We start from the raw sequence: 288,358 nt of genomic DNA on the forward strand, positions 1-288,358 counted from the left end.
TGAAGTGTTGTTGAAAAACATGAAGAGATTGAAAAGGTGTGAAAAATATGAAGAGCTTCAAAAGGTGTCAAACATATGAGCAGCATGAAACGGTCTGAAAAATAGGAGGAACATGAAAAGGTATTGAAAAACATGAAGAGCTTGAAAAGCTGTGAAATATATATAGAGCTTCAAAAGGTGCGAAAAATATGAGGAGCATGAAACGGTCTCTATAGGAGGACCATGAACCTCTCTGTAGTAGGAGCATGAATGGTGTTGAAACATAAAGAGAATGAAAAGGTGTCAAAAATATGAAGAGCTTTAAAAGGTGAAAAAATATGAGGAGCATGAAATGGTCTGAAAAATAGGAGGAGCATGAAGTGGTTTTCAAAAACATGAATAGCCCGAAAAGGTGTGTGAAATATGAAGAGCTTCAAAAGGTGTCAAAAATATGAGTAGCATGAAACGGTCTGAAAAATAGGAGGCACATGAAGTGGTGTTCAAAATCATGAAGAGCTCGAAAAGGTGTGTAAAATATGAAGAGCTTCAAAATGTGTCAAAAATATGAGGACTATGAAACGGTCTGAAAAATAGGAGGAGCATGAAGCGGTGTTCAAAAAAATGAAGAGCCTGAAAAGATGTGAAAAATATGAAGAGCTTCAAAACGTGTCAAAAATATGAGGAGTGTGAACTGTGTTGAAAAACATGACAACCATGAAAAGGTGTGAAAAGTAAGAAGATCTTCAAAAGGAGTCAAAATTTGAGAACCATGAAATGGTCTGAAAAATATGAGGAGCATTAAACGGTGTTGAAAAAACATGAAGAGCATGAAAAGGTGTGAAAAATATGAAGAGCTTCAAAAGCTGTCAAAAATAGGAGAAGCATGAAAAGGTCTGAAAAGTAAGAGGAACATGAAACTGTGTGAAAAAACATGAAGAGCTTCAAAAGGTGTCAAAAAAATGAGGAGCCTGAAACGGTCTGAAAAATATGAGAAGCAAACAACGGTCTGAAAAATATGAGGAGCATGAAACTCTCTGAAAAATAGGAGGAGCATGAAAATGTGTTGAAAAACATGAAGAGCATGAAAAGGTGTGAACCGTATGAAAAGCTTCAAAAAGGGTCAAAAATATGAGGAGCATGAAACGGTCTGAAAAATATGAGGAGCATTAAACGGTCTGAAAATTAGGAGGAGCATGAAGCGGTGTTGAAAATCATGAAGAGCATGAAAAGGTGTTGAATAACATGAAGAGCATGAAAAGGTGTGAAAAATATTAAGATCTTCAAAAGCTGTCAAAAACATGAGGAGCATGAAACGGTCTGAAAAATAGGAGGAGCATGAAGCGGTGTTGAAAAACATGAAGAGCCTGAAAAGGTGTGAAAAATATGAAGAGCTTCAAAAGCTGTCAAAAATAGGAGAAGCTTGAAACGGTCTGAAAAGTAAGAGGAACATGAAACGGTGTGAAAAATAAGGAAGAGTTTCAAAAGGTGTCAAAAATATGAGGAGCATGAAACGGTCTGAAAAATAGGAGGAGAATGAAATGGTGTTGAAAAACATGAAGAGCATGAAAAGGTTTGAAAAATATGAAGGGCTTAAAAGGTTTCAAAATTATGACGAGCATGAAAGGGCCTGTAAAATGAGGAGCATGAAACGGTCTGAAAAATAGGAGGAGCATGAAACGGTGTTGAAAAACATGAAGAGCCTGAAAAAGTGTGAAAAATATTAAGAGCTTCAAATGGTGTCAAAAATATGAGAAGTGTGTAACGCTCTGAAAAATAGGAGAATCATGAAACCGTCTGAAAAATATGAGGAGCATGAAACGGCCTGTAAAATAGGACGAGGATGAAACGGACTGAAAAATAGGAGGAGCATGAAACGGTGTTGAAAAACATGAAGAGCACAAGAAGGAGTGAAAAATATGAAGAGTTTCAAAAGGTGTCAAATATATGAGGAGCATGAAACTGTTTGAAAAATAGGAGGAGCAAGAAACAGTGTTAAAAAACATGAAGAGCATGAAAAACTGAAAAATATGAATAGCTTAAAAAGGTCTCAAAAATATGGCAAGCATGAAACGTACTGGAAAATAGGAGGAGCATGAAGCGGTGTTGAAAAACATGAAGAGCATGAAAAGGTGTGAAGTATATTAAGAGCTTCAAAAGGTGTCAAAAATATGAGGAACATGAAACGGTCTGAAAAATATGAGGAGCATGAAACGGTCTGAAAAATAGGAGGAGAAAGAAACGGTGTTGAAAAACATGAAGAGCATGAAAAGGTTTGAAAAATATGAAGGGCTTAAAAGGTTTCAAAATTATGACGAGCATGAAAGGGCCTGTAAAAATGAGGAGCATGAAACGGTCTGAAAAATAGGAGGAGCATGAAACGGTGTTGAAAAACATGAAGAGCCTGAAAAAGTGTGAAAAATATTAAGAGCTTCAAATGGTGTCAAAAATATGAGAAGTGTGTAACGCTCTGAAAAATAGGAGAATCATGAAACCGTCTGAAAAATATGAGGAGCATGAAACGGCCTGTAAAATAGGACGAGGATGAAACGGACTGAAAAATAGGAGGAGCATGAAACGGTGTTGAAAAACATGAAGAGCACAAGAAGGAGTGAAAAATATGAAGAGTTTCAAAAGGTGTCAAATATATGAGGAGCATGAAACTGTTTGAAAAATAGGAGGAGCAAGAAACAGTGTTAAAAAACATGAAGAGCATGAAAAACTGAAAAATATGAATAGCTTAAAAAGGTCTCAAAAATATGGCAAGCATGAAACGTACTGGAAAATAGGAGGAGCATGAAGCGGTGTTGAAAAACATGAAGAGCATGAAAAGGTGTGAAGTATATTAAGAGCTTCAAAAGGTGTCAAAAATATGAGGAACATGAAACGGTCTGAAAAATATGAGGAGCATGAAACGGTCTGAAAAATATGAGGAGCATGAAACGGTCTGAAATATATGAGGAGCTTGAAACGGTCTGAAAAATATAAGGAGCATGAAACGGTTTGAAAAATAGGAGGAGCATGAAACGGTGTTGAAAAACATGAAGAGCCTGAAAAGGTGTCAAAAATATGAAGAGCTTCAAAAGGTGTCAAAAATATGAGGAGCATGAAACGGTCTGAAAAAGAGGATGAGCATGAAGCGATGTTGAAAAACTTGAAGAGCCTGAAAAGGTGTGAAAAATATGAAGAGCTTCAATAGGGATCAAAAATATGAGGAGCATGAAACGGTCGGAAATATATGAGGAGCATGAAACGGTCTGAAAAATATGAGGAGAATGAAACCGTCTGAAAAATAGGAGGAGCATCAAGCGGTGTTGAAAAGCATGAAGAGCATGAAAAGGTGTGAAAAATATGAAGAGCTTCAAAAGGTGTCAAATGTATGAGAAGCATGAAACAGTCTGAAAAATAGGAGGAGCATGAAACGGTGTTGAAAAACATGAAGCGCTAGAAAGGTATGAAAAATATGAAGAATTTCAAAAGGTGTCAAAAATAGGAGTAGCATGAAACAATGTTCAAAAACGTGAAGACCCTGAAAAGGGGTGAAAAATATGAAGAGCTTCAAAAGGTGTCAAAAATATGAGGAGCATGAAACGGTCTGAAAAACAGGAGGAGCATGAAGCGGTGTTAAAAAACATGAAGAGCCTGAAAAGATGTGAAAAGTAAGAAGAGCTTCAAAAAGTTTCAAAAATATGATGAGCATGAAACGGTCTGAAAAATAGGAGGAGAATGAAACGGTGTTGAAAATTATGAAGAGCCTGAAAAGGTGTGAAAAATATGAAGAGCTTCAAAAGTAGTCAAATATATGAAGAGCATGAAATGTTCTGAAAAATAGGAGGAGCATGAAACGGTGTTGAAAATTATGAAAGCCTGAAAATGTGCGAAAAATATGAAGAGCTTCAAAAGTAGTCAAATATATGAAGAGCATGAAATGTTCTGAAAAATAGGAGGAGCATGAAGTGGTATTGAAAAACATGAAGAGCCTTAAAAATGTGTGAAAAATATGAAGAGCTTCAAAAGGTGTCAAATATATGAGGAACATGAAACGGTTTGAAAAATAGGAGGAGCATGAAGCGGTGGTCAAAAACATGAGGAGCCTGAAAAGGTGTGAAAAATATGAAGAGCTTCAAAAGGTGTCAAAAATATGAGGAGCATGAAACGGTCTGAAAAATAGGAGGAGCATGAAGCGATGTCCAGGAACATGAAGAGCCTGAAAAGGTGTGAAAAATAACAAGAGCTTCAATGGTGTGAAAAATATGAGGAGCATGAAACGGTCTGAAAAATAGGAGGAGGATGAAGCGGTGTTCAAAAACATGAAGAGCCTGAAAATGTGTAAAAAACATGTAGAGCTTCAAAATGGGTCAAAAATATGAGGAGCAGGAAACGGTATGAAAAATAGGAGGAGCATGAATCGGTGTTGAAAAACACGCCTGAAAAGGTGTGAAAAATATGAAGAGCTTCAAAAGGTGTGAAAAATATGAGGAGCATGAAACGGTCCTAAAAATAGGAGGAGCATGAAGCGGTGTTGAAAAACATGAAGAGCCTGAAAAAGTGTGAAAATCATGAAGAGCCGGAAAGGTGTGAAAAATATGAAGAGCTTCAAAAGATGTCAAAAATATGAAGAGCATGAAACGGTCTGAAAAATAGGGGGAGCATGAAGTGCCTGAAAAGGTGTGAAATATTTGAAAAGCTTCAAAAAGTGTCAAAAATATGAGGAGCATGAAACGGTTTGAAAAAAAGGAGGAGCATGAAGCGGTTTTGAACACATGAAGAGCCTGAAAAGAAGTGAAAAATATGAAGAGCTTCGAAAGGTGTGAAATATATGACAAGCTTCAAAAGGTGTCAAAAATATGAGGAGCATGAAATGGTCAGAAAAATAGGAAGAGCATGAATTGGTGTTGAAAAGTATGAAGAGCCTGAAAAGTTGTGAAAAATATGAAGAGCTTCAAAAGGTGTGAACTATATGAAGAGCTTCAAAAGGTGTCAAAAATATGAGGAGCATGAAACGGTCTGAAAAATAGGAGGAGCATGAAGTGGTGTTGAAAAACATGAAGAGCCTGAAAAGGTGTGAAAAACATGAAGAGCCTGAAAAGGCGTGAAATATATGAAGAGCTTCAAAAGGTGTCAAAAATATGAGGAGCATGAAACGGTATGAATAATAGGAGGAGCATGAAACGGTGTTCAAAATCATGAAGAGCCTGAAAAGGTGTGAAAAATATGAGGAGCTTCATAAGATGTCAGAAATATGAGGAGCATGAAACGGTCTGAAAAATAGGAGGAGCATGAAGCGGTGTTGAAAAACATGAAGAGCCTGAAAAGGTGTGAAAAATATGAAGAGCTTCAAAAGCTGTCAAAAATAGGAGAAGCTTGAAACGGTCTGAAAAGTAAGAGGAACATGAAACGGTGTGAAAAATAAGGAAGAGTTTCAAAAGGTGTCAAAAATATGAGGAGCATGAAACGGTCTGAAAAATAGGAGGAGAATGAAATGGTGTTGAAAAACATGAAGAGCATGAAAAGGTTTGAAAAATATGAAGGGCTTAAAAGGTTTCAAAATTATGACGAGCATGAAAGGGCCTGTAAAATGAGGAGCATGAAACGGTCTGAAAAATAGGAGGAGCATGAAACGGTGTTGAAAAACATGAAGAGCCTGAAAAAGTGTGAAAAATATTAAGAGCTTCAAATGGTGTCAAAAATATGAGAAGTGTGTAACGCTCTGAAAAATAGGAGAATCATGAAACCGTCTGAAAAATATGAGGAGCATGAAACGGCCTGAAAAATAGGACGAGGATGAAACGGACTGAAAAATAGGAGGAGCATGAAACGGTGTTGAAAAACATGAAGAGCACAAGAAGGAGTGAAAAATATGAAGAGTTTCAAAAGGTGTCAAATATATGAGGAGCATGAAACTGTTTGAAAAATAGGAGGAGCAAGAAACAGTGTTAAAAAACATGAAGAGCATGAAAAACTGAAAAATATGAATAGCTTAAAAAGGTCTCAAAAATATGGCAAGCATGAAACGTACTGGAAAATAGGAGGAGCATGAAGCGGTGTTGAAAAACATGAAGAGCATGAAAAGGTGTGAAGTATATTAAGAGCTTCAAAAGGTGTCAAAAATATGAGGAACATGAAACGGTCTGAAAAATATGAGGAGCATGAAACGGTCTGAAAAATAGGAGGAGAAAGAAACGGTGTTGAAAAACATGAAGAGCATGAAAAGGTTTGAAAAATATGAAGGGCTTAAAAGGTTTCAAAATTATGACGAGCATGAAAGGGCCTGTAAAAATGAGGAGCATGAAACGGTCTGAAAAATAGGAGGAGCATGAAACGGTGTTGAAAAACATGAAGAGCCTGAAAAAGTGTGAAAAATATTAAGAGCTTCAAATGGTGTCAAAAATATGAGAAGTGTGTAACGCTCTGAAAAATAGGAGAATCATGAAACCGTCTGAAAAATATGAGGAGCATGAAACGGCCTGTAAAATAGGACGAGGATGAAACGGACTGAAAAATAGGAGGAGCATGAAACGGTGTTGAAAAACATGAAGAGCACAAGAAGGAGTGAAAAATATGAAGAGTTTCAAAAGGTGTCAAATATATGAGGAGCATGAAACTGTTTGAAAAATAGGAGGAGCAAGAAACAGTGTTAAAAAACATGAAGAGCATGAAAAACTGAAAAATATGAATAGCTTAAAAAGGTCTCAAAAATATGGCAAGCATGAAACGTACTGGAAAATAGGAGGAGCATGAAGCGGTGTTGAAAAACATGAAGAGCATGAAAAGGTGTGAAGTATATTAAGAGCTTCAAAAGGTGTCAAAAATATGAGGAACATGAAACGGTCTGAAAAATATGAGGAGCATGAAACGGTCTGAAAAATATGAGGAGCATGAAACGGTCTGAAATATATGAGGAGCTTGAAACGGTCTGAAAAATATAAGGAGCATGAAACGGTTTGAAAAATAGGAGGAGCATGAAACGGTGTTGAAAAACATGAAGAGCCTGAAAAGGTGTCAAAAATATGAAGAGCTTCAATAGGGATCAAAAATATGAGGAGCATGAAACGGTCTGAAAAAGAGGATGAGCATGAAGCGATGTTGAAAAACTTGAAGAGCCTGAAAAGGTGTGAAAAATATGAAGAGCTTCAATAGGGATCAAAAATATGAGGAGCATGAAACGGTCGGAAATATATGAGGAGCATGAAACGGTCTGAAAAATATGAGGAGAATGAAACCGTCTGAAAAATAGGAGGAGCATCAAGCGGTGTTGAAAAGCATGAAGAGCATGAAAAGGTGTGAAAAATATGAAGAGCTTCAAAAGGTGTCAAATGTATGAGAAGCATGAAACAGTCTGAAAAATAGGAGGAGCATGAAACGGTGTTGAAAAACATGAAGCGCTAGAAAGGTATGAAAAATATGAAGAATTTCAAAAGGTGTCAAAAATAGGAGTAGCATGAAACAATGTTCAAAAACGTGAAGACCCTGAAAAGGGGTGAAAAATATGAAGAGCTTCAAAAGGTGTCAAAAATATGAGGAGCATGAAACGGTCTGAAAAACAGGAGGAGCATGAAGCGGTGTTAAAAAACATGAAGAGCCTGAAAAGATGTGAAAAGTAAGAAGAGCTTCAAAAAGTTTCAAAAATATGATGAGCATGAAACGGTCTGAAAAATAGGAGGAGAATGAAACGGTGTTGAAAATTATGAAGAGCCTGAAAAGGTGTGAAAAATATGAAGAGCTTCAAAAGTAGTCAAATATATGAAGAGCATGAAATGTTCTGAAAAATAGGAGGAGCATGAAACGGTGTTGAAAATTATGAAAGCCTGAAAATGTGCGAAAAATATGAAGAGCTTCAAAAGTAGTCAAATATATGAAGAGCATGAAATGTTCTGAAAAATAGGAGGAGCATGAAGTGGTATTGAAAAACATGAAGAGCCTTAAAAATGTGTGAAAAATATGAAGAGCTTCAAAAGGTGTCAAATATATGAGGAACATGAAACGGTTTGAAAAATAGGAGGAGCATGAAGCGGTGGTCAAAAACATGAGGAGCCTGAAAAGGTGTGAAAAATATGAAGAGCTTCAAAAGGTGTCAAAAATATGAGGAGCATGAAACGGTCTGAAAAATAGGAGGAGCATGAAGCGATGTCCAGGAACATGAAGAGCCTGAAAAGGTGTGAAAAATAACAAGAGCTTCAATGGTGTGAAAAATATGAGGAGCATGAAACGGTCTGAAAAATAGGAGGAGGATGAAGCGGTGTTCAAAAACATGAAGAGCCTGAAAATGTGTAAAAAACATGTAGAGCTTCAAAATGGGTCAAAAATATGAGGAGCAGGAAACGGTATGAAAAATAGGAGGAGCATGAATCGGTGTTGAAAAACACGCCTGAAAAGGTGTGAAAAATATGAAGAGCTTCAAAAGGTGTGAAAAATATGAGGAGCATGAAACGGTCCTAAAAATAGGAGGAGCATGAAGCGGTGTTGAAAAACATGAAGAGCCTGAAAAAGTGTGAAAATCATGAAGAGCCGGAAAGGTGTGAAAAATATGAAGAGCTTCAAAAGATGTCAAAAATATGAAGAGCATGAAACGGTCTGAAAAATAGGGGGAGCATGAAGTGCCTGAAAAGGTGTGAAATATTTGAAAAGCTTCAAAAAGTGTCAAAAATATGAGGAGCATGAAACGGTTTGAAAAAAAGGAGGAGCATGAAGCGGTTTTGAACACATGAAGAGCCTGAAAAGAAGTGAAAAATATGAAGAGCTTCGAAAGGTGTGAAATATATGACAAGCTTCAAAAGGTGTCAAAAATATGAGGAGCATGAAATGGTCAGAAAAATAGGAAGAGCATGAATTGGTGTTGAAAAGTATGAAGAGCCTGAAAAGTTGTGAAAAATATGAAGAGCTTCAAAAGGTGTGAACTATATGAAGAGCTTCAAAAGGTGTCAAAAATATGAGGAGCATGAAACGGTCTGAAAAATAGGAGGAGCATGAAGTGGTGTTGAAAAACATGAAGAGCCTGAAAAGGTGTGAAAAACATGAAGAGCCTGAAAAGGCGTGAAATATATGAAGAGCTTCAAAAGGTGTCAAAAATATGAGGAGCATGAAACGGTATGAATAATAGGAGGAGCATGAAACGGTGTTCAAAATCATGAAGAGCCTGAAAAGGTGTGAAAAATATGAGGAGCTTCATAAGATGTCAGAAATATGAGGAGCATGAAACGGTCTGAAAAATAGGAGGAGCATGAAGCGGTGTTCAAAAACATGAAGAGTCTGAAAAGGTGTGAGAAATGTGAAGACCATAAAATCGATCTGAAAAATAGGTGGAGCATCAAGCGGTTTTCAAAAACATGAAGAGCCTGAAAAGGTGTGAAAAATATGAAGAGCTTCAAAGGTTGTGAAAAATATGAAGAGCTTCAAAAGTGTCAAAAATATGAGGAGCATGAAACGGTCTGAAAAATAGGAGGCACATGAAGTGGTGTTCAAAATCATGAAGAGCTCGAAAAGGTGTGTAAAATATGAAGAGCTTCAAAATGTGTCAAAAATATGAGGACTATGAAACGGTCTGAAAAATAGGAGGAGCATGAAGCGGTGTTCAAAAAAATGAAGAGCCTGAAAAGATGTGAAAAATATGAAGAGCTTCAAAACGTGTCAAAAATATGAGGAGTGTGAACTGTGTTGAAAAACATGACAACCATGAAAAGGTGTGAAAAGTAAGAAGATCTTCAAAAGGAGTCAAAATTTGAGAACCATGAAATGGTCTGAAAAATATGAGGAGCATTAAACGGTGTTGAAAAAACATGAAGAGCATGAAAAGGTGTGAAAAATATGAAGAGCTTCAAAAGCTGTCAAAAATAGGAGAAGAATGAAAAGGTCTGAAAAGTAAGAGGAACATGAAACTGTGTGAAAAAACATGAAGAGCTTCAAAAGGTGTCAAAAAAATGAGGAGCCTGAAACGGTCTGAAAAATATGAGAAGCAAACAACGGTCTGAAAAATATGAGGAGCATGAAACTCTCTGAAAAATAGGAGGAGCATGAAAATGTGTTGAAAAACATGAAGAGCATGAAAAGGTGTGAACCGTATGAAAAGCTTCAAAAAGGGTCAAAAATATGAGGAGCATGAAACGGTCTGAAAAATATGAGGAGCATTAAACGGTCTGAAAATTAGGAGGAGCATGAAGCGGTGTTGAAAATCATGAAGAGCATGAAAAGGTGTTGAATAACATGAAGAGCATGAAAAGGTGTGAAAAATATTAAGATCTTCAAAAGCTGTCAAAAACATGAGGAGCATGAAACGGTCTGAAAAATAGGAGGAGCATGAAGCGGTGTTGAAAAACATGAAGAGCCTGAAAAGGTGTGAAAAATATGAAGAGCTTCAAAAGCTGTCAAAAATAGGAGAAGCTTGAAACGGTCTGAAAAGTAAGAGGAACATGAAACGGTGTGAAAAATAAGGAAGAGTTTCAAAAGGTGTCAAAAATATGAGGAGCATGAAACGGTCTGAAAAATAGGAGGAGAATGAAATGGTGTTGAAAAACATGAAGAGCATGAAAAGGTTTGAAAAATATGAAGGGCTTAAAAGGTTTCAAAATTATGACGAGCATGAAAGGGCCTGTAAAAATGAGGAGCATGAAACGGTCTGAAAAATAGGAGGAGCATGAAACGGTGTTGAAAAACATGAAGAGCCTGAAAAAGTGTGAAAAATATTAAGAGCTTCAAATGGTGTCAAAAATATGAGAAGTGTGTAACGCTCTGAAAAATAGGAGAATCATGAAACCGTCTGAAAAATATGAGGAGCATGAAACGGCCTGTAAAATAGGACGAGGATGAAACGGACTGAAAAATAGGAGGAGCATGAAACGGTGTTGAAAAACATGAAGAGCACAAGAAGGAGTGAAAAATATGAAGAGTTTCAAAAGGTGTCAAATATATGAGGAGCATGAAACTGTTTGAAAAATAGGAGGAGCAAGAAACAGTGTTAAAAAACATGAAGAGCATGAAAAACTGAAAAATATGAATAGCTTAAAAAGGTCTCAAAAATATGGCAAGCATGAAACGTACTGGAAAATAGGAGGAGCATGAAGCGGTGTTGAAAAACATGAAGAGCATGAAAAGGTGTGAAGTATATTAAGAGCTTCAAAAGGTGTCAAAAATATGAGGAACATGAAACGGTCTGAAAAATATGAGGAGCATGAAACGGTCTGAAAAATAGGAGGAGAAAGAAACGGTGTTGAAAAACATGAAGAGCATGAAAAGGTTTGAAAAATATGAAGGGCTTAAAAGGTTTCAAAATTATGACGAGCATGAAAGGGCCTGTAAAAATGAGGAGCATGAAACGGTCTGAAAAATAGGAGGAGCATGAAACGGTGTTGAAAAACATGAAGAGCCTGAAAAAGTGTGAAAAATATTAAGAGCTTCAAATGGTGTCAAAAATATGAGAAGTGTGTAACGCTCTGAAAAATAGGAGAATCATGAAACCGTCTGAAAAATATGAGGAGCATGAAACGGCCTGTAAAATAGGACGAGGATGAAACGGACTGAAAAATAGGAGGAGCATGAAACGGTGTTGAAAAACATGAAGAGCACAAGAAGGAGTGAAAAATATGAAGAGTTTCAAAAGGTGTCAAATATATGAGGAGCATGAAACTGTTTGAAAAATAGGAGGAGCAAGAAACAGTGTTAAAAAACATGAAGAGCATGAAAAACTGAAAAATATGAATAGCTTAAAAAGGCCTCAAAAATATGGCAAGCATGAAACGTACTGGAAAATAGGAGGAGCATGAAGCGGTGTTGAAAAACATGAAGAGCATGAAAAGGTGTGAAGTATATTAAGAGCTTCAAAAGGTGTCAAAAATATGAGGAACATGAAACGGTCTGAAAAATATGAGGAGCATGAAACGGTCTGAAAAATATGAGGAGCATGAAACGGTCTGAAATATATGAGGAGCTTGAAACGGTCTGAAAAATATAAGGAGCATGAAACGGTTTGAAAAATAGGAGGAGCATGAAACGGTGTTGAAAAACATGAAGAGCCTGAAAAGGTGTCAAAAATATGAAGAGCTTCAAAAGGTGTCAAAAATATGAGGAGCATGAAACGGTCTGAAAAAGAGGATGAGCATGAAGCGATGTTGAAAAACTTGAAGAGCCTGAAAAGGTGTGAAAAATATGAAGAGCTTCAATAGGGATCAAAAATATGAGGAGCATGAAACGGTCGGAAATATATGAGGAGCATGAAACGGTCTGAAAAATATGAGGAGAATGAAACCGTCTGAAAAATAGGAGGAGCATCAAGCGGTGTTGAAAAGCATGAAGAGCATGAAAAGGTGTTGAATAACATGAAGAGCATGAAAAGGTTTGAAAAATATGAAGAGCTTCAAAAGGTTCAAAAATATGAGGAGCATGAAACGGTCTGAAAAATAGGAGGAGCATCAAACCGTGTAGAAAAACATGAAGAGCATGAAAAGGTGTGAAAAATATGAAGAGCTTCAAAAGGTGTCAAAAATATGAGGAGCATGAAACGGTCTGAAAAATATGAGGAGAATGAAACCGTCTGAAAAATAGGAGGAGCATCAAGCGGTGTTGAAAAGCATGAAGAGCATGAAAAGGTGTTGAATAACATGAAGAGCATGAAAAGGTTTGAAAAATATGAAGAGCTTCAAAAGGTTCAAAAATATGAGGAGCATGAAACGGTCTGAAAAATAGGAGGAGCATCAAACCGTGTAGAAAAACATGAAGAGCATGAAAAGGTGTGAAAAATATGAAGAGCTTCAAAAGGTGTCAAAAATATGAGGAGCATGAAACGGTCTGAAAAATATGAGGAGAATGAAACCGTCTGAAAAATAGGAGGAGCATCAAGCGGTGTTGAAAAGCATGAAGAGCATGAAAAGGTGTGAAAAATATGAAGAGCTTCAAAAGGTGTCAAAAATATGAGGAGCATGAAACGGTCTGAAAAATATGAGGAGCATGAAACATCTGAAAAATAGGAGGAGCATGAAGCGGTGTTGAAAAGCATGAAGAGCATGAAAAGGTGTGAAAAGTATGAAGAGCTTCAAAAGGTGTCAAAATTATGAGGAGCATGAAACGGTCTGAAAAACAGGAGGAGCATGAAGCGGTGTTAAAAAACATGAAGAGCCTGAAAAGATGTGAAAAGTATGAACAGCTTCAAAAGGTTTCAAATATATGATGAGCATGAAACGGTCTGAAAAATAGGAGGAGCATGAAACGGTGTTGAAAATTATGAAGAGCCTGAAAAGGTGTGAAAAATATGAAGAGCTTCAAAAGGTGTCAAAAATATGAGGAGCATGAAACGGTCTGAAAAGTAGGAGGAGGATGAAGCGATGTCCAGGAATATGAAGAGTCTGAAAAGGTGTGAAAAATAACAAGAGCTTCAAATGGTGTGAAAAATATGAGGAGCATGAAAAGGTCTGAAAAATAGGAGGAGGATGAAGCGGTGTTCAAAAACATGAAGAGCCTGAAAAGGTGTAAAAAACATGTAGAGCTTCAAAATGGGTCAAAAATATGAGGAGCATGAAACGGTCTGAAAAATAGGAGGAGCATGAATCGGTGTTGAAAAACATGCCTGAAAAGGTGTGAAAAATATGAAGAGCTTCAAAACGTGTGAAAAATATGAAGAGCTTCAAAAGGTGTCTAAAATATGAGGAGCACGAAACTGTCTGAAATATAGGAGGAGCATGAAGCGATGTTCAGAAACATGAAGAGCCTGCAAAGGTGTGAAATATATAAAGAGCTTCAAAAGGTGTGAAAAATATGAGGAGCATGAAACGGTCTGAAAAATAGGAGGAGCATGAAGCGGTGTTGAAAACATGAAGAGCCTGAAAAGGTGGGAAAAATATGAAAAGCTTCAAAAGGTGTGAAAAACAGGCAGAGCATGAACCGGTGTTCACAAAATTGAAGGGACTGAAAAGTTGTGAAAAATATGAAGAGCTTCAAAAGGTGTCAAAAATATGAGGAACATGACACGGTCTGAAATATAGGAGGAGCATGAAGCAATGTTCAAAAACATGAGGAGCCTGAAAAAGTGTGAAAAATATGAAGAGCTTCAAAGGTGTGAAAATATGAAGAGCTTCAAAAGGTGTCAAAAGTATGAGAAGCATGAAACAGTCTGAAAAATAGGAGGAGCATGAAACGGTGTTGAAAAACATGAAGCGCTAGAAAAGTATGAAAAATATGAAGAATTTCAAAAGGTGTCAAAAATAGGAGTAGCATGAAACAATGTTCAAAAACGTGAAGACCCTGAAAAGGGGTGAAAAATATGAAGAGCTTCAAAAGGTGTCAAAAATATGAGGAGCATGAAACGGTCTGAAAAACAGGAGGAGCATGAAGCGGTGTTAAAAAACATGAAGAGCCTGAAAAGATGTGAAAAGTAAGAAGAGCTTCAAAAAGTTTCAAAAATATGATGAGCATGAAACGGTCTGAAAAATAGGAGGAGAATGAAACGGTGTTGAAAATTATGAAGAGCCTGAAAAGGTGTGAAAAATATGAAGAGCTTCAAAAGTAGTCAAATATATGAAGAGCATGAAATGTTCTGAAAAATAGGAGGAGCATGAAACGGTGTTGAAAATTATGAAAGCCTGAAAATGTGCGAAAAATATGAAGAGCTTCAAAAGTAGTCAAATATATGAAGAGCATGAAATGTTCTGAAAAATAGGAGGAGCATGAAGTGGTATTGAAAAACATGAAGAGCCTTAAAAATGTGTGAAAAATATGAAGAGCTTCAAAAGGTGTCAAATATATGAGGAACATGAAACGGTTTGAAAAATAGGAGGAGCATGAAGCGGTGGTCAAAAACATGAGGAGCCTGAAAAGGTGTGAAAAATATGAAGAGCTTCAAAAGGTGTCAAAAATATGAGGAGCATGAAACGGTCTGAAAAATAGGAGGAGCATGAAGCGATGTCCAGGAACATGAAGAGCCTGAAAAGGTGTGAAAAATAACAAGAGCTTCAATGGTGTGAAAAATATGAGGAGCATGAAACGGTCTGAAAAATAGGAGGAGGATGAAGCGGTGTTCAAAAACATGAAGAGCCTGAAAATGTGTAAAAATCATGTAGAGCTTCAAAATGGGTCAAAAATATGAGGAGCAGGAAACGGTATGAAAAATAGGAGGAGCATGAATCGGTGTTGAAAAACACGCCTGAAAAGGTGTGAAAAATATGAAGAGCTTCAAAAAGTGTGAAAAATATGAGGAGCATGAAACGGTCCTAAAAATAGGAGGAGCATGAAGCGGTGTTGAAAAACATGAAGAGCCTGAAAAAGTGTGAAAATCATGAAGAGCCGGAAAGGTGTGAAAAATATGAAGAGCTTCAAAAGATGTCAAAAATATGAAGAGCATGAAACGGTCTGAAAAATAGGGGGAGCATGAAGTGCCTGAAAAGGTGTGAAATATATGAAAAGCTTCAAAAAGTGTCAAAAATATGAGGAGCATGAAACGGTTTGAAAAAAAGGAGGAGCATGAAGTGGTTTTGAACACATGAAGAGCCTGAAAAGAAGTGAAAAATATGAAGAGCTTCGAAAGGTGTGAAATATATGACAAGCTTCAAAAGGTGTCAAAAATATGAGGAGCATGAAACGGTCAGAAAAATAGGAAGAGCATGAATTGGTGTTGAAAAGTATGAAGAGCCTGAAAAGTTGTGAAAAATATGAAGAGCTTCAAAAGGTGTGAATTATATGAAGAGCTTCAAAAGGTGTCAAAAATATGAGGAGCATGAAACGGTCTGAAAAATAGGAGGAGCATGAAGTGGTGTTGAAAAACATGAAGAGCCTGAAAAGGTGTGAAAAACATGAAGAGCCTGAAAAGGCGTGAAATATATGAAGAGCTTCAAAAGGTGTCAAAAATATGAGGAGCATGAAACGGTATGAATAATAGGAGGAGCATGAAACGGTGTTCAAAATCATGAAGAGCCTGAAAAGGTGTGAAAAATATGAGGAGCTTCATAAGATGTCAGAAATATGAGGAGCATGAAACGGTCTGAAAAATAGGAGAAGCTTGAAACGTTCTAAAAAATTGGAGGAGCATAAAACGGTGTTAAAAATCATGAAGAGCCTGAAAAGGTGTGAAAAATATGAGGAGCTTCAAAAGGTGTCAAAAATATGAGGATCATCAAACGGTCTGAAAAATAGGAGAATCGTGAAGTGGAGTTCAAAAACATTTAGAGCCAGAAAAGGTCTGAAAATTATGAAGAGCTTCAAAAGGTGTCAAAAATATGGGGAGCATGAAAAGGTCTGAAAAATACGAGGAGCATGAAGTGGTGTTCAAAAACATGAAGAGCCTGAAAAGGTGTGAAAACTATGAAGAGCGTCAAAAGGTGTCAAAATATGAGGAGCATTCAACGGTCTGAAAAATAGGAGGAGCATGAAACGGTCTGAAAAATAGGTGGAGCATGAAATGATCTGAAAAATAGGAGCAAAATGAAACGGTGTTGAAAAACCTGAAGAGCCTGAAAAGGTGTGAAAAATATGAAGAGCTTCAAAAGATTTCAAAAATATGAGGAACATGAAACGGTCTGAAAAAAAGGAGGAGCATGAAGCGGTGTTGAAAAACATGAAGAGGCTGAAAAGGTGTGAAAAATATGAAGAGCTGACAAAGGTGTCAAAAATATGAGGAGCATGAAACGGTCTGAAATATAGAAGGATCATGAAGCGGTGTTTAAAATCATGAAGAGACTGAAAAGGTGTGAAAAATATGAAGAGCTTAAAAAGGTTTCCAAAATATGAGGAGCATGAAACGGTCTGAAAAATACGAGGAGCATGAATTGGTGTTCAAAAACATGAAGAGGCTGAAAAGGTGTGAAAAATATGAAGAGCTGACAAAGGTGTCAAAAATATGAGGAACATGAAACGGTCTGAAATATAGAAGGATCATGAAGCGGTGTTTAAAATCATGAAGAGACTGAAAAGGTGTGAAAAATATGAAGAGCTTCAAAAGGTTTCAAAAATATCAGGAGCATGAAACGGTCTGAAAAATAGAAGAAGCATGAAGTGGTGTCGAAAAACATGAAGAGCTTAAAAGGTGTCAAAAACATGAGGAGCATGAAACGTTCTGAAAAATAGGAGGAGCATAAAACGGTGTTCAAAATCATGAAGAGCTTGAAAAGGTGTTAAAAATATGAAGAGCCTCAAAACGTGTCAAATATATGAGGAGAATGAAACGGTCTGAAAAATAGAGGAGCATGAAACGGTGTTGAAAAACATGAAGAGCCTGAAAAGGTGTGAAAAATATGAAGAGCTTCAAAAGGTGTCATAAATGAGATGATCATGAAATGGTCTGAAAAATAGGAGGAGCATGAAGTGGTGTTGAAAAACATGAAGAGCCTGAAAAGCTGTGAAAAATATGAAGAGCTTCAAAATGTTTCAAATATATGAGGAGCATGAAACGGTCTGAAAAATAAGAGGAGCATGAAACGGTGCTGAAAAATATGAAGAGCCTGAAAAGGCATGAAAACTAGGAAGAGCTTCAAAAGGTGTCAAAAATATGAGGAGCATGAAACGGTCTGAAAAATAGAAGAATGAAGTCGTGTGGACAAACCTGAAGAGCTTAAAAGGTGTCAAAAACATGAGGAGCATGAAACTTTCTGAAAAATAGGAGGAGCATGAAACGGTGTTGAAAAACATGAAGAGCCTGAAAACGTGTGAAAAATATGAAGAGATTCAAATGGTGTGAAAAATATCAAGAGCTTCAAACGGTGTCAAAAATGAGATGAGCATGAAACGGTCTGAAAAATAGGAGGAGAAAGAAGTGTTATTGAAAAACATGAAGAGAATGAAAAGGTGTGAAAAATATGAAGAACTTCAAAAGGTGTCAAAAGTATGAGGAGCATGAAACGGTCGCCAAAATAGTAGGAGCATGAAACGTTGTTCAAATACATGAAGAGCCTGAAAAGGTGTGAAAAATATGAAGAGCTTCAAAAGGTGTGAAATACATGAGGAGGATGAAACGGTCTGAAAAATAGGAGGAGCATGAAGCGGTGTTCAAAAACTTGAAAACACTGAAAATGTGTGAAATATATGAAGAGCTTCAAAAGGTGTGAAAAATATGAGGAGCATGAAGCGGTGTTCAAAAACATGAAGAGCTTGAAAAGGTGTAAAATATATGAAGAGCTTCAAAAGGTGTCAAAAATATGAGGAGCATGAAACGGTCTGAAAAATAGGAGGAGCATGAACCGGTGTTCAAAGACATAAAGAGCGTGAAAAGGTGTGAAAAATATGAAGAGCTTCAAAAGGTGTCAAAAATATGAGGAGCATGAAACGGTCTGAAAAATAGGAGGAGCATGAAAAGGTGTTCAAAAACATGCAGAGCCTGAAAAGGTGTGAAATATATGAAGAGATTCAAAAGGTGTCAAAACTATGAGGAGCATGAACCGGTCTTCAAAAACATGAAGAGCCTGAAGAGGTGTGAAGAAAAGAAGAGCTTCAAAAGTTGTGAAAAATATGAAGAGCTTCAAAAGGTGTCAAAAATATGAGCAGCATGAAACGGTCTGAAAAATAGGAGGAGCATGAAAAGGTGTTGAAAAACATGATGAGCTTGAAAAGGTGTGAAATATATATAGAGCTTCAAAAGGTGCGAAAAATATGAGGAGCATGAAACGGTCTCTATAGGAGGACAATGAACCTCTCTATAGGAGGAGCATGAACGGTGTTGAAACATGAAGAGAATGAAAATGTGTCAAAAATATGAAGAGCTTCAAATGGTGAAAAAATATGAGGAGCATGAAATAGTCTGAAAAATAGGAGGAGCATGAAGTGGTTTTCAAAAACATGAATAGACCGATAAGGTGTGTGAAATAAGAAGAGCTTCAAAAGGTGTCAAATATATGAGTAGCATGAAACGGTCTGAAAAATAGGAGGCACATGAAGTGTTGTTCAAAATCATGAAGAGCTCGAAAAGGTGTTTAAAATATGAAGAGCTTCAAAACGTGTCAAAAATATGAGGAGTGTGAACTGTGTTGAAAAACATGACAACCATGAAAAGGTGTGAAAAGTAAGAAGATCTTCAAAAGGAGTCAAAATTTGAGAACCATGAAATGGTCTGAAAAATATGAGGAGCATTAAACGGTGTTGAAAAAACATGAAGAGCATGAAAAGGTGTGAAAAATATGAAGAGCGTCAAAAGCTGTCAAAAATAGGAGAAGCATGAAAAGGTCTGAAAAGTAAGAGGAACATGAAACTGTGTGAAAAAACATGAAGAGCTTCAAAAGGTGTCAAAAAAATGAGGAGCCTGAAACGGTCTGAAAAATATGAGAAGCAAACAACGGTCTGAAAAATATGAGGAGCATGAAACTCTCTGAAAAATAGGAGGAGCATGAAAATGTGTTGAAAAACATGAAGAGCATGAAAAGGTGTGAACCGTATGAAAAGCTTCAAAAAGGGTCAAAAATATGAGGAGCATGAAACGGTCTGAAAAATATGAGGAGCATTAAACGGTCTGAAAATTAGGAGGAGCATGAAGCGGTGTTGAAAATCATGAAGAGCATGAAAAGGTGTTGAATAACATGAAGAGCATGAAAAGGTGTGAAAAATATTAAGATCTTCAAAAGCTGTCAAAAACATGAGGAGCATGAAACGGTCTGAAAAATAGGAGGAGCATGAAGCGGTGTTGAAAAACATGAAGAGCCTGAAAAGGTGTGAAAAATATGAAGAGCTTCAAAAGCTGTCAAAAATAGGAGAAGCTTGAAACGGTCTGAAAATTAAGAGGAACATGAAACAGTGTGAAAAATAATGAAGAGTTTCAAAAGGTGTCAAAAATATGAGGAGCATGAAACGGTCTGAAAAATAGGAGGAGAAAGAAACGGTGTTGAAAAACATGAAGAGCATGAAAAGGTTTGAAAAATATGAAGGGCTTAAAAGGTTTCAAAATTATGACGAGCATGAAAGGGCCTGTAAAAATGAGGAGCATGAAACGGTCTGAAAAATAGGAGGAGCATGAAACGGTGTTGAAAAACATGAAGAGCCTGAAAAAGTGTGAAAAATATTAAGAGCTTCAAATGGTGTCAAAAATATGAGAAGTGTGTAACGCTCTGAAAAATAGGAGAATCATGAAACCGTCTGAAAAATATGAGGAGCATGAAACGGCCTGAAAAATAGGACGAGGATGAAACGGACTGAAAAATAGGAGGAGCATGAAACGGTGTTGAAAAACATGAAGAGCACAAGAAGGAGTGAAAAATATGAAGAGTTTCAAAAGGTGTCAAATATATGAGGAGCATGAAACTGTTTGAAAAATAGGAGGAGCAAGAAACTGTGTTAAAAAACATGAAGAGCATGAAAAACTGAAAAATATGAATAGCTTCAAAAGGTCTCAAAAATATGGCAAGCATGAAACGGACTGGAAAATAGGAGGAGCATGAAGCGGTGTTGAAAAACATGAAGAGCATGAAAAAGTGTGAAGTATATTAAGAGCTTCAAAAGGTGTCAAAAATATGAGGAACATGAAACGGTCTGAAAAATATGAGGAGCATGAAACGGTCTGAAATATGAGGAGCATGAAACGGTCTGAAATATATGAGGAGCTTGAAACGGTCTGAAAAATATAAGGAGCATGAAACGGTTTGAAAAATAGGAGGAGCATGAAACGGTGTTGAAAAACATGAAGAGCCTGAAAAGATGTCAAAATTATGAAGAGCTTCAAAAGGTGTCAAAAATATGAGGAGCATGAAACGGTCTGAAAAAGAGGATGAGCATGAAGCGATGTTGAAAAACTTGAAGAGCCTGAAAAGGTGTGAAAAATATGAAGAGCTTCAATAGGGATCAAAAATATGAGGAGCATGAAACGGTCGGAAATATATGAGGAGCATGAAACGGTCTGAAAAATATGAGGAGAATGAAACCGTCTGAAAAATAGGAGGAGCATCAAGCGGTGTTGAAAAGCATGAAGAGCATGAAAAGGTGTTGAATAACATGAAGAGCATGAAAGGTTTGAAAAATATGAAGAGCTTCAAAAGGTTCAAAAATATGAGGAGCATGAAACGGTCTGAAAAATAGGAGGAGCATCAAACCGTGTAGAAAAACATGAAGAGCATGAAAAGGTGTGAAAAATATGAAGAGCTTCAAAAGGTGTCAAAAATATGAGGAGCATGAAACGGTCTGAAAAATATGAGGAGCATGAAACATCTGAAAAATAGGAGGAGCATGAAGCAGTGTTGAAAAGCATGAAGAGCAGAAAAGGTGTGAAAAATATGAAGAGCTTCAAAAGGTGTCAAAAATATGAGGAGCATGAAACGGTCTGAAAAATATGAGGAGCATGAAACATCTGAAAAATAGGAGGAGCATGAAGCGGTGTTGAAAAGCATGAAGAGCATGAAAAGGTGTGAAAAATATGAAGAGCTTCAAAAGGTGTCAAAAATATGAGGAGCATGAAACGGTCTGAAAAAAAGGAGGAGCATGAAGCGGTGTTAAAAAACATGAAGAGCCTGAAAAGATGTGAAAAGTATGAAGAGCTTCAAAAGGTTTGAAAAATATGATGAGCATGAAACGGTCTGAAAAATAGGAGGAGCATGAAACGGTGTTGAAAATTATGAAGAGCCTGAAAAGGTGTGAAAAATATGAAGAGCTTCAAAAGGAGTCAAATATATGAAGAGCATGAAATGTTCTAAAAAATAGGAGGAGCATGAAGTGGTATTGAAAAACATGAAGAGCCTTAAAAATGTGTGAAAAATATGAAGAGCTTCAAAAGGTGTCAAAAATATGAGGAGCATGAAACGGTCTGAAAAGTAGGAGGAGCATGAAGCGATGTCCAGGAACATGAAGAGCCTGAAAAGGTGTGAAAAATAACAAGAGCTTCAAATGGTGTGAAAAATATGAGGAGCATGAAACGGTCTGAAAAATAGGAGGAGGATGAAGCGGTGTTCAAAAACATGAAGAGCCTGAAAATGTGTAAAAAACATGTAGAGCTTCAAAATGGGTCAAAAATATGAGGAGCAGGAAACGGTCTGAAAAATAGGAGGAGCATGAATCGGTGTTGAAAAACACGCCTGAAAAGGGGTGAAAAATATGAAGAGCTTCAAAAGGTGTGAAAAATATGAGGAGCATGAAACGGTCCTAAAAATAGGAGGAGCATGAAGCGGTGTTGAAAAACATGAAGAGCCTTAAAAAGTGTGAAAATCATGAAGAGCCGGAAAGGTGTGAAAAATATGAAGAGCTTCAAAAGATGTCAAAAATATGAAGAGCATTAAACGGTCTGAAAAATAGGGGGAGCATGAAGTGCCTGAAAAGGTGTGAAATATATGAAAAGCTTCAAAAAGTGTCAAAAATATGAGGAGCAAGAAACGGTGTTGAAAATACGAAGAGCCGGAAAAGGTGTGAAAAATATGAAGAGCTTCAAAAGGTGTCAAAATAATGAGGAGCATGAAACAGTCTGAAAAATAGGAGGAGCTCGAAACGGTCCGAAAAAGAGGAAGAGCATGAAGCGCTGTTGAAAAACATGAAGAGCCAGAAAAGGTGTGAAAAATATGAAGAGCTTCAAAAGGTGTCAAAAATATGAGGAGCATGAAACGGTCTGAAAAATAGGAGGAGCATGAAACGGTGCTGAAGAACATGAAGAGCCTGATAAGGTGTGAAAAAAGTGAAGAGCTTCAAAACGTGTGAAAAATATGAGGAGCATGAAACGGTCTGAAAAGTAGGAGGAGCATGAAGCGGTGTTCAAAAACATGAAGAGCCTGAAAAGGTGTGAAAAATATGAAGAGCTTCAAAAGGTGTCAAAAATATGAGGAGCATGAAACGGTCTGAAAAATAGGAGGAGCATTTAGTGGTGTTGAAAACCATGAAAATCCTGAAAAGGTTTGAAAAATATGAAGAGCTTCAAAAGGTGTGAAATATATGAAGAGCTTCAAAAGGTGTGAAAAATAGGAGGAGCATGAAACGGTGTTGAACGATGTGAAGAGCCTGAAAAGGTGTGAAAAATATCAAGATCTTCAAAAGGTGTCAAAAATATGAGGAGCATGAAAAGGCCTGAAAAATAGGAAGAGCATGAAACGGTGGTGAAAACATGAGGAGCCTGAGAAGTTGTGAAAAATATGAAGAGCTTCAAAATGTGTCAAACATATGAGGAGCATGAACCGGTCTGAAAAATAGGAGGAGCATGAAACGGTGTTCAAAAACATGAAGAGCATGAAAAAAATTGAAAAATATGAAGAGCTTCAAAAGGTGTCAAAAATCGAAGTAGCATGAAGCGGTGTTCCAAAACTTGAAGAGTCTGAAAATGTGTTAAAAATATGAAGAGCTTAAAAAATGTCAAAAATATGAGGAGCATGAAATGGTCTGAAAAATAGGAGGAGCATGAAACGGTGTTCAAATACATGAAGAGTCTGAAAGGTGTGAAAAATATGAAGGGCTTCAAAACGTGTCAAAAATATGATGAGCATGAAACGGTCTGAAAAATACTAGGAGCATGAAGCGGTGTTCAAAAACGTGAAGAGCCTGAAAAGGTGTGAAAAGTATGAAGAGCTTCAAATTGTGTCAAAAATATGGGGAGCATCAAACTGTGTTGAGAAACATGAAGAACCTGAAAAGGTGTGAAACATATGAAGAGCTTCAAAAGGTGTCAAAAGTATGAGGAGCATGAAACGGTGGCAAAAATAGTAGGAGCATGAAACGGTGTCAAATACATGAAGAGCCTGAAAAGGTGTGAAAAATATGAAGAGCTTCAAAAGGTGTGAAAAATATGAGGAGCATGAAACGGTCTGAAAAATAGAAGGCGCATCAAGCGGTATTCAAAAACATGAAGAGCCTGAAAAGGTGTGAAAAATATGAAGAGCTTCAAAAGATTTCAAAAATATGAGGAGCATGAAACAGTCTGAAAAATAGGAAGAGCATGAAGCGCTGTTGAAAAACATCAAGAGCCTGAAAAAGTGTGAAAAATATGAAGAGCTTCAAAAGGTGTCAAAATATGAGGAGCATGAAACGGTCCGAAATATAGGAGGAGCAAGAAGTTGTGTTGAAAAACATGAAGAGCCTGCAAAGGTGTGAAAAATATGAAGAGCTTCAAAAGGTGTGAAAAATTTGAGGAGCATGAAACGGTCTGAAAAATAGTAGGAGCATGAAGCAGTGTTGAAAAACATGAAGAAACTGAAAAGGTGTGAAAAATATGAGGAGCATGAAACGGTCTGAAATATAGGTGGAGCATGAAGCGGTGTCCAAAAACATGAAGAGCCTGAAAAGGTGTGAAAAATATGAAGAGCTTTAAAAGGTGTGAAAAATATGAAGAGCTTCAAACATTGTGAGAAATATGAGGAGCATGAAACTGTTCTGAAAAATCGGAACAGCATAAAGCGGTGTTTAAAAACATGAAGAGCGTGAAAATGTGTGAAATATATGAAGAGCTTTAAAAAGTGTAAAAAATATGAGGAGCATGAAACGGACTGAAACATAGGAGGAGCATGAAGCAGTGTTCAAAAATATTCAGAGTCTGAAAAGGTGTGAAAAATATGAAGAGCTCCAAAAGTTGTCAAAAATATGAGGAGCATGAAACGGTCTGAAAAATAGGAGGAGCATGAAACGGTGTTCAGAAACATGAAGAGCCTGAAAAGGTGTGAAAAATATGACGAGCTTCAAAATGTGTCTAAAATATGAGGAGCTTGAAACGGTGTGAAAAATAGAAGGTGTATGAAGCGGTGGTCAAAAACCTGAAGAGCCTGAAAAGGTATGAAAAATATGAAGAGCTTCAAAAGGTGTCAAAAATATGAGGTGCATGAAACGGTCTGAAAAATGGGAGGAGCATGAAGCGGTGTTCAACAACATGAAGAGCCTGAAAATGTGTGAAAAATATGAAGAGCTTCAAAAGGTGTCAAAATATGAGGAGCATGAAATGGTCTGAAAAATAGGAGGAGCATGAATCGAATTTGAAAAACATGAAGAGCCTGAAAATTTGTGAAAAATATGAAGAGCTTACAAAGGTGTCAAAAATATGAGGAGCATGAAACGGTCTGAAAAATAGGAGAAGCTTGAAACGTTCTAAAAAATTGGAGGAGCATAAAACGGTGTTAAAAATCACGAAGAGCCTGAAAAGGTGTGAAAAATAGGAGGAGCTTCAAAAGGTGTCAAAAATATGAGGATCATCAAACGGTCTGAAAAATAGGAGGATCGTGAAGTGGAGTTCAAAAACATTTAGAGCCAGAAAAGGTCTGAAAATTATGAAGAGCTTCAAAAGGTGTCAAAAATATGGGGAGCATGAAAAGGTCTGAAAAATACGAGGAGCATGAAGTGGTGTTCAAAAACATGAAGAGCCTGAAAAGGTGTGAAAACTATGAAGAGCGTCAAAAGGTGTCAAAATACGAGGAGCATGCAACGGTCTGAAAAATAGGTGGAGCATGAAACGATCTGAAAAATAGGAGCAAAATGAAACGGTGTTGAAAAACCTGAAGAGCCTGAAAAGGTGTGAAAAATATGAAGAGCTTCAAAAGATTTCAAAAATATGAGGAACATGAAACGGTCTGAAAAAAAGGAGGAGCATGAAGCGGTGTTGAAAAACATGAAGAGGCTGAAAAGGTGTGAAAAATATGAAGAGCTGACAAAGGTGTCAAAAATATGAGGAGCATGAAACGGTCTGAAATATAGAAGGATCATGAAGCGGTGTTTAAAATCATGAAGAGACTGAAAAGGTGTGAAAAATATGAAGAGCTTAAAAAGGTTTTCAAAATATGAGGAGCATGAAATGGTCTGAAAAATACGAGGAGCATGAATTGGTGTTCAAAAACATGAAGAGGCTGAAAAGGTGTGAAAAATATGAAGAGCTGACAAAGCTGTCAAAAATATGAGGAGCATGAAACGGTCTGAAAAATAGAAGAAGCATGAAGTGGTGTCGAAAAACATGAAGAGCTTAAAAGGTGTCAAAAACATGAGGAGCATGAAACGTTCTGAAAAATAGGAGGAGCATAAAACGGTGTTCAAAATCATGAAGAGCTTGAAAAGGTGTTAAAAATATGAAGAGCCTCAAAATGTGTCAAATATATGAGGAGAATGAAACGGTCTGAAAAATAGAGGAGCATGAAACGGTGTTGAAAAACATGAAGATCCTGAAAAGGTATGAAAAATATGAAGAGCTTCAAAAGGTGTCAAAAATGAGATGATCATGAAATGGTCTGAAAAATAGGAGGAGCATGAAGTGGTGTTGAAAAACATGAAGAGCCTGATAAGCTGTGAAAAATATGAAGAGCTTCAAAATGTTTCAAATATATGAGGAGCATGAAACGGTGCTGAAAAATATGAAGAGCCTGAAAAGGCGTGAAAACTAGGAAGAGCTTCAAAAGGTGTCAAAAATATGAGGAGCATGAAACGGTCTGAAAAATAGAAGAATGAAGTCGTGTGGACAAACATGAAGAGCTTAAAAGGTGTCAAAAACATGAGGAGCATGAAACGTTCTGAAAAATAGGAGGAGCATGAAACGGTGTTGAAAAACATGAAGAGGCTGAAAACGTGTGAAAAATATGAAGAGATTCAAATGGTGTGAAAAATATCAAGAGCTTCAAACGGTGTCAAAAATGAGATGAACATGAAACGGTCTGAAAAATAGGAGGAGAAAGAAGTGTTATTGAAAAACATGAGGATAATGAAAAGGTGTGAAAAATATGAAGAGCTTCAAAAGGTGTCAAAACTATGAGGAGCATGAAACGGTCGCAAAAATAGTAGGAGCATGAAACGGTGTTCAAATACATGAAGAGCCTGAAAAGGTGTGAAAAATATGAAGAGGTTCAAAAGGTGTGAAAAATATGAGGAGCATGAAACGGTCTGAAAAATAGAAGGAGCATCAAGCGGTATTCAAAAACATGAAGAGCCTGAAAAGGTGTGAAAAATATGAAGAGCTTCAAAAGATTTCAAAAATATGAGGAGCATGAAACGGTCTGAAAAATAGGAAGAGCATGAAGCGCTGTTGAAAAACATCAAGAGCCTGAAAAAGTGTGAAGAATATGAAGAGCTTCAAAAGGTGTCAAAAATATGAGGAGCATGAAACGGTCTGAAAAATAGAAGAATGAAGTCGTGTGGACAAACATGAAGAGCTTAAAAGGTGTCAAAAACATGAGGAGCATGAAACGTTCTGAAAAATAGGAGGAACATGAAACGGTGTTGAAAAACATGAAGAGCCTGAAAACGTGTGAAAAATATGAAGAGATTCAAATGGTGTGAAAAATATCAAGAGCTTCAAACGGTGTCAAAAATGAGATGAACATGAAACGGTCTGAAAAATAGGAGGAGAAAGAAGTGTTATTGTAAAACATGAAGATAATGAAAAGGTGTGAAAAATATGAAGAGCTTCAAAAGGTGTCAAAAGTATGAGGAGCATGAAACGGTCGCAAAAATAGTAGGAGCATGAAACGGTGTTCAAATACATGAAGAGCCTGAAAAGGTGTGAAAAATATGAAGAGCTTCAAAAGGTGTGAAAAATATGAGGAGCATGAAACGGTCTGAAAAATAGAAGGAGCATCAAGCGGTATTCAAAAACATGAAGAGCCTGAAAAGGTGTGAAAAATATGAAGAGCTTCAAAAGATTTCAAAAATATGAGGAGCATGAAACGGTCTGAAAAATAGGAAGAGCATGAAGCGCTGTTGAAAAACATCAAGAGCCTGAAAAAGTGTGAAAAATATGAAGAGCTTCAAAAGGTGTCAAAAATATGAGGAGCATGAAACGGTCTCAAAAATAGTAGGAGCATGAAACGGTGTTCAAATACATGAAGAGCTTGAAAAGGTGTGAAAAATATGAAGAGGTTCAAAAGGTGTGAAAAATATGAGGAGCATGAAACGGTCTGAAAAATAGAAGGAGCATGAAGCGGTGTTCAAAAACATGAAGAGCCTGAAAAGGTGTGAAAAATATGAAGAGCGTCAGAAGATTTTAAAAATATGAAGAGCATGAAACGGTCTGAAAAATAGGAGGAGCATGAAGCGGTGTTGAAAAACATCAAGAGCCTGAAAACGTGTCAAAAATATGAAGAGCTTCAAAAGGTGTCAAAAATGTGAGGAGCATGAACTGTCTGAAAAATAGGAGGAGCATGAAGCGGTGTTGTAAAATATGAAGAGCCTGAAAATGTGTCAAAAATATGAAGAGCTTCAAAAGGTGTCAAAAATATGAAGAGCATGAAACGGTCTGAAAAATAGGAGCAGCATGAAACGGTGTTCAAAACATCAAGTGCCTGAAAAGGTGTGAAAAATATGAAGAGCTTCAAAAGGTGTGAAATATATGAGGAGCATGAAACGGTCTGAAAAATAGGAGGAGCATGAAGCTGTGTTCAAAAACATGAAGAGCCTGAAAAGGTGTGAAAAATTTGAAGAGCTTCAAAATGTGTGAAATATATGAGGAGCATGAAACGTTCTCAAAAATAGGAGGAGCATGAAGCGTTTTTCAAAGACATGAAGAGCCTGAAAAGTTGTGAAAAATATGAAGAGCTTCAAAAGGTGTCAAAAATATGAGGAGCTGAAGCCGTCTGAAAAATAGGAGGAGCATGAAATGGTGTTCAAATACATGAAGATATTGAAAATGTGTGAAAAATATGAGGAGCTGCAAATGGTGTGAAATACATGAAAAGAATGAAATGGTCTGAAAAATAGGAGGAGCATGAAGCTGTGCTCAAAAACATGAAGAGCCTGAAAAGGTGTGAAAACTATGAAGAGCTTCAAAAGGTGTGAAAAATATGAGGAGCATGAATAGGTCTGAAAAATAGGAGGAGCATGAAGCGGTGTTCAAAAATATGAAGAGCCTGACAAGGTGTGAAAAATATGAAGAGCTTCAAAAGGTGTGAAATACATGAGGAGAATGAAATGGTCTGAAAAAGAGGAGGAGCATGAAGCTGTGCTCAAAAACATGAAGAGCCTGAAAAGCTGTGAAAAATATGAAGAGCTTCAAAAGGAGTCAAAAATATGAGAAGCATGAAACTGTCTGAAAAATAGGAGGAGCATAAAGCAGTGTTGAAAAACATGAAGAGCCTGAAAAGGTGTGAAAAATATGAAGAGCTTCAAAAGGTGTCAAAAATGAGATGATCATGAAATGGTCTGAAAAATAGGAGGAGCATGAAGTGGTGTTGAAAAACATGAAGAGCCTGAAAAGCTGTGAAAAATATGAAGAGCTTCAAAATGTTTCAAATATATGAGGAGCATGAAACGGTGCTGAAAAATATGAAGAACCTGAAAAGGCATGAAAACTAGGAAGAGCTTCAAAAGGTGTCAAAAATATGCGGAGCATGAAACGGTCTGAAAAATAGAAGAATGAAGTCGTGTGGACAAACATGAAGAGCTTAAAAGGTGTCAAAAACATGAGGAGCATGAAACGTTCTGAAAAATAGGAGGAGCATGAAACGGTGTTGAAAAACATGAAGAGCCTGAAAAAGTGTGAAAAATATGAAGAGATTCAAATAGTGTGAAAAATATCAAGAGCTTCAAACGGTGTCAAAAATGAGATGAACATGAAACGGTCTGAAAAATAGGAGGAGAAAGAAGTGTTATTGAAAAACATGAAGAGAATGAAAAGGTGTGAAAAATATGAAGAGCTTCAAAAGCTGTCAAAAGTATGAGGAGCATGAAACGGCCTCAAAAATAGGAGGAGCATGAAACGGTGTTGAAAAACATGAAGAGCCTGGAAAGCTGTGAAAAATATGAAGAGCCTCAAAACGTGTCTAATATATGAGGAGCATGAAACGGTCTGAAAAATAGGAGGAGCATGAAGCGATGTTGAAAAACATGAAGTGCCTGAAAACGTGTGAAAAATAGGAAGAGCTTCAAAAGGTGGGAAAAATATGAAGTGCTTCATAAGCTGTAAAAAAAGAGATGAGCATGAAACGGTCTGAAAAATAGGAGGAGCATGAAGCGGTGTTCAAATAATGAAGAGCCTGAGGTATGAAAAATGTGAAGAGCTTCAAAAGGTGTGAAAAATATGAGGAGCATGAATCGGTCTGAAAAATAGGAGGAGCATAAAGCGGTGTTCAAAAAGAAGAAAAGCCTGAAAAGGTGTGAACAATATGAAGAGCTTCAAAAGGTTTCAAAAATATAAGGAGCATGAAACGGTCTGAAAAATAGGAGGATCATGAAACGGCCTGAAAAATAGGAGGAGCATGAAACAGTGTTGAGAAACATGAAGAGCCTGAAAACGTGTGAAAAATATGAAGAGCTTCAAAAGGTTTCAAAAAAATGAGGAGCATGAAATTGTCTGAAAAATAGGAGGATCATGAAACGGCCTGAAAAATAGGAGGAGCAAGAAGCGGTGTTCAAAAACATGAGGAGCCTGAAAAGGTGTGAAAAATATGAAGAGCTTGAAAAGATGTCAAAAATATGTGGAGGATGAAATGGTCTGAAAAATAGGAGGAGCATGAAGCGGTGTTCAAAAACATGAAGAGCCTGAAAAGGTGTGAAAACTATGAGGGGCTTCAAAAGCAGTGAAAAATATGAGGAGCATGAAACGGTCTGAAAAATAGGAGGAGCATGAAGCGGTGTTGAAAAACCTGAAGAGCCTGAAAAGGTGTGAAAAATATGAAGAGCTTCAAAAGGCGTCAAATATGAGGAGCATGAAACGGTCTGAAAAATATGAGGAGCATGAAACGGTCTCAAAAATAGGAGGAGCATGAAACGGTGTTGAGAAACATGAAGAGCCTGAAAAGGTGTGAAAAATAGGAGGAGCTTCAAAAGTTTTCACATATATTCGGAGCATGAGTCGGTCTGAAAAATATGAGGAGCATGAAACGGTCTCAAAAATAGGAGAAGCATGAAGTGGTGTTGAAAAACATGAAGAGCCTGAAAAGGTGTGAAAAATATGAAGAGCTTCAAAAGGTGTGAAAAATATGAAGAGTTTCAAAAGGTGTCAAAAATGAGATGAGCATGAAACGGTCTGAAAAATAGGAGGATTATGAAGCGGTGTTGAAAAACATGAAGAGCCGGAAAAGGTGTGAAAAATATGAAGAGCTTCAAAAGATGTGAAATACATGAGGAGGAGGAATCGGTCTGAAAAACAGGAGGAGCATGAAGCGGTGTTCAAAAACATGAAGAGCCTGAAAAGGTGTGAAAAATATGAAGAGCTTCAAAGGTGTCAAAAATAAGAGGAGCATGAAACGGTCTGAAAAATATGAGGAGCATGAAACGGTCTCAAAAATAGGAGGATGATGAAGCAGTGTTGAAAAACATGAAGAGACTGAAAATGTGTGAAAAATATGAAGAGCTTCAAAATTTGTGAAATACATCAGGAGGTTGATACGGTCTGAAAATAGAAGGAGCATGAAGCGATGCTGAAAATCATGAAGAGCCTGAAAACGTGTGAAAAATATGAAGAGCTTCAAAATGTGTCAAAAATGAGATGAGCATGAAACGGTCTGAATAATAGGAGGAACATGAAGTGGTGTTGAAAAACATGAAGAGCCTGAAAAGGTGTGAAAAATATGAATAGCTTCAAACGGTGTCAAAAATATGAAGAGCATGAAACCGTCTGAAAAATAGGAGGAGCATGAAGTTGTGTTGTAAAACCTGAAGAGTCAGAAAAAGTGTGAAAAATATGAAGAGCTTCAAAAGGTGTGAAATACATGAGGAGGATGTATCGGCATGAAAACAGGAGGAGCATGAAGCGGTGTTCAAAAACATGAAGAGCCTGAAAAGGTGTGAAAAATATGAAGAGCTTCAAACGGTGTGAAAATTATGAGGAGCACAAAACCGTCTGAAAAATAGGAGGATCATGAAGTGGTGTTGAAAAACATGAAGAGCCTGAAAAATGTGTAAAAAATATGAAGAGCTTAAAAATTTGTGAAATACATGAGGAGCTGAAACGGTCTGAAAAACAGGAGGAGCATGAAGCGGTGTTGAAAATCAGGAAAAGATTGAAAACGTGTGAAAAATATGAAGAGCTTCAAAAGGTGTCAAAAATGAGATGAGCATGAAACGGTCTCATAATAGGAGGAGCATGAAGTGGTGTTGAAAAACATGAAGAGCCTCAAAAGGTGTGAAATATATGAAGAGCTTCAAAAGGTGTCAAAAATATGAGGAGCAGGAAACGGTCTGAAAAATATTAGGAGCATGAAACGGTGTTAAAAATCCTGAAGAGCCTAAAAAGGTGTGAAAAATATAAAGAGCTTCAAAAGGTGTGAAATGCATGAGGAGAATTAAACGATTTGAAAAATAGGAGGAGCATGAAGCGGTGTTGAAAAACAGGAAGAGCCTGAAATGGTGTGAAAAATATGAAGAGCTTCAAAAGGTGTCAAAAATATGAAGACCTTCAAAAGGTGTCAAAAATGAGATGAGCAAGAAACGGTCTGAAAAAGAGGAGAAGCATGAAGCGGTGTTGAAAAACATGAAGAGCCTTAAAACGTGGAAAAATATGAAGAGCTTCAAAAGGTGTGAAATATAAGAAGAGTTTCAAAATGTATTAAAAATATGAGGAGCATGAAACGGTCGGAAAAAAGGAGGAGCATGAAGTGGTGTTGAAAAACACGAAGAGCCTGAAAAGGTGTGAAAAATATGAAGAGCTTGAAAAGGTGTGAAATATATGAAGAGCTTCAAATGGTGTCAAAAAAGAGATGAGCATGAAACGGTTTGAAAGATAGGAGGAGCATGAAGTGGTGTTGAAAAACATGAAGAGCCTGAAAAGGTGTGAAAAATATGAAGAGCTTCAAAAGGTGTGAAATACATGAGGAGGATGAATCGGTCTGAAAAAGAGGAGGATCATGAAGCGGTGTTGAAAAACATTAAGAGCCTGAAAAGGTGTGAAAAATATGAAGAGCTTCAAAAGGTGTGAAAAATATGAAGAGCTTCAAAAGGTGTCAAAAATGATATGAGCATGAAACGGTCTGAAAAATAGAAGGAACATGAAGTGGTGTTGAAAATCATGAAGAGCCTGAAAACGTGTGCAAAATATGAAGAGCTTCAAAGGTGTCAAAAATGAGATGAGCATGAAACGGTCTGAATAATAGGAGGAACGTGAAGTGGTGTTGAAAAACATGAAGAGCCTGAAAAGGTGTGAAAAATATGAAGAGCTTCAAAAGGTGTGAAAAATATGAAGAGCATGAAACGGTCTGAAAAATAGGAGAAGCCTGAAGCGGTGTTGAAAAACATGAAGAGCCTGAAAAGGTGTGAAAAATATGAAGTGCTTAAAAGGTGTGAAAATTATGAGGAGTACGAATCGGTCTGAAAAATAGGAGGATCATGAAGCGGTGTTGAAAAACATGAAGAGCCTGAAAATGTGTGAAAAATATGAAGAGCTTCAAAATTTGTGAAATACATGAGGAGCTTGAAACGGGCTGAAAAACAGGAGGAGCATGAAGCGGTGTTGAAAAACATGAAGAGCCTGAAAACGTATGAAAAATATGAAGAGCTTCAAAATGTGTCAAAAATGAGATGAGCATGAAACGGTCTGAATAATAGGAGGAACATGAAGTGGTGTGGAAAATCATGAAGAGCCTGAAAAGGTTTAAAAAATATGAGGAGCATGAAACCGTCGGAAAAAAGGAGGAGCATGAAGTGGTGTTGAAAAACATGAAGAGCCTGAAAAGGTGTGAAAAATATGAAGAGACTGAAAAGGTGTGAAATATATGAAGAGCTTCAAAAGGTGTCAAAAATGAGATGAGCATGAAACGGTCTGAAAAATAGAAGGAGCATGAAGTGGTGTGAAAAACATGAAGAGCCTGAAAAGGTGTGAAAAATATGAAGAGCTTCAATAGGTGTGAAAATTATGAGAAGCACGAAACCGTCTGAAAAATAGGAGGATCATGAAGCGGTGTTGAAAATCATGAAGAGTCTGAAAATGTGTGAAAAATATGAAGAGCTTCAAAAGGTGTCAAAAATATGAGTAGCATGAAACAGTCTGAAAAATAGGAGGAGCATAAAGTGGTGTTGAAGAACATGAAGAGCCTGAAAAGGTGTGAAAAATATGAAGAGCTTCAAAAGGTGTGAAATACATGAGGAGGATGAATCGGTCTGAAAATTATGAGGAGCATGAAGCGGTGTTCAAAAACATGAAGAACCTGAAAAGGTGTGAAAAATATGACAAGCTTAAATGGTGTGAAAATTATGAGGAGCACGAAACGGTCTGAAAAATAGGAGGATCTTGAAGCGGTGTTGAAAAACATGAAGAGACTGAAAATGTGTGAAAAATATGAAGAGCTTCAAAATTTGTGAAATACATGAGGAGCTTGAAACGGGCTGAAAAACAGGAGGAGCATTTAGCGGTGTTGAAAAACATGAAGAGCCTGAAAACGTGTGAAAAATATGAAGAGCTTCAAAAGGGGTGAAAAATATGAAGAGCTTCAAAAGGTGTCAAAATTGAGATGAGCATGAAATGGTCTGAATAATAGGAGGAACATGAAGTGGTGTTGAAAAACATGAAGAGCCTGAAAACGTGTGAAATATATGAAGAGCTTCAAAAGGTGTCAAAAATATGAGGAGCATGAAACGGTCTGAAAAATAGGAGGACCATGAAGTGGTGTTGAAAAACATGAAGAGCCTGAAAAGGTGTGAAAAATATGAAGAGCTTCAAAAGGTGTGAAAAATATGAGGACCATGAAACGGTCTAAAAAACAGGAGGAGCAAGAAGCGGTGTTGAAAACCAAGAAGAGCCTGAAAAGCTGTGAAAAATATAAAGAGTTAAAAGATGTGAAAAATATGAGGAACATGAACTGATCTGAAAAATAGGAGGAGCATGAAGTGGTGTTGAAAAACAGGAAGATCCTGGAAAGGTGTGAAAAATATGAAGAGCTTCAAAAGGTGTGAAAAATATGAAGAGCTTCAAAAGGTGTCAAAAATGATATGAGCATGAAACGGTCTGAAAAATAGGAGGAGCATGAAGTGGTCTTGGAAAACATGAAGAGCCTGAAAAGGTGTGAAAAATATGAAGAGCTTCAAAAGGTGTGAAAATTATGAAGATCATGAAATGGTCTGAAAAATAGAAGGATTATGAAGCGGTGTTGAAAAACAAGAAGAGCTTGAAAATGTGTGAAAAATAGGAAGAGCTTCAAAATGTGTCAAAAATGAGATGAGCATGAAACGGTCTGAATATTAGGAGGAACATGAAGTGGTGTTGAAAAACATAAAGAGGCTGAAAAGGTGTGAAAAATATGAAGAGCTTCAAAAGGTGTCAAAAATGAGATGAGCATGAAACGGTCTGAATAATAGGAAGAACATGAAGTGGTGTTGAAAACATGAAGAGCCTGAAAAGGTGTGAAAAATATGAAGAGCTTCAAAAGGTGTGAAAATTATCAGGAGGACGAAACTATCTGAAAAATAGGAGGATCATGAAGCGGTGTTGAAAATCATGAAGAGCCTGAAAACGTGTGCAAAATATGAAGAGCTTCAAAAGGTGTCAAAAATGAGATGAGCATGAAACGGTCTGCATAATAGGAGGAACATGAAGTGGTGTTCAAAAACATGAAGAGCCTGAAAGTTGTGAAAAATATGAAGAGCTTCAAACGGTGTCATAAATATGAAGAGCATGAAACGGTCTGAAAAATAGGAGGAGCATGAAGTGGTGATCTAAAACATGAAGAGCCAGAAAAGGTGTGAAAAATATGAAGAGCTTCAAAAGGTGTGAAATATATGAGGAGGATGTATCGGTCTGAATAACAGGAGGAGCATGAAGCGGTGTTCAAAAACATGAAGAGCCTGAAAAGATGTGAAGAATATGAAGAGCTTCAAAAGGTGTGAAAATTATGAGGAGCACGAAACTGTCTGAAAAATAGGAGGATCATGAAGTGGTGTTGAAAAACATGAAGAGCCTGAAAAAGTGTGAAAAATATGAAGAGCTTCAAAATTTGTGAAATACATGAGGAGCTTGAAACGGTTTGAAAAACAGGAGGAGCATGAAGCGGTGTTGAAAATCATGAAGAGCCTGAAAACGTGTGAAAAATATGAAGAGCTTCAAAAGGTGTCAAAAATGAGATGAGCATGAAACGTTCTGAATAATAGGAGGAACATGAAGTGGTGTTGAAAAACATGAAGAGCCTGAAAATGTGTGAAATATATGAAGAGCTTCAAAAGGTGTGAAAAATATGAGGAGCATTAATCGGTCTGAAAAACAGGAGGAGCATGAAGTAATGTTGAAAAACATGAAGAGTGTGAAAAGGTGTGAAAAATATGAAGGGCTTCAAAAGTTGTCAAAAATATGAGGAGCATCAAACGGTCTGAAAAATAGGAGGAGCATGAAGTGGTTTTGAAAAACATGAAGATCCTGAAAAGGTGTGAAACATATGAAGAGCTTCAAAAGGTGTCAAAAAAATGGGAATAATGAAACGGTCTGAAAAATAAGAGGATAATGAAGCGGTGTTGAAAAACATGAAGAGCCTGAAAAGGTGTGAAAAATATGAAGGGCTTCAAAAGGTGTAAAATATATGAGGAGCATGAAACGGTCTGAAAAATAAGAGGAGCATGGAACGGTGTTCAGAAACATGAAGAGCCTGAAAAGTTGTGAAAAATATGAAGAGATTCAAAAAGTGTGAAATACATGAGGAACATGAAACGGTCTGAAAAATAGGAGGAGCATGAATCGGTGTTGAAAAACATGAAGAGCCTGAAAACGTGTGAAAAATATGAAGAGCTTCAAGAGGTGTCAATAATATGAGGAGCATGAAACGGTCTGAAAAATAGGAGGAGCATGAAGCGGTGTTCAAAAACATGAAGTGCCTGAAAAGGTGTGAAAAATATGAAGAGCTTCATAAGGTGTCTAAAATATGATGAGCATGAAACGGTCTGAAAAATAGGAGGAGCCTGAAGCGGTGTTGAAAAACATAAAGAGCCTGAAATGATGTGAAAAATATGAAGACCTTCAAAAGGTGTCAAAAATATGAGGAGCATGAAACGGTCTGAAAAATATGAGGAGCATGAAGTGGTGTTGAAAAACATGGAAAGCCTGAAAAGGTGTGAATAATATGAAGAGCTTCAAAAGGTGTCAAATATATGGGAAGCATTAAACGGTCTGAAAAATAGGAGGAGCATGAAACGGTGTTCAAAAACATGAAGAGCCTGAAAACGTGTGAAAAATATGAAGAGCTTCAAAAGGCGTGAAAAATATGAGGACCATGAAACGGTCTGAAAAATAGGAGGAGCAAGAAGCGGTGTTGAAAAACATGAGGAGTTTGAAAAGGTTTGAAAAATATGAAGAGCGTAAAAAGGTTTAAAAAATATGAGGAGCATGAAACGGTCGGAAAAAAGGAGGAGCATGAAGTGGTGTTGAAAAACATGAAGAGCCTGAAAAGGTGTGAAAAATATGAAGAGCTTGAAAAGGTGTGAAATATATGAAGAGCTTCAAAACGTGTCAAAAATGAGATGAGCATGAAACGGTCTGAAAAATAGGAGGAGCATGAAGTGGTGTTGAAAAACATGAAGAGCCTGAAAAGATGTGAAAAGTATGAAGAGCTTCGATAGGTGTGAAAATTATGAGGAGCACGAAACCGTTTGAAAAATAGGAGGATCATGAAGCAGTGTTGAAAAACATGAAGAGCCTGAAAATGTGTGAAAAATATGAAGAGCTTCAAAATTTGTGAAATACATGAGGAGCTTGAAACGGTCTGAAAAACAGGAGGAGAATGAAGCGTTGTTGAAAATCATGAAGAGCCTGAAAAGGTGTGAAAAATATGAAGAGCTTCAAAAGGTGTCAAAAATATGAGGAGCTTCAAAAGGTGTCAAAAATGAGATGAGCATGAAACGGTCTGAAAAATAGGAGGAGCATGAAGTGGTGTTGAAAAACATGAAGAGCCCGAAAACATGTGAAAAATATGAAGAGCTTCAATAGGTGTGAAAATTATGAGGAGCACGAATCCGACTGAAAAATTGGAGGATCATGAAGCGGTTTTGAAAAACATGAAGAGCCTGAAAACGTGTGAAAAATATGAAGAGCTTCAAAAGGTGTCAAAAATGATATGAGCATGAAACGGTCTGAAAAATAGGAGGATCATGAAGCGGTGTTGAAAAACATGAAAGCCTGAAAACGTGTGAAAAATATGAAGACCTTCAAAAGGTGTCAAAAATGAGATGAGCAAGAAATGGTCTGAAAAATAGGAGAAGCATGAAGCCGTGTTGAAATCCATGAAGAGCCTGAAAACGTGGAGAAATGTGGAGAGCTTCAAAAGGTGTGAAATATATGAAGAGTTTCAAAATTTATCAAAAATATGAGGAGCGTGAAATGGTATGAAAAATAGGAGGAGCATGAAGCGGTGTTGAAAAACATGAAAGCCTGAAAAGGTGTGAAAAATATGAAGAGCTTCAAAAGGTGTCAAAAATATGAGGAGAATGAAGCAGTCTGAAAAATAAGAAGAGCATGAAACGGTGTTGAAAAACCTGAAGAGCATGAAAAGGTGTAAAAAATGTGAAAAGCTTCAAAAGGTGTGAAAAACATGAAAAGCTTCAAAACGAGGCCAAAATATATGGAAATGAAACAGTCTGAAAAATAGGAGGAGCATGAAGCGCTGTTCAAAAACATGAAGAGCCTGAAAAGGTGTAAAAAATATGAAGAGCTTCAAAGGTGTGAAAAATATGAGGACCATGAAACGGTGTTCTAAAACATGAAGAGCCTGAAAAAGTGTGAAAAATATGAAGAGCTTCAAAAGGTGTCAAAAATATGAGGAGCATGAAACGGTGTTCAAAAACATGAAGAGCCTGAAAATGTGTGAAAAATATGAAGAGCTTCAAAAGGTGTGAAAAATATGAAGAGCTTCAAAAGGTGTCAAAAATGATATGAGCATGAAACGGTCTGAAAAATAGGAGGAGCATGAAGCGGTGTTGAAAATCATGAAGACCTGAAAACGTGTGAAAAATATGAAGAGCTTCAAAAGGCGTGAAAAATATGAGGACCATGAAACGGTCTCAAAAATAGGAGGAGCAAGAAGCGGTGTTGAAAAACATGAGGAGTCTGAAAAGGTTTGAAAAATATGAAGAGCGTCAAAAGGTTTAAAAAATATGAGGAGCATGAAACGGTCTGAAAAATAGGAGAAGCATGAAGCGGTGTTGAAAAACATGAAGAGCCTGAAAACGTGGAAAAATATGAAGAGCTTCAAAAGGTGTGAAATATATGAAGAGTTTCAAAATTTATCAAAAATATGAGGAGCGTGAAATGGTATGAAAAATAGGAGGAGTGAAGCGGTGTTGAAAAACATGAAAGCCTGAAAAGGTGTGAAAAATTTGAAGAGCTTCAAAAGGTGTCAAAAATATGAGGAGCATGAAACTGTCTGAAAGATAGGAGGAGCATGAAGTGGTGTTGAAAAACATGAAGAGCCTGAAAAGGTGTGAAAAATATGAAGAGCTTCAAAAGGTGTGAAATACATGAGGAGGATGAATTGGTCTGAAAAATAGGAGGAGCATGAAGCGGTGTTCAAAAACATGAAGAGCCTGAAAAGGTGTGAAAAATATGAAGAGCTTCAAAAGGTGTGAAAAATATGAAGAGCTTCAAAAGGTGTCAAAAATCATATGAGCATGAAACGGTCTGAAAAATAGGAGGAGCATGAAGCGGTGTTGAAAATCATGAAGACCTGAAAACGTGTGCAAAATATGAAGAGCTTCAAAGATGTCAAAAATGAGATGAGCATGAAACGGTCTGAATAATAGGAGGAACGTCAAGTGGTGTTGAAAAACATGAAGAGCCTGAAAAGTTGTGAAAAATAGGAAGAGCTTCAAAAGGTGTCAAAAATATCAAGAGCATGAAACGGTCTGAAAAATAGGAGAAGCCTGAAGCGGTGTTGAAAAACATGAAGAGAGTGAAAATGTGTGAAAAATATGAAGAGCTTCAAAAGGTGTGAAATACATGAGGAGGATGAATCGGTCTGAAAAACAGGAGGAGCATGACGCGGTGTTCTAAAACATGAAGAGCCTGAAAGGTGTGAAAAATATGAAGAGCTTCAAAATTTGTGATATACATGAGGAGCATGAAACGGTCTGAAAAATAGGAGGAGCAAGATGCGGTGTTGAAAAACGTGAAGAATCTGAAAAGGTATGAAAAATATGAAGAGCATCAAAAGGTTTAAAAAATATGAGGAGCATGAAACGGTCGGAATAAAGGAGGAGCATGAAGTGGTGTTGAAAAACATGAAGAGCCTGAAAATGTTTGAAAAATATGAAGAGGTTCAAAAGTTGTGAAATAAATGAGGAGCATGAAACGGTCTGAAAAATACAAGGAGCAAGAAACGATCTGAAAATTAGGAGGAGCATGAAACGGACTGAAAAATAGGAGGAGCATGAAGCGGTGTTCAAAAATAAGAAGAGCCTGAAAAGGTGTGAAAAATATGAAGAGCTTCAAAAGGTGTCAAAAATATGAGTAGTATGAAACGGTCTGAAAAATAGGAGCGGCATGAAACGGTGTTCAAAGAAAAGAAGAGTCTGAAAAGGTGTGAAAAATATGAAGAGGTTCAAAAGTTGTGAAATAAGTGAGGAGCATGAAATGGTCTGAAAAACAGGAGGAGCATGAAGCGCTGTTGAAAAACATGAAGAGCCTGAAAACGGGTGAAAAATATGAAGAGCTTCAAAAGGTGTCAAAAATATGTGCAGCATGAAATGGTCTGAAAAATAGGAGGAGGCTCAAGCGGTTGTGAAAATCATGAAGAGCCTGAAAAGGTGTGAAAAATATGAAGAGCTTCCACAGGTGTGAAAAACATGAGGAGCAGGCAATGGTCTGAAAAATAGAAGGAGCATGAAGCGGTATTCAAAAACATGAAGAGGGAGGAGCCACGATGGCGGAGGATTAGGACGGGGAGACCACTTTCTCTCCTACAGATTCATCAAAAGAATAACTGAACGAAGAGCAAACTTCGCAAAACAACTTCTGATCGCTAGCTGAGGTCATCAGGTGCCCAGAAAAGCAGCCCATTGTCTTTGAAAGGATGTAGGACAAAATATAAAAGATAAAAAGTCAGAGGAATCGGGTGGAGAGGGAGGTGGGAGGGGGGATCGGGATTGGGAATACATGTAAATCCATGTCTGATTCATATCAATGTATGACAAAACCCACTGGAAAAAAAAATAATAATAAAAATTAAAAAAAATTAAAAAAAGATAAAAAGTGAGGCAGAAGAGCTAAGGACGGAGATCCGCCCGGGAGCTCTTAGGCGGCATTGCTTGGGGTAGGGTCCGGGCCTGAGTGCCCTGAGGACAATTGGAGGGAGCTTCTGTGAGTTGCCAACTTGAACTGTGGGAGACCGAAAGAGAGAGAGTAAATTAACCGGCCCGAACACACTGCCGGCCGTTCGCAGAACAAAGAGACCGAGAGGGTCCAGAGAGGAGCTCGCAGGCTGCGGACCGGCCCAGCCCCGCCGGAGGCAGGAGGCAGGGGTGAGGGGAAGGTCGCGGCGAGACACAGGGCGCAGGCACCCGACGGGCGCGGGCGGGGACTGGGGCTGGGGACACGGAGGGCAGAAGGCGCGTGCACCCGACTGGCGCCAGCAGAAACTGAGACTGGGTCCGCGGAAGGGAGTGGGCGTGCCACACCTGGGGAGAGTGCGCCCACCAAGCCCCTGGCTGCCTGGACCGCTCTGACGGGGAAGGCACAGAGAGCAGGCGCAGCTTTTCCTTCTGCGCTTTTGTGGAACACCCGAGGGCTGGAACCTCGCGCAGCGCGGGGCGCGCTCCATATAGAACAGCAGGGAGCCTGAGCAGCGCAGACGGAGAGAGCAGCGTCAGCCCCTCCCGGCAGCCCCAGCCCACCCCCGCGGCGCAAGCCTGTCCCCACAGCGCCAGCCTCTCCCGGCAGCGCAAGCCCCTCCCCGCAGAGCTACGGAACTAGCTACCTGAATAAGGGTCCACCTCCGCCCGCCTGTGTCAGGGCGGAAATGAGGTTCTGAAGAGACCGGCAAACAGAAGCCAAATAAACAAAGGGTACCGCTTCAGAAGGGACTGGTGCAACAGATTAATATCCCTCTAGGAAACATTGTCTACACCGGAGGAGCCTGTAGATATCGAGAAGCGTAAGCTGGAAAGAGGAGCTATCTGAAACTGAGCCGAACCCACACTGACCGCAACAGCTCCAGAGAAACTCCTAGATATAATTTTACTTTTTTCTCTTTTTTTTTTCTTTATTTTATAAATTTTTTCTTTTTTTTTCTTTTTTATTTTTTCTCTTTTATTTTCCTTTAAAATCCCCTATTACTCCCCCATTAATCCTTAACTTTCATTACCATAGACTTTTATGATTTTTTAATTAGGGGGAAAGAAAAAAAAATTTTTTTTTCTTTTTTTTTTCTTTTTCTTTCTTTTTTTTTCTTTTTTTCTTTCCTTTTTCTCTTCTATTTTCTATTTTTCTTTTTCTCTTATTTCTTTTAAAGTCCTCTACTACTCCTCTACTACTCTTTAATTTTCATTTTCAATACACTATAACCTTACCAAAAAAAAAAAAAACAAAAAAGAAGAGAAGCCCTATTTTTAAACCGAAGATTATTCTCTCCCAATCTTGACTCTCTGTTTTCTACCTCAGAACACCTCTATTTCCTCCTTTCCCCTTCTCTTCCCAATCCAATTCTGTGAATCTTTGTAGGTGACTGGGCTACGGAGAACACTCTGGGAACAGACAGCTGCGTAGATCTGTCTCTCTCCTCTTGAGTCCCCCTTTTTCTCCTCCTGTTCATCTCTATCTCCCTCCTCCCTCTCCTCTTCTTCATGTGACTCTGTGAACCTCTCTGGGTGTCCCTAACAGGGGAGAATCTTTTACCATTAACCTAGAAGTTTTCTTATCAGGGCTGTATAGTTGGAGAAGTCCTGAGACTACAGGAAGAATAAAACTGAAATCCAGAGGCAGGAGACTTAAGCCCAAAACCTGAGAACACCAGAAAACTCCTGACTACAAGGAACTTTAAGTAATAAGTGACTGTCCAAAAGCCTCCATACCTACACTGAAACCAACCACCACCCAAGAGCCAATAAGTTTTAGAGCAAGACATACCACGCAAATTCTCCAGCAACGCAGGAACATAGCCCTGAACATCAACATACAGGCTGCCCAAGGTCACACCTAACACATAGACCCATCTCAAAACTCATTACTGGGCACTCCATTGCTCTCCAAAGAGAAGAAATCAAGCTCCACGCACCAGAACACTGACGCAAGCTTCCCTAACCAGGAAATCTCGACAAGCCAATCGTCTAACCCCACCCACTGGGTTAATCCTCCACAACAAAAAGGAACCACAGACCTCCAGAATACAGAAAGCCCACTCCAGATACAGCAATCTAAACAAGATGAAAAGGCAAAGAAATACCCAACAGGTAAAGGAACATGAAAAATGCCCACCAAGTCAAACAAAAGAGGAGGAGATAGGGAATCTACCTGAAAAAGAATTTAGAATAATGATAATAAAAATGATCCAAAATCTTGAAAACAAAATGGAGTTACAGATAAATAGCCTGGAAACAAAGATTGAAAAGATTCAAGAACTGTTTAATAAAGACCTAGAAGAAATAAAAAAGAGTCAATTACAAATGAATAATGCAATGAATGAGATCAAAAACACTTTGGAGGGAACCAAGAGTAGAATAACGGAGGCAGAAGATAGGATAAGTGAGGTAGAAGATAAAATGGTGGAAATAAATGAAGCAGAGAGGAAAAAAGAAAAAAGGATCAAAAGAAATGAGGACAACCTCAGGGACCTCTGGGACACTGTGAAACACCCCAACATTCGAATCATAGGAGTTCCAGAAGAAGAAGACAAAAAGAAAGGCCATGAGAAAATACTCGAGGAGATAATAGATGAAAACTTCCCTAAAATGGGGAAGGAAATAGCCACCCAAGTCCAAGAAACCCAGAGAGTCCCAAACAGGATAAACCCAAGGCAAAACACCCCAAGACACATATTAATCAAATTAACAAAGATCAAACACAAAGAACAAATATTAAAAGCAGCAAGGGAGAAACAACAAATAACACACAAAGAGATTCCCATAAGGATAACAGCTGATCTATCAATAGAAACCCTCCAGGCCAGAAGGGAATGGCAGGACGTACTGAAAGTAATGAAAGAGAATAACCTACAACATAGATTACTGTATCCAGCAAGGATCTCATTCAGATATGAAGGAGAATTCAAAAGCTTTACAGATAACCAAAAGCTGAGAGAATTCAGCACCACCAAACCAGCTCTTCAACAAATGCTAAAGGATCTTCTCTAGACAGGAAATGCAGAAAGGTTGTATAAACGTGAACCCAAAACAACAAAGTAAATGGCAACGGGAACACACCTATCAATAATTACCCTAAATGTAAATGGGTTGAATGCCCCAACCAAAAGACAAAGATTGGCTGAATGGATACAAAAACAAGACCCCTATATATGCTGTCTACAAGAGACCCACCTCAAAACAAGAGACACATACAGACTAAAAGTGAAGGGCTGGAAAAAAATATTTCATGCAAACGGAGACCAAAAGAAAGCAGGAGTCGCAATACTCATATCAGATAAAATAGACTTTCAAATAAAGGATGTGAAAAGAGACAAAGAAGAACACTACATAATGATCAAAGGATCAATCAAAGAAGAAGATATAACAATTATAAATATATATGCACCCAACATAGGAGCACCGCAATATGTACGGCAAACGCTAATGAGTATGAAAGAGGAAATTAATAGTAACACAATAATAGTGGGAGACTTTAATACCCCACTCACAACTATGGATAGATCAACTAAACAGAAAATTAACAAGGAAACACAAACCTTAAATGACACAATGGACCAGCTAGACCTAATTGATATCTATAGGACATTTCACCCCAAAACAATCAACTTCACCTTTTTCTCAAGTGCACACGGAACCTTCTCCAGAATAGATCACATCCTGGGCCATAAATCTGGTCTTGGAAAATTCAAAAAAATTGAAATCATTCCAGTCATCTTTTCTGACCACAGTGCAGTAAGATTAGATCTCAATTACAGGGAAAAAATTGTTAAAACTTCAAACATATGGAGGCTAAATAACACGCTTCTGAATAACCAACAAATCATAGAAGAAATCAAAAAAGAAATAAAAATATGTATAGAAATGAATGAAAATGAAAACACAACAACCCGAAACCTATGGGACACTGTAAAAGCAGTGCTAAGGGGAAGGTTCATAGCATTACAGGCTTACATCAAGAAACAAGAAAAAAACCAAATAAATAACCTAACTCTACAACTAAAGCAATTAGAGAAGGAAGAAATGAAGAACCCCAGAGTTAGCAGAAGGAAAGAAATATTAAAAATCAGGGCAGAAATAAATGCAAAAGAAACTAAAGAGACCATAGCAAAAATCAACAAAGCTAAAAGCTGTTTTTTTGAAAAAATAAACAAAATTGACAAACTATTAGCAAGACTCATTAAGAAACAAAGAGAGAAGAACCAAATTAACAAAATTAGAAATGAAAATGGAGAGATCTCGACAGACAACACTGAAATACAAAGGATCATAAGAGACTACTACCAGCAGCTCTATGCCAATAAAATGGACAACTTGGATGAAATGGACAAATTCTTAGAAAAGTATAACTTTCCAAAACTGAACCAGGAAGAAATAGAAGATCTTAACAGACCCATCACAAGCAAGGAAATCGAAACTGTCATCAAAAATCTTCCAGCAAACAAAAGCCCAGGACCAGATGGCGTCACAGCTGAATTCTACCAAAAATTTAGAGAAGAGCTAACACCTATCTTACTCAAACTCTTCCAGAAAATTGCAGAAGAAGGTAAGCTTCCAAACTCATTCTATGAGGCCACCATCACCCTAATTCCAAAACCAGACAAAGATGCCACAAAAAAAGAAAATTACAGGCCAATATCACTGATGAACATAGATGCAAAAATCCTTAACAAAATTCTAGCAAACAGAATCCAACAACATATTAAAAAAATCATACACCATGACCAAGTGGGCTTTATCCCAGGAATGCAAGGATTCTTTAATATCCGCAAATCAATCAATGTAATACACCACATTAACAAATTGAAAGATAAAAACCATATGATTATCTCAATAGATGCAGAGAAAGCCTTTGACAAAATTCAGCATCCATTTATGATTAAAACTCTCCAAAAAGCAGGAATAGAAGGAACATACCTCAACATAATAAAAGCTATATATGACAAACCCACAGCAAGCATCACCCTCAATGGTGAAAAATTGAAGGCATTTCCCCTGAAATCAGGAACAAGACAAGGGTGCCCACTCTCACCACTACTATTCAACATAGTGTTGGAAGTGCTGGCCACAGCAATCAGAGCAGAAAAAGAAGTAAAAGGAATCCAGATAGGAAAAGAAGAAATAAAACTCTCACTGTTTGCAGATGACATGATCCTCTACATAGAAAACCCTAAAGACTCTACCAGAAAATTACTAGAGCTAATCAATGAATATAGTAAAGTTGCAGGATATAAAATTAACACACAGAAATCCCTTGCATTCCTATATACTAACAATGAAAAAACAGAAAGAGAAATTAAGGAAACAATACCATTCACCATTGCAACAAAAAGAATAAAATACTTAAGAGTATATCTACCTAAAGAAACAAAAGACCTATACATAGAAAACTATAAAACACTGATGAAAGAAATCAAAGAGGACAGAAACAGATGGAGAAACATACCGTGTTCATGGATTGGAAGAATTAATATTGTCAAAATGGCTATTCTACCCAAAGCAGTCTATAGATTCAATGCAATCCCTATCAAGCTACCAACGGTATTTTTCACAGAACTAGACCAAAGAATTTCACAATTTGTATGGAAATACAAAAAACCTTGAATAGCCAAAGTAATCTTGAGAAAGAAGAATGGAACTGGAGGAATCAACCTGCCTGACTTCAGACTCTACTACAAAGCCACAGTCATCAAGACAGTATGGTACTGGCACAAAGACAGAAATATAGATCAATGGAACAGAATAGAAAGCCCAGAGATAAATCCACGAACCTATGGACACCTTATCTTTGACAAAGGAGGCAAGGATATACAATGGAAAAACGACAACCTCTTTAACAAGTGGTGCTGGGAAAACTGGTCAACCACTTGTAAAAGAATGAAACTAGAACACTTTCTAACACCATACACAAAAATAAATTCAAAATGGATTAAAGATATAAATGTAAGACCAGAAACTATGAAACTCCTAGAGGAGAACATAGGCAAAACACTCTCTGACATAAATCACAGCAAGATCCTCTATGACCCACCTCCCAGAATATTGGAAATAAAACCAAAACTAAACAAATGGGACCTAATGAAACTTAAAAGCTTTTGCACTACAAAGGAAAATATAAGTAAGGTGAAAAGACAGCCCTCAGACTGGGAGAAAATAATAGCAAATGAAGAAACAGACAAAGGATTAATCTCAAAAATATACAAGCAACTCCTGCAGCTCAATTCCAGAAAAATAAATGACCCAATCAAAAAATGGGCCAAAGAACTAAACAGACATTTCTCCAAAGAAGACATACAGATGGCTAACAAACACATGAAAAGATGCTCAACATCACTCATTATTAGAGAAATGCAAATCAAAACCACAATGAGGTACCATTACACACCAGTCAGGATGGCTGCTATCCAAAAGTCTACAAGCAATAAATGCTGGAGAGGGTGTGGAGAAAAGGGAACCCTCTTACACTGTTGGTGGGAATGCAAACTAGTACAGCCGCTATGGAAAACAGTGTGGAGATTTCTTAAAAAACTGGAAATAGAACTGCCATATGACCCAGCAATCCCACTTCTGGGCATACACACTGAGGAAACCAGATCTGAAAGAGACACGTGCACCCCAATGTTCATCGCAGCACTGTTTATAATAGCCAGGACATGGAACCAACCTAGATGCCCATCAGCAGATGAATGGATAAGGAAGCTGTGGTACATATACACCATGGAATATTACTCAGCCATTAAAAAGAATTCATTTGAACCAGTCCTAATGAGATGGATGAAGCTGGAGCCCATTATACAGAGTGAAGTAAGCCAGAAAGATAAAGAACATTACAGCATATTGACACATGTATATGGAATTTAGAAAGGTGATAATGATAACCCTATATGCAGAACAGAAAAAGAGACTCAGAAATACAGAACAGATTTTGAACTTTGTGGGAGAATGTGAGGGTGGGATATTTCAAAAGAACAGCATGTATACTATCTATGGTGAAACAGATCACCAGCCCAGGTGGGATGCACGAGACAAGTGCTCCGGCCTGGTGCACTGGGAAGACCCAGAGGAATCGGGTGGAGAGGGAGGTGGGACGGGGGATCGGGATTGGGAATACATGTAAATCCAAGGCTGATTCATATCAATGTATGACAAAACCCACTGGAAAAAAAATAATAATAATAATAAAAAAGAAAAATGAATAAATAAATAAATAAAACTATTTCTGTTTTATAAAAGTCAGGTGACTAGTCTAAATGTCAATGTATATAGACATAAAGTAATAAAACATCAAAATGAATATGTAAACAAATACACGTGGGAAATAATTGCAAATGGGCAGGTGAGGGAGTAGGATTTCTTGTGCAACAGTGATTTTTGATTTGTTGTATAAGAGGTAAGCAATTATATCTTCCCCACTGCTATCTTGTCTTTCTGTCATGAACTAAAATGTAAGAAATACCATCCTATTCTCAGGATAAAAAAGAAATTCAGGGAAAAATGACAAGGTCTGAGTATATTGCTTTATCAGATTTAGCCAACATTTTCTATGCATCATAGCAAGGATTCTGTATGGAGTGTTATAAGTGAGTGCTTCTGAATAATTACAACACTAATAAAACCTCTGTAGGTTGTTAAAAAAAAATATGAAGAGCCTAAAAAGGTGTGAAAAATATGAAGAGCTTCAAAAGGTATCAAAAACATGAGGAGCATGAAACGGTGTGAAAAATAGGAGGAGCATGAAGCGGTGTTAAAAAACATGAAGAGCCTGAAAAGGTGTGAAAAATATGAAGAGCTTCAAAAGGTGTCAAAAATAAGTGGAGCATGAAACGGTCTGAAAAATAGGAGGAGGCTAAAGCGGTTGTGAAAATCATGAAGAGCCTGAAAAGGTGTGAAATATATGACGAGCTTAAAAGGTGTCAAAAATATGAGGATCATGAAACGGTCTGAAAAATAGGAGGAGCATGAAGCAGGGTTGAAAAACATGAAGAGCCTGAAAAGCTGTGAAAAATATGAAGAGCTTCAAAAGGTGTCAAAAACATGAGGAGCATGCAACGGTGTTGAAAACATGAAGAGCCTGAAAAGGTGTCAAAAACATAAAGACCCTGAAAAGGTGTGAAAAATATGACGGGCATGAAACGGTCAGAAAAATAGGAGGAGCATGAAGTGGTGTTGAAATACATGAAAGCCCGAAATGTTGTGAAATATATGAAGAGCTTCAAAAGGTGTCAAAAATTTTAGGAGCTTGAAACGGTATGAAAAATAGAAGAAGCATGAAGTGGTGTTGAAAAACTTGAAGAGCCTGAAAATGTGTGAAAAACATGAAGAGTTTCAAAAGGTGTCAAAAATATGAGGAGCATGCAACAGTTTGAAAAATAGGAGGAGCATGAAGTGGTGTTGAAAAACATGAAGAGTCTGAAATTGTGTGAAAAATATGAAGAGCTTCAAAAGGTGTCAAAAATATGAGGAGCATGAAACAGTATGAAAAATATGAGGAGCATGAAATGGTGTTGAAATCATGAAGAGCCTGAAAACGTGTCAAAAATATGAAGAGTTTCAAAAGGTGTGAAAAACATGAGAAGCATAAAACGGTCTGAAAAATATTAGGAGCATGAAACGGTGTTCAAAAACATGAAGAGCCTGAAAAACTGTGAAAAATATGAAGAGCTGCAAAAGGTTTCAAAAATATGAGGAGCATGAAACGGTCTGAAAATTAGGAGGAGCATGAAGTGGTGTTGAAAAACATGAAGAGCGTGAAAAGATGTGAAATATATGATGAGCTTCAAACGGTGTCAAAAATATGAGGAACATGAAACGGTCTGAAAAATAGGAGGAGCATGAAGCGGCATTGAAAAACATGAAGAGCCTGAAAAGGTGTGAAAAATATGAAGAGCTTCAAAGGTGTCAAAAATATGAGGAGCATGAAACGGTCTGAAAAATAGGAGGAACATGAAGTGGTGTTGAAAAACATGAAGAGCCTGAAAAGGTGTCAAAAATATGAAGAGTTTCAAAAGGTGTCAAATATATGAGGAGCATGAAACGGTCTGAAAATTAGGAGGAGCATGAAGTGGTGTTGAAAAACATGAAGAGCCTGAAAAGGTGTGAAATATATGATGAGCTTCAAACGGTGTCAAAAATATGAGGAACATGAAACGGTCTGAAAAATAGGAGGAGCATGAAGCGGCATTGAAAAACATGAAGAGCCTGAAAAGGTGTGAAAAATATGAAGAGCTTCAAAGGTGTCAAAAATATGAGGAGCATGAAACGGTCTGAAAAATAGGAGGAACATGAAGTGGTGTTGAAAAACATGAAGAGCCTGAAAAGGTGTCAAAAATATGAAGAGTTTCAAAAGGGGTCAAAAACATGAGGAGCATACAACTATGTTGAAAACATGAAGAGCCTGAAAAGCTGTGAAAAACATGAAGAGCCTGAAAAGGTGTGAAAAATATGAGGAGCCTGAAACGGTCTGAAAAATAGGAGGAGCATGAAGTGGTGTTGAAATACATGAAGAACCTGAAAAGGTGTGAAAAATATGAATAGCTTCAAAAGGTGTCAAATATATGCGGAGCATGAAACGGTCTAAAAAATCAGAGAAGCATGAAACGGTGTTCAAAAACACGAAACCTGAAATGGTGTGAAAAATATGAAGAGCTTCAAAAGGTGTCAAATATATGCGGAGCATGAAACGGTCTAAAAAATCAGAGAAGCATGAAACGGTGTTCAAAAACACGAAACCTGAAATGGTGTGAAAAATATGAAGAGCTTCAAAAGGTGTCAAATATATGCGGAGCATGAAACGGTCTAAAAAATCGGAGAAGCATGAAACGGTGTTCAAAAACACGAAACCTGAAATGGTGTGAAAAATATGAAGAGCTTCAAAAGGTGTCAAATATATGCGGAGCATGAAATGGTCTAAAAAATCGGAGAAGCATGAAACGGTGTTCAAAAACACGAAACCTGAAATGGTGTGAAAAATATGAAGAGCTTCAAAAGGTGTGAAAAATATGAGGAGTTTGAAACAGTATGAAAAATAGGAGAAGCATGAAACGGTATTCAAAAACATGAAGCCTGAAATTGTGTGAAAAATATGAAGAGCTTCAAAAGGTGTGAAAAATATGAAGAACTTCAAAAGGTGCCAAAAATATGAGGAGCATGGAACGGTCTGAACAATAGGAGGAGCATGGAACGGTGTTGAAAAACATGAGGAGCATGATACGGTCTGAAAAATCGGCGGAGCATGAAACGGTGTCGAAAAACATGAAGAGGCTGAAAAGGTGTGAAAAATATGAAGAGTTTCAAAAGGTGTCAAAAATATGAGGAGCAACAAACGGTCTGAAAAATAGGAGGAGCATGAAACGGTGTTGAAAAACATGAAGAGTCTGAAAAGGTGTGAAAAATATGAAGAGCTTCAAAAGGTGTCAAAATTAGGAGTAGCTGAAACGGTGTTGAAAAACAAGAAGAGCCTGAAAAGGTGTGAAAAATATGAAGAGCTTCAAAAGGTGTGAAAAATATGAAGATCTTCAAAAGGTGTCAAAAATATGAGGAGCATGATACTGTCTGAAAAATAGGAGGAGGACGAAGCAGTGTTGAAAAACATGAAGAACCTGAAGAGGTGTGAAAAATATGAAGAGCTTCAAAAGGTGTCAAATTAAGAAGAGCATGAAACGGTCTGTAAAACTGGAGGACTATGAAGCAGTGTTGAAAAACATGAAGACTCTGAAAAGGTGTGAGAAATATGAAGAGCTTCAAATTGTTTCAAAAATATGAGGAGCATGAAACGTTCTGAAAAAAAGGAGGAGCATGAAATGGTGTTCAAAATCATGAAGAACCTGAAAAGGTGTGGAAAATATGAAGAGCTTCAAAAGGTGTGAAAAATATGGGGAGCATGAAACGATACGAAAAACAGGAGGAGCATGAGGAGATGTTGAAAAACATTAAGAGCCTGAAAAGGTGTGAAAAATATGAATAGCTTCAAAAGGTGTCAAAAACGTGAAGAGCATGAAACGGTCTGAAAAATAGGAGGAGCATGAAACGTTGAGGAAACATGAAGAGCCTGAAAAAGTGTGAAAAGTATGAAGAGCTTCAAAAGGTGTCAAAAATATGAGGAGCATGAAAAGTTCTCAAAAATAGGAGGAGCAAGAAACAGTGTTCAAAAACATGAAAAGCCTGAAAAGGTGTGAAAAATATGAAGAGCTTCAACAGGTGTCAAAAATATGAGGAGCATGAAACGGTCTGAAAAATAGGAGGAGCATGAAGTGGTGTTGAAAAACATGAAGAGCCTGAAAAGTTGTGAAAAATATGAAGAGCTTCAAAAGTTGTCAAAAATATGAGGAGCATGAAACGGTCTGAAAAATAGGAGGAGCATGAAGTGGTGTTGAAAAACATGAAGAGCCTGAAAAGTTGTGAAAAATATGAAGAGCTTCAAAAGTTGTCAAAAATATGAGGAGCATGAAACGGTCTGAAAAATAGGAGGAGCATGAAAAGGTGTTGAAAAACATGAAAAGCCTGATAAGGTGTCAAATATATGAAGAGCTTCATAAGGTTTGAAAAATAGGAAGAGCTTCAAATGTTTCAAAAATATGAGGAGCATGAAACGGTGTTGAAAAACATGAAGAGCATGAAAAGGTGTGAAAAATATGAAAAGCTTCAAAAGGTGTGAAAAATTTGAAAATCTTCAAAACGTGTCAAATATATATGGAGAATGTAACAATCTGAAAAATAGGAGGAGCATGAAACGCTGTTCAAAAACATGAAGAGCCTGAAAAGGTGTGAAATATATGAAGAGCTTCAAAAGGTGTAAAAAATATGAGGAGCATGAAACAGTCTGAAAATTAGGAGGAGCATGAAACGGTGTTGAAAAACATAAAGAGCATGAAAAGGTCTGAAAAATATGAAGAGGTTAAAAGATGTCAAAAATATGAGGAGAATGAATCGGTCTGAAAAATAGGAGGAGCATGAAACGGTGTTCAAAAACATGAAGAGCCTGAAAAGGTGTGAAAAATATGAAGGGCTTCAAAACGTGTCAAAAATATGAGGAGCATGATACGGTCTGAAAAATAGGAGGAACATGAAACGGTTATCAGATACATGAAGAGCCTAAAATGTGTGAAAAACATGAAGAGCTTCAAAATGTGTCAAAAATATGAGGAGCATGAAACGGTCTGAAAAATAGGAGGAGCATGAAGCGGTGTTGAAAAACATGAAGAGCCTGAAAAGATGTGAAATATATGAAGAGCTTCAAAGGTATCAAAATTATGAGGAGAATGAAACGTCTGAAAAATAGGAGGAGCATGAGGTGGTGTTGAAAATCATGAAGAGCCTGAAAAGGTGTGAAATATATGAAGAGCTTCAAAAGGTGTCAAAAATATGAGGAGCATGAAACGGTCTGAAAAATAGGAGAAGCATGAAACGGTGTTGAAAACATGAAGAGCCTGAAAAGGTATGAAAAGTATGAAGAGCTAGAAAAGGTGTCAGAAATATGAGGAGCATGAAACGGTCTGAAAAATAGGAGGAGCATGACACGGTGTTGAAAACATGAAGAGCCTGAAAAGGTGTGAAAATTATGAAGAGCTTCAAAATGTGTCAAAAATATGAGGAGCAATGAAAGGTCTGAAAAATAGGAGGAGCAAGAAAGCATGTTCAAAAACATGAAGAGCCTGAAAAGGTGTGAAAAATATGAAGAGAATCAAAAGGCGTCAAAAATATGAGGAGCATTAAACGGTCTGAAAAATAGGAGCATGCAGCAGTGTTGAAAATAATGAAGAGTCTGAAAAGGTGTGTAAAATATGAAGAGCTTCAAAAGGTGTAAAAATTATGAGGAGCATGAAACAATCTGAAAATAGGAGGAGAATGAAACCCTGTTCAAAAAAAGAGAAGAGCATTAAAAGATGCGGAAAATATGAAGAGCTTCAAAAGGTTTCAAAAAGAGGAGTAGCATGAAACGGTGTTCAAAAACATGAAGAGCATGAAAAGGTGTGAAAAATATGAAGAGCTTCAAAAGGTGTCAAAAATATGAGGAGCATGAAAGAGTCTGAAAAATAAGAGGAGCATGAAACGGTGTTGAAAAATATGAAGAGCCTGAAAAGGTGTGAACAATATGAAGAGCTTCAAAACGTGTCAAAAATATGAAGAAAATGAAACGGTCTGAAAAATAGGAGGAGCATGAATCGGTGTTGAAAAATATGAAGAGCCTGAAAAGGTGTGAAAAATATGAAAAGCTTCAAAACGTGTCAAAAGTATATGGAGAATGAAACAGTCTGAAACATAGGAGGAGCATGAAGCGCTTTTCAAAAACATGAAGACCATGAAAAGGTGTGAAAATTATGAAAAGCTTCAAAAGGTGTCAAAAATATGAGGAGCATGACAGTCTGAAAATAGGAGGAGCAAAAAACGGTGTTGAAAAACATGAAGAGCATGAAAAGGTGTGAAACAAATGAAGAGCTTCAAAAGAAGTAAAAAATATGAGGAGCATGAAACAATCTGAAAATAGGAGAAGCATGAAACGGTGTTCAAAAACAAGAAGAGCATGAAAATCTCTGAAAAATATGAAGAGCTTCAAAAGGTGTCACAAATATGAGGAGCATGAAACAGTCTGAAAAATAAGAGGCGCATGAAACGGTGCTGAAAAAAATGAAGAGCATGAAAAGGTGTGAAAAACATGAAGAGCTTCAAAAGGTGTCAAAAATATGAGGAGCATGTAACGGTGTTCAAAAACATGAAGAGCCTGAAAAGGTGTGAAAAATATGAAGAGCTCGTAAAGTGTCAAAAATATGAGGAGCATGAAACGGTCTGAAAAATAGGAGGAGCATGAAGCTGTGTTCAAAAACTTGAAGAGCCTGAAAATGTGTAAAAAATATGAAGAACTTGAAAAGGTGTGAAAAATATGAGGAGCATGAAACGGTCTGAAAAATAGGAGGACCATGAAGCGGTATTGAAATCATTAAGATCGTGAAAAGGAGTGAAAAATATGAAGCGCTTCAAAAGGTTTCAAAAATAGGAGAAGCATGAAACAGTGTTCAAAAACATGAGGAGCATGAAAAGGTGTGAAAAATATGAAAGCTTCAAAAGGTGTGAAAAATTTGAGGACCATGAAACGGTGATCTAAAACATGAAGAGCCTGAAAAGGTGTGAAAAATATGAAGAGCTTCAAAAGGTGTCAAAAATATGAGGAGCATGTAACGGTGTTCAAAAACATGAAGAGCCTGAAAAGGTGTGAAAAATATGAAGAGCTCGTAAAGTGTCAAAAATATGAGGAGCATGAAACGGCCTGAAAAATAGGAGGAGCATGAAGCTGTGTTCAAAAACTTGAAGAGCCTGAAAATGTGTAAAAAATATGAAGAACTTTAAAAGGTGTGAAAAATATGAGGAGCATGAAACGGTCTGAAAAATAGGAGGACCATGAAGCGGTATTGAAATCATGAAGAGCGTGAAAAGGAGTGAAAAATATGAAGCGCTTCAAAAGGTTTCAAAAAAGGAGAAGCATGAAACAGTGTTCAAAAACATGAGGAGCATGAAAAGGTGTGAAAAACATGAAGAGCTTCAAAAGGTGTGAAAAATTTGAGGACCATGAAACGGTGATCTAAAACATGAAGAGCCTGAAAAGGTGTGAAAAATATGAAGAGCTTCAAAAGGTGTGAAAAATATGAGGAGCATGAAAATGTCTCACAAATACGAGGAGCATGAAGTAGTGTTGAAAAACATGAAGAGACTGAAAAGGTGTGAAAAATATGAAGAGCTTCAAAAGGTGTCGAAAATTTGAGGAGCCTGAAACGGTCTGAAAAAGAGGAGGAGCATGAGGCGGTGTGAAAAATATGAAGAGCTTCAAAATGTGTCAAAAATATGAGGAGGATGAAAAGGTCTGAAAAACAGGAGGAACATGAAAAGGTGTTGAAAACATGAAGAGCCTGAAAAGGTGTGAAATATATTTAGAGCTTCAAAATGTGTCAAAAATATGAGGAGCATGAAACGGTCTGAAAAATAAGAGGAGCATGAAGTGGTTTGGAAAACATGAAGAGACCGAAAATTTTTGAAAAATATGAAGTGCTAGAAAATGTGTTAAAAATATGAAGAGCATGAAAAGGTGTGAAATATATGAAGACCTTCAAAAGGTGTCAAATATATGAGGAGCATGAAAATGTCTAAAAAATAGGAGGAGCATGAAGTGGTGTTGAAAAATGTGAAGATCCTGAAAAGGTGTGAAAAATATGAAGAGCCAGAAAAGGTGTTAAAAATATGAAGAGCTTCAAAAGGTGATAAAAATATGAAATGCTTCAAAATGTGTCAAAAATATGAGGTGCATGAAACGGTCTGAAAAATAGGAGGAGCATGAAGTGGTGTTGTAAAATATGAAGAGCCTGAAAAGGTGTGAAAAATACGAAGAGCTTCAAAAGGTGTTAAAATATGAAGAGCTTTAAAAGGAGCCAAAAATGTGAGCAGCAAGAAACGGTCTGAAAAATAAGAAGATCATGAAGTTGTGTTGAAAAGCATGAAGAGACTGAAAAAGTGTGAAAAATATGAAGAGCTTCAAAAGGTGTGAAAATATGAAGAGCTTCAAAAGGTGTTAAAATATGAAGAGGTTTAAAAGATTCCAAAATATGAGGAGCATGAAAAGGTCCAAAAAATAGGAGGAGCATGAAACGGTGTTCAAAAACATGAAAAGCCTCAAAATGTGTGAAAAATATGAAGAGTTTCAAAAGGTGTGAAAAATATGAGGAGCATGAAGCGGTGTTCAAAAACATGAAGAGCCTGAAAAGGTGTGAAAAATATGAAGAGCTTCAAAAAGTGTGAAAAATATGAGGAGCATGAAACGGTCTCAAAAATACGAGGAGCATGAAGCGGTGTTCAAAAACATGAAGAGCCTGAAAAGGTGTGAAAATTATGAAGAGCTTCAAAATGTGTCAAAAATATGAGGATCAATGAAAGGTCTGAAAAATAGGAGGAGCATGAAAGGATATTCAAAACCATGAAGAGCCTGAAAAGGTATGAAAAGTATGAAGAGCTAGAAAAGGTGTCAGAAATATGAGGAGCATGAAACGGTCTGAAAATTAGGAGGAGCATGACACGGTGTTGAAAACATGAAGAGCCTGAAAAGGTGTGAAAATTATGAAGAGCTTCAAAATGTGTCAAAAATATGAGGAGCAATGAAAGGTCTGAAAAATAGGAGGAGCAAGAAAGCATGTTCAAAAACATGAAGAGCCTGAAAAGGTGTGAAAAATATGAAGAGAATCAAAAGGCGTCAAAAATATGAGGAGCATTAAACGGTCTGAAAAATAGGAGCATGAAGCGGTGTTGAAAATAATGAAGAGTCTGAAAAGGTGTGTAAAATATGAAGAGCTTCAAAAAGTGTCAAATATATGAAGAGCCTGAAACGGTCTGAAAAAGAGGAGGAGCATGAATCGGTGTTGAAAAATATGAACAGCCTGAAAAGGTTTGAAAAGTGTGAAGAGCTTCAAGAGGTGTGAAATATATGAAGAGCTTCAAAAGGTGTCAAAAATATGACGAACTTGAAACGGTCTGAAAACTAGGAGGAGCAGGAAGCGGTGTTGAAAAACATGAAGAGCCTGAAAAGGTTTGAAAAATATGAAGAGCTTCAAAAGGTGTCAAAAATAGGAGGAGCATGAAACGGTCTGAAAAATAGGAGGAGCATGAAACGGTGTTCAAAAACATGAAGAGCCTGAAAAAGTTTGAAAAATATGAAGCGCTTCAAAAGGTGTCAAAAATATGTAGAGCTTCAAAAGGTGTCAAAATTATGAGGAGCATGAAAGGTCTGAAAAATAGGAGGAGCTTGAAACGGTGTTCAAAAACATGAAGAGCCTGAAAATGTGTGAAAAATACAAAGAGTTTCAAAAGGTGTGAAAAATATAAGGAGCATGATGCGGTGTTCAAAACTTGAAGATACTGAAAAGGTGTGAAAAATATGAAGAGATTCAAAAGATGTGAAAAATATGAGGAGCATGAAATGGTCTGAAAAATTGGAGGAGCATGAAGAGGTCTTCAAAAACATGAAGAGCCAGAAACGGTGTGAAAAATATGAAGAGCTTCAAAAGGTGTTCAAAAATATGAGGAGCATGAAACGGTCTGAAAAATATGAGGAGCATGAAACGGTGTTCATAAACATGAAGAGCCTGGAAAGGTGTGAAAATTATGAAGAGCTTCAAAAGGTGTCAAAAATATGAAGAGCTTCAAAAGGTGTCAAAAATATGAGGAGCATGAAACCATCTGAAAATAAGGGGAGCGTGAAACGGTGTTGAAAAACAGGAAGAGCTTGAAAAGGTGTGAAATATATGAAGTGCTTCAAAAGGTGTCAAAAATATGAAGAGCATGAAAAAGTTTCAAAAATAGGAGGAGCATGAAGCGGTGTTCAAAAACATGAAGAGCCTGAAAAGGTGTGAAAAATATGAAGAGCTTCAAAAAGTGTGAAAAATATGAGGAGCATGAAACGGTCTGAAAAATAGGAGGAGCATGAAGCGGTGTTTGAAAACATGAAGAGACTGAAAAGGTGTGAAATATATGAAGAGCTTCAAAAAGTGTGAAAAATATGAGGAGCATGAAACGGTCTGAAAAATAGGAGGAGCATGAAGCAGTGTTTGAAAACATGAAGAGACTGAAAAGGTGTGAAATATATGAAGAGCTTCAAAAGGTGTGAAAAATATGAGTAACATGAAACGGTCTGCAAAATAGGTGGAGCATGAAACGGTGTTGAAATCATGAAGAGCCTGAAAAGGTGTGAAAAATATGAGGAGATTCAAAACGTGTCAAAACTATGAGGAGCATGAAACTGTCTGAAAAATAGGAGGAGCACGAAGCGGTGTTGAAAAACCTGAAGAGCCCGCAAACGTGTGAAAAATATGAAGAGCTTCAAAAGTTGTGAAATATATGAAGAGCTTCAAAAGGTGTCAAAAATATGAGGAGCATGAAACAGTCTGATAAATAGGAGGACCATGAAGCATTGTTGAATAACATGAAGAGGGTGAAAAGGTGTGAAAAATATGAACAGCTTCAAAAGGTGTCAAAAATATGAGGAGCATGAAATGGTGTTCAAAAACATGAAGAGCCTGAAAAGGTGTGAAATATATGAAGAGCTTCAAAAGGTGTCAAATATATGAGGTGCATGAAACGGTCTGAAAAATAGGTGGAGCATGAAGCGGTGTTTAAAAACATGAAGAGCCTGAAAAGGTGTGAAAAATATTAGGAGCAAGAAACGGCCTGAAAAATAGGTGGAGCATGAAGCGGTTTTGAAAAACATGAAAAGCCTGAAAAGGTGTGAAAAATATGAAGAGCTTCAAAGGTGTCAAAAATATGAGGAGCATGAAACGATCCAAAAAATAGGTGGAGAGTGAAGAGGTGTTGAAAAACCTGAGGAGCTTGAAAACGTGTGAGAAATCTGAAGAGCTTCAACCGGTGTCAACATTATGCGGAGCATGAATCGGTCTGAAAAATAGGAGGCGCATGAAGCGGTATTGAAAAACTTGAAGAGTCTGAAGAGGTGTGAAAAATATGAAGAGCTTCAAAAGGTGTCAAATATATGAGGAGCATGAAACAGTCTGAAAATAGGGGCAGCATGAAACGATGTTGAAAAGCATGAACAGCCTGAAAAGGTGTGAAAAATATGGAGAGCTTCAAAAGGTGTCAAAAATATGAGGAGAATAAAACGGTCTGAAAAAGAGCAGGAGCATGAAGCGGTGTTGTAAAACATGAAGAGCCTGAAAAGTTGCGAAAAATATGAAGAGCTTCAAAAGGTGTGAAAAATATGTGGAGCAGGAAACAATCTGAAATATAGGAGGAGCATGAAGTGGTGTTGAAAAACTTGAAGCGCCTGAAAATGTGTGAAAAATGTGAAGAGATTCAAAAGGTGTGAAAAATATGAGAAACATGAAACTGTCTGAAAAATAGGAGGAGCATGAAGCGGTGTTCAAAAACATGAAGAGCCTGACAAGGTGTGAAAAATATGAGGAGCATGAAACTGTCTGAAAAATAGGTGGAGTATGAAGCGGTGTTCAAAAACATGAAGAGCCTGACTGGTGTGTAAAATATGAAGAGCTTCAAAAAGTGTGAAAAATATGAGGAGCATGAAACGGTCTGAAAAATAGGAGGAGCATTAAACGGTGTTCAAAAACATGAAGAGCCTGAAATGTTTAAAAAATATGAAGAGCTTCAAAAGGTGTGAAAAATATGAATAGCATGATGCGGTGTTGAAAAACTTGAAGAGCCTGAAAAGATGTGAAAAACATGAAGAGCTTCAAAAAATTTCAAAATATGAGGAACATGAAATGGTCTGAAATATAGGAGGAGCATGAAATGGTGTTGAAAAACATCAAGAGCTTGCAAAGCTGTGAAAAATATGAAGAGCTTCAAAAGTTGTGAAAAATATGAGAAGCATGAAACGGCCTGAAATATAGGAGGTGCATGAAGCGGTGTTCAAAAACATGAAGAGCCTGAAAAGGTGTGAAAAATATGAGGAGCATGATACGATCTGAAAAATAGGAGAAGCAGGAAGAGGTGTTGAAAAACCTGAAGAACAGGAAAAGGTGAGAAATATATGAAGAGCTTCAAAAAGTGTGAAAAATATGAGGAGCATGAAACGGTCTGAAAAATAGGAGGTGCATGAAACCGTGTTGAAAAACTTGAAGAACAGGAAAAGGTGAGAAAAATATGAAGAGCTTCAAAAAGTGTGAAAAATATGAGGAGCATGAAACGGTCTGAAAAATAGGACGAGCATTAAACGGTGTTCAAAAAATGGAGAGCCTTAAAATGTGTGAAAAATATGAAGACCTTCAAAAGGTGTGAAAACCATGAGGAGCAAGAAGCAGTGTTCAAAAACATGAAGACCTTGAAAAGGTGTGAAAAATATGAAGAGCTTCAAAAGGAGTGAAAAATAGTAGCATGAAGCGTTGTTCAAAACCATAAAGAGCCTGAAAAGGTGTGAAATATATGAAGAGCTTCAAAAGGTGTCAAAAATGTGAGGAGCATGAAACAGTCTGAAAAATAGGAGGAGCTGAAATGGTGTTGAAAAGCATGAAGAGCCTGAAAAGGTGTGAAAAATATGAATAGCTTCAAAGGTGTCAAAAAAATGCGGAGCATGAATCTGTCTGAAAAATAGGAGGCTCATGAAGTGGTGTTGAAAAACTTGAAGAGTCTGAAGAGGTGTGAAAAATATGAAGAGCTTCAAAAAGTGTGAAAAATATGAGGAGCATGAAACGGTCTGAAAAATAGGAGGAGCATGAAGTGGTAGTCAAAATAATGAAGAGCCTGAAATGTTTGAAAAATATGAAGAGCTTCAAAAGGTGTGAAAAATATGAGGAGCATGAAGCGGTGTTCAAGAATATGAAGAGCCTGAAAAAGTGTGAAATATATGAAGAGCTTCAAAAGGTTTCAAAATATGAGGAGCATGAAACAGTCTGAAAAACAGGAGGAGCTTGAAATGCGGTTGAAAAACATGAAGAGCATGAAAAGGTGTGAAAAATATGAAGAGCTTCAAAAGGTGTCAAAAATATGAGGAGCATAAAACGGTCTGAAAATAGGAGGAGCATGAAGTGGTGTTGAAAAGCATGAAGAGCCTGAAAAGGTGTGAAAAATATGAAGAGCTTCAAACCGGGTGAAAAATAGGAGGAGCATGAAGCGGTGTTCAAAAACATAAAGAGCCTGAAAAGGTGTGAAATATATGAAGAGCTTCAAAAGGTGTCAAAAATATGTGGAGCATGAAACGGTCTGAAAAATAGGAGGAGAATGATGCGGTGTTGTAAAACATGAAGAGAATGAAAAGGTGTGCAAAATATGAAGAGCTTCAAAACATATCAAAAATATGAGGAGCAAGAAGCAGGGTTCATAAACATGAATACCTTGAAAAGGTGTGAAAAATATGAAGAGCTTCAAAACATGTCAAAAATATGAGGAGCATGAAACGTTGTGAAAAATAGGAGGAGCATGAAAAGGTGTTGAAAAACATGAAGAGCCTGAAAAGGTGTGAAAAACATGAAGAGCCTCGAAAAGTGTGCAAAATATGAGAAGCATGAAATGGTCTGAAAAATAGGAGGAGCATGAAAAGTTGTTGAAAAACATGAAGAGTCTGAAAAGGTGTGAAAAATATGAAGAGTTTCAAAAGGTGTCAAAATTATGAGGAGCATATAACGGTCTGAAAATAGTAGGAGCATGAAACAGTGTTAAAAAGCATGAAGATCCTGAAAAGGTGTGAAAAATATGGAGAGCTTCAAAATGTGTCAAAAATATGAGGAGCATGAAACGGCCTGAAAAATAGGAGGAGCATGAAGTGGTGTCAAAACATGAAGAGCCTGAAGAGGTGTGAAAATAAGAAGAGATTCAAAAGGTGTCAAATATTTGAGGATTATGAAACGGTCTGAAAAATAGGAGGAGCATGAAGCGGTGTTGAAAAACATGAAGAGCCTGAAAAGGTGTGAAATATATGAAGAGCTGCAAAAGGTGTGAAAAATATGAGGAACATGATACGGTCTGAAAAAAAGGAGGAGCATGAGCGGTGTTGAAAAACATGAAGAGACTGAAAAGTTGTGAAAAACATGAAGAGCTTCAAAAGGTGTCAAAAATATGAGGAGCATGAAACGGCCTAAAAATAGGAGGTGCATGAAGCGGTGTTGAAAAACATGAAGAGCCTGAAAAGGTGTGAAAAATATGAGGAGCATGATACGGTCTGAAAAATAGGAGAAGCAGGAAGAGGTGTTGAAAAACCTGAAGAACAGGAAAAGGTGAGAAATATATGAAGAGCTTCAAAAAGTGTGAAAAATATGAGGAGCATGAAACGGCCTGAAAAATAGGAGGTGCATGAAACCGTGTTTAAAAACCTGAAGAACAGGAAAAGATGAGAAATATATGAAGAGCTTCAAATGGTGTCAAAATTATGCGGAGCATGAATCAGTCTGAAAAAAAGAGTATGAAGCGTTGTTGAAAAACTTGAAGAGTCTGAAGAGGTGTGAAAAATATGAAGAGCTTCAAAAGGTGTCAAATATATGAAGAGCTTCAAAATGTGTCAAAAATATGAGTAACATGAAACGGTCTGAAAAATAGGAGGAGCATGAAAAGGCGTTGAAAAACATGAAGAGCATGAAAACTTGTGAAAATCATGAAAAGCTTCAAAAGGTGTCAAAAATATGAGGAGCATGAAACGGTCTGAAAAATAGGAGGAACTTGAAGCGGTGTTGAAAAACATGAAGAGCCTGAAAATGTGTGATAATCATGAAGAGCTTCAAAAGGTGTCAAAAATATGAGGAGAATAAAACGGTCTGAAAAATAGCAGGAGCATGAAGCGGTGTTGTAAAACATGAAGCGCCTGAAATGTGTGAAAAATTTGAAGAGCTTCAAAAGGTGTCAAAAATATTAGGAGCAAGAAACGGTCTGAAAAATTGGAGGAGCATGAAGCTGGGTTGGAAAACATGAAGAGCCTGAAAAGGTGTAAAATATATGAAGAGCTTCAAAAGGTGTCAAAAATATGAGGAGCATGAAACGGTCCAAAAAATAGGAGGAGAATGAAGCGGTGTTGAAAAACCTGAGGAGCTTGAAAACGTGTGAAAATTATGAAGAGCTTCAACCGGTGTCAAAATTATGTGGAGCAAGAATCGGTCTGAAAAATAGGAGGCGCATGAAGCGGTGTTGAAAAAATGAAGAGCATGAAGAGGTGTGAAAAATTTGAAGAGCTTCAAAAGGTGTCAAAAATATGAAGAGCTTCAAAATATGTCAAAAGTATGAGGAGCATGAAACGGTCTGAAAAATAGGAGGAGCATGAAAAGGTGTTGAAAAACAGGAAGAGCATGAAAAGGTGTGAAAAATATGAAGAGTTTCAAAAGGTGTCAAAAATATGAGAAGAATGAAACGGTCTGAGACATAGGAGGAGCATGAGGCAGGGTTCAAAAACATGAAGAGCCTGAAAAGCTGTCAAAATAAAGAAAAATTTCAAAAGTTGTCAAAAATATGAGGAGCATGAAACTGTCTGAAAAATAGGAGGATCATGAAGCACTGTTGAAAAGCATGAAGAGCCTGAAAAGGTGTGAAATATATGAAGAGCTTCAAAAAGTGTGAAAAATAGGAGGAGCATGAAGCCGTGTTCAAAAACATGAAGAGCCTGAAAAGGTGTGAAATATATGAAGAGCTTCAAAATGTGTCAAAAATATGAGGAGCATGAAACAGTATGAAAAATAGGAGGAGCTTGAAATGATGTTGAAAAACATGAAGAGCATGAAAAGGTGTGAAAAATATGAAGAGCTTCAAAAGGTGTGAAAAATAGGAGGAGCATAAAGCGGTGTTGAAAAACATGAAGAGCCTGAAAAGGTGTGAAATATATGAAGAGATTCAAAACGTGTCAAAAACATGAGGAGCATGAAACATTCTGAAAAATAGTAGGAGCATGAAGTGCTGTTGAAAAACATGAAGGTCCTGAAAAGTTGTGAAAATCATGAAGAGCTTCAAAAGGTTCAAAAATATGAGGAGCATGAAACGGTCTGAAAAATAGGAGGAACATGATGCGGTGTTGAAAAACATGAAGAGCCTGAAAAGGTGTGATAATCATGAAGAGCTTCAAAAGGTGTCAAAAATATGAGGAGAATAAAACGGTCTGAAAAATAGCAGGAGCATGAAGCGGTGTTCAAAAACATGAAGAGCCTGAAAAGTTGTGAAAAATATGAAGAGCTTCAAAAGGTGTGAAAAATATGTGGAGCAGGAAACAATCTGAAATATAGGAGGAGCATGAAGTGGTGTTGAAAAACTTGAAGCGCCTGAAAATGTGTGAAAAATATGAAGAGCTTCAAAAGGTGTCAAAAATATGAGGAGCATGAAACTTTCTGAAAAATAGGAGGAGCATGAAGTGGTGTTGACACACATGAAGGCCCTGAAAAGGTGTTAAAAATTATGAAGAGCTTCAAAAGGTGTCAAAAATATGAGGAGCAGGAAACCGTCTGAAAATAGGAGGAGCATGAAGTGGTGTCAAAAACATTAAGAGCCTGAAAAGGTGTGAAAATAAGAAGAGATTCAAAAGGTGTCAAATACTTGAGGAGCATGAAACGGTCTGAACAATAGGAGGAGCATGAAGCGGTGTTGAAAAACATAAAGAGCCTGAAAAGGTGTGAAATATATGAAGAGCTTCAAAATGTGTGAAAATTATGAGGAGAATGATACGGTCTGAAAAAAAGGAGGAGCATGAAGCGGTGTTGAAAAACATGAAGAGCCTGAAAAGGTGTGAAAAACATGAAGAGCTTCAAAAGGTGTCAAAAATATGAGGAGCAAGAAATGATCCAAAAAATAAGAGGAGAACGAAGCAGTGTTGAAAAACCTGAAGAGCTTGAAAAGGTGTGAAAAATATGAAGAGCTTCTACCGGTGTCAAAATTATGTGGAGCACGAAACGGTCTGAAAAATAGGAGGAGCATGAAACGGTTTTCAAAACATGAAGAGCCTGAAAAGGTGTGAAAAACATGAAGAGCTTCAAAAGGTGTCAAAAATATGAGAAGCATGAAACGGTCTGAAAAATAGGAGGAGCATGAAAAGGTTTTGAAAAATATGAAGAGCTTGAAAAGGTGTGAAATATATGAAGAGGTTCAAAAGGTGTCAAAAATATGAGGAGCATGAAAGGATCCAAAAAATAAGAGGAGAACGAAGCAGTGTTGAAAAACCTGAAGAGCTTGAAAATGTGTGAAAAATATGAAGAGCTTCTACCGGTGTCAAAATTATGTGGAGCATGAAACGGTCTGAAAAATAGGAGGAGCATGAAACAGTTTTAAAAACATGAAGAGCCTGAAAAGGTGTGAAAAATATAAAGAGCTTCAGAACGTGTCAAAAATATGAGGAGCATGAAACGGTCTGAAAAATAGGAGGAGCATGAAAAGGTGTTGAAAAACATGAAGAGCTTGAAAAGGTGTGAAATATATGAAGAGTTCCAAAATGTGTAAAAAATATGAGGAGCATGAAATGGTCTGAAAAATAGGAGGAGCATGAAGCGGTGTTTAAAAACATGAAGGGCCTGAAAAGGTGTGAAATATATGAAGAGCTTCAAAAGGTGTCAAAGATATGAGGAGCATGAAACAGTCCGAAAAATAGGAGGAGAATGAAGCGGTATTGAAAAACTTGAAGACCTTGAAAACGTGTGAAATATATGAAGAGCTTCAAAAGGTGTCAGAAATATGAGGAGCATGAAATGGTCTGAAAAATAGAAGGTGCATGAAACGGTGTTGAAAAACCTGAAGAAGAGGAAAAGGTGAGAAATATATGAAGAGCTTCAAAAAGTGTGAAAAATATGAGGAGCATGAAACGGTCTGAAAAATAGGACGAGCATTAAACGGTGTTCAAAAACATGAAGAGCCTGAAAATGTGTGAAAAATATGAAGAGCTTCAAAAGGTGTGAAAAATATGAGGAGCAAGAAGCGGTGTTCAAAAACATGAAGACCTTGAAAAGCTGTGAAAAATATGAAGAGCTTCAAAAGGTGTGAAAAATATGAGGAGCAAGAAGCGGTGTTCAAAAACATGAAGACCTTGAAAAGGTGTGAAAAATATGAAGAGCTTCAAAAGGAGTGAAAAATAGGAGCATGAAGCGTTGTTCAAAAACATAAAGAGCCTGAAAAGGTGTGAAATATATAAAGAGCTTCAAAAGGCGTCAAAAATATGAGGAGCATGAAACAGTCTGAAAAATAGGAGGAGCTGAAATGGTGTTGAAAAACATGAAGAGCATGAAAAGGTGTGAAAAATATGAAGAGCTTCAAAAGGTGTCAAAAATATGAGGAGCATGAAACAGTCTGAAAATAGGAGGAGCATGAAACGGTGTTGAAAAGCATGAAGAGCCTGAAAAGCTGTGAAAAATATGAAGAGCTTCAAAAGGTGTCAAATATATGAGGACCATGAAATGGTCTGAAAAATAGGAGGAGCATGAAAAGGTGTAGAAAAAGATGAAGAGCCTGAAAAGGTGTGAAAAATATGAAGCCTTCAACCGGTGTCAAAATTATGCGGAGCATGAATCGGTCTGAAAAATAGGAGGCGCATGAAGCGGTGTTGAATAACTTGAAGAGTCTGAAGAGGTGTGAAAAATATGAAGAGCTTCAAAAGGTGTCAAATATATGAAGAGCTTCAAAATGTGTCAAAAATATGAGTAGCATGAAACGGTCTGAAAAATAGGAGGAGCATGAAAAGGCGTTGAAAAACATGAATAGCATGAAAAGTTGTGAAAATCATGAAAAGTTTCAAAAGGTGTCAAAAATATGAGGAGCATGAAATGGTCTGAAAAATAGGAGGAACTTGAAGCGGTGTTGAAAAACATGAAGAGCCTGAAAAGGTGTGATAATCATGAAGAGCTTCAAAAGGTGTCAAAAATATGAGGAGAATAAAACGGTCTGAAAAATAGCAGGAGCATGAAGCGGTGTTGTAAAACATGAAGCGCCTGAAATGTGTGAAAAATTTGAAGAGCTTCAAAAGGTGTCAAAAATATTAGGAGCAAGAAACGGTCTGAAAAATTGGAGGAGCATGAAGCTGGGTTGTAAAACATGAAGAGCCTGAAAAGGTGTGGAATATATGAAGAGCTTCAAAAGGTGTCAAAAATATGAGGAGCATGAAACGGTCCAAAAAATAGGAGGAGAATGAAGCGGTGTTGAAAAACCTGAGGAGCTTGAAAACGTGTGAAAAATATGAAGAGCTTCAACCGGTGTCAAAATTATGTGGAGCATGAATCGGTCTGAAAAATAGGAGGCGCATGAAGCGGTGTTGAAAAAATGAAGAGCCTGAAGAGGTGTGAAAAATTTGAAGAGCTTCAAAAAGTGTCAAAAATATGAAGAGCTTTAAAATATGTCAAAAGTATGAGGAGCATGAAACGGTCTGAAAAATAGGAGGAGCATGAAAAGGTGTTGAAAAACAGGAAGAGCATGAAAAGGTGTGAAAAATATGAAGAGTTTCAAAAGGTGTCAAAAATATGAGAAGAATGAAACGGTCTGAGACATAGGAGGAGCATGAGGCAGGGTTCAAAAACATGAAGAGCCTGAAAAGGTGTCAAAAACAAGAAGAGTTTCAAAAGTTGTCAAAAATATGAGGAGCATGAAACTGTCTGAAAAATAGGAGGATCATGAAGCGGTGTTGAAAAGCATGAAGAGCCTGAAAAGGTGTGAAATATATGAAGAGCTTCAAAAAGTGTGAAAAATAGGAGGTGCATGAAGCCGTGTTCAAAAACATGAAGAGCCTGAAAAGGTGTGAAATATATGAAGAGCTTCAAAATGTGTCAAAAATATGAGGAGCATGAAACAGTATGAAAAATAGGAGGAGCTTGAAATGATGTTGAAAAACATGAAGAGCATGAAAAGGTGTGAAAAATATGAAGAGCTTAAAAAGGTGTGAAAAATAGGAGGAGCATAAAGCGGTGTTGAAAAACATGAAGAGCCTGAAAAGGTGTGAAATATATGAAGAGATTCAAAACGTGTCAAAAACATGAGGAGCATGAAACATTCTGAAAAATAGTAGGAGCATGAAGTGCTGTTGAAAAACATGAAGGTCCTGAAAAGTTGTGAAAATCATGAAGAGCTTCAAAAGGTTCAAAAATATGAGGAGCATGAACGGTCTGAAAAATAGGAGGAACATGATGCGGTGTTGAAAAACATGAAGAGCCTGAAAAGGTGTGATAATCATGAAGAGCTTCAAAAGGTGTCAAAAATATGAGGAGAATAAAACGGTCTGAAAAATAGCAGGAGCATGAAGCGGTGTTCAAAAACATGAAGAGCCTGAAAAGTTGTGAAAAATATGAAGAGCTTCAAAAGGTGTGAAAAATATGTGGAGCAGGAAACAATCTGAAATATAGGAGGAGCATGAAGTGGTGTGAAAAACTTGAAGCGCCTGAAAATGTGTGAAAAATATGAAGAGCTTCAAAAGGTGTCAAAAATATGAGGAGCATGAAACTTTCTGAAAAATAGGAGGAGCATGAAGTGGTGTTGAAAAACATGAAGAGCCTGAAAAGGTGTGAAAAATATGAAGAGCTTCAAAAGGTACAAAAATATTAGGAGCAAGAAACGGTCTGAAAAATTGGAGGAGCATGAAGCTGTGTTGACAAACATGAAGGCCCTGAAAAGGTGTTAAAAATTATGAAGAGCTTCAAAAGGTGTCAAAAATATGAGGAGCAGGAAACCGTCTGAAAAATAGGAGGAGCATGAAGTGGTGTCAAAAACATTAAGAGCCTGAAAAGGTGTGAAAATAAGAAGAGATTCAAAAGGTGTCAAATATTTGAGGAGCATGAAACGGTCTGAACAATAGGAGGAGCATGAAGCGGTGTTGAAAAACATAAAGAGCCTGAAAAGGTGTGAAATATATGAAGAGCTTCAAAATGTGTGAAAAATATGAGGAGAATGATACGGTCGGAAAAAAAGGAGGAGCATGAAGTGGTGTTGAAAAACATGAAGAGCCTGAAAAAGTGTGAAAAACATGAAGAGCTTCAAAAGGTGTCAAAAATATGAGAAGCATGAAACGGTCTGAAAAATAGGAGGAGCATGAAAAGGTTTTGAAAAACATGAAGAGCTTGAAAAGGTGCGAAATATATGAAGAGGTGCAAAAGGTGTCAAAAATATGAGGAGCATGAAAGGATCCAAAAAATAAGAGGAGAACGAAGCAGTGTTGAAAAACCTGAAGAGCTTGAAAAGGTGTGAAAAATATGAAGAGCTTCTACCGGTGTCAAAATTATGTGGAGCACGAAACGGTCTGAAAAATAGGAGGAGCATGAAACGGTTTTCAAAACATGAAGAGCTTGAAAAGGTGTGAAAAATATAAAGAGCTTCAGAACGTGTCAAAAATATGAGGAGCATGAAACGGTCTGAAAAATAGGAGGAGCATGAAAAGGTGTTGAAAAACATGAAGAGCTTGAAAAGGTGTGAAATATATGAAGAGTTCCAAAATGTGTAAAAAATATGAGGAGCATGAAACGGTCTGAAAAATAGGAGGAGCATGAAGCGGTGTTCAAAAACATGAAGGGCCTGAAAATGTGTGAAAAATATGAAGAGCTTCAAAAGGTGTGAAAAATATGAGGAGTAAGATGCGGTGTTCAAAAACATGAAGACCTTGAAAAGCTGTGAAAAATATGAAGAGCTTCAAAAGGTGTGAAAAATATGAGGAGCAAGAAGCGGTGTTCAAAATCATGAAGACCTTGAAAAGGTGTGAAAAATATGAAGAGCTTCAAAAGGAGTGAAAAATAGGAGCAAGAAGCGTTGTTCAAAAACATAAAGAGCCTGAAAAGGTGTGAAATATATAAAGAGCTTCAAAAGGCGTCAAAAATATGAGGAGCATGAAACAGTCTGAAAAATAGGAGGAGCTGAAATGGTGTTGAAAAACATGAAGAGCATGAAAAGGTGTGAAAAATATGAAGAGCTTCAAAAGGTGTCAAAAATATGAGGAGCATGAAACAGTCTGAAAATAGGAGGAGCATGAAACAGTGTTGAAAAGCATGAAGAGCCTGAAAAGGTGTGAAAAATATGAAGAGCTTCAAAAGGTGTCAAAAATATGAGGAGCATGAAACGGTCCAAAAAATAGGAGGAGAATGAAGCGGTGTTGAAAAACCTGAGGAGCTTGAAAACGTGTGAAAAATATGAAGAGCTTCAACCGGTGTCAAAATTATGCGGAGCATGAATCGGTCTGAAAAATAGGAGGCGCATGAAGCGGTGTTGAAAAACTTGAAGAGTCTGAAGAGGTGTGAAAAATATGAAGAGCTTCAAAAGGTGTCAAATATATGAAGAGCTTCAAAATGTGTCAAAAATATGAGTAGCATGAAACGGTCTGAAAAATAGGAGGAGCATGAAAAGGCATTGAAAAACATGAATAGCATGAAAAGTTGTGAAAATCATGAAAAGTTTCAAAAGGTGTCAAAAATATGAGGAGCATGAAACGGTCTGAAAAATAGGAGGAACTTGAAGCGGTGTTGAAAAACATGAAGAGCCTGAAAAGGTGTGATAATCATGAAGAGCTTCAAAAGGTGTCAAAATATGAGGAGAATAAAACGGTCTGAAAAATAGCAGGAGCATGAAGCGGTGTTGTAAAACATGAAGTGCCTGAAATGTGGGAAAAATTTGAAGAGCTTCAAAAGGTGTCAAAAATATTAGGAGCAAGAAACGGTCTGAAAAATTGGAGGAGCATGAAGCTGGGTTGAAAAACATGAAGAGCCTGAAAAGGTGTGAAATATATGAAGAGCTTCAAAAGGTGTCAAAAATATGAGGATCATGAAACGGTCCAAAAAATAGGAGGAGAATGAAGCGGTGTTGAAAAACCTGAGGAGCTTGAAAACGTGTGAAAAATATGAAGAGGTTCAACCGGTGTCAAAATTATGTGGAGCATGAATCGGTCTGAAAAATAGGAGGCGCATGAAGCGGTGTTGAAAAAATGAAGAGCCTGAAGAGGTGTGAAAAATTTGAAGAGCTTCAAAAGGTGTCAAAAATATGAAGAGCTTCAAAATATGTCAAAAGTATGAGGAGCATGAAACGGTCTGAAAAATAGGAGGAGCATGAAAAGGTGTTGAAAAAAAGGAAGAGCATGAAAAGGTGTGAAAAATATGAAGAGTTTAAAAAGGTGTCAAAAATATGAGAAGAATGAAACGGTCTGAGACATAGGAGGAGCATGAGGCCGGGTTCAAAAACATGAAGAGCCTGAAAAGGTGTCAAAAAAAAGAAGAGTTTCAAAAGTTGTCAAAAATATGAGGAGCATGAAACTGTCTGAAAAATAGGAGGATCATGAAGCGGTGTTGAAAAGCATGAAGAGCCTGAAAAGGTGTGAAATATATGAAGAGCTTCAAAAAGTGTGAAAAATAGGAGGAGCATGAAGCCGTGTTCAAAAACATGAAGAGCCTGAAAAGATGTGAAATATATGAAGAGCTTCAAAATGTGTCAAAAATATGAGGAGCATGAAACAGTATGAAAAATAGGAGGAGCTTGAAATGATGTTGAAAAACATGAAGAGCATGAAAAGGTGTGAAAAATATGAAGAGCTTCAAAAGGTGTGAAAAATAGGAGGAGCATGAAGCGGTGTTGAAAAACATGAAGAGCCTGAAAAGGTGTGAAATATATGAAGAGCTTCAAAACGTGCCAAATATATGAGGAGCATGAAACGGTCTGAAAACAGGAGGAGCATGAAACGGTGTTGAAAAGCATGAAGAGCTTGAAAAGGTGTGAAATATATGAAGAGGTTCAAAAGGTGTCAAAAATATGAGGAGCATGAAAGGGTCCGAAAAATAAGAGGAGAACGAAGCAGTGTTGAAAAATCTGAAGAGCTTGAAAAGGTGTGAAAAATATGAAGAGCTTCAACCGGTGTCAAAATTATGTGGAGCATGAAACGGTCTGAAAAATAGGAGGAGCATGAAACGGTTTTCAAAAACATGAAGAGCCTGAAAAGGTGTGAAAAATATAAAGAGCTTCAGAACGTGTCAAAAATATGAGGAGCATGAAATGGTCTGAAAAATAGGACGAACATGAAATGGTGTTGAAAAATATGAGGAGCATGAATCCGTCTGAAAAATAGGAGGAGCATGACGCGGTTTTGAAAAACATGAAGAGCCTGAAAAGGTGTGAAACATATGAAGAGCTTCAAAAGGTGTCAAAAATATGAGGAGCATGAAACGTTCAAAAAAATAGGAGGAGAATGAAGCGCTGTTGAAAAACCTGAGGAGCTTGAAAACGTGTGAAAAATATGAAGAGCTTCAACCAGTGTCAAAATTATGCGGAGCATGCATCGGTCTGAAAAATAGGAGGCTCATGAAGCGGTGTTGAAAAACTTGAAGAGTCTGAAGAGGTGTGAAAAATATGAAGAGCTTCAAAAGTTGTCAAATATATGAAGAGCTTCAAAATGTGTCAAAAATATGAGTAGCATGAAACGGTCTGAAAAATAGGAGGAGCATGAAAAGGCATTGAAAAACATGAATAGCATGAAAAGTTGTGAAAATCATGAAAAGTTTCAAAAGGTGTCAAAAATATGAGGAGCATGAAACGGTCTGAAAAATAGGAGGAACTTGAAGCGGTGTTGAAAAACATGAAGAGCCTGAAAAGGTGTGATAATCATGAAGAGCTTCAAAAGGTGTCAAAATATGAGGAGAATAAAACGGTCTGAAAAATAGCAGGAGCATGAAGCGGTGTTGTAAAACATGAAGCGCCTGAAATGTGGGAAAAATTTGAAGAGCTTCAAAAGGTGTCAAAAATATTAGGAGCAAGAAACGGTCTGAAAAATTGGAGGAGCATGAAGCTGGGTTGAAAAACATGAAGAGCCTGAAAAGGTGTGAAATATATGAAGAGCTTCAAAAGGTGTCAAAAATATGAGGATCATGAAACGGTCCAAAAAATAGGAGGAGAATGAAGCGGTGTTGAAAAACCTGAGGAGCTTGAAAACGTGTGAAAAATATGAAGAGGTTCAACCGGTGTCAAAATTATGTGGAGCATGAATCGGTCTGAAAAATAGGAGGCGCATGAAGCGGTGTTGAAAAAATGAAGAGCCTGAAGAGGTGTGAAAAATTTGAAGAGCTTCAAAAGGTGTCAAAAATATGAAGAGCTTCAAAATATGTCAAAAGTATGAGGAGCATGAAACGGTCTGAAAAATAGGAGGAGCATGAAAAGGTGTTGAAAAAAAGGAAGAGCATGAAAAGGTGTGAAAAATATGAAGAGTTTAAAAAGGTGTCAAAAATATGAGAAGAATGAAACGGTCTGAGACATAGGAGGAGCATGAGGCCGGGTTCAAAAACATGAAGAGCCTGAAAAGGTGTCAAAAAAAAGAAGAGTTTCAAAAGTTGTCAAAAATATGAGGAGCATGAAACTGTCTGAAAAATAGGAGGATCATGAAGCGGTGTTGAAAAGCATGAAGAGCCTGAAAAGGTGTGAAATATATGAAGAGCTTCAAAAAGTGTGAAAAATAGGAGGAGCATGAAGCCGTGTTCAAAAACATGAAGAGCCTGAAAAGATGTGAAATATATGAAGAGCTTCAAAATGTGTCAAAAATATGAGGAGCATGAAACAGTATGAAAAATAGGAGGAGCTTGAAATGATGTTGAAAAACATGAAGAGCATGAAAAGGTGTGAAAAATATGAAGAGCTTCAAAAGGTGTGAAAAATAGGAGGAGCATGAAGCGGTGTTGAAAAACATGAAGAGCCTGAAAAGGTGTGAAATATATGAAGAGCTTCAAAACGTGCCAAATATATGAGGAGCATGAAACGGTCTGAAAACAGGAGGAGCATGAAACGGTGTTGAAAAGCATGAAGAGCTTGAAAAGGTGTGAAATATATGAAGAGGTTCAAAAGGTGTCAAAAATATGAGGAGCATGAAAGGGTCCGAAAAATAAGAGGAGAACGAAGCAGTGTTGAAAAATCTGAAGAGCTTGAAAAGGTGTGAAAAATATGAAGAGCTTCAACCGGTGTCAAAATTATGTGGAGCATGAAACGGTCTGAAAAATAGGAGGAGCATGAAACGGTTTTCAAAAACATGAAGAGCCTGAAAAGGTGTGAAAAATATAAAGAGCTTCAGAACGTGTCAAAAATATGAGGAGCATGAAATGGTCTGAAAAATAGGACGAACATGAAATGGTGTTGAAAAATATGAGGAGCATGAATCCGTCTGAAAAATAGGAGGAGCATGACGCGGTTTTGAAAAACATGAAGAGCCTGAAAAGGTGTGAAACATATGAAGAGCTTCAAAAGGTGTCAAAAATATGAGGAGCATGAAACGTTCAAAAAAATAGGAGGAGAATGAAGCGCTGTTGAAAAACCTGAGGAGCTTGAAAACGTGTGAAAAATATGAAGAGCTTCAAACAGTGTCAAAATTATGCGGAGCATGCATCGGTCTGAAAAATAGGAGGCTCATGAAGCGGTGTTGAAAAACTTGAAGAGTCTGAAGAGGTGTGAAAAATATGAAGAGCTTCAAAAGTTGTCAAATATATGAAGAGCTTCAAAATGTGTCAAAAATATGAGTAGCATGAAACGGTCTGAAAAATAGGAGGAGCATGAAAAGGCGTTGAAAAACATGAAGAGCATGAAAACTTGTGAAAATCATGAAAAGCTTCAAAAGGTGTCAAAAATATGAGGAGCATGAAACGGTCTGAAAATTAGGAGGAGCATGAAATGGTGTTGAAAATATGAGGAGCATGAAACGGTCTGAAAAATAGGAGGAGCATGAAGCTGTGTTGAAAAACATGAAGAGCCTGAAAAGGTGTGAAAAATATGAAAAGCTTCAAAATGTGTCAAAATATGTGGAGGATGAAACTTCTGAAAAATAGGAGGAGCATGAAGTGGTGTTCAAAAACATGAAGAGCCTGAAAAAGTGTGAAAAATATGAAGAGCTTCAAAAGGTGTGAAAAATTTCAGGAGCATGGAACCATCTGAAAAATAGGAGGAGCATGAAGCGGTGTTCAAAAACATGAAGAGCCTGAAAAGGTGTGAAAACATGAAGAGCTTCAAAAGTGTCAAAAATATGAGGAGCATGATACGGTCTGAAAAATAGGAGGAGCCTGAAGCAGTGTTGAAAAACAAGAAGCCTGAAATGGTTTGAAAAATATGAAGAGCTTCAAAAGGTGGCAAAAATATGAGGAGCATGAAACAGTCTGAAAAATAGGAGAAGCATGAAACGGTGTTGAAAAACATGAAGAGCCTGAAAAGGTGTGAAAAATAAGAAGAGCTTCAAAGGTGTGAAAAAGATGAAGAGCTTCAAAAGGTGTCAAAAATATGGGGAGCATGAAACTTTCTGAAAAATAGGAGGAGCATGAAGTGGTGTTGAAAAACATGAAGAACCTGAAAATGTGTGAAAAATGTGAAGAGCTTCAAAAGATGTGAAAAATATGAAGGCCATGAAACAGTCAGAAAAATAGGAGGAGCATGAAACGGTGTTAAAAAACATGAAGAGCCTGAAAAGTTGTGAAAAATATGAAGAGCCTCAAAAGGTGTGAAAAATATGAAGTGTATTAATTGGTTAGAAAAAAAGGAGGAGCATGAAACGGTGGTCAAAAACATGAGGAGCATGAAACGGTCTGACAAATAGGAGGAGCATGAAGTGGTGTTCAAACACATGAAGAACCTTAAAAGGTTTGAACAATATGAACAGCTTCAAAAGCTGTCAAAGATATGGGGAGGATGAAACGGTCTGAAAAATTGGAGGAGCATGAAGCGGTGTTGAAAAACATGAGGAGCCTGAAAGGTGTGAATAATATGAAGAGCTTCAAAAGGTGTCAAATATATGAGGAGGATGAAACGGTCTGAAAAATAGGAGGAGCATGAAACGGTGTTGAAAAACATGACAAGCCTGAAAAGATGTGAAATATATGAAGAGCATCAAAACGTGTGAGAAATATGAGGAGCATGAAACGGTCTAAAAATTGGAGAAAGATGAAATGGTGTTGAAAAACATGAGAAGCAAGAAACAGTCTGAAAAATATTGAATGCATGAAACGGTTTTGAAAAACATGAAGAGCCTGAAGAGGTATGAAAAATATGAGGAGCTTCAAAAGGTGTCGAAAATATGAGGAGCATGAAACAGTCTGAAAAATATTAAATGCATGAAACGGTTTTGAAAAAGATGAAGAGCATGAAAAGGTGTGAAAAATATGAAGAGCTTCAAAAGTTGTCAAAATTATGAGGAGCATGAAACAGTCTGAAATTTAGGAGGAGCATGAAGTGGTGCTGAAAAACATGAAGAGCATCAGAATGTGTGAAAAATATGAAGAGCAAAAAAAAAGAAAAAAGAAAAATATGAAGAGCTTCAAAAGGGGTCAAAAATATGAGGAGCATGAAACGGTATGAAAAATAGGAGTAGCATGAAGCGGTCATCAAAAACATGAAGAGCCTGAAAAGGTGTGAAAAATATGAAGAGCTTCAAAAGGGGTCAAAAATATGAGAAGCAAGAAACGACTGAAAAATAGGAGGAACATGAAGCGGTGTTGAAAAACATGAAGAGCCTGAAAAGTTGTGAAAAATATGAAGAGCTACTAAAGGTGCCAAAAATATGAGGAGCATGAAACTATCTGAAAAATAGGAGGAGCATGAAACGGTATTGAAAAACACGAAGAGCCTGAAAAGGTGTGAAAAATATGAAGAGCTTAAAAAGGTGTCAAAAATATGAGAAGCATGAAACGGTCTGAAAAATAGGAGGAGCCTGAAGGGTTGTGGAAAAACAAGAAGAGCCTAAAAAGGTGTGAAAAATATGAAGAGCTTAAAAAGGTGTCAAAAATATGAGAAGCATGAAACGACTGAAAAATAGGAGGAGCAAGAAAGGGTGTTGAAATACCAGAAGAGCCTGAAAAGTTGTAAAAAATATGAAGAGCTTCAAAACGTGTCAAAATTAAGAGAAGCATGAAACGACTGAAAAAAAGGAGGAGCATGAAGGGGTGTTGAAATACATGAAGAGCCTGAAAAGGTGTGAAAAATATGCAGAGCTTCAAAAGGTGTCAAAAATATGAGGAGCATGAAACGGTGTTGATTAACATGAAGAGCCTGAAAAGGTGTGTAAAATATGAAGAGCTTCAAAAAGTGTCAAAAATGAGAGAAGCCTGAAACGGTCTGAAAAATATTAGCATCATGAAGCGGTGTTGAAAAACCTGAAGAGCCTGACAAGTTGTTAGAAATATGAAGAGCTTCAAAAGGTGTCAAAAATATGAGGAGCATGAAACCGTCTGAAAAAAGGGAGGAGCATGAAGAAGTCGTCAAAAAATAAAGAGCCTGAAAAAGTGTGAAAAATATGAAGAGCTTCAAAAGGTGTCAAAAATATGAGGAGCATGAACCAGCCTGAAAAATAGGATGAGCATGAAATGGTGTTGAAAAAGATGAAGAGCCGGAAAAGGTGTGAAAAATATGAAGAGCTTGAAAAGGTGTCAAAAATATGAGGAGCATGAAACAGCCTGAAAAATAGGATGAGCATGAAACGGTGTTGAAAAAGATAAAGAGGCTGAAAAGGTGTGAAAAATATGAAGATATTCAAAAGGTGTCAAAAATATGAAAATCATGAAACGACTGAAAAATAGGAGGAGCATGAAGCGATGTTGAAAATCATGAAGATCCTGAAAAGGTGTGAAATATATGAAGAGCTTCAAAAGGTGTCAATAATATGAGGTGCATGAAACAGTCTGAAAAATAGGAGGAGCATGAAACGCTGTTGAAAAACATGAAGAGCATGAAATGGTGTGAAAAATATGAAGAGCATCAAAAGGTGTCAAAAATATGAGGAGCATGAAACGGTCTGAAAAATAGGAGGAGCATGAAGTGGTGCTGAAGAACATGAAGAGCCTGAAAAGGTGTGAAACTTATGAAGAGCTTCAAAGGTATCAAAAATATGAGGAGAATGAAATCGTCTGAAAAATAGGAGGAGCATGAAGCAGTGTTGAAAAACATGAAGAGCCTGAAAAGGTGTGAAAAATATGAAGAGCTTCAAAAGGTGTCAAAAATATGAGGAGAATGAAAAAGCCTGAAAAACAGGATGAGCATGAAAAGGGGTTGAAAAAGATGAAGAGCCTGAAAAGGTGTGAAAAATATGAAGAGCTTCAAAAGATGTCAAAAATATGAGAAGCATGAAACGACTGAAATAGGAGGAGCATGAAGCGATGTTGAAAAACATGAAGATCCTGAACAGGTGTGAAATATATGAATAGCTTCAAAAGGTGTCAAAAATATGAGGAGCATGAAACTGTCTGAAAAATAGGAGCATGAAGCGGTGTTTAAAAAAAGTTAAGAGTCTGAAAACGTATGAAAAATATGAAAAGCTACAAAAGGTGAGAAGTATATGAGGAGCATGAAACGGTCTGAAAAATAGGAGGAGCATGAAGCGATGTTGAAAAACATGAAGAGCCTGAAAAGGTGTGAAAAATATGAAGAGCTCCAAAAGGTGTCAAAAAAGAAAGGAGCATGAAACGGTCTGTAAAATAGGAGGAGCATGAAGTGGTGTTGAAAAACATGAAGAGCCTGAAAAGTTGTGAAAAATATGAAGAGCTTCAAAAGGTGTCAAAAATATGAGGAGCATGAAACGGTGTGAAAAATAGTAGGAGCATGAAGCGCTGTTGAAAAACATGAAGAGCCTGAAAAGGTGTGAAAAATATGCAGAGCTTCAAAAGGTGTCAAAAATATGAGGAGCATGAAATGGTGTTGATTAACATGAAGAGCCTGAAAAGGTGTGTAAAATATGAAGAGCTTCAAAAAGTGTCAAAAATGAGAGAAGCCTGAAACGGTCTGAAAAATATTAGGAGCATGAAGCGGTGTTGAAAAACATGAAGAGCCTGACAAGTTGTTAGAAATATGAAGAGCTTCAAAAGGTGTCAAAAATATGAGGAGCATGATACAGTCTGAAAAATAGGAGGGGCATAAAGCGGTGTTCAAAAACATGAAGAGCCTGAAAATGTGTGAAAAATATGAAGAGCTTCAACAGGTGTGAAATACATGAGGAGCATGAAACGGTCTGGAAAATAGGAGGAGCATGAAACGGTATTCAAAAACATGAAGAGCCTGAAATGGTGTAAAAAATAAGAAGAGCTTCAACAGGTGTGAAATACATGAAGAGCATGAAACGGTCTGGAAAATAGGAGGAGCATGAAGCGGTGTTGAAAAACATGAAGAGCCTGAAAATGTGTGAAAAATATGAAGAGCTTCAAAAGGTGTGAAAAATATGAAGAGCTTCAAAAGGTGTCAAAAATGAGATGAGCATGATACGGTCTGAAAAATAGGAGGAGCATGAAGTGGTGTTGAAAAACATGAAGAGCCTGAAAAGTTGTGAAAAATATGGAGAGCTTCAAAAGTTGTGAAATACATGAGGAGCATGAAACGGTCTGAAAAAATATTAGGAGCATGAAGCGCTGTTGAAAAACATGAAGAGCATGACAAGGTGTGAAAAATATGAAGAGCTTCAAAAGGTGTCAAAAATACGAGGAGCATGAAACGGTCTGAAATATAGGAGGAGCAGGAAGCGGTGTTTAAAAACATGAAGAGACTGAAAAGACGTGAAAAATATGCAGAGCTTCAAAAGGTGTCAAAAATGAGATGAACTTGAAACGGTCTGAAAATTCGGAGGAGCAAGAAGTGGTGTTGCAAAACATGAAGAGCCTGAAAACGTGTGAAAATATGAAGAGCTTAAAAAGGTGTGAAAAATATGAAGAGCTTCAAAAGGTGTCAAAAATGAAATGACCATGAAATGGTCTGATAAATAGGAGGAGCATGAAGTGGTGTTGAAAAACATGAAGAGCCTGAAAAAGTGTGAAACATATGAAGAGCTTCAAAATGTGTCAAAAATATGAGGAGGACGAAACGGTCTGAAAAATAGGAGTAGCATGAAGCGGTGTTGAAAAACATGAAGAGCCTGAAAAGGTGTGGAAAATATGAAGAGCTTCAAAAGATGTGAAATACATGAGGAGCATTAAACGGTCTGAAAAATAGGAGGAGCATGAAACGGTGTTCAAAAACATGAAGAGCCTGAAAAGGTGTGAAAAATATGAAGAGCTTCAAAAGGTGTGAAATACATGAGGAGCATGAAACGGTCTGAAAAATAGGAGAATCATGAAGTTATGTTCAAAAACATGAAGAGCCTGAAAAGGTGTGAAATATATGAAGAGCTTCAAAAGGTGTGAAAAATATGAGGAGCATGAAACTGTCTGAAAAACAGGAGGAGCATGAAACGGTGTTGAAAAACATGAAGAGCCTGAAAAGGTGTGAAAAATATGAAGAGCTTCAAAAGGTGTGAAATACATGAGGAGCTTGAAACGGTCTGAAAAATAGGAGGAGCATGAAGCGGTGTTCAAAAACATGAAGAGACTGAAAAGGTGTGAAAAATTTGAAGAGCTTCAAAAGGTGTCAGAAATATGAGGAGCATGAAACGGTCTCAAAAATACGAGGAGCATGAATTAGTGTTGAAAAACATGAAGACCCTGAAAAGGTGTGAAAAATATGAAGAGCTTCAAAAGGTGTCAAAAATATGAGGAGCATGAAACAGTCTGAAAAATAGGGGGAGCATGAAGCGCTGTTTAAAACATGAAGAGCCTGAAAAGGTGTGAAAAATATGAAGAGGTTCAAAAGGTGTCAAAAATATGAGGAGCACGAAACTGTCTGAAAAATAGGAGGAGCATGAAGTGGTGTTGAAAAACATGAAGAGACTGAAAAGATGTGAAATATATGAAGAGATTCAAAAGGTGTCAAAAATATGAGGAGCATGACAACGTCTGAAACATAGAAGGAGCATGAAGAGGTGTTCAAAAACATGAAGAGCCTGAAAAGGTGTGAAAAAAATGATGACTTTCAAAAGGTGTGAAATATATGAGGAGCATGAAACGGGCTGAATAATAGGAGGAGCATGAAGCGGTGTTGAAAAACATGAAGAGCCTGAAAAGTTTTGAAAAATATGAAGAGCTTCAAAAGGTGTGAAAATTATGAGGAGCATGATACAGTCTGAAAAACAGGAGGAGCATGAAGCGGTGTTCAAAAATATGAAGAACGTGAAAAGGTGTGAAAAATATGAAGAGTTTCAAAAAGTGTCAAAAATATGAGAAGCATGAAATGGTCTGAAAAATAGGAGGAGCATGAAACGGTATTCAAAAACATGAAGAGCCTGAAAAGGTGTAAAAAATAAGAAGAGCTTCAACAGGTGTGAAATACATGACGAGCATGAAACGGTCTGATAAAGAGGAGGAGCATGAAGCGTTGTTCAAATACATGAAGAACCTGAAAAGGTTTGAAAAATATGAAGAGATTCAAAAGGTGTGAAAAATATGAAGAGCTTCAAAAGGTGTCAAAAATGAGATGAGCATGAAACGGTCTGAAAAATAGGAGGAGCATGAAGTCGTGTTGAAAAACATGAAGAGCCTGAAAAGATGTGAAATTTATGAAGAGCATCAAAATGTGTCAAAAATATGAGGAGGATGAAACTGTCTGAAAAATAGGAGGACTATGAAGCGCTGTTTCAAACATGAAGAGCCTGAACAGTTGTGAAAAATATGGAGAGCTTCAAAAGGTGTGAAATACATGAGGAGCATGAAACGGTCTGAAAAAATATTAGGAGCATGAAGCGCTGTTGAAAAACATGAAGAGCATGACAAGGTGTGAAAAATATGAAGAGCTTCAAAAGGTGTCAAAAATACGAGGAGCATGAAACGGTCTGAAATATAGGAGGAGCAGGAAGCGGTGTTTAAAAACATGAAGAGACTGAAAAGACGTGAAAAATATGCAGAGCTTCAAAAGGTGTCAAAAATGAGATGAACTTGAAACGGTCTGAAAATTCGGAGGAGCAAGAAGTGGTGTTGCAAAACATGAAGAGCCTGAAAACGTGTGAAAATATGAAGAGCTTAAAAATGTGTGAAAAACATGAAGAGCTTCAAAAGGTGTCAAAAATGAAATGACCATGAAATGGTCTGATAAATAGGAGGAGCATGAAGTGGTGTTGAAAAACATGAAGAGCCTGAAAAAGTGTGAAACATATGAAGAGCTTCAAAATGTGTCAAAAATATGAGGAGGACGAAACGGTCTGAAAAATAGGAGTAGCATGAAGCGGTGTTGAAAAACATGAAGAGCCTGAAAAGGTGTGGAAACTATGAAGAGCCTCAAAAGGTGTCAAAAATATGAGGAGCAAGAAACAGTCTGAAAAATAGGAGGAGCATGAAGCAGCGTTTAAAACATGAAGTGCCTGAAAAGGTGTGAAGAATATGAAGAGCTTCAAAAGGTGTCAAAAATGTGAGGATCATGAAACGGTCTGAAAAATATGCGGCACATGAATTGGTGTTGAAACATATGAAGAGCATGAAAAGGTGTCAAAAATATGAAGAGCTTCAAAACTTGTCAAATATATCAGGATCTTAAAACGGTCTGAAAAATAGGAGGAGCATGAAGCGCTGTTGAAAAACATGAAGAGCCTGAAAAGGTGTGAAAAATATGAAGAGCTTCAAAAGGTGTGAAATACATGAGGAGCTTGAAACGGTCTGAAAAATAGGAGGAGCATGAAGCGGTGTTCAAAATCATGAAGAGCCTGAAAAGGTGTGAAAAATATGAAGAGCTTCAAAAAGTGTCAGAAATATGAGGAGCATGAAACGGTCTCAAAAATACGAGGAGCATGAATTAGTGTTGAAAAACATGAAGACCCTGAAAAGGTGTGAAAAATATGAAGAGATTCAAAAGGTGTCAAAAATATGAGGAGCATGAAACTGTCTGAAAAATAGGAGGAACATGAAGTCGTGTTGAAAAACTTGAAGAGACTGAAAAGGTGTGAAAAATATGAAGAGCTTCAAAAGGTGTCAAAATATGAGGAGCATGAAACGGTCTGAAAAATAGGAGAAGCATGAAGCGGTGTTGAAAAATATGAAGAGCATGAAAAGGTGTGAAAAATATGAAGAGCTTCAAAAGGTGTCAAAAATATGAGGAGCATGAAACGGTCTGAAAATTAGGAGGAGCATGAAACCGTGTTCAAAAACATGAAGAGCCTGAAAAGGTGTAAAAAATATGAAGAGTTTCAAAAGGTGTGAAATACATGAGCAGCATGAAACGGTCTATAAATAGGAGGAGCATGAAGAGGTGTTCAAAAACATGAAGAGCCTGAAAAGGTGTGAAAAATATGAAGAGCTTCAAAAGGTTTGAAAAATATGAAGAGCTTCACAAGGTGTCAAAAATGAGATGAGCATGAAACGGTCTGAAAAATAGGAGGCGCATGAAGCGGTGTTCAAAAACATGAAGAGCCTGAAAAGGTGTGAAAAATATGAAGAGCTTCACAAGGTGTCAAAAGTGAGATGAGCATGAAACGGTCTGAAAATATGAGGAGCATGAAGCGGTGTTCAATAACATTAAGAGCCTGAAAAGGAGAGAAAAATATGAAGAGCTTCAAAATGTGTGAAATACATGAAAAGCATGAAACGGTCTGAAAAATACAAGCAGCATAAAACGGTGTTCAAAAACATGAAGAGCCTGAAAAGGTGAGAAAGTTATGAAGAGCTTCAAAATGTGTGAAAAATATGAAGAGCTTCAAAGGTGTGAAAAATAGGAGGAGCATGAAACGGTGTTCAAAAACATGAAGAGATTGAAAAGGTGTGAAAAATATGAAGAGATTCAAAAGGTGTCAAAAATATGAGGAGCATGAAACGGTCTGAAAAATAGGAGGAGCATGAAGCGGTGTTGAAAAACATGAGGAGCCTGAAAATGTGTGAAAAATGAAGACCTTCAAAAGGTGTGAAATATTTGAGGAGGATGAATCGGTCTGAAAAATAGGCAGAGCATGAAGCGGTATTCAAAAACATGAAGACCCTGAAAATGTGTGAAAAATATGAAGAGCTTCAAAATTTGTGAAATACATGAGAGGCTTGAAATGGTCTGAAAAAGAGGAGGAGCATGAAGCGGTGTTGAAAAACATGAAGAGCCTGAAAACGTGTGAAAATTATGAAGAGCTACAAAATCTGTGAAAAATATGAAGAGCTTCAAAAGGTGACAAAAATGAGATGAGCATGAAACGGTCTGAATTATAGGAGGAACATGAAGTGGTGTTGAAAACATGAAGAGCCTAAAAGGTGTGAAATATATGAAGAGCTTCAAAAGGTGTCAAAAATATGAGGAGCATGAAACGGTCTGAAAATTAGGAGGAGCATGAAGTGATGTTGAAAAAAAAAGAGCCTGAAAAGGTGAGAAAAATATGAAGAGCTTCAAAACTTGTGAAAAAAATGAGGAGCAGGAAACGGTCAGAAAAATAGGAGGAGCATGAAGCAGTGTTGAAAAACATGAAGAGTATGAAAAGGTATGGAAAATATGAAGAGGTACAAAAGGTGTCAAAAATATGAGGAGCATGAAACGGTCTGAAAAATAGGAGGAGCAAGAAGCAGTGTTGAAAAACATGAAGAGTCTGAAAAGGAGTGAAAAATATGAAGAGCTTCCATACGTGTGAAAAATATGAGGATCAAGAAAAGGTCTGAAAAAAAGGAGGATCAAGAAGCGCTGTTGAAAAACATGAAGACCCTGAAAAGGTGTGATAAATATGAAGAGGTTCAAAAGGTGTGAAAAATATGAAGAGCTTCAAAAGGTGTCAAAAATGAGATGAGCATGAAACGGTCTGAATAATGGGAGGAACAAGAAGTGGTGTTGAAAAACATGAAGAGCCTGAAAAGGTGTGAAATATATGAAGAGCTTCAGAAGGTGTCAAAATATGAGGAGCATGAAACGGTCTGAAAAATAGGAGGAGCAAGAAGCTCTTCTCAAAAACATGAAGAGCCTGAAAAGGTGGGATAAATATGTAGAGCTTGAAAAGGAGTGAAAAATATGTGGAGCATGAAATGGTCTGAAAAATAGGAGGAACATGAAACGGTGTTCAAAAACATGAAGAGCCTGAAAAGGTGTGAAAAATATGAAGAGCTTCAAAACGTGTCAAAAATATGAGGAGCATGAAACCATCTGAAAAATAGGAGGAGCATGAAGTGTTGTTGAAAAACATGAAGAGCCTGAAAACGTGTGAAAAATATGAAGAGCTTCAAAAGGCGTGAAAAATATGAAGAGCTTCAAAAGGTGTCAAAAATGAGATGAGCATGAAACGGTCTGAAAAATAGGAGGAGCATGAAGTGGTGTTGAAAAACATGAAGAGCCTGAAAAGGTGTGAAAAATATGAAGAGCTTCAAAAGGTGTCAAAAATATGAGGAGCATGAAACGGTCTGAAAAATAGGAGAAGCATGAAGTGGTGTTGAAAAACATGAAGAGCCTGAAAAGGTGTGAAAAGTGTGAAGAGCAGCAAAATGTGTCAAAAATATGAGGAGCATGAAACGGTCTGAAAAATAGGAGGATCATGAAGCGCTGTTGAAAAACATGAAGAGCCTGAAAATGTGTGAAAAGTATGAAGAGCTTCAAAAGTTGTCAAAATATAAGGAGCCTGAAACGGTCTGAAAAATTGGAGGAGCATGAAACGGTGTTGAAAAACATGAAGAGTCTGAAAAGGTGTGAAAAATATGAAGAGCTTCAAAAGGTTTGAAATATATGAGGAGCATGAAACGGTCTGAAAAATAGGAGGAGCATGACGCAGTGTTCAACAACATGAAGAGCCTGAAAAGGTGTGAAAAATATGAAAAACTTCAAAAGGAGTAAAAAATGAGGAGCATGAAACGGTCTGAAAAATAGGAGCAGCATGAAGTGTTGTTGATAACATGAAGAGCCTGAAAAGGTGTGAAATATATGAAGAGCTTCAAAAGGTGTCAAAAATATGACGAGCATGAAACGGTCTGAAAAATAGGAGGAACATGAAGCGGTGTTGAAAAACATGAAGAGCCAGAAAAGGTGTGAAAAATATGAAGAGCTTCAAAAGGTGTCAAAAATATGAGGAGCATGAAACGGTCTGAAAAATAGGAGGATCATTAAAAGGTGTTGAAAAACATGATGAGCCAGAAAAGGTGTGAAAAATATGAAGAGCTTCAAAAGATGTGAAAAATGAAAGAAGCATTAAAAGGTCTGAAAAGTAGGAGGAGCATGAAGTGAAGTTGAAAAACATGAATAGCGTGAAAAGGTGTGAAATATAGGAAGAGCTTCAAAAGGTGTGAACTACATGAGGAGCATTAAATGGTCTGAAAATTAAGAGGAGCATGAAGCGGTGTTCAAAAACAAGAAGAGCCTGAAAATGTGTGAAAAATATGAAGAGCTTCAAAAGGTGTCAAAATATGAGGAGCACGAATCGGCCTGAAAAATTGGAGGAGGATGAAGTGGTGTTGAAAAACATGAAGAGCCTGAAAACGTGTGAAAAATATGAAGAGATTCAAACGGTGTGAAAAATATGAAGAGCTTCAAAAGGTATCAAAAATGACATGAGAATGAAACGGTCTGAAAAATAGGAAGAGCATGAAGTCGTGTTGAAACACATGAAGATTCTGAAAAGGTGTGAAAAATATGAAGAGCTTCAAAATGTGTCAAAAATATGAGGAGCATGAAACCGTCTGAAAAATAGGAGGAGCATAAAATGGTGTTCAAAAACATGAAGAGCCTGAAAAGCTGTGAATAATATGAAGAGCTTCAAAAGGTGTCAAAAATATGAGGAGCATGATACGGTCTGAAAAATAGGAAGAGCATGAAGTGGTGTTGAAAAACATGAAGAGCCTGAAAAGGTGTGAAAAATATGAAGAGCTTCAAAAGGTGTCAAATATATGAGGAGGATGAAACGGTGTGAAATATAGGAGTATCATGAAGCGTTGTTGAAAACATGAAGAGCCTGAAAAGGAGAAAAAATACGAAGAGCTTCAAAAGGTGTCAAAAATATGAGGAGCATGAAAGGGTCTGAAAAATAGGAGGAGCATGAAGTGGTGTTGAAAAACATGAAGAGCCTGAAAATGTGTGAAAAATATGAAGAGCTTCAAAATTTGTGAAATACATGAGAGGCTTGAAATGGTCTGAAAAAGAGGAGGAGCATGAAGCGGTGTTGAAAAACATGAAGAGCCTGAAAACGTGTGAAAATTATGAAGAGCTACAAAATCTGTGAAAAATATGAAGAGCTTCAAAAGGTGACAAAAATGAGATGAGCATGAAACGGTCTGAATTATAGGAGGAACATGAAGTGGTGTTGAAAACATGAAGAGCTTAAAAGGTGTGAAATATATGAAGAGCTTCAAAAGGTGTCAAAAATATGAGGAGCATGAAATGGTCTGAAAAATAGAAGGAGCATGAAGTGATGTTGAAAAAAAAAGAGCCTGAAAAGGTGAGAAAAATATGAAGAGCTTCAAAACGTGTGAAAAAAATGAGGAGCAGGAAACGGTCAGAAAAATAGGAGGAGCATGAAGCAGTGTTGAAAAACATGAAGAGTATGAAAAGGTATGGAAAATATGAAGAGGTACAAAAGGTGTCAAAAATATGAGGAGCATGAAACGGTCTGAAAAATAGGAGGAGCAAGAAGCGGTGTTGAAAAACATGAAGAGTCTGAAAAGGAGTGAAAAATATGAAGAGCTTCCATTCGTGTGAAAAATATGAGGATCAAGAAAAGGTCTGAAAAAAAGGAGGATCAAGAAGCGCTGTTGAAAAACATGAAGACCCTGAAAAGGTGTGATAAATATGAAGAGGTTCAAAAGGTGTGAAAAATATGAAGAGCTTCAAAAGGTGTCAAAAATAAGATGAGCATGAAACGGTCTGAATAATGGGAGGAACAAGAAGTGGTGTTGAAAAACATGAAGAGCCTGAAAAGGTGTGAAATATATGAAGAGCTTCAGAAGGTGTCAAAATATGAGGAGCATGAAACGGTCTGAAAAATAGGAGGAGCAAGAAGCTCTTCTCAAAAACATGAAGAGCCTGAAAAGGTGGGATAAATATGTAGAGCTTGAAAAGGAGTGAAAAATATGTGGAGCATGAAATGGTCTGAAAAATAGGAGGAACATGAAACGGTGTTCAAAAACATGAAGAGCCTGAAAAGGTGTGAAAAATATGAAGAGCTTCAAAACGTGTCAAAAATATGAGGAGCATGAAACCATCTGAAAAATAGGAGGAGCATGAAGTGTTGTTGAAAAACATGAAGAGCCTGAAAATGTGTGAAAAATATGAAGAGCTTCAAAAGGCGTGAAAAATATGAAGAGCTTCAAAAGGTGTCAAAAATGAGATGAGCATGAAACGGTCTGAAAAATAGGAGAAGCATGAAGTGGTGTTGAAAAACATGAAGAGCCTGAAAAGGTGTGAAAAGTGTGAAGAGCAGCAAAATGTGTCAAAAATATGAGGAGCATGAAACGGTCTGAAAAATAGGAGGATCATGAAGCGCTGTTGAAAAAAATGAAGAGCCTGAAAATGTGTGAAAAGTATGAAGAGCTTCAAAAGTTGTCAAAATATAAGGAGCCTGAAACGGTCTGAAAAATTGGAGGAGCATGAAACGGTGTTCAAAAACATGAAGAGTCTGAAAAGGTGTGAAAAATATGAAGAGCTTCAAAAGGTTTGAAATATATGAGGAGCATGAAACGGTCTGGAAAATAGGAGGAGCATGAAGCAGTGTTCAACAACATGAAGAGCCTGAAAAGGTGTGAAAAATATGAAAAGCTTCAAAAGGAGTAAAGAAATGAGGAGCATGAAACGGTCTGAACAATAGGAGCAGCATGAAGTGTTGTTGATAACATGAAGAGCCTGAAAAGGTGTGAAATATATGAAGAGCTTCAAAAGGTGTCAAAAATATGAGGAGCATGAAACGGTCTGAAAAATAGGAGGATCATTAAAAGGTGTTGAAAAACATGATGAGCCAGAAAAGGTGTGAAAAATATGAAGAGCTTCAAAAGATGTGAAAAATGAAAGAAGCATTAAAAGGTCTGAAAAATAGGAGGAGCATGAAGTGAAGTTGAAAAACATGAATAGCGTGAAAAGGTGTGAAATATAGGAAGAGCTTCAAAAGGTGTGAACTACATGAGGAGCATTAAATGGTCTGAAAATTAAGAGGAGCATGAAGCGGTGTTCAAAAACAAGAAGAGCCTGAAAATGTGTGAAAAATATGAGGAGCTTCAATAGGTGTCAAAATATGAGGAGCATGAATCGGCCTGAAAAATTGGAAGAGGATGAAGTGGTGTTGAAAAACATGAAGAGCCTGAAAACGTGTGAAAAATATGAAGAGCTTCAAAAGGTGTGAAAAATATGAAGAGCTTCAAAAGGTGTCAAAAATGAGATGAGCATGAAACGGTCTGAAAAATAGGAGGAGCATGAAGTGGTGTTGAAAAACATGAAGAGCCTGAAAAGGTGTGAAAAATATTAAGAGCTTCAAAAGGTGTCAAAAATATGAGGAGCATGAAACGGTCTGAAAAATAGGAGGAGCATGAAGTGGTGTTGAAAAACATGAAGAGACTGAAAATGTGTGAAAAATATGAAGATCTTCAATTGGTGTGAAAAATATGAAGAGCTTCAAAAGGTATCAAAAATGACATGAGAATGAAACGGTCTGAAAAATAGGAAGAGCATTAAGTCGTGTTGAAACACATGAAGATTCTGAAAAGGTGTGAAAAATATGAAGAGCTTCAAAAGGTGTCAAAAATATGAGGAGCATGAAACCGTCTGAAAAATAGGAGGAGCATAAAATGGTGTTCAAAATCATGAAGAGCCTGAAAAGCTGTGAATAATATGAAGAGCTTCAAAAGGTGTCAAATATATGAGGAGGATGAAACGGTATGAAATATAGGAGGATCATGAAGCGTTGTTGAAAACATGAAGAGCCTGAAAAGGAGGAAAAATACGAAGAGCTTCAAAAGGTGTCAAAAATATGAGGAGCATGAAAGGGTCTGAAAAATAGGAGGAGCATGAAGTGGTGTTGAAAAACATGAAGAGCCTGAAAAGGTGTGAAAAATATGAAGAGATTCAAAACGTGTCAAAAATATGGGAAGCATCAAAAGGTCTGAAAAACAGGAGAAGCATGAAACGGTGTTGAAAAACATGAATAGCCTGAAAAGGTGTGAAAAATATGCAGAGCTTCAAAAAGTGGCAAAAATATGAGGAGCATGAAACGGTTTGAAAAGTAGGAGGAGCATGAATCGGTGTTGAAAAACATGAAGAGCCTGAAAAGGTGTGAAAAATATGAAGAGCTTCAAAAGGTGTCAAATATATGAGGAGCATGAAACGGTGTGAAATATAGGAGGATCATGAAGCTGTGTTGAAAACATGAAGAGCCTGAAAAGGAAGAAATATATGAAGAGCTTCAAAAGGTGTCAAAAATATGAGGGGCATGAAAGGGTCTGAAAAATAGGAGGAGCATGAAGTGGTGTGGAAAAGCATGAAGAGCCTGAAAACGTGTGAAAAATATGAAGAGCTTCAAAAGGTGTGAAAAATGAAAGCAGCATGAAACGGTCTGAAAATAGGAGGAGCAAGAAGTAGTGTTGAAAAACATGAAAAGCCTGAAAATGTGTGAAATATATGAAGAGCTTCAAAAGGTGTCAAAAATATGAGGAGCATGAAACGGTCTGAAAAATAGGAGGAGCATGAAGCGCTGTTGAAAAACATGAAATGCCTGAAAAGGTTTGAAAAATATGAAGCTACTCAAAAGGTTTGAAAAATATGAAGAGCATGAAACGGTCTCAAAAATAGGAGGAGCATGAAACGGTGTTCAAAAACATGAAGAGCCTGGAAAGGTGTGTAAAATCTGAAGAGCATCAAACGTTTCAAAAATATGAGGAGCATAAAACGGTCTGAAAAATAGGAGGAGCATGCAGCGGTGTTGAAAACATGAAGAGCCTGAAACCATGTGAAAAATAGGAAGAGCTTCAAAAGGTGTGAAAAATATGAAGAGCTTCAAAAGGTGTGAAAAATATGAGGAGCATGAAACGATCTGAAAATTAGGAGGAGTATGAAGTAGTGTTCAAAACAAGAAGAGCCTGAAAAGGTGTGAAAATTATTAAGAGCTTCAAAAGGTGTCAAAAATATGAGGAACATGAAACGGTCTGAAAAATAGGACGAGCATGAAGTGGTGTTGAAAAACATGAGGAGCCTGAAAATGTGTGAAAAATGAAGACCTTCAAAAGGTGTGAAATATATGAGGAGGATGAATCGGTCTGAAAAATAGGCGGAGCATGAAGCGGTGTTCAAAAACATGAAGAGCCTGAAAATGTGTGAAAAATACGAAGAGCTTCAAAATTTGTGAAATACATGAGAGGCTTGAAATGGTCTGAAAAAGAGGAGGAGCATGAAGCGGTGTTGAAAAACATGAAGAGCCTGAAAACGTGAGAAAGAACTACAAAATCTGTGAAAAATATGAAGAGCTTCAAAAGGTGACAAAAATGAGATGAGCATGAAACGGTCTGAATTATAGGAGGAACATGAAGTGGTGTTGAAAACATGAAGAGCCTGAAAAGGTGTGAAAAATATGCAGAGCTTCAAATGGTGTCAAAAATCTGAGGAGCATGAAACGGTCTGAAAAATAGGAGGAGCGTGAAACGGTATTCAAAAACATGAAGAGTCTGGAAAGGTGTGAAATATATGAAGAGATTCAAAAGGGGTGAAATATATGAGGAGCATGAAACGGTCTGAAAAATAGGAGGAGGATGAAGTGCTGTTGAAAAACATGAAGAGCCTGAAAAGGGGTGAAAAATATGTAGAGCTTCAAAAGGTGTGAAAAATATGAAGAGCTTCAAAAGTGTCAAAAATGAGATAAGCATGAAACGGTCTGAAAAATAGGAGGAGCATGAAGTGGTGTTGAAAACATGAAGAGCCAGAAAAGGTGTGAAATATATGAAGAGCTTCAAAAGGTGTGAAATATATGAGGAGCATGAAACGGTATGAAAAATAGGAGGAGCATGAACTGGTGTTGAAAACATGAAGAGCCTGAAAAGGTGTGAAATATATGAAGAGCTTCAAAAGGTGTGAAATATATGAGGAGCATGAAATGGTCTGAAAAATAGGAGGAGCATGAAGCGGTATTCAAAAACATGAAGAGCCTGAAAATGTGTGAAAAATATGAAGAGCTTCAAAATTTGTGAAATACATGAGAGGCTTGAAATGGTCTGAAAAAGAGGAGGAGCATGAAGCGGTGTTGAAAAACATGAAGAGCCTGAAAACGTGTGAAAAATATGAAGAGCTACAAAATCTGTGAGAAATATGAAGAGCTTCAAAAGGTGACAAAAATGAGATGAGCATGAAACGGTCTGAATTATAGGAGGAACATGAAGTGGTGTTGAAAACATGAAGAGCCTAAAAGGTGTGAAATATATGAAGAGCTTCAAAAGGTGTCAAAAATATGAGGAGCATGAAACGGTCTGAAAATTAGGAGGAGCATGAAGTGATGTTGAAAAAAAAAGAGCCTGAAAAGGTGAGAAAAATATGAAGAGCTTCAAAACGTGTGAAAAAAATGAGGAGCAGGAAACGGTCAGAAAAATAGGAGGAGCATGAAGCAGTGTTGAAAAACATGAAGAGTATGAAAAGGTGTGAAAAGTATGAAGAGCTTCAAAAGTTGTCAAAATATAAGGAGCCTGAAACGGTCTGAAAAATTGAAGGAGCATGAAACGGTGTTCAAAAACATGAAGAGCCTGAAAAGGTGTGAAAAATATGAAAAACTTCAATAGGAGTAAAAAATAAGGAGCATGAAACGGTCTGAAAAATAGGAGCAGCATGAAGTGTTGTTGATAACATGAAGAGCCTGAAAAGGTGTGAAATATATGAAGAGCTTCAAAAGGTGTCAAAAATATGACGAGCATGAAACGGTCTGAAAAATAGGAGGAACATGAAGCGGTGTTGAAAAACATGAAGAGCCAGAAAAGGTGTGAAAAATATGAAGAGCTTCAAAAGGTGTCAAAAATATGAGGAGCATGAAACGGTCTGAAAAATAGGAGGATCATTAAAAGGTGTTGAAAAACATGATGAGCCAGAAAAGGTGTGAAAAATATGAAGAGCTTCAAAAGATGTGAAAAATGAAAGAAGCATTAAAAGGTCTGAAAAATAGGAGGAGCATGAAGTGAGGTTGAAAAACATGAATAGCGTGAAAAGGTGTGAAATATAGGAAGAGCTTCAAAAGGTGTGAACTACATGAGGAGCATTAAATGGTCTGAAAATTAAGAGGAGCATGAAGCGGTGTTCAAAAACAAGAAGAGCCTGAAAATGTGTGAAAAATATGAGGAGCTTCAAAAGGTGTCAAAATATGAGGAGCATGAATCGGCCTGAAAAATTGGAGGAGGATGAAGTCGTGTTGAAAAACATGAAGAGCCTGAAAACGTGTGAAAAATATGAAGAGATTCAAACGGTGTGAAAAATATGAAGAGCTTCAAAAGGTATCAAAAATGACATGAGAATGAAACGGTCTGAAAAATAGGAAGAGCATGAAGTCGTGTTGAAACACATGAAGATTCTGAAAAGGTGTGAAAAATATGAAGAGCTTCAAAATGTGTCAAAAATATGAGGAGCATGAAACCGTCTGAAAAATAGGAGGAGCATAAAATGGTGTTCAAAATCATGAAGAGCCTGAAAAGCTGTGAATAATATGAAGAGCTTCAAAAAGTGTCAAAAATATGAGGAGCATGATACGGTCTGAAAAATAGGAACAGCATGAAGTGGTGTTGAAAAATATGAAGAGCCTGAAAAGGTGTGAAAAATATGAAGAGCTTCAAAAGGTGTCAAATATATGAGGAGGATGAAACGGTGTGAAATATAGGAGGATCATGAAGCGTTGTTGAAAACATGAAGAGCCTGAAAAGGAGGAAAAATACGAAGAGCTTCAAAAGGTGTCAAAAATATGAGGAGCATGAGAGGGTCTGAAAAATAGGAGGAGCATGAAGTGGTGTTGAAAAACATGAAGAGCCTGAAAATGTGTGAAAAATATGAAGAGCTTCAAAATTTGTGAAATACATGAGAGGCTTGAAATGGTCTGAAAAAGAGGAGGAGCATGAAGCGGTGTTGAAAAACATGAAGAGCCTGAAAACGTGTGAAAATTATGAAGAGATACAAAATCTGTGAAAAATATGAAGAGCTTCAAAAGGTGACAAAAATGAGATGAGCATGAAACGGTCTGAATTATAGGAGGAACATGAAGTGGTGTTGAAAACATGAAGAGCTTAAAAGGTGTGAAATATATGAAGAGCTTCAAAAGGTGTCAAAAATATGAGGAGCATGAAACGGTCTGAAAAATAGGAGGAGCATGAAGTGATGTTGAAAAAAAAAGAGCCTGAAAAGGTGAGAAAAATATGAAGAGATTCAAAACGTGTGAAAAAAATGAAGAGCTTCAAAAGGTGTCAAAAATGAGATGAGCATGAAACGGTCTGAATAATGGGAGGAACAAGAAGTGGTGTTGAAAAACATGAAGAGCCTGAAAAGGTGTGAAATATATGAAGAGCTTCAGAAGGTGTCAAAATATGAGGAGCATGAAACGGTCTGAAACATAGGAGGAGCAAGAAGCTCTTCTCAAAAACATGAAGAGCCTGAAAAGGTGGGATAAATATGTAGAGCTTGAAAAGGAGTGAAAAATATGTGGAGCATGAAATGGTCTGAAAAATAGGAGGAACATGAAACGGTGTTCAAAAACATGAAGAGCCTGAAAAGGTGTGAAAAATATGAAGAGCTTCAAAACGTGTCAAAAATATGAGGAGCATGAAACCATCTGAAAAATAGGAGGAGCATGAAGTGTTGTTGAAAAACATGAAGAGCCTGAAAAGGTGTGAAAAGTGTGAAGAGCAGCAAAATGTGTCAAAAATATGAGGAGCATGAAACGGTCTGAAAAATAGGAGGATCATGAAGCGCTGTTGAAAAAAATGAAGAGCCTGAAAATGTGTGAAAATTATGAAGAGATACAAAATCTGTGAAAAATACGAAGAGCTTCAAAAGGTGTCAAAAATGAGATGAGCATGAAACGGTCTGAAAAATAGGAGGAGCATGAAGTGGTGTTGAAAAACATGAAGAGCCTGAAAAGGTGTGAAAAATATGAAGAGCTTCAAAAGGTGTCAAAAATATGAGGAGCATGAAACGGTCTGAAAAATAGGAGAAGCATGAAGTGGTGTTGAAAAACATGAAGAGCCTGAAAAGGTGTGAAAAGTGTGAAGAGCAGCAAAATGTGTCAAAAATATGAGGAGCATGAAACGGTCTGAAAAATAGGAGGATCATGAAGCGCTGTTGAAAAAAATGAAGAGCCTGAAAATGTGTGAAAATTATGAAGAGCTTCAAAAGTTGTCAAAATATAAGGAGCCTGAAACGGTCTGAAAAATTGGAGGAGCATGAAACGGTGTTCAAAAACATGAAGAGTCTGAAAAGGTGTGAAAAATATGAAGAGCTTCAAAAGGTTTGAAATATATGAGGAGCATTAAACGGTCTGAAAAATAGGAGGAGCATGAAGCGGTGTTCAATAACATTAAGAGCCTGAAAAGGTGAGAAAAAGTATGAAGAGCTTCAAAATTTGTGAAATACATGAGGAGCATGAACGGTCTGAAAAATACAAGCAGCGTGAAACAGTGTTCAAAAACATGAAGAGCCTGAAAAGGTGAGAAAATTATGAAGAGCTTCAAATGTGTGAAAAATATGAAGAGCTTCAAAAGATGTGAAAAATAGGAGGAGCATGAAACGGTGTTCAAAAACATGAAGAGATTGAAAAGGTGTGAAAAATATGAAGAGCTTCAAAAGGTGTGAAAAATATGAGGAGCATGAAACGGTCTGAAAAATAGGAGGAGCATAAAGCGGTGTTCAAAACAAGAAGAGCCTGAAAAGGTGTGAAAAATATGAAGAGCTTCAAAAGGTGTCAAAAATATGAGGAGCATGAAACGGTCTGAAAAATAGGAGGATCATGAAGCGGTGTTCAAAAACGTGAAGAGCCTGAAAAGGTGTGAAAAATATGAAGAGCTTCAAAAGGTGTCAAAAATATGAGGAGCATGAAACGGTCTGAAAAATAGGCGGAGCATGAAGCGGTGTTCAAAAACATGAAGAGCCTGAAAATGTGTGAAAAATATGAAGAGCTTCAAAATTTGTGAAATACATGAGAGGCTTGAAATGGTCTGAAAAAGAGGAGGAGCATGAAGCGGTGTTGAAAAACATGAAGAGCCTGAAAACGTGAGAAAATTATGAAGAGCTACAAAATCTGTGAAAAATATGAAGAGCTTCAAAAGGTGACAAAAATGAGATGAGCATGAAACGGTCTGAATTATAGGAGGAACATGAAGTGGTTTTGAAAACATGAAGAGCCTAAAAGGTGTGAAATATATGAAGAGCTTCAAAAGGTGTCAAAAATATGAGGAGCATGAAACGGTCTGAAAAATAGGAGGAGCATGAAGTGATGTTGAAAAAAAAAGAGCCTGAAAAGGAGAGAAAAATATGAAGAGCTTCAAAACGTGTGAAAAAAATGAGGAGCAGGAAACGGTCAGAAAAATAGGAGGAGCATGAATCAGTGTTGAAAAACATGAAGAGTATGAAAAGGTATGGAAAATATGAAGAGGTACAAAAGGTGTCAAAAATATGAGGAGCATGAAACGGTCTGAAAAATAGGAGGAGCAAGAAGCGGTGTTGAAAAACATGAAGAGTCTGAAAAGGAGTGAAAAATATGAAGAGCTTCCATACGTGTGAAAAATATGAGGATCAAGAAAAGGTCTGAAAAAAAGGAGGATCAAGAAGCGCTGTTGAAAAACATGAAGACCCTGAAAAGGTGTGATAAATATGAAGAGGTTCAAAAGGTGTGAAAAATATGAAGAGCTTCAAAAGGTGTCAAAAATGAGATGAGCATGAAACGGTCTGAATAATGGGAGGAACAAGAAGTGGTGTTGAAAAACATGAAGAGCCTGAAAAGGTGTGAAATATATGAAGAGCTTCAAAAGGTGTCAAAATATGAGGAGCATGAAACGGTCTGAAAAATAGGAGGAGCAAGAAGCTCTTCTCAAAAACATGAAGAGCCTGAAAAGGTGGGATAAATATGTAGAGCTTGAAAAGGAGTGAAAAATATGTGGAGCATGAAATGGTCTGAAAAATAGGAGGAACATGAAACGGTGTTCAAAAACATGAAGAGCCTGAAAAGGTGTGAAAAATATGAAGAGCTTCAAAACGTGTCAAAAATATGAGGAGCATGAAACCATCTGAAAAATAGGAGGAGCATGAAGTGTTGTTGAAAAACATGAAGAGCCGGAAAACGTGTGAAAAATATGAAGAGCTTCAAAAGGTGTGAAAAATATGAAGAGCTTCAAAAGGTGTCAAAAATGAGATGAGCATGAAACGGTCTGAAAAATAGGAGGAGCATGAAGTGGTGTTGAAAAACATGAAGAGCCTGAAAAGGTGTGAAAAATATTAAGAGCTTCAAAAGGTGTCAAAAATATGAAGAGCTTCAAAAGGTGTCAAAAATATGAGGAGCATGAAACGGTCTGAAAAATAGGAGGAGCATGAAGTGGTGTTGAAAAACATGAAGAGACTGAAAACGTGTGAAAAATATGAAGATCTTCAAATGGTGTGAAAAATATGAAGAGCTTCAAAAGGTATCAAAAATGACATGAGAATGAAACGGTCTGAAAAATAGGAAGAGCATTAAGTCGTGTTGAAACACATGAAGATTCTGAAAAGGTGTGAAAAATATGAAGAGCTTCAAAAGGTGTCAAAAATATGAGGAGCATGAAACCGTCTGAAAAATAGGAGGAGCATAAAATGGTGTTCAAAATCATGAAGAGCCTGAAAAGCTGTGAATAATATGTAGAGCTTCAAAAGGTGTCAAATATATGAGGAGGATGAAACGGTGTGAAATATAGGAGGATCATGAAGCGTTGTTGAAAACATGAAGAGCCTGAAAAGGAGGAAAAATACGAAGAGCTTCAAAAGGTGTCAAAAATATGAGGAGCATGAAAGGGTCTGAAAAATAGGAGGAGCATGAAGTGGTGTTGAAAAACATGAAGAGCCTGAAAAGGTGTGAAAAATATGAAGAGCTTGAAAACGTGTCAAAAATATGGGTAGCATGAAAAGGTCTGAAAAACAGGAGAAGCATGAAACGGTGTTGAAAAACATGAATAGCCTGAAAAGGTGTGAAAAATATGAAGAGCTTCAAAAAGTGGCAAAAATATGAGGAGCATGAAACGGTTTGAAAAGTAGGAGGAGCATGAATCGGTGTTGAAAAACATGAAGAGCCTGAAAAGGTGTGAAAAATATGAAGAGCTTCAAAAGGTGTCAAATATATGAGGAGCATGAAACGGTGTGAAATATAGGAGGATCATGAAGCTGTGTTGAAAACATGAAGAGCCTGAAAAGGAAGAAATATATGAAGAGCTTCAAAAGGTGTCAAAAATATGAGGGGCATGAAAGGGTCTGAAAAATAGGAGGAGCATGAAGTGGTGTGGAAAAGCATGAAGAGCCTGAAAACGTGTGAAAAATATGAAGAGCTTCAAAAGGTGTGAAAAATGAAGCAGCATGAAACGGTCTGAAAATAGGAGGAGCAAGAAGTGGTGTTGAAAAACATGAAAAGCCTGAAAATGTGTGAAATATATGAAGAGCTTCAAAAGGTGTCAAAAATATGAGGAGCATGAAACGGTCTGAAAAATAGGAGGAGCATGAAGCGCTGTTGAAAAACATGAAATGCCTGAAAAGGTTTGAAAAATATGAAGCTACTCAAAAGGTTTGAAAAATATGAAGAGCATGAAACGGTCTCAAAAATAGGAGGAGCATGAAACGGTGTTCAAAAACATGAAGAGCCTGGAAAGGTGTGTAAAATCTGAAGAGCATCAAACGTTTCAAAAATATGAGGAGCATGAAACGGTCTGAAAAATAGGAAGAGCATGCAGCGGTGTTGAAAACATGAAGAGCCTGAAACCATGTGAAAAATAGGAAGAGCTTCAAAAGGTGTGAAAAATATGAAGAGCTTCAAAAGGTGTGAAAAATATGAGGAGCATGAAACGATCTGAAAATTAGGAGGAGTATGAAGTAGTGTTCAAAACAAGAAGAGCCTGAAAAGGTGTGAAAATTATTAAGAGCTTCAAAAGGTGTCAAAAATATGAGGAACATGAAACGGTCTGAAAAATAGGACGAGCATGAAGTGGTGTTGAAAACATGAAGAGCCTGAAAAGGTGTGAAATATATGAAGAGCTTCAAAAGGTGTGAATCATATGAGGAGCATGAAACGGTCTGAAAAATAGGAGGAGCAAGAAGTGGTGTTCAAAAACATGAAGAGCCTGAAAAGGTGTGAAAATTATTAAGAGCTTCAAAAGGTGTCAAAAATATGAGGAACATGAAATGGTCTGAAAAATAGGACGAGCATGAAGTGGTGTTGAAAAACATGAGGAGCCTGAAAATGTGTGAAAAATGAAGACCTTCAAAAGGTGTGAAATATATGAGGAGGATGAATAGGTCTGAAAAATAGGCGGAGCATGAAGCAGTGTTCAAAAACATGAAGAGCCTGAAAATGTGTGAAAAATACGAAGAGCTTCAAAATTTGTGAAATACATGAGAGGCTTGAAATGGTCTGAAAAAGAGGAGGAGCATGAAGCGGTGTTGAAAAATATGAAGAGCCTGAAAACGTGAGAAAGAGCTACAAAATCTGTGAAAAATATGAAGAGCTTCAAAAGGTGACAAAAATGAGATGAGCATGAAACGGTCTGAATTATAGGAGGAACATGAAGTGGTGTTGAAAACATGAAGAGCCTAAAAGGTGTGAAATATATGAAGAGCTTCAAAAGGTGTCAAAAATATGAGGAGCATGAAACGGTCTGAAAAATAGGAGGAGCATGAAGTGATGTTGAAAAACATGAAGACTCTGAAAAGGAGTGAAAAATATGAAGAGCTTCCAAACGTGTGAAAAAATGAGGAGCAGGAAACGGTCAGAAAAATAGGAGGAGCATGAAGCAGTGTTGAAAAACATGAAGAGTATGAAAAGGTATGGAAAATATGAAGAGCTACAAAAGGTGTCAAAAATATGAGGAGCATGAAACGGTCTGAAAAATAGGAGGAGCAAGAAGCGGTGTTGAAAAACATGAAGACTCTGAAAAGGAGTGAAAAATATGAAGAGCTTCCAAACGTGTGAAAAATATGAGGATCAAGAAAAGGTCTGAAAAAAAGGAGGATCAAGAAGCGCTGTTGAAAAACATGAAGACCCTGAAAAGGTGTGATAAATATGAAGAGGTTCAAAAGGTGTGAAAAATATGAAGAGCTTCAAAAGGTGTCAAAAATGAGATGAGCATGAAACGGTCTGAATAATGGGAGGAACAAGAAGTGGTGTTGAAAAACATGAAGAGCCTGAAAAGGTGTGAAATATATGAAGAGCTTCAGAAGGTGTCAAAATATGAGGAGCATGAAACGGTCTGAAAAATAAGAGGAGCAAGAAGCTCTTTTCAAAAACATGAAGAGCCTGAAAAGGTGTGATAAATATGTAGAGCTTCAAAAGAAGTGAAAAATATGTGGAGCATGAAATGGTCTGAAAAATAGGAGGAGCATGAAACGGTGTTCAAAAACATGAAGAGCCTGAAAAGGTGTGAAAAATATGAAGAGCTTCAAAACGTGTCAAAAATATGAGGAGCATGAAACCATCTGAAAAATAGGAGGAGCATGAAGTGTTGTTGAAAAACATGAAGAGCCTGAAAACGTGTGAAAAATATGAAGAGCTTCAAAAGGTGTGAAAAATATGAAGAGCTTCAAAAGGTGTCAAAAATGAGATGAGCATGAAACGGTCTGAAAAATAGGAGGAGCATGAAGTAGTGTTGAAAAACATGAAGAGCCTCAAAAGGTGTGAAAAATGTGAAGAGCGTCAAAAGGTGTCAAAAATATGAGGAGCATGAAACGGTCTGAAAAATAGGAGGATCATTAAAAGGTGTTGAAAAACATGATGAGCCTGAAAAGGTGTGAAAAATATGAAAAGCTTAAAAAGGAGTAAAAAAAAGAGGAGCATGAAACGGTCTGAAAAATAGGAGCAGCATGAAGTGTTGTTGATAACATGAAGAGCCTGAAAAGGTGTGAAAAATATGAAGAGCTTCAAAAGGTGTCAAAAATATGAGGAGCATGAAACGGTCTGAAAAATAGGAGGATCATTAAAAGGTGTTGAAAAACATGATGAGCCAGAAAAGGTGTGAAAAATATGAAGAGCATCAAAAGATGTGAAAAATGAAAGAAGCATAAAAAGGTCTGAAAAATAGGAGGAGCATGAAGTGAAGTTGAAAAACATGAATAGCGTGAAAAGGTGTGAAATATAGGAAGAGCTTCAAAAGGTGTGAAATACATGAGGAGCATTAAATGGTCTGAAAATTAAGAGGAGCATGAAGCGGTGTTCAAAAACAAGAAGAGCCTGAAAATGTGTGAAAAATATGAAGAGCTTCAAACGGTGTGAAAAATATGAAGAGCTTCAAACGGTGTGAAAAATATGAAGAGCTTCAAAAGGTATCAAAAATGACATGAGAATGAAACGGTCTGAAAAATAGGAAGAGCATGAAGTCGTGTTGAAACCCATGAAGATTCTGAAAAGGTGCGAAAAATATGAAGAGCTTCAAAAGGTGTCAAAAATATGAGGAGCATGAAACGGTCTGAAAAAAGGGAGGAGCATAAAATGGTGTTCAAAATCATGAAGAGCCTGAAAAGCTGTGAATAATATGAAGAGCTTCAAAAGGTGTCAAAATTATGAGGAGCATGATACGGTCTGAAAAATAGTAGGAGCATGAAGTGGTGTTGAAAACATGAAGAACCTGAAAAGGAGGAAAAATACGAAGAGCTTCAAAAGGTGTCAAAAATATGAGGAGCATGAAGGGGTCTGAAAAATATGAGGAGCATGAAGTGGTGTTGAAAAACATGAAGAGCCTGAAAAGGTGTGAAAAATATGAAGAGCTTCAAAACGTGTCAAAAATATGGGAAGCATGAAAAGTTCTGAAAAACAGGAGAAGCATGAAACGGTGTTGAAAAACATGAAGAGCCTGAAAAGGTGTGAAAAATATGAAGAGCTTCAAAAAGTGGCAAAAATATGAGGAGCATGAAACGGTCTAAAAATTAGGAGGAGCATGAAGCCGTGTTCAAAAACATGAGGAGACTGAAAAGGTGTGAAAAATATGAAGAACTTGAAAAGGCGTCAAAAATATGAGGAGCATGTAACGGTCTGAAAATTAGGAGGAGCATGAATCCGTGTTCAAAAACTTGAAGAGCCTCAAAAGGTGTGAAAAATATGAAGAGCTTCAAAAACTGTGAAAAATATGAGGAGCATGAAATGGTCTGAAAATAGGAGGAGCATGAAACGGTGTTGAAAAACGTGAGGATCATGAAACGGTCTGAAAAATAGGAGGAGCATGAAACGGTCTTCAAAAACATGAAGTGCCTGAAAAGGTGTGAACTATTTGAAGAGCTTCAAAAGTTGTCAAAAATATGAGGAGCATGAACGGTCTAAAAATAGGAGGAGCATGAAACGGTGTTGAAAAACATGAAGAGCCTGAGAAGGTGTGAAAAATATGAAGAGCTTCAAAAGGTGTCAAAAATATGAGGAGCATGAAACTGTAAGAAAAATAGGAGGAGCATGAAGCGGTGTTCAAAACTTGAAGCCAGAAAAGGTGTGAAAAATATGAAGAGCTTCAAAAGGTGTGAAAATATGAGGAGCATGAAAGGTCTGAAAAATAGGAGCAGGATGAAGCGGTGTTCAAAAACATGAAGAGCCTGAAAAGGTTTGAAAAATAAGAAGAGATTCAAAAGGTGTGAAATATATGAGGAGCATGAAACGGTCTGAAAAATAGGAGGAGGATCAAGCGGTGTTGAAAAACATGAAGAGCCTGAAAAGGTGTGAAAAATATGAAGAGCTTCAAAAGGTGTCAAAATATGACGAGCATTAAACGGTCTGAAAATAGGAGGAGCATGAAGCGGTTTTGAAAAACATGAAGCCTGAAATGGTGTGAAAAATATGAAGAGCTTCAAAAGGTGTGAAATATATGAGGAGCACAAAACGGTCTGAAAAATCGGAGGAGGATGAAACGGTGTTGAAAAACTTGAAGAGCCTGTAAAGGTGTGAAAAATATGAAGAGCTTAAAAAGGTGGGAAAAATATGAGGAGCATGAAGCGTTGTTCAAAAACATGAAGTGCTTGAAAAGTTTTGAAAAATAGGAAGAGCTTCAAAAGTTGTGAAAAATAGGAGGAGCATGATGCGGTGTTCAAAACTTGAAGATACTGAAAAGATGTGAAAATTATGAAGACCTTCAAAAGGTGTCAAAAATATGAGGAGCATGAAACGGTCTGAAAAATAGGAGGAGCATGAAACGGTCTTCAAAAACATGAAGTGCCTGAAAAGGTGTGAACTATTTGAAGAGCTTCAAAAGTTGTCAAAAATATGAGGAGCATGAACGGTCTAAAAATAGGAGGAGCATGAAACGGTGTTGAAAAACATGAAGAGCCTGAGAAGGTGTGAAAAATATGAAGAGCTTCAAAAGGTGTCAAAAATATGAGGAGCATGAAACTGTAAGAAAAATAGGAGGAGCATGAAGCGGTGTTCAAAACTTGAAGCCAGAAAAGGTGTGAAAAATATGAAGAGCTTCAAAAGGTATGAAAATATGAGGAGCATGAAACGGTCTGAAAAATAGGAGCAGGATGAAGCGGTGTTCAAAAACATGAAGAGCCTGAAAAGGTTTGAAAAATAAGAAGAGATTCAAAAGGTGTGAAATATATGAGGAGCATGAAACGGTCTGAAAAATAGGAGGAGGATCAAGCGGTGTTGAAAAACATGAAGAGCCTGTAAAGGTGTGAAAAATATGAAGAGCTTAAAAAGGTGGGAAAAATATGAGGAGCATGAAGCGTTGTTCAAAAACATGAAGTGCTTGAAAAGTTTTGAAAAATAGGAAGAGCTTCAAAAGTTGTGAAAAATAGGAGGAGCATGATGCGGTGTTCAAAACTTGAAGATACTGAAAAGATGTGAAAAATAAGAAGAGCTTCAAAGGTGTCAAAAATATGAGGAGCATGAAACGGTCTGAAAAATAGGAGGAGCATGAAACGGTGTTAAAAAACATGAAGAGCCTGAAAAGGTTTGAAAAATTAGAAGAGCTTCAGAAGGTGGGAAAATTTGAGGAACATGAAACGGTCTCAAGATTAGAAGGAGCATGAAGCCGTTTTCAAAAACATGAAGAGCCTGAAAAGGTGTAAAAAATATGAAGAGCCTGAAAAGGCGTCAAAAATATGAGGAGCATGAAACGGTCTGAAATTTAGGAGGAGCATGAAGCCGTGTTCAAAAACATGAGGAGCCTCAAAAAGTTTGAAAAATATGAAGAGCTTCAAAAAGTGTAAAAAATAAGAGGAGCATGAAATGATCTGAAAATAGGAGGAGCATGAAACGGTGTTGAAAAACGTGAGGAGCATGAAACGCTCTGAAAAATAGGAGGAGCATGAAACGGTGTTGAAAAACATGAAGAGCCTGAAGAGGTGTGAAAAATATGAAGAGCTTCAAAAGGTGTCAAAAATATGAGCAGCATGAAACGGTCTGAAAAATAGGAGGAGCATGAAGCGGTGTTGAAAAACATGAAGAGCCTGAAAAGGTGTGAATAATATGAAGAGATTCTAAATGTGTCAAAAATATGAGGAGCATGAAACGGTATGAAATATAGGAAGAGCATGAAGCGGTGTTCAAAACATGAAGCCTGAAAAGGTGTGAAAAATATGAAGAACTTCAAAAGGTGTGAAAAATATGAGGAGCGTGAAACGGTCGGAAAAATAGGAGGAGGATGAAGCGGTGTTCAAAAACATGAAGAGCCTGAAAAGCTGTGAAAAATATGAAGAGCTTCAAAAAGTGTAAAAATATGACGAGCATGAAACGGTCTGAAAAATAGGAGAAGCATGAAGCGGTGTTGAAAAACATGAAGCCTGACATGGTGTGAAAAATATGAAGAGCTTGAAAAGGTGTAAAATATATGAGGAGCATGAAAAGGTCTGAAAAATAGGAGGAGCATGAAACGGTGTTGAAAAACATGAAGCCTGACATGGTGTGAAAAATATGAAGAGCTTTAAAAGGTGTGAAATGTAGGAGGAGCATGAAGCGGTGTTCAAAAACTTGAAGACACTGAAAAGGTGTGAAATATATGAAGATCTTCAAAAAGTGTGAAAAATATGAGGAGCATGAAGCAGTGTTCAAAAACATGAAGATCTTGAAAAGGTGTGAAGACTATGAAGAACTTCAAAAGGTGTCAAAAATATGAGGTGTATGAAACGGTCTGAAAAATAGGAGGAGCATGAAACGGTCTTCAAAAACATGAAGTGCCTGAAAAGGTGCGAAAAATATGAAGAGCTTCAAAAGGTGTGAAAAATGTGAAGAATTTCAAAAGGTGTCAAAAATATGAGGAGCATGAAAACATCTGAAAAATAAGGGGAGCATGAAACCGTGTTGAAAAACATGAAAAACATTAAAAGGTTTGGAAAATATGAAGAGTTTCAAAAGGTTTGAAAAATATGAGGAGCATGAAACGGTCTGAAAAATAGGAGGAGCATGAAATGGTGTTGAAAAAATGAAGAGCATGAATAGGTGTGAAAAATATGAAGAGTTTCAAAAGGTGTCAAAATATGAGGAGCATGAAACTTTCTGAAAAATAGGAGGAGCATGAAGTGATGTTCAAAAACATGAAGAGCTCGAAATGGTGTGAAAAATATGAAGAGCTTAAAAAAATGTCAAAAATATGAGGAGCATGAAACTGTCTGAAAAACAGGAGCAGTGTGAAACGGTATTGAAAAACATGAAGAGCATGAAAAGGTGTGAAAAATACGAAGAGCTTCAAAAGGTGTCAAAAATATGAGGAGCATGTAACGGTCTGAAAAACAGGAGGAGCATGAAACGGTGTTGAAAAACGTGAGGAGCATGAAACGCTCTGAAAAATAGGAGGAGCATGAAACGATGTTGAAAAACATGAAGAGCCTGAAAAAGTGTGAAATATATGAAGAGCTTCAAAAGGTGTGACATATATGAGGAGCATGAAACGGTCTAAAATTTATGAGGAGCATGAAGCCATGTTCAAAAACATGAAGAGCCTGAAAATGTGTGAATAATATGAAGAGCTTCAAAAGGTGTCAAAATATGATGAGCATGAAACGGTCTGAAAAATAGGAGGAGCATGAAACGGGCTGGGGGGATGAAGCGCTGTTGATAAACATGAAGAGCAAGAAAATGTTTGAAAAATATAAAGAGCTTCAAAAGGTGTGAAAAACAGGAGGAGCATGAAGCGGTGTTCCAAAACTTGAAGATACTGAAAAGATGTGAAAAATATGAAGAGCTTCAAACGGTTTTAAAAATATAAGGAGCATGAAACGGTCTGAAAACTAGGAGGAGCATGAAGCGGTCTTCCAAAACATGAAGAACCTGAAAAGGTATGAAAAATATGAGGAGCTTCAAAATGTGTCAAAAATATGAGGAGCATGAACGGTCTGAAAATTAGGAGTAGCATGATTGAGCGTTGAAAAACATGAAGAGCCTGAAAAGCTGTGAAAAATATGAAGAGATTCAAAAGGTGTGAAAAATATGAAGAGCTTCAAAAGGTGTCAAAATATGACGAGCATGAAACGGTCTGAAAAATAGGAGGAGCATGAAACGGTCTTCAAAAACATGAAGAGCCTGAAAAGATATGAAAAATATGAAGAGCTTCAAAATGTGTCAAAAATATGAGGTGCATGAACGGTCTGAAAATTAGGAGTAGCATGAAAAAGCGTTGAAAAACATGAAGAGCCTGAAAAGGTGTGAAAAATATGAAGATCTTTAAAAGGTGTCAAAAAGATGAGGAGCATGAAACGGTTTGAAAAATAGGAGGAGCATGAAACGGTGTTCAAAAACATGAAGAGCCTGAAAAGTTGTGAAAAATGTGAAGAGATTCAAAAAGTGTCAAAAATAGGAGGAGCATGAAGCAGTGTACAAAAACTTGAAGATACTGAAAAGGTGTGAAAAATAAGAAGAGCTTCAAAGGTGTCAAAAATAGGAGGAGCATGAAACGGTCTGAAAAATAGGAGGAGCATGAAACGGTGTTAAAAAACATGAAGAGCCTGAAAAGGTTTGAAAAATTAGAAGAGCTTCAGAAGGTGGGAAAATTTGAGGAGCATGAAACGGTCTCAAAATTAGAAGGAGTATGAAGCCGTTTTCAAAAACATGAAGAGCCTGAAAAGGTGTAAAAAATATGAAGAGCCTGAAAAGGCGTCAAAAATATGAGGAGCATGAAACGGTCTGAAATTTAGGAGGAGCATGAAGCCGTGTTCAAAAACATGAGGAGCCTCAAAAAGTGTGAAAAATATGAAGAGCTTCAAAAAGTGTGAAAAATAAGAGGAGCATGAAATGGTCTGAAAATAGGAGGAGCATGAAACGGTGTTGAAAAACATGAAGAGCCTGAAGAGGTGTGAAAAATATGAAGAGCTTCAAAAGGTGTCAAAAATATGAGGAGAATGAACGGTCTGAAAATAAGCAGTAGCATGAATCAGTGTAGAAAAACATGAAGAGCCTGAAAGGGTGTGAAAAATATGAAGAGATTCAAAAGGTGTGAAAAATATGAGGAGCGTGAAACGGTGTTGAAAAACATGAAGCCTGAAATGGTGTGAAAAATATGAAGAGCTTCAAAATGTGTCAAAAATATGAGGAGCATGAAACGGTGTTGAAAAACATGAAGAGCCTGAAAAGGTGTGAAAAATATGAAGAGCTTCAAAATGTGTCAAAAATATGAGGAGCATGAACGGTCTAAAAATAGGAGGAGCATGAAACGGTGTTGAAAAACATGAAGAGGCTGAGAAGGTGTGAAATATATGAAGAGCTTCAAAAGGTGTCAAAAATATGAGGAGCAGGAAGCGGTGTTGAAAAACATGAAGAGCCTGAAAAGGTGTGAAATATATGAAGAGCTTCAAAAGGTGTCAAAAATATGAGGAGCATGAAACGGTCTGAAAAATTCGAGAAGCATAAAGCGGTGTTGAAAAACATGAAGAAGGAAAAAAAAAAAAAAACATGAAGAGCCTGAAAAGGTGTGAAAAATATGAAGAGCTTCAAAACGTGTCAAAAATATGAGGAGCATGAAACGTTCTGAAAAATAAAAGGTGCATGTAGCGGTGTGAAAAACATGAAGAGCCTGAAAAGGTGTGAAAAATATGAAGAGCTTCAAAAGGTGTCAAAAATATGAGGAGCATGAAACGGTCTGAAAAATGGGAGGAGCATGAAGCGGTGTTTAATAACCTGAAGTGCCTGAAAAGCTGTAAAATATATGAAGAGCTTAAAAAGGTGTCAAAATTATGAGGAGGTTGAAAAGGTCTGAAAAATAGGAGGAGCATGAAACGGTCTGAAAAAAGGGAGGAGCATGAAGCAGAGTTTAAAAACATGGAGAACCTGAAAAGCTGTGAAAAATTTGAGGAACATGAAACGGTGTGAAAAATACGAGAAGCATGAAGCGGTGTTGAAAAACATGAAGACCCTGAAAAAGTGTGAAATATATGAAGAGCTTCAAAAGGTGTCAAAAATATGAGGAGCAGGAAACGGTCGGCAAAATAGGGGGAGCATGAAGCGGAGTTGAAAAATATGAGTAGTCTGAAAAGGTGCGAAAAAAATTATGAGCATGAAACGGTCTGAAAATTAGGAGGAGCATGAAGCAGTGTTGAAAATCATTAAGAGCTTCAAATGAAGTCAAAAATATGAGGAGCATGAAACCCTCTGAAAAATAGGAGGAGCATGAAGCGGTGTTGAAAAACATGAAGTGCTTCAAAAGGTGTCAAAAATATGAGGAGCATGAAACCCTCTGAAAAATAGGAGGAGCATGAAGCGGCGTTGAAAACCATGAAGAGCTTCAAAAGGTGTCAAAAATATGAGGAGCATGAAACCCTCTGAAAAATAGGAGGAGCATGAAGCGTTGTTGCAAACATGAAGAGCCTGAAAAGGTTTGAAAAATATGAAGAGCTTCACAAGGTGGGAAAATATGAGGAGCATGAAAAGGTCTGAAAAATAGGAGGAGCATGAAACGGTGTTGAAAAACATGAAGAGCCTGAAAAGGTTTGAAAAATATGAAGAGCTTCACATGGTGGGAAAATATGAGGAGCATGAAAAGGTCTGAAAAATAGGAGGAGCATGAAGTGGTGTTCAAAAACATGAAGAGCCCCAAAAGGTGTGAAAAATATGAAGAGCTTCAAAAGGCGTCAAAATATGAGGAGCATGAAACGGTCTGAAAAACAGGAGGAGCATGAAACGGTCTTGAAAAACATGAAGATCATGAAAAGGTGTGAAAATATGAAGAGCTTCAAAAGGTGTCAAAAATATGAGGAGCATGAAACGGTCTGAAAAATAGGAGGAGCATCAAGCGGTGTTGAAAAACATGAAGAGCCTGAAAAGGTGTGAAAAATATGAAGAGCTTCAAAAGGTGTCAAAAATAGGAGTAGCATGAAACGGTGTTCAAAACCTTGAAGAGCCTGAAAAGGTGTGAAAAAAGTTCTGAGCTTCAAAATCTGTCAAAAATAGGAGTAGCATGAAACGGTGTTGAAAAACATAAAGAGCCTGAAAAGGTGTGAAAAACTTGAAGAGCTTCAAAAGGTGTGGAAAATATGAGGAGCATGAAACATTCTGAAAAAGAGGAGGAGGATGAAGCGGTGTTCAAAAACATGAAGAGCCTGAAAAGGTGTGAGAAATATGAAGAGCTTCAAAAGGTGTAAAATATATGAGGAGCATGAAACGGTCTAAAAATTAAGAGAAGCATGAAGCCGTGTTCAAAAACATCAAGAGCCTGAAAAGGTGTAAAAAATATGAAGAGCCTCAAAAGGTGTCAAATTTGACGAGCATGAAATTGTCTGAGAAATAGGAGGAGCATGAAACGTCTTCAAAAACATGAAGTGCCTGAAAAGGTGTGCAATATTTGAAAAGCTTAAAAAGTTGTCAAAAATATCAGGAGCATGAACGGTCTGAAAAATAGGAGGAGCATGAAAAGTCTTCATAACATGAAGAGCCTGAAAAGGTGTGAAAAATATGAAGAGCTTCAAAATGTGTCAAAAATATGAGGAGCATGAACGGTCTGAAAAATAGGAGCAGGATGAAGCGGTGTTCAAAAACATGAAGAGCCTGAAAAGGTGTGAAAAATATGAAGAACTTCAAAAGTTGTGTACAATAGGAGGAGCATGGAGCAGTGTTCAAAAACTTGAAGACACTAAAAAGGTGTGATATATATGAAGAGCTTCAAAAGGTGTCAAAAATATGAGGAGCATGAAAAGGTCTGAAAAATAGGAGGAGCATGAATCAGTGTTGAAAAACATGAAGAGCCTGAAAGGGTGTGAAAAATATGAAGAGATTCAAAAGGTGTGAAAAATATGAGGAGCATGAAACGGTCTGAAAAATATGAGGAGCATGAACCGGTCTTCAAAAACATGAAGTGCCTGAAAAGGTGTGAAATATATGAAGAGCTTCAAAAGGTGTCAAAAATATGAGGAACATGAAACGGTCTGAAAAATAGGAGGAACATGAAACGGTGTAGAAAAACATGAGGAGCATGAAACGGTCTGAAAAAAAGGAGGAGCATGAAGCCGTGTTCAAAAACATGAAGAGCCACAAAAGGTGTGAAAAATATGAAGAGCTTCAAAAAGTGTGAAAAATTTGAGGAGCATGAAATGGTGTGAAAATAGGAGGAGCATGAAACGGTGTTGAAAAACGTGAGGAGCATGAAACGGCCTGTAAAATAGGAGGAGCATGAAGCAGTGTTCAAAAACTTGAAGTGCCTGAAAAGGTGTGAAAAATATGAAGAGCCTGAAAAGGTGTGAAAAATATGAAGAGATTCAAAAGCTGTGCAAAATATAAGAGCTTCAAAAGGTGGGAAATATATGAGGAGCATGAAACGGTCTGAAAAATAGGAGGAGCATGAAACGGTGTTGAAAAACTTGAAGAGCCTGAAAAGGTGTGAAAAATATGAAGAGCTTCAAAAGGTGGGGAAAATATGAGGAGCATGAAGCGTTGTTCAAAAACATGAAGTGCTTGAAAAGGTTTGAAAAATAGGTAGAGCTTCAAAAGGTGTGAAAAATAGGAGGAGCATGAAGCGGTGTTCAAAACTTGAAGACACTGAAAAGATGTGAAAAATATGAAGAGCTTCAAAAGGTGTCAAAAATATGAGGAGCATGAAACTGTCTAAAAAATAGGAGGAGGATGAAGCGGTCTTCAAAAACATGAAGAGCCTCAAAAAGTGTGAAAAATATGAAGAGCTTCAAAACGTGTGAAAAATAGGAGGAGCATGAAGCGGTGTTCAAAAACGAAGATACTGAAAAGGGGTGAAAAATATGAAGAGCTTCAAAAGGTGTGAAAAATATGAGGAGCATGAAGCGGTGTTCAAAAACATGAAGAGCCTGAAAAGGTTTGAAAAATATGAAGAGATTCAAAAGGTATGAAAAATATGAAGAGCTTCAAAGGGTGTCAAAAATATGAGGAGCATGAAACCATCTGAAAAATAGTGGGAGCATGAAACCGTGTTGAGAAACATGAAGAACATGAAAAGGTGTGGAAAATATGAAGAGCTTCAAAAGGTTTGAAAAATATGAGGAGCATGAAACGGTCTGAAAAATAGGAGGAGCATGAAATGGTGTTGAAAAAATGAAGAGCATGAATAGGTGTGACAAATATGAAGAGCTGCAAAAGGTGTGAAAAATATGAGGAGCGTGAAACGGTGTGAAAAATAGGAACAGCAAGAAGTGGTGTGGAAAAGAGCCTGAAAAGGAGTGAAAAATATGAAGAGCTTCAAAAGGTGTCAAAATATGAGGAGCATGAAACTTTCTGAAAAATAGGAGCAGTATGAAACGGTATTGAAAATATGAAGAGCATAAAAAGGTGTGAAAAACATGAAGAGCTTCAAAAAGTGTGAAAAATATGAGGAGCACGAAATGGTGTGAAAATAGGAGGAGCGTGAAACGGTGTTGAAAAACGTGGGGAGCATGAAACGGTGTTGAAAAACGTGGGGAGCATGAAACGGTCTGTAAAATAGGAGGAGCATGAAGCGGTGTTCAAAAACTTGAAGTGCCTGAAAAGGTGTGAAATATTTGAAGAGCTTCAAAAGGTCTTAAATATATGAGGAGTATGAAACGTTCTGAAAAGTAGGAGTAGCATGAATCATTGTTGAAAAATATGAAGAGCTTGAAAAGTTGTGAAAAATATGAAGAACCTGAAAAGGTGTGAAAAACATGAAGAGATTCAAAAGCTGTGCAAAATATAAGAGCTTCAAAAGGTGGGAAAAATATGAGGAGCATGAAGAGTTCTGAAAAATAGGAGGAGCATGAAACGGTGTTGAAAAACTTGAAGAGCCTGAAAAGGTGTGAAAAATATGAAGAGCTTCAAAAGGTGGGAAAAATATGAGGAGCATGAAGCGTTGTTCAAAAACATGAAGAGCTTGAAAGGGTTTGAAAAATAGGTAGAGCTTCAAAAGGTGTGAAAAATAGGAGGAGCATGAAGCGGTGTTCAAAACTTGAAGATACTGAAAAGATGTGAAAAATATGAAGACCTTCAAAAGGTGTCAAAAATATGAGGAGCATGAAACGGTCTGAAAAATAGGAGGAGGATGAAGCGGTCTTCAAACACATGAAGAGCCAGAAAAGTTGTGAAAAAATGAAGAGCTTCAAAAGTTGTGAAAAATATGAAGAGCTTCAAAATGTGTCGAAAATATGAGGAGCATGAAACGGTCTGAAAAATAGGAGGAGCATGAAAAGGTGTTGAAAAACATGAAGAGATTGAAAACGTGTGAAATATATGAAGAGCTTCAAAAGGTGTCAAAAATATGAAGAGCATGAACGGTCTGAAAATTAGGAGTAGCATGAATCAGTGTTGAAAAACATGAAGAGCCTGAAAAGGTGTGAAAAATATGAAGAGATTCAAAACGTGTGAAAAATATGAAGAGCTTTCAAAGATGTCAAAATTATGAGGAGCATGAAACGGTTTGAAAAATAGGAGGAGCATGAAACGGAGTTCAAAAACATGAAGAGCCTGAAAAGGTGTGAAAAATATGAAGATCTTCAAAAGGTGTCAAAAATAGGAGGAGCATGAAGCAGTGTTCAAAAACTTGAAGATACTGAAAAGGTGTGAAAAATAAGAAGAGCTTCAAAAGGTGTGAAAAATAGGAGGAGCATGAAGCGGTGTTCAAAAACTTGAAGATACAGAAAAGGTGTGAAAAATATGAAGAGCTTAAAAAGGTGTGAAAAATAGGAGGAGCATGAAGTGATGTTGAAAACATGAAGAGACAGAAAAGGTGTGAAAAATATGAAGAGCTTCAAAACGTGTGAAAAATAGGAGGAGCATGAAGCGCTGTTCAAAAACTTGAAAATACTTAAAATGTGTGAAAAATATGAAGAGCTTCAAAAGGTGTCAAAAATATGTGGAGCATGAAACGGTCTGAAAAATGGGAGGAGCATGAAAAGCTGTTGAAAAACATGAAGAGCATGAAAAGGTGTGAAAAATATGAAGAGCTTCAAAAGGTGTCAAAATATGAGGAGCAAGAAACTTTTGGAAAAATAGGAGCAGTATGAAACGGTATTGAAAAACATTAAGATCATGAAAAGGTGTGAAAAATATGAAGAGCTTCAAAAAATGTCAAATATATGAGGAGCATGAAACTGTCTGAAAATTTGGAGCAGTATGAAACGGTATTGAAAAACATGAAGAGCATGAATAGGTGTGAAAAGTATGAAGAGCTTCCAAAGGTGTGACAAATACGAGGAGCATGAAGCGGTGTTCAAAAACATGAAGAGCTTGAAAAGGTGTGAAAAATATGAAGAGCTTCAAAAGGTGTCAAAAATATGAGGAGCATGAAACGGTCTGAAAAATAGGAGGAGCATGAACCGGTGTTCAAAAACATGAAGAGCCTGAAAAGGTGTGAAAAATATGAAGAGCTTCAAAAGGTGTCAAAAATATGAGGAGCATGAAACGGTCTGAAAAATAGGAGGAGCATGAAGCGGTGTTGAAAAACTTGAAGAGCCTGAAAAGGTGTGAAAAATATGAAGAGCTTCAAAACGTGTCAAAAATATGAGGAGTGTGAAACTGTGTTGAAAACATGAAGAGCATGAAAAGGTGTGAAAAATATGAAGAGCTTCAATAGGGATCAAAAATATGAGGAGCATGAAACGGTCGAAAATATATGAGGAGCATGAAACGGTCTGAAAAATATGAGGAGAATGAAACCGTCTGAATAATAGGAGGAGCATCAAGCGGTGTTGAAAAGCATGAAGAGCATGAAAAGGTGTTGAATAACATGAAGAGCATGAAAAGGTTTGAAAAATATGAAGAGCTTCAAAATGTTCAAAAATATGAGGAGCATGAAACGGTCTGAAAAATAGGAGGAGCATCAAACCGTGTAGAAAAACATGAAGAGCATGAAAAGCTGTGAAAAACATGAAGAGCTTCAAAAGGTGTCAAAAATATGAGGAGCATGAAACGTTCTGAAAAATATGAGGAGCATGAAACATCTGAAAAATAGGAGGAGCATGAAGCGATGTTGAAAAGCATGAAGAGCATGAAAAGGTGTGAAAAATATGAAGAGCTTCAAAAGGTGTCAAAAATATGAGGAGCATGAAACGGTCTGAAAAAGAGGACGAGCATGAAGGGGTGTTGAAAAATTTGAAGAGTCTGAAAAGGTGTGAAAAATATGAAGATTTTCAAAGGTATCAAAAACATGAGGAGCATGAAACGGTCTGAAAAAGAGGAGGAGCAGGAAATGGATTGCAAAATAGGAGGAGCATGAAACGGTCTGAAAAATAGGAGGAGCATGAAATGGTGTTGAACAACATGAAGAGCCTGAAAAGGTGTGAAATAAATGAAGAGCTTAAAAGGTGTCAAAATATGAGGAGAATAAAACGGTCTAAAAAATAGGAGGAGCATGAAGCGGTGTTGAAAAACATGAAGAGCCTGAAAAGGTGTTGAATTTCATGAAGAGCATGAAAAGATGTGAAAAATATGAAGATCTTCAAAACGTGTAAAAAATATGAGGAGTGTATAACTGTGTTCAAAAACGAAGAGCCTGAAAAGGTGTGAAAAATATGAAGAGCTTCAAAAGGTGTCAAAAATATGAGGAGCATGAAATGGTCTGAAAAAGAGGAGGAGCATGAAGCGGTGTTGAAAAACTTGAAGAGCCTGAAAAGCTGTGAAAAATATGAAGAGCTTCAAAACGTGTCAAAAATATGAGGAGTGTGAAACTGTGTTGAAAACATGAAGAGCACGAAATGGTGTGAAAAATATGAAGAGCTTCAATAGGGATCAAAAATATGAGGAGCATGAAACGGTCGGAAATATATGAGGAGCATGAAACGATCTGAAAAATATGAGGAGAATGAAACCGTCTGAAAAATAGGAGGAGCATCAAGCGGTGTTGAAAAGCATGAAGAGCATGAAAAGGTGTTGAATAACATGAAGAGCATGAAAAGGTTTGAAAAATATGAAGAGCTTCAAAATGTTCAAAAATATGAGGAGCATGAAACGGTCTGAAAAATAGGAGGAGCATCAAACCGTGTAGAAAAACATGAAGAGCATGAAAAGCTGTGAAAAATATGAAGAGCTTCAAAAGGTGTCAAAAATATGAGGAGCATGAAACGGTCTGAAAAATATGAGGAGCATGAAACATCTGAAAAATAGGAGGAGCATGAAGCGGTGTTGAAAAGCATGAAGAGCATGAAAAAGTGTGAAAAATATGAAGAGCTTCAAAAGGTGTCAGAAATATGAGGAGCATGAAACGGTCTGAAAAAGAGGACGAGCATGAAGGGGTGTTGAAAAATATGAAGAGTCTGAAAAGGTGTGAAAAATATGAAGATTTTCTAAAGGTATCAAAAACATGAGGAGCATGAAACGGTCTGAAAAAGAGGAGGAGCAGGAAATGGATTGAAAAATAGGAGGAACATGAAACGGTCTGAAAAATAGGAGGAGCATGAAGCGGTGTTGAACAACATGAAGAGCCTGAAAAGGTGTGAAATAAATGAAGAGCTTAAAAGGTGTCAAAATATGAGGAGAATAAAAAGGTCTAAAAAATAGGAGGAGCATGAAGCGGTGTTGAAAAACATGAAGAGCCTGAAAAGGTGTTGAATTTCATGAAGAGCATGAAAAGATGTGAAAAATATGAAGATCTTCAAAACGTGTAAAAAATATGAGGAGTGTATAACTGTGTTCAAAAACATGAAGAGCCTGAAAAGGTGTGAAAAATATGAAGAGCTTCAAAAGGTGTCAAAAATATGAGGAGCATGAAAGAGTCAGAAAAATATGAGGAGCATGAAACGGTGTTGAAAAACATGAAGAGCATGAAAAGGTATGTAAAATATGAAGAGCTCAAAACGTGTCAAAAATATGAGGAGCATGAAATGGTCTTAAAAATAGGAGCAGCATGATGCGGCGTTGAAAAACATGAAGCGCTTGAAAAGGTGTTGAATAACATGAAGAGCATGAAAAGATGTGAAAAATATGAAGATTTTCAAAAGCTGTCAAAAACATGAGGAACATGAAACGGTCTGAAAAATAGGAGGAGCATGAAACGGTCTGAAAAATAGGAGGAGCATGAAACGGTGTTGAAAAACATGAAGAGCATGAAAAGGTGTGAAAATTATGAAGAGCTTCAAAAGCTGTCAAAAATAGGAGGAGCATGAAACGGTCTGAAAATAAGAGGAACATGAAGCGGTGTGGAAATACATGCAGAGCTTCAAAATGTGTCAAAAATATGAGGAGCATGAAACGGTCTGTAAAATATGAGGAGCATGAAACGGTCTGAAAAATAGGATGATCGTGAAACGTTGTTGAAAAACATGAAGTGCATGAAAAGGTTTTAAAAATATGAAGAGCTTCAAAACGTGTCAAAAATATGAGGAACATGAAACTATTTAAAAAATAGGAGGAGCATGTAATGGTGTTGAAAAACATGAAGAGCATGAAAAAGTGTGAAAAATATGAAGAGTTTCAAAAGGGGTCAAAAATATGAGGAGCATGAAACGGTCTGAAAAATAGGAGGACCATGAAACGGTCTGAAAAATATGAGGAGCATGAAACGGTCTGAAAAATAGGAGTAGCATGAAGCGGCGTTGAAAAACATGAAGAGCCTGAAAAAGTGTGAAATATATGAAGAGCTTAAAAGGTATCAAAATATGAGGAACATAAAACTGTCTGAAAAATAGGAGGAGCATGAAGCGGTGTTGGAAAACATGAAGAGCCTGAAAAGGTGTTGAATTTCATGAAGAGCATGAAAAGATGTGAAAAATATAAAGATCTTCAAAACGTGTCAAAAATATGACGAGTGTGAAACTGTGTTGAAAAACATGAAGAGAATGAAAAGGTGTGAAAAATATGAATATCTACAAAAGGTGTGAAAAATATGAGAAGCATGAAATGGTCTGAGAAATATGAGGAGCATGAAACGGTGTAGAAAAACATGAAGAGCATGAAAATATATGAAAATTATGAAGAGCTTCAAAAGCTGTCAAAAATATGAGGAGCATGAAACGGTCTGAAAAGTAAGAGGAGCATGAAACGGTGTGGAAAAACATGAAAAGTTTCAAAAGGTGTCAAAAATATGAAGAGCATGAAACGGTTTGAAAAATAAGAGGAGCATGAAACGGTGTTCAGAAACATGAAGATTGAAAGGTGTGAAAAATATGAAGAGCTTCAAAAGGTGTCAAAAATATGGGAATCATGAAACGGTCTAAAAAATAGGAGGAGCATGAAGCGGTGTTCAAAAACATGAAGAGCCTGAAAAGCTGTGAAAAATATGCAGGGTTTCAAAAGGTGTAAAATATATGAGGCCCATGAAACGGACTGAAAAATAAGAGGAGCATGAAACGGTGTTGAAAAACATGAAGAGCATGAAAAGGTGTCAAAAATATGAAGAGCTACAAAAGGAGTCAAAAATGTGAGGAGCATGAAAAGGTCTGAAAAATAGGAGGAGAATGAAATGGTGTTGAAAACATGAAGAGCATCAAAAGGTGTGAAAAATATGAAGACCTTCAAAAGGTGTCAAAAATAGGAGGAGCATGAAATGGTGTGAAAAATAGCAGGAGCATGAAACGGAGTTAAAAAACATGAACAGCCTGAAAAGTTGTGAAAAATATGATGAGCTTGAAATGGTGTCAAAAATATGAAGAGTTTCAAAAGGAGTAAAAAATGTGAGGAGCATGAAAAGGTCTGAAAAATAGGAGGAGAATGAAGCGATGTTGAAAAACATGAAGAGCCTGAAAAGGTGTGAAATATATGAAGAGCTTCAAACGTGTCAAAAATATGAGGAGTGTGAAACTGTGTTGAAAAACATGACGAGCATGAAAAGGTGTGAAAAATATGAAGACCTTCAAAATGTGTCAAAAATAGGAGGAGCATGAAATGGCCTGAAAAATAGGAGGAGCATGAAGTGGTGTTGAGAAACATGAAGAGCCTGAAAAGATGTGAAAAATATGAAGAGTTTCAAAAGGTGTCAAAAATATGAGGAGCATGAAACGGACTGGAAAAAAGGAGGAGCATGAAATGGTGTTCAAAAACTTGAAGAGGCTGAAAATGTGTGAAAAATATGAAGAGCTTCAAAAGATGTGAAAAATATGAGGAGCATGAAAAGGTCTGAAAAATAGAAGTAGCATGAAACGGTGTTGAAAAATATGAAGAGCCTGAAAAGGTGTGAAATATATGAAGAGGTTCAAAAGGTGTCAAAAATATGAGGAGCATGAAACGGTCTGAAAAATAGGAGGAGAATGAAGCGGTGTTGAAAAACATGAAGAGCCTGAAATGATTGAAATATATGAAGAGTTTCAAAAGGTGTCAAAAATATGAGGAGCATGAAACGGTATGAAAAATAGGAGGAGCATGAAATGGTGTTCAAAAACATAATGAGACTGAAAACGTGTGAAAAATATGAAGAGCTTCAAAAGGTGTTAAATACAAGAGGAACATGAAAAGGTCAGAAAAATAGGAGGAGCATGAAGCGGTGTTGAAAAACATGAAGAGCCTGAAAAGGAGTGAAAAATATGAAGAGCTACAAAAGGTGTCAAAAATATGAGGAGCATGAAACCGTCTGAAAAATAGGGGGAGAATGAAGCGGTGTTCAAAAACATGAAGAGCCTGAAAAGATGTGAAAAATATGAAGAGCTTCAAAAGGTGTCAAAAATATGAGGAGCATCAAACGGTCTGAAAAATAGGAGGAGCATGAACTGGTGTTGAAAAACATGAAGAACCTGAAAAGGTGTGAAAAATATGAAGAGCTTCAAAAGGTGTCAAAAATATGAGGAACATTAACCGGTCTGAAATATAGGAGGATCATGAAGCGGTGTTGAAAAATATGAAGAGACTGAAAAGGTGTGAAAAATATGAAGGGCTTCAAAATGTGTAAAATAAATGAGGAGCATGAAACGGTCTGAAAAATAAGAGGAGCATGAAACGGTGTTCAGAAACATGAAGATCCTGAAAAGGTGTGAAAATATGAAGAGCTTCATAAGTTGTCAAAAATATGAGGAGCACGAAACCATCTGAAAAATAGGAGGATCATGAAGCGGTGTTGAAAAACATGAAGAGCCTGAAAGGTGTCAAAAATATGAAGAGCTTCAAAAGGTGTCAAAAATATGAGGTGCATGAAACGTTCTGAAAAATAAGAGGAGCATAATACGGTGTTCAAAAACATGAAGAGCCTGAAAAGGTGTGAAATATATGAAGAGCTTCAAAATGTGTCAAACGTATGAGGAGCATGAAACAGTCTGAAAATAGGAGGAGGATGAAACGGTGTTGAAAAACATGAAGAGCATGAAAAGGTGTGAAAAATATGAAGAGTTTCAAAAGGAGTCAAAAATATGAGGAGCATGAAACAGTCTGAAAAATAGGAGGCACATGGAGCGTTGTTGAAAAATTACAAGAGCTTGAAAAGGTGTGAAATATATGAAGAACTTTAAAAGGTGTCAAAATATGAGGAGCATGAAACGGTCTGAAAAATAGGAGGAGCATGAAGCGGTGTTGCAAAAATGGAAGAGCCTGAAAAGGTGTGAAAAATATGAAGAGCTTCAAAAGGTGTCAAAATATGAGGAGAATGAAACGGTCTGAAAAATAGGAGGAGCATGAAACAGTGTTCAAAAACATGAAGAGCCTGAAAAGGTGTGAAAAATATGAAGAGCTTCAAAAGGTGTCAAAAATAAGAGGAGCAAGAAACGGTCTGAACAATAGGAGGAGCATGAAGTGGTGTTGAAAAACATGAAGAGCCTGAAAATGTGTTAAATATATGAAGAGCTCCAATCGGTGTAAAAAATATCACGAGCATTAAACGGTCTGAAAAATAGGAGGAGCATGAAACAGTGTTCAAAAACATGAAGAGCCTGAAAAGGTGTGAAAAATATGAAGAGCTTCAAAAGGTGTGAAAAATATGAAGAGCTTCAAAAGGTGTCAAATATATGAGGAGCATGAAACGGTATGAAAAATAGGAGGAGCATGAAAGGTGTTGAACAATATAAAGAGCCTGAAAAGGTGTGAACAATATGAAGAGCTTCAAAATTTGAGAAAAATATGAAGAGCTCCAAAGGTTGTCAAATATATGAGAGGCATGAAATGGTCTGCAAAACAGGAGCATGAAACGGTTATGAAAAACATGAAGAGCCTGAAAAGATGTGAGATTATGAAGAGGTTCAAAATGTGTCAAAAATATGAGGACCATGAAACGGTCTGAAAAATAGGAGGAGCATGAAACGGTGTTGAAAAACATGAAGAGTCTGGAAAGGTGTGAAAAATATGAAGAGCTTCAAAATGTGTGAAAAATATGAGGAGCATGAAGCGGTCTGAAATATAGGAGGAGCATGAAACGGTGTTGAAAAACATGAAGAGCATGAAAAGGTGTCAAAAATATGAAGAGCTACAAAAGGAGTCAAAAATGTGAGGAGCATGAAAAGGTCTGAAAAATAGGAGGAGAATGAAATGGTGTTGAAAACATGAAGAGCATCAAAAGGTGTGAAAAATATGAAGACCTTCAAAAGGTGTCAAAAATAGGAGGAGCATGAAATGGTGTGAAAAATAGGAGGAGCATGAAACAGAGTTAAAAAACATGAACAGCCTGAAAAGTTGTGAAAAATGTGATTAGCTTGGAATGGTGTCAAAAATATGAAGAGTTTCAAAAGGAGTAAAAAATGTGAGGAGCATGAAAAGGTCTGAAAAATAGGAGGAGAATGAAGCGATGTTGAAAAACATGAAGAGCCTGAAAAGGTGTGAAATATATGAAGAGCTTCAAACGTGTCAAAAATATGAGGAGTGTGAAACTGTGTTGAAAAACATGACGAGCATGAAAAGGTGTGAAAAATATGAATACCTTCAAAATGTGTCAAAAATGTGAGGAGCATGAAACGGACTGAAAAATAGGAGGAGCATGAAGTGGTGTTGAAAAACATGAAGAGCCTGAAAAGGTGTGAAAAATATGAAGAGTTTCAAAAGGTGTCAAAAATATGAGGAGCATGAAACGGACTGGAAAAAAGAAGGAGCATGAAATGGTGTTCAAAAACTTGAAGAGGCTGAAAATGTGTGAAAAATATGAAGAGCTTCAAAAGATGTGAAAAATATGAGGAGCATGAAAAGGTCTGAAAAATAGAAGTAGCATGAAACGGTGTTGAAAAATATGAAGAGCCTGAAAATGTGTGAAATATATGAAGAGGTTCAAAAGGTGTCAAAAATATGAGGAGCATGAAACGGTCTGAAAAATAGGAGGAGAATGAAGCGGTGTTGAAAAACATGAAGAGCCTGAAATGATTGAAATATATGAAGAGTTTCAAAAGGTGTCAAAAATATGAGGAGCATGAAACGGTATGAAAAATAGGAGGAGCATGAAATGGTGTTCAAAAACATAATGAGACTGAAAACGTGTGAAAAATATGAAGAGCTTCAAAAGGTGTGAAATACAAGAGGAACATGAAAAGGTCAGAAAAATAGGAGGAGCATGAAGCGGTGTTGAAAAACATGAAGAGCCTGAAAAGGAGTGAAAAATATGAAGAGCTACAAAAGGTGTCAAAAATATGAGGAGCATGAAACCGTCTGAAAAATAGGGGGAGAATGAAGCGGTGTTCAAAAACATGAAGAGCCTGAAAAGATGTGAAAAATATGAAGAGCTTCAAAAGGTGTCAAAAATATGAGGAGCATCAAACGGTCTGAAAAATAGGAGGAGCATGAACTGGTGTTGAAAAAAATGAAGAGCCTGAAAAGGTGTGAAAAATATGAAAAGCTTGAAAAGGTGCGAAAACTATGAGGAGCATGTAACGGTGTGAACAATAGGAGGAGCTTGAAGCGGTGTTGAAAAATATGAAGAGTCTGAAAGGTGTGAAAAATATGAAGAGCTTCAAATGGTGTCAAACATATGAGGAGCATGAAATGGTCTGAAAAATAGGAGGAGCATGAAGTGGTGTTGAAAAACATGAAGAGCCTGAATAGGTGTGAAAAATATGAAGAGCTTCAAAAGGTGTGAAAAATATGAAGATCATTAATCGGTCTGAAAAATAGGAGGAGCATGAAGCGGTGTTGAAAAAAATGAAGAGCCTGAAAAGGTGTGAAATATATGAAGAGCTTCAAAAGGTGTCAAAAATATGAGGAGAATGAAATGGTCTGAAAATTACGAGAAGCATGAAGAGGTGTTGAAAAACATGAAGAGCCTGAAAAGGTGTGAAATATACGAATAGCTTCAAAAGGTGTCAAATATATGAGGAGCATGAAACGTTCTGAAAAATAGGAGGATCATGAAGTGGTGTTGAAGAACATGAATAGCCTGAAAATGTGTGAAAAATATGAAGAGCTACAAAAGGTGTCAAAAATATGAGGAGCATGAAACGGTCTGAAAAATAGGAGGAACATGAAACGGTGTGGAAAATCATGAAGAGCCTGAAAACGTGTGAAAAATATGAAGAGCTTCAAAAGGTGTAAAAAATATGAAGAGCTTCAAACGGTGTCAAAAGTGAGAGGAGCATAAAACGGTCTGAAAAATAGGAGTAGCATGAAACTGTGTTGAAAACATGAAGAGCCTCTGTGCGTCACGAGGGAATCACGTGTGAAACACGTGTGCGTCTCGTGGCAATCACGTGTCAGTCACGTGTGCATCACGTGGGAATCACGTGTGAGTCACGTGTAAGTCACGTGTGAATCACGTGGAATGACGTGTGAAACACGTGTGCATCACGTGGGAACCACGTATGCATCACGTGTGTGTCACATGGCAATCACGTGTCAGTCACGTGTGCATCACGTGGGAATCACGTGCGAGTCACTTGTGCCTCACGTGGGAATCACGTGTCAGTCACGTGTGCATCACGTGGTATCAATGTGAAACACGTGTGCATCACGTGGGGATCACGTGTCAGTCACGTGTGCGTCACGTGTTAATCACGCGTGCATCACGTGGGAATCATGTGGGAAGCAAGTGTGCATCAAGTGGGAATCACGTGTGAGTCACGTATGCATCACGTGGGAATCAAGTGTGAATCACGTGTGCATCACGTGGAAATCACGTGTCACTCACGTGTGCCTCTCGTGGGATTCACGTGTGAGTCACGTGTGCAATACGTGGAAATCACGTATGAATCACGTGTGCGTCACGTAGGAATCACGTGTGAATCACGTCGTAACTCGAGATGAGAGGTTCGTCCCTGGCTTTGACTCAGCGGAATACCAAATTTCCACAAGAACCTCAAGAGGAGGCTTCTCTCAGCTACAGGTATGTGAGAGGGACCCTGAGTTTGTGGCCTCTAGTGGAATGGACACCGAGATGCTCTGACTCCAAGTAAGGCCGGATATCCCTGCAGTGAATTGAATGCAGGCTCGTCTTGCATCTCCCAAGACGAAGGGATGTCTGAATCCCCTGTGGAGACCACAGAGAAAGACCTAGTTCTCTGCCTCATCGCGACCGGAGGCCTCACAACATTTGAAAACTCGAGAGGTCCGATGAGATCAATGCTTCCAAAGGATACGATGCCTGACTCCTCTTGAAAATGCATAGGAGTCCCAGGATCCCTGTGGCACGTGGAAAGGGACCCTGGGTCTCCCACCTCACGTGAAGACGCATCCCAATTGCCATGCCAAGCCTCGAGCAGAATCCCGAGGTGTCCCTCGCACCTAGGCAGGAGTCCAGACGTCGCTGAACAAACACGTGTCGGGAAGGGCCCTCCCCGTCGTAAGTCGAGAATATACACCAGGTTCTGGGCGCAACTCGAGAAAAACCATGAGACTTCCCCCTCGCCGCGAGATGAGGCCCGATTCCCCTGCACTGCGCTTAGAGCAATTCCGTGTTCCACATCAAACTTGAAAGGAGCCTTGTTTTCCTTGATGGCACTCGAGAGAAAACCCAAGATCACTGTCTCAAGTCTAGAGGGATCCTGAGGTCACTGTAGCAACACGAAAGGGCTCCGTGGACCCCAAATCAACTCGAGAGGAGAGCTTAGTCCCTGGCTTCGACTCAAGAGGAATACCAACTTTCCACAAGCACCTCAAGAGGAGGCTTCTCTCAGCTACAAGTATGTGAGAGGGACCCTGAGTTTGTGGCCTCAAGTGGAATGGACACCGAGATGCTGTGACTCGAAGTAAGGCCGGATATCCCTGCAGTGAATTGAATGCATGCTCGTCTTGCATCTCCCAAGACGAAGGGATTTCTGAATCCCCTGTGGAGACCACAGAGAAAGACCTAGTTTTCCACCTGATCGGGACCGGAGGCCTCACATCCTTTGAAAACTCGAGATGTCCGCAGAGATCAATGCTTCCAAAGGAGACGATGCCTGACTCCTCTTGAAAATGGATAGGAGTCCCAGGATCCCTGTGGCACGTGGAAAGGGACGCTGGTCTCACGCCTCACGTGGAGAAGCGTCCCAATTGCCATGCCAAGACTCGAGGAGAATCCCGAGGTGTCCCTCGCACCTAGGCAGGAGTCCTGATGTCGCTGAAAAAACACGTGTCTGGAAGGGCCCTCCCCGTCGTAACTGCAGAATATACCCCAGGTTCCGGCCGCACCTCGAGAATAACCATGAGAGTTAAGCCTCGCCGCGAGATGAGGCCTGATTCCCCTGCAGTGCACGCAGGGCAATTCCGTGTTCCACATCAAACATGAAAGGAGCCTTGATTTCCATGATGGCACTCCAGAGAAAACCCAAGATCACTGTCTCAAGTCTAGAGGTATCCTGAGGTCACTGTAGCAACACCAAAGTGCTCCGTGGACCCCAAATCAACTCGAGATGAGAGCTTAGTCCCTGGATTGGACTCAAGAGGAATACCATCTTTCCACAAGCACCTCAAGAGGAGGTTTCTCTCAGCTATATTTATATGAGAGGGTCCCTGAGTTTGTGGCCTCAAGTGGAATGGTCACTGAAATGCTCTGACTCGAAGAAAGGCCGGATATCCCTGCAGTGAATTGAATGTAGGCTCGTCTTGCATCTCCTAAGAAGAAGGGATGTCTGATTCCCCTGGGGGACCACAGAGAAAGAACTAGTTCTCCACCTCATCACGACCGGAGGACTCACATCCTTTGAAAACTCGAGAGGTCCGCGGAGATCAATGCTTCCAAATGAGACGATGCCTGACTCCTCTTGAAAATGTATAGGAGTCCCAGGATCCCTGTGGAACGTGGAAAGGGACGCTGGTCTCCCGCCTCAGGAGGAGACGCGTCCCAATTGCCATGCGAAGACTCGAGGAGAAACCCGAAGTGTCCCTCGCACCTAGGCAGGAATCCTGACGTCGCTGAACAAACACGTGTCTGGAAGGGCCCTCCGTGTCGTAACTCGAGAAGATACCCCAGGTTCCGGCCACAACTCGAGAAAAACAATGAGACGTCCCCCTCATCGCGAGATGAGGCCCGATTCCACTGCACTGCGTGCAGAGCAATTCCGTGTTCCACATCAAACGTGAAAGGAGCCTTGATTTCCTTTATGGCACTCCAGAGAAAACCCAAGATCACTGTCTCAAGTCTAGAGGGATCCTGAGGTCACTGTAGCAACACGAAAGGGCTCCGTGGACCCCAAATCAACTCGAGATGAGAGCTTAGTCCCTGGCTTCGAATCAAGAGGAATACCAACTTTCCACAAGCACCTCATGTAAAGGCTTCTCTCAGCTACAGGTATGTGAGAGGGACCCTGAGTTTGTGGCCTCAAGTGGAATGGACACCGAGATGCTCTGACTCGAAGTAAGGCCGGATATTCCTGCCGTGAATTGAATGCAGGCTCGTCTTGTATCTCCCAAGACGAAGGGATGTCTGAATCCCCTGTGGCGGCCACAGAGAAAGACCTAGTTCTCAGCCTCATCGCGACAGGAGGCCTCACATCCTTTGAAAACTCGAGAGGTCCGCGGAGGTCAATGCTTCCAAAGGAGACGATGCCTGACTCCTCTTGAAAATGGATAGGAGTCCCAGGATCCCTGTGGCACGTGGAAAGGGCCCCTGGATCTCCCGCCTCACGTGGAGCCGCGTCCCAATTGCCATTTTAAGACTCGAGGAGAATTCCGAGTTGTCCCTCGCACCTAGGCAGGAGTCCTGACTTCGCAGAACAAACACGTGTCTGGAAGGGCCCTCCCCGTCGTAACTCGAGAATATACCCCAGGTTCCGGCCGCAACTCGAGAAAAAGCATGAGACTTCCCCTCGCCGCGAGATGAGGCCCGATTCCCCTGCACTGCGTGCAGAGCAATTCCGTGTTCCACATGAAACGTGAAAGGAGCCTTGATTTCCTTGATGGCACTCCAGAGAAAACCCAAGATCACTCTCTCAAGTCTAGAGGGATCCTGAGGTCACTGGAGCAACACGAAAGGGCTCCGTGGACCCCAATTCAACTCGAGATGAGAGCTTACGCCCTGGCTTCGACTCAAGAGGAATACCAACTTTCCACAAGCACCTCAAGAGGAGGCTTCTCTCAGCCTCAGATATGTGAGAGGGACCCGGAGTTTGTGGCCTCAAGTGGAATGGACACCGAGATGCTCTCACTCAAAATAAGGCCGGATATCCCTGCAGTGAATTGAATGCAGGCTCGTCTTGCATCTCCCAAGACGAAGGATGTCTGAATCCCCTGTGGAGACCACAGAGAAAGACCTCGGTCTCGGCCTCATCGCGACCTGAGGCCTCACATTCTTTGAAAACTCAAGAGGTCGGCGGATATCAATGCTTCCAAAGGAGACGATGCCTGACTCCTCTTGATAATGGATAGGAGTCCCAGGATCCCTGTGGCACGTGGAAAGGGACCCTGGGTCTCCCGCCTCACGTGGAGACGCGTCCCAATTGCCATGCCAAGACTCGAGCGGAATCCCGAGGTGTCCCTCGCACCTAGGCAGGAGTCCTGACGTAGATGAACAAACACGTGTCGGGAAGGGCCCTCCCCCTCGTAAGTCGAGATTATACCCCAGGTTACGGCCGCAACTCGAGAAAAATCATTAGACTTCCCACTCGCCGCGACATGAGGCCCGATTCCCCTGCACTGGGCACAGAGCAATTCCGTGTTCCACATCAAACGTGAAAGGAGCCTTGTTTTTCTTGATGGCACTCGAGAGAAAACCCAAGATCACTGTCTCAAGTCTAGAGGGATCCTGAGGTCACTGTAGCAACACGAAAGGGCTCCGTGGACCCCAAATCAACTCGAGAGGATAGCTTAGTCCCTGGCTTCGACTCAAGAGGAATACCAACTTTCCACAAGCACCTCAAGAGGAGGCTTCTCTCAGATACAGGTATGGGAGAGGGACCCTGAGTTTGTGGCCTCAAGTGGAATGGACACCGAGATGCTCTGACATGAAGTAAGGCCGGACATCCCTGCAGTGAATTGAACGCAGGCTCGTCTTGCATCTCCCAAGACGAAGGGATATCTGAATCCCCTGTGGAGACGACAGAGAAAGACTTAGTTCTACGCCTCATCGGGACTGGAGGCCTCACATCCTTTGAAAATTAGAGAGGTCTGCGGAGATCAATGCTTTCAAAGGAGACGATGCCTGACTCCTCTTGAAAATGGATAGGAGTCCCAGGATCCCTGTGGCACGTGGAAAGGGCCCCTGGGTATCCCACGTCATGTGGAGAAGCGTCCCAATTGCCATGCCAAGACTCGAGGAGAATCCCGAGTTGTCCCTTGCACCTAGGCAGGAGTCCTGACGTCGCTGAACAAACAGATGTCTGGAAGGGCCCTCCCCGTCGTAACTCGAGAATATACCCCAGGTTATGGCCGTAACTCGAGAAAAACCATGAGACTTCCCCCTCGCCGCGAGATGAGGCCCGATTCCCCTGCACTGCGTGCAGAGCAATTCCGTGTTCCACATCAAACGTGAAAGGAGCCTTGATTTCCTTTATGGCACTCCAGAGAAAACCCAAGATCACTGTCTCAAGTCTAGAGGGATCCTGAGGTCACTGTAGCAACACGAAACAGCTCCGTGGACCCCAAATCAACTCGAGATGAGAGCTTAGTCCCTGGCTTCGAATCAAGAGGAATACCAACTTTCCACAAGCACCTCATGTAAAGGCTTCTCTCAGCTACAGGTATGTGAGAGGGACCCTGAGTTTGTGGCCTCAAGTGGAATGGACACCGAGATGCTCTGACTCGAAGTAAGGCCGGATATTACTGCCGTGAATTGAATGCAGGCTCGTCTTGTATCTCCCAAGACTAAGTCATGTCTGAATCCCCTGTGGCGGCCACAGAGAAAGACCTAGTTCTCAGCCTCATCGCGACAGGAGGCCTCACATCCTTTGAAAACTCGAGAGGTCCGCGGAGGTCAATGCTTCCAAAGGAGACGATGCCTGACTCCTCTTGAAAATGGATAGGAGTCCCAGGATCCCTGTGGCACGTGGAAAGGGCCCCTGGATCTCCCGCCTCACGTGGAGACGCGTCCCAATTGCCATTTTAAGACTCGATGAGAATTCCGAGGTGTCACTCGCACCTAGGCAGGAGTCCTGACTTCGCAGAACAAACACGTGTCTGGAAGGGCCCTCCCCGTCGTAACTCGAGAATATACCCCAGGTTCCGGCCGCAACTCGAGAAAAACCATGAGACTTCCCCTCGCCGCGAGATGAGGCCCGATTCCCCTGCACTGCGTGCAGAGCAATTCCGTATTCCTCATTAAACATGAAAGGTGCCTTGATTTCCTTGATGGCACTCCAGAGAAAACCCAAGATCACTGTCTCAAGTCTAGAGGGATCCTGAGGTCACTGTAGCAACACAAAAGATCTCCGTGGACCCCAAATCAACTCGAGATGAGAGCTTAGTCCCTGGCTTCGACTCAAGAGGAATAACAACTTTCCACAAGCATCTAAAGAGGAGGCATCTCTCAGCTACAGGTTTGTGAGAGGGACTCTGAGTTTGTGGCCTCAAGTGGAATGGACACCGAGATGCTCTGACTCGAAGTAAGGCCGGATATCCCTGCAGTGAATTGAATGCAGGCTCGTCTTGCATCTCCCAAGACGAAGGGATGTCTGAATCCCCTGTGGAGACCACAGAGAAAGACCTAGTTCTCGGCCTCATCGCGACCAGAGGCCTCACATCCTTTGAAAACTCGAGAGGTCCGCGGAGATCAATGCTTCCAAAGAAGACGATGCCTGACTCCTCCTGAAAATGGATCGGAGTCCAAGAATACCTGTGGCACGTGGAAAGGGACCCTAGGTGTCCCGCCTCTCGTGGAGACGCGTCGCAATTGCCATGCCAAGACGCGAGGAGAATCCCGAGTTGTCCCTCGAACCTAGGCAGGAGTCTTCACGTCGCTGAACAAACACGTGTCTGGAAGGGCCCTCCCCGGCGTAACTCGATTATATACCCCAGGTTCCGGCGGCAACTCGAGAAAAACCATGAGCATTCCCTTCGCCGCGACATGAGGTCCGATTCCACTGCACTGCGTCCAGAGAAATTCTGTGTTCCACATCTAACGTGAAAGGAGCCTTGATTTCCTTGATGGCACTCCAGAGAAAACCCAAGATCACTGTGTCAAGACTAGAGGGATCCTGAGGTCACTGTAGCAACACGAAAGAGCTCCGTGGACCCCAAATCAACTCGAGATGAGAGCTTAGTCACTGACTTCAATTCAAGAGGAATACCAACTTTCCACAAGCACCTCAAGAGCAGGCTTCTCTCAGCTACAGGTATGTGAGAGGAACCCTAAGTTTGTGGCCTCAAGTGGAATGGACACCGAGATGCTTTGACTCGAAGTAAAGCCGGATATCCCTGCAGTGAATTGAATGCAGGCTCGTCTTGCATTTCCCCAGAAGAAAGGATGTCTGGTGCCATGTGTAGAACACAGAGAAAGACCTAGTTCTCCGCCTCATTGCGACCGGAGGCCTCACATCCTTTGAAAACTCGAGAGGTCCGCGGAGATCAATGCTTCCAAAGGAGACGATGCCTGACTCCTCTTGAAAATGGATAGGAGTCCCAGGATCCCTGTGGCCCGTGGTAAGGGACACTGGGTCTCCCGCCTCACGTGGAGACGCGTCCCAATTGCCATGCAAAGACTCGAGGAGAATCCCGATGTGTTCCTCGCACCTAGCCAGGAGTCCTAACTTCGCTGAACAAACACGTGTCTGGAAGGGCCCTCCAGGCGTAACTCGAGAATATACCCCAGGTTCTGGCCTCAACTCGAGAAAAACCATGAGACTTCCCCCTCGCCGCGAGATGAGGTCCGATTACCCTGCACTGCATGCAGAGCAATTCCGTGTTCCACATCAAACGTGAAAGGAGCCTTGATTTCCTGGATGGCACTCCAGAGAAAACCCAAGATCACTGGCTCAAGTCTAGAGGGATCCTGAGGTCACTGTAGCAACACGAAAGGGCTCCGTGGACCCCAAATCAACTCGAGATGAGAGCTTAGTCCCTGGCTTCGACTCAAGAGGAATACCAACTTTCCATAAGCACCTCAAGAGGTGGCATCTCTCAGCTACAGGTATGTGAGAGGGAACCTGAGTTTGTGGCCTCAAGTGGAAAGGACACCGAGATGCTCTGACTCGAAATAAGGCCGGATATCCCTGCAGTGAATTGAATGCAGGCTCGTCTTGCATCTCCCAAGACGATGGGATGTCTGAATCCCCTGTGGAGACCACAGAGAAAGACCTAGTTCTCCGCCTCATGGTGACCGGAGGCCTCACATCATTTGAAAACTCGAGAGGTCCGTGGAGATCAATGCTTCCAAAGGAGACGATGCCTGACTCCTCTTGAAAATGGATAGGAGTCCCAGGATCCCTGTGGCACGCGGAAAGGGACTCTGGGTCTCCCGCCTCACGTGGAAACACGTCGCAATTGCCATGCCAAGACTCGAGGAGAATCCCGAGGTGTCCCTCACACCTAGGCAGTAGTCCTGACGTCGCTGAACAAACACGTGTCTGGAAGGGCCCTCTCCGGCGTAACTCGAGAATATACCCCAGGTTCCGGCGGCAACTCGAGAAAAACCAAGAGCCTTCCCCCTCGCCGCGACATGAGGTCCGATTCCACTGCACTGCGTCCAGAGAAATTCTGTGTTTCACATCTAACGTGAAAGGAGCCTTGATTTCCTTGATGGCACTCCAGAGAAAACCCAAGTTCACTGTCTCAAGACTAGAGGGATCCTGAGGTCACTGTAGCAACAGGAAAGAGCTCCGTGGACCCCAAATCAACTCGAGATGAGAGCTTAGTCCCTGACTTCAATTCAAGAGGAATACCAACTTTCCACAAGCACCTCAAGAGCAGGCTTCTCTCAGCTACAGGTATGTGAGAAGAACCCTAAGTTTGTGGCCTCAAGTGGAATGGACACCGAGATGCTTTGACTCGAAGTAAAGCCGGATATCCCTGCAGTGAATTGAATGCAGGCTCGTCTTGCATCTCCCAAGAAGAAAGGATGTCTGGTGCCATGTGGAGAACACAGAGAAAGACCTAGTTCTTCGCCTCATTGCGACCGGAGGCCTCACATCCTTTGAAAACTCGATAGGTCCTCGGAGATCAATGCTTCCAAAGGAGACGATGCCTGACTCCTCTTGAAAATGGATAGGAGTCCCAGGATCCCTGTGGCCCGTGGTAAGGGACACTGGGTCTCCCGCCTCACGTGGAGACGCGTCCCAATTGCCATGCAAAGACTCGAGGAGAATCCCGATGTGTTCCTCGCACCTAGCCAGGAGTCCTGACTTCGCTGAACAAACACGTGTCTGGAAGGGCCCTCCCGGCGTAACTCGAGAATATACCGCAGGTTCTGGCCTCAACTCGAGAAAAACCATGAGACTTCCCCCTCGCCGCGAGATGAGGCCCGATTCCCCTGCACTGCATGCAGAGCAATTCCGTGTTCCACATCAAACGTGAAAGGAGCCTTGATTTCCTTGATGGCACTCGAGAGCAAACACAAGATCACTGGCTCAAGTCTAGAGGGATCCTGAGGTCACTGTAGCAACACGAAAGGGCTCCGTGGACGCCAAATCAACTCGAGATGAGAGCTTAGTCCCTGGCTTCGAGTAAAGCGGAATACCAACTTTCCATAAGCACCTCAAGAGGAGGCTTCTCTCAGCTACAGGTATGTGAGAGGGACCCTGACTTTGTGGCCTCAAGTGGAAAGGACAAGGAGATGCTCTGACTCGAAATAAGGCCGGATATCCCTGCAGTGAATTGAATGCAGGCTCGTCTTGCATCTCCCAAGACGAAGGGATGTCTGAATCGCCTGTGCAGTCCACAGAGAAAGACCTAGTTCTCCGCCTCATCGCGACCTGAGGCCTCACATCCTTTGAAAACTCAAGAGGTCGGCGGATATCAATGCTTCCAAAGGAGACGATGCCTGACTCCTCTTGATAATGGATAGGAGTCCCAGGATCCCTGTGGCACGTGGAAAGGGACCCTGGGTCTCCCGCCTCACGTGGAGACGCGTCCCAATTGCCATGCCAAGACTCGAGCGGAATCCCGAGGTGTCCCTCGCACCTAGGCAGGAGTCCTGACGTAGATGAACAAACACGTGTCAGGAAGGGCCCTCCCCCTCGTAAGTCGAGAATATACACCAGGTTCTGGGCGCAACTCGAGAAAAACCATGAGACTTCCCCCTCGCCGCGAGATGAGGCCCGATTCCCCTGCACTGCGCTTAGATAAATTCCGTGTTCCACATCAAACTTGAAAGGAGCCTTGTTTTCCTTGATGGCACTCGAGAGAAAACCCAAGATCACTGTCTCAAGTCTAGAGGGATCCTGAGGTCACTGGAGCAACACGAAAGGGCTCCGTGGACCCCAAATCAACTCGAGAGGAGAGCTTAGTCCCTGGCTTCGACTCAAGAGGAATACCAACTTTCCACAAGCACCTCATGTGGAGGCTTCTCTCAGCTACAGGTATGTGAGAGGGACCCTGAGTTTGTGGCCTCAAGTGGAATGGACACCGAGATGCTCTGACTCGAAGTCAGGCCGGATATCCCTGCAGTGAATTGAATGCAGGCACCTCTTGCATCTCCCAAAAGAAGGGATGTCTGAATCCCCTGTGGAGACCACAGAGAAAGACCTCGTTTTCCGCTTCATCGTGACCGGAGGCCTCACATCTTTGGAAACTCGAGAGGTGCTCGGAGATCAATGCTTCCAAAGGAGACGATGCCTGACTCCTCTTGAAAATGGATAGGATTCCCAGGACCCCTGTGGCACGTGGAAAAGGACCCTGGGTCTCCCGCCTCACGTGGAGACGCGTCCCAATTGCCATGCCAAGACTCGAGGAGAATCCCGAGGTGTCCCTCACACCTAGGCAGGAGTCCTGATGTCGCTGAACAAACACGTGTCTGGAAGGGCGCTCCCCGTCGTAACTCGAGAATATACCCCAGGTTCCGGCCGCAACTCGAGAAAAACCATGAGACTTCCCCCTCGCCGCGAAGTGTGGCCCTATTCCCCTGCAATGCGTGCTGAGCAATTCCGTGTTCCACATCAAACGTGAAAGGAGCCTTGATTTCCTTGATGGCACTCCAGAGAACACCCAAGATCACTGTCTCAAGTCTAGAGGGATCCTGAGGTCACTTAAGCAACACAAAAGCTCTCCGTGGACCCCAAATCAACTCGAGATGAGAGCTTAGTCCCTGGCTTCGACTCAAGAGGAATACTATCTTTCCACAAGCACTTCAAGAGGAGGCTTCTCTCAGCTACAGGTATGTGAGAGGGACCCTGAGTTTGTGGCCTCAAGTGGAATGGACAACGAGATGCTCTGACTCGAAGTAAGGCCGGATATCCCTGCAGTGAATTGAATGCAGGCTCGTCTTGCATCTCCCAAGAAGAAGGGATGTTTGAATCCCCTGTGGAGACCACACAGAAAGACCTAGTTCTCCGCCTCATCGGGACCGGAGGCCTCACAACCTTTGAAAACTCGAGAGGTCCGCGGAGATCAACGCTTCCAAAGGAGACGATGCCTGACTCCTCCTGAAAATGGATAGGATTTCCAGGACCACTGTGGCATGTGGAAAGGGACCCTGGGACTCCCGCCTCACGTGGAGACGCGTCCCAATTGCCATGCCACGACTCGAGGAGAATCCCGAGGTGACCCTTGCACCTAGGCAGGAGTCCTGACGTCACTGAACAAACACGTGCCTGGAAGGGCCTTTCCCGCAGTAACTCGAGCATATACCCAGGTTCCGGCCGCAACTCGAGAAAAACCATGAGACTTCCCCCTCGCCGCGAAGTGTGGCCCGATTCCCGTGCAATGCGTGAAGAGCAATTCCGTGTTCCACATCAAACGTGAAAGGAGCCTTGATTTCCTTGATGGCACTCCAGAGAAAACCCAAGATCACTGTCTCAAGTCTAGAGGGATCCTGAGGTCACTGTAGCAACACGAAAGGGCTCCGTGGACCCCAAATCAACTCGAGATGAGAGCTTAGTCCCTGGTTTCGACTCAAGAGGAATACCAACTTTCCACAAGCACATCAAGAGGAGGCTTCTCTCAGATACACGCATGTGAGAGGGACCCTGAGTTTGTGGCCTCAAGTGGAATGGACACCAAGATGCTCTGACTCGAAGTAAGGCTGGATATCCCTGCATTGAATTGAATGCAGGCTGGTATTGCATCTCCCAAGTCGAAGGGATGTCTGAATGCCCTGTGGAAACCACAGAGAAAGACCTAGTTCTCCGCCTCATCGCGACCAGAGGCCTCACATCCTTTGAAAACTCGAGAGGTCCGCGGAGATCAATGCTTCCAAAGGAAACAATGCCTGACTCCTCTTGAAAATGGATACGAGTCCCAGGATCCCTGTAGCACGTGGAAAGGGACCCTGGGTCTCACGCCTCACGTGGAGACGCGTCCCAATTGCCATGCCAAGACTCAAGGAGAATCCTGAGGTGTCCCTTGCACCTAGGCAGGAGTCCTGACGTCGCTGAACAAACACGTGTCTGGAAGGGCCCTCCCCGTCGTAACTCGAGAATATACTCCAGGTTCCGGCCGCAACTCGAGAAAAACCAGGAGGCTTCCCCCTCGCCGCGAGATGAGGCCCGATTCCCCTGCACTGCGTGCAGAGCAATTCCGTGTTCCACATCAAACGTGAAAGGAGCCTTGATTTCCTTGATGGCACTCCAGAGAAAACCCAAGATCACTGTCTCAAGTCTAGAGGGATCCTGAGGTCACTGTAGCAACACGAAAGGGCTCCGTGGACGCCAAATCAACACGAGATGAGAGCTTAGTCTCCGGCTTCGACTCAAGAGGAATACCAACTTTCCACAAGCACCTCAAGAGGAGGCTTCTCTCAGCTACAGGTATGTGAGAGGGACCCTGAGTTTGTGGCCTCAAGTGGAATGGACACCGAGATGCTCTGACACGAAGTAAGGCCGGATATCCCTGCAGTGAATTGAATGCAGGCTCGTCTTGCATCTCCCAAGAAAAAGGGATGTCTGAATCCCCTGTGGAAACCACAAAGAAAGAACTCGTTCTCCGCTTCATCGCCAAAGGAGGCCTCACAAACTTTGAAAACTCGAGAGGACCGCGGAGATAAATGCTTTCAAAGGAGATGATGCCTGACTCCTCTTGAAAATGGATAGGAGTCCCAGGATCCCTGTGGCACGGGGAAAGGGACTCTGGTTCTCCCGCCTCACGTGGAGACGCGTCCCAATTGCCATGCCACGAATCGAGGAGAATCCCGAGGTGTCCCCCGCACCTAGGCAGGAGTCCTGACGTCGCTGAACAAACACGTGTCTGGAAGGGCGCTCCCCGTCGTAAATCGAGAATATACCCCAGGTTCCGGCCGCAACTCGAAAAAAAACCATGAGACTTCCCCCTCGCCACGAGATGAGGCCCGATTCCTCTGCACTGCGCGCAGAGCAATTCCGTGTTCCACATCAAACGTTAGAGGAGGCTTGATTTCCTTGATGGCACTCCAGAGAAAACCCAAGATCACTGCCTCACGTCTAGAGGGATCCTGAGGTCACTGTAGCAACATGAAAGGGCTCCGTGGAAACCACATCAACTCGAGATGAGAGCTTAGTCCCTGGCTAGAATCAAGAGGAATACCAACTTTCCACAAGCACCTCATGTGGAGGCTTCTCTCAGCTACAGGTATGTGAGAGGGACCCTGAGTTTGTGGCCTCAAGTGGAATGGACACCGAGATGCTCTGACTCGAAGTCAGGCCGGATATCCCTGCAGTGAATTGAATGCAGGCTCCTCTTGCATCTCCCAAGAAGAAGGGATGTTTGAATCCCCGGTGGAGACCACAGAGAAAGACCTCGTTCTCCGCCTCATCGCGACCGGTGTCCTCACATCCTTTGAAAACTCGAGAGGTCCGTGGAGATCAACGCTTCCAAAGGAGACGAGGCCTGACTCCTCTTGAAAATGGATAGGAGTCCCAGGATCCCTGTGGCACGTGGAAAGGGACCCTGGGTCTCCCGCCTCACGTGGAGACGCGTCCCAATTGCCATGCCAAGACTCGAGGAGAATCCCGAGGTGACCCTCACACCTAGGCAGGAGTCCTGACGTCGCTGAACAAACACCTGCCTGGAAGGGCCCTCCCCGCAGTAACTCGAGAATATACCCAGGTTCCGGCCGCAACTCGAGAAAAACCATGAGACTTCCCCCTCGCCACGAGATGAGGCCCGATTCCCCTGCACTTCGTGCAGAGCAATTCCGTGTTCCATATCAAACGTGAAAGGAGCCTTGATTTCCTTGATGGCACTCCAGAGAAAACCCAAGATCACTGTCTCAAGTCTAGAGGGATCCTGAGGTCACTGTAGCAACATGAAAGGGCTCCGTGGACCCCAAATCAACTCGAGATGAGAGCTTAGTCCCTGGCTTCGAATCAAGAGGAATACCAAGTTTCCACAAGCACCTCAAGAGGAAGCTTCTCTCAGCTACAGGTATGTGAGAGGGACCCTGAGTTTGTGGCCTCAAGTGTAATGGACACCGAGATGTTGTGACTCGAAGTAAGGCCGGATATCCCTGCAGTGAATTGAATGCAGGCTCGTCTTGCATCTCCCAAGACGAAGGGATGTCTGAATCCCCTGTGGAGACCACAGAGAAAGACCTAGTTCTCCACCTCATCGCGACCGGAGGCCTCACATCCTTTGAAAACTCGAGAGGTCCGCGGAGATCAATGCTTCCAAAGGAGACGAAGCCTGACTCCTCTTGAAAATGGATAGGAGTCCCAGGATCCCTGCGGCACGTGGAAAGGGACCCTGGGTCTACCGCCTCACTTGCAGACGCGTCCCAATTGCCATGCCAAGCCTCAAGGAGAATCCCGAGGTGTGCCTCACACCTAGGCAGGAGTCCTGACGTCGCTGAACAAACATGTGTCTGGAAGTGCGCTCCCCGTCATAACTCGAGAATATACCCCAGGTTCCGGCCGCAACTCGAGAAAAAACATGAGACTTCCCCCTCGCCGCGAAGTGTGGCCCGATTCCCCTGCAATGCGTGCAGAGCAATTCCGTGTTCCACATCAAACGTGAAAGGAGCCTTGATTTCCTTGATGGCACTCCAGAGAACACCCAACATCACTGTCTCACGTCTAGAGGGATCCTGAGGTCACTGTAGCAACACTAAAGGGCTCCGTGGACCACAAATCAACTCGAGATGAGAGCTTAGTCCCTGGTTTCGACACAAGAGGAATACCAACTTTCCACAAGCAGTTCAAGAGGAGGCTTCTCTCAGCTACAGGTATGTGAGAGGGTCCCTGAGTTTATGGCCTCAATTGGAATGGACACCAAGATGCTCTGACTGGAAGTAAGGCCGGATATCCCTGCATTGAATTGAATGCAGGCTGGTATTGCATCTCCCAAGACGAAGGGATGTCTGAATGCCCTGTGGAGACCACAGAGAAAAACCTCGTTCTCCGCCTCATCGCGACCGGACGCCTCACAACCTTTGAAAACTCGAGAGGTCCGCGGAGATCAACGCTTCCAAAGGAGACGATGCCTGACTCCTCCTGAAAATGGATAGGATTCCCAGGACCACTGTGGCACGTTGAAAGGGACCCTGGGTCTCCCGCCTCACGTGGAGACGCGTCCCAATTGCCATGCCACGACTCGAGGAGAATCCCGAGGTGACCCTTGCACCTAGGCAGGAGTCCTGACGTCACTGAACAAACACGTGCCTGGAAGGGCCCTTCCCGCAGTAACTCGAGAATATACCCAGGTTCCGGCCGCAACTCGAGAAAAACCATGAGACTTCCCCCTCGCCGCGAAGTGTGGCCCGATTCCCCTGCAATGCGTGAAGAGAAATTCCGTGTTCCACATCAAACGTGAAAGGAGCCTTGATTTCCTTGATGGCACTCCAGAGAACACCCAAGATCACTGTCTCACGTCTAGAGGGATCCTGAGGTCACTGTAGCAACACGAAAGGGCTCCGTGGACCCCCAATCAACACGAGATGAGAGCTTAGTCCCTTGCTTCGACTCAAGAGGAATACCAACTTTCCACAAGCACCTCAAGAGCAGGCTTCTTTCAGCTACATGTATGTGAGAGGGACCCTGAATTTGTGCCCTCAATTGGAATGGACACCGAGATGTTGTGACTCGAAGTAAGGCCGGATATCCCTGCAGTGAATTGAATGCAGGCTCGTCTTCCATCTCCCAAGACGAAGCGATGTCTGAATCCCCTGTGGAGACCACAGAGAAAGACCTCGTTCTCCGCTTCATCGTGACCGGAGGCCTCACATCTTTGGAAACTCGAGAGGTGCTCGGAGATCAATGCTTCCAAAGGAGACGATGCCTGACTCCTCTTGAAAATGGATAGGAGTCCCAGGACCCCTGTGACACGTGGAAAGGGACCGTGGGTCTCCCGCCTCACGTGGAGACGCGTCCCAATTGCCATGCCAAGACTCGAGGAGAATCCCGAGGTGTCCCTCACACCTAGGCAGGAGTCCTGATGTCGCTGAACAAACACGTGTCTGGAAGGGCGCTCCCCGTCGTAACTCGAGAATATACCCCAGGTTCCGGCCCCAACTCGAAAAAAACCATGAGACTTCCCCCTCGCCACGAGATGAGGCCCGATTCCCCTGCACTGCGTGCAGAGCAATTCCGTGTTCCACATCAAACGTGAAAGGAGCCTTGATTTCCTTGATGGCACTCCAGAGAAAACCCAAGATCACTGTCTCAAGTCTAGAGGGATCCTGAGGTCACTGTAGCAACATGAAAGGGCTCCGTGGAACCCAAATCAACTCGAGATGAGAGCTTAGTCCCTGGCTTCGAATCAAGAGGAATACCAAGTTTCCACAAGCACCTCAAGAGGAAGCTTCTCTCAGCTACAGGTATGTGAGAGGGACCCTGAGTTTGTGGCCTCAAGTATAATGGACACCGAGATGTTGTGACTCGAAGTAAGGCCGGATATCCCTGCAGTGAATTGAATGCAGGCTCGTCTTGCATCTCCCAAGACGAAGGGATGTCTGAATCCCCTGTGGAGACCACAGAGAAAGACCTAGTTCTCCACCTCATCGCGACCGGAGGCCTCACATCCTTTGAAAACTCGAGAGGTCCGCGGAGATCAATGCTTCCAAAGGAGACGAGGCCTGACTCCTCTTGAAAATGGATAGGAGTCCCAGGATCCCTGCGGCACGTGGAAAGGGACCCTGGGTCTACCGCCTCACTTGCAGACGCGTCCCAATTGCCATGCCAAGCCTCAAGGAGAATCCCGAGGTGTGCCTCACACCTAGGCAGGAGTCCTGACGTCGCTGAACAAACATGTGTCTGGAAGTGTGCTCCCCGTCATAACTCGAGAATATACCCCAGGTTCCGGCCGCAACTCGAGAAAAAACATGAGACTTCCCCCTCGCCGCGAAGTGTGGCCCGATTCCCCTGCAATGCGTGCAGAGCAATTCCGTGTTCCACATCAAACGTGAAAGGAGCCTTGATTTCCTTGATGGCACTCCAGAGAACACCCAAGATCACTGTCTCACGTCTAGAGGGATCCTGAGGTCACTGTAACAACACGAAAGGGCTCCGTGGACCCCAAATCAACTCGAGATGAGAGCTTAGTGTCTGGCTTCGACTCAAGAGGAATACCAACTTTCCACAAGCACCTCAAGAGGAGGCTTCTCTCAGCTAAAGGTATGTGAGAGGGACCCTGAGTTTGTGGCCTCAAGTGGAAAGGACACCGAGATGCTGTGACTCGAAGTAAGGTCGGATATCCCTGCATGAATTGAATGCAGGCTCGTCTTGCATCTCCCAAGACGAAGGGATGGCTGAATCCCCTGTGGAGACCACAGAGAAAGACCTAGTTCTCCGCCTCATTGGGACCGGAGGCCTCACATTCTTTGAAAACTCGAGAGGTCCACGGAGATCAATGCTTCCAAAGGAGACGATGCCTGACTCCTCTTGAAAATGGATAGGAGGCCCAGGATCCCTGTGGCACGTGGAAAGGGACACTGGGTCTCCCGCCTCACATGGAGACACGTCCCAATTGCCATGCAAAGACTCGAAGAAAATCCCGAGGTGTTCTTCGCACCTAGGCAGGAGTCCTGACTTCGCTGAACAAACACGTGTCTGGAAGGGCCCTCCCCGTCGTAACTCGAGAATATACACCAGGTTCCGTCCGCAACTCGAGAAAAACCATGAGACTTCCCCCTCGCCGTGAGATGAGGCCCGATTCCCCTGCACTGCGTGCAGAACAATTCCGTGTTCCACATCAAACGTGAAAGGAGCCTTGATTTCCTTGATGGCACTCCAGAGAAACCCCAAGATCACTGTCTCAAGTCTAGAGGGATCCTGAGGTCACTGTAGCAACACAAAAGTGCTCCGTGGACCCCAAATCAACTTGGGATGAAAGTTTCGTCCCTGGCATCGACTCAAGAGGAATACCAACTTTCCACAAGCACCTCAAGAGGAGGCTTCTCTCAGCTAAAGGTATGTGAGAGGGACCCTGAGTTGGTGGCCTCAAGTGGAATGGACACCGAGATGCTCTGACTCGAAGTAAGGCCGGATATCCCTGCAGTGAATTGAATGCAGGCTCGTCTTGCATCTCCCAAGACGAAGGGATGTCTGAATCCCCTGTGGAGACCACAGAGAAAGACCTAGTTCTCCGCCTCATCCCGACCGGGGGAGTCACATCCCCTGAAAACTCGAGAGGTCCGCGGAGATCAATGCTTCCAAAGGAGACAATACCTGACTCCTCTTGAAAATGGATAGGAGTCCCAGGATCCCTGTGGCACGTGGAAAGGGACCCTGGGTCTCCCGCCTCACGTGGAGACGCGTCCCAATTGCCATGCCAAGACTCGAGGAGAATCCCGAGGTGTCCCTCGCACCTAGGCAGGAGTCCTGACGTCGCTGAACAAACACGTGTCTGGAAGGTCTCCCCGTCGTAACTCGAGAATATACCCCAGGATCCGGCCGCAACTCGAGAAAAACCATGAGACTTCCCATTCCCCACGAGATGAGGCCCTATTCCCCTGCACTGCGTGCAGAGCAATTCCGTGTTCCACATCAAACGTGAAAGGAGTCTTGATTTCCTTGATGGCACTCCAGAGAAAACCCAAGACCACTGTCTCAAGTCTAGAGGGATCCTGAGGTCACTCTAGCAACACGAAAGGGCTCCGTGGACCCCAAATCAACTCGAGATGAGTGCTTCGTCCCTGGCTTCGACTCAAGAGGAATACCAACTTTCCACAAGCACCTCAAGAGGAGGCTTCTCTCAGCTACAGGTATGTGAGAGGGACCCTGAGTTTGTGGCCTCAAGTGGAATGGACACCGAGATGCTCTGACTCGAAGTAAGGCCGGATATCCCTGTATTGAATTGAATGCAGGCTCGTCTTCCATCTCTCAAGACGAAGGGATGTTTGAATCCCCTGTGGAGACCACAGAGAAAGACCTAGTTCTCCGCCTGATCGCGACAGGAAGCCTTACATCCTTTGAAAACTCGAGAGGTCCGCGGAGATCAATGCTTCCAAAGGAGACGATGCCTGACTCCTTTTGAAAATGGATAGGAGTCCCAGGATCCCTGTGGCACGTGGAAAGGGACCCTGGGTCTCCCGCCTCACGTGGAGACGCGTCCCAATTGCCATGCCAAGACTCGAGGAGAATCCCGAGGTGTCCCTCGCACCTAGGCAGGAGTCCTGACGTCGCTGAACAAACACGTGTCTGGAAGGGCCCTCCCCTTCGTAACTCGAGAATATACCCCAGGATCCGGCCGCAACTCGAGAAAAACCATGAGACTTCCCCCTCGTCGCGAGATTAGGCCCGATTCCCCTGCACTGCGTGCAGAGCAATTCCGTGTCCCACATCAAACGTGAAAGGAGACTTGATTTCCTTGATGGCACTCCAGAGAAAACCCAAGATCACTGTCTCAAGTCTAGAGGGATCCTGAGGTCACTGGAGCAACACGAAAACGCTCCGTGGACCAAAATCAACTCGAGATGAGAGCTCCGTCCCTGGCTTCGACTCAAGAGGAATACCAAGTTACCACAAGCACCTCAAGAGGAGGCTTCTCTCAGCTACAGGTATGTGAGAGGGACCCTGAGTTTGTGGCCTCAAGTGGAATGGACACCGAGATGCTCTGACTCGAAGTAAGGCCGGATATCCCTGCAGTGAATTGAATGCAGGCTCATCTTGCATCTCCCAAGACGAAGGGATGTCTGAATCCGCTGTGGAGACCACAGGGAAAGACCTACTTCTCCGCCTCATCGCGATCAGAGGCCTCACATCCTTTGAAAACTCGAGAGGTCCGCGGAGATCAATGCTTCCAAAGGAGACGATGCCTGACTCCTCTTGAAAATGGATAGGAGTCCCAGGATCCCTGTGGCACGTGGAAAGGGATCCTCGGTCTCCCGCCTCACGTGGAGACGCGTCCCAATTGCCATGCCAAAACTCGAGGAGAATCCCGAAGTGTCCCTCGCACCTAGGCAGGAGTCCTGACTTCGCTGACCAAACACGTGTCTGGAAGGGCCCTCACCGTATAACTCGAGAGTATACCCCAGGATCCGGCCTCAACTTGAGAAAAACCATGAGACTTCCCCCTCCCCACGAGTTGAGGCCCTATTCCCCTGCACTGCGTGCAGAGGAATTCCGTATTCCACATCAAAAGTGAAAGGAGTCTTGATTTCCTTGATGGCACTCCAGAGAAAACCCAAGATCACTGTCTCAAGTCTAGAGGGATCCTGAGGTCACTGTAGCAACACGAAAGGGCTCCGTGGATCCCAAATCAACTCGAGATGAGAGCTTAGTACCTGGCTTCGACTCAAGAGGAATACCAACTTTCCACAAGCACCACAAGAGGATGCTTCTCTCAGCTACAGGTATGTGAGAGGGACCCTGAGTTTGTGGCCTCAAGTGGAATGGACACCGAGATGCTCTGACTCGAAGTAATGCCGGATATCCCTGCATTGAATTGAATGCAGGCTCGTCTTGCATCTCCCAAGACGAAGGGATGTCTGAATCCCCTGTGGAGCCCACAGAGAAAGACCTAGTTGTCTGCCTCATCGCGACCGAGGGCTCACATCCTTTGAAAACTCGAGAGGTCCGCGGAGATCAATGCTTCCAAGGGGACGATGCCTGACTCCTCTTGAAAATGGATAGGAGTCCCAGGATCCCTGTGGCACGTGGAAAGGGACTCTGGGTCTCCCGCCTCACGTGGTGACGCGTCCCAATTGCCATGCCAAGACTCGAGGAGAATCCCGAGATGTCCCTTGCACCTAGGCAGGAGTCTTGACGTCGCTGAACAAACACATGTCTGGAAGGGACCTCCCCTTCGTAACTCGAGAATATACCCCAGGTTCCGGCCGCAACTCGAGAAAAACCATGAGCCTTCCCCCTCACCGTGAGATGAGGAACGATTCCCCAGGACTGCGTGCAGAGCAATTCCGTGTTCCACAACAAACGTGAAAGGGGCCTTGATTTCCTTGATGGCACTCCAGAGAAAACCCAAGATCACTGTCTCAAGACTAGAGGGATCCTGAGGTCACTGTAGCAACACGAAATGGCTCGTGGACCCCAAATCAACTCGAGATGAGAGCTTAGTCCCAGGCTTCGACTCAAGAGGAATACCAACTTTACACAAGCACCTCAAGAGGAGGCTTCTGTCAGCTACAGGTATGTGAGAGGGACCCTGAGTTTGTGGCCTCAAGTGGAATGGACATCGAAATGCTCTGACTTGATGTAAGGCCGGATATCCCTGCAGTGAATAGAATGCAGGCTCGTCTTGCATCTCCAAAGACGAAGGGATGTCTGAATCCCCTGTGGAGACCGCAGAGAAAGACATAGTTGTCTGCCTCATCGCGACCGGAGGCCTCACATCCTTTGAAAACTCGAGAGGTCCGCGGAGATCAATGCTTCCAAAGGAGACGATGCCTGACTCCTCTTGAAAATGGATAGGAGTCCCAGGATCCCTGCGGCACGTGGAAAAGGACCCTGGGTCTCCCGCCTCATGTGTAGACACGTCCCAACTGCCATGCCAAGACTCGAGGAGAATCCCGAGGTGTCCCTCGCACCTAGGCAGGAGTCCTGACTTCGCTGATCAAACACATGTCTGGAAGGGACCTCCCCTTCGTAACTCGAGAATATACCCCAGGTTCCGGCCGCAACTCGAGAAAAACCATGAGCCTTCCCCCTCACCGTGAGATGAGGCCCGATTCCCCAGCACTGCGTGCAGAGCAATTCCGTGTTCCACAACAAACGTGAAAGGGGCCTTGATTTCCTTGATGGCACTCCAGCGAAAACCCAAGATCACTGTCTCAAGACTAGAGGGATCCTGAGGTCACTGTAGCAAAACGAAAGGGCTCCGTGGACCCCAAATCAACTCGAGATGAGTGCTTCGTCCCTGGCTTCGACTCAAGAGGAATACCAACTTTCCACAAGCACCTCAAGAGGAGGCTTCTCTCAGCTACAGGTATGTGAGAGGGAACCTGAGTTTGTGGCCTCAAGTGGAATGGACACCGAGATGCTCTGACTCGAAGTAAGGCCGGATATCCCTGCAGTCAATTGAATGCAGGCTCGTCTTGCACCTCGCAAGACGAAGGGATGTCTGAATCCCCTGTGGAGACCACAGAGAAAGACCTATTTCTCCGCTTCATCGCGACCGGAGGCCTCACATCCTTTGAAAACTCGAGAGGTCCGCGGAGATCAATGCTTCCAAAGGAGACGATGCCTGACTCCTCTTGAAAATGGATAGGAGTCCCAGGATCCCTGTGGCACGTGGAAAGGGACCCTGGGTCTCCCGCCTCACGTGGAGACGCGTCCCAATGGCCATGCCAAGACTCGAGGAGAATCCTGAGGTGTACCTCGCACCTAGGCAGGAGTCCTGACGTCGCTGAACAAACACGTGTCTGGAAGGGTCCTCCCCGTCGTAACTCGAGAATATACCCCAGGTTCCGGGGCAACTCGAGAAAAACCATGAGCCTACCCCCTCGCCGGTAGATGAGGCCCGATTCCCCTGCACTGCGTGCAGAGCAATTCCGTGTTCCATATCAAACGTGAAAGGCGCCTTGATTTCCTTGAAGGCACTCCAGAGAAAACCCAAGATCACTGTTTCAAGTCTAGAGGGATCCTGAGGTCACTGGAGCAAAACGAAAGCGCTCCGTGGACCACAAATCAACTCGAGATGAGAGCTTCGTCCCTGGCTTCGACTCAAGAGGAATACCAACTTTCCACAAGCACCTCAAGAGAAGGCTTCTCTCAGCTACAGGTATGTGAGAGGGACCCTGAGTTTGTGGCCTCAAGTGGAATGGACACCGAGATGCTCTGACTCGAAGTAAGGCCGGATATCCCTGCAGTGAATTGAATGCAGGCTCGTCTTGCATCTCCCAAGACGAAGGGATGTCTGAATCCCCTGTGGAGACCACAGAGAAAGACCTAGTTCTCAGCCTCATCGCGACCAGAGGCCTCACATCCTTTGAAAACTCCAGAGGTCCGCAGAGATCAATGCTTCCAAAGGAGACGATGGCTGACTCCTCTTAAAAATGGATAGGAGTCCCAGGATCCCTGTGGCACGTGGAAAGGGACCCTGGGTCTCCCGCCTCACGTGGAGACGTGTCCCAATTGCCATGCCAAGACTCGAGGAGAATCCCGAGGTGTCCCTCGCACCTAGGCAGGAGTCCTGACGTCGCTGAACAAACACGTGTCTGGAAGGGCCCTCCCCGTCGTAACTCGAGAATATACCCCAGGTTCCGGCCGCAACTCGAGAAAAACCATGAGACTTCCCCTCGCTGCGAGATGAGGCCCGATTCCCCTGCACAGCCTGCAGAGCAATTCCGTGTTCCACATCAAACGTGAAAGGCGCTTTGATTTCCTTGATGGCACTCCAGAGAAAACCCAAGATCACTGTCTCAAGTCTAGAGGGATCCTGAGGTCACTGGAGCAACACGAAAGCGCTCCGTGGACCCCAAATCAACTCGAGATGAGAGCTTCGTCCCTGGCTTCGACTCAAGAGGAATACCAACTTTCCACAAGCACCTCAAGAGGGGGCTTCTCTCAGCTACAGGTATGTGAGACGGACCCTGAGTTTGTGGCCTCAAGTGGAATGGACACCGAGATGCTCTGACTCGAAATAAGGCCGGACATCCCTGCAGTGAATTGAATGCAGGCTCGTCTTGCATCTCCCAAGACGAAGGGATGTCTGAATCCCTTGTGGAGACCACAGAGAAAGACCTAGTTCTCCACTTCATCGCGACCGGAGACCTCACATCCTTTGAAAACTCGAGACGTTCGCGGAGATCAATGCTTCCAAAGGAGACGATGACTGACAACTGTTGAAAATGGATAGGAGTCCCAGGATCCCTGTGGCACGTGGAAAGGGACCCTGGGTCTCCCGCCTCACGTGGAGACGCGTCCCAATTGCCATGCCAAGACTCGAGGAGAATCCCGAGGTGTCCCTCGCACCTAGGCAGGAGTCCTGACGTCGCTGAACAAACACGTGTCTGGAAGGGCCCTCCCCGTCGTAACTCGAGAATATACCCCAGGATCGGGCCGCAACTCGAGAAAAACCATGAGACTTCCCCCTCGTCGCGAGATTAGGCCCGATTCCCCTGCACTGCGTGCAGAGCAATTCCGTGTCCCACATCAAACGTGAAAGGAGACTTGATTTCCTTGATGGCACTCCAGAGAAAACCCAAGATCACTGTCTCAAGTCTAGAGGGTTCCTGAGGTAACTGTAGCAACAAGCAAGGGCTCCGTGGACCCCAAATCAACTCGAGATGAGAGCTTAGTCCCTGCCTTCAACTCAAGAAGAATACCAACTTTCCAGAAGCACCTCAAGAGGAGGCTTCTCTCAGCTACAGGTATGTGAGAGGGAACCTGAGTTTGTGGCCTCAAGTTGAATGGACACAGAGATGATCTGACTTGAAGTAAGTCCGGATATCCCTGCAGTGAATAGAATGCCGGCTCGTCTTGCATCTCCAAAGACGAAGGGATGTCTGAATCCCCTGTGGAGACCACAGAGAAAGACCTAGTTTTCTGCCTCATCGCGACCGGAGGCCTCACATCCTTTGAAAACTCGAGAGGTCCGCGGAGATCAATGCTTCCAAAGGAGACGATGCCTGACTCCTCTTGAAAATGGATAGGAGTCCCAGGATCCCTGTGGCACGTGGAAAGGGACACTGGGTGTCCTGCCTCATGTGGAGACACATCCCAACTGCCATCCCGAGACTCGAGGAGAATCCCGAGGTGTCCCTCGCACCTAGGCAGGAGTCCTGACGTCGCTGAACAAACACGTGTCTGGAAGGGCCCTCCCCATCGTAACTCGAGAATATACCGCAAGTTCCAGCCACAACTCGAGAAAAACCATGAGACTTCCCCCTCGCCACGAGGTGAGGCCCGATTCCCCTGCACTGTGTGCAGAGCAATTCCGTGTTCCACATCAAACGTGAAAGTCGCCTTGATTTCCTTGATGGCACTCCAGAGAAAACCCAAGATCACTGTCTCAAGTCTAGAGGGATCCTGAGGTCACTGGAGCAACACGAAAACGCTCCGTGGACGACAAATCAACTCGAGATGAGAGCTCCGTCCCTGGCTTCGACTCAAGAGGAATACCAAGTTTCCACAAGCACATCAAGAGGAGGCTTCTCTCAGCTACAGGTATGTGAGAGGGACCCTGAGTTTGTGGCCTCAAGTGGAATGGACACCGAGATGCTCTGACTCGAAGTAAGGCCGGATATCCCTGCAGGGAATTGAATGCAGGCTCATCTTGCATCCCCCAAGACGAAGGGATGTCTGAATCCGCTGTGGAGACCACAGGGAAAGACCTACTTCTCCGCCTCATCGCGATCAGAGGCCTCACATCCTTTGAAAACTCGAGAGGTCCGCGGAGATCAATGCTTCCAAAGGAGACGATGCCTGACTCCTCTTGAAAATGGAAAGGAGTCCCAGGATCCCTGTGGCACGTGGAAAGGGATCCTCGGTCTCCCGCCTCACGTGGAGACGCGTCCCAATTGCCATGCCAAAACTCGAGGAGAATCCCGAAGTGTCCCTCGCACCTAGGCAGGAGTCCTGACTTCGCTGAACAAACACGTGTCTGGAAGGGCCCTCCCCGTCGTAACTCGAGAATATACCCCAGGATCCGGCCTCAACTTGAGAAAAACCATGAGACTTCCCCCTCCCCACGAGTTGAGGCCCTATTCCCCTGCACTGCGTGCAGAGGAATTCCGTGTTCCACATCAAACGTGAAAGGAGTCTTTATTTCCTTGATGGCACTCCAGAGAAAACCCAAGATCACTGTCTCAAGTCTAGAGGGATCCTGAGGTCACTGTAACAACACGAAAGGGCTCCGTGGATCCCAAATCAACTCGAGATGAGAGCTTAGTACCTGGCTTCGATTCAAGAGGAATACCAACTTTCCACAAGCACCACAAGAGGATGCTTCTCTCAGCTACAGGTATGTGAGAGGGACCCTGAGTTTGTGGCCTCAAGTGGAATGGACACCGAGATGCTCTGACTCGAAGTAATGCCGGATATCCCTGCATTGAATTGAATGCAGGCTCGTCTTGCATCTCCCAAGACGAAGGGATGTCTGAATCCCCTGTGGAGCCCACAGAGAAAGACCTAGTTGTCTGCCTCATCGCGACCGGAGGTCTCACATCCTTTGAAAACTCGAGAGGTCCGCGGAGATCAATGCTTCCAAGGGGACGATGCCTGACTCCTCTTGAAAATGGATAGGAGTCCCAGGATCCCTGTGGCACGTGGAAAGGGACCCTGGGTCTCCCGCCTCACGTGGAGACGCGTCCCAATTGCCATGCCAAGACTCGAGGAGAATCCCGAGGTGTCCCTCGCACCTAGGCAGGAGTCCTGACTTCGCTGAACAAACACATGTCTGGAAGGGACCTCCCCTTCGTAACTCGAGAATATACCCCAGGTTCCGGCCGCAACTCGAGGAAAACCATGAGCCTTCCCACTCACCGTGAGATGAGGCCCGATTCCCCAGCACTGCGTGCAGAGCAATTCCGTGTTCCACAACAAACGTGAAAGGGGCCTTGATTTCCTTGATGGCACTCCAGAGAAAACCCAAGATCACTGTCTCAAGACTAGAGGGATCCTGAGGTCACTGTAGCAACACGAAAGGTCTCCGTGGACCCCAAATCAACTCGAGATGAGTGCTTCGTCCCTGGCTTCGACTCAAGAGGAATACCAACTTTCCACAAGCACCTCAAGAGGAGGCTTCTCTCAGCTACAGGTATGTGAGAGGGACCCTGAGTTTGTGGCCTCAAGTGGAATGGACACCGAGATGCTCTGACTCGAAGTAAGGCCGGATATCCCTGCAGTCAATTGAATGCAGGCTCGTCTTGCACCTCGCAAGACGAAGGGATGTCTGAATCCCCTGTGGAGACCACAGAGAAAGACCTATTTCTCCGCTTCATCGCGACCGGAGGCCTCACATCCTTTGAAAACTCGAGAGGTCCGCGGAGATCAATGCTTCCAAAGGAGACGATGCCTGACTCCTCTTGAAAATGGATAGGAGTCCCAGGATCCCTGTGGCACGTGGAAAGGGAACCTGGGTCTCCCGCCTCACGTGGAGACGCGTCCCAATGGCCATGCCAAGACTCGAGGAGAATCCTGAGGTGTACCTCGCACCTAGGCAGGAGTCCTGACGTCGCTGAACAAACACGTATCTGGAAGGGTCCTCCCCGGCGTAACTCGAGAATATACCCCAGGTTCCAGGGCAACTCGAGAAAAACCATGAGCCTACCCCCTCGCCGCGAGATGAGGCCCGATTCCCCTGCACTGCGTGCAGAGCAATTCCGTGTTCCATATCAAACGTGAAAGGCGCCTTGATTTCCTTGAAGGCACTCCAGAGAAAACCCAAGATCACTGTTTCAAGTCTAGAGGGATCCTGAGGTCACTGGAGCAACACGAAAGCGCTCCGTGGACCACAAATCAACTCGAGATGAGAGCTTCGTCCCTGGCTTCGACTCAAGAGGAATACCAACTTTCCACAAGCACCTCAAGAGAAGGCTTCTCTCAGCTACAGGTATGTGAGAGGGACCCTGAGGTTGTGGCCTCAAGTGGAATGGACACCGAGATGCTCTGACTCGAAGTAAGGCCGGATATCCCTGCAGTGAATTGAATGCAGGCTCGTCTTGCATCTCACAAGACGAAGGGATGTCTGAATCCCCTGTGGAGACCACAGAGAAAGACCTAGTTCTCAGCCTCATCGCGACCAGAGGCCTCACATCCTTTGAAAACTCGAGAGGTCCGCAGAGATCAATGCTTCCAAAGGAGACGATGGCTGACTCCTCTTAAAAATGGATAGGAGTCCCAGGATCCCTGTGGCACGTGGAAAGGGACCCTGGGTCTCCCGCCTCACGTGGAGACGTGTCCCAATTGCCATGCCAAGACTCGAGGAGAATCCCGAGGTGTCCCTCGCACCTAGGCAGGAGTCCTGACGTCGCTGAACAAACACGTGTCTGGAAGGGCCCTCCCCGTCGTAACTCGAGAATATACCCCAGGTTCCGGCCGCAACTCGAGAAAAACCATGAGACTTCCCCTCGCCGCGAGATGAGGCCCGATTCCCCTGCACAGCCTGCAGAGCAATTCCGTGTTCCACATCAAACGTGAAAGGCGCTTTGATTTCCTTGATGGCACTCCAGAGAAAACCCAAGATCACTGTCTCAAGTCTAGAGGGATCCTGAGGTCACTGGAGCAACACGAAAGCGCTCCGTGGACCCCAAATCAACTCGAGATGAGAGCTTCGTCCCTGGCTTCGACTCAAGAGGAATACCAACTTTCCACAAGCACCTCAAGAGGAGGCTTCTCTCAGCTACAGGTATGTGAGAGGGACCCTGAGTTTGTGGCCTCAAGTGGAATGGACACCGAGATGCTCTGACTCGAAATAAGGCCGGACATCCCTGCAGTGAATTGAATGCAGGCTCGTCTTGCATCTCCCAAGACGAAGGGATGTCTGAATCTCCTGTGGAGACCACAGAGAAAGACCTAGTTCTCCGCCTCATTGCGACCAGAGGCCTCACATCCTTTGAAAACTCTAGAGGTCCGCGGAGATCAATGCTTCCAAAGGAGACGATGCCTGACTCCTCTTGAAAATGGATAGGAGTCCCAGGATCCCTGTGGCACGTGGAAAGGGACCCTGGGTCTCCCGCCTCACGTGGAGACGCGTCCCAATTGCCATGCCAAGACTCGAGGATAATCGCGAGGTGTCCCTCGCACCTAGGCAGCAGTCCTGACTTCGCTGAACAAACACGTGTCTGGAAGGGCCCTCCCCGTCGAAACTCGAGAATATACCACAGGTTCCGGCCGCAACTCGAGAAAAACCATGAGACTTCCCCCTCGCCGCGAGATGAGGCCCGATTCCCCTGCACTGCCTGCAGAGCAATTCCGTGTTCCATATAAAACGTGAAAGGATCCTTGATTTTCTTGATGGCCCTCCAGAGAAAACCCAAGATCACTGTCTCAAGTCTAGAGGGATCCTGAGGTCACTGTAGCAACACGAAAGGGCTCCGTGGACCCCATATCAACTCGAGATGAGAGCTTCATCCCTGGCTTCTACTCAAGAGGAATACCAACTTACCACAAGCTCCTCAAGAGGAGGCTTCTCTCAGCTACAGGTATGTGAGGGAAACCCTGAGTTTGTGGCCCCAAGTGAAATGGACACCGTGATACTCTGACTCGAAGTAAGGCCGAATATCCCTGCTGTGAATTGAATGCAGGCGCGTCTTGCATCTCCCAAAACAAAGGGATGTTTGAATCCCCTGTAGAGACCACAGAGAAAGACGTAGTTCTCCGCCTCATCGCGACCAGAGACCTCACATCCTTTGAAAACTCGAGACGTCCACGGAGATCAGTGCTTCCAAAGGAGGCAATGCCTGACTCCTCTTGAAAATGGATAGGAGTCCCAGGATCCCTGTGGCACGTGGAAAGGGACCCTGGGTCTCCCGCCTCACGTGGAGACGCGTCCCAATTGCCATGCAAAGACTTGAGGAGAATCCCTAGGTGTTCCTCGCTCCTAGGCAGGAGTCCTGACTTCGCTGAACAAACACGTGTCTGGAAGGGCCCTCCCCGTCGTAACTCGAGAATATACCCCAGGTTCCGGCCACAACTCGAGAAAAACCATGAGACTTCCCCCTCGCCGCGAGATGAGACCCGATTCCCCTGCGCTGCGTGCAGAGCAATTCCGTGTTCCACATCAAACGTGAAAGGAGTCTTGATTTCCTTGATGGCACTCCAGAGAAAACCCAAGATCACTGTCTCAAGTCTAGAGGGATCCTGTCGTCACTGGAGCAACACGAAAACGCTCCGTGGACCACAAATCAACTCGAGATGAGAGCTTCATCCCTGGCTTCGACTCAAGATGAATACCAACTTTCCACAAGCACCTCAAGAGCAGGCTTCTCTCAGCTACAGGTATGTGAGAGGGACCCTGAGTTTGTGGCCTCAAGTGGAATGGACACCGAGATGCTCTGACTAGAAGTAAGGCCAGATATCCCTGCAGTGAATTGAATGCAGGCTCGTCTTGCATCTCCCAAGACAAAGGGATGTCTGAATCCCCTTTGGATACCTCAGAGAAAGACCTATTTCTCCGCCTCATCGCGACCAGAGGCCTCACATCCTTTGAAAACTCGAGAGGTCCGCGGAGATCAATGCTTCCAAAGGAGACGATGCCTGACTCCTCTTGAAAATGGATAGGAGTCCCAGGATCCCTGTGGCACGTAGAAAGGGACCCTGGGTCTCCCGCCTCACGTGGAGACGCGTCCCAATTGCCATGCCAAGACTCGAGGAGAATCCCGAAGTGTCCCTCGCACCTAGGCAGGAGTCCTGACTTCGCTTAACAAACACGTGTCTGGAAGGGCCCTCACCGTCGTAACTCGAGAATATACCCCAGGATCCGGCCGCAACTCGAGAAAAACCATGAGACTTCCCCCTCCCCACGAGATGAGGCCCGATTCCCCTGCACTGCGTGCAGAGCAATTCCGTGTTCCACATCAAACGTGAAAGGAGTCTTGATTTCCTTGATGGCACTCCAGAGAAAACCCAAGATCACTGTCTCAAGTCTAGAGGGATCCTGAGGTCACTGTAGCAACACGAAACGGCTCCGTGGACCCCAAATCAACTCGTGATGAGAACTTAGTCCCTGGCTTCGACTCAAGAGGAATACCAACTTTACACAAGCACCTCAAGAGGAGGCTTCTCTCAGCTACAGGTATGTGAGAGGGCCCCTGAGTTTGTGGCCTAAAGTGGAATGGACATCGAGATGCTCTGACTTGAAGTAAGGCCGGATATCCCTGCAGTGAATAGAATGCAGGCTCGTCTTGCATCTCCAAAGACGAAGGGATGTCTGAATCCCCTGTGGAGACCGCAGAGAAAGACATAGTTGTCTGCCTCATCGCGACCGGAGGCCTCACATCCTTTGAAAACTCGAGAGGTCCGCGGAGATCAATGCTTCCAAAGGAGACGATGCCTGACTCCTCTTGAAAATGGATAGGATTCCCGGATCCCTGTGGCACGTGGAAAGGGACCCTGGGTCTCCCGCCTCATGTGTAGACACGTCCCAACTGCCATGCCAAGACTCGAGGAGAATCCCGAGGTGTCCCTCGCACCTAGGCAGGAGTCCTGACGTCGCTGAACAAACACGTATCTGGAAGGGCCCTCCCCGTCGTAACTCGAGAATATACCCCAGGTTCCGGCCGCTACTCGAGAAAAACCATGAGACTTCCCCCTCCCCGCGAGATGAGGCCCGATTCCCCTGCACTACGTGCAGAACAATTCCGTGTTCCACATCAAACATGAAAGGAGTCTTGATTTCCTTGATGGCACTCCAGAGAAAACCCAAGATAACTGTCTCAAGTCTAGAGGGATCCTGAGGTCACTGTAGCAACACGAAAGGGCTCCGTGGACCCCAAATCAACTCGAGATGAGAGCTTGGTCCCTGGCTTCGACTCAAGAGGAATACCAACTTTCCATAAGCACCTCAAGAGGAGGCTTCTCTCAGCAAAAGGTATGTGAGAGGGACCCTGAGTTTGTGGCCTCAAGTGGAATAGACACCGAGATGCTCTGACTCGAAGTAAGGCCGGATATCCCTGCAGTGAATTGAATGCAGGCTCGTCTTGCATCTCCCAAGACGAAGGGATGTCTGAATCCCCTGTAGAGACCACAGAGAAAGACCTAGTTCTCCGCCTCATAGTGACCGGAGGCCTCACATCCTTTGAAAACTCGAGACGTCCACGGAGATCAGTGCTTCCAAAGGAGGCAATGCCTGACTCCTCTTGAAAATGGATAGGAGTCCCAGGATCCCTGTGGCACGTGGAAAGGGACCCTGGGTCTCCCGCCTGACGTGGAGACGCGTCCCAAATGCCATGCAAAGACTCGAGGAGAATCCCTAGGTGTTCCTCGCTCCTAGGCAGGAGTCCTGACTTCGCTGAACAAACACATGTCTGGAAGGGCCCTCCCCGTCGTAACTCGAGAATATACCCCAGGTTCCGTCCGCAAGTCGAGAAAAACCATGAGACTTCCCCCTCGCCGCGAGATGAGACCCGATTCCCCTGCGCTGCGTGCAGAGCAATTCCGTGTTCCACATCAAACGTGAAAGGAGCCTTGATTTCCTTGATGGCACTCCAGAGAAAACCCAAGATCAATGTCTCAAGTCTAGAGGGATCCTGTGGTCACTGGAGCAACACGAAAACGCTCCGTGGACCACAAATCAACTCGAGATGAGAGCTTCGTCCCTGGCTTCGACTCAAGAGGAATACCAACTTTCCACAAGCACCTCAAGAAAAGGCTTCTCTCAGCTACAGGTATGTGAGAGGGACCCTGAGTTTGTGGCCTCAAGTGGAATGGACACCGAGATGCTCTGACTCGAAGTAAGGCCGGATATCCCTGCAGTGAATTGAATGCAGGCTCGTCTTGCATCTCACAAGACGAAGGGATGTCTGAATCCCCTGTGGAGACCACAGAGAAAGACCTAGTTCTCAGCCTCATCGCGACCAGAGGCCTCACATCCTTTGAAAACTCGAGAGGTCCGCAGAGATCAATGCTTCCAAAGGAGACGATGGCTGACTCCTCTTAAAAATGGATAGGAGTCCCAGGATCCCTATGGCACTTGGAAAGGGACCCTGGGTCTGCCGCCTCACGTGGAGACACGTCCCAATTGCCATGCCAAGACTCGAGGAGAATCCCGAGGTGTCCCTCGCACCCAGGCAGGAGTCCTGACTTCGCTGAACAAACACGTGTCTGGAAGGGCCCTCCCCGTCGTAACTCGAGAATATACCCCAGGATCCGGCCGCAACTCGAGAAAAACCATGAGACTTCCCCCTCCCCGCGAGATGAGGCCCGATTCCCCTGCACTGCGTGCAGAGCAATTCCGTGTTCCACATCAAACATGAAAGGAGTCTTGATTTCCTTGATGGCACTCCAGAGAAAACCCAAGATCACTGTCTCAAGTCTAGAGGGATCCTGAGGTCACTGTAGTAACACGAAAGGGCTCCGTGGACCCAAAATCAACTCGAGATGAGAGCTTGGTCCCTGGCTTCGACTCAAGAGGAATACCAACTTTCCACAAGCACCTCAAGAGGAGGCTTCTCTCAGCTACAGGTATGTGAGAATGAACCTGAGTTTGTGGCCTCAGGTGGAATAGACACCGAGATGCTCTGACTCGAAGTAAGGCCGGATATCCCTGCAGTGAATTGAATGCAGGCTCGTCTTGCATCTCCCAAGACGAAGGGATGTCTGAATCCCCTGTGGAGACGACAGAGAAAGACCTAGTTCTCAGCCTCATGGCGACCGGAGGCCTCACATCCTTTGAAAACTCGAGAGGTCCGCGGAGATCAATGCTTCCAAAGGATACAATGCCTGACTCCTCTTGAAAATGGATAGGAGTACCAGGATCCCTGTGGCACTTGGAAAGGGACCCTTGGTCTGCCGCCTCACATGGAGACACGTCCCAATTGCCATGCCAAGACTCGAGGAAAATCCCGAAGTGTCCCTCGCACCAGGCAGGAGTCCTGTCGTCGCTGAACAAACACGTGTCTGGAAGGGCCCTCCCCGTCGTAACTCGAGAATATACCCCAGGTTCCGGCTGCAACTCGAGAAAAACCATGAGCCTTTCCCCTCGCCGCGAGATGAGGCCCGATTCCCCTGCACTGCGTGCAGAGCAATTCCGTGTTCCACATCAAACGTGAAAGGAGCCTTGATTTCCTTGATGGCACTCCAGAGAAAACCCAAGATCACTGTCTCAAGTCTAGAGGTATCGTGAGGTCACTGTAGCAACACGAAAGGGCTCCGTGGACCCCAAATCAACTCGAGATGAGAGCTTCTTCCCTGGCTTCGACTCAAGAGGAATACCAAATTTCCACAAGCACCACAAGAGGATGCTTTTCTCAGCTACAGGTATGTGAGAGGGACCCTGAGTTTGTGGCCTCAAGTGGAATGGACACCGAGATGCTCTGACTCGAAGTAAGACCGGATATCCCTGCAGTGAATTGAATGCAGGCTCGTCTTGCATCTCCCAAGACGAAGGGATGTCTGAATCCGCTGTGGAGACCACAGAGAAAGACCTAGTTCTCCGCCTCATCGCGACTGGAGGCCTCACATCCTTTGAAACTCGAGAGGTCCGCGGAGATCAATGCTTCCAAAGGAGATGATGCCTGACTCCTCTTGAAAATGGATAGGAGTCCCAGGATCCCTGTGGCACGTGGAAAGGGACCCTGGGGTTCCCGCCTCACGTGGAGAAGCGTCCCAATTGCCATGCCAAGACTCGAGGACAATCCCGAGTTGTCCCTCGCACCTAGGCAGGAGTCCTGACGTCGCTGAACAAACACGTGTCTGGAAGGGCCCTCCCCGTCGTAACTCGAGAATATACCCCAGGTTCCGGCCGCAACTCGAGAAAAACCATGAGACTTCCCCCTCGCCACGAGATGAGGCCCGATTTCCCTGCACTGCCTGCAGAGCAATTCCGTGTTCCACATCAAACGTGAAAGGAGCCTTGATTTCCTTGATGGCACTCCAGAGAAAACCCAAGATCACTGTCTCAAGTCTAGAGGGATCCTGAGGTCACTGGACCAACAGGAAATGGGTTCCTGGACCCCAAATCAACTCGAGAAGAGAGTTTAGTCCCTGGCTTAGACTCAAGAGGAATACCACCTTTCCACAAGCACCTCAAGAGGAGGCTTCTCTCAGCTACAGGTATATTTGAGGGACCCTGAGTTTGTGCCTCAAGTGGAATGGACACCGAGATGCTCTGACTCGAAGTAAGGCCGGATATCCCTGCAGTGAATTGAATGCAGGCTCGTCTTGCATCTCCCAAGAAGAAGGGCTGTCTGAATCCCCGGTGGAGAAGAAAGAGAAAGACCTAATCGTCCGCCTCATCGCGACCGAAGGCCTCACATCCTTTGAAAACTCGAGAGGTCCCCGGAGATCAATGCTTCCAAAGAAGACGATGCCTGACTCCTCTTGAAAATGGATAGGAGTCCCAGGATCCCTGTGGCACGTGGAAGGGGACACTGGGTCTCCCGCCTCATGTGGAGGCGCGTCTCAAATGCCATGTCAAGACTCGAGGACAATCCCGAGGTGTCCCTCGCACCTAGACAGGAGTCCTGACGTCGCTCAATAAACAAGTGGGAAGGGCCCTCCCCGTCGTAACTCGAGAATATACCCCAGGTTCAGGCCGCAACTCGAAAAAAACCATGAGACTTCCCCCTCGCCGCGAGATGAGGCCCGATTCGCCTCCAATGCGTGCAGAGCAGTTCCGTGTTCCACAATAAACTTGAAAGGAGCCTTGATTTCCTTGATGGCACTCCAGAGGAAACCCAAGATCACTGTCTCAAATCTAGAGGGATCCTGAGGTCACTGGAGCAACTCGAAAGGGCTCCGTGGACCCCAAATCAACTCGAGATGAGAGCTTAGTCCCTGGCTTCGACTCAAGAGGAATACCAACTTTCCACAAGCACCTCAAGAGGAGGCTTCTCTCAGAAACAGGTACGTGAGAGGGACCCTGAGTTTGTGGCCTCAACTGGAATGGACAGCGAGATGCTCTGACTCGAAGTAAGTCCAGATATTCCTGCAGTGAATTGAATGCAGGCTCGTCTTGCATCTCCCAAGACGAATGGATGTCTGAATCCCCTGTGGAGACCACAGAGAAAGACCTTGTCCTACGCCTCACAGCGACCTGAGGCCTCACATCCTTTGAAAACTCGAGAGGTCCGCGGAGATCAATGCTTCCAAAGGAGACGATGCCTGACTCCTCCTGAAAATGGATAGGAATCCCAGGATCCCTGTGGCACGTGGAAAGGGACACCTGGTGTCCCGCCTCACGTGGGGACGCGTCCCAATTTCCATGCCAAGACTCGAGGAGAATCCCGAGGTGTCCCTCGCACCTAGGCAGGAGTCCTGACGTCGCTGAACAAACACGTGTTTGGAAGGGCCCTCCCCGTGGTAACTCGAGAATATACCTCAGGTTTCAGCCGCAACTCGAGAAAAACCATGAGACTTCCCCCTTGCCCCGAGATGAGGCCCGATTCCCCTGCACTGCATGCAGAACAATTCCGTGTTCCACATCAAACGTGAAAGGAGCCTTGATTTCCTTGATGGCACTCCTGAGAAAACCCAAGATCACTGTCTCAAGTCTAGAGGGATCCTGAGGTCACTGGAGCAACATGAAAGGGCTCCGTGGACCTCAAATCAACTCGAGATGAGAGCTCAGTCCCTCGCTTCGACTCAAGAGGACTACCAACTTTCCAAGAGCACCTCAAGTGGAGGCTTCTCTCAGCTACAGGTATGTTAGAGGGACCCTGAGATTGTGGCCTCACGTGGAATGGACACTGAGATGCTCTGACTCGAAGTAAGGCCGGATATCCCTGCAGTGAATTGATGCAGGCTCGTCTTGCATCTCCCAAGACGAAGGGATGTCTGAATACCCGGTGGAGACGACAGAGAAAGACCTAGTCGTCCGCATCATTGTGACCGGAGGCCTCACATCCTTTGAAAACTCGAGAGGTCTGCGGAGATCAATGCTTCCAAAGGAGAAGATGCCTGACTCCTCTTTAAAATGGATAGAAGTACCCGGATCCCTGTGGCACGTGGATAGGGACACTGGGGCTCCCGCCTCACGTGGAGACGCGTCCCAATTGCCATGCCAAGACTCGAGGAGAATCCCGAGGTGTCCCTCGCACCTAGGCAGGAGTCCTGACGTCGCTGAACAAACACGTGTCTGGAAGGGCCCTCCCCGTCGTAACTCGAGAATATACCCCAGGTTCCGGCCGCAACTCGAGAAAAACCATGAGACTTCCCCCTCGCCACGAGATGAGGCCCGATTTCCCTGCACTGCGTGCAGAGCAATTCGGTGTTACACATCAAACGTGAAAGGAGCCTTGATTTAATTGATGGCACTCCAGAGAATCCCCAAGATGACTCTCTCAAGTCTAGAGGGATCCTGAGGTCACTGTAGCAACACGAAAGGGCTCCGTGGACCCCAAATCAACTCGAGATGAGAGCTTGGTCCCTGGCTTCGACTCAAGAGGAATACCAACTTTCCACAAGCACCTCAAGAGGAGGCTTCTCTCAGCTACAGGTATGTGAGAGGGACCCTGAATTTGTGGCCTCAAGTGGAATGGACACCGAGATGCTCTGACTCGAAGTAAGGCCGGATATCCCTGCAGTGAATTGAATGCAGGCTCGCCTTGCATCTCCCAAGACGAGGGGATATCTGAATCCCCTGTGGAGACCACAGAGAAAGACCTAGTTCTCGGCCTCATCGCAACTGGAGGCCTCACATCCATTGAAAACGCGAGAGGTCCGCGGAGATCAATGCTTCCAAAGGAAACGATGCCTGACTCCTCTTGAAAATGAATAGGAGTCCCAGGATCCCTGTGACACGTGGAAAGGGACCCTGGGTCTCCCGCCTCACGTGGAGATGCCTCCCAATTGCCATGCCAAGACTCGAGGAGAATCCCGAGGAGTCCCTCGCACGTAGGCAGGAGTCCTGACGTCGCTGAACAAACACGTGTCTCGAAGGGCCCTCCCCGTCGTAACACGAGAATATACATCAGGTTCAGGCCGCAACTCGAGAAAAACCATGAGACTTCCCCTAGCCGCGAGATGAGGCCCGATTCCCCTGAACTGCGTGCAGAGCAATTTGGTGTTCCACATCAAACGTGAAAGGAGCCTTGATTTCCTTAATGGCACTCCACAGAGAACCCAAGATCACTGTCTCAAGTCTAGAGGTATCCTGAGGTCACTGTAGCAACATGAAAGGGCTCCGAGGTCCCCAAATCAACTCGAGATGAGAACTTCGTCCCTGGCTTTGACTCAAGAGGAATATCAACTTTCCACAAGCACCTTAAGAGGAGGCTTCTCTCAGCTACAAGTATGTCAGAGGGACCCTGAGTTTGTGGCCTCAAGTGGAATGGACACCGAGATGTTCTTACTCGAAGTAAGGCCGGATATCCCTGCAGTGAATTGAATGCAGGCTCATCTTGCGTCTCCCAGGACGAAGGGATGTCTGAATCCCCTGTGGAGACCACAGAGAAAGATCTAGTTCTCCGCCTCATCCCGACCGGAGGCGTCACATCCATTGAAAACACGAAAGGTCCGCGGAGATCAATGCTTCCAAAGGAGACGATGACTGACTCCTCTTGAAAATGGATAGGAGTCCCAGGATCCCTGTGGCATGTGGAAAGGGGCCCTGGCTCTACCGCCTCACGTGGAGACGTGACCCAATTGCCATGCCAAGACTCGGGGAGAATCCCGAGGTGTCCCTCGCACCTAGGCAGGAGTCCTGACGTCGCTGAACAAACACGTGTCCGGAAGGGGCCTCCCCATCGTAACTCGAGAATATACCCCAGGTTCCGGCCGCAACTCGAGAAAAACCATGAGACTTCCCCCTCGCCGCGAGATGAGGGCCGATTCCCCTGCACTGCGTGCAGAGCAATACCGTGTTCCACATCAAACGTGAACGGAGCCTGGATTTCCTTGATGGCACTCCAGAGAAAACCCAAGATCACTGTCTCAAGTCTAGAGGGATCCTGAGGTCACTGTAGCAACACGAAAGTGCTCCGAGGTCCCCAAATCAACTCGAGATGAGAACTTCGTCCCTGGCTTTGACTCAAGAGGAATACCAACTTTCCACAAGCACCTCAAGAGGAGGCTTCTCTCAGCTAAAGGTATGTGAGAGGGACCCTGAGTTTGTGGCCTCAAGTGGAATGGACACCGAGATGCTCTACTCGAAGTAAGGCCGGATATCCCTGCAGTGAATTGAATGCAGGCTTGTCTGGCATCTCCCAAGACGATGGGATGTCTGAATCCCCTGTGGAGACCACAGAGATAGACATAGTTCTCCGCCTCATCGTGGCCGGACGCCTCACATCCTTTGAAAATTCGAGAGTTCCGCGGAGATCAATGCTTCCAAAGGAGACGATGCCTGACTCCTCTTGAAAATGGATAGGAGTCCCAGGATCCCTGCGGCACGTGGAAAGGGACCCTGGGTCTCCCGCCTCACGTGGAGACGCCTCCCAATTGCCATGCAAAGACTCGAGGAGAATCCCGAGGTGTCCCTCGCACCTAGGCAGGAGTCCTGACGTCCCTGAACAAACACGTGTCTGGAAGGGCCCTCCCCGTCGTAACTCGAGAATATACCCCAGGTTCCGGCCGCAACTCGAGAAAAACCATGAGACTTCCCCCTCGCCGAGAGATGAGGCCGGATCCCCTGCACTGCGTGCAGAGCAATTCCGTGTTCCACATCAAACGTGAAAGGAGCCTTGATTTCCTTGATGGCACTCCAGAGAAAACCCAAGATCACTGTCTCAAGTCTAGAGGGAACCTGAGGACACTGTAGCAACACGAATGGGCTCTGAGGACCCCAAATCAACTCGAGATGAGAGCTTCGTCCCTGGCTTCGACTCAAGAGGAATACCAACTTTCCATAAGCACCTCAAGAGGAGGCTTCTCTCAGCTACAGGTATGTGAGAGGGACCCTGAGTTTGTGGCCTCAAGTGGAATGGACACCGAGATGCTCTGACTCGAAGTAAGGCCAGATATCCCTGCAGTGAATTGAATGCAGGCTCGTCTTGCATCTCCCAAGACGAAGGGATGTCTGAATCCCCTGTGGAGACCACAGAGAAAGACCTAGTTCTCCGCCTCATCGCGACAGGAGGCCTCACATCCTTTGAAAACTCTAGAGGTCCGCGGAGATCAATGCTTCCAAAGGAGACGATGCCTGGCTCCTCTTGAAAATGGATAGGAGTCCCAGGATCCCTGTAGCACGTGGAAAGGGACCCTGGGTCTCCCGCCTCACGTGGAGACGCGTCCCAATTGCCATGCCAAGACTCGAGGAGAATCCCGAGGTGTCCCTCGCACCTAGGCAGGAGTCCTGACGTCGCTGAACAAACACGTGTCTAGAAGGGCCCTCCCCGTCGTAACTCGAGAATATACCCCAGGTTCCGTCCGCAACTCGAGAAAAACCATGAGACTTCCCACTCGCGGCGAGATGAGGCCCGATTCCCCTGCACTGCGTGCAGAACAATTTGGTGTTCCACATCAAACGTGAAAGGAGCCTTGATTTCCTTGATGGCACTTCAGAGAAACCCCAAGATCACTGTCTCAAGTCTAGAGGGATCCTGAGGTTACTGTAGCAACACGAAAGGGCTCCGAGGTCCCCAAATCAACTCGAGATGAGAACTTCGTCCCTGGCTTTGACTCAAGAGGAATACCAACTTTCCACAAGCACCTCAAGAGGAGGCTTCTCTCAGCTACAGGTATGTGAGAGGGACCCTGAGTTTGTGGCCTCAAGTGGAATGGACACCGAGATGCTCTACTCGAAGTAAGGCCGGATATCCCTGCAGTGAATTGAATGCAGGCTTGTCTGGCATCTCCCAAGACGAAGGGATGTCTGAATCCCCTGTGGAGACCACAGAGATAGACATAGTTCTCCGCCTCATCGTGGCCGGAGGCCTCACATCCTTTGAAAACTCGAGAGGTCCGCGGAGATCAATGCTTCCAAAGGAAACGATGCCTGACTCCTCTTGAAAATGGATAGGAGTCCCAGGATCCCTGTGGCACGTGGAAAGGGACCCTGGGTCTCCCGCCTCCCGTGGAGACGCCTCCCAATTGCCATGCAAAGACTCGAGGAGAATCCCGAGGTGTCCCTCGCACCTAGGCAGGAGTCCTGACGTCCCTGAACAAACACGTGTCTGAAAGGGCCCTCCCCGTCGTAACTCGAGAATATACCCCAGGTTCCGGCCGCAACTCGAGAAAAACCATGAGACTTCCCCCTCGCCGAGAGATGAGGCCGGATCCCCTGCACTGCGTGCAGAGCAATTCCGTGTTCCACATCAAACGTGAAAGGAGCCTTGATTTCCTTGATGGCACTCCAGAGAAAACCCAAGATCACTGTCTCAAGTCTAGAGGGAACCTGAGGTCACTGTAGCAACACGAATGGGCTCTGAGGACCCCAAATCAACTCGAGATGAGAGCTTCGTCCCTGGCTTCGACTCAAGAGGAATACCAACTTTCCATAAGCACCTCAAGAGGAGGCTTCTCTCAGCTACAGGTATGTGAGAGGGACCCTGAGTTTGTGGCCTCAAGTGGAATGGACACCGAGATGCTCTGACTCGAAGTAAGGCCGGATATCCCTGCAGTGAATTGAATGCAGGCTCGTCTTGCATCTCCCAAGACGAAGGGATGTCTGAATCCCCTGTGGAGACCACAGAGAAAGACCTAGTTCTCCGCCTCATCGCGACAGGAGGCCTCACATCCTTTGAAAACTCTAGAGGTCCGCGGAGATCAATGCTTCCAAAGGAGACGATGCCTGGCTCCTCTTGAAAATGGATAGGAGTCCCAGGATCCCTGTAGCACGTGGAAAGGGACCCTGGGTCTCCCGCCTCACGTGGAGACGCGTCCCAATTGCCATGCCAAGACTCGAGGAGAATCCCGAGGTGTCCCTCGCACCTAGGCAGGAGTCCTGACGTCGCTGAACAAACACGTGTCTAGAAGGGCCCTCCCCGTCGTAACTCGAAAATATACCCCAGGTTCCGTCCGCAACTCGAGAAAAACCATGAGACTTCCCACTCGCGGCGAGATGAGGCCCGATTGCCCTGCACTGCGTGCAGAACAATTTGGTGTTCCACATCAAACGTGAAAGGAGCCTTGATTTCCTTGATGGCACTCCAGAGAAACCCCAAGATCACTGTCTCAAGTCTAGAGGGATCCTGAGGTTACTGTAGCAACACGAAAGGGCTCCGTGGACCCCAAATCAACTCAAGATGAGAGCTTCGTCCCTGGCTTCGACTCAAGAGGAATACCAACTTTCCACAAGCACCCCAAGAGGAGGCTTCTCTCAGCTAAAGGTATGTGAGAGGGACCCTGAGTTTGTGGCCTCAAGTGGAATGGACACCGAGATGCTCTGACTCGAATTAAGGACAGATATCGCTGCAGTGAATTGAATGCAGGCTCGCCTTGCATCTCCCAAGACGAAGGGATATCTGAATCCACTGTGGAGACCACAGAGAAAGACCTAGTTCTCGGCCTCATCGCAACCGGAGGCCTCACATCCATTGAAAACTCGAGAGGTCCGCGGAGATCAATGCTTCCAAAGGAGACGATGCCTGACTCCTCTTGAAAATGGATAGGAGTCCCAGGATCCCTGTGGCACGTGGAAAGGGACACTGGGTCTCCCGCCTCACATGGAGACACGTCCCAATTGCCATGCAAAGACTCGAAGAAAATCCCGAGGTGTTCTTCACACCTAGGCAGGAGTCCTGACGTCGCTGAACAAACACGTGTCTCGAAGGGCCCTCCCCGTCATAACTCGAGAATATAACCCAGGTTCCATCCGCAACTCGAGAAAAACCATGAGACTTCCCCCTCGCCGCAAGATGACGCCCGATTCCCCTGCACTGCGTGCAGAGCAATTCCGTGTTCCACAACAAACGTGAAAGGAGCCTTTATTACCTTGATGGCACTCCAGAGAAAACCCAAGATCACTGTCTCAAGTCTAGAGGGATCCTGAGGTTACTGTAGCAACATGAAGGGGCTCCGTGGACCCCAAATCAACTCGAGATGAGAGCTTCATCCCTGGCTTCGACTCAAGAGGAATACCAACTTTCCACAAGCACCCCAAGAGGAGGCTTCTCTCAGCTAAAGGTATGTGAGAGGGACCCTGAGTTTGTGGCCTCAAGTGGAATGGACACCGAGATGCTCTACTCGAAGTAAGGCCGGATATCCCTGCAGTGAATTGAATGCAGGCTTGTCTGGCATCTCCCAAGACGAAGGGATGTCTGAATCCCCTGTGGAGACCACAGAGATAGACATAGTTCTCCGCCTCATCGTGGCCGGAGGCCTCACATCCTTTGAAAACTCGAGAGGTCCGCGGAGATCAATGCTTCCAAAGGAAACGATGCCTGACTCCTCTTGAAAATGGATAGGAGTCCCAGGATCCCTGTGGCACGTGGAAAGGGACCCTGGGTCTCCCGCCTCACGTGGAGACGCCTCCCAATTGCCATGCAAAGACTCGAGGAGAATCCCGAAGTGTCCCTCGCACCTAGGCAGGAGTCCTGACGTCCCTGAACAAACACGTGTCTGGAAGGGCCCTCCCCGTCGTAACTCGAGAATATACCCCAGGTTCCGGCCGCAACTCGAGAAAAACCATGAGACTTCCCCCTCGCCGAGAGATGAGGCCGGATCCCCTGCACTGCGTGCAGAGCAATTCCGTGTTCCACATCAAACGTGAAAGGAGCCTTGATTTCCTTGATGGCACTCCAGAGAAAACCCAAGATCACTGTCTCAAGTCTAGAGGGATCCTGAGGTGACTGTAGCAACACGAATGGGCTCTGAGGACCCCAAATCAACTCGAGATGAGAGCTTCGTCCCTGGCTTCGACTCAAGAGGAATACCAACTTTCCATAAGCACCTCAAGAGGAGGCTTCTCTCAGCTACAGGTATGTGAGAGGGACCCTGAGTTTGTGGCCTCAAGTGGAATGGACACCGAGATGCTCTGACTCGAAGTAAGGCCGGATATCCCTGCAGTGAATTGAATGCAGGCTCGTCTTGCATCTCCCAAGACGAAGGGATGTCTGAATCCCCTGTGGAGACGACAGAGAAAGTACTAGTCCTCCGCCTCATCGCGACCGGAGGCCTCACATCCTGTGAAAACTCGAGAGTTCTGCAGAGATCAATGCTTCCAAAGGAGCCGATGCCTGAATTTTCTTGAAAATTGATAGGAGTCCCAGGATCCCTGTCCACATGGACGGGGACCCTGGGTCTCCCGCTTCACGTTGAGACGCGTCCCAGTTGCCATGCCAAGACTCGAGGAGAATACCGAGGTGTCCCTCGCATCTTGGCAGGAGTCCTGACGTCGCTGAACAAACACGTGTCTGGAAGGGCCCTCCCCGTCGTAACTCGAGAATATACCCCAGGTTCCGGCCGCAACTCGAGAAAAACCATAGGACTTCCCCCTCGCCGCGAGATGAGGCCTGATTACCCTGCACTGCGTGCAGAGCAATTCCGTGTTCCACATGAAACGTGAAAGGAGCCTTGATTTCCTTGATGTCACTCCAGAGAAAACCCAAGATCACTGTCTCAAGTCTAGAGGGATCCTGAGGTCACTGGAGCAACACGAAAGGGCTCCGTGGACCCCAAATCAACTCGAGATGAGAGCTTAGTCCTTGGCTTCGACTCAAGAGGAATACCAACTTTCCACAAGCACCACAAGAACAGGCTTCTCTCAGCTACAGGTATGTGAGAGGGACCCTGAGTTTGTGGCCTCAAGTGGAATGGACACCGAGATGCTCTGACTCGAAGTAAGGCCGGATATCCCTGCAGTGAATTGAATGCAGGCTCGTCTTGCATCTCCCAAGATGAAGGGTTGTCTGAATCCCCTGTGGAGGCCACAGAGAAAGACCTAGTTCACAGCCTCATCGCGACCGGAGGCCTCACATCCTTTGAAAACTCGAGAGGTCCGCGCAGAACAATGCTTCCAAAGGAGACGATGCCTGACTCCTCTTGAAAATGGATAGGAGTCCCAGGATCCTTGTGACACGTGGAAAGGGACACTGGGTCTCCCGCCTCACGTGGAGATGTGTCCCAATTGCCATTGCAAGACTCGAGGAGAATCCCGAGGTGTCCCTCGCACCTAGGCAGGAGTCCTGACGTCGCTGAACAAACACGTGTCTGAAAGGGCCCTCCCCATCGTAACTCGAGAATATACCCCAGGTTCCGGCCGCAACTCGAGAAAAACCATGAGACTTCCCCCTCGCCGCGAGATGATCCCCGATTCCAATGTGCTGCGTGCAGAGCAATTCCGTGTTCCACATCAAACGTGAAAGGAGCCTTGATTTCCTTGATGGCACTCCAGAGAAAACCCAAGATCACTGCCTCAAGTCTAGACGGATCCTGAGGTCACTGGAGCAACACGAAAGTTCTCCGAGGACCCCAAATCAACTCGAGATGAGAGCTTAGTCCCTGGCTTCGACTCAAGAGGAAAACCAACTTTCCACAAGCACCTCAAGAGGAGGCTTCTGTCAGCTACAGGTATGTGAGAGGGACCCTGAGTTTGTGGCCTCAAGTGGAATGGACACCGAGATGCTCTGACTCGAAGTAAGGCCGGATATCCCTGCAGTGAATTGAATGCAGGCTCGTCTTGCATCTCCCAAGACGAAGGGATGTCTGAATCCCCTGTGGAGAGCACAGAGAAAGACCTAATTCTCCGCCTCATCGCGAGCGGAGGCCTCACATCCTTTAAAAACTCGAGAGGTCCGCGGAATCAATGCTTCCAAAGGAGACGATGCCTGACTCCTCTTGAAAATGGATAGGAGTCCAGGATCCCTGTGGCACGTGGAAAGGGACCCTGGGTCTCCCGCCTCACGTGGAGACGGATCCCAATTGCCATGCCAAGACTCGAGGAGAATCTCGAGGTGTCTCTCGCACCTAGGCAGGAGTCCTGACGTCGCTCAACAAACACGTGACTGGAAGGGCCCTCCCCGTCGTAACTCGAGAATATACCCCAGGTTACGGCCGCAACTCGAGAAAAACCATGAGACTTCCCCCTCACCGGGACATGAGGCCCGATTATCCTGGACTGCCTGCAGAGCAATTCCGTGTTCCACATCAAACGTGAAAGGAGACTTGATTTCCTAGATGGCACTCCAGAGAAAACCCAAGATGACTGTCTCAAGTCTAGAGGGAACCTGTGGTCACTGTAGCAACACAAAAGGGCTCCGTGGACCCCAAATCAACTCGAGATGAGAGCTTAGTCCCTGGCTTCGACTCAAGAGGAATGCCAACTTTCCACAAGCACCTCAAGAGGAGGCTTCTCTCAGCTACAGGTATGTGAGAGGGACCCTGAGTTGCTGGCCTCAAGTGGAATGGACACCGAGATGCTCTGACTCGAAGAAAGGCCGGATATCCCTGCAGTGAATTGAATGCAGGCTCGTCTTGCATCTCCCAAGACGACGGGATGTCTGAATCCCCTGTGGAGACCACAGAGAAAGAACTAATTCTCCGCCGCATCGCGACCGGAGCCCTGACATCCTTTGAAATCTCGAGAGGTCCGCGGAGATCAATGCTTCCGAAGGAGACGATGCCTGACTCCTCTTGAAAATGGATAGGAGTCCCAGGATATCTGTGGCACGTGGTAAGGGACCCCGGGTCTCCCGCCTCACGTGGAGACGAGTCCCAATTGCCATGCCAAGACTCGAGGAGAATACCGAGGTGTCCCTCGCACCTAGGCAGGAGTCCTGAGGTCGCTGAACAAACACGTGTCTGGAAGGGCCCTCCCCGTCGTAACTCGAGAATATACCCCAGGTTCCGGCCGCAACTCGAGAAAAACCATGAGACTTCCCCCTCGCTGCGAGATGAGGTCCGATTCCCCTGCACTGAGTGCAGAGCAATTCCGTGTTCCACATCAAACGTGAAAGGAGCCTTGATTTCCTTGATGGCACTCCAGAGAAAACCCAAGATCTCTGTCTCAAGTCTAGAGGTATCCTGAGGTCACTGGAGCAACACGAAAGGGCTCCGTGGACCCCAAATCAACTCGAGATGAGAGCTTAGTCCCTGGCTTCGACTCAAGAGGAATACCAACTTTTCACAAGCACCTCAAGAGGAGGCTTCTCTCAGCTACAGGTATGTGAGAGGGTCCCTGAGTTTGTGGCCTCAAGTGGAATGGACACCGAGATGCTCTGACTCGAAGTAAGGCCGGATATCCCAACAGTGAATTGAATGCAGGCTCGTCTTGCATCTCCCAAGATGAAGGGATGTCTGAATCCACTGTGGAGACGACAGAGAAAGTACTAGTTCTCCGTCTCTTCGCGACCGGAGGCCTCACATCCTTTGAAAACTCGAGAGGTCTGTGGAGATCAATTCTTCCAAAGCAGACGATGCCTGACTCCTCTTGAAAATGGATAGGAGTTCCAGGATCCCTGTGGCACGTGGAAAGGGACCCTGCGTCTCCCGCCTCACGTGGAGACGCGTCCCAATTGCCATGCCAAGACTCGAGGAGAATCCCGAGGTGTCCCTCGCACCTAGGCAGGTGTCCTAACGTCGCTGAACAAACACGTCTGGAAGGGCCCTCCCCGTCATAACTCGAGAATATACCCCAGGTTCCGGCCGCAACGCGAGAAAAACCATAAGACTTCCCCCTCGCCGCGAGATGAGACCCGATTCCCCTGCACTGCGTGCAGAGCAATTCCGTGTTCCACATCAAACGTGAAAGGAGCCTTGATTTCCTTGATGGCAATCCAGAGACAACCCAAGATCACTGTCTCAAGTCTAGAGGGATCCTGAGGTCACTGGAGCAACACGAAAGGGCTCCGGGGACCCCAAATCTACTCGAGATGAGAGCTTACTCCCTGGCTTCGACTCAAGAGGAATACCAACTTTCCACAAGCACCTCAAGAGGAGGCTTCTCTCAGCTACAGGTATGTGAGAGGGACCCTGAGTTTGTGGCCTCAAGTAGAATGGACACCGAGATGCTCTGACTCGAAGTAAGGCCAGATATCCCTGCAGTGAATTGAATGCAGGCTCGTCTTGCATCTCCCAAGATGAAGGGATGTCTGAATCCCCTGTGGAGACCACAGAGAAAGACCTAGTTCTCAGCCTCATGGCGACCGGAGGCCTCACATCCTTTGAAACCTCGAGCGGTCCGTGGAGATGAATGCTTCCAAAGGAGACGATGCCTGACTCCTCTTGAAAATGGATAGGAGTCCCAGGATCCCTGTCCACATGGACGGGGACTCTGGGTCTCCCGCTTCACGTGAGCACGCGTCCCAATTGCCATGCCAAGCCTCGAGGAGAATCCCGAGGTGTCCCTCGCACCTAGGCAGGAGTCCTGATGTCGCTGAACAAACACGTGTCTGGAAGGGCCCTCCCCGTCGTAACTCGAGAATATACCCCAGGTTCCGGCCGCAACTCGAGAAAAACCATGAGACTTCCCCCTCGCTGTGACATGAGGCCCGATTCCCCTGCACTGCGTGCAGAGCAATTCCGTGTTCCACATCAAACGTGAAATGAGACTTGATTTCCTTGATGGCACTGCAGAGAAAACCCAAAATCACTGTCTCAAGTCGAGAGGGATCTTGAGGTCACTGGAGCAACACGAAAGGGCTCCGTGCACCCCAAATCAACTCGAGATGAGAGCTTAGTCCCTGGCTTCGAGTCAAGAGGAATACCAACTTTCCACAAGCACCTCAAGAGGAGGCTTCTCTCAGCTACAGGTATGTGAGAGGGACCCTGAGTTTGTGGCCTCAAGTGGAATGGACACCGAGATGCTCTGACTCGAGGTAAGGCCGGATATCCCTTCAGTGAATTGAATGCAGGCTCGTCTTTCATCTCCATAGACGAAGAGATGTCTGAATCCCCTGTGGAGACCACAGAGAAAGACCAAGTCCTCTGCCTCATCATGACTGGAGCCTCACATCCTTTGAAAACTCGAGAGGTCTGTGGAGATCAATGCTTCCAAAGGAGACGATGCCTGACTCTTCTTGAAAATGGATAGGAGTCCCAGGATCCCTGTGGCACGTGGAAAGGGACTCTGGGTCTCCCGCCTCACGTGGAGACGCGTCCCAATTGCCATGCCAAGACTCGAGGAGAATATCGAGGTGTCCCCCGCACCTAGGCAGGAGTCCTGACGTCGCTGAACAAACACGTGTCTGGAAGGGCCCTCCCCAACGTAACTCGAGAATATACCCCAGGTTCCGGCCGCAACTCGAGAAAAACCATGAGACTTCCCCCTCGCCGCGAGATGAGGCCCGATTCCCCTGCACTGCGTGCAGAGCAATTCCGTGTTCCACATCAAACGTGAAAGGAGCCTTGATTTCCTTGATGGCACTCTAGAGAAAACCCAAGATCACTGTCTCAAGTCTAGAGGGATCCTGAGGTCACTGGAGCAACACGAAAGGGCTCCGTGGAACGCAAATCAACTCGAGATAAGAGCTTAGTCCCTGGCTTCGTCTAAAGAGGAAAACCAACTTTCCACAAGCACCTCAAGAGGAGGCTTCTCTCAGCTACAGGTATGTGAGAGGGACCCTGAGTTTGTGGCCTCAAGTGGAATGGACACCGAGATGCTCTGACTCGAAGTAAGGCCGGATATCCCTGCAGTGAATTGATTGCAGGCTCGTCTTGCATCTCCCAAGACGAAGGGATGTCTGAATCCCCTGTGGAGACCACAGAGAAAGACCTAGTCCTCCGCCTCATCGCGACCGGAGGCCTGACATTCTTTGAAAACTCGAGAGGTCCGCGGAGATCAATGCTTCCAAAGGAGACGATGCCTGACTCCTCTTGAAAATGGATAGGAGTCCCAGGAACCCTGTGGCACGTGGAAAGGGACGCTGGGTCTCCCTCCTCACGTGGAGACGCGTCCCAATTGCCATGCCAAGACTCGAGGAGAATCCCGAGGTGTCCCCCGCACCTAGGCAGGAGTCCTGACGTCGCTGAACAAACACGTCTCTGGAAGGGCCGTCCCCATCGTAACTCGAGAATATACCCCAGGTTCCGGCCGCAACTCGAGAAAAACCATGAGACTTCCCCCTCGCCGCGAGATGAGGCCCGATTCCCCTGCACTGCGTGCAGAGCAATTCCGTGTTCCACATCAAACGTGAAAGGAGCCTTGATTTCCTTGATGGCACTCCAGAGAAAACACAAAGTCACTGTCTCAAGTCTAGAGGGATCCTGAGGCAACTGTAGCAGCACGAAAGGGCTCTGTGGACCCCAAATCAACTCGAGATGAGAGCTTAGTCCCTGGCTTCGACTTAAGAGGAAAACCAACTTTCCACAAGCACCTCAAGAGGAGGCTTATCTCAGCTACATTTATGTGAGAGGGACCCTGAGTTTGTGGCCTCAAGTGGAATGGACACCGACATGCTCTGACTGGAAGTAAGGCCGGATATCCCTGCAGTGAATTGAATGCAGGCTTCTCTTGCATCTCCCAAGAAGAAGGGATGTCTCAATCCCCTGTGGAGACCACAGAGAAAGACCTAGTCCTCCGCCTCATTGCGACCGGAGGCCTCACATCCTTTGAAAACTCGAGAGGTCCGCGGAGATCAATGCTTCCAAAGGAGACAATGCCTGATTCCTGTTGAATATGGATAGGAGTCCCAGGATCCGTATGGCACGTGAATAGGGACCCTGGGTCTCCCGCCTCACGTGGAGACGCGTCCCAATTGCCATGCCAAGACTCGAGGAGAATCCCGAGGTGTCCCTCGCACATAGGCAGGAGTCCTGACGTCGCTGAACAAACACGTGTATGGAAGGGCCCTCCCCGTCGTAACTCGAGAATATACCCCAGGTTCCGACCGCAACTCGAGAAAAACCATGAGACTTCCCCCTCGCCGCGAGATGAGGCCCGATTCCCCTGCACTGCGTGCAGAGCAATTCCGTGTTCCACATCAAACGTGAAAGGAGCCTTGATTTCCTTGATGGCACTCCAGACAAAACCCAAGATCACTGTCTCAAGTCTAGAGGGATCCTGAGGTCACTGGAGCAACACAAAAGGGCTCCGTGGAACGCAAATCAACTCGAGATGAGAGCTTAGTCCCTGGCTTCGACTCAAGAGGAAAACCAACTTTCCACAAGCACCTCAAGAGGAGGCTTCTCTCAGCTACAGGTATGTGAGAGGGACCCTGAGTTTGTGGCCTCAAGTGGAATGGACACCGAGATGCTCTGACTCGAAGTAAGGCCGGATATCCCTGCAGTGAATTGAATGCAGGCTCGTCTTGCATCTCCCAACACGAAGGGATGTCTGAATCCCCTGTGGAGACCACAGAGAAAGATCTAGTTCTCCGCCTCTTTAGGACCAGAGGCCTCATATCCTTTGAAAATTCGAGAGGTCCGCGGAGGTCAATGCTTCCAAAGGAGACGATGCCTGACTCCTCTTGAAAATGGATAGGAGTCCCAGGATCCCTGTGGCACGTGGAAAGGGACCCTGGGTCTCCCGCCTCACGTGGAGATGCGTCCCAATTTCCATGCCAAGACTCGAGGAGATCCCGAGGTGTCCCTCCCACCTAGGCAGGAGTCCTGATGTCGCTGAAGAAACACGTGTCTGAAAGGGCCCTCCCCGTCGTAACTCGAGAATATACCCCAGGTTCCGGACGCAACTCGAGAAAAACCATGAGACTTCCCCCTCTCCGCGAGATGAGGCCCGATTCCCCTGCACTGCGTGCAGAGCAATTGTGTGTTCCACATCAAACGTGAAAGGAGCCTTGATTTCCTTGATGGCACTCCAGAGAAAACCCAAGATGACTGTCTCAAGTCTAGAGGGATCCTGAGGTCAGTGGAGCAACACGAAATGGCTCCGTGGACCCCAAATCAACTCGAGATGAGAGCTTAGTCCCTGGCTTCGACTCAAGAGGAATACCAACTTTCCACAAGCACCTCAAGAGGAGGCTTCTCTCAGCTACAGGTATGTGAGAGGGACCCTGAGTTTGTGGCCTCATGTAGAATGGACACCGAGATGCTCTGACTCGAAGTAAGGCCGGATATCCCTGCAGTGAATTGAATGCAGGCTCGTTTTGCATCTCCCAAGATGAAGGGATGTCTGAATCCCCTGTGGAGACCACAGAGAAAGTCCTAGTTCTCAGCCTCATGGCGACCGGAGGCCTCACATCCTTTGAAAACTCGAGCGGTCCGTGGAGATCAATGCTTCCACAGGAGACGAGGCCTGACTCCTCTTGAAAATGGATAGGAGTCCCAGGATCCCTGTCCACATGGACGGGGACTCTGGGTCTCCCGCTTCACATGAGCACGCGTCCCAATTGCCATGCCAAGCCTCGAGGAGAATCCCGAGATGTCCCTTGCACCTAGGCAGGAGTCCTGACGTCGCTGAACAAACACGTGTCTGGAAGGGCCCTCCCCGTCGTAACTCGAGAATATACCCCAGGTTCCGGCCGCAACTCGAGAAAAACCATGAGACTTCCCCCTCGCCGCGACATGAGGCCTGATTATCCTGGACTGCATGCAGAGCAATTCCGTGTTCCACATCATACGTGAAATGAGACTTGATTTCCTTGATGGCACTGCAGAGAAAACCCAAAATCACTGTCTCAAGTCGAGAGGGATCCTGAGGTCACTGGAGCAACACGAAAGGGCTCCGTGCACCCCAAATCAACTCGAGATGGTAGCTTAGTCCCTGGCTTCGAGACAAGAGGAATACCAACTTTCCACAAGCACCTCAAGAGGAGGCATCTCTCAGCTACAGGTATGTGAGAGGGACCCTGAGTTGCTGGCCTCAAGTGGAATGGACACCGAGATGCTCTGACTCGAAGAAAGGCCGGATATCCCTGCAGTGAATTGAATGCAGGCTCGTCTTGCATCTCCCAAGACGACGGGATGTCTGAATCCCCTGTGGAGACCACAGAGAAAGAACTAATTCTCCGCCTCATCGCGACCGGAGGCCTGACATCCTTTGAAAACTTGAGAGGTCCGCGGAGATCAATGCTTCCAAAGGAGACGATGCCTGACTCCTCTTGAAAATGGATAGGAGTCCCAGGAACACTGTGGCACGTGGAAAGGGACGCTGGGTCTCCCGCCTCACGTGGAGACGCGTCCCAATTGCCATGCCAAGACTCGAGGAGAATCCCGAGGTGTCCCTCTCACCTAGCCAGGAGTCCTGACGTCGCTGAACAAACACGTGTCTGGAAGGGCCCTCCCCATCGTAACTCGAGAATATACCCCAGGTTCCGGCCGCAACTCGAGAAAAACCGTGAGACTTCCCCCTCGCTGCGAGATGAGGCCCGATTCCCCTGCACTGCGTGCAGAGCAATTCCGTGTTCCACATCAAACGTGAAAGGAGCCTTGATTTCCTTGATCGCACTCCAGAGAATACCAAAAGTCACTGTCTCAAGTCTAGAGGGAACCTGAGGTCACTGGAGCAACACGAAAGGGCTCCGTGGACCCCAAATAAACTCGAGATGAGAGCTTATTCCCTGGCTTCGACTCAAGTGGAATACCAACTATCCACAAGCACCTCAAGAGGAGGCTTCTCTCAGCTACAGGTATGTGAGAGGGACCCTGAGTTTGTGGCCTCAAGTGGAATGGACACCGAGATGCTCTGACTCGAAGTAAGGCCGGATATCCCTGCAGTGAATTGAATGCAGGCTCGTCTTGCATCTCCCAAGACGAAGGGATGTCTGAATACCCTGTGGAGACCACAGAGAAAGACCTAGTCCTCCGCCTCATCGCGACAGGTGGCCTCACATCCTTTGACAACTCGAGAGGTCCACGGAGATCAATGCTTCCAAAGGAGACGATGCCTGACTCCTCTTGAAAATGGATAGGAGTCCCAGGATCCCTGTGGCACGTGGAAAGGGACCCTGGGTCTCCCGCCTCACGTGGAGCCGCGTCCCAATTGCCATGCCAAGACTCGTGGAGAATCCCGAAGTGTCCCTCGCACCTAGGCAGGAGTCCTGACGTCGCTGAACAAACACGTGTCTGGAAGGGCCCTCCCCGTCGTAACTCGAGAATATACCCCAGGTTCCGGCCACAACTCGAGAAAAACCATGAGACTTCCCCCTCGCCGCGACATGAGGCCCGATTCCCCTGCACTGCGTGCAGAGCAATTCCATGTTCCACATCAAACGTGAAAGGAGCCTTGATTTCCTTGATGGCACCCCAGAGAAAAACCAAAGTCACTGTCTCAAGTCTAGAGGGATCCTGAGGCCACTGTAGCAGCATGAAAGGGGTCCGTGGACCCCAAATCAACTCGAGATGAGAGCTTAGTCCCAGGCTTCAACTCAAGAGGAATACCAACTTTCCACAAGCACCTCAAGAGGAGGCTTCTCTCAGCTACAGGTATGTGAGAGGGACCCTGAGTTTGTGGCCTCAAGTAGAATGGACACCGAGATGCTCTGACTCGAAGTAAGGCCGGATATCCCTGCAGTGAATTGAATGCAGGCTCGTCTTGCATCTCCCAAGATGAAGGGATGTCTGAATCCCCTGTGGAGACCACAGAGAAAGACCTAGTTCTCAGCCTCATGGCGACCGGAGGCCTCACATCCTTTGAAAACTCGAGCGGTCCGTGGAGAACAATGCTTCCAAAGGAGACGATGCCTGACTCCTCTTGAAAATGGATAGGAGTCCCAGGATCCCTGTCCACATGGACGGGGACTCTGGGTCTCCCGCTTCACGTGAGCACGCGTGCCAATTGCCATGCCAAGCCTCGAGGAGAATCCCGAGGTGTCCCTCGCACGTAGGCAGGAGTCCTGATGTCGCTGAACAAACACGTGTCTGGAAGGGCCCTCCCCGTCGTAACTCGAGAATATACCCCAGGTTCCGGCCGCAACTCGAGAAAAACCATGAGACTTCCCCCTCGCTGTGACATGAGGCCCGATTCCCCTGCACTGCGTACAGAGCAATTCCGTGTTCCACATCAAACGTGAAATGAGACTTGATTTCCTTGATGGCACTGCAGAGAAAACCCAAAATCACTGTCTCAAGTCTAGAGGGATCCTGAGGTCACTGGAGCAACAGGAAAGGGCTCCGTGCACCCCAAATCAACTCGAGATGAGAGCTTAGTCCCTGGCTTCGAGTCAAGAGGAATACCAACTTTCCACAAGCACCTCAAGAGGAGGCTTCTCTCAGCTACAGGTATGTGAGAGGGACCCTGAGTTTGTGGCCTCAAGTGGAATGGACACCGAGATGCTCTGACTCGAGGTAAGGCCGGATATCCCTTCAGTGAATTGAATGCAGGCTCGTCTTTCATCTCCATAGACGAAGAGATGTCTGAATCCCCTGTGGAGACCACAGAGAAAGACCTAGTCCTCTGCCTCATCATGACTGGAGCCTCACATCCTTTGAAAACTCGAGAGGTCTGTGGAGATCAATGCTTCCAAAGGAGACGATGCCTGACTCTTCTTGAAAATGGATAGGAGTCCCAGGATCCCTGTGGCACGTGGAAAGGGACTCTGGGTCTCACGCCTCACGTGGAGACGCGTCCCAATTGCCATGCCAAGACTCGAGGAGAATCCCGAGGTGTCCCTCTCACCTAGGCAGGAGTCCTGACGTCGCTGAACAAACACGTGTCTGGAAGGGCCCTCCCCATCATAACTCGAGAATATATCCCAGGTTCCGGCCGCAACTCGAGAAAAACCGTGAGACTTCCCCCTCGCTGCGAGATGAGGCCCGATACCCCTGCACTGCGTGCAGAGCAATTCCGTGTTCCACATCAAACGTGAAAGGAGCCTTGATTTCCTTGATCGCACTCCAGAGAATACCAAAAGTCACTGTCTCAAGTCTAGAGGGAACCTGAGGTCACTGGAGCAACACGAAAGGGCTCCGTGGACCCCAAATAAACTCGAGATGAAAGCTTATTCCCTGGCTTCGATCAAGTGGAATACCAACTATCCACAAGCACCTCAAGAGGAGGCTTCTCTCAGCTACAGGTATGTGAGAGGGACCCTGAGTTTGTGGCCTCAAGTGGAATGGACACCGAGATGCTCTGACTCGAAGTAAGGCCGGATATCCCTGCAGTGAATTGAATGCAGGCTCGTCTTGCATCTCCCAAGACGAAGGGATGTCTGAATCCCCTGTGGAGACCACAGAGAAAGACCTAGTCCTCTGCCTCATCGCGACCGGTGGCCTCACATCCTTTGACAACTCGAGAGGTCCACGGAGATCAATGCTTCCAAAGGAGACGATGCCTGACTCCTCTTGAAAATGGATAGGAGTCCCAGGATCCCTGTGGCACGTGGAAAGGGACCCTGGGTCTCCTGCCTCACGTGGAGCCGCGTCCCAATTGCCATGCCAAGACTCGTGGAGAATCCCGAAGTGTCCCTCGCACCTAGGCAGGAGTCCTGACGTCGCTGAACAAACACGTGTCTGGAAGCGCCTTCCCCGTCGTAACTCGAGAATATACCCCAGGTTCCGGCCACAACTCGAGAAAAACCATGAGACTTCCCCCTCCCAGCGACATGAGGCCTGATTCCCCTGCACTGCGTGCAGAGCAATTCCATGTTCCACATCAAACGTGAAAGGAGCCTTGATTTCCTTGATGGCACTCCAGAGAAAAACCAAAGTCACTGTCTCAAGTCTAGAGGGATCCTGAGGCCACTGGAGCAACAAGAAAGGGCTCCGTGCACCCCAAATCAACTCGAGATGGTAGCTTAGTCCCTGGCTTCGAGTCAAGAGGAATACCAACTTTCCACAAGCACCTCAAGAGGAGGCTTCTCTCAGCTACAGGTATGTGAGAGGGACCCTGAGTTTGTGGCCTCAAGTGGAATGGACACCGAGATGCTCTGACTCGAGGTAAGGCCGGATATCCCTTCAGTGAATTGAATGCAGGCTCGTCTTTCATCTCCATAGATGAAGAGATGTCTGAATCCCCTGTGGAGACCACAGAGAAAGACCTAGTCCTCCGCCTCATCATGACTGGAGCCTCACATCCTTTGAAAACTCGAGAGGTCTGTGGAGATCAATGCTTCCAAAGGAGACGATGCCTGACTCTTCTTGAAAATGGATAGTATTCCCAGGATCCCTGTGGCACGTGGAAAGGGACCCTGGGTCTCCCGCCTCACGTGGAGACGCGTCCCAATTGCCATGCCAAGACTCGAGGAGAATCCCGAGGTGTCCCCCGCACCTAGGCAGGAGTCCTGAAGTCGCTGAACAAACACATGTCTGGAAGGGCCCTCCCCATCTTAACTCGAGAATATACCCCAGGTTCCGGCCGCAACTCGAGAAAAACCATGAGACTTCCCCCTCGCCGCGAGATGAGGCCCCATTCCCCTGCACTGCGTGCAGAGCAATTCCGTGTTCCACATCAAACGTGAAAGGAGCCTTGATTTCCTTGATGGCACTCTAGAGAAAACCCAATATCACTGTCTCAAGTCTAGAGGGATCCTGAGGTCACTGGAGCAACACGAAAGGGCTCCGTGGAACGCAAATCAACTCGATATGAGAGCTTAGTCCCTGGCTTCGTCTAAAGAGGAAAACCAACTTTCCACAAGCACCTCAAGAGGAGGCTTCTCTCAGCTACAGGTATGTGAGAGGGCCCCTGAGTTTGTGGCCTCAAGTGGAATGGACACCGAGATGCTCTGACTCGAAGTAAGGCCGGATATCCCTGCAGTGAATTGAATGCAGGCTCGTCTTGCATCTACCAACACGAAGGGATGTCTGAATCCCCTGTGGAGACCACAGAGAAAGACCTAGTTCTCCGCCTCTTTGGGACCAGAGGCCTCATATCCTTTGAAAACTCGAGAGGTCCGCGGAGGTCAATGCTTCCAAAGGAGAGGATGCCTGACTCCTCTTGAAAATGGATAGGAGTCCCAGGATCCCTGTGGCACGTGGAAAGGGACCCTGGGTCTCCCGCCTCACGTGGAGATGCGTCCCAATTTCCATGCCAAGACTCGAGGAGAATCCCGAGGTGTCCCTCGCACCTAGGCAGGAGTCCTGACGTCGCTGAACAAACACGTGTCTGGAAGGGCCCTCCCCGTCGTAACTCGAGAATATACCCCAGGTTCCGGCCGCAACTCGAGAAAAACCATGAGACTTCCCCCTCGCCGCGACATGAGGCCTGATTATCCTGGACTGCATGCAGAGCAATTCCGTGTTCCACATTAAACGTGAAAGGAGACTTGATTTCCTTGATGGCACTGCAGAGAAAACCCAAAATCACTGTCTCAAGTCGAGAGGGATCCTGAGGTCACTGGAGCAACACGAAAGGGCTCCGTGCACCCCAAATCAACTCGAGATGGTAGCTTAGTCCCTGGCTTCGAGACAAGAGGAATACCAACTTTCCACAAGCACCTCAAGAGGAGGCATCTCTCAGCTACAGGTATGTGAGAGGGACCCTGAGTTGCTGGCCTCAAGTGGAATGGACACCGAGATGCTCTGACTCGAAGAAAGGCCGGATATCCCTACAGTGAATTGAATGCAGGCTCGTCTTGCATCTCCCAAGACGAAGGGATGTCTGAATCCCCTGTGGAGACCACAGAGAAAGAACTAATTCTCCGCCTCATCGCGACCGGAGGCCTGACATCCTTTGAAAACTCGAGAGGTCCGCGGAGATCAATGCTTCCAAAGGAGACGATGCCTGACTCCTCTTGAAAATGGATAGGAGTCCCAGGATCCCTGTGGCATGTGGAAACGGACCTGGGTCTCCCGCCTCACGTGGAGACGCCTCCCAATTGCCATGCCAAGACTCGAGGAGAATCCCGAGGTGTCCCCCGCACCTAGGCAGGAGTCCTGACGTCGCTGAACAAACACGTGTCTGGAAGGGCCCGCCCCGTTGTAACTCGAGAATATACCCCAGGTTCCGGCCGCAACTCGAGAAAAACCAAGAGACTATCCCCTCGCCGCGAGATGAGGCCCGATTCCCCTGCACTGCATGCAGAGCAATTCCGTGTTCCACATCAAAGGTGAGAGGAGCCTTGATTTCCTTGATGGCACTCCAGAGAAAACCCAAGATCACTGTCTCAAGTCTAGAGGGAACCTGAGGTCACTGGAGCAACACGAAAGGGCTCGGTGAACCCCAAATCAACTCCAGATGAGTGCTTAGTCCCTGGCTTCGACTCAAGAGGAATACCAACTTTCAACAAGCACCTCAAGGGGAGGCTTCTCTCAGCTACTGGTATGTGAGAGGGACCCTGAGTGTGTGGCCTCAAGTGGAATGGACACCGAGATGCTCTGACTCGAAGTAAGGCCGGATATATCTGCAGTGAATTGAATACAAGCTCGTCTTTCATCTCCCAAGACGAAGGGATGTCTGAATCCCCTGTGGAGACCACAGAGAAAGACCTAGTTCTCCGCCTCATCGCGACCGGAGGGCTCACATCCTTTGAAAACTCGAGAGGTCCGCGGAGATCAATGCTTCCAAAGGAGACGATGCCTGACTACTCTTGAAAATGGAAACGAGTCCCAGGATCCCGGTGGCACGTGGAAAGGGACACTGGGTCTCCCGCCTCACGTGGAGACGCATCCCAATTGCCATGCCAAGACTCGAGGAGAATCCCGAGGTGTCCCTCGCACCTAGGCAGGAGTCCTGACGTCGCTGAACAAACACGTGTCTGGTAGGGCCCTCCCCGTCGTAACTCGAGAATATACCCCAGGGTCCGTCCGCAACTGGAGAAAAACCATGAGACTTCCCCCTCGCCGCGAGATGAGGCCCGATTCCCCTGCACTGCATGCAGAGCAATTCCGTGTTCCACATCAAACGTGAAAGGAGCCTTGATTTCCTTGATGGCACTCCAGAGAAAACCCAAGATCACTGGCTCAAGTCTAGAGGGATCCTGAGGTCACTGGAGCAACACGAAAGGGCTCGGGGAACCCCAAATCAAATCGAGATGAGAGCTTAGTCCCTGGCTTCGACTCAATAGGAATACCAACTTTCCACAAGCACCTCAAGGGGAGGCTTCTCTCAGCTACAGGTATGTGAGAGGGACCCTGAGTTTGTGGCCTCAAGTGGAATGGACACCGAGATGCTCTGACTCGAAGTAAGGCTGGATATCCCTGCAGTGAATTGGAAGCAGGCTCGTCTTGCATCTCCCAAGACGAAGGGCTGTCTGAATCCCCTGTGGAGACCACAGAGAAAGACCTAGTCCTCCGCCTCAAAGCGACCGGAGGCCTCACATCCTTTGAAAACTCGAGAGGCCGGCGGAGATCAATGCTTCCAAAGGAGATGATGCGTGACTCCTCTTGAAAATGGATAGGAGTCCCAGGATCCCTGTGGCACGTGGAAAGGGACCCTGGGTCTCCCGCCTCACGTGGAGACGCGTCCCAATTGCCATGCCAAGACTCGAGGAGAATCCCGAGGTGTCCCTCGCACCTAGGCAGGAGTCCTGACGTCGCTGAACAAACACGTGTCTGGAAGGGCCCTGCCCGTCATAACTCGAGAATATAACAAAGGATCCAGGCGAGACTCGAGAAAAACCATGAGAATTCCACCTCGCCGCGAGATGAGGCTCGATTCCCCTGCACTGCGTGCAGAGCAATTCCGTGTTCCACATCAAACGTGAAAGGAGCCTTGATTTCCTTGATGGCACTCCAGAGAAAACCCAAGATCACTGTCTCAAGTCTAGAGGGATCCTGAAGTCACTGGAGCAACACGAAAGGGCTCCGTGGACCCCAAATCAACTCGAGATGAGAGCTTAGTCCCTGGCTTCCACTCAAGAGGAATACCAACTTTCCACAAGCACCTCAAATGGAGGCTTCTCTCAGCTACAGGTATGTGAGAGGGACCCTGAGTTTGTGGCCTCAAGTGGAATGGACACCGAGATGCTCTGACTCGAAATTAGGCCGGATATCGCTGCAGTGGATTGAATGCAGGCTCGTCTTGCATCTCCCAAGACGAAGGGATGTCTGAATCCCCTGTGGAGACCACAGAGAAAGACCTAGTCCTCCGCCTCATCGTGACCGGAGGCCTCACATCTTTTGAAAATTCGAGAGGTCTGCGGAGATCAATGCTTCCAAAGGAGACGATGCCTGACTCCTCTTGAAAATGGATAGGAGTCCCAGGATCCCTGTGGCACGTGGAAAGGGACCCTGGGTCTCCCGCCTCACGTGGAGACGCGTCCCAATTGCAATGCCAAGACTCGAGGAGAATCCCGAGGTGTCCCTCGCACCTAAGCAGGAGTCCTGACGTCGCTGAACAAACACGTGTCTGGAAGGGCCCTCCCCGTCGTAACTCGAGAATATACCCCAGGTTACGGCCGCAACTCGAGGAATACCATGAGACTTCCCCCTAGCCGCGAGATGAGGGCCGATTCACCTGCACTGCATGCAGAGCAATTCCGTGTTCCACATCAAACGTGAAAGGAGCCTTGATTTCCTTGATCGCACACCAGAGAAAACCCAAGATCACTGTCTCAAGTCTAGAGGGATCCTGAGGTCACTGGAGCAATACGAAAGGGCTCCGTGGACCCCAAATCAACTGGAAATGAGAGCGTAGTCCATGGCTTCGACTCAAGAGGAATACCAACTTTCCACAAGCACCTCAAGGGGAGGCTTCTCTCAGCTACAGGTATGTGAGAGGGACCCTGAGTTTTTGGCCTCAAGTGGAATGTACACCGAGATGCTCTGACTCGAAGTAAGGCTGGATATCCCTGCAGTGAATTGAATGCAGGCTCGTCTTGCATCTCCCAACACGAAGGGATGTCTGAATCCACTGTGGAGACCACAGAGAAAGACCTAGTCCTCCGCCTCAACGCGACCGGAGGCCTCACATCCTTTGAAAACTCGAGAGGCCGGCGGAGATCAATGCTTCCAAAGGAGACGATGCCTGACTCCTCTTGAAAATGGATAGGAGTCCCAGGATCCCTGTGGCACGTGGAAAGGGACCCTGGGTCTCCCGCCTCACGTGGAGACGCGTCCCAATTGACATGCCAAGACTCGAGGAGAATCTCGAGGTGTCCCTCGCTCCTAGGCAGGAGTCCTGACGTCGCTGAACAAACACGTGTATGGAAGGGCCCTCCCCGTCGTAACTCGAGAATATACCCCAGGTTCCGGCCGCAACTCGAGAAAAACCATGAGACTATCCCCTCGCCGCGAGATGAGGCCCGATACCCCTGCACTGCATGCAGAGCAATTCCGTGTTCCACCTCAAAGGTGAAAGGAGCCTTGATTTCCTTGATGGCACTCCAGAGAAAACCCAAGATCACTGTCTCAAGTCTAGAGTGATCCTGAGGTCACTGGAGCAACACGAAAGGGGTCCGTGGACCCCAAATCATCTCGTGATGGGAGCTTAGTCACTGGCTCGACTCAAGAGGAATACCAACTTTCCACAAGCACCTCAAGAGGAGGCTTCTCTCAGCTACTGGTATGTGAGAGGGACCCTGAGTTTGTGGCCTCAAGTGGAATGGACACCGAGATGCTCTGACTCGAAGTAAGACCGGTTATCCCTGCAGTGAATTGAATGCAGGCTCGTCTTGCATCTCCCAAGACGAAGGGATGACTGAATCCCCTGTGGAGACCACAGAGAAAGACCTAGTTCTCCGCCTCAACGCGAACGGAGTACTCACATCCTTTGAAAACTCGAGAGGTCCTCTGAGATCAATGCTTCCAAAGGAGACGATGCCTGACTCCTCTTGAAAATGGATAGGAGTCCCAGGATCCCTGTGGCACGTGGAAAGGGACCCTGGGTCTCCCGCCTCACGTGGAGACGCGTCCCAATTGCCATGCCAAGACTCGAGGAGAATCCCGAGGTGTCCCTCGCTCCTAGGCAGGAGTCCTGACGTCGCTGAACAAACACGTGTCTGGAAGGGCCCGCCCCGTCGTATCTCGAGAATATACCCCAGGTTCCGGCCGCAACTCGAGAAAAACCAAGAGACTATCCCCTCGCCGCGAGATGAGGCCCGATTCCCCTGCACTGCATGCAGAGCAATTCCGTGTTCCACATCTAAGGTGAGAGGAGCCTTGATTTCCTTGATGGCACTCCAGAGAAAACCCAAGATCACTGTCTCAAGTCTAGAGGGAACCTGAGGTCACTGGAGCAACACGAAAGGGCTCGGTGAACCCCAAATCAACTCCAGATGAGTGCTTAGTCCCTGGCTTCGACTCAAGAGGAATACCAACTTTCAACAAGCACCTCAAGGGGAGGCTTCTCTCAGCTACTGGTATGTGAGAGGGACCCTGAGTGTGTGGCCTCAAGTGGAATGGACACCGAGATGCTCTGACTCGAAGTAAGGCCGGATATATCTGCAGTGAATTGAATACAAGCTCGTCTTTCATCTCCCAAGACGAAGGGATGTCTGAATCCCCTGTGGAGACCACAGAGAAAGACCTAGTTCTCCGCCTCATCGCGACCGGAGGGCTCACATCCTTTGAAAACTCGAGAGGTCCGCGGAGATCAATGCTTCCAAAGGAGACGATGCCTGACTACTCTTGAAAATGGAAACGAGTCCCAGGATCCCGGTGGCACGTGGAAAGGGACACTGGGTCTCCCGCCTCACGTGGAGACGCATCCCAATTGCCATGCCAAGACTCGAGGAGAATCCCGAGGTGTCCCTCGCACCTAGGCAGGAGTCCTGACGTCGCTGAACAAACACGTGTCTGGTAGGGCCCTCCCCGTCGTAACTCGAGAATATACCCCAGGGTCCGTCCGCAACTGGAGAAAAACCATGAGACTTCCCCCTCGCCGCGAGATGAGGCCCGATTCCCCTGCACTGCATGCAGAGCAATTCCGTGTTCCACATCAAAGGTGAAAGGAGCCTTGATTTCCTTGATGGCACTCCAGAGAAAACCCAAGATCACTGGCTCAAGTCTAGAGGGATCCTGAGGTCACTGGAGCAACACGAAAGGGCTCGGGGAACCCCAAATCAAATCGAGATGAGAGCTTAGTCCCTGGCTTCGACTCAAGAGGAATACCAACTTTCCACAAGCACCTCAAGGGGAGGCTTCTCTCAGCTACAGGTATGTGAGAGGGACCCTGAGTTTGTGGCCTCAAGTGGAATGGACACCGAGATGCTCTGACTCGAAGTAAGGCTGGATATCCCTGCAGTGAATTGGAAGCAGGCTCGTCTTGCATCTCCCAAGACGAAGGGCTGTCTGAATCCCCTGTGGAGACCACAGTGAAAGACCTAGTCCTCCGCCTCAAAGCGACCGGAGGCCTCACATCCTTTGAAAACTCGAGAGGCCGGCGGAGATCAATGCTTCCAAAGGAGATGATGCGTGACTCCTCTTGAAAATGGATAGGAGTCCCAGGATCCCTGTGGCACGTGGAAAGGGACCCTGGGTCTCTCGCCTCACGTGGAGACGCGTCCCAATTGCCATGCCAAGACTCGAGGAGAATCCCGAGGTGTCCCTCGCACCTAGGCAGGAGTCCTGACGTCGCTGAACAAACACGTGTCTGGAAGGGCCCTGCCCGTCATAACTCGAGAATATAACACAGGATCCAGGCGAGACTCGAGAAAAACCATGAGAATTCCACCTCGCCGCGAGATGAGGCTCGATTCCCCTGCACTGCGTGCAGAGCAATTCCGTGTTTCACATCAAACGTGTAAGGAGCCTTGATTTCCTTGATGGCACTCCAGAGAAAACCCAAGATCACTGTCTCAAGTCTAGAGGGATCCTGAGGTCACTGGAGCAACACGAAAGGGCTCCGTGGACCCCAAATCAACTGGAGATGAGAGCTTAGTCCCTGGCTTCCACTCAAGAGGAATACCAACTTTCCACAAGCACCTCAAATGGAGGCTTCTCTCAGCTACAGGTATGTGAGAGGGACCCTGAGTTTGTGGCCTCAAGTGGAATGGACACCGAGATGCTCTGACTCGAAGTTAGGCCGGATATCGCTGCAGTGGATTGAATGCAGGCTCGTCTTGCATCTCCCAAGATGAAGGGATGTCTGAATCCCCTGTGGAGACCACAGAAAGAGACCTAGTCCTCCGCCTCATCGCGACCGGACGGCTCACATCCTTTGAAAACTCGAGAGGTCCGCGGAGATCAATGCTTCCAAAGGAGACGATGCCTGACTCCTCTTGAAAATGGATAGGAGTCCTAGGATCCCTGTGGCACGTGGAAAGGGACCCTGGGTCTCCCGCCTGAGGTGGAGACGCGTCCCAATTGCCATGCCAAGACTCGAGGAGAATCCCGAGGTGTCCCTCGCACCTAGGCAGTGGTCCTTATGTCGCTGAACAAACACGTGTCTGGAAGGGCCCTCCCCGTCGTAACTCGAGAATATACCCCAGGTTCCGGCCGCAACTCGAGAAAAACCATGAGACTTCCCCTTGCCTCGAGATGAGGCCCGATTCCCCTGCACTGCGTGCAGAGCAATTCCGTGTTCCACATCAAACTTGAAAGGAGCATTGATTTCCTTGATGGCAATCCAGAGAGTATCCAAGATCACTGTCTCAAGTTTAGAGGGATCCTGAGGTCACTGTAGCAACAAGAAAGGGCTCCGTGGACCCCAAATCAACTCGAGATGAGAGTTTAGTCCTTGGCATCGACTCAAGAGGAATACCAACTTTCCACAAGCACCTCAAGAGGAGGCCTCTCTCAGCTACAGGTATGTGAGAGGGATCCTGAGTTGGTGGACTCAAGTGGAATGAACACCGAGATGCTCTGACTCGAAGTAAGGCCGGATATCCCTGCAGTGAATTGAATGCAGGCTCGTCTTGCATCTCCCAAGATGAAGGGATGTCTGAATCCCCTGTGGAGACCACAGAAAAAGACCTAGTCCTCCGCCTCATCGCGACCGGACGGCTCACATCCTTTGAAAACTCGAGAGGTCCGCGGAGATCAATGCTTCCAAAGGAGACGATGCCTGACTCCTCTTGAAAATGGATAAGAGTCCCAGGATCCCTGTGGCACGTGGAAAGGGACCCTGGGTCTCCCGCCTCACGTGGAGACGGGTCCCAATTGCCATGCCAAGACTCGAGGAGAATCCCGAGGTGTCCCTCGCTCCTAGGCAGGAGTCCTGACGTCGCTGAACAAACACGTGTCTGGAAGGGCCCGCCCCGTCGTAACTCGAGAATATACCCCAGGTTCCGGCCGCAACTCGAGAAAAACCAAGAGACTATCCCCTCGCCGCGAGATGAGGCCCGATTCCCCTGCACTGCATGCAGAGCAATTCCGTGTTCCACATCTAAGGTGAGAGGAGCCTTGATTTCCTTGATGGCACTCCAGAGAAAACCCAAGATCACTGTCTCAAGTCTAGAGGGAACCTGAGGTCACTGGAGCAACACGAAAGGGCTCGGTGAACCCCAAATCAACTCCAGATGAGTGCTTAGTCCCTGGCTTCGACTCAAGAGGAATACCAACTTTCAACAAGCACCTCAAGGGGAGGCTTCTCTCAGCTACTGGTATGTGAGAGGGACCCTGAGTGTGTGGCCTCAAGTGGAATGGACACCGAGATGCTCTGACTCGAAGTAAGGCCGGATATATCTGCAGTGAATTGAATACAAGCTCGTCTTTCATCTCCCAAGACGAAGGGATGTCTGAATCCCCTGTGGAGACCACAGAGAAAGACCTAGTTCTCCGCCTCATCGCGACCGGAGGGCTCACATCCTTTGAAAACTCGAGAGGTCCGCGGAGATCAATGCTTCCAAAGGAGACGATGCCTGACTACTCTTGAAAATGGAAACGAGTCCCAGGATCCCGGTGGCACGTGGAAAGGGACACTGGGTCTCCCGCCTCACGTGGAGACGCATCCCAATTGCCATGCCAAGACTCGAGGAGAATCCCGAGGTGTCCCTCGCACCTAGGCAGGAGTCCTAACGTCGCTGAACAAACACGTGTCTGGTAGGGCCCTCCCCGTCGTAACTCGAGAATATACCCCAGGGTCCGTCCGCAACTGGAGAAAAACCATGAGACTTCCCCCTCGCCGCGAGATGAGGCCCGATTCCCCTGCACTGCATGCAGAGCAATTCCGTGTTCCACATCAAAGGTGAAAGGAGCCTTGATTTCCTTGATGGCACTCCAGAGAAAACCCAAGATCACTGGCTCAAGTCTAGAGGGATCCTGAGGTCACTGGGGCAACACGAAAGGGCTCGGGGAACCCCAAATCAAATAGAGATGAGAGCTTATTCCCTGGCTTCGACTCAAGAGGAATACCAACTTTCCACAAGCACCTCAAGGGGAGGCTTCTCTCAGCTACAGGTATGTGAGAGGGACCCTGAGTTTGTGGCCTCAAGTGGAATGGACACCGAGATGCTCTGACTCGAAGTAAGGCTGGATATCCCTGCAGTGAATTGGAAGCAGGCTCGTCTTGCATCTCCCAAGACGAAGGGCTGTCTGAATCCCCTGTGGAGACCACAGTGAAAGACCTAGTCCTCCGCCTCAAAGCGACCGGAGGCCTCACATCCTTTGAAAACTCGAGAGGCCGGCGGAGATCAATGCTTCCAAAGGAGATGATGCGTGACTCCTCTTGAAAATGGATAGGAGTCCCAGGATCCCTGTGGCACGTGGAAAGGGACCCTGGGTCTCCCGCCTCACGTGGAGACGCGTCCCAATTGCCATGCCAAGACTCGAGGAGAATCCCGAGGTGTCCCTCGCACCTAGGCAGGAGTCCTGACGTCGCTGAACAAACACGTGTCTGGAAGGGCCCTGCCCGTCATAACTCGAGAATATAACACAGGATCCAGGCGAGACTCGAGAAAAACCATGAGAATTCCACCTCGCCGCGAGATGAGGCTCGATTCCCCTGCACTGCGTGCAGAGCAATTCCGTGTTTCACATCAAACGTGAAAGGAGCCTTGATTTCCTTGATGGCACTCCAGAGAAAACCCAAGATCACTGTCTCAAGTCTAGAGGGATCCTGAGGTCACTGGAGCAACACGAAAGGGCTCCGTGGACCCCAAATCAACTGGAGATGAGAGCTTAGTCCCTGGCTTCCCCTCAAGAGGAATACCAACTTTCCACAAGCACCTCAAATGGAGGCTTCTCTCAGCTACAGGTATGTGAGAGGGACCCTGAGTTTGTGGCCTCAAGTGGAATGGACACCGAGATGCTCTGACTCGAATTTAGGCCGGATATCGCTGCAGTGGATTGAATGCAGGCTCGTCTTGCATCTCCCAAGATGAAGGGATGTCTGAATCCCCTGTGGAGACCACAGAAAACGACCTAGTCCTCCGCCTCATCGCGACCGGACGGCTCACATCCTTTGAAAACTCGAGAGGTCCGCGGAGATCAATGCTTCCAAAGGAGACGATGCCTGACTCCTCTTGAAAATGGATAGGAGTCCCAGGATCCCTGTGGCACGTGGAAAGGGACCCTGGGTCTCCCGCCTGAGGTGGAGACGCGTCCCAATTGCCATGCCAAGACTCGAGGAGAATCCCGAGGTGTCCCTCGCACCTAGGCAGTGGTCCTTATGTCGCTGAACAAACACGTGTCTGGAAGGGCCCTCCCCGTCGTAACTCGAGAATATACCCCAGGTTCCGGCCGCAACTCGAGAAAAACCATGAGACTTCCCCTTGCCTCGAGATGAGGCCCGATTCCCCTGCACTGCGTGCAGAGCAATTCCGTGTTCCACATCAAACTTGAAAGGAGCATTGATTTCCTTGATGGCAATCCAGAGAGTATCCAAGATCACTGTCTCAAGTTTAGAGGGATCCTGAGGTCACTGTAGCAACAAGAAAGGGCTCCGTGGACCCCAAATCAACTCGAGATGAGAGTTTAGTCCGTGGCATCGACTCAAGAGGAATACCAACTTTCCACAAGCACCTCAAGAGGAGGCCTCTCTCAGCTACAGGTATGTGAGAGGGATCCTGAGTTGGTGGACTCAAGTGGAATGAACACCGAGATGCTCTGACTCGAAGTAAGGCCGGATATCCCTGCAGTGAATTGAATGCAGGCTCGTCTTGCATCTCCCAAGACGAAGGGATGTCTGAATCCCCTCTGGAGACCACAGAGAAAGACCTAGTCCTCCGCCTCATCGCGACCGTAGGCCTCACATCCTTGGAAAACTCGAGAGGTCCCCGGAGATCAATGCTTCCAAAGGAAACGATGCCTGACTCCCCTTGAAAATGGATAGGAGCCCCAGGATCCTTGTGGCACGTGAAAAGGGACCCTGGGTCTCCCGCCTCACGTGGAGACGCGTCTCAATTGCCATGCCAAGACTCGAGGAGAATCCCGAGGTGTCCCTCGCACCTAGGCAGGAGTCCTGACGTCGATGAACAAACACGTGTCCGGAAGGGCCCTCCCCGTCGTAACTCGAGACTATACCCCAGGTTCCGCCCGCAACTCGAGAAAAACCATGAGACTTCCCCCTCGCCGCGAGATGAGGCCCGATTCCCCTGCACTGCGTGCAGAGCAATTCCGTGTTCCACATCAAACGTGAAAGGAGCCTTGATTTCCTTGATGGCACTCCAGAGAAAACCCAAGATCACTGTCTCAAGTCTAGAGGGATCCTAAGGTCACTGGAGCAACACGAAAGGGCTCCGTGGACCCCAAATCATCTCGAGATGAGAGCTTAGTCCCTGGCTTCGACTCAAGAGGAATACCAACTTTCCACAAGCACCTCAAGAGGAGGCTTCTCTCAGCTACAGGTATGTGAGAGGGACCCTGAGTTTGTGGCCTCAAGTGGAATGGACACCGAGATGCTCTGACTCGAAGTAAGGCGGGATATCCCGGCAGTGAATTGAATGCAGGCTCGTCTTGCATCACCCAAGACGAAGGGATGTCTGAATCCCCTGTGGAGACGACAGAGAAAGACGTAGTCCTCCGCCTCATCGCGAACGGAGCTCTCACATCCTTTGAAAACTCGAGAGGTCTGCGGAGATCACTGCTTCCAAAGGAGACGATGCCTGAATCCTCTTGAAAATGGATAGGAGTCCCAGGATCCCTGTGGCACGTGGAAAGGGACCCTGGGTCTCACGCCTCACGTGGAGACGCGTCCCAATTGCCATGCCAAGACTCGAGGAGAAACCCGAGGTGTCCCTCGCACCTAGGGAGGAGTCCTGTCGTCGCTGAACAAACACGTGTCTGGAAGGGCCCTACCCGTCGTAACTCGAGAATATACCCCAGGTTCCGGCCGCAACTCGAGAAAAACCATGAGATTTCCTCCTCGCCGCGAGTTGAGGCCCGATTCCCCTGCAATACATGCAAAGCAATTCCGTGTTCCACATCAAACGTGAACGGAGCCTTGATTTCCTTGATGGCACTCCAGAGAAAACCCAAGATCACTGTCTCAAGTCTAGAGGGATCCTGAGGTCACTGGAGCAACACGAAAGGGCTCCGTGGACCCCAAATCAACTCGAGATGAGAGCTCAGTCCCTGGCTTCGACTCAAGAGGAATACCAACTTTCCACAAGCACCTCAAGAGGAGGCTTCTCTCAGCTACAGGTATGTGAGAGGGACCCTGAGTTTCTGGCCTCAAGTGGAATGGACACCGAGATGCTCTGACTCGAAGTAAGGCCGGATATCCCTGCAGTGAATTGAATGCAGGCTCGTCTTGCATCTCCCAAGACGAAGGGATGTCTGAATCCCCTGTGGAGACCACAGAGAAAGACCTAGTCCTCCACCTCAACGCAACCGGAGGCCTCATATCCTTTGAAAACTCGAGAGGTCCACAGAGATCAATATTTCTGAAGGAGACGATGCCTGATTCCTCTTGAAAATGGATAGGAGTCCCAGGATCCCTGTGGCACGTGGAAAGGGACCCTGGGTCTCCCGCCTCACGTGGAGACGAGTCCCAATTGCCATGCCAAGACTCGAGGAGAATCCCGAGGTGTCCCTCGCACCTAGGCAGGAATCCTGACGTCGCTGAACAAACACGTGTCTGGAAGGGCCCTCCCCGTCGTAACTCGAGAATATACCCCAGGTTCCGGCCGCAAGTCGAGAAAAACCATGAGACTTCCCCCTCGCCGCGAGATGAGGCCCGATTCCCCTGCACTGCATGCAGAGCAATTCCGTGTTCCACATCAAACGTGAAAGGAGCCTTGATTTCCTTGATGGCACTCCAGAGAAAACCCAAGATCACTGTCTCAAGTCTAGAGGGATCCTGAGGTCACTGGACCAACACGAAAGGGCTCCGTGGACCCCAAATCATCTCGAGATGAGAGCTTAGTCCCTGGCTTCGACTCAAGAGGAATACCAACTTTCCACAAGCACCTCAAGAGGAGGCTTCTCTCAGCTACAGGTATGTGAGAGGGACCCTGAGTTTGTGGCCTCAAGTGGAATGGACACCGAGATGCTCTGACTCGAAGTAAGGCGGGATATCCCGGCAGTGAATTGAATGCAGGCTCGTCTTGCATCTCCCAAGACGAAGGGATGTCTGAATCCCCTGTGGAGACGACAGAGAAAGACGTAGTCCTCCGCCTCATCGCGAACGGAGCTCTCACATCCTTTGAAAACTCGAGAGATCTGCGGAGATCACTGCTTCCAAAGGAGACGATGCCTGAATCCTCTTGAAAATGGATAGGAGTCCCAGGATCCCTGTGGCACGTGGAAAGGGACCCTGGGTCTCCCACCTCACGTGGAGACGCGTCCCAATTGCCATGCCAAGACTCGAGGAGAATCCCGACATGTTCCTCGCACCTAGGCAGGAGTCCTGACGTCGCTGAACAAACACGTGTCTGGAAGTTTCCTCCCCATCGTAACTCGAGGATATACCCCAGGTTCCGGCCGCAACTCGAGAAAAACCATGAAACTTCCCCCTCGCCGCGAGATGAGGCCCGATTCCCCTGCACTGCGTGCAGAGCAATTCCGTGTTCCACATCAAACAGGAAAGGAGCCTTGATTTCCTTGATGGCACTCCAGAGAAAACCCAAGATCACTGTCTCAAGTCTAGAGGGATCCTGAGGTCACTCGACCAACAGGAAAGGGCTCCGTGGACCCCAAATCAAATCGAGATGAGAGCTTAGTCCCTGGCTTAGACTCAAGAGGAATACCAACTTTCCACAAGCACCTCAAGAGGAGGCTTCTCTCAGCTACAGGTACGTGAGAGGGACCCTGAGTTTGTGGCCTCAAGTGGAATGGACACCGAGATGCTCTGACTTGAAATAAGGCCGGATATCCCTGCAGTGAATTGAATGAAGGCTCGTCTTGCATCACCCAAGACGAAGGGTTGTCTGAATCCCCTGTGGAGACCACAGAGAAAGACCTCGTTCTCCGCCTCATCGAGACCGGAGGCCTCACATCCTTTGAAAACTAGAGAGGTCCGCGGAGATCAATGCTTCCGAAGGAGACGATGCCTGCCTCCTCTTGAAAATGGATAGGAGTCCCAGAATCCCTGTGGCACGTGGAAAGGGACACTGTGTCTCACGCCTCACGTGGAGACGCGTCCCAATTGCCATGCCAAGACTCGAGGAGAAACCCGAGGTGTCCCTCGCACCTAGGGAGGAGTCCTGTCGTCGCTGAACAAACACGTGTCTGGAAGGGCCCTACCCGTCGTAACTCGAGAATATACCCCAGGTTCCGGCCGCAACTCGAGAAAAACCATGAGATTTCCTCCTCGCCGCGAGTTGAGGCCCGATTCCCCTGCAATACATGCAAAGCAATTCCGTGTTCCACATCAAACGTGAACGGAGCCTTGATTTCCTTGATGGCACTCCAGAGAAAACCCAAGATCACTGTCTCAAGTCTAGAGGGATCCTGAGGTCACTGGAGCAACACGAAAGGGCTCCGTGGACCCCAAATCAACTCGAGATGAGAGCTCAGTCCCTGGCTTCGACTCAAGAGGAATACCAACTTTCCACAAGCACCTCAAGAGGAGGCTTCTCTCAGCTACAGGTATGTGAGAGGGACCCTGAGTTTCTGGCCTCAAGTGGAATGGACACCGAGATGCTCTGACTCGAAGTAAGGCCGGATATCCCTGCAGTGAATTGAATGCAGGCTCGTCTTGCATCTCCCAAGACGAAGGGATGTCTGAATCCCCTGTGGAGACCACAGAGAAAGACCTAGTCCTCCACCTCAACGCAACCGGAGGCCTCATATCCTTTGAAAACTCGAGAGGTCCACAGAGATCAATATTTCTGAAGGAGACGATGCCTGATTCCTCTTGAAAATGGATAGGAGTCCCAGGATCCCTGTGGCACGTGGAAAGGGACCCTGGGTCTCCCGCCTCACGTGGAGACGAGTCCCAATTGCCATGCCAAGACTCGAGGAGAATCCCGAGGTGTCCCTCGCACCTAGGCAGGAATCCTGACGTCGCTGAACAAACACGTGTCTGGAAGGGCCCTCCCCGTCGTAACTCGAGAATATACCCCAGGTTCCGGCCGCAAGTCGAGAAAAACCATGAGACTTCCCCCTCGCCGCGAGATGAGGCCCGATTCCCCTGCCCTGCGTGCAGAGCAATTCCGTTTTCCACATCAAACGTGAAAGGAGCCTTGATTTCCTTGATGGCACTGCAGAGAAAACCCAAGTTCACTGTCTCAAGTCTAGAGGGATCCTGAGGTCACTGGACCAACAGGAAAGGGCTCCGTGGACCCCAAATCAACTCGAGATGAGAGCTTAGTCCCTGGCTTAGACTCAAGAGGAATACCAACTTTCCACAAGCACCTCATGAGGAGGCTTCTCTCAGCTACAGGTATGTGAGAGGGACCCTGAGTTTGTGGCCTCAAGTGGAATGGACACCGAGATGCTCTGACTCGAAGTAAGGCCGGATATCCCTGCAGTGAATTGAATGCAGGCTCGTCTTGCATCTCCCAAGACGAACCGATGTCTGAATCCGCTGTGGAGACCACAGAGAAAGACCTAGTTCTCCGCTTCATGGCGACCGGAGCCCTCACATCCTTTGAAAACTCGAGAGGTCCGCGGAGATCAATGCTTCCAAAGGAGACGATGCCTGACTCCTCTTGAAAATGGATAGGAGTCCCAGGATCCCTGTGGCACGTGGAAAGGGACCCTGGGTCTCCCGCCTCACATGGAGACGCGTCCAAATTGCCATGCCAAGACTCGAGGAGAATCCCGAGGTGTCCCTCGCACCTAGGCAGGAGTCCTGACGTCGCTGAACAAACACGTGTCTGGAAGGGCCCTCCCCGTCGTAACTCGAGAATATACCCCAGGTTCCGGCCGCAACTCGAGAAAAACCATGAGATTTCCCCCTCGCCGCGAGTTGAGGCCCGATTCCCCTGCACTGCATGCAGAGCAATTCCGTGTTCCACATCAAACGTGAAAGGAGCCTTGATTTCCTTGATGGCACTCCAGAGAAAACCCAAGATCACTGTCTCAAGTCTAGAGGGATCCTGAGGTCACTGGACCAACAGGAAAGGGCTCCGTGGACCCCAAATCAACTCGAGAAGACAGCTTAGTCCCTGGATTAGACTCAAGAGGAATACCAACTTTCCACAAGCACCTCAAGAGGAGGCTTCTCTCAGCTACAGGTATGTGAGAGGGACCCTGAGTTTGTGGCCTCAAGTGGAATGGACACCGAGATGCTCTGACTCGAAGTAAGGCCGGATATCCCTGCAGTGATTTGAAAGCAGGCTCGTCTTCCATCTCCCAAGACGAAGGGATGTCTGAATCCCCTGTGGAGGCCACAGAGAAAGACCTAGTCCTCCGCCTCATCGCGACCGGAGGCCTCACATCCTTTGAAAACTCGAGAGGTCCGCGGAGATCAGTGCTTCCAAAGGAGACGATGCCTGACTCCTCTTGAAAATGGATAGGAGTCCCAGGATCCCTGTGGCACGTGGAAAGGGACCCTGGGTCTCCCGCCTCACGTGGAGACGCGTCCCAATTGCCATGCCAAGACTCGAGGAGAATCCCGAGGTGTCCCTCGCACCTAGGCAGGGGTCCTGACGTCACAAACAAACACGTGTCTGGAAGGGCCCTCCCCGTCGTAAGTCGAGAATATACCCCAGGTTCCGGCCGCAACTCGAGAAAAACCATGAGACTGCCCCCTCGCTGCCAGATGAGGCCCGATTCCCCTACACTGCGTGCAGAGGAATTCCGTGTTCCACATTAAATGTGAACGGAGCCTTGATTTCCTTGATGGCACTCCAGAGAAAACCCAAGATCACTGTCTCAAGTCTAGAGGGATCCTGAGGTCACTGTAGCAACACGAAAGGGCTCCGTGGACCCCAAATCAACTCGAGGTGAGAGCTTAGTCCCTGGCTTCGACTCAAGAGGAATACCAACTTTCCACAAGCACCTCAAGAGGAGGCTTCTCTCAGCTACAGGTATGTGAGAGGGACCCTGAGTTTGTGGCCTCAAGTGGAATGGACAACGAGATGCTCTGACTTTAAGTAAGGCCGGATATCCCTGCAGTGAATTGAATGCAGGCTCGTCTTGCATCTCCCAAGACGAAGGGATCTCTGAATCCCCTGTGGAGACCACAGAAAAGACCTAGTCCTCCGCCTCAACGCGACCTGAGGCCTCACATCCTTTGAAAAATCCAGAGGTCCACGGAGATCAATGCTTCCTAAGGAGACGATTCGTGACTCCTCTTGAAAATGGATAGGAGTCCCAGGATCCCTGTGGCACGTGGAAAGGGACGCTGGGTTTCCCCCCTCACGTGGAGACGCGTCCCAATTGCCATGCCAAGACTCGAGGAGAATCCCGAGGTGTCCCTCTCACCTAGGCAGGAGTCCTGACGTCGCTGAACAAACACGTGTCTGGAAGGGCCCTCCCCATCATAACTCGAGAATATATCCCAGGTTCCGGCCGCAACTCGAGAAAAACCGTGAGACTTCCCCCTCGCTGCGAGATGAGGCCCGATACCCCTGCACTGCGTGCAGAGCAATTCCGTGTTCCACATCAAACGTGAAAGGAGCCTTGATTTCCTTGATCGCACTCCAGAGAATACCAAAAGTCACTGTCTCAAGTCTAGAGGGAACCTGAGGTCACTGGAGCAACACGAAAGGGCTCCGTGGACCCCAAATAAACTCGAGATGAAAGCTTATTCCCTGGCTTCGATCAAGTGGAATACCAACTATCCACAAGCACCTCAAGAGGAGGCTTCTCTCAGCTACAGGTATGTGAGAGGGACCCTGAGTTTGTGGCCTCAAGTGGAATGGACACCGAGATGCTCTGACTCGAAGTAAGGCCGGATATCCCTGCAGTGAATTGAATGCAGGCCCGTCTTGCATCTCCCAAGACGAAGGGATGTCTGAATCCCCTGTGGAGACCACAGAGAAAGACCTAGTCCTCTGCCTCATCGCGACCGGTGGCCTCACATCCTTTGACAACTCGAGAGGTCCACGGAGATCAATGCTTCCAAAGGAGACGATGCCTGACTCCTCTTGAAAATGGATAGGAGTCCCAGGATCCCTGTGGCACGTGGAAAGGGACCCTGGGTCTCCTGCCTCACGTGGAGCCGCGTCCCAATTGCCATGCCAAGACTCGTGGAGAATCCCGAAGTGTCCCTCGCACCTAGGCAGGAGTCCTGACGTCGCTGAACAAACACGTGTCTGGAAGCGCCTTCCCCGTCGTAACTCGAGAATATACCCCAGGTTCCGGCCACAACTCGAGAAAAACCATGAGACTTCCCCCTCCCAGCGACATGAGGCCTGATTCCCCTGCACTGCGTGCAGAGCAATTCCATGTTCCACATCAAACGTGAAAGGAGCCTTGATTTCCTTGATGGCACTCCAGAGAAAAACCAAAGTCACTGTCTCAAGTCTAGAGGGATCCTGAGGCCACTGGAGCAACAAGAAAGGGCTCCGTGCACCCCAAATCAACTCGAGATGAGAGCTTAGTCCCTGGCTTCGAGTCAAGAGGAATACCAACTTTCCACAAGCACCTCAAGAGGAGGCTTCTCTCAGCTACAGGTATGTGAGAGGGACCCTGAGTTTGTGGCCTCAAGTGGAATGGACACCGAGATGCTCTGACTCGAGGTAAGGCCGGATATCCCTTCAGTGAATTGAATGCAGGCTCGTCTTTCATCTCCATAGATGAAGAGATGTCTGAATCCCCTGTGGAGACCACAGAGAAAGACCTAGTCCTCCGCCTCATCATGACTGGAGCCTCACATCCTTTGAAAACTCGAGAGGTCTGTGGAGATCAATGCTTCCAAAGGAGACGATGCCTGACTCTTCTTGAAAATGGATAGTATTCCCAGGATCCCTGTGGCACGTGGAAAGGGACCCTGGGTCTCCCGCCTCACGTGGAGACGCGTCCCAATTGCCATGCCAAGACTCGAGGAGAATCCCGAGGTGTCCCCCGCACCTAGGCAGGAGTCCTGAAGTCGCTGAACAAACACATGTCTGGAAGGGCCCTCCCCATCGTAACTCGAGAATATACCCCAGGTTCCGGCCGCAACTCGAGAAAAACCATGAGACTTCCCCCTCGCCGCGAGATGAGGCCCCATTCCCCTGCACTGCGTGCAGAGCAATTCCGTGTTCCACATCAAACGTGAAAGGAGCCTTGATTTCCTTGATGGCACTCTAGAGAAAACCCAATATCACTGTCTCAAGTCTAGAGGGATCCTGAGGTCACTGGAGCAACACGAAAGGGCTCCGTGGAACGCAAATCAACTCGATATGAGAGCTTAGTCCCTGGCTTCGTCTAAAGAGGAAAACCAACTTTCCACAAGCACCTCAAGAGGAGGCTTCTCTCAGCTACAGGTATGTGAGAGGGCCCCTGAGTTTGTGGCCTCAAGTGGAATGGACACCGAGATGCTCTGACTCGAAGTAAGGCCGGATATCCCTGCAGTGAATTGAATGCAGGCTCGTCTTGCATCTACCAACACGAAGGGATGTCTGAATCCCCTGTGGAGACCACAGAGAAAGACCTAGTTCTCCGTCTCTTTGGGACCAGAGGCCTCATATCCTTTGAAAACTCGAGAGGTCCGCGGAGGTCAATGCTTCCAAAGGAGAGGATGCCTGACTCCTCTTGAAAATGGATAGGAGTCCCAGGATCCCTGTGGCACGTGGAAAGGGACCCTGGGTCTCCCGCCTCACGTGGAGATGCGTCCCAATTTCCATGCCAAGACTCGAGGAGAATCCCGAGGTGTCCCTCGCACCTAGGCAGGAGTCCTGACGTCGCTGAACAAACACGTGTCTGGAAGGGCCCTCCCCGTCGTAACTCGAGAATATACCCCAGGTTCCGGCCGCAACTCGAGAAAAACCATGAGACTTCCCCCTCGCCGCGACATGAGGCCTGATTATCCTGGACTGCATGCAGAGCAATTCCGTGTTCCACATTAAACGTGAAAGGAGACTTGATTTCCTTGATGGCACTGCAGAGAAAACCCAAAATCACTGTCTCAAGTCGAGAGGGATCCTGAGGTCACTGGAGCAACACGAAAGGGCTCCGTGCACCCCAAATCAACTCGAGATGGTAGCTTAGTCCCTGGCTTCGAGACAAGAGGAATACCAACTTTCCACAAGCACCTCAAGAGGAGGCATCTCTCAGCTACAGGTATGTGAGAGGGACCCTGAGTTGCTGGCCTCAAGTGGAATGGACACCGAGATGCTCTGACTCGAAGAAAGGCCGGATATCCCTACAGTGAATTGAATGCAGGCTCGTCTTGCATCTCCCAAGACGAAGGGATGTCTGAATCCCCTGTGGAGACCACAGAGAAAGAACTAATTCTCCGCCTCATCGCGACCGGAGGCCTGACATCCTTTGAAAACTCGAGAGGTCCGCGGAGATCAATGCTTCCAAAGGAGACGATGCCTGACTCCTCTTGAAAATGGATAGGAGTCCCAGGATCCCTGTGGCATGTGGAAACGGACCTGGGTCTCCCGCCTCACGTGGAGACGCCTCCCAATTGCCATGCCAAGACTCGAGGAGAATCCCGAGGTGTCCCCCGCACCTAGGCAGGAGTCCTGACGTCGCTGAACAAACACGTGTCTGGAAGGGCCCGCCCCGTTGTAACTCGAGAATATACCCCAGGTTCCGGCCGCAACTCGAGAAAAACCAAGAGACTATCCCCTCGCCGCGAGATGAGGCCCGATTCCCCTGCACTGCATGCAGAGCAATTCCGTGTTCCACATCAAAGGTGAGAGGAGCCTTGATTTCCTTGATGGCACTCCAGAGAAAACCCAAGATCACTGTCTCAAGTCTAGAGGGAACCTGAGGTCACTGGAGCAACACGAAAGGGCTCGGTGAACCCCAAATCAACTCCAGATGAGTGCTTAGTCCCTGGCTTCGACTCAAGAGGAATACCAACTTTCAACAAGCACCTCAAGGGGAGGCTTCTCTCAGCTACTGGTATGTGAGAGGGACCCTGAGTGTGTGGCCTCAAGTGGAATGGACACCGAGATGCTCTGACTCGAAGTAAGGCCGGATATATCTGCAGTGAATTGAATACAAGCTCGTCTTTCATCTCCCAAGACGAAGGGATGTCTGAATCCCCTGTGGAGACCACAGAGAAAGACCTAGTTCTCCGCCTCATCGCGACCGGAGGGCTCACATCCTTTGAAAACTCGAGACGTCCGCGGAGATCAATGCTTCCAAAGGAGACGATGCCTGACTACTCTTGAAAATGGAAACGAGTCCCAGGATCCCGGTGGCACGTGGAAAGGGACACTGGGTCTCCCGCCTCACGTGGAGACGCATCCCAATTGCCATGCCAAGACTCGAGGAGAATCCCGAGGTGTCCCTCGCACCTAGGCAGGAGTCCTGACGTCGCTGAACAAACACGTGTCTGGTAGGGCCCTCCCCGTCGTAACTCGAGAATATACCCCAGGGTCCGTCCGCAACTGGAGAAAAACCATGAGACTTCCCCCTCGCCGCGAGATGAGGCCCGATTCCCCTGCACTGCATGCAGAGCAATTCCGTGTTCCACATCAAACGTGAAAGGAGCCTTGATTTCCTTGATGGCACTCCAGAGAAAACCCAAGATCACTGGCTCAAGTCTAGAGGGATCCTGAGGTCACTGGAGCAACACGAAAGGGCTCGGGGAACCCCAAATCAAATCGAGATGAGAGCTTAGTCCCTGGCTTCGACTCAATAGGAATACCAACTTTCCACAAGCACCTCAAGGGGAGGCTTCTCTCAGCTACAGGTATGTGAGAGGGACCCTGAGTTTGTGGCCTCAAGTGGAATGGACACCGAGATGCTCTGACTCGAAGTAAGGCTGGATATCCCTGCAGTGAATTGGAAGCAGGCTCGTCTTGCATCTCCCAAGACGAAGGGCTGTCTGAATCCCCTGTGGAGACCACAGAGAAAGACCTAGTCCTCCGCCTCAAAGCGACCGGAGGCCTCACATCCTTTGAAAACTCGAGAGGCCGGCGGAGATCAATGCTTCCAAAGGAGATGATGCGTGACTCCTCTTGAAAATGGATAGGAGTCCCAGGATCCCTGTGGCACGTGGAAAGGGACCCTGGGTCTCCCGCCTCACGTGGAGACGCGTCCCAATTGCCATGCCAAGACTCGAGGAGAATCCCGAGGTGTCCCTCGCACCTAGGCAGGAGTCCTGACGTCGCTGAACAAACACGTGTCTGGAAGGGCCCTGCCCGTCATAACTCGAGAATATAACAAAGGATCCAGGCGAGACTCGAGAAAAACCATGAGAATTCCACCTCGCCGCGAGATGAGGCTCGATTCCCCTGCACTGCGTGCAGAGCAATTCCGTGTTCCACATCAAACGTGAAAGGAGCCTTGATTTCCTTGATGGCACTCCAGAGAAAACCCAAGATCACTGTCTCAAGTCTAGAGGGATCCTGAAGTCACTGGAGCAACACGAAAGGGCTCCGTGGACCCCAAATCAACTCGAGATGAGAGCTTAGTCCCTGGCTTCCACTCAAGAGGAATACCAACTTTCCACAAGCACCTCAAATGGAGGCTTCTCTCAGCTACAGGTATGTGAGAGGGACCCTGAGTTTGTGGCCTCAAGTGGAATGGACACCGAGATGCTCTGACTCGAAATTAGGCCGGATATCGCTGCAGTGGATTGAATGCAGGCTCGTCTTGCATCTCCCAAGACGAAGGGATGTCTGAATCCCCTGTGGAGACCACAGAGAAAGACCTAGTCCTCCGCCTCATCGTGACCGGAGGCCTCACATCTTTTGAAAATTCGAGAGGTCTGCGGAGATCAATGCTTCCAAAGGAGACGATGCCTGACTCCTCTTGAAAATGGATAGGAGTCCCAGGATCCCTGTGGCACGTGGAAAGGGACCCTGGGTCTCCCGCCTCACGTGGAGACGCGTCCCAATTGCAATGCCAAGACTCGAGGAGAATCCCGAGGTGTCCCTCGCACCTAAGCAGGAGTCCTGACGTCGCTGAACAAACACGTGTCTGGAAGGGCCCTCCCCGTCGTAACTCGAGAATATACCCCAGGTTACGGCCGCAACTCGAGGAATACCATGAGACTTCCCCCTAGCCGCGAGATGAGGGCCGATTCACCTGCACTGCATGCAGAGCAATTCCGTGTTCCACATCAAACGTGAAAGGAGCCTTGATTTCCTTGATCGCACACCAGAGAAAACCCAAGATCACTGTCTCAAGTCTAGAGGGATCCTGAGGTCACTGGAGCAATACGAAAGGGCTCCGTGGACCCCAAATCAACTGGAAATGAGAGCGTAGTCCATGGCTTCGACTCAAGAGGAATACCAACTTTCCACAAGCACCTCAAGGGGAGGCTTCTCTCAGCTACAGGTATGTGAGAGGGACCCTGAGTTTTTGGCCTCAAGTGGAATGTACACCGAGATGCTCTGACTCGAAGTAAGGCTGGATATCCCTGCAGTGAATTGAATGCAGGCTCGTCTTGCATCTCCCAACACGAAGGGATGTCTGAATCCACTGTGGAGACCACAGAGAAAGACCTAGTCCTCCGCCTCAACGCGACCGGAGGCCTCACATCCTTTGAAAACTCGAGAGGCCGGCGGAGATCAATGCTTCCAAAGGAGACGATGCCTGACTCCTCTTGAAAATGGATAGGAGTCCCAGGATCCCTGTGGCACGTGGAAAGGGACCCTGGGTCTCCCGCCTCACGTGGAGACGCGTCCCAATTGACATGCAAAGACTCGAGGAGAATCTCGAGGTGTCCCTCGCTCCTAGGCAGGAGTCCTGACGTCGCTGAACAAACACGTGTATGGAAGGGCCCTCCCCGTCGTAACTCGAGAATATACCCCAGGTTCCGGCCGCAACTCGAGAAAAACCATGAGACTATCCCCTCGCCGCGAGATGAGGCCCGATACCCCTGCACTGCATGCAGAGCAATTCCGTGTTCCACCTCAAAGGTGAAAGGAGCCTTGATTTCCTTGATGGCACTCCAGAGAAAACCCAAGATCACTGTCTCAAGTCTAGAGTGATCCTGAGGTCACTGGAGCAACACGAAAGGGGTCCGTGGACCCCAAATCATCTCGTGATGGGAGCTTAGTCACTGGCTCGACTCAAGAGGAATACCAACTTTCCACAAGCACCTCAAGAGGAGGCTTCTCTCAGCTACTGGTATGTGAGAGGGACCCTGAGTTTGTGGCCTCAAGTGGAATGGACACCGAGATGCTCTGACTCGAAGTAAGACCGGTTATCCCTGCAGTGAATTGAATGCAGGCTCGTCTTGCATCTCCCAAGACGAAGGGATGACTGAATCCCCTGTGGAGACCACAGAGAAAGACCTAGTTCTCCGCCTCAACGCGAACGGAGTACTCACATCCTTTGAAAACTCGAGAGGTCCTCTGAGATCAATGCTTCCAAAGGAGACGATGCCTGACTCCTCTTGAAAATGGATAGGAGTCCCAGGATCCCTGTGGCACGTGGAAAGGGACCCTGGGTCTCCCGCCTCACGTGGAGACGCGTCCCAATTGCCATGCCAAGACTCGAGGAGAATCCCGAGGTGTCCCTCGCTCCTAGGCAGGAGTCCTGACGTCGCTGAACAAACACGTGTCTGGAAGGGCCCGCCCCGTCGTAACTCGAGAATATACCCCAGGTTCCGGCCGCAACTCGAGAAAAACCAAGAGACTATCCCCTCGCCGCGAGATGAGGCCCGATTCCCCTGCACTGCATGCAGAGCAATTCCGTGTTCCACATCTAAGGTGAGAGGAGCCTTGATTTCCTTGATGGCACTCCAGAGAAAACCCAAGATCACTGTCTCAAGTCTAGAGGGAACCTGAGGTCACTGGAGCAACACGAAAGGGCTCGGTGAACCCCAAATCAACTCCAGATGAGTGCTTAGTCCCTGGCTTCGACTCAAGAGGAATACCAACTTTCCACAAGCACCTCAAGAGGAGGCTTCTCTCAGCTACAGGTATGTGAGAGGGACCCTGAGTGTGTGGCCTCAAGTGGAATGGACACCGAGATGCTCTGACTCGAAGTAAGGCGGGATATCCCGGCAGTGAATTGAATGCAGGCTCGTCTTGCATCACCCAAGACGAAGGGATGTCTGAATCCCCTGTGGAGACGACAGAGAAAGACGTAGTCCTCCGCCTCATCGCGAACGGAGCTCTCACATCCTTTGAAAACTCGAGAGGTCTGCGGAGATCACTGCTTCCAAAGGAGACGATGCCTGAATCCTCTTGAAAATGGATAGGAGTCCCAGGATCCCTGTGGCACGTGGAAAGGGACCCTGGGTCTCACGCCTCACGTGGAGACGCGTCCCAATTGCCATGCCAAGACTCGAGGAGAAACCCGAGGTGTCCCTCGCACCTAGGGAGGAGTCCTGTCGTCGCTGAACAAACACGTGTCTGGAAGGGCCCTACCCGTCGTAACTCGAGAATATACCCCAGGTTCCGGCCGCAACTCGAGAAAAACCATGAGATTTCCTCCTCGCCGCGAGTTGAGGCCCGATTCCCCTGCAATACATGCAAAGCAATTCCGTGTTCCACATCAAACGTGAACGGAGCCTTGATTTCCTTGATGGCACTCCAGAGAAAACCCAAGATCACTGTCTCAAGTCTAGAGGGATCCTGAGGTCACTGGAGCAACACGAAAGGGCTCCGTGGACCCCAAATCAACTCGAGATGAGAGCTCAGTCCCTGGCTTCGACTCAAGAGGAATACCAACTTTCCACAAGCACCTCAAGAGGAGGCTTCTCTCAGCTACAGGTATGTGAGAGGGACCCTGAGTTTCTGGCCTCAAGTGGAATGGACACCGAGATGCTCTGACTCGAAGTAAGGCCGGATATCCCTGCAGTGAATTGAATGCAGGCTCGTCTTGCATCTCCCAAGACGAAGGGATGTCTGAATCCCCTGTGGAGACCACAGAGAAAGACCTAGTCCTCCACCTCAACGCAACCGGAGGCCTCATATCCTTTGAAAACTCGAGAGGTCCACAGAGATCAATATTTCTGAAGGAGACGATGCCTGATTCCTCTTGAAAATGGATAGGAGTCCCAGGATCCCTGTGGCACGTGGAAAGGGACCCTGGGTCTCCCGCCTCACGTGGAGACGAGTCCCAATTGCCATGCCAAGACTCGAGGAGAATCCCGAGGTGTCCCTCGCACCTAGGCAGGAATCCTGACGTCGCTGAACAAACACGTGTCTGGAAGGGCCCTCCCCGTCGTAACTCGAGAATATACCCCAGGTTCCGGCCGCAAGTCGAGAAAAACCATGAGACTTCCCCCTCGCCGCGAGATGAGGCCCGATTCCCCTGCACTGCATGCAGAGCAATTCCGTGTTCCACATCAAACGTGAAAGGAGCCTTGATTTCCTTGATGGCACTCCAGAGAAAACCCAAGATCACTGTCTCAAGTCTAGAGGGATCCTGAGGTCACTGGACCAACACGAAAGGGCTCCGTGGACCCCAAATCATCTCGAGATGAGAGCTTAGTCCCTGGCTTCGACTCAAGAGGAATACCAACTTTCCACAAGCACCTCAAGAGGAGGCTTCTCTCAGCTACAGGTATGTGAGAGGGACCCTGAGTTTGTGGCCTCAAGTGGAATGGACACCGAGATGCTCTGACTCGAAGTAAGGCGGGATATCCCGGCAGTGAATTGAATGCAGGCTCGTCTTGCATCTCCCAAGACGAAGGGATGTCTGAATCCCCTGTGGAGACGACAGAGAAAGACGTAGTCCTCCGCCTCATCGCGAACGGAGCTCTCACATCCTTTGAAAACTCGAGAGATCTGCGGAGATCACTGCTTCCAAAGGAGACGATGCCTGAATCCTCTTGAAAATGGATAGGAGTCCCAGGATCCCTGTGGCACGTGGAAAGGGACCCTGGGTCTCCCACCTCACGTGGAGACGCGTCCCAATTGCCATGCCAAGACTCGAGGAGAATCCCGACATGTTCCTCGCACCTAGGCAGGAGTCCTGACGTCGCTGAACAAACACGTGTCTGGAAGTTTCCTCCCCATCGTAACTCGAGGATATACCCCAGGTTCCGGCCGCAACTCGAGAAAAACCATGAAACTTCCCCCTCGCCGCGAGATGAGGCCCGATTCCCCTGCACTGCGTGCAGAGCAATTCCGTGTTCCACATCAAACAGGAAAGGAGCCTTGATTTCCTTGATGGCACTCCAGAGAAAACCCAAGATCACTGTCTCAAGTCTAGAGGGATCCTGAGGTCACTCGACCAACAGGAAAGGGCTCCGTGGACCCCAAATCAAATCGAGATGAGAGCTTAGTCCCTGGCTTAGACTCAAGAGGAATACCAACTTTCCACAAGCACCTCAAGAGGAGGCTTCTCTCAGCTACAGGTACGTGAGAGGGACCCTGAGTTTGTGGCCTCAAGTGGAATGGACACCGAGATGCTCTGACTTGAAATAAGGCCGGATATCCCTGCAGTGAATTGAATGAAGGCTCGTCTTGCATCACCCAAGACGAAGGGTTGTCTGAATCCCCTGTGGAGACCACAGAGAAAGACCTCGTTCTCCGCCTCATCGAGACCGGAGGCCTCACATCCTTTGAAAACTAGAGAGGTCCGCGGAGATCAATGCTTCCGAAGGAGACGATGCCTGCCTCCTCTTGAAAATGGATAGGAGTCCCAGAATCCCTGTGGCACGTGGAAAGGGACACTGTGTCTCACGCCTCACGTGGAGACGCGTCCCAATTGCCATGCCAAGACTCGAGGAGAAACCCGAGGTGTCCCTCGCACCTAGGGAGGAGTCCTGTCGTCGCTGAACAAACACGTGTCTGGAAGGGCCCTACCCGTCGTAACTCGAGAATATACCCCAGGTTCCGGCCGCAACTCGAGAAAAACCATGAGATTTCCTCCTCGCCGCGAGTTGAGGCCCGATTCCCCTGCAATACATGCAAAGCAATTCCGTGTTCCACATCAAACGTGAACGGAGCCTTGATTTCCTTGATGGCACTCCAGAGAAAACCCAAGATCACTGTCTCAAGTCTAGAGGGATCCTGAGGTCACTGGAGCAACACGAAAGGGCTCCGTGGACCCCAAATCAACTCGAGATGAGAGCTCAGTCCCTGGCTTCGACTCAAGAGGAATACCAACTTTCCACAAGCACCTCAAGAGGAGGCTTCTCTCAGCTACAGGTATGTGAGAGGGACCCTGAGTTTCTGGCCTCAAGTGGAATGGACACCGAGATGCTCTGACTCGAAGTAAGGCCGGATATCCCTGCAGTGAATTGAATGCAGGCTCGTCTTGCATCTCCCAAGACGAAGGGATGTCTGAATCCCCTGTGGAGACCACAGAGAAAGACCTAGTCCTCCACCTCAACGCAACCGGAGGCCTCATATCCTTTGAAAACTCGAGAGGTCCACAGAGATCAATATTTCTGAAGGAGACGATGCCTGATTCCTCTTGAAAATGGATAGGAGTCCCAGGATCCCTGTGGCACGTGGAAAGGGACCCTGGGTCTCCCGCCTCACGTGGAGACGAGTCCCAATTGCCATGCCAAGACTCGAGGAGAATCCCGAGGTGTCCCTCGCACCTAGGCAGGAATCCTGACGTCGCTGAACAAACACGTGTCTGGAAGGGCCCTCCCCGTCGTAACTCGAGAATATACCCCAGGTTCCGGCCGCAAGTCGAGAAAAACCATGAGACTTCCCCCTCGCCGCGAGATGAGGCCCGATTCCCCTGCCCTGCGTGCAGAGCAATTCCGTTTTCCACATCAAACGTGAAAGGAGCCTTGATTTCCTTGATGGCACTGCAGAGAAAACCCAAGTTCACTGTCTCAAGTCTAGAGGGATCCTGAGGTCACTGGACCAACAGGAAAGGGCTCCGTGGACCCCAAATCAACTCGAGATGAGAGCTTAGTCCCTGGCTTAGACTCAAGAGGAATACCAACTTTCCACAAGCACCTCATGAGGAGGCTTCTCTCAGCTACAGGTATGTGAGAGGGACCCTGAGTTTGTGGCCTCAAGTGGAATGGACACCGAGATGCTCTGACTCGAAGTAAGGCCGGATATCCCTGCAGTGAATTGAATGCAGGCTCGTCTTGCATCTCCCAAGACGAACCGATGTCTGAATCCGCTGTGGAGACCACAGAGAAAGACCTAGTTCTCCGCTTCATGGCGACCGGAGCCCTCACATCCTTTGAAAACTCGAGAGGTCCGCGGAGATCAATGCTTCCAAAGGAGACGATGCCTGACTCCTCTTGAAAATGGATAGGAGTCCCAGGATCCCTGTGGCACGTGGAAAGGGACCCTGGGTCTCCCGCCTCACATGGAGACGCGTCCAAATTGCCATGCCAAGACTCGAGGAGAATCCCGAGGTGTCCCTCGCACCTAGGCAGGAGTCCTGACGTCGCTGAACAAACACGTGTCTGGAAGGGCCCTCCCCGTCGTAACTCGAGAATATACCCCAGGTTCCGGCCGCAACTCGAGAAAAACCATGAGATTTCCCCCTCGCCGCGAGTTGAGGCCCGATTCCCCTGCACTGCATGCAGAGCAATTCCGTGTTCCACATCAAACGTGAAAGGAGCCTTGATTTCCTTGATGGCACTCCAGAGAAAACCCAAGATCACTGTCTCAAGTCTAGAGGGATCCTGAGGTCACTGGACCAACAGGAAAGGGCTCCGTGGACCCCAAATCAACTCGAGAAGACAGCTTAGTCCCTGGATTAGACTCAAGAGGAATACCAACTTTCCACAAGCACCTCAAGAGGAGGCTTCTCTCAGCTACAGGTAAATTTGAAGGACCCCGAGTTTGTGGCCTCAAGTGGAATGGACACCGAGATGCTCTGACTCGAAGTAAGGCCAGATATCCCGGCAGTGAATTGAATGCAGGGTCGTCTTGCATCTCCCAAGACGAAGGGATGTCTGAATCCCCTGTGGAGACCACAGAGAAAGACCTAGTCCTCCGCCTGATCGCGACCGGAGGCCTCACATCCTTTGAAAACTCGAGAGGTCTGCAGAGATCAATGCTTCCAAAGGAGACGATGCCCGACTCCTCTTGAAAATGGATAGGAGTTCCAGGATCCCTGTGGCACGTGGAAAGGGACCCTGGGTCTCCCGCCTCACGTGGAGACGGGTCCCAATTGCCATGCCAAGACTCGAGGAGAATCCCGAGGTGTCCCTCGCTCCTAGGCAGGAGTCCTGACGTCGATGAACAAACACGCGTCAGGAAGGGCCCTCCCCGTCGTAAGTCGAGAATATACCCCAGGTTCCGGCCGCAACTCGAGAAAAACCATGAGACTTCCCCCTCGCCGCGAGATGAGGCCTGATTACCCTGCACTGCGTGCAGAGCAATTCCGTGTTCCACATGAAACGTGAAAGGAGCCTTGATTTCCTTGATGGCACTCCAGAGAAAACCCAAGATCACTGTTTCAAGTCTAGAGGGATCCTGAGGTCACTGGAGCAACACGAAAGGGCTCCGTGGACCCCAAATCAACTCGAGATGAGAGCTTAGTCCTTGGCTTCGACTCAAGAGGAATACCAACTTTCCACAAGCACCACAAGAACAGGCTTCTCTCAGCTACAGGTATGTGAGAGGGACCCTGAGTTTGTGGCCTCAAGTGGAATGGACACCGAGATGCTCTGACTCGAAGTAAGGCCGGATATCCCTGCAGTGAATTGAATGCAGGCTCGTCTTGCATCTCCCAAGACGAAGGGTTGTCTGAATCCCCTGTGGAGACCACAGAGAAAGACCTAGTCCTCCGCCTCAATGCGAACGGAGGCCTCACATCCTTTGAAAACTGGAGAGGTCCACGGAGATCAATGCTTCCAAAGGAGACGAGGCCTGACTCCTCTTGAAAATGAATAGGAGTCCCAGGATCCCTGTGGCACGTGGAAAGGGACCCTGGGTCTCCCCCCTCACGTGGAGACGCGTCCCATTTGCCATGCCAAGACTCGAGGAGAATCCCGAGGAGTCCCTCGCACCTAGGCAGGAGTCCTGACGTCGCTGGACAAACACGTGTCTGCAAATGCCCTCCCCGTCCTAACTCGAGAATATACATCAGGTTACGGCCGAAAGTCGAGAAAAACCATGAGACTTCCCCCTCGCCGCGAGATGAGGCCCGATTCCCCGGCACTGCATGCAGAGCAATTCCGTGTTCCACATCAAACGTGAAAGGAGCCTTGATTTCCTTGATGGCAATCCAGAGAAAACCCAAGATCACTGTCTCAAGTCTAGAGGGATCCTGAGGTCACTGGAACAACACGAAAGAGCTCCGTGGACCCCAAATCAACTCGAGATGAGAGCTTAGTCCCTGGCTTCGATTCAAGAGGAATACCAACTTTTCACAAGCACCTCAAGAGGAGTCTTCTGTCAGCTACAGGTATGTGAGAGGGACCCTGATTTGCTGGCCTCAAGTGGAATGGACACCGAGATGCTCTGACTCGAAGAAAGGCAGGATATCCCTGCAGTGAATTGAATGCAGGCTCGTCTTGCATCTCCCAAGACGACGGGATGTCTGAATCCCCTGTGGAGACCACAGAGAAAGAACTAATTCTCCGCCTCATCGCGACCGGAGGCCTGACATGCTTTGAAAACTCGAGAGGTCCGCGGAGATCAATGCTTCCAAAGGAGACGATGCCTGACTCCTCTTGAAAATGGATAGGAGTCCCAGGAACCCTGTGGCACGTGGAAAGGGACGCTGGGTCTCCCGCCTCACGTAGAGACGCGTCCCAATTGCCATGCCAAGACTCGAGGAGAATCCCGAGGTGTCCCTCTCACCTAGGCAGGAGTCCTTACATCGCTGAACAAACACGTTTCTGGAAGGGCCCTCCCCATCGTAACTCGAGAATATAGCCCAGGTTCCGGCCGCAACTCGAGAAAAACCATGAGACTTCCCCCTCGCCGCGAGATGAGGCCCGATTCCCCTGCACTGCGTGCAGAGCAATTCTGTGTTCCACATCAAACGTGAAAGGAGCCTTGATTTCCTTGATGGCACTCCAGAGAAAAACCAAAGTCACTGTCTCAAGTCTAGAGGGATCCTGAGGCCACTGTAGCAGCATGAAAGTGGTCCGTGGACCCCAAATCAACTCGAGATGAGAGCTTAGTCCCTGGCTTCGACTCAAGAGGAATACCAACTTTCCACAAGCACCTCATGGGGAGACTTCACTCAGCTACAGGTATGTGAGAGGGCCCCTGAGTTTGTGGCATCAAGTGGAATGGACACCGAGATGCTCTGACTCGAAGTAAGGCCGGATATGCCTGCAGTGAATTGAATGCAGGCTCATTTTGCATCTCCCAAGACGAAGGGATGTCTGAATCCCCTGTGCAGAACACAGAGAAAGACCTAGTTCTCCGGCTCAACGCGACCGGGGCCTCACATCCTTTGAAAACTCAAGAGGTCCGCGGAGATCAATGCTTCCAAAGGAGACGATGCCTGACTCCTCTTGAAAATGGATAGGAGTCCCAGGATCCCTGTGGCACGTGGAAAGGGACCCTGGGTCTCCCCCCTCACGTGGAGACGCGTCACAATTGCCATGCCAAGACTCGAGGAGAATCCCGAGTTGTCCCTCGCACCTAGGCTGGAGTCCTGACGTCGCTGAACAAACACGTGTCTGGAAGGGCCCTCCCCGTCGTAACTCGAGAATATACCCCAGGGTCCGGCCGCAACTCGAGAAAAACCATGAGACTTCCCCCTCGCCGCGAGATGAGGCCCGATTCCCCTTCACTGCGTGCCGAGCAATTCCGTGTTCCATATCAAGCCTGAAAGGAGCCTTGATTTCCTTGATGGCACTCCAGAGAAAACCCAAAGACACTGTCTCAAGTCTAGAGGGATCCTGAGGCCACTGTAGCAGCATGAAAGGGCTCCGTGGACCCCAAATCAACTCGAGATGAGAGCTTAGTCCCTGGCTTCGACTTAAGAGGAATACCAACTTTCCACAAGCACCTCAAGAGGAGGCTTCTCTCAGCTACAGGTATGTGAGAGGGACCCTGAGTTTGTGGCCTCAAGTGGAATGGACACCGAGATGCTCTGACTCGAAGTAAGGCCGGATATCCCTGCAGTGATTTGAAAGCAGGCTCGTCTTCCATCTCCCAAGACGAAGGGATGTCTGAATCCCCTGTGGAGGCCACAGAGAAAGACCTAGTCCTCCGCCTCATCGCGACCGGAGGCCTCACATCCTTTGAAAACTCGAGAGGTCCGCGGAGATCAGTGCTTCCAAAGGAGACGATGCCTGACTCCTCTTGAAAATGGATAGGAGTCCCAGGATCCCTGTGGCACGTGGAAAGGGACCCTGGGTCTCCCGCCTCACGTGGAGACGCGTCCCAATTGCCATGCCAAGACTCGAGGAGAATCCCGAGGTGTCCCTCGCACCTAGGCAGGGGTCCTGACGTCACAAACAAACACGTGTCTGGAAGGGCCCTCCCCGTCGTAAGTCGAGAATATACCCCAGGTTCCGGCCGCAACTCGAGAAAAACCATGAGACTGCCCCCTCGCTGCCAGATGAGGCCCGATTCCCCTACACTGCGTGCAGAGGAATTCCGTGTTCCACATTAAATGTGAACGGAGCCTTGATTTCCTTGATGGCACTCCAGAGAAAACCCAAGATCACTGTCTCAAGTCTAGAGGGATCCTGAGGTCACTGTAGCAACACGAAAGGGCTCCGTGGACCCCAAATCAACTCGAGGTGAGAGCTTAGTCCCTGGCTTCGACTCAAGAGGAATACCAACTTTCCACAAGCACCTCAAGAGGAGGCTTCTCTCAGCTACAGGTATGTGAGAGGGACCCTGAGTTTGTGGCCTCAAGTGGAATGGACAACGAGATGCTCTGACTTTAAGTAAGGCCGGATATCCCTGCAGTGAATTGAATGCAGGCTCGTCTTGCATCTCCCAAGACGAAGGGATCTCTGAATCCCCTGTGGAGACCACAGAAAAGACCTAGTCCTCCGCCTCAACGCGACCTGAGGCCTCACATCCTTTGAAAAATCCAGAGGTCCACGGAGATCAATGCTTCCAAAGGAGACGATTCGTGACTCCTCTTGAAAATGGATAGGAGTCCCAGGATCCCTGTGGCACGTGGAAAGGGACGCTGGGTTTCCCCCCTCACGTGGAGACGCGTCCCAATTGCCATGCCAAGACTCGAGGAGAATTCCGAGGTGTCCCTCGCACCTAGGCAGGAGTCCTGACGTCGCTGAACAAACACGTGTCTGGAAGGTCCCTCGCCGTCGTAACTCGAGAATATACCCCAGGTTCCGCCCGCAACTCGAGAAAAACCATGAGACTTCCCCCTCCCCGCGAGATGAGGCCCGATTCCGCTGCATTGCTTGCAGAGCAATTCCGTGTTCCACATCAAACGTGAAAGGAGCCTTGATTTCCTTGATGGCACTGCAGAGAAAACCCAAGATCACTGTCTAAGTCTAGAGAGATCCTGAAGTCACTGGAGCAACAAGAAAGGGCTCCGTGGACCCCAAATCAACTCGAGATGAGAGCTTAGTCCCTGGCTTCGACTCAAGAGGAATACCAACTTTCCACAAGCACCTCAAGAGGAGGCTTCTCTCAGCTACAGGTATGTGAGAGGGACCCTGAGTTTGTGGCCTCAAGTGGAATGGACAACGAGATGCTCTGACTTTAAGTAAGGCCGGATATCCCTGCAGTGAATTGAATGCAGGTTCGTCTTGCATCTCCCAAGACGAAGGGATCTCTGAATCCCCTGTGGAGACCACAGAGAAAGACCTAGTCCTCCGCCTCAACGCGACCGGAGGCCTCACATCCTTTGAAAACTCGAGAGGTCCGCGCAGATCAATGCTTCCAAAGGAGACGATGCCTGACTCCTCTTGCAAATGGATAGAAGTCCCAGGATCCCTGTGGCACGTGGAAAGGGACCCTGGGTCTAGCGCCTCATGTGGAGCCGCGTCCCAATTGCCATGCCAAGACTCCAGGAGAATCCCGAGGTGTCCCTCGCACCTAGGCAGGAGTCCTGACGTCGCTGAACAAACACGTGTCTGGAAGGGCCCTCCCCGTCGCAAATCCAGAATATACCCCAGGTTCCGGCCGCAACTTGAGAAAAACCATGAGACTTCCCCCTCGCCGCAAGATGAGGCTCGATTTCCCTGCACTGCGTGCAGAGCAAATCCGTGTTTCACATCAAGCCTGAAAGGAGCCTTGATTTCCTTGATGGCACTCCAGAGAAAACCCAAGATCACTGTCTCAAGTCTAGAGGGATCCTGAGGTCACTGGAGCAACACGAAAGGGCTCCGTGGACCCCAAATCACCTCGAGATGAGAGCTTAGTCCCTGGCTTCGAGTCAAGAGGAATACCAACTTTCCACAAGCACCTCAAGAGGAGGCTTCTCTCAGCTACAGGTATGTGTGAGGGACCCTGAGTTTGTGGCCTCAAGTGGACTGGACACCGAGATGCTCTGGCTCGAAATAAGGCCGGATATCCCTGCAGTGAATTGAATGCAGGCTCGTCTTGCATCTCCCAAGAGGAAGGGATGTCTGAATCCGCTGTGGAGACCACAGAGAAAGACCGAGATCTCCACCTCATGGCGACCGGAGGACTCACATCCTTTGAAAACTCGAGAGGTCCGCGGAGATCAATGCTTCCAAAGGAGACGATGCCTGACTCCTCTTGAAAATGGATAGGAGTCCCAGGATCCCTGTGGCACGTGGAAAGGGACCCTGGGTCTCCCGCCTCACGTGGAGACGCGTCCCAATTGCCATGCCAAGACTCGAGGAGAATCCCGAGGTGTCCCTCGCACCTAGGCAGGAGTCCTGACGTCGCTGAACAAACACGTGTCTGGAAGGGCCCTCCCCGTCGTAACTCGAGAATATACCCCAGGTTCGGGCTGCAACTCGAGAAAAACCATGAGATTTCCCCCTCGCCACGAGATGAGGCCCGATTCCCCTGCCCTGCGTGTAGAGCAATTCCGTGTTCCACATCAAACGTTAAAGGAGCCTTGATTTCCTTGATGGCACTCCAGAGAAAACCCAAGATCACTGTCTCAAGTCTAGAGGGATCCTGAGGTCACTGGACCAACAGGAAAAGGCTCCGTGGACCCCAAATCAACTCGAGATGAGAGCTTAGTCCCTGGCTTAGACTCAAGAGGAATACCAAATTTCCACAGGCACCTCAAGAGGAGGCTTCTCTCAGCTACAGGTATATTTGAGGGACCCCGAGTTTGTGGCCTCAAGTGGAATGGACACCGAGATGCTCTGACTCGAAGTAAGGCTGGATATCCCTGCAGTGAATTGAATGCAGGCTCGGCTTGCATCTCCCAAGACGAAGGGATGTCTGAATCCCCTGTGGAGACCAAAGAGAAAGACCTAGTCCTCAGCCTCATCGTGACCGGAGGCCTCACATCCTTTGAAAACTCGAGAGGTCTGCAGAGATCAATGCTTCCAAAGGAGACGATGCCCGACTCCTCTTGAAAATGGATAGGAGTCCCAGGATCCCTGTGGCACGTGGAAAGGGACCCTGGGTCTCCCGCCTCACGTGGAGACGCATCCCAATTGCCATGCCAAGACTCGAGGAGAATACCGAGGTGTCCCTCGCACCTAGGCAGGAGTCCTGACGTCGCTGAACAAACACGTGTCTGGAAGGGCCCTCCCCGTCGCAAATCCAGAATATACCCCAGGTTCCGGCCGCAACTTGAGAAAAACCATGAGACTTCCCCCTCGCCGCAGGATGAGGCCCGATTCCCCTGCCCTGCGTGCAGAGCAATTCCGTGTTCCACATCAAAAGTGAAAGGAGCCTTGATTTCCTTGATGGCACTCCAGAGAATACCCAAGATCACTGTCTCAAGTCTAGAGGGATCCTGAGGTGACTGGAGCAACACGAAAGGGCTCCGTGTACCCCAAATCAACTCGAGATGAGAGCTTAGTCCCTGGCTTCGACTCAAGAGGAATACCAACTTTCCACAAGCACCTCAAGAGGAGGCTTCTCTCAGCTACAGGTATATTTGAGGGACCCTGAGTTTGTGGCCTCAAGTGGAATGGACACCGAGATGCTCTGACTCGAAGTAATGCCAGATATCCCTGCAGTGAATTGAGTGCAGGCTCGTCTTGCATCTCCCAAGACGAAGGGATGTCTGAATCACCTGTGGAGACCACAGAGAAAGACTTAGCCCTCCGCCTCATCGCGACCGGAGGCCTCCCATCCTTTGAAAACTCGAGAGGTCTGCAGAGATCAATGCTTTCAAAGGAGACGATGCCCGACTCCTCTTGAAAATGGATAGGAGTCCCAGGATACCTGTGGCACGTGGAAAGGGACCCTGGGTCTCCCGCCTCACGTGGAGACGCATCCCATTGCCATGCCAAGACTCGAGGAGAATACCTAGGTGTCCCTCGCACCTAGGCAGGAGTCCTGACGTCGCTGAACAAACACGTGTCTGGAAGGGCCCTCCCCGTCGTTACTCCAGAATATACCCCAGGTTTCGGCCGCAACTCGAGAAAAACCATGAGACTTCCCCCTCGCCGCGAGATGAGGCCCGATTCCCCTGCCCTGCGTGCAGAGCAATTCCGTGTTCCACATCAAAAGTGAAAGGAGCCTTGATTTCCTTGATGGCACTCCAGAGAAAACCCAAGATCACTGTCTCAAGTCTAGAGGGATCTTGAGGTCACTGGAGCAACACGAAAGGGCTCCGTGGACCCCAAATCAACTCGAGATGAGAGCTTAGTCACTGGCTTCGAGTCAAGAGGAATACCAACTTTCCACAAGCACCTCAAGAGGAGGCTTCTCTCAGCTACAGGTATGTGAGAGGGACCCTCAGTTTGTGGCCTCAAGTGGACTGGACACCGAGATGCTCTGACTCGAAATAAGGCCGGATATCCCTGCAGTGAATTGAATGCAGGCTCATCTTGCATCTCCCAAGACGAAGGGATGTCTGAATCCCCTGTGGAGACCACAGAGAAAGACCTAGTCCTCCACCTCAACGCAACCGGAGGCCTCATATCCTTTGAAAATTCGAGAGATCCGCGGACATCAATACTTCCGAAGGAGACGATGCCTGACTCCTCTTGAAAATGGATAGGAGTCCCAGGATCCCTGTGGCACGTGGAAAGGGACCCTGGGTCTCTCGCCTCACGTGGAGACGCGTCCCAATTGCCATGGCAAAACTCGAGGAGAATCCCGAGGTGTCCCTCGCACCTAGGCAGGAGTCCTGACGTCGCTGAACAAACACGTGTCTGGAAGGGCCCTCCCCGTCGTTACTCGAGAATATACCCCAGGTTCCGGCCGCAACTCGAGAAAAACCAAGAGACTTCCCCCTCGCCGCGAGATGAGGCCCGATTCCCCTGCATTTCGTGCAGAGCAATTCCGTGTTCCACATCAAACGTGAAAGGAGCCTTGATTTCCTTGATTGCACTCCAGAGAAAACCGAAGATCACTGTCTCAAGTCTAGAGGGATCCTGAGGTCACTGTACCAACACGAAAGGGCTCTGTGGACCCAAAATCAACTCGAAATGATAGCTTAGTCCCTGGCTTCGACTCAAGAGGAATACCAACTTTCCACAAGCACCTCAAGAGGAGGCTTCTCTCAGCTACTGGTATGTGAGAGGGACCCTGAGTTTGTGGCCTCAAGTGGAATGGACACCGAGATGCTCTGACTCGAAGTAAGGGCGGATATCCCTGCAGTGAATTGAATGCAGGCTCGTCTTGCATCTCCCAAGACAAAGGGATGTCTGAATCCCCTGTGGAGACCACAGAGAAAGACCTAGTCCTCCGCCTCAACGCGAACGGAGGCCTCACATCCTTTGAAAACTCGAGAGGTCCGCGCAGATCAATGCTTCCAAAGGAGACGATGCCTGACTCCTCTTGCAAATGGATAGAAGTCCCAGGATCCCTGTGGCACGTGGAAAGGGACCCTGGGTCTAGCGCCTCATGTGGAGCCGCGTCCCAATTGCCATGCCAAGACTCGAGGAGAATCCCGAGTTGTCCCTCGCACCTAGGCAGGAGTCCTGATGTCGCTGAACAAACACGTGTCTGGAAGGGCCCTCCCCTTCTAACTCCAGAATATACCCCAGGTTCCGGCCGCAACTCGAGAAAAACCATGAGACTTCCCCCTCGCTGCGAGATGAGGCCCGATTCCCCTGCACTGCCTGCAGAGCAATTCCGTGTTCCACATCAAACGTGAAAGGAGCCTTGATTTCCTTCATGGCACTGCAGAGAAACCGAAGATCACTGTCTCAAGTATAGAGGGATCTTGAGGTTACTGGAGCAAGACGAAAGGGCTCCATGGACCCCAAATCAACTCGAGATGAGAGCTTCGTCACTGGCTTCGACTCAAGAGGAATACCAACTTTCCACAACCACCTCAAGAGGGGCTTCTCTCAGCTACAGTTATGTGAGAGGGACCCTGAGTTTGTGGCCTCAAGTGGAAAGGACACCGAGATGCTCTGGCTCGAAGTAAGGCTGGATATCCCTGCAGTGAATTGAATGCAGGCTCGTCTTGCATCTCCCAATCCGAAGGGATGTCTGAATCCCCTGTGGAGACCACAGAGAAAGACCTAGTTCTCCGCCTCATTGAGACCGGAGGCCTCACATCCTTTGAAATCTCGAGAGGTCCGCGGAGATCAATGCTTCCAAAGGAGACGATGCCTGACTCCTCTTGAAAATGGACTATGTCCCAGGATCCCTTTGGCACGTGGAAAGGGACCCTCGGTCTCCCGTCTCACGTGGAGACGCGTCCCAATTGCCATGCCAAGACTCGAGGAGAATTCCGAGGTGTCCCTCACACCTAGGCAGGAGTCCTGACGTCGCTGAACAAACACGTGTCTGGAAGGTCCCTCGCCGTCGTAACTCGAGAATATACCCCAGGTTCCGCCCGCAACTCGAGAAAAACCATGAGACTTCCCCCTCCCCGCGAGATGAGGCCCGATTCCCCTGCATTGCTTGCAGAGCAATTCCGTGTTCCACATCAAACGTGAAAGGAGCCTTGATTTCCTTGATGGCACTGCAGAGAAAACCCAAGATCACTGTCTCAAGTCTAGAGAGATCCTGAAGTCACTGGAGCAACAAGAAAGGCTCCGTGGACCCCAAATCAACTCGAGATGAGAGCTTAGTCCCTGGCTTCGACTCAAGAGGAATACCAACTTTCCACAAGCACCTCAAGAGGAGGCTTCTCTCAGCTACAGGTATGTGAGAGGGACCCTGAGTTTGTGGCCTCAAGTGGAATGGACAACGAGATGCTCTGACTGTAAGTAAGGCCGGATATCCCTGCAGTGAATTGAATGCAGGCTCGTCTTGCATCTCCCAAGACGAAGGGATCTCTGAATCCCCTGTGGAGACCACAGAAAAGACCTAGTCCTCCGCCTCAACGCGACCTGAGGCCTCACATCCTTTGAAAAATCGAGAGGTCCACGGAGATCAATGCTTCCAAAGGAGACGATTCGTGACTCCTCTTGAAAATGGATAGGAGTCCCAGGATCCCTGTGGCACGTCGAAAGGGAACGTGGGTCTCCCCTCTCACGTGGAGACGCGTCCCAATTGCCATGCCAAGACTCGAGGAGAATCCCGAGGTGTCCCTCGCACCTAGGCAGGAGTTCTGACGTCGATGAACAAACACGTGTCTGGAAGGGCCCTCCCCGTCGTAACTCGAGAATATACCTCAGGTTCCGGCCGCAACTCGAGATAAACCATGAGATTTCCCCTCGCCGCGAGATGAGGCCCGATTCCCCTGCACTGCGTGCAGGGCAATTCCGTGTTCCACATCAAACGTGAAAGGAGCCTTGATTTCCTTGATGGCACTCCAGAGAAATCTCAAGATCACTGTCTCAAGACTAGAGGAATCCTGAGGTCACTGGAGCAACACGAAAGGGCTCCGTGGACCTCAAATCAACTCGAGCTGAGAGCTTAGTCCCTGGCTTCGACTCAAGAGGAATACCAACTTTCCACAAGCACCTCAAGAGGAGGCTTCTCTCAGCTACAGGTATGTGAGAGGGACCCTGAGTTTGTGGCCTCAAGGGGAATGGACACCGAGATGCTCTGACTCGAAGTAAGGCCGGATATCCCTGCAGTGAATTGAATGCAGGCTCGTCTTGCATCTCCCAAGACGAAGGGATGTCTGAATACCCTCTGGAGAACACAGAGAAAGACCTAGTCCTCCGCCTCAACGCGACCGGAGGCCTCACATCCTTTGAAAACTCGAGAGGTCCGCGGAGATCTATGCTTCCAAAGGAGACGATGCCTGACTCCTCTTGAAAATGGATAGGAGTCCCAGGATCCCTGTGGCACGTGGAAAGGGACCCTGGGTCTCCCGCCACACGTGGAGACGCGTCCCAATTGCCATGCCAAGACTCGAGGAGAATCCCAAGGTGTCCCTCGCACCTAGGCAGGAGTCCTGACGTCGCTGAACAAACACGTGTCTGGAAGGGCTCTCCCTGTCGTAACTCGAAAATATACCCCAGGTTCCGGCCGCAACTCGAGAAAATTCATGAGACTTCCCCCTTGCCGCGAGATGAGGCCCGATTCCCCTGCACTGCGTGCAGAGCAATTCCGTGTTCCACATCAAACATGAAAGGAGCCTTGATTTCCTTGATGGCACTCCAGAGAAAACCCAAGATCACTGTCTCCAGTCTAGAGGGATCCTGAGGTCACTGGAGCAACACGAAAGGGCTCCGTGGACCCCAAATAAACTCGAGATGATAGCTTAGTCCCTGGCTTAGACTCAAGAGGAATACCAACTTTCCACAAGCACCTCAAGAGGAGGCTTCTCTAAGCTACAGGTATGTGAGAGGGACCCTGAGTTTGTGGCCTCAAGTGGAATGGACACCGAGATGCTCTGACTCGAACTAAGGCCGGATATCCCTGCAGTGAATTGAATGCAGGCTCCTCTTGCATCTCCCAAGACGAAGGGATGTCTGAATCCCCTGTGGAGACCACAGAGAAAGACCTAGTTCTCCGCCTCATTGAGACCGGAGGCCTCACATCCTTTGAAATCTCGAGAGGTCCGCGGAGATCAATGCTTCCAAAGGAGACGATGCCTGACTCCTCTTGAAAATGGACTGAGTCCCAGGATCCCTGTGGCACGTGGAAAGGGACACTGGGTCTCCCGCCTCACGTGGAGACGCGTCCCAATTGCCATGCCAAGACTCAAGGAGAATCCCGAGGTGTCCCTCGCACCTAGGCAGGAGTCCTGACATCGCTGAACAAACACGTGTCTGGAAGGGCCCTCCCCGTCATAACTCGAGAATATAAATCAGGTTCCGGCCGCAACTCGAGAAAAAATATGAGACTTCCCCCTCGCCGCGAGATGAGGCCCGATGCCCCTGCACTGCGTGCAGAGCAATTCCGTGTTCCACATCAAACATGAAAGGAGACTTGATTTCCTTGATGGCACTCCAGAGAAAACCCAAGATCACGGTCTCAAGTCCAGAGGGATCCTGAGGTCACTGGAGCAACACGAAAGGGCTCCGTGGACCGCAAATCAACTCGAGATGAGAGCTTAGTCCCTGGCTTCGACTCAAGAGGAATACCAACTTTCCACAAGCACCTCAAGAGGAGGCTTCTCTCAGCTACAGGTATGTGAGAGGGAACCTGAGTTTGTGGCCTCAAGTGGAATGGACACCGAAATGCTCTGACTTTAAGTAAGGCCGGATATCCCTGCAGTGAATTGAATGCAGGCTCGTCTTGCATCTCCCAAGACGTAGGGATATCTGAATCCCCTGTGGAGACCACAGAGAAAGACCTAGTCCTCCACCTCAATGCGACCGGTGGCGTCACATCCTTTGAAAACTCGAGAGGTCTGCGGAGATCAATGCTTCCAAAGGAAACGATGCCTGACTCCTCTTGAAAATGGACAGGAGTCCCAGGATCCCTGTGGCACGTGGAAAGGGACACTGGGTCTCCCGCCTCACGTGGAGACGCGTCCCAATTGCCATGCCAAAACTCGAGGAGAATCCTGAGGTGTCCCTCGCACCTAGGCAGGAGTCCTGACGTCGCTGAACAAACACGTGTCTGGAAGGGCCCTCCCCGTCGTTACTCGAGAATATACCCCAGGTTCCGGCCGCAACTCGAGAAAAACCAAGAGACTTCCCCCTCGCCGCGAGATGAGGCCCGATTCCCCTGCATTTCGTGCAGAGCAATTCCGTGTTCCACATCAAACGTGAAAGGAGCCTTGATTTCCTTGATTGCACTCCAGAGAAAACCGAAGATCACTGTCTCAAGTCTAGAGGGATCCTGAGGTCACTGTACCAACACGAAAGGGCTCTGTGGACCCAAAATCAACTCGAAATGATAGCTTAGTCCCTGGCTTCGACTCAAGAGGAATACCAACTTTCCACAAGCACCTCAAGAGGAGGCTTCTCTCAGCTACAGGTATGTGAGAGGGACCCTGAGTTTGTGGCCTCAAGTGGAATGGACACCGAGATGCTCTGACTCGAAGTAAGGCCGGATATCCCTGCAGTGAATTGAATGCAGGCTCGTCTTGCATCTCCCAAGACAAAGGGATGTCTGAATCCCCTGTGGAGACCACAGAGAAAGACCTAGTCCTCCGCCTCAACGCGAACGGAGGCCTCACATCCTTTGAAAACTCGAGAGGTCCGCGCAGATCAATGCTTCCAAAGGAGACGATGCCTGACTCCTCTTGCAAATGGATAGAAGTCCCAGGATCCCTGTGGCACGTGGAAAGGGACCCTGGGTCTAGCGCCTCATGTGGAGCCGCGTCCCAATTGCCATGCCAAGACTCGAGGAGAATCCCGAGGTGTCCCTCGCACCTAGGCAGGAGTTCTGACGTCGATGAACAAACACGTGTCTGGAAGGGCCCTCCCCGTCGTAACTCGAGAATATACCTCAGGTTCCGGCCGCAACTCGAGATAAACCATGAGATTTCCCCTCGCCGCGAGATGAGGCCCGATTCCCCTGCACTGCGTGCAGGGCAATTCCGTGTTCCACATCAAACGTGAAAGGAGCCTTGATTTCCTTGATGGCACTCCAGAGAAAACCCAAGATCACTGTCTCAAGACTAGAGGAATCCTGAGGTCACTGGAGCAACATGAAAGGGCTCCGTGTGCCTCAAATCAACTCGAGCTGAGAGCTTAGTCCCTGGCTTCGACTCAAGAGGAATACCAACTTTCCACAAGCACCTCAAGAGGAGGCTTCTCTCAGCTACAGGTATGTGAGAGGGACCCTGAGTTTGTGGCCTCAAGTGGAATGGACAACGAGATGCTCTGACTTTAAGTAAGGCCGGATATCCCTGCAGTGAATTGAATGCAGGTTCGTCTTGCATCTCCCAAGACGAAGGGATCTCTGAATCCCCTGTGGAGACCACAGAGAAAGACCTAGTCCTCCGCCTCAACGCGACCGGAGGCCTCACATCCTTTGAAAACTCGAGAGGTCCGCGCAGATCAATGCTTCCAAAGGAGACGATGCCTGACTCCTCTTGCAAATGGATAGAAGTCCCAGGATCCCTGTGGCACGTGGAAAGGGACCCTGGGTCTAGCGCCTCATGTGGAGCCGCGTCCCAATTGCCATGCCAAGACTCCAGGAGAATCCCGAGGTGTCCCTCGCACCTAGGCAGGAGTCCTGACGTCGCTGAACAAACACGTGTCTGGAAGGGCCCTCCCCGTCGCAAATCCAGAATATACCCCAGGTTCCGGCCGCAACTTGAGAAAAACCATGAGACTTCCCCCTCGCCGCAAGATGAGGCTCGATTTCCCTGCACTGCGTGCAGAGCAAATCCGTGTTTCACATCAAGCCTGAAAGGAGCCTTGATTTCCTTGATGGCACTCCAGAGAAAACCCAAGATCACTGTCTCAAGTCTAGAGGGATCCTGAGGTCACTGGAGCAACACGAAAGGGCTCCGTGGACCCCAAATCACCTCGAGATGAGAGCTTAGTCCCTGGCTTCGAGTCAAGAGGAATACCAACTTTCCACAAGCACCTCAAGAGGAGGCTTCTCTCAGCTACAGGTATGTGTGAGGGACCCTGAGTTTGTGGCCTCAAGTGGACTGGACACCGAGATGCTCTGGCTCGAAATAAGGCCGGATATCCCTGCAGTGAATTGAATGCAGGCTCGTCTTGCATCTCCCAAGAGGAAGGGATGTCTGAATCCGCTGTGGAGACCACAGAGAAAGACCGAGATCTCCACCTCATGGCGACCGGAGGACTCACATCCTTTGAAAACTCGAGAGGTCCGCGGAGATCAATGCTTCCAAAGGAGACGATGCCTGACTCCTCTTGAAAATGGATAGGAGTCCCAGGATCCCTGTGGCACGTGGAAAGGGACCCTGGGTCTCCCGCCTCACGTGGAGACGCGTCCCAATTGCCATGCCAAGACTCGAGGAGAATCCCGAGGTGTCCCTCGCACCTAGGCAGGAGTCCTGACGTCGCTGAACAAACACGTGTCTGGAAGGGCCCTCCCCGTCGTAACTCGAGAATATACCCCAGGTTCGGGCTGCAACTCGAGAAAAACCATGAGATTTCCCCCTCGCCACGAGATGAGGCCCGATTCCCCTGCCCTGCGTGTAGAGCAATTCCGTGTTCCACATCAAACGTTAAAGGAGCCTTGATTTCCTTGATGGCACTCCAGAGAAAACCCAAGATCACTGTCTCAAGTCTAGAGGGATCCTGAGGTCACTGGACCAACAGGAAAAGGCTCCGTGGACCCCAAATCAACTCGAGATGAGAGCTTAGTCCCTGGCTTAGACTCAAGAGGAATACCAAATTTCCACAGGCACCTCAAGAGGAGGCTTCTCTCAGCTACAGGTATATTTGAGGGACCCCGAGTTTTTGGCCTCAAGTGGAATGGACACCGAGATGCTCTGACTCGAAGTAAGGCTGGATATCCCTGCAGTGAATTGAATGCAGGCTCGGCTTGCATCTCCCAAGACGAAGGGATGTCTGAATCCCCTGTGGAGACCAAAGAGAAAGACCTAGTCCTCAGCCTCATCGTGACCGGAGGCCTCACATCCTTTGAAAACTCGAGAGGTCTGCAGAGATCAATGCTTCCAAAGGAGACGATGCCCGACTCCTCTTGAAAATGGATAGGAGTCCCAGGATCCCTGTGGCACGTGGAAAGGGACCCTGGGTCTCCCGCCTCACGTGGAGACGCATCCCAATTGCCATGCCAAGACTCGAGGAGAATACCGAGGTGTCCCTCGCACCTAGGCAGGAGTCCTGACGTCGCTGAACAAACACGTGTCTGGAAGGGCCCTCCCCGTCGCAAATCCAGAATATACCCCAGGTTCCGGCCGCAACTTGAGAAAAACCATGAGACTTCCCCCTCGCCGCAGGATGAGGCCCGATTCCCCTGCCCTGCGTGCAGAGCAATTCCGTGTTCCACATCAAAAGTGAAAGGAGCCTTGATTTCCTTGATGGCACTCCAGAGAATACCCAAGATCACTGTCTCAAGTCTAGAGGGATCCTGAGGTGACTGGAGCAACACGAAAGGGCTCCGTGTACCCCAAATCAACTCGAGATGAGAGCTTAGTCCCTGGCTTCGACTCAAGAGGAATACCAACTTTCCACAAGCACCTCAAGAGGAGGCTTCTCTCAGCTACAGGTATATTTGAGGGACCCTGAGTTTGTGGCCTCAAGTGGAATGGACACCGAGATGCTCTGACTCGAAGTAATGCCAGATATCCCTGCAGTGAATTGAGTGCAGGCTCGTCTTGCATCTCCCAAGACGAAGGGATGTCTGAATCACCTGTGGAGACCACAGAGAAAGACTTAGCCCTCCGCCTCATCGCGACCGGAGGCCTCCCATCCTTTGAAAACTCGAGAGGTCTGCAGAGATCAATGCTTTCAAAGGAGACGATGCCCGACTCCTCTTGAAAATGGATAGGAGTCCCAGGATACCTGTGGCACGTGGAAAGGGACCCTGGGTCTCCCGCCTCACGTGGAGACGCATCCCATTGCCATGCCAAGACTCGAGGAGAATACCTAGGTGTCCCTCGCACCTAGGCAGGAGTCCTGACGTCGCTGAACAAACACGTGTCTGGAAGGGCCCTCCCCGTCGTTACTCCAGAATATACCCCAGGTTTCGGCCGCAACTCGAGAAAAACCATGAGACTTCCCCCTCGCCGCGAGATGAGGCCCGATTCCCCTGCCCTGCGTGCAGAGCAATTCCGTGTTCCACATCAAAAGTGAAAGGAGCCTTGATTTCCTTGATGGCACTCCAGAGAAAACCCAAGATCACTGTCTCAAGTCTAGAGGGATCTTGAGGTCACTGGAGCAACACGAAAGGGCTCCGTGGACCCCAAATCAACTCGAGATGAGAGCTTAGTCACTGGCTTCGAGTCAAGAGGAATACCAACTTTCCACAAGCACCTCAAGAGGAGGCTTCTCTCAGCTACAGGTATGTGAGAGGGACCCTCAGTTTGTGGCCTCAAGTGGACTGGACACCGAGATGCTCTGACTCGAAATAAGGCCGGATATCCCTGCAGTGAATTGAATGCAGGCTCATCTTGCATCTCCCAAGACGAAGGGATGTCTGAATCCCCTGTGGAGACCACAGAGAAAGACCTAGTCCTCCACCTCAACGCAACCGGAGGCCTCATATCCTTTGAAAATTCGAGAGATCCGCGGACATCAATACTTCCGAAGGAGACGATGCCTGACTCCTCTTGAAAATGGATAGGAGTCCCAGGATCCCTGTGGCACGTGGAAAGGGACCCTGGGTCTCTCGCCTCACGTGGAGACGCGTCCCAATTGCCATGGCAAAACTCGAGGAGAATCCCGAGGTGTCCCTCGCACCTAGGCAGGAGTCCTGACGTCGCTGAACAAACACGTGTCTGGAAGGGCCCTCCCCGTCGTTACTCGAGAATATACCCCAGGTTCCGGCCGCAACTCGAGAAAAACCAAGAGACTTCCCCCTCGCCGCGAGATGAGGCCCGATTCCGCTGCATTTCGTGCAGAGCAATTCCGTGTTCCACATCAAACGTGAAAGGAGCCTTGATTTCCTTGATTGCACTCCAGAGAAAACCGAAGATCACTGTCTCAAGTCTAGAGGGATCCTGAGGTCACTGTACCAACACGAAAGGGCTCTGTGGACCCAAAATCAACTCGAAATGATAGCTTAGTCCCTGGCTTCGACTCAAGAGGAATACCAACTTTCCACAAGCACCTCAAGAGGAGGCTTCTCTCAGCTACTGGTATGTGAGAGGGACCCTGAGTTTGTGGCCTCAAGTGGAATGGACACCGAGATGCTCTGACTCGAAGTAAGGGCGGATATCCCTGCAGTGAATTGAATGCAGGCTCGTCTTGCATCTCCCAAGACAAAGGGATGTCTGAATCCCCTGTGGAGACCACAGAGAAAGACCTAGTCCTCCGCCTCAACGCGAACGGAGGCCTCACATCCTTTGAAAACTCGAGAGGTCCGCGCAGATCAATGCTTCCAAAGGAGACGATGCCTGACTCCTCTTGCAAATGGATAGAAGTCCCAGGATCCCTGTGGCACGTGGAAAGGGACCCTGGGTCTAGCGCCTCATGTGGAGCCGCGTCCCAATTGCCATGCCAAGACTCGAGGAGAATCCCGAGTTGTCCCTCGCACCTAGGCAGGAGTCCTGATGTCGCTGAACAAACACGTGTCTGGAAGGGCCCTCCCCTTCTAACTCCAGAATATACCCCAGGTTCCGGCCGCAACTCGAGAAAAACCATGAGACTTCCCCCTCGCTGCGAGATGAGGCCCGATTCCCCTGCACTGCCTGCAGAGCAATTCCGTGTTCCACATCAAACGTGAAAGGAGCCTTGATTTCCTTCATGGCACTGCAGAGAAACCGAAGATCACTGTCTCAAGTATAGAGGGATCTTGAGGTTACTGGAGCAAGACGAAAGGGCTCCATGGACCCCAAATCAACTCGAGATGAGAGCTTCGTCACTGGCTTCGACTCAAGAGGAATACCAACTTTCCACAACCACCTCAAGAGGGGCTTCTCTCAGCTACAGTTATGTGAGAGGGACCCTGAGTTTGTGGCCTCAAGTGGAAAGGACACCGAGATGCTCTGGCTCGAAGTAAGGCTGGATATCCCTGCAGTGAATTGAATGCAGGCTCGTCTTGCATCTCCCAATCCGAAGGGATGTCTGAATCCCCTGTGGAGACCACAGAGAAAGACCTAGTTCTCCGCCTCATTGAGACCGGAGGCCTCACATCCTTTGAAATCTCGAGAGGTCCGCGGAGATCAATGCTTCCAAAGGAGACGATGCCTGACTCCTCTTGAAAATGGACTATGTCCCAGGATCCCTTTGGCACGTGGAAAGGGACCCTCGGTCTCCCGTCTCACGTGGAGACGCGTCCCAATTGCCATGCCAAGACTCGAGGAGAATTCCGAGGTGTCCCTCACACCTAGGCAGGAGTCCTGACGTCGCTGAACAAACACGTGTCTGGAAGGTCCCTCGCCGTCGTAACTCGAGAATATACCCCAGGTTCCGCCCGCAACTCGAGAAAAACCATGAGACTTCCCCCTCCCCGCGAGATGAGGCCCGATTCCCCTGCATTGCTTGCAGAGCAATTCCGTGTTCCACATCAAACGTGAAAGGAGCCTTGATTTCCTTGATGGCACTGCAGAGAAAACCCAAGATCACTGTCTCAAGTCTAGAGAGATCCTGAAGTCACTGGAGCAACAAGAAAGGGCTCCGTGGACCCCAAATCAACTCGAGATGAGAGCTTAGTCCCTGGCTTCGACTCAAGAGGAATACCAACTTTCCACAAGCACCTCAAGAGGAGGCTTCTCTCAGCTACAGGTATGTGAGAGGGACCCTGAGTTTGTGGCCTCAAGTGGAATGGACAACGAGATGCTCTGACTGTAAGTAAGGCCGGATATCCCTGCAGTGAATTGAATGCAGGCTCGTCTTGCATCTCCCAAGACGAAGGGATCTCTGAATCCCCTGTGGAGACCACAGAAAAGACCTAGTCCTCCGCCTCAACGCGACCTGAGGCCTCACATCCTTTGAAAAATCGAGAGGTCCACGGAGATCAATGCTTCCAAAGGAGACGATTCGTGACTCCTCTTGAAAATGGATAGGAGTCCCAGGATCCCTGTGGCACGTCGAAAGGGAACGTGGGTCTCCCCTCTCACGTGGAGACGCGTCCCAATTGCCATGCCAAGACTCGAGGAGAATCCCGAGGTGTCCCTCGCACCTAGGCAGGAGTTCTGACGTCGATGAACAAACACGTGTCTGGAAGGGCCCTCCCCGTCGTAACTCGAGAATATACCTCAGGTTCCGGCCGCAACTCGAGATAAACCATGAGATTTCCCCTCGCCGCGAGATGAGGCCCGATTCCCCTGCACTGCGTGCAGGGCAATTCCGTGTTCCACATCAAACGTGAAAGGAGCCTTGATTTCCTTGATGGCACTCCAGAGAAATCTCAAGATCACTGTCTCAAGACTAGAGGAATCCTGAGGTCACTGGAGCAACACGAAAGGGCTCCGTGGACCTCAAATCAACTCGAGCTGAGAGCTTAGTCCCTGGCTTCGACTCAAGAGGAATACCAACTTTCCACAAGCACCTCAAGAGGAGGCTTCTCTCAGCTACAGGTATGTGAGAGGGACCCTGAGTTTGTGGCCTCAAGGGGAATGGACACCGAGATGCTCTGACTCGAAGTAAGGCCGGATATCCCTGCAGTGAATTGAATGCAGGCTCGTCTTGCATCTCCCAAGACGAAGGGATGTCTGAATACCCTCTGGAGAACACAGAGAAAGACCTAGTCCTCCGCCTCAACGCGACCGGAGGCCTCACATCCTTTGAAAACTCGAGAGGTCCGCGGAGATCTATGCTTCCAAAGGAGACGATGCCTGACTCCTCTTGAAAATGGATAGGAGTCCCAGGATCCCTGTGGCACGTGGAAAGGGACCCTGGGTCTCCCGCCACACGTGGAGACGCGTCCCAATTGCCATGCCAAGACTCGAGGAGAATCCCAAGGTGTCCCTCGCACCTAGGCAGGAGTCCTGACGTCGCTGAACAAACACGTGTCTGGAAGGGCTCTCCCTGTCGTAACTCGAAAATATACCCCAGGTTCCGGCCGCAACTCGAGAAAATTCATGAGACTTCCCCCTTGCCGCGAGATGAGGCCCGATTCCCCTGCACTGCGTGCAGAGCAATTCCGTGTTCCACATCAAACATGAAAGGAGCCTTGATTTCCTTGATGGCACTCCAGAGAAAACCCAAGATCACTGTCTCCAGTCTAGAGGGATCCTGAGGTCACTGGAGCAACACGAAAGGGCTCCGTGGACCCCAAATAAACTCGAGATGATAGCTTAGTCCCTGGCTTAGACTCAAGAGGAATACCAACTTTCCACAAGCACCTCAAGAGGAGGCTTCTCTAAGCTACAGGTATGTGAGAGGGACCCTGAGTTTGTGGCCTCAAGTGGAATGGACACCGAGATGCTCTGACTCGAACTAAGGCCGGATATCCCTGCAGTGAATTGAATGCAGGCTCCTCTTGCATCTCCCAAGACGAAGGGATGTCTGAATCCCCTGTGGAGACCACAGAGAAAGACCTAGTTCTCCGCCTCATTGAGACCGGAGGCCTCACATCCTTTGAAATCTCGAGAGGTCCGCGGAGATCAATGCTTCCAAAGGAGACGATGCCTGACTCCTCTTGAAAATGGACTGAGTCCCAGGATCCCTGTGGCACGTGGAAAGGGACACTGGGTCTCCCGCCTCACGTGGAGACGCGTCCCAATTGCCATGCCAAGACTCAAGGAGAATCCCGAGGTGTCCCTCGCACCTAGGCAGGAGTCCTGACATCGCTGAACAAACACGTGTCTGGAAGGGCCCTCCCCGTCATAACTCGAGAATATAAATCAGGTTCCGGCCGCAACTCGAGAAAAAATATGAGACTTCCCCCTCGCCGCGAGATGAGGCCCGATGCCCCTGCACTGCGTGCAGAGCAATTCCGTGTTCCACATCAAACATGAAAGGAGACTTGATTTCCTTGATGGCACTCCAGAGAAAACCCAAGATCACGGTCTCAAGTCCAGAGGGATCCTGAGGTCACTGGAGCAACACGAAAGGGCTCCGTGGACCGCAAATCAACTCGAGATGAGAGCTTAGTCCCTGGCTTCGACTCAAGAGGAATACCAACTTTCCACAAGCACCTCAAGAGGAGGCTTCTCTCAGCTACAGGTATGTGAGAGGGAACCTGAGTTTGTGGCCTCAAGTGGAATGGACACCGAAATGCTCTGACTTTAAGTAAGGCCGGATATCCCTGCAGTGAATTGAATGCAGGCTCGTCTTGCATCTCCCAAGACGTAGGGATATCTGAATCCCCTGTGGAGACCACAGAGAAAGACCTAGTCCTCCACCTCAATGCGACCGGTGGCGTCACATCCTTTGAAAACTCGAGAGGTCTGCGGAGATCAATGCTTCCAAAGGAAACGATGCCTGACTCCTCTTGAAAATGGACAGGAGTCCCAGGATCCCTGTGGCACGTGGAAAGGGACACTGGGTCTCCCGCCTCACGTGGAGACGCGTCCCAATTGCCATGCCAAAACTCGAGGAGAATCCTGAGGTGTCCCTCGCACCTAGGCAGGAGTCCTGACGTCGCTGAACAAACACGTGTCTGGAAGGGCCCTCCCCGTCGTTACTCGAGAATATACCCCAGGTTCCGGCCGCAACTCGAGAAAAACCAAGAGACTTCCCCCTCGCCGCGAGATGAGGCCCGATTCCCCTGCATTTCGTGCAGAGCAATTCCGTGTTCCACATCAAACGTGAAAGGAGCCTTGATTTCCTTGATTGCACTCCAGAGAAAACCGAAGATCACTGTCTCAAGTCTAGAGGGATCCTGAGGTCACTGTACCAACACGAAAGGGCTCTGTGGACCCAAAATCAACTCGAAATGATAGCTTAGTCCCTGGCTTCGACTCAAGAGGAATACCAACTTTCCACAAGCACCTCAAGAGGAGGCTTCTCTCAGCTACAGGTATGTGAGAGGGACCCTGAGTTTGTGGCCTCAAGTGGAATGGACACCGAGATGCTCTGACTCGAAGTAAGGCCGGATATCCCTGCAGTGAATTGAATGCAGGCTCGTCTTGCATCTCCCAAGACAAAGGGATGTCTGAATCCCCTGTGGAGACCACAGAGAAAGACCTAGTCCTCCGCCTCAACGCGAACGGAGGCCTCACATCCTTTGAAAACTCGAGAGGTCCGCGCAGATCAATGCTTCCAAAGGAGACGATGCCTGACTCCTCTTGCAAATGGATAGAAGTCCCAGGATCCCTGTGGCACGTGGAAAGGGACCCTGGGTCTAGCGCCTCATGTGGAGCCGCGTCCCAATTGCCATGCCAAGACTCGAGGAGAATCCCGAGGTGTCCCTCGCACCTAGGCAGGAGTTCTGACGTCGATGAACAAACACGTGTCTGGAAGGGCCCTCCCCGTCGTAACTCGAGAATATACCTCAGGTTCCGGCCGCAACTCGAGATAAACCATGAGATTTCCCCTCGCCGCGAGATGAGGCCCGATTCCCCTGCACTGCGTGCAGGGCAATTCCGTGTTCCACATCAAACGTGAAAGGAGCCTTGATTTCCTTGATGGCACTCCAGAGAAAACCCAAGATCACTGTCTCAAGACTAGAGGAATCCTGAGGTCACTGGAGCAACATGAAAGGGCTCCGTGGGCCTCAAATCAACTCGAGCTGAGAGCTTAGTCCCTGGCTTCGACTCAAGAGGAATACCAACTTTCCACAAGCACCTCAAGAGGAGGCTTCTCTCAGCTACAGGTATGTGAGAGGGACCCTGAGTTTGTGGCCTCAAGGGGAGTGGACACCGAGATGCTCTGACTCGAAGTAAGGCCGGATATCCCTGCAGTGAATTGAATGCAGGCTCGTCTTGCATCTCCCAAGACGAAGGGATGTCTGAATACCCTCTGGAGAACACAGAGAAAGACCTAGTCCTCCGCCTCAACGCGACCGGAGGCCTCACATCCTTTGAAAACTCGAGAGGTCCGCGGAGATCTATGCTTCCAAAGGAGACGATGCCTGACTCCTCTTGAAAATGGATAGGAGTCCCAGGATCCCTGTGGCACGTGGAAAGGGACCCTGGGTCTCCCGCCGCACGTGGAGACGCGTCCCAATTGCCATGCCAAGACTCGAGGAGAATCCCAAGGTGTCCCTCGCACCTAGGCAGGAGTCCTGACGTCGCTGAACAAACACGTGTCTGGAAGGGCTCTCCCTGTCGTAACTCGAAAATATACCCCAGGTTCCGGCCGCAACTCGAGAAAATTCATGAGACTTCCCCCTTGCCGCGAGATGAGGCCCGATTCCCCTGCACTGCGTGCAGAGCAATTCCGTGTTCCACATCAAACATGAAAGGAGCCTTGATTTCCTTGATGGCACTCCAGAGAAAACCCAAGATCACTGTCTCCAGTCTAGAGGGATCCTGAGGTCACTGGAGCAACACGAAAGGGCTCCGTGGACCCCAAATAAACTCGAGATGATAGCTTAGTCCCTGGCTTAGACTCAAGAGGAATACCAACTTTCCACAAGCACCTCAAGAGGAGGCTTCTCTAAGCTACAGGTATGTGAGAGGGACCCTGAGTTTGTGGCCTCAAATGGAATGGACACCGAGATGCTCTGACTCGAACTAAGGCCGGATATCCCTGCAGTGAATTGAATGCAGGCTCCTCTTGCATCTCCCAAGACGAAGGGATGTCTGAATCCCCTGTGGAGACCACAGAGAAAGACCTAGTTCTCCGCCTCATTGAGACCGGAGGCCTCACATCCTTTGAAATCTCGAGAGGTCCGCGGAGATCAATGCTTCCAAAGGAGACGATGCCTGACTCCTCTTGAAAATGGACTGAGTCCCAGGATCCCTGTGGCACGTGGAAAGGGACACTGGGTCGCCCGCCTCACGTGGAGACGCGTCCCAATTGCCATGCCAAGACTCAAGGAGAATCCCGAGGTGTCCCTCGCACCTAGGCAGGAGTCCTGACATCGCTGAACAAACACGTGTCTGGAAGGGCCCTCCCCGTCATAACTCGAGAATATAAATCAGGTTCCGGCCGCAACTCGAGAAAAAATATGAGACTTCCCCCTCGCCGCGAGATGAGGCCCGATGCCCCTGCACTGCGTGCAGAGCAATTCCGTGTTCCACATCAAACATGAAAGGAGACTTGATTTCCTTGATGGCACTCCAGAGAAAACCCAAGATCACGGTCTCAAGTCCAGAGGGATCCTGAGGTCACTGGAGCAACACGAAAGGGCTCCGTGGACCGCAAATCAACTCGAGATGAGAGCTTAGTCCCTGGCTTCGACTCAAGAGGAATACCAACTTTCCACAAGCACCTCAAGAGGAGGCTTCTCTCAGCTACAGGTATGTGAGAGGGAACCTGAGTTTGTGGCCTCAAGTGGAATGGACACCGAAATGCTCTGACTTTAAGTAAGGCCGGATATCCCTGCAGTGAATTGAATGCAGACTCGTCTTGCATCTCCCAAGACGAAGGGATATCTGAATCCCCTGTGGAGACCACAGAGAAAGACCTAGTCCTCCACCTCAATGCGACCGGTGGCGTCACATCCTTTGAAAACTCGAGAGGTCTGCGGAGATCAATGCTTCCAAAGGAAACGATGCCTGACTCCTCTTGAAAATGGACAGGAGTCCCAGGATCCCTGTGGCACGTGGAAAGGGACCCTGGGTCTCCCGCCTCACGTGGAGACGCGTCCCAATTGCCATGCCAAAACTCGAGGAGAATCCCGAGGTGTCCCTCGCACCTAGGCAGGAGTCCTGACGTCGCTGAACAAACACGTGTCTGGAAGGGCCCTCCCCGTCGTTACTCGAGAATATACCCCAGGTTCCGGCCGCAACTCGAGAAAAACCAAGAGACTTCCCCCTCGCCGCGAGATGAGGCCCGATTCCCCTGCATTTCGTGCAGAGCAATTCCGTGTTCCACATCAAACGTGAAAGGAGCCTTGATTTCCTTGATTGCACTCCAGAGAAAACCGAAGATCACTGTCTCAAGTCTAGAGGGATCCTGAGGTCACTGTACCAACACGAAAGGGCTCTGTGGACCCAAAATCAACTCGAAATGATAGCTTAGTCCCTGGCTTCGACTCAAGAGGAATACCAACTTTCCACAAGCACCTCAAGAGGAGGCTTCTCTCAGCTACAGGTATGTGAGAGGGACCCTGAGTTTGTGGCCTCAAGTGGAATGGACACCGAGATGCTCTGACTCGAAGTAAGGCCGGATATCCCTGCAGTGAATTGAATGCAGGCTCGTCTTGCATCTCCCAAGACAAAGGGATGTCTGAATCCCCTGTGGAGACCACAGAGAAAGACCTAGTCCTCCGCCTCAACGCGAACGGAGGCCTCACATCCTTTGAAAACTCGAGAGGTCCGCGCAGATCAATGCTTCCAAAGGAGACGATGCCTGACTCCTCTTGCAAATGGATAGAAGTACCAGGATCCCTGTGGCACGTGGAAAGGGACACTGGGTCTAGCGCCTCATGTGGAGCCGCGTCCCAATTGCCATGCCAAGACTCGAGGAGAATCCCGAGTTGTCCCTCGCACCTAGGCAGGAGTCCTGACGTCGCTGAACAAACACGTGTCTGGAAGGGCCCTCCATGTCGTAACTCAAGAATATACCCCAGGTTCCGGCCGCAACTCGAGAAAAACCATGAGACTTCCCCCTCGCCGCGAGATGAGGCCCGATTCCCCTGCACTGCGTGCAGAGCAATTCCGTGTTCCACATCAAACGTGAAAGGAGCCTTGATTTCCTTGATGGCACTCCAGAGAAAACCCAAGATCACTGTCTCAAGTCTAGAGGGATCCTGAGGTCACTGGAGCAACACGAAAGGGCTCCGTGGAACCCAAATCAACTCGAGATGAGAGCTTAGTCCCTGGCTTCGACTCAAGAGGAATACCAACTTTCCACAAGCACCTCAAGAGGAGGCTTCTCGCAGCGACAGGTATGTGAGAGGGACCCTGAGTTTGTGGCCTCAAGTGGAATGGACACCGAGATGCACTGACTCGAAGTAAGGCCGGATATCCCTGCAGTGAATTGAATGCAGGCTCGTCTTGCATCTCCCAAGACGAAGGGATGTCTGAATCCCCTGTGGAGACCACAGAGAAAGACCTAATTTTCCGCCTCATCGGGACCGGAGGCCTCACATCCTTTGAAAATTCGAGAGGTCCGCGGAGATCCATGCTTCCAAAGGAGACGATGCCTGACTCCTCTTGAAAATGGATAGGAGTCCCAGGATCCCTGTGGCACGTGGAAAGGGACCCTGGGTCTCCCGCCTCACGTGGAGACGCGTCCCAATTGCCATGCCAAGACTCGAGGAGAATCCCGAGGATTCCCTCGCTCCTAGGCAGGAGTCCTGACGTCGCTGAACAAACACGTGTCTGGAAGGGCCCTCCCCGTCGTAACTCGTGAATATACCCCAGGTTCGGGCCGCAACGCGAGAAAAACCATGAGATTTCCCCCTCGCAGCGAGTTGAGGCCCGATTCCCCTGAACTGCATGCAGAGCAATTCCGTGTTCCACATCAAACGTGAAAGGAGCCTTGATTTCCTTGTTGGCACTCCAGAGAAAACCCAAGATCACTGTCTCAAGCCTAGAGGGATCCTGAGGTCACTGGAGCAACACGAAAGGGCTCCATGGACCCCAAATCACCTCGAGATGAGAGCTTAGTCCCTCGCTTCGACTCCAGAGGAATACCAACTTTCCACAAGCACCTCAAGAGGAGGCTTCTCTCAGCTACAGGTATATTTGAGGGACCCCCAGAGTGTGGCCTCAAGTGGAATGGACACTGAGATTCTCTGACTCGAAGTAAGGCCGGATATCCCTGCAGTGAATTGAATGCAGGCTCGGCTTGCATCTCCCAAGACGAAGGGATGTCTGAAACCCCTGGAGACCACAGAGAAAGACCTAGTCCTCCGCCTCATCCCGACCGGAGGCCTCACATCCTTTGAAAACTCGAGAGGTCTGCAGAGATCAATGCTTCCAAAGGAGACAATGCCCGACTCCTCTTGAAAATGGATAGGAGTCCCAGGATCCCTGTGGCACGTGGAAAGGGACCCTGGGTCTCCCGCCTCACGTGGAGACGCATCCCAATTGCCATGCCAAGACTCGAGGAGAATCCCGAGGTGTCCCTCGCACCTAGGCAGGAGTCCTGACGTCGCTGAACAAACACGTGTCTGGAAGGGCCCTCCCCGTCGCAACTCCAGAATATACCCCAGGTTCCGGCCGCAACTTGAGAAAAACCATGAGACTTCCCCCTAGCCGCGAGATGAGGCCCGATTCCCCTGCCCTGCTTGCAGAGCAATTCCGTGTTCCACATCAAAAGTGAAAGGAGCCTTGATTTCCTTGATGGCACTCCAGAGAAAACCCAAGATCACTGTCTCAAGTCTAGAGGGATCCTGAGGTCACTGGACCAACACGAAAGGGCTCCGTGGACCCCAAATCAACTCGAGATGAGAGCTTAGTCCCTGGCTTTGACTCAAGAGGAATACCAACTTTCCACAAGCACCTCAAGAGGAGGCTTCTCTCAGCTACAGGTATATTTGAGATACCCCGAGTTTGTGGCCTCAAGTGGAATGGACACCGAGATGCTCTGACTCGAAGTAAGGCCAGATATCCCTGCAGTGAATTGAATGCAGGCTCGTCTTGCATCTCCCAAGACGAAGGGAAGTCTGAATCCCCTGTGGAGACCACAGAGAAAGACGTAGTCCTCCGCCTCATCGCGACCGGAGGCCTCCCATCCGTTGAAAACTCGAGAGGTCTGCAGAGATCAATGCTTCCAAAGGAGACGATGCCCGACTCCTCTTGAAAATGGATAGGAGTCCCAGGATCCCTGTGGCACGTGGAAAGGGACCCTGGGTCTCCCGCCTCACGTGGAGACGCATCCCATTGCCATGCCAAGACTCGAGGAGAATACCTAGGTGTCCCTCGCACCTAGGCAGGAGTCCTGACGTCGCTGAACAAACACGTGTCTGGAAGGGCCCTCCCCGTCGTAACTCCAGAATATACCCCAGGTTTCGGCCGCAACTCGAGAAAAACCATGAGACTTCCCCCTCGCCGCGAGATGAGGCCCGATTCCCCTGCACTGCGTGCAGAGCAATTCCGTGTTCCACATCAAACGTGAAAGGAGCCTTGATTTCCTTGATGGCACTCCAGAGAAAACCCAAGATCACTGTCTCAAGTCTAGAGGGATCCTGAGGTCACTGGAGCAACACGAAAGTGATCCGTGGACCCCAAATCAACTAGAGATGAGAGCTTAGTCCCTGGCTTCGACTCAAGAGGAATACCAACTTTCCACAAGCACCTCAAGAGGAGGCTTCTCTCAGCTACAGGTATGTGAGAGGGACCCTGAGTTTGTGGCCTCAAGTGGAATGGACACCGAGATGCTCTGACTCGACGTAAGGCCGGATATCCCTGCAGTGAATTGAATGCAGGCTCGTCTTGCATCTCCCAAGACGAAGGGATGTCTGAATCCCCTGTGGAGACAAAAGAGAAAGACCTAATTCTCCGACTCATCGCGAGCGGAGGCCTCACATCCTTGGAAAACTCGAGAGGTCCGCGGAGATCAATGCTTCCAAAGGAGACGATGCCTGACTCCTCTTGAAAATGGATAGGAGTCCCAAGATCCCTGTGGCACGTGCAAAGGGACTCTGGGTCTCCCGCCTCACGTCGAGACGCGTCCCAATTGCCATGCCAAGACTCGAGGAGAATCCCGAAGTGTCCCTCGCACCTAGGCAGGAGTCCTGACATCGCTGAACAAACACGTGTCTGGAAGGGCCCTCCCCGTCCTAACTCGAGAATATACCCCAGGTTCCTGCTGCAACTCGAGAAAAACCATGAGACTTGCCCCTCGCCATGAGATGAGGCCCGATTCCCATGCACGGCGTGCAGAGCAATTCCGTGTTCCACATCAAACGTGAAAGGAGCCTTGATTTCCTTGATGGCACTCCAGAGAAAACCGAAGATCACTTTCTCAAGTCCAGAGGGATCCTGAGGTCACTGTAACAACACGAAAGGGCTCCGTGGAACCCAAATCAACTCGAGATGAGAGCTTAGTCCCTGGCTTCGACTCAAGAGGAATACCAACTTTCCACAAGCACCTCAAGAGGAGGCTTCTCTCAGCTACAGGTATGTGAGAGGGACCCTGAGTTTGTGGCCTCAAGTGGAATGGACACCGAGATGCTCTGACTCGAAGTAAGGCTGGATATCCCAACAGTGAATTGAATGCAGGCTCGTCTTGCATCTCCCAAGACGAAGGGATGTCTGAATCCCCTGTGGAGACCACAGAGAAAGACCTAGTTCTCCGCCTCATCGCGACCGGAGTCCTCACATCCTTTGAAAACTCGAGAGGTCCGCGAAGATCAATGCTTCTGAAGGAGACGATGCCTGACTCCTGTTGAAAATGGATAGGAGTCCCAGGATCCCTGTGGCACGTGGAAAGGGACGCTGGGTCTCCCGCCTCACGTGGAGACGCGTCCCAATTTCCATGCCAAGACTCGAGTAGAATCCCGAGGTGTCCCTCGCACCTAGGCAGGAGTCCTGACGTCGCTGAACAAACACGTGTCTGGAAGGGCACTCCCCGTCGTAACTCGAGAATATACCCCAGGTTCTGGCCTCAACTCGAGAAAAACCATGAGACTTCCCCCTCGCCGCGAAATGAGGCCCGATTCCCCTGCACTGCGTGCAGAGCAATTCTGTGTTCCACATCAAACACGAAAGGAGCCTTGATTTCCTTGATGGCACTCCAGAGAAAACCCAAGATCACTGTCTCAAGTCTAGAGGGATCCTGAGGTCACTGGAGCAACAAGAAAGGGCTCCGTGGACCCCAAATTAACTCGAGATGAGAGCTTAGTTCCTGGCTTCGAGTCAAGAGGAATACCAACTTTCCACAAGCACCTCAAGAGGAGGCTTCTCTCAGCTCCAGGTATGTGAGAGGGACCCTGAGTTTGTGGCCTCAAGTGGAATGGACACCGAGATGCTCTGACTCGAAGTAAGGCCGGATATCCCTGCAGTGAATTGAAAGCAGGCTTTTCTTGTATCTCCCAAGAAAAAGGGATGTCTGAATCCCCTTTGGAGACCACAGAGAAAGACCTAGTTCTCCGCCTCATCGCGACCAGAGGCCTCACATCCTTTGAAAACTCGAGAGGTCCGCGGAGATCAATGCTTTCAAAGGAGACGATGCCTGACTTCTCTTGAAAATGGATAGGAGTCCCAGGATCCCTGTGGCACGTGGAAAGGGCCCCGAGTCTCCCGCCTCACGTGGAGACGCGTCTCAATTGCCATGCCAAGACTCGAGGAGAATCCCGAGGTGTCCTCGCACCAAGGCAGGAGTCCTGACGTCGCTGAACAAACACGTGTCTAGAAGGATCCTCCCAATCGTAACTCGAGAATATACCGCAGGTTCCGGCCGCAAATCGAGAAAAACCATGAGATTACCCCCTCGCCGCGAGTTGAGGCCCGATTCCCCTGCGCTGCATGCAGAGCAATTCCGTGTTCCACATCAAACGTGAAAGGAGGCTTGATTTCCTTGATGGCACTCCAGAGAAAACCCAAGATCACTGTCTCAAGTCTAGAGGGATCCTGAGGTCACTCGACCAACAGGAAAGGGCTCCGTGGACCCCAAATCAACTCTAGATGAGAGCTTAGTCCCTGGCTTCGAGTCAAGAGGAATACCAACTTTCCACAAGCAACTCAAGAGGAGGCTTCTCTCAGCTACAGGTATGTGAGAGGGACCCTGAGTTTGTGGCCTCAAGTGGAATGGACACCAAGATGCTCTGACTCGAAGTAAGGCCGGATATCCCTGCAGTGAATTGAATGCAGGCTCGTCTTGCATCTCCCAAGATGAAGGGATGTCTGAATCCCCTGTGGAGATGACAGAGAAAGACCGAGTTCTCCGCCTCATCACGAGCGGTGGCCTCATATCCTTTGAAAACTCGAGAGGTCCGCGGAGATCAATGCTTCCAAAGGACACGATGCCTGACTCCTCTTGAAAATGGATAGGAGTCCCAGGATCCCTGTGGCACGTGGAAAGGGACCCTGGGTCTCCCGCCTCACGTGGAGACGCGTCCCAATTGCCATGCCAAGACTCGAGGAGAATCCCGAGGTGTCCCTCGCACCTAGGCAGGAGTCCTGACGTCGCTGAACAAACACGTGTCTGGAAGGGCCCTCCCCGTCGTAACTCGAGAATATACCCCAGGTTCCGGCCGCAACTCGAGAAAAATCATGAGACTTCCCCCTCCCCGCGAGATGAGGCCCGATTCCCCTGCACTGCGTGCAGAGCAATTCCGTGTTCCACATCAAACGTGAAAGGAGCCTTGATTTCCTTGATGGCACTCCAGAGAAAACCCAAGATCACTGTATCAAGTCTAGAGGGATCCTGAGGTCAGTGGAGCAACACGAAAGGGCTCCTTGGACCCCAAATCAACTCGAGATGAGAGCTTAGTCCCTGGCTTCGACTCAAGAGGAATACCAACTTTCCACAAGCACCTCAAGAGGAGGCTTCTCTCAGCTACAGGTATGTGAGAGGGCCCCTGAGTTTGTGGCCTCAAGTGTAATGGACACCGAGATGCTCTGACTCGAAGTAAGGCAGGATATTTCTGCAGTGAATTGAATGCAGGCTCGTCTTGCATCTCCCAAGACGAAGGGTTGTCTGAATCCCCTGTGGAGACCACAGAGAAAGGCCTTCCTCCACCTCAATGCAACCGGAGGCCTCATATCCTTTGAAAATTCGAGAGGTCTGCGGAGATCAGTACCTCCGAAGGAGACGATGCCTGACTCCTCTTGAAAATGGATAGGAGTCCCAGGATCCCTGTGGCACGTGGAAAGGGACCCTGGGTCTCCCGGCTCACCTGGAGACACGTCCCAATTGCCATGCCAAGACTCGAGGAGAATCCCGAGGTGTCCCTCGCACCTAGGCAGGAGTCCTGACGTCGCTGAACAAACACGTGTCTGGAAGGGCCCTCCCCGTCGTAACTCGAGAATATACCCCAGATTCCGGCCTCAACTCGAGAAAAACCATGAGACATCCCCCTCGGCGCGAGATGAGGCCCGATTCCCCTGCCCTGCGTGCAGAGCTATTCCGTTTTCCACATCAAACGTGAAAGGAACCTTGATTTCCTTGATGGCACTCCAGAGAAAACCCAAGTTCACTGTCTCAAGTGTAGAGGGATCCTGAGGTCACTGGAGCAACACGAAAGGGCTCCGTGGACCACAAATCAACTCGAGATGAGAGCTTAGTCCCTGGCTTCGACTGAAGAGGAATACCAACTTTCCACAAGCACCTCAAGAGGAGGCTTCTCTCAGCTACAGGTATGTGAGAGGGACCCTGAGTTTGTGGCCTCAAGTGGAATGGACACCGAGATGCTCTGACTCGAAGTAAGGCAGGATATCTCTGCAGTGAATTGAATGCAGGCTCGTCTTGCATCTCCCAAGACGAAGGGTTGTCTGAATCCCCTGTGGAGACCACAGAGAAAGGCCTTCCTCCACCTCAATGCAACCGGAGGCCTCATATCCTTTGGAAACTCGAGAGGTCTGCGGAGATCAGTACCTCCGAAGGAGACGATGCCTGACTCCTCTTGAAAATGGATAGGAGTCCTAGGATCCCTGTGGCACGTGGAAAGGGACCCTGGGTCTCCCGCCTCACGTGGAGACACGTCCAAATTGCCATGCCAAGACTCGAGGAGAATCCCGAGGTGTCCCTCGCACCTAGGCAGGAGTCCTGACGTCGCGGAACAAACACTTGTCTGGAAGGGCCCTCCCCGTCGTAACTCGCTAATATACCCCAGGTTCCGGCCTCAACTCGAGAAAAACCATGAGACATCCCCCTCGGCGCGAGATGAGGCCCGATTCCCCTGCCCTGCGTGCAGAGCTATTCCGTTTTCCACATCAAACGTGAAAGGAGCCTTGATTTCCTTGATGGCACTCCAGAGAAAACCCAAGATCACTGTCTCAAGTCTAGAGGGATCCTGAGGTCACTGGAGCAACAAGAAAGGGCTCCGTGGACCCCAAATCAACTCGAGATGAGAGCTTAGTTCCTGGCTTCGACTCAAGAGGAATACCAGCTTTCCATAAGCACCTCAAGAGGAGGCTTCTCTCAGCTACAGGTATGTCAGAGGGACCCTGAATTTGTGGCCTCAAGTGTAATGGACACCGAGATGCTCTGACTCGAATTAAGGCCGGATATCCCTGCAGTGAATTGAATGCAGGCTCGTCTTGCATCTCCCAAGATGAAGGGATGTCTGAATCCCCTGTGGAGATGACAGAGAAAGACCGAGTTCTCCGCCTCATCGCGAGCGGTGGCCTCATATCCTTTGAAAACTCGAGAGGTCCGCGGAGATCAATGCTTCCAAAGGAGACGATGCCTGACTCCTCTTGAAAATGGATAGGAGTCCCAGGATCCCTGTGGCACGTGGAAAGGGACCCTGGGTCTCCCGCCTCACGTGGAGACGCGTCCCAATTGCCATGCCAAGACTCGAGGAGAATCCCGAGGTGTCCCTCGCACCTAGGCAGGAGTCCTGACGTCGCTGAACAAACACTTGTCTGGAAGGGCCCTCCCCGTCGTAACTCGAGAATATACCCCAGGTTCCGTCCGCAACTCGAGAAAAATCATGAGACTTCCCCCTCGCCGCGAGATGAGGCCCGATTCCCCTGCAATGCGTGCAGAGCAATTCCGTGTTCCACATCAAACATGAAAGGAGCCTTGATTTCCTTGATGGCACTCCAGAGAAAACCCAAGATAACTGTATCAAGTCTAGAGGGGTCCTGAGGTCAGTGGAGCAACACGAAAGGGCTGCATGGACCCCAAATCAACTCGAGATGAGAGTTTAGTCCCTGGCTTCGAGTCAAGAGGAATACCAACTTTCCACAAGCACCTCAAGAGGAGGCTTCTCTCAGCTACAGGTATGTGAGAGGGCCCTGAGTTTGTGGCCTCAAGTGGAATGGACACCGAGATGCTCTGACTCGAAGTAAGGCCGGATATCCCTGCAGTGAATTGAATGCAGGCTTGTCTTGCATCTCCCAAGACGAAGGGTTGTCTGAATCCCCTGTGGAGACCACAGAGAAAGGCCTAGTCCTCCACCTCAATGCAACCGGAGGCCTCATATCCTTTGAAAACTCGAGAGGTCTGCGGAGATCAGTACCTCCGAAGGAGACGATGCCTGACTCCTCTTGAAAATGGATAGGAGTCCCAGGATCCCTGTGGCACGTGGAAAGGGACCCTGGGTCTCCCGGCTCACCTGGAGACACGTCCCAATTGCCATGCCAAGACTCGAGGAGAATCCCGAGGTGTCCCTCGCACCTAGGCAGCGGTCCTGACGTGGCTGAACAAACACGTGTCTGGAAGGGCCCTCCCCGTCGTAACTCGAGAATATAACCCAGGTTCCGGCCTCAACTCGAGAAAAACCATGAGACATCCCCCTCGGCGCGAGATGAGGCCCGATTCCCCTGCCCTGCGGGCAGAGCTATTCCGTTTTCCACATCAAACGTGAAAGGAGCCTTGATTTCCTTGATGGCACTCCAGAGAAAACCCAAGATCACTGTCTCAAGTCTAGAGGGATCCTGAGGTCACTGGAGCAACAAGAAAGGGCTCCGTGGACCCCAAATCAACTCGAGATGAGAGCTTAGTTCCTGGCTTCGACTCAAGAGGAATACCAACTTTCCATAAGCACCTCAAGAGGAGGCTTCTCTCAGCTACAGGTATGTCAGAGGGACCCTGAATTTGTGGCCTCAAGTGTAATGGACACCGAGATGCTCTGACTCGAATTAAGGCCGGATATCCCTGCAGTGAATTGAATGCAGGCTCGTCTTGCATCTCCCAAGACGAAGGGATGTCTGAATCCCCTGTGGAGACGACAGAGAAAGAACTAGTCCTCCGCCTCATCGCGACCGGAGGCCTCACATCCTTTGAAAACTCGAGAGGTCTGCGGAGATCAATGCTTCCCAAGGAGACGAGGCCTGACTCCTCTTTAAAATGGATAGGAGTTCCAGTATCCCTGTGGCACGTGGAAAGGGACACTGGGTCTCCCGCCTCAAGTGGAGACGCGTCCCAATTGCCATGCCAAGACTCGAGGAGAATCCCGAGGTGTCCCTCGCACCTAGGCAGGAGTCCTGACGTCGCTGAACAAACACGTGTCTGGAAGGGCCCTCCCCGTCGTAACTCGAGATTATACCTCAGGTTCTGGCCGCAACTCGAGAAAAACCATGAGACTTCCCCCTCGCCGCGAGATGAGGCCCGATTCCCATGAACTGCATGCAGAACAATTCCGTATTCCACATCAAACGTGAAAGGAGCCTTGATTTCCTTGATGGCACTCTAGAGAAAAGCCAAGATCACTGTCTCAAGTCTAGAGGGATCCTGAGGTCACTGGAGCAACACGAAAGGGCTCCGTGGACCCCAAATCAACTCGAGATGAGAGCTTAGTCCTTGGCTTCGAGTCAAGAGGAATACCAACTTTCCACAAGCACCTCAAGAGAAGGCTTCTCTCAGCTACAGGTATGTGAGAGCGACCCGAAGTTTGTGGCCTCAAGTGGAATGGACACCGAGATGCTCTGACTCGAAGTAAGGCCGGATATCCCTGCAGTGAATTGAATGCAGGCTCGTCTTGCATCTCCCAAGATGAAGGGATGTCTGAATCCCCTGTGGAGATGACAGAGAAAGACCGAGTTCTCCGCCTCATCGCGAGCGGTGGCCTCATATCCTTTGAAAACTCGAGAGGTCCGTGGAGATCAATGCTTCCAAAGGAGACGATGCCTGACTCCTCTTGAAAATGGATAGGAGTCCCAGGATCCCTGTGGCACGTGGAAAGGGACCCTGGGTCTCCCGCCTCACGTGGAGATGCGTCCCAATTGCCATGCCAAGACTCGAGGAGAATCCCGAGGTGTCCCTCGCACCTAGGCAGGAGTCCTGACGTCGCTGAACAAACACGTGTCTGGAAGGGCCCTCCCCGTCGTAACTCGAGAATATACCGCAGGTTCCGGCCGCAACTCGAGAAAAATCATGAGACTTCCCCCTCGCCGCGAGATGAGGCCCGATTCCCCTGCAATGCGTGCAGAGCAATTCCGTGTTCCACATCAAACATGAAAGGAGCCTTGATTTCCTTGATGGCACTCCAGAGAAAACCCAAGATCACTGTATCAAGTCTAGAGGGATCCTGAGGTCAGTGGAGCAACACGAAAGGGCTCCATGGACCCCAAATCAACTCGAGATGAGAGCTTAGTCCCTGGCTTCGACTCAAGAGGAATACCAACTTTCCACAAGCACCTCAAGAGGAGGCTTCTCTCAGCTACAGGTATGTGAGAGGGACCCTGAGTTTGTGGCCTCAAGTGGAATGGACACCGAGATGCTCTGACTCGAAGTAAGGCAGGATATTTCTGCAGTGAATTGAATGCAGGCTCATCTTGCATCTCCCAAGACGAAGGGTTGTCTGAATCCCCTGTGGAGACCACAGAGAAAGGCCTTCCTCCACCTCAATGCAACCGGAGGCCTCATATCCTTTGAAAATTCGAGAGGTCTGCGGAGATCAGTACCTCCGAAGGAGACGATGCCTGACTCCTCTTGAAAATGGATAGGAGTCCCAGGATCCCTGTGGAACGTGGAAAGGGACCCTGGGTCTCCCGGCTCACGTGGAGACACGTCCCAATTAACATGCCAAGACTCGAGGAGAATCCCGAGGTGTCCCTCGCACCTAGGCAGGAGTCCTGACGTCGCTGAACAAACACGTGTCTGGAAGGGCCCTCCCCGTCGAAACTCGAGAATATACCCCAGGTTCCGGCCGCAACTCGAGAAAAATCATGAGACTTCCCCTTCGCCGCGAGATGAGGCCCGATTCCCCTGCAATGCGTGCAGAGCAATTCCGTGTTCCACATCAAACATGAAAGGAGCCTTGATTTCCTTGATGGCACTCCAGAGAAAACCCAAGATCACTGTATCAAGTCTAGAGGAATCCTGAGGTCAGTGGAGCAACACGAAAGGGCTCCATGGACCCCAAATCAACTCGAGATGAGAGTTTAGTCCCTGGCTTCGAGTCAAGAGGAATACCAACTTTCCACAAGCACCTCAAGAGGAGGCTTCTCTCAGCTACAGGTATGTGAGAGGGCCCTGAGTTTGTGGCCTCAAGTGGAATGGACACCGAGATGCTCTGACTCGAAGTAAGGCCGGATATCCCTGCAGTGAATTGAATGCAGGCTCGTCTTGCATCTCCCAAGACGAAGGGTTGTCTGAATCCCCTGTGGAGACCACAGAGAAAGGCCTAGTCCTCCACCTCAATGCAACCGGAGGCCTCATATCCTTTGAAAATTCGAGAGGTCTGTGGAGATCAGTACCTCCGAAGGAGACGATGCCTGACTCCTCTTGAAAATGGATAGGAGTCCCAGGATCCCTGTGGCACGTGGAAAGGGACCCTGGGTCTCCCGCCTCACGTGGAGACACGTCCCAATTGCCATGCCAAGACTCGAGGAGAATCCCGAGGTGTCCCTCGCACGTAGGCAGGAGTCCTGACGTCGCTGAACAAACACGTGTCTGGAAGGGCCCTCCCCCTCGTAACTCGAGAATATACCCCAGGTTCCGGCCGCAACTCGAGAAAAACCATGAGACTTCCCCCTCGCCGCGAGATGAGGCCCGATTCCCCTGCCCTGCGTGCAGAACTATTCCGTTTTCCACATCAAACGTGAAAGGAACCTTGATTTCCTTGATGGCACTCCAGAGAAAACCCAAGTACACTGTCTCAAGTGTAGAGGGATCCTGAGGTCACTGGAGCAACACGAAAGGGCTCCGTGGACCACAAATCAACTCGAGATGAGAGCTTATTCCCTGGCTTCGACTCAAGAGGAATACCAACTTTCCACAAGCACCTCAAGAGGAGGCTTCTCTCAGCTACAGGTATGTGAGAGGGCCCCTGAGTTTGTTGCCTCAAGTGGAATGGACACCGAGATGCTCTGACTCGAAGTAAGGCCGGATATCTCAGCAATGAATTGAATGCAGGCTCGTCTTGCATCTCCCAAGACGAAGGGATGTCTGAATCCCCTGTGGAGATGACAGAGAAAGACCGAGTTCTCCGCCTCATCGAGACAGGAGGCCTCCCATCCTTTGAAAACTCGAGAGGTCCGCGGAGATCAATGCTTCCAAAGGAGACGATGCCTGACTCCTCTTGAAAATGGATTGGAGTCCCAGGATCCCTGTGGCACGCGGAAAGGGACCCTGGGTCTCCCGCCTCACGTGGAGACACGTCCCAATTGCCATGCCAAGGCACGAGGAGAATCCCGAGGTGTCCCTCGCACGTAGGCAGGAGTCCTGACGTCGCTGAACAAACACGTGTCTGGAAGGGCCCTCCCCGTCGTAACTCGAGAATATACCCCAGGTTCCGGCCGCAACTCGAGAAAAACCATGAGACTTCCCCCTCGCCGCGAGATGAGGCCCGATTCCCCTGCCCTGCGTGCAGAACTATTCCGTTTTCCACATCAAAAGTGAAAGGAACCTTGATTTCCTTGATGGCACTCCAGAGAAAACCCAAGTTCACTGTCTCAAGTGTAGAGGGATCCTGAGGTCACTGGAGCAACACGAAAGGGCTCCTTGAACCCCAAATCAACTCGAGATGATAGCTTCTTCCCTGGCTTCGACTCAAGAGGAATACCAACTTTCCACAAGCACCTCAAGAGGAGGCTTCTCTCAGCTACAGGTATGTGAGAGGGACCCTGAGTTTGTGGCCTCAAGTGGAATGGACACCGAGATGCTCTGACTCGAAGGAAGGCCGGATATCCCTGCAGTGAATTGAATGCAGGCTCGTCTTGCATCTCCCACGACGAAGGAATGTCTGAATCCCTTGTGGAGACCACAGAGAAAGACCTAGTTCTCCGCCTCATCGCGACCGGAGGCCTCACGTCCTTTGAAATCTCGAGAGGTCCGCGGAGATCAATGCTTCCAAAGGAGACAATGCCTGACTCCTCTTGAAAATGGATAGGAGTCCCAGGATCCCTGTGGCACGTGGAAAGGGACCCTGGGTCTCCCGCCTCACGTGGAGACACGTCCCAAAAGCCATGCCAAGACTTGAGGAGAATCCCGAGGTGTCCCTCGCACCTATGCAGGAGTCCTGACGTCGCTGAACAAACACGTGTCTGGAAGGGCCCTCCCCGTCGTAACTCGAGAATATTACCCAGGTTCCGGCCGCTACTCGAGAAAAACCATGAGACTTCCCCCTCGCCGCGAGATGAGGCCCGATTCCCCTGCACTGCGTGCAGAGCAATTCCGTGATCCACATCAAACGTGAAAGGAGCCTTGATTTCCTTGATGGCACTCCAGAGAAGACCCAAGATCACTGTCTCAATCTAGAGGGATCCTGAGGTCACTGGAGCAACACGAAAGGGCTCCGTGAACCCCAAATCAACTCGAGATGAGAGCTTCTTCCCTAGCTTCGACTCAAGAGGAATACCCACTTTCCACAAGCACCTCAAGAGGAGGCTTCTCTCAGCTACAGGTATGTGAGAGGGACCCTGAGTTTGTGGCCTCAAGTGGAATGGACACCGAGATGCTCTGACTCGAAGGAAGGCCGGATATCCCTACATTGAATTGAATGCAGGCTCGTCTTGCATCTCCCACGACGAAGGAATGTCTGAATCCCTTGTGGAGACCACAGAGAAAGACCTAGTTCTCTGCCTCATCGCGACCGGAGGCCTCACGTCCTTTGAAACCTCGAGAGGTCCGCGGAGATCAATGTTTCCAAAGGAGACGATGCCTGACTCCATTTGAAAATGGATAGGAGTCCCAGGATCCCTGTGGCACGTGGAAAGGGACCCTGGGTCTCCCGCCTCACGTGGAGACACGTCCCAAAGGCCATGCCAAGACTTGAGGAGAATCCCGAGGTGTCGCTCGCACCTAGGCAGGAGTCCTGACGTCGCTGAAGAAACACGTGTCTGGAAGGGCCCTCCCCGTCGTTACTCGAGAATATACCCCAGGTTCCGCCCGCAACTCGATAAAAACCATGAGACTTCCCCCTCGCCGCGAGATGAGGCCCGATTCCCCTGCACTGCGTGCAGAGCAATTCCGTGTTCCACATCAAACGTGAAAGGAGCCTTTATTTCCCTGATGCCACTCCAGAGAAAACCCAAAGACACTGTCACAAGTCTAGAGGGATCCTGAGGTCACTGGAGCAACAGGAAAGGGCTTCGTGGACCCCAAATCAACTCGAGATGAGAGCTTAGTCCCTGGCTTCGAGTCAAGAGGAATACCAAGTTTCCACAAGCACCTCAAGAGGAGGCTTCTCTCAGCTACACTTATGTGAGAGTTACCCTGAGTTTGTGGCCTCAAGTGGAATGGACACCGAGATGCTCTGACTCGAAGTAAGGCCGGATATCCCTGCAGTGAATTGAATGCAGGCTCATCTTGCATCTCCCAAGACGAAGGGATGTCTGAATCCCCTGTGTAGACCACAGAGAAAGACCTAGTTCCCCGCCTTTTCGCGACCGGAGACCTCACATCCTTTGAAAACTCCAGAGGTCCGCGGAGATCAATGCTTCCAAAGGAGACGATGCCTGACTCCTCTTGCAAATGGTTAGGAGTCCTAGGATCCCTATCCACATGGATGGGGACTCTGGGTCTCCCGCTTCACGTGGAGACGCGTCCCATTTGCCATGCCAAGACTCGAGGAGAATCCCGAGGAGTCCCTCGCACCTAGGCAGGAGTCCTGACGTCGCTGGACAAACACGTGTCTGCAAATGCCCTCCCCGTCCTAACTCGAGAATATACATCAGGTTACGGCCGAAAGTCGAGAAAAACCATGAGACTTCCCCCTCGCCGCGAGATGAGGCCCGATTCCCCGGCACTGCATGCAGAGCAATTCCGTGTTCCACATCAAACGTGAAAGGAGCCTTGATTTCCTTGATGGCAATCCAGAGAAAACCCAAGATCACTGTCTCAAGTCTAGAGGGATCCTGAGGTCACTGGAACAACACGAAAGAGCTCCGTGGACCCCAAATCAACTCGAGATGAGAGCTTAGTCCCTGGCTTCGATTCAAGAGGAATACCAACTTTTCACAAGCACCTCAAGAGGAGGCTTCTCTCAGCTACAGGTATGTGAGAGGGACCCTGAGTTGCTGGCCTCAAGTGGAATGGACCCCGAGATGCTCTGACTCGAAGAAAGGCAGGATATCCCTGCAGTGAATTGAATGCAGGCTCGTCTTGCATCTCCCAAGACGACGGGATGTCTGAATCCCCTGTGGAGACCACAGAGAAAGAACTAATTCTCCGCCTCATCGCGACCGGAGGCCTGACATGCTTTGAAAACTCGAGAGGTCCGCGGAGATCAATGCTTCCAAAGGAGACGATGCCTGACTCCTCTTGAAAATGGATAGGAGTCCCAGGAACCCTGTGGCACGTGGAAAGGGACGCTGGGTCTCCCGCCTCACGTAGAGACGCGTCCCAATTGCCATGCCAAGACTCGAGGAGAATCCCGAGGTGTCCCTCTCACCTAGGCAGGAGTCCTTACATCGCTGAACAAACACGTTTCTGGAAGGGCCCTCCCCATCGTAACTCGAGAATATAGCCCAGGTTCCGGCCGCAACTCGAGAAAAACCATGAGACTTCCCCCTCGCCGCGAGATGAGGCCCGATTCCCCTGCACTGCGTGCAGAGCAATTCTGTGTTCCACATCAAACGTGAAAGGAGCCTTGATTTCCTTGATGGCACTCCAGAGAAAAACCAAAGTCACTGTCTCAAGTCTAGAGGGATCCTGAGGTCACTGTAGCAGCATGAAAGTGGTCCGTGGACCCCAAATCAACTCGAGATGAGAGCTTAGTCCCTGGCTTCACTCAAGAGGAATACCAACTTTCCACAAGCACCTCAAGAGGAGGCTTCTCTCAGCTACAGGTATGTGAGAGGGACCCTGATTTTGTGGCCTCAAGTAGAATGGACACCGAGATGCTCTGACTCGAAGTAAGGCCGGATATCCCTGCAGTGAATTGAATGCAGGCTCGTCTTGCATCTCCCAAGATGAAGGGATGTCTGAATCCCCTGTGGAGACCACAGAGAAAGACCTAGTTCTCAGCCTCATGGCGACCGGAGGCCTCACATCCTTTGAAAACTCGAGCGGTCCGCGGAGATCAATGCTTCCAAAGGAGACGATGCCTGACTCCTCTTGAAAATGGATAGGAGTCCCAGGATCCCTGTCCACATGGACGGGGACTCTGGGTCTCCCGCTTCACGTGAGCACGCGTCCCAATTGCCATGCCAAGCCTCGAGGAGAATCCCGAGGTGTCCCTCGCACCTAGGCAGGAGTCCTAACGTCGCTGAACAAACACGTGTCTGGAAGGGCCCTCCCCGTCATAACTCGAGAATATACCCCAGGTTCCGGCCGCAACGCGAGAAAAACCATGAGACTTACCCCTCGCCGCGAGATGAGACCCGATTCCCCTGCACTGCGTGCAGAGCAATTCCGTGTTCCACATCAAACGTGAAAGGAGCCTTGATTTCCTTGATGGCACTCCAGAGACAACCCAAGATCACTGTCTCAAGTCTAGAGGGATCCTGAGGTCACTGGAGCAACACGAAAGGGCTCCGGGGACCCCAAATCTACTCGAGATGAGAGCTTACTCCCTGGCTTCAACTCAAGAGGAATACCAACTTTCCACAAGCACCTCAAGAGGAGGCTTCTCTCAGTACAGGTATGTGAGAGGGACCCTGAGTTTGTGGCCTAAAGTCGAATGGACACCGAGATGTTCTGACTCGAATTAAGACCGGATATCCCAACAGTGAATTGAATGCAGGCTCGTCTTGCATCTCGCAAGACGAAGGGATGTCTGAATCCCCTGTGGAGACGACAGAGAAAGACCTAGTCCTCCGCCTCATCGCGACCGGAGACATCACATCCTATGAAAAATCGAGAGGTCTGCGGAGATCAATGCTTCCAAAGGAGATGATGCCTGATTCCTCTTGAAAATGGATAGGAGTCCCAGGGTCCCTGTGGCACGTGGAAAGGGACCCTGGGTCTCCCACCTCACCTGGAGACGCATCCCAATTGCCATGCCAAGACTCGAGGAGAATCCCGAGGTGTCTCTCGCACCTAGGCAGGAGTCCTGACGTCGTTGAACAAACACGTGACTGGAAGGGCCCTCCCCGTCGTAACTCGAGAATATACCCCAGGTTCCGGACGCAACTCGAGAAAAACCATGAGACTTCCCCCTCGCCGCGACATGAGGCCCGATTATCCTGGATTGCGTGCAGAGCAATTCCGTGTTCCACATAAAACGTGAAAGGAGACTTGATTTCCTAGATGGCACTCCAGAGAAAACCCAAGATGACTGTCTCAAGTCTAGAGGGAACCTGAGGTCACTGTAGCAACAAGAAAGGGCTCCGTGCACCCCAAATCAACTCGAGATGGTAGCTTAGTCCCTGGCTTCGAGACAAGAGGAATACCAACTTTCCACAAGCACCTCAAGAGGAGGCTTCTCTCAGCTACAGGTATGTGAGAGGGACCCTGAGTTGCTGGCCTCAAGTGGAATGGACACCGAGATGCTCTGACTCGAAGAAAGGACGGATATCCCTGCAGTGAATTGAATGCAGGCTCGTCTTGCATCTCCCAAGACGACGGGATGTCTGAATCCCCTGTGGAGACCACAGAGAAAGAACTAATTCTCCGCCTCATCGCGACCGGAGGCCTCATATCCTTTGAAAATTCGAGAGGTCCGCGGAGATCAATGCTTCCAAAGGAGACGATGCCTTACTCCTCTTGAAAATGGATAGGAGTCCCAGGAACCCTGTGGCACGTGGAAAGGGACGCTGGGTCTCCCGCCTCACGTGGAGACGCGTCCCAATTGCCATGCCAAGCCTCGAGGAGAATCCCGAGGTGTCCCTCGCACCTAGGCAGGAGTCCTGATGTCGCTGAACAAACACGTGTCTGGAAGGGCCCTCCCCGTCGTAACTCGAGAATATACCCCAGGTTCCGGCCGCAACTCGAGAAAAACCATGAGACTTCACCCTCGCTGTGACATGAGGCCCGATTCCCCTGCACTGCGTGCAGAGCAATTCCGTGTTCCACATCAAACGTGAAATGAGACTTGATTTGCTTGATGGCACTGCAGAGAAAACCCAAAATCACTGTCTCAAGTCGAGAGGGATCCTGAGGTCACTGGAGCAACAGGAAAGGGCTCCCTGCACCCCAAATCAACTCGAGATGAGAGCTTAGTCCCTGGCTTCGAGTCAAGAGGAATACCAACTTTCCACAAGCACCTCAAGGGGAGGCTTCTCACAGCTACAGGTATGTGAGAGGGACCCTGAGTTTGTGGCCTCAAGTGGAATGGACACCGAGATGCTCTGACTCGAGGTAAGGCCGGATATCCCTTCAGTGAATTGAATGCAGGCTCGTCTTTCATCTCCATAGACGAAGAGATGTCTGAATCCCCTGTGGAGACCACAGAGAAAGACCTAGTCCTCCGCCTCATCATGACTGGAGCCTCACATCCTTTGAAAACTCGAGAGGTCTGTGGAGATCAATGCTTCCAAAGGAGACGATGCCTGACTCTTCTTGAAAATGGATAGGAGTCCCAGGATCCCTGTGGCACGTGGAAAGGGACTCTGGGTCTCCCGCCTCACGTGGAGACGCGTCCCAATTGCCATGCCAATACTCGAGGAGAATCCCGAGGTGTCCCCCGCACCTAGGCAGGAGTCCTGACGTCGCTGAACAAACACGTGTCTGGAAGGGCCCTCCCCATCGTAACTCGAGAATATACCCCAGGTTCCGGCCGCAACTCGAGAAAAACCATGAGACTTCCCCCTCGCCGCGAGATGAGGCCCCATTCCCCTGCACTGCGTGCAGAGCAATTCCGTGTTCCACATCAAACGTGAAAGGAGCCTTGATTTCCTTGATGGCACTCTAGAGAAAACCCAATATCACTGTCTCAAGTCTAGAGGGATCCTGAGGTCACTGGAGCAACACGAAAGGGCTCCGTGGAATGCAAATCAACTCGAGATGAGAGCTTAGTCCCTGGCTTCGTCTAAAGAGGAAAACCAACTTTCCACAAGCACCTCAAGAGGAGGCTTCTCTCAGCTACAGGTATGTGAGAGGGCCCCTGAGTTTGTGGCCTCAAGTGGAATGGACACCGAGATGCTCTGACTCGAAGTAAGGCCGGATATCCCTGCAGTGAATTGAATGCAGGCTCGTCTTGAATCTACCAACACGAAGGGATGTCTGAATCCCCTGTGGAGACCACAGAGAAAGACCTAGTTCTCCGCCTCTTTGGGACCAGAGGCCTCACATCCTTTGAAAACTCGAGAGGTCCGCGGAGGTCAATGCTTCCAAAGGAGACGATGCCTGACTCCTCTTGAAAATGGATAGGAGTCCCAGGATCCCTGTGGCACGTGGAAAGGTACCCTGGGTCTCCCGCCTCACGTGGAGATGCGTCCCAATTTCCATGCCAAGACTCGAGGAGAATCCCGAGGTGTCCCTCGCACCTAGGCAGGAGTCCTGACGTCGCTGAACAAACACGTGTCTGGAAGGGCCCTCCCCATCGTAACTCGAGAATATACCCCAGGTTCCGGCCGCAACTCGAGAAAAACCGTGAGACTTCCCCCTCGCTGCGAGATGAGGCCCGATTCCCCTGCACTGCGTGCAGAGCAATTCCGTGTTCCACATCAAACGTGAAAGGAGCCTTGATTTCCTTGATCGCACTCCAGAGAATACCAAAAGTCACTGTCTCAAGTCTAGAGGGAACCTGAGGTCACTGGAGCAACACGAAAGGGCTCCGTGGACCCCAAATAAACTCGATATGAGAGCTTATTCCCTGGCTTCGACTCAAGTGGAATACCAACTATCCACAAGCACCTCAAGAGGAGGCTTCTCTCAGCTACAGGTATGTGAGAGGGACCCTGAGTTTGTGGCCTCAAGTGGAATGGACACCGAGATGCTCTGACTCGAATAAGGCCGGATATCCCTGCAGTGAATTGAATGCAGGCTCGTCTTGCATCTCCCAAGACGAAGGGATGTCTGAATCCCCTGTGGAGACCACAGAGAAAGACCTAGTCCTCCGCCTCATCGCGACCGGTGGCCTCACATCCTTTGACAACTCGAGAGGTCCACGGAGATCAATGCTTCCAAAGGAGACGATGCCTGACTCCTCTTGAAAATGGATAGGAGTCCCAGGATCCCTGTGGCACGTGGAAAGGGACCCTGGGTCTCCCGCCTCACGTGGAGCCGCGTCCCAATTGCCATGCCAAGACTCGTGGAGAATCCCGAAGTGTCCCTCGCGCCTAGGCAGGAGTCCTGACGTCGCTGAACAAACACGTGTCTGGAAGGGCCCTCCCCGTCGTAACTCGAGAATATACCCCAGGTTCCGGCCACAACTCGAGAAAAACCATGAGACTTCCCCCTCGCCGGGACATGAGGCCCGATTCCCCTGCACTGCGTGCAGAGCAATTCCATGTTCCACATCAAACGTGAAAGGAGCCTTGATTTCCTTGATGGCACTCCAGAGAAAAACCAAAGTCACTGTCTCAAGTCTAGAGGGATCCTGAGGCCACTGTAGCAGCATGAAAGGGGTCCGTGGACCCCAAATCAACTCGAGATGAGAGCTTAGTCGCAGGCTTCAACTCAAGAGGAATACCAACTTTCCACAAGCACCTCAAGAGGAGGCTTCTCTCAGCTACAGGTATGTGAGAGGGACCCTGAGTTTGTGGCCTCAAGTAGAATGGACACCGAGATGCTCTGACTCGAAGTAAGGCCGGATATCCCTGCAGTGAATTGAATGCAGGCTCGTCTTGCATCTCCCAAGATGAAGGGATGTCTGAATCCCCTGTGGAGACCACAGAGAAAGACCTAGTTCTCAGCCTCCTGGCGACCGGAGGCCTCACATCCTTTGAAAACTCGAGCGGTCCGTGGAGATCAATGCTTCCAAAGGAGACGATGCCTGACTCCTCTTGAAAATGGATAGGAGTCCCAGGATCCCTGTCCACATGGACGGGGACTCTGGGTCTCCCGCTTCACGTGAGCACGCGTCCCAATTGCCATGCCAAGCCTCGAGGAGAATCCCGAGATGTCCCTCGCACCTAGGCAGGAGTCCTGATGTCGCTGAACAAACACGTGTCTGGAAGGGCCCTCCCCGTCGTAACTCGAGAATATACCCCAGGTTCCGGCCGCAACTCGAGAAAAACCATGAGACTTCCCCCTCGCTGTGACATGAGGCCCGATTCCCCTGCACTGCGTGCAGAGCAATTCCGTGTTCCACATCAAACGTGAAATGAGACTTGATTTCCTTGATGGCACTGCAGAGAAAACCCAAAATCACTGTCTCAAGTCGAGAGGGATCCTGAGGTCACTGGAGCAACAGGAAAGGGCTCCGTGCACCCCAAATCAACTCGAGATGTGAGCTTAGTCCCTGGCTTCGAGTCAAGAGGAATACCAACTTTCCACAAGCACCTCAAGAGGAGGATTCTCTCAGCTACAGGTATGTGAGAGGGACCCTGAGTTTGTGGCCTCAAGTGGAATGGACACCGAGATGCTCTGACTCGAGGTAAGGCCGGATATCCCTTCAGTGAATTGAATGCAGGCTCGTCTTTCATCTCCATAGACGAAGAGATGTCTGAATCCCCTGTGGAGACCACAGAGAAAGACCTAGTCCTCCGCCTCATCATGACTGGAGCCTCACATCCTTTGAAAACTCGAGAGGTCTGTGGAGATCAATGCTTCCAAACGAGACGATGCCTGACTCTTCTTGAAAATGGATAGGAGTCCCAGGATCCCTGTGGCACGTGGAAAGGGACTCTGGGTCTCCCGCCTCACGTGGACACGCGTCCCAATTGCCATGCCAAGACTCGAGGAGAATCCCGAGGTGTCCCCCGCACCTAGGCAGGAGTCCTGACGTCGCTGAACAAACACGTGTCTGGAAGGGCCCTCCCCATCGTAACTCGAGAATATACCCCAGGTTCCGGCCGCAACTCGAGAAAAACCATGAGACTTCCCCCTCGCCGCGAGATGAGGCCCGATTCCCCTGCACTGCGTGCAGAGCAATTCCGTGTTCCACATCAAAAGTGAAAGGAGCCTTGATTTCCTTGATGGCACTCTAGAGAAAACCCAATATCACTGTCTCAAGTCTAGAGCGATCCTGAGGTCACTGGAGCAACACGAAAGGGCTCCGTGGAACGCAAATCAACTCGAGATGAGAGCTTAGTCCCTGGCTTCGTCTAAAGAGGAAAACCAACTTTCCACAATCACTTCAAGAGGAGGCTTCTCTCAGCTACAGGTATGTGAGAGGGCCCCTGAGTTTGTGGCCTCAAGTGGAATGGACACCGAGATGCTCTGACTCGAAGTAAGGCCGGATATCCCTGCAGTGAATTGAATGCAGGCTCGTCTTGCATCTCCCAACACGAAGGGATGTCTGAATCCCCTGTGGAGACCACAGAGAAAGACCTAGTTCTCCGCCTCTTTGGGACCAGAGGCCTCATATCCTTTGAAAACTCGAGAGGTCCGCGGAGGTCAATGCTTCCAAAGTAGACGATGCCTGACTCCTCTTGAAAATGGATAGGAGTCCCAGGATCCCTGTGGCACGTGGAAAGAGACCCTGGGTCTCCCGCCTCACGTGGAGATGCGTCCCAATTTCCATGCCAAGACTCGAGGAGAATCCCGAGGTGTCCCTCGCACCTAGGCAGGAGTCCTGACGTCGCTGAACAAACACGTGTCTGGAAGGGACCTCCCCGTCGTAACTCGAGAATATACCCCAGGTTCCGGCCGCAACTCGAGAAAAACCATGAGACTTCCCCCTCGCCGCGACATGAGGCCCGATTATCCTGGACTGCATGCAGAGCAATTCCGTGTTCCACATCAAACGTGAAAGGAGACTTGATTTCCTTGATGGCACTGCAGAGAAAACCCAAAATCACTGTCTCAAGTCGAGAGGGATCCTGAGGTCACTGGAGGAACACGAAAGGGCTCCGTGCACCCCAAATCAACTCGAGATGGTAGCTTAGTCCCTGGCTTCGAGACAAGAGGAATACCAACTTTCCACAAGCACCTCAAGAGGAGGCTTCTCTCAGCTACAGGTATGTGAGAGGGACCCTGAGTTGCTGGCCTCAAGTGGAATGGACACCGAGATGCTCTGACTCGAAGAAAGCCCGGATATCCCTGCAGTGAATTGAATGCAGGCTCGTCTTGCATCTCCCAAGACGACGGGATGTCTGAATCCCCTGTGGAGACCACAGAGAAAGAACTAATTCTCCGCCTCATCGCGACCGGAGGCCTGACATCCTTTGAAAACTCGAGAGGTCTGCGGAGATCATTGCTTCCAAAGGAGACGATGCCTGACTCCTCTTGAAAATGGACAGGAGTCCCAGGAACCCTGTGGCACGTGGAAAGGGACGCTGGGTCTCCCGCCTCACGTGGAGACGATCCCAATTGCCATGCCAAGACTCGAGGAGAATCCCGAGGTGTCCCTCTCATCTAGGCAGGAGTCCTGACGTCGCTGAACAAACACGTGTCTGGAAGGGCCCTCCCCATCGTAACTCGAGAATATACCCCAGGTTCCGGCCGCAACTCGAGAAAAACCGTGAGACTTCCCCCTCGCTGCGAAATGAGGCCCGATTCCCCTGCACTGCGTGCAGAGCAATTCCGTGTTCCACATCAAACGTGAAAGGAGCCTTGATTTCCTTGATCGCACTCCAGAGAATACCAAAAGTCACTGTCTCAAGTCTAGAGGGAACCTGAGGTCACTGGAGCAACACGAAAGGGCTCCATGGACCCCAAATAAACTCGAGATGAGAGCTTAGTCCCTGGCTTCGACTCTAGAGGAATACCAACTTTCCACAAGCACCTCAAGAGGAGGCTTCTCTCAGCTACAGGTATGTGAGAGGGACCCTGAGTTTGTGGCCTCAAGTGGAATGGACACCGAGATGCTCTGACTCGAAGTAAGGCCGGATATGCCTTCAGTGAATTGAATGCAGGCTCGTCTTTCATCTCCATAGACGAAGAGATGTCTGAATCCCCTGTGGAGACCACAGAGAAAGACCTAGTCCTCCGCCTCATCATGACTGGAGCCTCACATCCTTTGAAAACTCGAGAGGTCTGTGGAGATCAATGCTTCCAAACGAGACGATGCCTGACTCTTCTTGAAAATGGATAGGAGTCCCAGGATCCCTGTGGCACGTGGAAAGGGACTCTGGGTCTCCCGCCTCACGTGGAGACGCGTCCCAATTGCCATGCCAAGACTCGAGGAGAATCCCGAGGTGTCCCTCTCACCTAGGCAGGAGTCCTGACGTCGCTGAACAAACACGTTTCTGGAAGGGGCCTACCCGTCGTAACTCGAGAATATACCCCAGGTTCCAGCCGCAACTCGAGAAAATCCATGAGATTTCCCCCTCGCCGCGAGACGAGGCACGATTCCCCTGCACTGCATGCAGAGCAATTCGGTGTTCCACATCAAACGTAAAAGGAGTCTTGATTTCCTTGATGGCACTCCAGAGAAAAACCAAAGTCACTGTCTCAAGTCTAGAGGGATCCTGAGGCCACTGTAGCAGCATGAAAGGGGTCCGTGGACCCCAAATCAACTCGAGATGAGAGCTTAGTCCCAGGCTTCAACTCAAGAGGAATACCAACTTTCCACAAGCACCTCAAGAGGAGGCTTCTCTCAGCTACAGGTATGTGAGAGGGACCCTCAGTTTGTGGCCTCAAGTGGAATGGACACCGAGATGCTCTGACTCGAAGTAAGGCCGGATATCCCTGCAGTGAATTGAATGCAGGCTCGTCTTGCATCTCCCAAGATGAAGGGATGTCTGAATCCCCTGTGGAGACCACAGAGAAAGACCTAGTTCTCAGCCTCATGGCGACCGGAGGCCTCACATCCTTTGAAAACTCGAGCGGTCCGTGGAGATCAATGCTTCCAAAGGAGACGATGCCTGACTCCTCTTGAAAATGGATAGGAGTCCCAGGATCCCTGTCCACATGGACGGGGACTCTGGGTCTCCCGCTTCACGTGAGCACGCGTCCCAATTGCCATGCCAAGCCTCGAGGAGAATCCCGAGGTGTCCCTCGCACCTAGGCAGGAGTCCTGATGTCGCTGAACAAACACGTGTCTGGAAGGGCCCTCCTCGTCGTAACTCGAGAATATACCCCAGGTTCCGGCCGCAACTCGAGAAAAACCATGAGACTTCCCCCTCGCTGTGACATGAGGCCCGATTCCCCTGCACTGCGTGCAGAGCAATTCCGTGTTCCACATCAAACGTGAAAGGAGCCTTGATTTCCTTGATGGCACTGCAGAGAAAACCCAAAATCACTGTCTCAAGTCGAGAGGGATCCTGAGGTCACTGGAGCAAAAGGAAAGGGCTCCGTGCACCCCAAATCAACTCGAGATGAGAGCTTAGTCCCTGGCTTCGAGTCAAGAGGAATACCAACTTTCCACAAGCACCTCAAGAGGAGGCTTCTCTCAGCTACAGGTATGTGAGAGGGACCCTGAGTTTGTGGCCTCAAGTGGAATGGACACCGAGATGCTCTGACTCGAGGTAAGGCCGGATATCCCTTCAGTGAATTGAATGCAGGCTCGTCTTTCATCTCCATAGACGAAGAGATGTCTGAATCCCCTGTGGAGACCACAGAGAAAGACCTAGTCCTCCGCCTCATCATGACTGGAGACTCACATCCTTTGAAAACTCGAGAGGTCTGTGGAGATCAATGCTTCCAAACGAGACGATGCCTGACTCTTCTTGAAAATGGATAGGAGTCCCAGGATCCCTGTGGCACGTGGAAAGGGACTCTGGGTCTCCCGCCTCACGTGGAGACGCGTCCCAATTGCCATGCCAAGACTCGAGGAGAATCCCGAGGTGTCCCTCTCACCTAGGCAGGAGTCCTGACATCGCTGAACAAACACGTGTCTGGAAGGGCCCTCCCCTTCGTAACTCGAGAATATATCCCAGGTTCCGGCCGCAACTCGAGAAAAACCGTGAGACTTCCCCCTCGCTGCGAGATGAGGCCCGATTCCCCTGCACTGCGTGCAGAGCAATTCCGTGTTCCACATCAAACGTGAAAGTAGCCTTGATTTCCTTGATCGCACTCCAGAGAATACCAAAAGTCACTGTCTCAAGTCTAGAGGGAACCTGAGGTCACTGGAGCAACACGAAAGGGCTCCGTGGAATGCAAATCAACTCGAGATGAGAGCTTAGTCCCTGGCTTCGTCTAAAGAGGAAAACCAACTTTCCACAAGCACCTCAAGAGGAGGCTTCTCTCTGCTACAGGTATGTGAGAGGGCCCCTGAGTTTGTGGCCTCAAGTGGAATGGACACCGAGATGCTCTGACTTGAAGTAAGGCCGGATATCCCTGCAGTGAATTGAATGCAGGCTCGTCTTGCATCTACCAACACGAAGGGATGTCTGAATCCCCTGTGGAGACCACAGAGAAAGACCTAGTTCTCCGCCTCTTCGGGACCAGAGGCCTCATATTCTTTGAAAACTCGAGAGGTCCGCGGAGGTCAATGCTTCCAAAGGAGACGATGCCTGACTCCTCTTGAAAATGGATAGGAGTCCCAGGATCCCTGTGGCACGTGGAAAGGGACCCTGGGTCTCCCGCCTCACGTGGAGATGCGTCCCAATTTCCATGCCAAGACTCGAGGAGAATCCCGAGGTGTCCCTCGCACCTAGGCAGGAGTCCTGACGTCGCTGAACAAACACGTGTCTGGAAGGGCCCTCCCCGTCGTAACTCGAGAATATACCCCAGGTTCCGGCCGCAACTCGAGAAAAACCATGAGACTTCCCCCTCGCCGCGACATGAGGCCCGATTATCCTGGACTGCATGCAGAGCAATTCCGTGTTCCACATCAAACGTGAAAGGAGACTTGATTTCCTTGATGGCACTGCAGAGAAAACCCAAAATCACTGTCTCAAGTCGAGAGGGATCCTGAGGTCACTGGAGCAACACGAAAGGGCTCCGTGCACCCCAAATCAACTCGAGATGGTAGCTTAGTCCCTGGCTTCGAGACAAGAGGAATACCAACTTTCCACAAGCACCTCAAGAGGAGGCTTCTCTCAGCTACAGGTATGTGAGAGGGACCCTGAGTTGCTGGCCTCAAGTGGAATGGACACCGAGATGCTCTGACTCGAAGTAAGGCCGGATATCCCTGCAGTGAATTGAATGCAGGCTCGTCTTGCATCTCCCAAGACGACGGGATGTCTGAATCCCCTGTGGAGACCACAGAGAAAGACCTAGTTCTCAGCCTCATGGCGACCGGAGGCCTCACATCCTTTGAAAACTCGAGCGGTCCGTGGAGATCAATGCTTCCAAAGGAGACGATGCCTGACTCCTCTTGAAAATGGATAGGAGTCCCAGGATCCCTGTCCACATGGACGGGGACTCTGGGTCTCCCGCTTCACGTGAGCACGCGTCCCAATTGCCATGCCAAGCCTCGAGGAGAATCCCGAGGTGTCCCTCGCACCTAGGCAGGAGTCCTGATGTCGCTGAACAAACACGTGTCTGGAAGGGCCCTCCCCGTCGTAACTCGAGAATATACCCCAGGTTCCGGCCGCAACTCGAGAAAAACCATGAGACTTCCCCCTCGCTGTGACGTGAGGCCCGATTCCCCTGCACTGCGTGCAGAGCAATTCCGTGTTCCACATCAAACGTGAAAGGAGACTTGATTTCCTTGATGGCACTGCAGAGAAAACCCAAAATCACTGTCTCAAGTCGAGAGGGATCCTGAGGTCACTGGAGCAACAGGAAAGGGCTCCGTGCACCCCAAATCAACTCGAGATGAGAGCTTAGTCCCTGACTTCGAGTCAAGAGGAATACCAACTTTCCACAAGCACCTCAAGGGGAGGCTTCTCTCAGCTACAGGTATGTGAGAGGGACCCTGAGTTTGTGGCCTCAAGTGGAATGGACACCGAGATGCTCTGACTCGAGGTAAGGCCGGATATCCCTTCAGTGAATTGAATGCAGGCTCGTCTTTCATCTCCATAGACGAAGAGATGTCTGAATCCCCTGTGGAGACCACAGAGAAAGACCTAGTCCTCCGCCTCATCATGACTGGAGCCTCACATCCTTTGAAAACTCGAGAGGTCTGTGGAGATCAATGCTTCCAAAGGAGACGATGCCTGACTCTTCTTGAAAATGGATAGGAGTCCCAGGATCCCTGTGGCACGTGGAAAGGGACTCTGGGTCTCCCGCCTCACGTGTAGACGCGTCCCAATTGCCATGCCAAGACTCGAGGAGAATCCCGAGGTGTCCCTCTCACCTAGGCAGGAGTCCTGACGTCGCTGAACAAACACGTTTCTGGAAGGGGCCTACCCGTCGTAACTCGAGAATATACCCCAGGTTCCAGCCGCAACTCGAGAAAATCCATGAGATTTCCCCCTCGCCGCGAGACGAGGCACGATTCCCCTGCACTGCATGCAGAGCAATTCGGTGTTCCACATCAAACGTAAAAGGAGTCTTGATTTCCTTGATGGCACTCCAGAGAAAAACCAAAGTCACTGTCTCAAGTCTAGAGGGATCCTGAGGCCACTGTAGCAGCATGAAAGGGGTCCGTGGACCCCAAATCAACTCGAGATGAGAGCTTAGTCCCAGGCTTCAACTCAAGAGGAATACCAACTTTCCACAAGCACCTCAAGAGGAGGCTTCTCTCAGCTACAGGTATGTGAGAGGGACCCTGAGTTTGTGGCCTCAAGTGGAATGGACACCGAGATGCTCTGACTCGAAGTAAGGCCGGATATCCCTGCAGTGAATTGAATGCAGGCTCGTCTTGCATCTCCCAAGATGAAGGGATGTCTGAATCCCCTGTGGAGACCACAGAGAAAGACCTAGTTCTCAGCCTCATGGCGACCGGAGGCCTCACATCCTTTGAAAACTCGAGAGGTCCGCAGACATCAATGCTTCCAAAGGAGACGATGCCTGACTCCTCTTGAAAATGAATAGGAGTCCCAGGATCGCTGTCCACATGGACGGGGACACTGGGTCTCCCGCTTCACGTGAACACGCGTCCCAATAGCCATGCCAAGACTCGAGGAGAATTCCGAGGTGTCCCTCGCACCTAGGCAGGAGTCCTGACGTCGCTGAACAAACAAGTGTCTGGAAGGGCCCTCCCCGTCGTAACTCGAGAATATACCCCAGGTTCCGGCCGCAACTCGAGAAAAACCATGAGACTTACCACTCGCCGCCAGATGAGGCCCTATTCCCCTGCACTGCGTGCAGAGCAATTCCGTGTTCCACATCAAACGTGAAAGGAGCCTTGATTTCCGTGATGGCACTCCAGAGAAAACCCAAGATCACTGTCTCAAGTCTAGAGGGATCCTGAGGTCACTGTAGCAACACGAAAGGGCTTCGTGGAACCCAATTCAACTCGAGATGAGAGCTTAGTCCCTGGCTTCGACTCAAGAGGTATACCAACTTTCCACAAGCACCTCAAGAGGAGGCTTCTCTCAGCTACAGGTATGTGAGAGGGACCCTGAGTTTGTGGCCTCAACTGGAATGGACACCGAGATGCTCTGACTCAAAGTAAGGCCGGATATCCCTGCAGTGAATTGAATGCAGGCTCGTCTTCCATCTCCCAAGACGAAGGGATGTATGAATCACCTGTGGAGACCACAGAGAAAGACCTAATCCTCCGCCTCAACGCGACCGGAGGCCTGACATCCTTTGAAAACTCGAGAGGTCCCCGGAGATCAATGCTTCCAAAGGAGACGATGCCTGACTCCTCCTGAAAATGGATAGGAGTCCCAGGATCCCTGTGGCACGTGGAAAGGGACCCTGGGTCTCCCGCTTCACGTGGAGACGCGTCCCAATTGCCATGCCAAGACTCGAGGAGAATCCCGAGGTGTCCCTCGCACCTAGGCAGGAGTCCTGACGACGCTGAATAAACACGTGTCCGGAAGGGCCCTCCCCGTCGTAACTCGAGAATATACCCAAGGTTCCGGCTGCAACTCGAGAAAAACCATATGACTTCCCCCTCGCCGCGAGATGAGGCCCGATTCCACTGCACTGCGCGCAGAGCAATTCCGTGTTCCACATCAAACGTGAAAGGAGCCTTGATTTCCTTGATGGCACTCCAGAAAAAACCCAAAGTCACTGTTTCAAGTCTAGAGGGATCCTGAGGTCACTGGAGCAACACGAAAGGGCTCCGTGGACCATAAATCAACTCGAGATGAGAGCTTAGTCCCTGGCTTCGACTCAAGAGGAATACCAACTTTCCACAAGCACCTCAAGAGGAGGCTTCTCTCAGCTACATGTATGTGAGAGGAACCCTGAGTTTGTGGCCTCAAGTGGAATGGACACCGAGATGCTCTGACTTGAAGTAAGGCCAGATATGCCAGCAGTGAGTTGAATGCAAACTCGTCTTGCATCTCCCAAGACGAAGGGATGTCTGAATCCCCTGTGGAGACCACAGAGAATGACCTAGTTCTCCGCCTCATCGAGACCGGAGGCTTCACATCCTTTGAAAACTCGAGAGGTTTGCGGAAATCAATGCTTCCATAGGAGACGATGCCTGACTCCTCTTGAAAATGGTTAGGAGACCCAAGATCCCTGTCCACATGGACGGGGACCCTGGGTCTCCCGCTTCACGTGGAGACGCGTCCCAGTTGCCATGCCAAGACTCGAGGAGAATCCCGAGCTGTCCCTCGCACCTAGGCAGGAGTCCTGACGTAGCTGAACAAACACGTGTCTGGAAGGGCCCTCCCCCTCGTAACTCGAGAATATACCCCAGGTTCCGGCCGCAACTCGAGAAAAACAATGAGATTTCCCCCTCGTCGCGAGATGAGCCCCGATTCCCCTGCACTGCGCGCAGAGCAATTCCGTGTTCCACATCAAACGTGAAAGGAGCCTTGATTTCCTTGATGGCACTCCAGAGAAAACCCTAGATCACTGTCTCAAGTCTAGAGGGATCCTGAGGTCACTGGAGCAACACGAAAGGGCTCCGTGGACCCCAAATCAACTCGAGATGAGAGCTTAGTCCCTGGCTTCGACTCAAGAGGAATACCAACTTTCCACAAGCCCCTCAAGAGGAGGCTTCTCTCAGCTACAGGTATGTGAGAGGGACCCTGAGTTTGTGGCCTCAAGTAGAATGGACACCGAGATGCCCTGACTCGAAGTAAGGCCGGATATCCCTGCAGTGAATTGAATGCAGGCTCGTCTTGCATCTCCCAAGATGAAGGGATGTCTGAATCCCCTTTGGAGACCACAGAGAAAGACCTAGTTCTCAGCCTCATGGCGACCGGAGGCCTCACATCCTTTGAAAACTCGAGAGGTCCGCAGAGATCAATGCTTCCAAAGGAGACGATGCCTGACTCCTCTTGAAAATGAATAGGAGTCCCAGGATCCCTGTCCACATGGACGGGGACACTGGGTCTCCCGCTTCACGTGAACACGCGTCCCAATAGCCATGCCAAGACTCGAGGAGAATTCCGAGGTGTCCCTCGCACCTAGGCAGGAGTCCTGACGTCGCTGCACAAACACGTGTCTGGAAGGGCCCTCCCCGTCGTAACTCGAGAATATACCCCAGGTTCCGGCCGCAACTCGAGAAAAACCATGAGACTTACACCTCGCCGCCAGATGAGGCCCTATTCCCCTGCACTGCGTGCAGAGCAATTCCGTGTTCCACATCAAACGTGAAAGGAGCCTTGATTTCCTTGATGGCACTCCAGAGAAAACCCAAGATCACTGTCTCAAGTCTAGAGGGATCCTGAGGTCACTGTAGCAACACGAAAGGGCTCCGTGGACCCCAAATCAACTCGAGATGAGAGCTTAGTCCCTGGCTTCGACTCAAGAGGTATACCAACTTTCCACAAGCACCTCAAGAGGAGGCTTCTCTCAGCTACAGGTAGGTGAGAGGGACCCTGAGTTTGTGGCCTCAAGTGGAATGGACACCGAGATGCTCTGACTCGAAGAAAGGCCGGATATCCCTGCAGTGAATTGAATGCAGGCTCGTCTTCCATCTCCCAAGACGAAGGGATGTATGAATCACCTGTGGAGACCACAGAGAAAGACCTAGTCCTCCGCCTCAACGCGACCGGAGGCCTGACATCCTTTGAAAACTCGAGAGGTTCCCGGAGATCAATGCTTCCAAAGGAGACGATGCCTGACTCCTCCTGAAAATGGATAGGAGTCCCAGGATCCCTGTGGCACGTGGAAAGGGACCCTGGGTCTCCCGCTTCACGTGGAGACGCGTCCCAATTGCCATGCCAAGACTCGAGGAGAATCCCGAGGTGTCCCTCGCACCTAGGCAGGAGTCCTGACGACGCTGAACAAACACGTGTCCGGAAGAGCCCTCCCCGTCGTAACTCGAGAATATACCCCAGGTTCCGGCTGCAACTCAAGAAAAACCATGAGACTTTCCCCTCGCCGCGAGATGAGGCCCGATTCCCCTGCACTGCGTGCAGAGCAATTCCGTGTTCCACATTAAACGTGAAAGGAGCCTTGATTTCCTTGATGGCACTCCAGAGAAAAGGCAAGATCACTGTCTCAAGTCTAGAGGGATCCTGAGGTCACTGGAGCAACACGAAAGGGCTCCGTGGACCACAAATCAACTCGAGATGAGAGCTTAGTCCCTGGCTTCGACTCAAGAGGAATACCAACTTTCCACAAGCACCTCAAGAGGAGGCTTCTCTCAGCTACAGGTAGGTGAGAGGGACCCTGAGTTTGTGGCCTCAAGTAGAATGGACACCGAGATGCTCTGACTCGAAGTAAGGCCGGATATCCCTGCAGTGAATTGAATGCAGGCTCGTCTTGCATCTCCCAAGATGAAGGGATGTCTGAATCCCCTGTGGAGACCACAGAGACAGACCTAGTTCTCAGCCTCATGGCGACCGGAGGCCTCACATCCTTTGAAAACTCGAGAGGTCCGCAGACATCAATGCTTCCAAAGGAGACGATGCCTGACTCCTCTTGAAAATGAATAGGAGTCCCAGGATCGCTGTCCACATGGACGGGGACACTGGGTCTCCCGCCTCACGTGGAGACGCGTCCCAATTGCCATGCCAAGACTCGAGGAGAATCCCGAGGTGTCCCTCGCACCTAGGCAGCAGTCCTGACGTAGCTGAACAAACACGTGTCTGGAAGGGCCCTCCCCCTCGTAACTCGGGAATATACCCCAGGTTCCGGCCGCAACTCGAGAAAAACAATGAGATTTCCCCCTCGTCGCGAGATGAGCCCCGATTCCCCTGCACTGCGTGCAGAGCAATTCCGTGTTACACATCAAACGTGAAAGGAGCGTTGATTTCCTTGATGGCACTCCAGAGAAAACCCAAGATCACTGTCTCAAGTCTAGAGGGATCCTGAGGTCACTGGAGCAACACGAAAGGGCTCCGTGGACCCCAAATCAACTCGAGATGAGAGCTTAGTCCCTGGCTTCGACTCAAGAGGAATACCAACTTTCCACAAGCACCTCAAGAGGAGGCTTCTCTCAGCTACAGGTAGGTGAGAGGGACCCTGAGTTTGTGGCCTCAAGTGGAATGGACAGCGAGATGCTCTGACTCGAAGTAAGGCCGGATATCCCTGCAGTGAATTGAATGCAGGCTCGTCTTCCATCTCCCAAGACGAAGGGATGTCTGAATCCCCTGTGGAGACCACAGAGAAATACATAGTCCTCCGCCTCAACGCGACCGGAGGCCTGACATCCTTTGAAAACTCGAGAGGTCCCCGGAGATCAATGCTTCCAAAGGAGACGATGCCTGACCCCTCTGAAAATGGATAGGAGTCCCAGGATCTCTGTGGCACGTGGAAAGGGACCCTGGTTCTCCCGCCTCACGTGGAGACGCGTCCCAATTGCCATGCCAAGACTCGAGGAGAATCCCGAGGTGTCCTTCGCACCTAGGCAGGAGTCCTGACATCGCTGAACAAACACGTGTCTCGAAGGGCCCTCCCCCTCGTAACTCGAGAATATACCCCAGGTTCCGGCCGCAACTCGAGAAAAACCATAGGACTTCCCCCTCGCCGCGAGATGAGGCCCGATTCCCCTGCACTGCGTGCAGAGCAATTCCGTGTTCCACATGAAACGTGAAAGGAGCCTTGATTTCCTTGATGGCACTCCAGAGAAAACCCAAGTTCACTGTCTCAAGTCTAGAGGGATCCTGAGGTCACTGGAGCAACACGAAAGGGCTCCGTGGACCCCAAATCAACTCGAGATGAGAGCTTAGTCCCTGGCTTCAACTCAAGTGGAATACCAACTTTCCACAAGCACCTCAAGAGGAGGCTTCTCTCAGCTAAGGTATGTGAGAGGGACCCTGAGTTTGTGGCCTCAAGTGGAATGGACACTGAGATGCTCTGACTCGAAGTAAGGCCGGATATCCCTGCAGTGAATTGAATGCAGGCTCGTCTTGCATCTCCCAAGACGAAGGGAAGTCTGAATCCCCTGTGGAGACCACAGAGAAAGACGTAGCCCTCCGCCTCATCGCGACCGGAGGCCTCCCATCCGTTGAAAACTCGAGAGGTCTGCAGAGATCAATGCTTCCAAAGGAGACGATGCCCGACTCCTCTTGAAAATGGATAGGAGTCCCAGGATCCCTGTGGCACGTGGAAAGGGACCCTGGGTCTCCTGCCTCACGTGGAGACGCATCCCATTGCCATGCCAAGACTCGAGGAGAATACCTAGGTGTCCCTCGCACCTAGGCAGGAGTCCTGACGTCGCTGAACAAACACGTGTCTGGAAGGGCCCTCCCCGTCGTAACTCCAGAATATACCCCAGGTTTCGGCCGCAACTCGAGAAAAACCATGAGACTTCCCCCTCGCCGCGAGATGAGGCCCGATTCCCCTGCCCTGCGTGCAGAGCAATTCCGTGTTCCACATCAAAAGTGAAAGGAGCCTTGATTTCCTTGATGGCACTCCAGAGAAAACCCAAGATCACTGTCTCAAGTCTAGAGGGATCTTGAGGTCACTGGAGCAACACGAAAGGGCTCCGTGGACCCCAAATCAACTCGAGATGAGAGCTTAGTCCCTGGCTTCGACTCAAGAGGAATACCAACTTTCCACAAGCACGTCAAGAGGAGGCTTCTCTCAGCTACAGGTATGTGAGAGGGACCCTGAGTTTGTGGCCTCAAGTGGACTGGACACCGAGATGCTCTGACTCGAAATAAGGCCGGATATCCCTGCAGTGAATTGAATGCAGGCTCGTCTTGCATCTCCCAAGACGAAGGGATGTCTGAATCCCCTGTGGAGTCCACAAAGAAAGACCTAGTCCTCCACCTCAACGCAACCGGAGGCCTCATATCCTTTGAAAATTCGAGAGATCCGCGGACATCAATACTTCCGAAGGAGACGATGCCTGACTCCTCTTGAAAATGGATAGGAGTCCCAGGATCCCTGTGGCACGTGGAAAGGGACCCTGGGTCTCCCGTCTCACGTGGAGACGCGTCCCAATTGCCATGCCAAGACTCGAGGAGAATCCCGAGGTGTCCCTCGCACCTAGGCAGGAGTCCTGACATCGCTGAACAAACGCGTGTCTGGAAGGGCCCTCCCCGTCGTAACTCGAGAATATACCCCAGGTTCCGGCCGCAACTGGAGAAAAACCATGAGACTTCCCCCTCGCCACGAGATGAGGCCCGATTCCCCTGCCCTGCGTGCAGAGCAATTCCGTGTTCCACATCAAAAGTGAAAGGAGCCTTGATTTCCTTGATGGCACTCCAGAGAAAACCCAAGATCACTGTCTCAAGTCTAGAGGGATCCTGAGGTCACTGGAGCAACACGAAAGGGCTCCGTGTACCCCAAATCATCTCGAGATGAGAGCTTAATCCCTGGCTTCGACTCAAGAGGAATACCAACTTTCCACAAGCACCTCAAGAGGAGGCTTCTCTCAGCTACAGGTATATTTGAGGGACCCCGAGTTTGTGGCCTCAAGTGGAATGGACACCGAGACGCTCTGACTCGAAGTAAGGCCAGATATCCCTGCAGTGAATTGAATGCAGGCTCGTCTTGCATCTCCCAAGACGAAGGGATGTCTGAATCCCCTCTGGAGACCACAGAGAAAGACGTAGTCCTCCGCCTCATCGCGACCGGTGGCCTCCCATCTTTTGAAAACTCGAGAGGTCTGCAGAGATCAATGCTTCCAAAGGAGACGATGCCCGACTCCTCTTGAAAATGGATAGGAGTCCCAGGATCCCTGTGGCACGTGGAAAGGGACCCTGGGTCTCCTGCCTCACGTGGAGACGCATCCCATTGCCATGCCAAGACACGAGGAGAATTCCGAGGTGTCCCTTGCACCTAGGCAGGAGTCCTGACGTCGCTGAACAAACACGTGTCTGGAAGGGCCCTCCCCGTCGTAACTCCAGAATATACCCCAGGTTTCGGCCGCAACTCGAGAAAAACCATGAGACTTCCCCCTCGCCGCGAGATGAGGCCAGATTCCCCTGCACTGCGTGCAGAGCAATTCCGTTTTCCACATCAAACGTGAAAGGAGCCTTGATTTCCTTGATGGCACTCCAGAGAAAACCCAAGATCACTGTCTCAAGTCTAGAGGGATCCTGAGGTCACTGGAGCAACATGAAAGGGCTCCGTGGACCCCAAATCAACTCGAGATGAGAGCTTAGTCCCTGGCTTCGACTCAAGAGGAATACCAACTTTCCACAAGCACCTCAAGAGGAGGCTTCTCTCAGCTATAGGTATGTGAGAGGGACCCTGATTTTGTGGCCTCAAGTGGAATGGACACCGAGATGCTCTGACTCGAAGTAAGGCCGGATATCCCTGCAGTGAATTGAATGCAGGCTCTTCTTGCATCTCCCAAGACGAAGGGATGTCTGAATGCCCTGTGGAGACCACAGAGAAAGACCTAATTTTCCGCCTCATCGCGACCGGAGGCCTCACATCCTTTGAAAATTCGAGAGGTCCGTGGAGATCCATGCTTCCAAAGGAGACGATGCCTGACTCCTCTTGAAAATGGATAGGAGTCCCAGGATCCCTGTGGCACGTGGAAAGGGACGCTGGGTCTCCCGCCTCACGTGGAGACGCCTCCCAATTGCATTGCCAAGACTCGAGGAGAATCCCGAAGATTCCCTCGCTCCTAGGCAGGAGTCCTGACGTCGCTGAACAAACACGTGTCTGGAAGGGCCCTCCCCGTCGTAACTCGAGAATATACCCCAGGTTCGGGCCGCAACTCGAGAAAAACCATGAGATTTCCCCCTCGCAGCGAGTTGAGGCCCGATTCCCCTGAACTGCATGCAGAGCAATTCCGTGTTCCACATCAAACTTGAAAGGAGACTTGATTTCCTTGATGGCACTCCAGAGAAAACCCAAGATCACTGACTCAAGTCTAGAGGGATCCTGAGGTCACTGGAGCAACACGAAAGGGCTCCGTGGACCCCAAATCACCTCGAGATGAGAGCTTAGTCCCTGGCTTAGACTCAAGAGGAATACCAACTTTCCACAAGCACCTCAAGAGGAGGCTTCTCTCAGCTACAGGTATATTTGAGGGACCCCCAGAGTGTGGCCTCAAGTGGAATGGACACCGAGATGCTCTGACTCGAAGTAAGGCCGGATATCCCTGCAGTGAATTGAATGCAGGCTCGTCTTGCATCTCCCAAGACGAACGGATGTCTGAATCCGCTGGGGAGACCACAGAGGAAGACCTAGTCCTCCGCCTCATCGCGACCGGAGGCCTCACATTCTTTGAAAACTCGAGAGGTCCGCGGAGATCAATGCTTCCAAAGGAGACGATGCCTGACTCCTCTTAAAAATGGATAGGAGTCCCAGGATCCCTGTGGCACGTGGAAAGGGACCCTGGGTCTCCCGCCTCACGTGGATATGCGTCCCAATTGCCATGCCAAGACTCGAGGAGAATCCCGAGGTGTCCCTCTCACCTAGGCAGGAGTCCTGACGTCGCTGAACAAACACGTGTCTGGAAGGGCCCTCCCTGTCGTAACTCGAGAATATACCCCAGGTTCCGGCCGCAACGCGAGAAAAACCATGAGACTTCCCCCTCGCCGCGAGATGAGGCCCGATTCCCCTGACCTGCGTGCAGAGCAATTCCGTGTTCCACATCAAAAGTGAAAGGAGCCTTGATTTCCTTGATGGCACTCCAGAGAAAACCCAAGATCACTGTCTCAAGTCTAGAGGGATCCTGAGGTCACTGGAGCAACACGAAAGGGCTCCGTGTACCCCAAATCATCTCGAGATGAGAGCTTAGTCCCTGGCTTCGACTCAAGAGGAATACCAACTTTCCACAAGCACCTCAAGAGGAGGCTTCTCTCAGCTACAGGTATATTTGAGGGACCCCGAGTTTGTGGCCTCAAGTGGAATGGACACCGAGACGCTCTGACTCGAAGTAAGGCCAGATATCCCTGCAGTGAATTGAATGCAGGCTCGTCTTGCATCTCCCAAGACGAAGGGATGTCTGAATCCCCTGTGGAGACCACAGAGAAAGACGTAGTCCTCCGCCTCATCGCGACCGGAGGCCTCCCATCCTTTGAAAACTCGAGAGGTCTGCAGAGATCAATGCTTCCAAAGGAGACGATGCCCGACTCCTCTTGAAAATGGATAGGAGTCCCAGGATCCCTGTGGCACGTGGAAAGGGACCCTGGGTCTCCCGCCTCACGTGGAGAGGCATCCCATTGCCATGCCAAGACTCGAGGAGAATACCTAGGTGTCCCTCGCACCTAGGCAGGAGTCCTGACGTCGCTGAACAAACACGTGTCTGGAAGGGCCCTCCCCGTCGTAACTCCAGAATATACCCCAGGTTTCGGCCGCAACTCGAGAAAAACCATGAGACTTCCCCCTCGCCGCGAGATGAGGCCCGATTCCCCTGCCCTGCGTGCAGAGCAATTCCGTGTTCCACATCAAACGTTAAAGGAGCCTTGATTTCCTTGATGGCACTCCAGAGAAAACCCAAGATCACTGTCTCAAGTCTAGAGGGATCTTGAGGTCACTGGAGCAACACGAAAGGGCTCCGTGGACCCCAAATCAACTCGAGATGAGAGCTTAGTCCCTGGCTTCGAGTCAAGAGGAATACCAACTTTCCACAAGCACGTCAAGAGGAGGCTTCTCTCAGCTACAGGTATGTGAGAGGGACCCTGAGTTTGTGGCCTCAAGTGGACTGGACACCGAGATGCTCTGACTCGAAGTAAGGCCGGATATCCCTGCAGTGAATTGAATGCAGGCTCGTCTTGCATCTCCCAAGACGAAGGGATGTCTGAATCCGCTGTGGAGACCACAGAGAAAGACCTAGTCCTCCGCCTCATCGCGACCGGAGGCCTCACATCCTTTGAAAACTCGAGATGTCCGCGGAGATCAATGCTTCCAAAGGAGACGATACCTGACTCCTCTTGAAAATGAATAGGAGTCCCAGGATCCCTGTGGCACGTGGAAAGGGACCCTGGGTCCCCCGCCTCATGTGGATATGCGTCCCAATTGCAATGCCAAGACTCGAGGAGAATCCCGAGGTGTCCCTCGCACCTAGGCAGGAGTCCTGACGTCGCTGAACAAACACGTGTCTGGAAGGGCCCTCCCCGTCGTAACTCGAGAATATACCCCAGGTTCCGGCCTCAACTCGAGAAAAACCATGAGACTTCTCCCTCGCCGCGAGATGAGACCGGATTCCCCTGCACTGCGTGCAGAGCAATTCCGTGTTCCACATCAAACGTGAAAGGAGACTTGATTTCCTTGATGGCACTCCAGAGAAAACCAAAGATCACTGTCTCAAGTCTAGAGGGATCCTGAGGTCACGGTAGCAACATGAAAGGGCTCCGTGGACCCCAAATCAACTCGAGATGAGAGCTTAGTACCTGGCTTCGACTCAAGAGGAATACCAACTTTCCACAAGCACCTCAAGAGGAGGGTTCTCTCAGCCACAGGTATGTGAGAAGGACCCTGAGTTTGTGGCCTCAAGTCGAATGGACACTGAGATGCTCTGACTCGAACTAAGGCCAGATATCCCTGCAGTGAATTGAATGCAGGCTCGTCTTGCATCTCCCAAGACGAAGGGATGTCTGAATCCCCTGTGGAGACCACAGAGAAAGACCGAGTTCTCCGCCTCATCGCGAGCGGAGGCCTCACATCCTTTGAAAACTCGAGAGGTCGGCGGAGATCAGTGCTTCCAAAGGAGACGATGCCTGACTCCTCTTGAAAATGGATAGGAGTCCCAGGATCCCTGTGGCACGTGGAAAGGGACACTGGGTCTCCCGCCTCACGTGGAGACACGTCCCGATTGCCATGCCAAGACTCGAGGAGAATCCCGAGGTGTCCCTCGCACCTAGGCAGGAGTCCTGACGTCGCTGAACAAACGCGTGTCTGGAAGGGCCCTCCCCGTCGTAACTCGAGAATATACCCCAGGTTCGGGCCGCAACGCGAGAAAAACCATGAGATTTCCCCCTCGCAGCGAGTTGAGGCCCGATTCCCCTGAACTGCATGCAGAGCAATTCCGTGTTCCACATCAAACGTGAAAGGAGCCTTGATTTCCTTGATGGCACTCCAGAGAAAACCCAAGATCACTGTCTCAAGCCTAGAGGGATCCTGAGGTCACTGGAGCATCACGAAAGGGCTCCGTGGACCCCAAATCACCTCGAGATGAGAGCTTAGTCCCTGGCTTAGACTCAAGAGGAATACCAACTTTCCACAAGCACCTCAGGAGGAGGTTTCTCTCAGCTACAGGTATATTTGAGGGACCCCCAGGGTGTGGCCTCAAGTGGAATGGACACCGAGATGCTCTGACTCGAAGTAAGGCCGGATATCCCTGCAGTGAATTGAATGCAGGCTCGTCTTGCATCTCCCAAGACGAAGGGATGTCTGAATCCGCTGGGGAGACCACAGAGAAAGACCTAGTCCTCCGCCTCATCGCGACCGGAGGCCTCACATTCTTTGAAAACTCGAGAGGTCCGGGGAGATCAATGCTTCCAAAGGAGACGATGCCTGACTCCTCTTGAAAATGGATAGGAGTCCCAGGATCCCTGTGGCACGTGGAAAGGGACCCTGGGTCTCCCGCCTCACGTGGATATGCGTCCCAATTGCCATGCCAAGACTCGAGGAGAATCCCGAGTTGTCCCTCGCACCTAGGCAGGAGTCCTGACGTCGCTGAACAAACACGTGTCTGGAAGGGCCTCCCCGTCGTAACTCGAGAGTATACCCCAGGTTCCGGCCGCAACTGGAGAAAAACCATGAGACTTCCCCCTCGCCGCGAGATGAGGCCCGATTCCCCTGAACTGCATGCAGAGCAATTCCGTGTTCCACATCAAACTTGAAAGGAGACTTGATTTCCTTGATGGCACTCCAGAGAAAACCCAAGATCACTGACTCAAGTCTAGAGGGATCCTGAGGTCACTGGAGCAACACGAAAGGGCTCCGTGGACCCCAAATCACCTCGAGATGAGAGCTTAGTCCCTGGCTTAGACTCAAGAGGAATACCAACTTTCCACAAGCACCTCAAGAGGAGGCTTCTCTCAGCTACAGGTATATTTGAGGGACCCCCAGAGTGTGGCCTCAAGTGGAATGGACACCGAGATGCTCTGACTCGAAGTAAGGCCGGATATCCCTGCAGTGAATTGAATGCAGGCTCGTCTTGCATCTCCCAAGACGAACGGATGTCTGAATCCGCTGGGGAGACCACAGAGAAAGACCTAGTCCTCCGCCTCATCGCGACCGGAGGCCTCACATTCTTTGAAAACTCGAGAGGTCCGCGGAGATCAATGCTTCCAAAGGAGACGATGCCTGACTCCTCTTAAAAATGGATAGGAGTCCCAGGATCCCTGTGGCACGTGGAAAGGGACCCTGGGTCTCCCGCCTCACGTGGATATGCGTCCCAATTGCCCTGCCAAGACTCGAGGAGAATCCCGAGGTGTCCCTCTCACCTAGGCAGGAGTCCTGACATCGCTGAACAAACACGTGTCTGGAAGGGCCCTCCCTGTCGTAACTCGAGAATATACCCCAGGTTCCGGCCGCAACGCGAGAAAAACCATGAGACTTCCCCCTCGCCGCGAGATGAGGCCCGATTCCCCTGACCTGCGTGCAGAGCAATTCCGTGTTCCACATCAAAAGTGAAAGGAGCCTTGATTTCCTTGATGGCACTCCAGAGAAAACCCAAGATCACTGTCTCAAGTCTAGAGGGATCCTGAGGTCACTGGAGCAACACGAAAGGGCTCCGTGTACCCCAAATCATCTCGAGATGAGAGCTTAGTCCCTGGCTTCGACTCAAGAGGAATACCAACTTTCCACAAGCACCTCAAGAGGAGGCTTCTCTCAGCTACAGGTATATTTGAGGGACCCCGAGTTTGTGGCCTCAAGTGGAATGGACACCGAGACGCTCTGACTCGAAGTAAGGCCAGATATCCCTGCAGTGAATTGAATGCAGGCTCGTCTTGCATCTCCCGAGACGAAGGGATGTCTGAATCCCCTGTGGAGACCACAGAGAAAGACGTAGTCCTCCGCCTCATCGCGACCGGAGGCCTCCCATCCTTTGAAAACTCGAGAGGTCTGCAGAGATCAATGCTTCCAAAGGAGACGATGCCCGACTCCTCTTGAAAATGGATAGGAGTCCCAGGATCCCTGTGGCACGTGGAAAGGGACCCTGGGTCTCCCGCCTCACGTGGAGAGGCATCCCATTGCCATGCCAAGACTCGAGGAGAATACCTAGGTGTCCCTCGCACCTAGGCAGGAGTCCTGACGTCGCTGAACAAACACGTGTCTGGAAGGGCCCTCCCCGTCGTAACTCCAGAATATACCCCAGGTTTCGGCCGCAACTCGAGAAAAACCATGAGACTTCCCCCTCGCCGCGAGATGAGGCCCGATTCCCCTGCCCTGCGTGCAGAGCAATTCCGTGTTCCACATCAAACGTTAAAGGAGCCTTGATTTCCTTGATGGCACTCCAGAGAAAACCCAAGATCACTGTCTCAAGTCTAGAGGGATCTTGAGGTCACTGGAGCAACACGAAAGGGCTCCGTGGACCCCAAATCAACTCGAGATGAGAGCTTAGTCCCTGGCTTCGAGTCAAGAGGAATACCAACTTTCCACAAGCACGTCAAGAGGAGGCTTCTCTCAGCTACAGGTATGTGAGAGGGACCCTGAGTTTGTGGCCTCAAGTGGACTGGACACCGAGATGCTCTGACTCGAAGTAAGGCCGGATATCCCTGCAGTGAATTGCATGCAGGCTCGTCTTGCATCTCCCAAGACGAAGGGATGTCTGAATCCGCTGTGGAGACCACAGAGAAAGACCTAGTCCTCCGCCTCATCGCGACCGGAGGCCTCACATCCTTTGAAAACTCGAGATGTCCGCGGAGATCAATGCTTCCAAAGGAGACGATACCTGACTCCTCTTGAAAATGAATAGGAGTCCCAGGATCCCTGTGGCACGTGGAAAGGGACCCTGGGTCCCCCGCCTCATGTGGATATGCGTCCCAATTGCAATGCCAAGACTCGAGGAGAATCCCGAGGTGTCCCTCGCACCTAGGCAGGAGTCCTGACGTCGCTGAACAAACACGTGTCTGGAAGGGCCCTCCCCGTCGTAACTCGAGAATATACCCCAGGTTCCGGCCTCAACTCGAGAAAAACCATGAGACTTCTCCCTCGCCGCGAGATGAGACCGGATTCCCCTGCACTGCGTGCAGAGCAATTCCGTGTTCCACATCAAACGTGAAAGGAGACTTGATTTCCTTGATGGCACTCCAGAGAAAACCAAAGATCACTGTCTCAAGTCTAGAGGGATCCTGAGGTCACGGTAGCAACATGAAAGGGCTCCGTGGACCCCAAATCAACTCGAGATGAGAGCTTAGTACCTGGCTTCGACTCAAGAGGAATACCAACTTTCCACAAGCACCTCAAGAGGAGGGTTCTCTCAGCCACAGGTATGTGAGAAGGACCCTGAGTTTGTGGCCTCAAGTCGAATGGACACTGAGATGCTCTGACTCGAACTAAGGCCAGATATCCCTGCAGTGAATTGAATGCAGGCTCGTCTTGCATCTCCCAAGACGAAGGGATGTCTGAATCCCCTGTGGAGACCACAGAGAAAGACCGAGTTCTCCGCCTCATCGCGAGCGGAGGCCTCACATCCTTTGAAAACTCGAGAGGTCGGCGGAGATCAGTGCTTCCAAAGGAGACGATGCCTGACTCCTCTTGAAAATGGATAGGAGTCCCAGGATCCCTGTGGCACGTGGAAAGGGACACTGGGTCTCCCGCCTCACGTGGAGACATGTCCCGATTGCCATGCCAAGACTCGAGGAGAATCCCGAGGTGTCCCTCGCACCTAGGCAGGAGTCCTGACGTCGCTGAACAAACGCGTGTCTGGAAGGGCCCTCCCCGTCGTAACTCGAGAATATACCCCAGGTTCGGGCCGCAACGCGAGAAAAACCATGAGATTTCCCCCTCGCAGCGAGTTGAGGCCCGATTCCCCTGAACTGCATGCAGAGCAATTCCGTGTTCCACATCAAACGTGAAAGGAGCCTTGATTTCCTTGATGGCACTCCAGAGAAAACCCAAGATCACTGTCTCAAGCCTAGAGGGATCCTGAGGTCACTGGAGCATCACGAAAGGGCTCCGTGGACCCCAAATCACCTCGAGATGAGAGCTTAGTCCCTGGCTTAGACTCAAGAGGAATACCAACTTTCCACAAGCACCTCAGGAGGAGGTTTCTCTCAGCTACAGGTATATTTGAGGGACCCCCAGGGTGTGGCCTCAAGTGGAATGGACACCGAGATGCTCTGACTCGAAGTAAGGCCGGATATCCCTGCAGTGAATTGAATGCAGGCTCGTCTTGCATCTCCCAAGACGAAGGGATGTCTGAATCCGCTGGGGAGACCACAGAGAAAGACCTAGTCCTCCGCCTCATCGCGACCGGAGGCCTCACATTCTTTGAAAACTCGAGAGGTCCGGGGAGATCAATGCTTCCAAAGGAGACGATGCCTGACTCCTCTTGAAAATGGATAGGAGTCCCAGGATCCCTGTGGCACGTGGAAAGGGACCCTGGGTCTCCCGCCTCACGTGGATATGCGTCCCAATTGCCATGCCAAGACTCGAGGAGAATCCCGAGTTGTCCCTCGCACCTAGGCAGGAGTCCTGACGTCGCTGAACAAACACGTGTCTGGAAGGGCCTCCCCGTCGTAACTCGAGAGTATACCCCAGGTTCCGGCCGCAACTGGAGAAAAACCATGAGACTTCCCCCTCGCCGCGAGATGAGGCCCGATTCCCCTGCCCTGCGTGCAGAGCAATTCCTGTTCCACATCAAAAGTGAAAGGAGCCTTGATTTACTTGATGGCACTCCAGAGAAAACCCAAGATCACTGTCTCAAGTCTAGAGGGATCCTGAGGTCACTGGACCAACAGGAAAGGGATCCGTGGACCCCAAATCAACTCGAGATGAGAGCTTAGTCCCTGGCTTAGACTCAAGAGGAATACCAACTTTCCACAAGCACCTCAAGAGGAGGCTTCTCTCAGCTACAGGTATATTTGAGGGACCCCCAGTGTGTGGCCTCAAGTGGAATGGACACCGAGATGCTCTGACTTGAAGAAAGGCCGGATATCCCTGCAGTGAATTGAATGCAGGCTCGTCTTGCATCTCCCAAGAGGAAGGGATGTCTGAATCCGCTGTGGAGACCACAGAGAAAGACCGAGATCTCCGCCTCATGGCGACCGGAGGCCTCACATCCTTTGAAAACTCGAGAGGTCCGCGGAGATCAATGCTTCCAAAGGAGACGATGCCTGACTCCTCTTGAAAATGGATAGGAGTCCCAGGATCCCTGTGGCACGTGGAAAGGGACCCTGGGTCTCCCGCCTCACGTGGAGACGCGTCCAAATTGCCATGCCAAGACTCGAGGAGAATCCCGAGGTGTCCCTCGCACCTAGGCAGGAGTCCTGACGTCGCTGAACAAAGACGTGTCTGGAAGGGCCCTCCCCGTCGTAACTCGAGAATATACCCCAGGTTCGGGCCGCAACTCGAGAAAAACCATGAGATTTCCCCCTCGCCACGAGATGAGGCCCGATTCCCCTGCCCTGCGTGTAGAGCAATTCCGTGTTCCACATCAAACGTGAAAGGAGCCTTTATTTCCTTGATGGCACTCCAGAGAAAACCCAAGATCACTGTCTCAAGTCTAGAGGGATCCTGAGGTCACTGGACCAACAGGAAAAGGCTCCGTGGACCCCAAATCAACTCTAGATGAGAGCTTAGTCCCTGGCTTAGACTCAAGAGGAATACCAACTTTCCACAGGCACCTCAAGAGGAGGCTTCTCTCAGCTACAGGTATATTTGAGGGACCCCGAGTTTGTGGCCTCAAGTGGAATGGACACCGAGATGCTCTGACTCGAAGTAAGGCTGGATATCCCTGCAGTGAATTGAATGCAGGCTCGGCTTGCATCTCCCAAGACGAAGGGATGTCTGAATCCCCTGTGGAGACCACAGAGAAAGACCTAGTCCTCCGCCTCATCGCGACCGGAGGCCTCACATCCTTTGAAAACTCGAGAGGTCTGCAGAGATCAATGCTTCCAAAGGAGACGATGCCCGACTCCTCTTGAAAATGGATAGGAGTCCCAGGATCTCTGTGGCACGTGGAAAGGGACCCTGGGTCTCCCGCCTCACGTGGAGACGCATCCCAATTGCCATGCCAATACTCGAGGAGAATCCCGAGGTGTCCCTCGCACCTAGGCAGGAGTCCTGACGTCGCTGAACAAACACGTGTCTGGAAGGGCCCTCCCCGTCGCAAATCCAGAATATACCCCAGGTTCCGGCCGCAACTTGAGAAAAACCATGAGACTTCCCCCTCGCCGCAGGATGAGGCCCGATTGCCCTGCCCTGCGTGCAGAGCAATTCCGTGTTCCACATCAAAAGTGAAAGGAGCCTTGATTTCCTTGATGGCACTCCAGAGAAAACCCAAGATCACTGTCTCAAGTCTAGAGGGATCCTGAGGTGACTGGAGCAACACGAAAGGGCTCCGTGTACCCCAAATCAACTCGAGATGAGAGCTTAGTCCCTGGCTTCGACTCAAGAGGAATACCAACTTTCCACAAGCACCTCAAGAGGAGGCTTCTGTCAGCTACAGGTATATTTGAGGGACCCCGAGTTTGTGGCCTCTAGTGGAATGGACACCGAGATGCTCTGACTCGAAGTAAGGCCGGATATCCCTGCAGTGAATTGAATGCAGGCTCGTCTTGCATCTCCCAAGTCGACGGGATTTCTGAATCCCCTTTGGAGACCACAGAGAAAGACCTAGTTCTCAGCCTCATGGCGACCGGAGGCCTCACATCCTTTGAAAACTCGAGAGGTCCGCGGAGATCAATGCTTCCAAAGGAGACGATGCCTGACGCCTCTTGAAAATAGATAGGAGTCCCAGGATCCCTGTGGCACGTGGAAAGGTAGCCTGGTTCTCCCGCCTCACGTGGAGACGCGTCCCAATTGCCATGCCAAGACTCGAGGAGAATCCCGAGGTGTCCCTCGCACCTAGGCAGCAGTCCTGACGTAGCTGAACAAACACGTGTCTGGAAGGGCCCTCCCCCTCGTAACTCGAGAATATACCCCAGGTTCCGGCCGCAACTCGAGAAAAACAATGAGATTTCCCCCTCGTCGCGAGATGAGCCCCGATTCCCCTGCACTGCGTGCAGAGCAATTCCGTGTTACACATCAAACGTGAAAGGAGCGTTGATTTCCTTGATGGCACTCCAGAGAAAACCCAAGATCACTGTCTCAAGTCTAGAGGGATCCTGAGGTCACTGGAGCAACACGAAAGGGCTCCGTGGACCCCAAATCAACTCGAGATGAGAGCTTAGTCCCTGGCTTCGACTCAAGAGGAATACCAACTTTCCACAAGCACCTCAAGAGGAGGCTTCTCTCAGCTACAGGTAGGTGAGAGGGACCCTGAGTTTGTGGCCTCAAGTAGAATGGACACCGAGATGCTCTGACTCGAAGTAAGGCCGGATATCCCTGCAGTGAATTGAATGCAGGCTCGTCTTGCATCTCCCAAGATGAAGGGATGTCTGAATCCCCTGTGGAGACCACAGAGAAAGACCTAGTTCTCAGCCTCATGGCGACCGGAGGCCTCACATCCTTTGAAAACTCGAGAGGTCCGCAGACATCAATGCTTCCAAAGGAGACGATGCCTGACTCCTCTTGAAAATGAATAGGAGTCCCAGGATCGCTGTCCACATGGACGGGGACACTGGGTCTCCCGCCTCACGTGGAGACGCGTCCCAATTGCCATGCCAAGACTCGAGGAGAATCCCGAGGTGTCCCTCGCACCTAGGCAGCAGTCCTGACGTAGCTGAACAAACACGTGTCTGGAAGGGCCCTCCCCCTCGTAACTCGGGAATATACCCCAGGTTCCGGCCGCAACTCGAGAAAAACAATGAGATTTCCCCCTCGTCGCGAGATGAGCCCCGATTCCCCTGCACTGCGTGCAGAGCAATTCCGTGTTACACATCAAACGTGAAAGGAGCGTTGATTTCCTTGATGGCACTCCAGAGAAAACCCAAGATCACTGTCTCAAGTCTAGAGGGATCCTGAGGTCACTGGAGCAACACGAAAGGGCTCCGTGGACCCCAAATCAACTCGAGATGAGAGCTTAGTCCCTGGCTTCGACTCAAGAGGAATACCAACTTTCCACAAGCACCTCAAGAGGAGGCTTCTCTCAGCTACAGGTAGGTGAGAGGGACCCTGAGTTTGTGGCCTCAAGTGGAATGGACAGCGAGATGCTCTGACTCGAAGTAAGGCCGGATATCCCTGCAGTGAATTGAATGCAGGCTCGTCTTCCATCTCCCAAGACGAAGGGATGTCTGAATCCCCTGTGGAGACCACAGAGAAATACATAGTCCTCCGCCTCAACGCGACCGGAGGCCTGACATCCTTTGAAAACTCGAGAGGTCCCCGGAGATCAATGCTTCCAAAGGAGACGATGCCTGACCCCTCTGAAAATGGATAGGAGTCCCAGGATCTCTGTGGCACGTGGAAAGGGACCCTGGTTCTCCCGCCTCACGTGGAGACGCGTCCCAATTGCCATGCCAAGACTCGAGGAGAATCCCGAGGTGTCCTTCGCACCTAGGCAGGAGTCCTGACATCGCTGAACAAACACGTGTCTCAAAGGGCCCTCCCCCTCGTAACTCGAGAATATACCCCAGGTTCCGGCCGCAACTCGAGAAAAACCATAGGACTTCCCCCTCGCCGCGAGATGAGGCCCGATTCCCCTGCACTGCGTGCAGAGCAATTCCGTGTTCCACATGAAACGTGAAAGGAGCCTTGATTTCCTTGATGGCACTCCAGAGAAAACCCAAGTTCACTGTCTCAAGTCTAGAGGGATCCTGAGGTCACTGGAGCAACACGAAAGGGCTCCGTGGACCCCAAATCAACTCGAGATGAGAGCTTAGTCCCTGGCTTCAACTCAAGTGGAATACCAACTTTCCACAAGCACCTCAAGAGGAGGCTTCTCTCAGCTAAGGTATGTGAGAGGGACCCTGAGTTTGTGGCCTCAAGTGGAATGGACACTGAGATGCTCTGACTCGAAGTAAGGCCGGATATCCCTGCAGTGAATTGAATGCAGGCTCGTCTTGCATCTCCCAAGACGAAGGGAAGTCTGAATCCCCTGTGGAGACCACAGAGAAAGACGTAGCCCTCCGCCTCATCGCGACCGGAGGCCTCCCATCCGTTGAAAACTCGAGAGGTCTGCAGAGATCAATGCTTCCAAAGGAGACGATGCCCGACTCCTCTTGAAAATGGATAGGAGTCCCAGGATCCCTGTGGCACGTGGAAAGGGACCCTGGGTCTCCTGCCTCACGTGGAGACGCATCCCATTGCCATGCCAAGACTCGAGGAGAATACCTAGGTGTCCCTCGCACCTAGGCAGGAGTCCTGACGTCGCTGAACAAACACGTGTCTGGAAGGGCCCTCCCCGTCGTAACTCCAGAATATACCCCAGGTTTCGGCCGCAACTCGAGAAAAACCATGAGACTTCCCCCTCGCCGCGAGATGAGGCCCGATTCCCCTGCCCTGCGTGCAGAGCAATTCCGTGTTCCACATCAAAAGTGAAAGGAGCCTTGATTTCCTTGATGGCACTCCAGAGAAAACCCAAGATCACTGTCTCAAGTCTAGAGGGATCTTGAGGTCACTGGAGCAACACGAAAGGGCTCCGTGGACCCCAAATCAACTCGAGATGAGAGCTTAGTCCCTGGCTTCGACTCAAGAGGAATACCAACTTTCCACAAGCACGTCAAGAGGAGGCTTCTCTCAGCTACAGGTATGTGAGAGGGACCCTGAGTTTGTGGCCTCAAGTGGACTGGACACCGAGATGCTCTGACTCGAAATAAGGCCGGATATCCCTGCAGTGAATTGAATGCAGGCTCGTCTTGCATCTCCCAAGACGAAGGGATGTCTGAATCCCCTGTGGAGTCCACAAAGAAAGACCTAGTCCTCCACCTCAACGCAACCGGAGGCCTCATATCCTTTGAAAATTCGAGAGATCCGCGGACATCAATACTTCCGAAGGAGACGATGCCTGACTCCTCTTGAAAATGGATAGGAGTCCCAGGATCCCTGTGGCACGTGGAAAGGGACCCTGGGTCTCCCGTCTCACGTGGAGACGCGTCCCAATTGCCATGCCAAGACTCGAGGAGAATCCCGAGGTGTCCCTCGCACCTAGGCAGGAGTCCTGACATCGCTGAACAAACGCGTGTCTGGAAGGGCCCTCCCCGTCGTAACTCGAGAATATACCCCAGGTTCCGGCCGCAACTGGAGAAAAACCATGAGACTTCCCCCTCGCCACGAGATGAGGCCCGATTCCCCTGCCCTGCGTGCAGAGCAATTCCGTGTTCCACATCAAAAGTGAAAGGAGCCTTGATTTCCTTGATGGCACTCCAGAGAAAACCCAAGATCACTGTCTCAAGTCTAGAGGGATCCTGAGGTCACTGGAGCAACACGAAAGGGCTCCGTGGACCCCAAATCATCTCG

This window comes from Dama dama, chromosome 2, assembly GCF_033118175.1.
Source record: "Dama dama isolate Ldn47 chromosome 2, ASM3311817v1, whole genome shotgun sequence".
Classification (NCBI taxonomy): domain Eukaryota; kingdom Metazoa; phylum Chordata; class Mammalia; order Artiodactyla; family Cervidae; genus Dama; species Dama dama.